The 261,389-nt window shown below is 41.4% G+C and overlaps 2 protein-coding genes and 1 long non-coding RNA gene across 11 annotated transcripts; 1 reads left to right on the top strand and 2 right to left on the bottom strand.

Annotated features, from left to right (window-relative positions):
- The first annotated feature begins 57,863 nt into the window (after nucleotides 1-57,863).
- Nucleotides 57,864-204,642, top strand: pex5lb (peroxisomal biogenesis factor 5-like b). Of its 2 annotated transcripts, XM_055867632.1 has the most exons (14): nucleotides 57,864-58,367; nucleotides 108,255-108,350; nucleotides 119,121-119,235; nucleotides 146,337-146,567; nucleotides 160,495-160,624; nucleotides 160,999-161,086; nucleotides 161,369-161,467; nucleotides 181,626-181,742; nucleotides 190,813-190,956; nucleotides 192,379-192,449; nucleotides 194,446-194,661; nucleotides 197,408-197,573; nucleotides 197,709-197,866; nucleotides 199,091-204,642. In XM_055867632.1, the coding sequence occupies exons 1-14, from the start codon at nucleotides 58,353-58,355 to the stop codon at nucleotides 199,284-199,286; spliced, it is 1,842 nt and encodes a 613-aa protein (XP_055723607.1). In that variant the 5' UTR covers nucleotides 57,864-58,352; the 3' UTR covers nucleotides 199,287-204,642. The 2 variants fall into 2 exon arrangements, with proteins under 2 accessions (XP_055723607.1, XP_055723608.1); XM_055867633.1 differs by lacking the exon at nucleotides 108,255-108,350 and having other exon boundaries at nucleotides 57,868-58,367.
- Nucleotides 125,741-127,352, bottom strand: LOC129814487 (uncharacterized). Its single transcript, XR_008753278.1, has 3 exons — nucleotides 127,218-127,352; nucleotides 126,969-127,023; nucleotides 125,741-126,283 (listed from the first exon to the last, which is right to left on the bottom strand). It is a non-coding gene; the product is annotated as an uncharacterized LOC129814487 (long non-coding RNA).
- A 10,161-nt stretch (nucleotides 204,643-214,803) lies between the features above and the next one.
- mfn1a (mitofusin 1a) lies at nucleotides 214,804-257,710 on the bottom strand. Of its 8 annotated transcripts, none has more exons than XM_055867628.1 (18): nucleotides 257,404-257,710; nucleotides 256,971-257,106; nucleotides 256,388-256,550; nucleotides 255,944-256,068; nucleotides 247,268-247,376; nucleotides 246,812-246,919; nucleotides 246,231-246,384; nucleotides 245,755-245,822; nucleotides 245,527-245,648; nucleotides 244,801-244,927; nucleotides 244,247-244,351; nucleotides 228,450-228,552; nucleotides 227,717-227,943; nucleotides 227,556-227,570; nucleotides 227,191-227,322; nucleotides 225,960-226,156; nucleotides 218,619-218,753; nucleotides 214,804-218,456 (listed from the first exon to the last, which is right to left on the bottom strand). In XM_055867628.1, exons 1-18 carry the CDS (start codon nucleotides 257,516-257,518, stop codon nucleotides 218,387-218,389), a joined length of 2,211 nt encoding a protein of 736 aa, XP_055723603.1. In that variant the 5' UTR covers nucleotides 257,519-257,710; the 3' UTR covers nucleotides 214,804-218,386. The 8 variants fall into 8 exon arrangements, with proteins under 8 accessions (XP_055723603.1, XP_055723605.1, XP_055723604.1 ...); XM_055867630.1 differs by having other exon boundaries at nucleotides 227,191-227,298; XM_055867629.1 differs by lacking the exon at nucleotides 227,556-227,570 and adding an exon at nucleotides 227,457-227,492 and having other exon boundaries at nucleotides 227,738-227,943.
- Nucleotides 257,711-261,389: the final 3,679 nt, after the last annotated feature.

The raw sequence follows: 261,389 nt of genomic DNA, 5'->3' as shown, positions 1-261,389 counted from the left end.
CAGGCTAGGTAGTTTGTCCCCGGTGATGCGTTGTGCAGACCAAACCACCCTCTGGAGAGCCCTGCGGTTGCAGGCGGTGCAGTTGCCGTACCTGGCGGTGATACAGCCCGACAGGATGCTCTCAATTGTTTATCTGTAAAAGCTTGTGAGGGTTTTAGGTGCCAAGACAAATTTCTTCAGCCTTCAGCCACTATCTGTGTGAGTGGACCATTTCAGTTTGTCAGAGATTTGTACACCGAGGAACTTGAAGCTCTCCACCTTCTCCACTGCGGTCCCGCCCTAAGAGCTAGAAGAAAGGCAGCCCTCTCTGACGCTGCCATTTTAGTCATGGTGGTTTGAAATCAGATCTAAATCTGATTCCTGCCATGCGACTTGTGTATGAATGGTCAGATATGATTTATTTGCCCTCAAGTGGTTTGTAGACTTATTTGACATGTCGTGTTACTTGCTAGCTACTCTGTTGACCGTTTGACAAGAACATGTGGTCGCTAACTTATTAATTGTATGCAAACTGTCACAACTTCCGCCGAAGTTGGTGCCTCTCCTTGTTCGGGCGGGGTTCGGCGGTCGACGTCACCGGTTTTCTAGTCGCCACCGATCTACGTTTCATTGTCCATTTGTTTTGTCTTTATTGTACACACCTGGTTTCCATTACATTATTATTTATTCCCTATTTAACCCTCTGGTTCCCACATGGTTTTGTGCGTGTTTGTTCGTTGTTAAGTGTTCCCTATTTCTGTGAGCTGGAGTATTCTCCCTGCGTGGAATTATTTTTTTGTGGTTTATTCAAGTAAAGTATGTTTTTTTACTCAGTTCTGTTTTGAGGCTTTCAAAGTGTTCTTACATTATGCTTTTGAACATTCAAAGCAACTGGGAGACATCCATGGCAGGCATAGAGTTGTTGTGCTTAAAACCAGTCTATTAATTGCAAATAATACAGTCAGTCCACCCTCAAAACACTAGCTCATTATGCAGTGTAGCCTACTATCTATAGCTATATAGCCTACTGTTTTTAGCTGCTATTCAGGTGCTATTTATGAAGGAGAAATTAAGGAGAATGAGAGGCTAAATTAAAGATATTACAGAACTGCTATATTTGAAGCACTACTCCCTTCTGCCCAGTTTCCCTGGTGTTGTTACGACAATCAACCTGTTTTTACCGTAACTGTCGCTTCTGCAGAGAGATCGTTTACTAAACTAAAACTCATAAAGAACTACCTAAGAAGCTCTCGGTCTGATATCCGATATCCCCTTACTTTCAATCAGTTAAATTAGTTATTTTTCAATGCCTGAGGCACTTTTTCAGTCACCTTCCTGAAGCCCAAGAAAATGCACTTAGCTTCCTAGTACATATGGAAATTAAAAAGGTTTATGACAGATTTTTTGGAGAGTTACTGTCAAAATGATTGATTATATTTTGTAAAAATTGACATCGATGACAGGCGCATAGGCCCCCAGAGCTCGTGGGTCCCTCCCGTCTTGCGGGGGCTGTAGGGGTGTCCAGTACAGTGCCTGGATTATTCATTATACTAATAAAGTCAGATTTAATCAACAAATACGATAGTCAGTTTAAAAAAGGTTAAGGGTACAAGACTGTGTACATATCTGGCTGTCTTGGCAAAATCACCACATAGCCCATCGAGCCAAGCGGGGAGAGGCTGCCCGTTGTCACAGTTCCAAGACTAGTCAGAAATGTCCAGCTAACCCTACGCCAATGACGCTGAGAGAACTCAAAACTGAACTTGGATCGCGTTAATTAAGTAGCAATGATATCCTTCGCCACTGTTGTCTTCCGACACGACAGATAGCTTGAACCAGTCATGATTATTCAACAAAACAATAAATAATTTTCACATTTCTTAGTTACATGATTGTATAACTAGCAAAGGAGTTGAGGGTGCAGTATTTATCAATTCTGGCAAAGAAGACAAAAACTAGCTTCAGCTAGCCAGCTAGTTTAACCAGGGAAAACTGGGGAAAACAAGCTCGGGACATAATATAGCTGCACGCACATGCGCACAAGGCTAGTTCCAGACACAGGTTGTAGATTTTATGCCCTGATATGACAAAAAATATGATTAAACAATTCAGAGACAATTTAAGGAGAGAGAATCAATATACAATCCGGAAATCAGCTGTAACTGTTGTCGTGGAAATTCTTACACAGGGACACCCGAAGTCAATCTTTTATGAATCATTGTTTATTGTCAGTGCGCTGGAGAGGTTCCAACCAACTCAATACACCATAGTACACATGTCAATCAGGAGCTCTTCCTTGGTAGACCCAGCAGTTGTCTTAAATACGGCTATACACAGACAAGTTATTTTTGCATGATTTAGAATAATTAATTAATCATTACCGTTTTGTTTCATTCATGTGACTGACCAATACTGTTTCATAACATGTGACAGACCAACACCTCATGAGGCTTTTCCTCTCTAAGCTGAGACCTTGAAACTGAGATATCTTTTGTTTGTTCTCAAAACACGGTCTGGGCATACTGCCAAATTGCAGCTACTGATAAGTGAGAATTTCTACAATCAGCCACTTGCATGAACACAGAAATTGGTTATTAGAACAGCACATGAATAGAAGATAGAAATATATAAAAAGAAAAGCACAAACAGAAAAGCACAAACATAAAAAGCTTAAAACAATGTTTAAGTGAACCTGAATCCAGAAAATGAATGGTGAAATCGCTTCTGGACACGGTAGACTCCTCCTCCTCACCACTTTATTGATGTCACCTTAGCATGCTACACAACAACTTCTGAGTGAAAGGAAGCCCGAGCACCACCACCAATCAGCCTACGCCACTGCACACACATGCCCCATTACCATTACAACTAGCGTAGCCATGTCAGCAAATGACTACAGTCTGAACACACACTAATCCCATTTGGTCACTTGTAACTTCCTGTTTGGAAATGTAGTGTTACATTTGAAAAACAAAATTGATTTGAGCATTAACCCTCATACTACCGACTGACGATATTTTTTATCATAGCCCAAAGGTGGGTAATTCAGTACTTCAAATGTTTCATGACTGTCAATCAACTTGTTCTTAATAAATCAAAATAATTGTTTAGTGTTTCTGTATCAATATGGCCTTTTTGAAAATTCTAGTCTTTGGGGTCATTTTCACCACAGCCAAAGACCCCTAATTCCGCATACAGCAATTTTATAAAAAATGACCTTTATTCAGAGTGCGAATTGTTAATAGGACCTCCTAATAACATTTTTTCTGGTTATAGTAGTAAAGACATGTCATTTTTTTACATTTTAAGTCATTTAGCAGACGCTCTAATCCAGAGCGATTTACAAATTGGAAAGTTCATACATATTCATCCTGGTCCCCCGTGGGAATTGAACCCTGGTCCCCCCGTGGGAATTGAACCCACAACCCTGGCGTTGCAAGCGCCATGCTCTACCAACTGAGCCACACGGGACCACAGTGGTATTTGGTATTTTTTATTATTATTACCTTTTAATTTGGCATGAACATAACCAGTCATGTTTTCATCTTATTGTCAAACAAATCACTTCAAAAAATCCCTTCTTGCCTTGTCTCTCAGATCGTTCACAGCTTTGTGGAAGTTACCTGTGGCGCTGATGTTTAGGCCAAGGTATGTATAGTTTTTTGTGTGCTCTAGGGCAATGGTGTCTAGATGAAATTTGTATTTGTGGTCCTGGCGACTGGACCTTTTTTGGAACACCATTAATTTAATTTGGTCTAACTGAGATTTTCGGTCAGGGCCCAGGTCTGGCAGAATCTGTGCAGAATATCTAGGTGCTGCTGTAGGCCCTCCTTGGTTGGTGACAGAAGCACCAGATCATCAGCAAACAGCCGATTCCCGGCTTTCTCTCGGCGGAGGGATGTTCCCACAAAACCCTGGGACACCATTGGAGACGATATCGTCAAAATGAATGCTACTGTGTGAATTAAATTGTCATGTTTGGATTGTTTCCAGAGTTCATAAAGAGCTACGCATTTTGTTTTGTTTTATTGTACTGTAAGTGCTATGGATTTATTGTTACAGGGAATTATTTTATTTTGTTTGGCGGATGTCAGATAGGTCAAAGAGGAGCGACACAGTGGGTGCGCTCCTATCATTTAAATTGAGTCGATTAGATTAGAATCTGGGTGTGTTGTTCCTGTCTATTGTTTTTACTAGCACAGTGCAAAGAATTGTTCATTCAGGTTGGGTGCTGAGTTCCTGCTTGAATTTGGTTAAAAGGGCAATGAATTTCTTCATACTATGAGAAGTTGTTAGCAAGCTCCTGTGTGTATCACACACAGTTTTTCTCTGAACTGAAAACACGTGTAACCACATTAAGTCTTAGCCTATTGGTGATAGTCGTTTACTCCGAGTAGTCTGTAATGTATCATGTATTTCATGTACACTGTAATTGTTTGAGAGTTCATTATTTTGTGACTAATAAATTATATTAGTTAAATTGAGTAAATGCATTCCTCGTTATACAGAGTAATTCCTTGATTGACTATACGCTTATCATTTAGTAGGTCTATTGGTAGTTGTTATATACACTATACACATAGCATATGCTTGTGTACCACCTTGACATACCTGATCTTTTTTTGGTTTGTTATTTGTTTATTTTTATTATCGAGCCTTTATTTAACTAGGCAAGTCAGTTAAGAACAAATTCTTATTTAAAATGACAACCTACCAAAAGGCAAAAAATTAAATAAAAATATAGGCCAAAACACACATCACAACAAGAAAGACAACACTAAACACACATAAACACATAAAGACAACACATAAAGAGAGACCTAAGACAACATTCGGCATGGCAGCAACACGTTATTTATTTGTATTTATTTTATTTAACCCTTATTTAACCAGGAAAGGCTCATTGAGATTTGAAATCTCATTTTCAAGAGCGTCCTGGCCAAGATAGGCAGCACAAAGTCATTACACAATTACAGACAGACAACACGAAAAACTACAGGTAATCTAACATTCACAAGAGTATAACAAAATCATAAAACGGCTAATTAAAAACATTGATAGGTCAGGGAATCAGCCTCAAAATCCTTCATCAATGATTTAAAAACACCAATCGGGACAAGATATTCCAGTTTAAAAGTACATAAAAGTACATAAAAGCCTTTTTACCAAATTCAGTTCGGATATTTGGAACAGTTTGCAGGATAAAGTCTTGCGAGCGAAGAGAGTACCCACCACATTTCTGAACAATAAAAATGCCCAAATAAAATAGTAGTAAACCCAAAATGGCTTTGTAAATAAAAGTATACCAGTGACTGAGCCTACGATTGACTAGAGAAGGCCAGCCAACCCTGGTATATAATAAAGTGCAGTGGTGCGTAAGGGTTTGCAGTTTAAAATAAATCTCAATGCTCCATGGTAAATGGTGTCAATTGATCTCAAACACTGAGCGGAAGCATTCATATGTAAAATATCCCCATAGTCTAGTATAGGCATGAATGTAGCTGATACTAGCCTCCTTCTGGCTTCAAAAGAAAACACAGCATGGTAGCAACACAACATGACAACAACATAGTAGAAACACAACATGGCAGCAGCACAACATGGCAGCAGCACAAAACATGGTACAAACATTATTGGGCACAGACAACAGCACAAAGGGCAAGAAGGTAGAGACAACAATACATCACGCGAAGCAGCCACAACTGTCAGTAAGAGTGTCCATGATTGAGTCTTTGGAGCGAGCGGAGCGAGCGGTCGCATTTGCATTCGCTCTGCAGGTAGTATAACTTTTCATTACATTTCATTACATTTCATTATAGTACAACGGTTTAATTCGTCTAACCTTAGCAATTTCTTCTTAGCTAGCTACTTAGCCGTCTGTGTATAAAAGATAATTGCGTAATTATCGTATTTCGTCGCCTATCGTAGTCCACACTGCTATCTGCCCAGCAGCTAGCAAACGTCCACCGTCTACCGAATAGTAGTATAACTTTTCATTACATTTCATTATAGTACAACGGTCTGATTTTCATTTTCATTACAGTACAACGGTTTGATTTGTTTGATCTTAGCTAGCTACATAGCCGTCTTTGCATCAAACATAATTGTGTAGTTATTGAGGTTCGCCAGCCAGCTATTTTCGCCCTAACGTAACGCAACGTAGCCAACACTGCTAGCTAGCCAGCTTGCCACCGAATAGCAGCATTGTAGAAACGAGTGCATTACAACGGAACGACTTGATCAGTGTAGTGTTGGCTGACTACACAGTTGTCTTTGCTATCTTTGATTTGTATTTGTTCGATCTTAGCTAGCTACTTAGCTGGCTACATAGCCGTCTTTGTATCGGTGATAATTGTGTAGTTATCAAGGTTCGCTGAGGTTCGCTAGCCAGGTATTCTCGCCCTAACGTAACGTAACGTAGTAAACCCTGCTAGCTAGCCAGCTAGCCACCGATTAGCAGCACTGTAGAAACGATTACATTACAACGGAACGACTTGACTTGTGTAGTGTTAGCTAGCTACATAGTTTTCTTTGCTATCTTTGTATCTAAGATAATTGTGTAGCTTTGAGTAATTATCGGTTAGCTAGCCAGCTATTTTTCGCCTGCCGCGCTGCCGTCCTCCTACCTAGCCAACACTGCTAGCTAGCCAACTTCTACCGAATAGCAGCACTGTAGAAACTTACATTACAACGGAACGACTTGATTAGCGTAGTGTTAGCTAGTTGTCTTTGCTGTCCTTGTATCCACGATAATTGTGTAGTTTAGAGAAATTTAGTGAAATTGTCGAGGTTACCTAGCCAGCTTCACTTTCAACAACGTAGCCACTGCTAGCCAGGCTACTTCACCAGCCAGCAGTACTATATCATTTTAGTCAATAAGATCTTGTATTTTATTTTTATTTTTTTGCAACGTAAGCTTAACTTTCTGAACATTCGAGACGTGTAGCCCACTTGTCATTCTAATCTCCTTTGCATTAGCGTAGCCTCTTCTGTAGCCTGTCAACTATGTGTCTGTCTATCCCTGTTCTCTCCTCTCTGCACAGACCATACAAACGCTTCACACCGCGTGGCCGCGCCCACTCTAACCTGGTGGTCCCAGCCCGCACGACCCACGTGGAGTTCCAGGTCTCCGGTAGCCTCTGGAACTGCCGATCTGCGGCCAACAAGGCAGAGCTCATCTCAGCCTATGCGTCCCTCCAGTCCCTCGACTTCTTGGCACTGACGGAAACATGGCTCACCACAGATAACACTGCTACTCCTACTGCTCTCTCTTCGTCTGCCCACGTGTTCTCGCACACCCCGAGACCTTCTGGTCAGCGGGGTGGTGGCACCGGGATCCTCATCTCTCCCAAGTGGTCATTCTCTCTTTCTCCCCTTACCCATCTGTCTATCGCCTCCTTTGAATTCCATGCTGTCACAGTTACCAGCCCTTTCAAGCTTAACATCCTTATCATTTATCGCCCTCCAGGTTCCCTTGGAGAGTTCATCAATGAGCTTGATGCCTTGATAAGCTCCTTTCCTGAGGACGGCTCACCTCTCACAGTTCTGGGTGACTTTAACCTCCCCATGTCTACCTTTGACTCATTCCTCTCTGCCTCCTTCTTTCCACTCCTCTCCTCTTTTGACCTCACCCTCTCACCTTCCCCCCCTACTCACAAGGCAGGCAATACGCTTGACCTCATCTTTACTAGATGCTGTTCTTCCACTAACCTCATTGCAACTCCCCTCCAAGTCTCCGACCACTACCTTGTATCCTTTTCCCTCTCGCTCTCATCCAACACTTCCCACACTGCCCCTACTCGGATGGTATCGCGCCGTCCCAACCTCCGCTCTCTCTCCCCCGCTACTCTCTCCTCTTCCATCCTATCATCTCTTCCCTCTGCCCAAACCTTCTCCAACCTATCTCCTGATTCTGCCTCCTCAACCCTCCTCTCCTCCCTTTCTGCATCCTTTGACTCTCTATGTCCCCTATCCTCCAGGCCGGCTCGGTCCTCCCCTCCCGCTCCGTGGCTCGACGACTCATTGCGAGCTCACAGAACAGGGCTCCGGGCAGCCGAGCGGAAATGGAGGAAAACTCGCCTCCCTGCGGACCTGGCATCCTTTCACTCCCTCCTCTCTACATTTTCCTCTTCTGTCTCTGCTGCTAAAGCCACTTTCTACCACTCTAAATTCCAAGCATCTGCCTCTAACCCTAGGAAGCTCTTTGCCACCTTCTCCTCCCTCCTGAATCCTCCTCCCCCTCCCCCCCCCCTCCTCCCTCTCTGCAGACGACTTCGTCAACCATTTTGAAAAGAAGGTCGACGACATCCGATCCTCGTTTGCTAAGTCAAACGACACCGCTGGTTCTGCTCACACTGCCCAACCCTGTGCTTTGACCTCTTTCTCCCCTCTCTCTCCAGATGAAATCTCGCGTCTTGTGATGGCCGGCCGCCCAACAACCTGCCCGCTTGACCCTATCCCCTCCTCTCTTCTCCAGACCATTTCCGGAGACCTTCTACCTTACCTCACCTCGCTCATCAACTCATCCTTGACCGCTGGCTACGTCCCTTCCATCTTCAAGAGAGCGAGAGTTGCACCCCTTCTGAAAAAACCTACACTCGATCCCTCCGATGTCAACAACTACAGACCAGTATCCCTTCTTTCTTTTCTCTCCAAAACTCTTGAACGTGCCGTCCTTGGCCAGCTCTCCTGCTATCTCTCTCAGAATGACCTTCTTGATCCAAATCAGTCAGGTTTCAAGACTAGTCACTCAACTGAGACTGCTCTTCTCTGTATCACGGAGGCGCTCCGCACTGCTAAAGCTAACTCTCTCTCCTCTGCTCTCATCCTTCTAGACCTATCGGCTGCCTTCGATACTGTGAACCATCAGATCCTCCTCTCCACCCTCTCCGAGTTGGGCATCTCCGGCGCGGCCCACGCTTGGATTGCGTCCTACCTGACAGGTCGCTCCTACCAGGTGGCGTGGCGAGAATCTGTCTCCTCACCACGCGCTCTCACCACTGGTGTCCCCCAGGGCTCTGTTCTAGGCCCTCTCCTATTCTCGCTATACACCAAGTCACTTGGCTCTGTCATAACCTCACATGGTCTCTCCTATCATTGCTATGCAGACGACACACAATTAATCTTCTCCTTTCCCCCTTCTGATGACCAGGTGGCGAATCGCATCTCTGCATGTCTGGCAGACATATCAGTGTGGATGACGGATCACCACCTCAAGCTGAACCTCGGCAAGACGGAGCTGCTCTTCCTCCCGGGGAAGGACTGTCCGTTCCATGATCTCGCCATCACGGTTGACAACTCCATTGTGTCCTCCTCCCAGAGCGCTAAGAACCTTGGCGTGATCCTGGACAACACCCTGTCGTTCTCCACTAACATCAAGGCGGTGGCCCGTTCCTGTAGGTTCATGCTCTACAACATCCGCAGAGTACGACCCTGCCTCACACAGGAAGCGGCGCAGGTCCTAATCCAGGCACTTGTCATCTCCCGTCTGGATTACTGCAACTCGCTGTTGGCTGGGCTCCCTGCCTGTGCCATTAAACCCCTACAACTCATCCAGAACGCCGCAGCCCGTCTGGTGTTCAACCTTCCCAAGTTCTCTCACGTCACCCCGCTCCTCCGCTCTCTCCACTGGCTTCCAGTTGAAGCTCGCATCCGCTACAAGACCATGGTGCTTGCCTACGGAGCTGTGAGGGGAACGGCACCTCAGTACCTTCAGGCTCTGATCAGGCCCTACACCCAAACAAGGGCACTGCGTTCATCCACCTCTGGCCTGCTCGCCTCCCTACCACTGAGGAAGTACAGTTCCCGCTCAGCCCAGTCAAAACTGTTCGCTGCTCTGGCACCCCAATGGTGGAACAAACTCCCTCACGACGCCAGGACAGCGGAGTCAATCACCACCTTCCGGAGACACCTGAAACCCCACCTCTTCAAGGAATACCTAGGATAGGATAAAGCAATCCTTCTGCCCCCCCCCCCCCCCCTTAAAAGATCTAGATGCACTATTGTAAAGTGGCTGTTCCACTGGATGTCATTAGGTGAATGCACCAATTTGTAAGTCGCTCTGGATAAGAGCGTCTGCTAAATGACTTAAATGTAAATGTAAATGTAAATGAAGAGATAAAACTGTCCAGTTTGAGTGTTTTTTGCAGCTGGTTCCAGTCGCTAGCTGCAGCGAACTGAAAAGAGGCGACCCAGGGATGTGTGTGCTTTGGGAACCTTTAACAGAATGTGACTGGCAGAACGGGTGTTGTATGTGGATGATGAGGACTGCAGTAGGTATCTCAGATAAGGGGGAGTGAGGCCTAAGAGGGTTTTATAAATAAGCATCAACCAGTTGGTCTTGTGACGGGTATACAGAGATGACCAGTTTACAGAGTAGTATAGAGTGCAGATCTGCTTGTCTCAAATTAATGCTAGATTATTGGTCACCAGGATTAGTTATTTGATTCTAGTCTCTTAATAATTGCATAATGGTTCAAGATAGTATGACTATAATGAACATGTGTCTAAGTGGTGACGCAAGGTTCGCTACCTTCACGAGGTCCTCTAGAGATTCACAGAGCCTGTTGCATTTAGTCACATAATATTGGAGTCAGATTAATAAATTTAGTTTATTATTATATTCAACGTCATTTCTACATAATGGTTGGATCATTTCCATCCAACTACAGGAGGACTATCCATACCAAACTTTAAGTTGTATTTCCAGGGACTAGCATTTCATCCCATCCTAAAGGTTTAGACATGATACATTCCATAAACAATGTAAACTACACTTTGGTCCTATTATTGCTCACACAATTGGTTTTATGCAAAATTGAAAAACAATGTAACTGAGTATCAAAATGGCATGCTTATACTTCAATAATTCCTTGCGATCTGAACGACAGCCTTTTTGCATTCCCCCAATTGTCCAAATGTGTAATCCTTGCCGAAAACATTGACAGTAATTGTTTGCGCACATTCCAAAATTTGAAAGACACATACACATACCATTCAACTCCTTTTTTTCTGTATTTACCACTTAGGTCAGCTATGCTGGTCTGGAATCCCTTGGGAAACCTAACTGCCGGACCATCTAATGATGGGATTTATAAATATATGATCTTGGCTCCCGAAAGGACTGATCTCTTTAATATACAGTATAAGCAACTTTTGGAAAGCTCATATTTTGAGCTAGCCATTAAAAAAGTATGGTCCACAGATCTAACTGAATCTGAACAACCCTAAGGATCAGTGTCTCACTAGTGGGACAAATTCCGCTGAAACTGGAGGGCGCGCAATTCAAATAAATAATCATAAATATGATGGATTTTAAACATTTATGTACATATAAGTATCTTATATCTGTCACATTCCTGACCTGTTTTCTTTTGTCTTGTATTTATTTAGTTGGTCAGGGCGTGAGTTGGGTGGGTTTGTCTATGTGTGATTTTCTATGTTGGGATGTTTGTGTTCGGCCGGGTATGATTCTCAATCAGAGGCAGCTGTCAATCGTTGTCCCTGATTGAGAATCATACTTAGGCAGCCTGGGTGTCACGTGTGTTTTGTGGGTGTTTGTATCTCGTGTCAGTGTTCGTGCCACACGGGACTGTTTTCGGTTTGGTCACGTTTGTTGTTTTTGTATGTGTAAGTGTTCATTAAATAATGACCACTTTCCACTCTGCGTGTTGGTCCGATCCATGCTCCTCCTCGTCTGAGGAGGAGAACGACTATGACGACCGTTACAATATCGGGCTGAAAGATTCAATTCTTGTTAATCTAACTGCACTGTCCGATTTACATTAGATATTACAGCGAAAACATGCCATGCGATTGTTTGATGACGGCGCCCTACATCAAAATATTTTTCCACCGGCACATGTTTCATACATTCACATATAACGATAAAATATTCACTTACTTTTTGAAAATCTTCCTCTGATTTGTCATCCAAAGGGTCACAGCTATAACATGTAGTGTCATTTTGTTAGATAAAATCCTTCTTTATATCCCCAAAATTCAGTTTAGTTGGCGCCATCGATTTGAGTAATCCACTCGTTCAACTTTCAGAAAAAGGAATCCGAAAATCTACCCCTAAACTTTGTTTCAACAAGTCAAAATACATTTCTATTTACTCCTCAGATACTCTAAAATGTAATCAAACTATAATATTTCTTTCGGAAAGAAGTATGTTCAATAGAAAACCAATTTTAGCAGGTGCATAATGTCTTCAAGAGGCACGCGAATACAAATTTCCAAGACAGTGTCCCTCTACTAAAACTGTTATTTCTAATTCATTTTTGAAGTTACAAGCCTGAAACCTTGAACATAGACTGCTGGCACCCTGTGGAAGCTATAGGAATTGCATCCAGGGAGCTAATTTTCAATATGACCTTTCTCTTGAATTTCTAAGAGGATGTTCTCTCATTTAGGATTTTATTGTGGTATATTCTCCTACATTATTTTAACATTTCTACAAACTTCAAAGTGTTTTCTTGCATATCCTGGCTTCAGGGCCTGAGCTACAGGCAGTTTACTTTGGGCACGTCATTCAGGCAGGAAGTGGAGAAAAAAGTGGCCAAGCCCTAAGAAGTTTTAATGGAACCGAAATGTTTTAAATATGACCTTGGCATCTCGTAATGCGAACCATCAATGTATACATTTTAAATTTGTTCACAGACTATTTAATACCAAGGAAAAGTTTTACGATGAAATTGGCCCCAACTACCAACTGTTCCCTGTGTCCCCTAAATCAGGTAGGCACATTCCTTGATACGACGTGGGGGTGCCCTGCAGTTAAATGCTTCTAGGACAAAGTTACAAAATTCATTTCAAAGAGCATGAATGTAAATATTCGATGTTGTTGCGTCTGCTATGTTACTTAGCTCCTTGAATCTCTCAATCAGAGATGATTACTACTGACAGGCAGCATCGCCGCAAACAATATGTTGGCTTTTAGATGGCAATCACCTCACTCTCTCCCAATCCGCCAGTGGATACAGTTACTTTCAGAAGTAATATCATTAGAATTATCGACAACAAATATTAATGGAACATTTGAGGCCTGGAAAAATATACTTGACTCTGTAAAAAATAATCTCAGCTAAACACATATAAATAAACAATCTATAAATCCCAACATATACATACATTATATATACAGGTATACTGTACACAGTATACCTATTTTCATATTTTGTACTCCCGTGCTTCTACACCTGCATTCTAGCTGTTTGGGGTTTTAGGCTGGGTTTCTGTACAGCACTTCGAGATATTATCTGATGTACGAAGGGCTATATAAAATAAAATTGATTGATTGATCTTTGATTTCAGGCCCACAGCGAAGGGGTGGTATGGGGAAGGTTTTTCTCTGGTCACCGGGAGGGGGAGCAGGAGGGTGGACCTAAGTACTTTTTGGAAATTATTGCCTGTCTGTGATTTGAGCCCCTCGAAAAAAAGGAACAACATTTTAAAAGTTGTTCACAAAAGAAAACACAATGTCTGTTAATTAACGGTATAAATACTTAATAGAACTGCAATAAAGAACTCCGATATGCTCTGAATCTAGACAGAGAGCTGTATTGGTGTGTATTCTCCAAAAGTTGTTATTCTAGGGCAAATCTAAAAAAAAAAATATTTGATTCCAGATTTCCTGGAGACATAATATTAAGTTATGCATATCCTTAGAGGGTGGACGGGGACCCGTTGGAGTGATCTTGACCTAATAGACAGATCACCTGCAGAGATGGAGTACCTTATGCACTCACCTATGTTTATACCTGGTTATCACTAGGTATGACCATGTTCAACATCTAAATTCCCTTTCATTTATGCTTAGTTGCAGTCAAAACAGTTCATAAACGTCTGTCAGTTGTCACGTGTGCTCCCTCTCTGGCCTCTAGGTCACCAGGCTGCTCATTATGGCGCACACCTGTCACCAACGTTACACGCACCTGCGCGCCATCACTCACCTGGACTCCATCACTTCCTTGATTACCTGCCCTATATATGTCACTCGCTTTGGTTCCTTCCCCAGGCTGTTTCCCGTCTGTGCGTTGTTTGTGTTTCTTGTTATGTATTATGTTTCATTTATTTTTTGAAACACTCACTCCCTGAACTTGCTTCCTGACTCTCGGCGCACATCATTACATCAGTGGTATGAATACTTGGTAGAACTGAAGAAATGTACACATAGTGCTCTATTGGTATCAGACCTCAGGATAAGACCCAGATGCAGACAGTTCGAAGTAACAAAAGTTCATTACAAAAACAGGGGGCAGGCAAATGTCAGGTCAAGAGCAGGCAGAGGTCAGTAATCCAGAGCAGAGTCCGAAAGGTACAGAACGGCAGGCAGGCTCAGGGTCAGGGCAGGCAGAGGTCAGTAATCCAGAGCAGAGTCCAAAAGGTACAGATCGGCAGGCAGGCTCAGGGTCAGGGCAGGCAGAGGTCAGTAATCCAGAGCAGAGTCCAAAAGGTACAGATCGGCAGGCAGGCTCAGGGTCAGGGCTGGCAGAGGTCAGTAATCCAGAGCAGAGTCCGAAAGGTACAGATCGGCAGGCAGGCTCAGGGAGACAGAGGGCTGTGAGACAGATCCTTGATCCATGAAACGTGGGATGTATACGGAGTAGACAGCTGGCTCCAGGTGGTGGGGTTGGCCGAGATGAGGCACCGAAGAGTCATCTCCAGGTCCTGATTGGCATGATCCTGATTGGCCATTGGATTGGGGATGAAACCCAGGGGACAGGCTGGCCGACAACCCAATGAGTGTGCAGAACGCCTTCCAGAACCGGGATGAGAACTGAGGACCACGGTCGGAAACCATGTCCACCGGAAGTCCATGGATCCGGAAGACGTTCTGCACCATGAGCTGGGCCGTCTCCTTGGCTGAAGTTAGCTTGGGGAGGGGGATGAAATGGGCTGCTTTGGAAAACCTGTCCACCACCGTGAGGATAGTGGTGTTGCCATCAGGCGGAGGGAGACCAGTGACGAAGTCCAGGGATATATGTGAACAGGGATGGTGAGGGACAGGAAGAGGTTGAAGGAGGCCAGCCGGAGCTTGCCGAGGAGTCTTGTTCTGAGCACAGACAGTGCAGGCGGCGACAAACGCGAAGACGTCTGGAACCATGGTGGGCAACCAAAAGCTTTGTAGCATAAAGGCCAGGGTCCGACAGGAGACGCTGGAGGACTTGTCGGACGTGGAGAAAGTGTTCTTGAGACGAGTGGGAAAATACGAGGATGTTGTTGAGGAAGACGAACACAAACCGGTTCAACATATCCCAGAGAACATCATTAACCAGGGCCTGGAACACAGCAGGAGCATTGGTCAAACCGAATGGCATCACCAGGTATTCATAGTGTCCGCTAGCAGTGTTGAACTCTGTCTTCCACTTGTCACCTTCCCATATCCGTACCAGGTGGTAGGCGTTCCGCAGGTCTGACTTAAAACTTCTTATGGCTGCAATCCCGTTAGCGGGATGATATGACAACAGCCAGTGAAAGTGCAGGGCGCCAAATTCAAACAACAGAAATCTCATTATTAAAATTCCTCAAACATACATGTATCCTATACTATTTTAAAGGTAATCTTGTTGTTAATCCCACCAAAGTGTCCGATTTCAAATAGGCTTTACAGCGAAAGCACCACAAACGATTATGTTAGGTCGCCGCAAAATCACAGAAAAACACAGCAATTTTTCCAGCCAAAGACACGAGTCACAAAAGGCAGAAATAGAGATAAAATGAATCACTAACCTTTGATGATCTTCATCAGATGACACTCATAGGACTTCATGTTACACAATACATATATGTTTTGTTCGATAAAGTTCATATTTATATCCAAAAACCTCAGTTTACATTGGCACCATGTTCAGAAATGCCTCCAAAATATCCGGAGAAATTGCAGAGAGCCATGCCAAATTTAAATACTCATCATAAACTTTGATGAAAGATACATGTTTTACATAGAATTAAAGATACACTGTTCTTAATGCAACCGCTGTGTCAGATTTCAAAAAGCTTTATGGCAAAAGCACAATATTCAATAATCTGAAAACAGCGTTCAGCCACGAAAGGAAGCCATACAGTTACCTGCCAAATTGTGCTGTCAACAAAACTCATAAATAGTATTAAAAATCTTCACTTACCTTTGCTGATCTTCGTCGGAATGCACTCCCAGGACTCCCACTTCCACAAGAAATGTTTGTTTTGTTCGGTAATGTTCATCATTTATGTCCAAATAGCTATTTTTGTTAGCGTGTTTGGTTAACAAACCTAAAGTCAGGAAGCGCGTTCACTAAAAGCAGACGAAATGTCAAAAAGTTCCGTAACAGTCAGTAGAAACATGTCAAACGATGTATTGAATCAATCTTTAGAATGTTTTTAACATAAATCTTCAATAACGTTCCAATCGGAGAATTCAATTGCCTTCAGATGTGCGATGGAACAGAGCTCCCTCTCATGTGAACGCGCATGGTCAGAGCATGATCACCTCATTGCAGACCTGACTCATTCCTGTCTCCTTCGGCCCCACTTTACAGTAGAGTCATCAGAAAAGTTTCTACAGACTGTAGACATCTAGTGGAAGCCGTAGGAAGTGCAAACAGATCCATATCCCACTGTGTATTCAATTGGGGCTGGGTTGAAAATCGACCAACCTCAGATTCCCCACTTCCTGTTTGGATTTCTTCTCAAGTTTTTGCCTGCCATATGAGTTCTGTTATACTCACAGACGTCATTCAAACAGTTTTAGAAACTTCAGAGTGTTTTCTATCCAATACTAATAATAATATGCATATATTAGAAACTGGGACTGAGGAGCAGGCAGTTTACTATGGGCACCTCTGGGCACCTTTCATCCAAGCTACTCAATACTGCCCCTGCAGCCATAAGAAGTTAAAGAAGATAGTGGCCCCCTGGAGCGGATCGAAAGCCGAGGCGATGAGTGGTAGCGGGTAGCGGTTCCTAACCGTGATGTCATTGAGGCCCCGGTAGTCGATCCACAGGCGCAGAGTTTGTCCTTATTTTTCACAAATTAGAACCCGGCAACGGAAGGGGGAGTCAGAAGGATGGACACCCCCTGCAGCCAGGGAGTCCTCGATGTACGTCTCCATAGCCTTGGTCTCCGTATCCGACAGTGAATACAGTCATCCCCGGGGTGATGTAGTGCCCAGCAGAAGGTCGATCCCGCAGTGATAAAGTCGATGCGTAGGAAGTGAAGTGACCCAGGCCTTGCTGAAAACCTCCCGGAGATCCTGGTACTCAGCAGGAACGGCGGAGAGGTCCGAGGCTTCTTCCAAGCCCACAGGAAGACGTCCCGGGGCAGGCTGCGCCGACTTCAGGCAATGGGCGTGGCAGAACGGGCTCCAGCCCACGATAGTACCAGCAGTCCAGTTGATAAGGGGATTGTGGCGCTGGAGCCAAGAAAACCCCAATACCACAGGACCTGAGGAGATTTGATGAGCATAAACTGTATAAACTCACTGTGGTTCCCGGACACACGCAGGTGGATAGGAGTAGTTTTATGGGTAACCCTGCCTATAGAGCGCCCATCCAGTGCTCTAACGTCCAGGGGACTGGTGTGGCATCCATGAAACTCTTGTCAGCCCCAGAGTCAATGAGAACCCGGAGAGATTTAGACTGGTCACCTCACAGCAGGATGGCATGGAGAGGGGTTTGTGTAAGGGGAGAAGAAAAACTCTCCTTATGGCCCACCAGAGTATTCATACCTACTGATGAGCCTGGTCTCTTTAAAGGACAGGTAGACACATAATGACCAGCAGTTCCGCAATACAGACAACTCTGGGTGTTAAGTCTATATAAGCGTTCGGCTGGAGGCTCTGAAAAAAGTGAGTCGGCAGACCTCCGAGACTCTCGGGGGAACTCGGGTAAGCTCAGATTCTCGGGGACGTAGACACCAGGGATTTCCAGAGTTCCTCGGAGGCAATGTGGAATCCTTGGGTAAACGATTGGGAACGAAATCAGACCTCCTCTCCCTCCTACGTTCCTGTAACTGCCCATCGAGCCGGACGGTCAAGGCGATGAGAGAATCGAGATCCATAGGCAGCTCCAGGGCTGCGAGCTCATCCTTAACCTCCTCCGATAATCTATGAAGGAATATGTTGAACAGGGATTCCGGGTTCCAGGCACTCTCGGCAGCCAACATGCGGAAATCAACTGCATAGTCCGCCACACTGCGGCAGTCTTGGCGAAGCTGGAGTAACTTCAGTGCATCCTCTCTCCCGGACAACGGAGAATCAAAAACCTTTTTCACCTCAGCCACAAACTCCTCCAGGCTGAAACACACGGCAGATTGTTGTTCCCACACTGCAGTAGCCCAGGCGAGAGCCCTCCCGGACATTAGCGTTATGAGATACGAGGGAAAGGACGAGGGCTGCAGCTCGAAGATGATCGAACACTGGGAGAGAAACGCCTGACAGGTCCCTGACCATCCAGCGAAGCGTTCCGGAGGAGGTAAGCAGGGTTCTAGGGAAGCCGGGGTGGCCTGGAGAGACGCACTGCTGGCAGCGGTGTTACTGGGGGGCTGGGAGGCTACTGTCGTGGCCGGCGGCCTCACAGATAATCAGCGGAATTGCTCCAGCAATGTATTCAAGGCACAGTTATGGCGTTCTGCCAAGGCCTGGAATCCGTTCATAAGACCTCAGAGTAATTCCTCGTGTCTCCCAATGCTGGCTCCTTGGGAGGAGATGGCGTTGCGGAGCTGGTCTGAGTCTGCTGGGTCAGTCATGGCCAGTTCGTACTATCAGACCTCAGGATAAGATCCAGATGCAGACAGTTCGAAGTAACAAAAGTTCATTACAAAAACAGGGGGCAGGCAAATGTCAGGTCAAGAGCAGGCAGAGGTCAGTAATCCAGAGCAGAGTCCAAAAGGTACAGAACGGCAGGCAGGCTCAGGGTCAGGGCAGGCAGAGGTCAGTAATCCAGAGCAGAGTCCGAAAGGTACAGAACGGCAGGCAGGCTCAGGGTCAGGGCAGGCAGAGGTCAGTAATCCAGGGCAGTGTCACAAGGTACAGAACGGCAGACAGCTTCACGGTCAGGGCAGGCAGAATGGTCGAAACCGGGAAATCTAGAAAACAGGGACTAGAGAGAAAAACAGGAGTATGGGAAAAAAGCTGGTAGGCTTGACGAGACAAGACGAACTGACAACAGACAAACAAAAAACTCAGTATAAATGCACAGGCGATAATGGGGAAAATGGGCAACGCTTGAAGGGGGATGGAGACAAGCACAAGACAGGTGAAACGGATCAGGGTAACAATTGGTGTATATTCTCTCCCAAATAAGTTATTCTACAGGAAATGTTTTATGAATATCAGAATTCCTATAATATTCTCCAAAATTCTGTATGTGCAACCTATTGTGGTATTTGGGTTGCTATAACATTTGATTTGAAGTGACTTTTGAGGCGTTGGGCATGCTTTTTTAAGCATCCTGCCATAGGCCCTTCCACTCCCATTGCTTCACTAGGAGCAATGCTAATGCTGGCTCTGGGGTAAGTAGATAAATAAAACTAAGTCATATTTTTGGTCATTGACTCTCAGGATCAATGGATAAATTAAGTGTATTTCAAATTCTGGTGTACTGCAGTCATTTTTTACCACAGAAATAGGAACACTTTTTAGTTTTAGCTGTTTTTATGTGGATACTTATGTGGATTGTACTTTGGCAAAAAAAGCTGCACATTATTTAAGGGAAACATTTATATTTTAGTTTTACAGAATATGTAAATTAACTGTACTTAAGTCAGTTTTTTTTTGTGATAACATAATTGACATGTCTAATGATGTTTTGATAAGAATTAAGTTTATATTTTGCTATGATTGTTGCTTTCTCGAATAGTTTCTTCTTGGGGTCAAAATGACCCCAGTTGGTAATCCGTGTATGTGAAAATACTGTATGTTTATAGTATGAGGGTTAATGCCTGCAGTGTGAACAAGACATAATTAATAGGCTAATGTAATAGGTTATTGTCATCAGTGCTTAGTTGCAGAATGTGTAAGAAATGGCCCTGTGAAGTTGTGGGGTCACAACTCCGTTTTGACCTTGGCGAGCGCTGCAGGTCTAGGCAGTATAAGCATGTGCTAAATTATGGATGATGTAGATTTGCATATGAAAAGTGCTGATATTTGGAAAAGTGCTGATGTAATGCAGTTTACACTGTGGCCATGTGGTGTCTAGACTAGAGAATGACTTACCTGGTTAAATAAAGGCAAAATAAGTACATACTGCTGGATATTAATGTGAGAGATAAGAGGCAGATTCATACACAAGGAGAAAAAGGCAGGTAGGATGACCCTATCTTTCCAATGAATGACTAGTAGAACACAATTGACAGTACACAGCATTTTGGGTTTGCATTTTGATTTTACACCCTGAAAATGTTGATATGACAATATGTATTGACTTCTCATCTACAGGACATGGCAGAACACCACTGTAGGCAGACAATGGTTGCGGTCCAATTCTCTACCTTACAGTGCTATACTGAACAGAACACTTGATTTGTCTACCCTTTATGGCAATATCCCTTTCTTCAAAAACGTTCTGAACAATGTTACAGGTAAGAGTGCACCTGATTTAGACATGGTCACATAGTCTAATGCTCTGTGGTCCCATTTCAGCACCATGTCGCTGTCCTCAAGTGCTGCACATTCTCTACGGGGCTCAAACAATTTCAGCATAGTGGTGCTGTATGTCAATGCATGGACTCGTGCTGAACGGTGTTACGATACTGATGGTTTGCAAGGTTGTGGCTAGATTTGGGTTCCCGAGTGGCGCAGTGGTCTAAGGCACTGCATCTAAGTGCTAGAGGCATCACTACAGACCCTGGTTAGATTCCAGGCTGTATCACAACCGGCCATGATTGGGAGTCCCATAGAGCGGCGCACAATTGGCCCAGCGTCGTCCGGGTTTGGCCGTCATTGTAAATAAGAATCTGTTCTTAACTGACTTACCTAGTCAAATAAAGGTTAAATAAATGGAGTACAACTCTATCTAGTTGTCGCGTCAGGGGTTTAACAGCTGTTTAACACCTAACCCTTTTCCTAACCTTAACCTCATTCTTGTAACCTGCTACATGAATTCTCTTAACCTGCTGCGTTAACTCTCCTAATCTGCTGCGTTAGTTCTCTTAACCTGCTACATGTAGTCATTTCTGTCCTTAGCTGGGTTAGGCTTAGCTAAAAAAATGACAGTTGTCAACAAACCATCAGTATCATCACAGCTCCAGTCATACACACACACCTGACACCAACTTTACTTAATTGTCTACAATATGTTTGTTCTGTGTCTGCTACGTGTTCTCACTCAGATGTAGGCCAAGGTGTCCGAAATGTCTATATTTTTTGACTCTCCTAAATAAAGGATGTTTTCACTTCATGAGTGAGAGCTGCACTTGTTCTCTCCAGACACGGTCACAAAAATAGATTTTGAAAGACTGTACAAGGACACCATCATAAGAAATAACTTTCATTTGGCAAACTTAGGCCTAGATTCAATCCAGACTGCAGGAGTGTACGTACACTAATACTAAAAAAAATGTGCCTAAACTCTCGGTAAGAAGAATGTCAGCAGCTCCAGTTCCAGCTATGATGTTTAATTCCATATTATTTGTTCATGAGCAAAGATATTTGGTTTCTGGTAGCACAGAATTAAGATGATTTTGTAAAATATCAGTTTATCAACAATAGTACAATATCACAATGAAGTAACATAACTGCTAGAGTACAATAATATGTCACATTAACAATGACAGTTATAATTGAGTCAGTGAATCACATAGGGAAACCATAACTGGAAAGCTCCACAAGGGGGCAGGGCAGAGCTATAACTAAACAGGCCAAATGGCTTTCAGCGTGGAGCTGACAGCAACTTCAAACGATGAGGAAGGAGGCAGTCATGTGGTGCTTTCAAGGCAACTCAGAAAATCTGAACTTTTTTGGTGTAGAGCTTCCTATTGGTTGATTATGATATCTTCCAAGTGAGAAACTCGGAGCTCATCTTTCTACGAGTTTCCATGTCGAAAATGTCTGAGTTTTCCAAGTTCCGATTAGTCTTGAACGCGGAATTGGCAATTGAAGCCAGCAATTCTCCATCTCCATATTCGCATAAATATTCGCATAAATAATATAAAGAACTAGTGGAGGAATGTACATAAGCACATGGACACAATAGGATACAATAAAGGTAATGAAAAATACCTTGCGGTAAAATACGTGTCCGCGGTTATAACAAAAGCCCTGTATACTATTGAAAAGGTGCGCCATTAAAAATGCATTGTTTATTTAAGCAAGGTTAGAAGATTACCGTTTCAGCCTCCAATGGCCTTTATCAGAATAATCACAAAAAGATAATAGACAAGTTCATATAGGGTACGGGAAAGACAATTAGGGAGAAAACTCTCTTCAACTGGTGGTGCTAATGAGAGAGGGTGTGGTAGACTATATAGGTTGGTCCTCAGGATGAGTGGCACTGTGGTCAATGTCTCCACTTAATGATGATTTACATATTCACCATACATATGCGCAATTGGGCATAAGGCCACCACTGAAATCAATTAGCGAACGTAGGTTACGAGTTTAACTTGTGTGCTAAAGTAGAAAACGTTATGCAATATACAACAAGGAAATATTTGTCACGTGTGCCTATGGTTCTATATAGTCCTTTTTCTATATTCCCTCGTGTGCTTTAAATATTTATCCTATTGTGTGCTTTGTCTTGGTTGATTTATTATTGACTTGTTTGAGTGACTTCGAGACCGGATGAGTGTGACCCTGCTCGGGATGAAGAGCCGAATGACGTGTGAGTGCGTACCAATGGTTTCCAGTATAAGGACGTTACTGATGAAGCTTTCTCCACCCTCTCTAGACATGACCTGCCACGACCCGACGGCAGAGACAGCGACTATCGCGTCGGGAACCCAACGATGCCGATGCCGAAGCAACTAACGCTCCATGCCAAACAACTATGGACTCTAAAGTGTATGTGGTGGGAGTATGCCTGGGCCTATCCTGGTGTTTTATTCTGTGTTGCTTTCATACTATAACCCCCTTTAAATATGAAGAAAAAATAAAGATATTAAAGAACCGTAAACATTGACAGTCTGCCTCCTGCCTGTGTCTGTGGTATTGGGATTGAAATAACTTTGGTTTTGGACATATGCATTATGATAAGGTGCTTACTGTTGCGTGAACGCACACATATATACATGTATTATTGGTTAGGAAACAACAAAAGGCAAAAGGTGCGCCAGGGGGAAAATGTGCTGATGCAAGTTCGTGCAGGTTCTGTATGAATATGCAAATGTACTCATGCACAGAACAAGTGAGGGATTTAGCACCCAAAACGGCACGGAACGACAGAGAATATTGTACATCCTCGTTACAGTGCAATTGACATTTATAGGTCATTTCCAATTGAGCCGACATATCCAGCGTTTACCGTGAATGTGGTCTTGGCGAAAGCGGTAAAACGTCCATAGCGAACCAACCATGATCAGATTGAATTTTGCCTTTAGACGTTCCCTAGTGAAAGGACTTTCCACCCAGTTTCATTTGTTGTACTGACCCCTCAGAGATGGACTGCTACCCACCACCTTGAGAGAGATTTATGCTTAGGTCTGCAGAGGGACAGATGGCCCTGGGAGGATCACCATTGACAGAGTGTGAGAGGGGGACAGAGAGAGGGGGGGGGGGGGGGTAGAGAGAGAGACAGGGAGATAAAGAGGGAGAAGGGTGGGGGAGAACGGGAGGGGGAGTAGGGCTATTTTTTGTCAAGCTCCATGTCCAACACAGACTGACCTCTACATTGGCCGGAATCTGCCCTGACGTCAGCACCAGCTTGGGTTGCCAGATTCCAGACGTTGCCCGCGACCTTTGCCGGCCGCCCACTCTGGCCAAAGCATGGTGCCAACTGAGCTGATTGAATATTATTTGATTACTCTGAAATCCGACGGCATCAAGAGATTAGAGCCAGCTCAGAGGGTCAGCTCAGAGTATTTACCTCGAAATACAGCTCACAGACATTTTAGTTTTCAAGGAGGACCAAAACACACACAGACGTAATAATGGTATGATGCTTTTGCACATGGTCCAAAGGTGAGTAATAGCTATAGTGGATAGGACTATTCACATCAAAAATGTGAATGGTGATTGGTCCTACCAACTATGGCTATACAGATGTAGGATCTTAATTTGAGCCAGTTTGCTACAGCTTGCTACAGCAGGAAAATAATCCTGCAACAACAGGAAATGTGAATTTTGTGAATTATAATTAATGGTCATTTTTTGTATGGGTTGATACATTTCTCGTTAGGGCAAATCAAGTCTAACATTTTAAAGTGGAAATTACAAACTTTAGAAGCCTTTTTATCCCTTGAATACACTTCAAGTTTGCATTTCCTGATGAGTGATCTAATGAAGTTCCTACATATGTACTGACCCACTAAATCCAAGGTCTGTCCAGCAGTGGACATGGAAACGAATCGAAAGCCCACTATTCTTAATTTTTTGTGTGATCAACATTTCATAAAAGCCCACTATTCCTGATTGATTGATTAGTGTATGAAGAGAGTTATCACATCTGTTTTCTATGAGTTTTAATCAGTTACTAATCAATCTGTCATGACAGCCATAGCGCTACACAAGTAGCTGATTTGGTTCTGGGTGCTGAGACTAGTTACTAATTGAAAGGCAAGGAAGGGAACTGGTAGACAATGTGGCTCTCAGAAAACATTGTATTTGGAACAAAACACTCACCATACCCTAAACCTCACCTCCTGGAGGGCAAACTACCTGCCCTCCAGGACACCTACACCACCCGATGTCACAGGAAGGCCATAAAGATCATCAAGGACAACAACCACCCGAGCCACTGCCTGTTCACCCTGCTATCATCCAGAAGGCGAGGTCAGTACAGGTGCATCAAAGCAGGGACCGAGAGACTGAAAAACAGCTTCTATCTCAAGGCCATCAGACTGTTAAACAGCCACCACTAACATTGAGTGGCTGCTGCCAACATACTGACTCAACTCCAGTTCACTTTAATAATGGATATTGATGGAAATTGATCAAAAATGTATCACTAGCCACTTTAAACATTGCCACTTAATATATAATGTATATGTATATACTGTACTCTATATCATCTACTGCATCTTGCCATCTTTATGTAATACATGTATCACTAGCCACTTTAAACTATGCCACTTTTATGTTTACATACCCTACTTTACTCATCTCATATGTATATACTGTACTCGATACCATCTACTGCATCTTGCCTATGCCGTTCTGTACCATCACTCATTCATATATCTTTATGTACATATTCTTTATCCCTTTACACTTGTGTGTATAAGGTAGTAGTTGTGGAATTGTTAGGTTAGATTACTCGTTGGTTATTACTGCATTGTCGGAACTAGAAGCACAAGCATATCGCTACACTCGCACTAACATCTGCTAACCATGTGTATGTGACAAATCAAATTTGATTTGATTTGATTCATACAGTCAGTATTTGTCAACATGAAGAGGGAAAATAGGATGTCACATATCTCAGGATATTGAATGAGTCCATATCCGGCCATAGGAAATGTCCATGTGTGGTATTCGGAGTAATCCCAATATCCTATATGTCTAAAAGACACATATTGTATTCAGAAATGGCCAGGACAAAACAGAAAATATGTATTGGAAATGGTCTGTATTCTGTAGAATATCAAAAACGTGTCATGTAAAGATGTCCCCTGATGTGAAAGTGCATGGTTATAGCATAAAGTTAACAGATGGCACAAGCTTTTATGAAACTGACAGTTTTAGGCAGACGATTTAATCTTTGATTGACTCATCCAGCTTGTTGGTTGGCTTTCAGCATGTGAAATTACTGTATGGAATGAAAGGAAATGTTCCATGTCAATGCAGAAAGTAAACTCAAGTTGAATCCTCACATGAAATATGATGGGTAAGTGGTATTTTCCCACAGGCTAGGAAAAAGTACAGTTATGAATCATCTCTAGGAAGGGTCTTGGTGGTTCCAAACTCCTTCCATTTAAGAATAATGGAGGCCACTGTGTTCTTGGGGACCTTTAATGCTTTTTGGTACCCTTCCCCAGATCTGTGACTCTGCACAAACCATTCTCGGATCTCTATTGTCAATTCCTTCCTCCTAATGGGCTGTTTTTTGTATTGACATGCACTGTCAACTGTGGGACCTTATATAGTCAGGTGTGTGACTTTCCAAATCATGTCCAATCAATTGAATTTACCACAGGTGGACCATAGGTGGACTCCAAACAAGTTGTAGGAACATCTCAAGGATGATCAATGGAAACAGGACGCACTTGAGCTCAATTTCGTGTCTCACAGCAAAGGGTCTGAAAACGTATGTAAATAAGTTTTCTGTTTTTATTTGTGATGAATTTGCAAACATTTCTAAAAACATGTTCTGTCTGTCATTATGGGGTATTGTGTGTAGATTGAGGAACAACATGTATTTAATCCATTTTGGAATAAGGCTGTAACGAACAAAATGTGGAAAAAGGTAAGGGGTCTGAATACTTTTCCAAATGCACTGTATATACATGTATACAGTGTCACAGGTGGGATTGAACCCTGGTCTCCAGCTCTGATTTATAAGTTGGATGAGTCCTACTCACCTTTGCTACAACAGCACAACTACGTATGTATACAACCCTCTCGTAGAGAGCGCACGCGCTGACTGTATCATCGTAATCACGTTCGAGGGTAAACCCCTAGCCTTCAAATTAAACTTTTCAGGGGCCGAATCCACAGATCCCATATCTGCGGTCGTGGGTGCCAAACTCTCCTGTGCGCCTGGGACAATAGATCCCGAAGACACGGAACCCTCCACGGATCCCTGCCCGACAAGCGGTTGATATCCGGGAACCAACGAAGAGTCGCCAGACTCAACAGCAGACCATCCTGATGGACCCTCTCCACGGTGGCCTGAATCAGATACGCCAAAGCATCCATTCTCAACGGAGCGCCCAGATCCCTCATTGAGAAGTACAGACAACAATGTGCGTTTTCTCGCGATGCGTAAAGATCTGTTGGCTCTGCCGATAACCCACCCCATAGAGATATGAGCCCCCTTGAAAGTAGATCCGCACCCACGGTGAGAGATCTGGGACGATACGTCACCCTGAGCAACAGGAAATGTGCACTGCTCCATACAAGCAGATAACGGCCAGGTTTTGGAGAGAGAGAAACCACGTCCCCCCCTCCTGTTGATATACTCCACTGCCATCCTGTTGTCGAACCTTACCAACACATGCTGGCTCTCCAACATCGGAAGGAAATGCCTCAGTGCTAGCAAAACAATCAGTAGCTCTAGATTAATGATATGCAGTGCCCTTTACGCTGTTGACCAAATCAATCTTTTCGAGTAGCCCACATACAGCACTCCCCTCCTAGTAAGGATGTGTCTGTTGTGATCACCTTGTGGGACACTACCCGGCTCATGAGAACCCCCTGCAACAGCAGTCGCGGGCCCCTTAGGCACGACAGATACTTTGAGCCACCGATGGCAGTCACAAGATGCGTCCAGATGCGTAGCAATCACCTAGCATTGAAACAGACGCATCAACAGAAGTCCCGGAGGCACCACAGCTATCATAGAGGCCATCGGACCCTATAACCGCAGGCTCAAGTGAAAAGGCACAGAGTGCCTCAGCTGGAACCGTACTAGACAGAGCTGGAATGCGACCATCACAACAACGCATGATTCAAACCTGTGTCCAGAACAAGACCCAGAAACTGAATGCGCTGAGCCGGAGTCAAACAACTTTTCTTGTGATTCACTATGAACCCCAGAGACTGAATATGGGAAACCATTGTGGCAGTGTAGAGTTACACCTGTTCCCTTGACTCCTCTATGACCAGCCAATCATCAAGATAGGCCAATACTCTGATTCCCTGGCACCCCACCGGTGCTGAAGCTGCCTCCACCACCATAGAAAAGGTGCGTGGGATAGGGAGAGCCCGAAAGGCAGCACCAAACACTTGCAAACGTTGAGGTGCTTGTACACAAGTCCAGGATGGGACGCAACGTTCCATCGCTCTTGGGAACTAAGAAGTACCGGTTGTATCAACCGCTCTGTACTTCTGACACGTGGGACCACCCAAATAGCCTGCTTTAGAAGGAGAGTGGAAATCTCCTCTCTCAAGACAGGCGCTAGGACCTCTGGGACCAATGACGTAAGGACACCATGAACGCACAGCGAACTACAGACCGTACCCCCTTGTCACCTTCCTCATCACCCATAGGGAAACTGCATATGCCCGCCGCTGGATGGAGCACGCTGCCAGTCTCCCATACTTTATCTCTTAAAGGGGCAGAGTGCCACCCTAAGGACTGGGACATTGAAGGATTTTAGTAGGAAAAGGGCCCGTAGAGCAGCGTCCTGTTTTTGTTTCTCCTCGCCTGTAAGGACTCCATAGCCGAGCCAAACAACTTTGTTGGCAAAACTGGCTCATCCAAATACAGCCGCCTGTTCCTCTCAGGAATTCGGGACAACGTCAACCAGAAGTGACACTGAGCCACCACTGTCACCCCCATACTTTCCCCCCACAGCCAGGATAGTACCGCCGGGACAGATGCAGCACAAAATCAGCCACAGCCCAGATTTTGTTGAGAAGCTCTGTAACCGGCTTCCCGCCTCCACGGTCTTATTCAGCTCCTGCAGCAGATTGAAATGATACATCCGCAGCATTGTGATCACACTCAATGACCGGGTCGCCACACCCTCAGCCTGTTACACTTTGTCCAGCTGATCTGCAGAGAACCAGCACTGTTTATTCAGAAGCACCATGCTAAGAGTAACTCGTCAGCTTTCCATCTATTGGTGATGTGGAAACGACCTCGGCCCCCTCCTTAACTCTCTACATTCATGAACTCGCCATAATCTGGTAGCACCAGCCTGGCTGGATGAGGGGAATCCCAGGTTGCCTTTAGCTCATCTGCAAAGATCTTTAAACAAGAGTAAACAACGCTTCACAGCTGGTGGAGAAGACGGCTAATCCACCCCCGGGTGATCTGCCCCCCTACAACACAACTCTCCCCCGTCGAATCCAAAGCCAGTTCACACTCTGAAAGCCCTCCAGAGCCAACCAGGACTAGTATATCATCCCCACAATCCGGACTCGGCTGGTTAGACTTTTCGAACTTACTCTTACCACTGGCCATCTTACTCAAGCAAGGAAGCGCTGGCTACACAAGCAAAGCAGAAAGTAGCATTTAGCAAACACAAAACCCGACACCAAGACCCAAAACTCGCAACATCTAGGGGGACGAGTACTCTCGCTCCACTAACCGGCACAAAAGTCGGAGTCAAATCTCGTAGTCTTCATGTGCTTCAAAAGTTTGGAAGTTGTGAGCTGAAGAGCGAAGAATTTATTGCCAGGAAGGCGGGGGCATCCGAGGGCGGGCTCGGCATCCATTGGCCCTTTTGGTTTGATTTCAGTTTTCTTCAGCTGAATGTGATTGACTCCCCCATAGTATGTTATACAGGGACCGAGTGAAAGGGAACTGCAAGGTTGGCCGGTATTTTGTTGTGTCTTGGTTCCTCGCTAGAGGTAGCTTTGACAAATTGTGTCTTTTCAGATTTTGAATCAGGGCAATTCCACGGTAACGGAATTATATTGAGACTCAGATTTTTCACTTAAAATGTATGCCAAAGAAAAACAATTTATTTTAAAATGTACCTAACCATACAACTCTATGCACAAAGTAAACAACATAAACAAATACATTTCTGGGAGAACTATGCAGATGCAAAGTTTGGTAACTGCAGAAGGAATGGAGTGTCAGCGATGACATGACACATTGCCTTTCAATAACTCAATTTATTTTGGTTATTGAATGACAGTAAGTGAAGTGGATTTACACCCGGTAACGGAATAGCGTTAACAGAATTTCGTCATGGGTCCCTGATCTGTACTACACAGAAATGCATACTTATGGATATGATATGATTGTCATTCTCTTCATGGTGATGTATCTTAAATAGGTACAAAAATGTGTAAATATGCAATATCCTACTTTGCAAATGTGGGTATTATTGTCACGTTCTGACCTTAGTTCTTTTGTATTTCCTTTGTTTTAGTTGATCAGGGCGTGAGTTGGGTGGGTTATCTATGTTTTGTGTTTCTATGTTGGGTTTTTCGGTTGGCCTGATATGGTTCTCAATCAGAGGCAGGTGTTAGTCATTGTCTCTGATTGGGAACCATATTTAGGTAGCCTGTTTTCTGTTGTGTTTTGTGGGTGGTTGTCTTCCGTGTGTCACGCCCTGGCCTTAGTTATCTTTGTTTTCTTTATTATTTTAGTTAGGCCAGGGTGTGACATGGGGGATGTATGTGTTTTGTATTGTCTAGGTTTTTTTGTATGTTTATGGGGCAGTGTTTAGTCTAGATGTATGTATGTCTATGGTTGCCTAGATTGGTTCTCAATTAGAGACAGCTGTCTATCGTTGTCTCTGATTGGGAGCCATATTTAGGCAGCCATAGTCATTAGGTAGTTTGTGGGTGATTGTCTATGTGTAAGTTGCCAGTGTCTGCACTTATTGTTTGTATAGCTTCACATTCGTCTGTTTGTTGTTTTGATTAGTTTGTATAGTGTTCGTTTCGTTTTCGTCTTCTAATAAAAAAGAAGAATGTATTGTTATCACGCTGCGCCTTGGTCCTCCTCACTTAAATGTTACGACGAACGTGACACCGTGTCTGTATGTTCCACACAGAACGTTTTCGGTTTTCGTTCGTTACTTTATTGTTTTGTATTTCAGTGTTCAGTTTTGTTCTATTAAAATTCATCATGAACACTAACCACGCTGAGCATTGGTTCTCCGATCCTTGTTCCTCTTCATCCTCAGAGGAGGAAGAGGAAAGCCGTTACAATTATTCTATACAATGGCTATTATTTTAATGAGCTCTGCCCCCAAACAAGACCAAATTTGGTTGGTCCGGGCCTCACCAAATCTAAACTAATCATAGACATCTACTGTCTGTTTCACAAGTTTGGACATCAAAGTGCAGCACAGCAGAGTTCAGTACAGTACAGTATAGTTCAGTACAGTAGATTATAGGGTACTCAAAATCTAGTGCTGTCACGCCCTGACCTTAGAGAGCCTTTTTATGTCTCTATTTGGTTTGGTCAGGGTGTGATTTGGGTGGGCATTCTATGTTCTTTATTTCTATGTTTTGGCCGGGTATGGTTCTCAATCAGGGACAACTGTCTATCGTTGTCTCTGATTGGGAATCATACTTAGGCGGCCTTTACCCACCTGGGTTTTGTGGGTAGTTGTTTTCTGTTTTGTGTCTGTACCAGACAAAACTGTTTAGTTTTGTTCTAGCTTGTTATTTTGTTCCAGTATTCAGTTTGAATAAATTATCATGAACACGTACCACGCTGCGCTTTGATCCATTCCTTTCGACAGTCATGACAAGTGCGCTCTACTGTATATTGTACTGAACTATACTCTACTTTTCTTAGCCATATCAATTGCAGAACTTCCGTTACCAATTTTTGGGAAACTCCGTTACCGATTTGGTAGAGGAATTCCGAGTTTTAATCGCTTAATAATTCATAAACGCAATTCATATCAGTAAAAACACTATAAATAATTGATAGGTCTACCTTTACTTTTTTACTTCTTGAACTTTCATTATTCTCCCTCCTTATTCATGAGGTAGAGAAATTAGAAAATATCTTAAAGATATGTAGGTTTTTGGCAACTGAATTTCAAGGCACAAGGCAATGTTTTCTTAAAGTTACAGAAGGAGGAGAAATTCCTCAAAAACTAAATAGAAGTGTTGATATGAACTTCACATGTTGGTGCTCATGTTTTTTTTTTTTTTTTTACTGTACACGGAAATGACCATCACCTGTTACTAGTTGTCAGCAGATGATTTAGGTGCAAACAACAATCTATACCAGAAGCTTTTTGTCTTTTGGGTCAAAGTAATGACGACGATCTTCAACAATCTTCAACAGCGCCAGATTTGTTTCCCAACGTGCTGCAGTTTTTGAACGTTTTTCTGGATCTGTTCATGGATTGTAATGGGAGCAGTGGATAATGACCGAAATGAAAGTTGTCTCTCACTTTACTGGTGCTGTTTTGGGGACATACAGTATGTCCCTGTTATCGCTGTCTCATCGTCTGACCTTAGAGGCATGGAGGTTTGACAGCACCCCATATGTCCCAATACTCCCCCCTTCCTTCCCTCCTCCCACTGCTGCCATTCTGAACTGCAGACAGAGCTCTGAAAAGTTGGCACTCAGTTCTCCAACTCAGCAGGGCAGCTATAGAAACTGAGCCAAACTTAGTGGCGACACGTCAGGATGTGAGGAAATTCAATTAAAGTCATCTTCACACCCACCCCAGTTGGTGACACGGGGAGTACCGGTGTGTTCTCTGCTGATAGAGGCTGTAATATTGCTTGGCGCTCCTGTAATATTGTTGGTCACACTGCTGTTTGGTCATGTCAAATCGGCGAGTCTCACAGGCAGGCTACACTGGATGCAGAACTTTAGCAGAGAGTGAGGTGCTCCCATTCATTTCAATGAAACCTGGGTGTAAAGAACATAGAATTACACTCTAGTTATTTTGTCAAGATTGCATGCTCAAGAACACAGCTCATACTGGCAAAATGCACGTATTTTTGTATTTGTATTTATCATGGATCCCCATTACAATTTTAAAACATTACAATACATTCACAACACACTGTGTGCCCTCAGGCCCCTACTCCACCACTACCACATATCTACAGTTCTAAGTCCATGTGTATGCATAGTGTGTATGTTATCGTATGTGTGTGTGTGTGTGTGTGTGTGTGTGTGTGTGTGTGTGTGTGTGTGTGTGTGTGTGTGTGTGTGTGTGTGTGCCAATGTTTATGTTGCTTCACAGTCCCCGCTGTTCCATAAGGTGTTTTTTTATCTGTTTTTTAAATCAAATTTTACCGCTTGCGTCAGTTACTTGATGTGGAATAGAGTTCCATGTAGTCATGGCTCTATGTTGTACTGTGTGCCTTCCATAGTCTGTTCTGGACTTGGGGACTGTGAAGAGAAGTTGCAGCGATGGGACAAGACTGTAACTACCAATTGGATATCACAAAATTGTTTGGTGCCTAATGAACACAACCCAGTTTCTCAAAATGGAGAGTGGGCCTTGAAGGCCTCCTTCAAACTATACATTCATTAACACCTAGAAACAAGATGCACACCAGTTTCTGCATTGGTGGAACACGATCATTTGAAGGTATTTTTTAAAATCACGAATTGTCTTTTCTACAATGGATTCTGCTTTAGGGCTCTAGTCAATCTGTATGTCGGGAGTTCAGCGTTAGAGCGTGATTGAAATTTAAAAAGCAATGTTCTCACATTAGTGGACACTGTGTTCATAGTAAACAGTGCCTATGTTGGCTTAGTCTGAAATTACCTTTAAACATCTATCACACAATCTGTAATGCCCTTAGATTTGTCAAATGTCACTCAAAACAATGGATGCTAGATAAGTTTAACTGATCCTTGTTGGATTGGTGGGAGTACAGTACTATTGAAAGGCAATCATGTGTACCTTTTGCCTTAGGCATATTTCTGCATGGCCGTGAGGCTGCCTGAGAGACCGGCCCATTCAACATTACCAGACCGTGAGGCTGCCTGAGAGACCGGCCCATTCAACATCACCAGCTGTCATCATCGGCAGCTCTATGGTGAGAAACCATAGAGTCTCGGTTCCCAAGACAAAAACCCTGTGCTACCCAGTAGCACGAGTACAGGACATAACAAGGCTGCTTCCGACTGTTCTACCACAGATGCCGAGAGGTGACACTTTCGTAGTCCATGTGGGGTCAAACGACATCAGGAGGGCTAGCTCGGAACATTTCAAAATTGATTTTAAAGAACTGATTTTAGCAATTAAAGACTACAAAAAGCGACCAATAATTTCAGGTCGGGTACCATCGTTGGGTCGCGGGTGTGAAAGATTCAGCAGACTGCTGGCATTACACATCTGGCTAAAATACTTTCACTTTCATTGATAACGTTGACTCCTTCTGGAAACAGAAGATACTCTACAGGAATGACGGAGTCCATCCAAATCATCTTGGCTCCTGGACTCTGTCCACGCATTTCAAGGCTGCGTTGAAACAATGACTGGTAAATTACCCAGAAAAGTGCTAAAAAGAACCCATATTTATATATGTAGCCTAAGAAACAAGGTCCATGAAGTCAATAACTTGCTTGTAACAGATGACATTCATATTCTGACTATCTCTCAAACTCACTTAGATAATACCTTTGATGATACAGTGGTAGCAATACATGGTTATAACATCTACCGAAAAGACAGAAATGCCAAAAGAGGTGGTGTTGTGGTCTATATTCAGAACCCCATTCCTGTAAAGCTTAGAGACAATCCAATGTTAAATACTATTGAAGTTATATGGCTACAGGTTCATCTGCCTCACCCAAAGCCCATTCTTGTGGGAAGCTGCTATAGACCACCAAGTGCTAACAGTCAGTATCTGGATAATATGTGTGAAATGCTTGATAATGTATGTGATATCAACAGAGAAGTACATTTTCTGGGTGATTTAAATATTGACTGGCTATCATCAAGCTGCCCACTCAAGAAAAAACGTCAAACTGTAACCAGGACCAGGAACTGGATCAGGTTGTCAGTCAATCTACCAGGGTAGTTACAAACAACACAGGAATTAAATCCTCAACATGTATTGATCACATCTTTACTAATGCTGCAGAAATTTGCTTTAAAGCAGTATCCAAATCCATCGGATGTAGTGATCACAATATAGTAGCCATATCTAGGAAAACCAAAGTTCCAAAGGTTGGGCCTAATAAAGTGTATAAGAGGTCATACAAAAACTTTTGTAGTGATTCATATGTTGATGATGTAAAGAATATTTGCTGGTCTGTGGTGTGTAATGAGGAGCAACCAGACGCTGCACTTGACGCATTTATGAAACTACTTATTCCAGTTACTAATAAGTACCCATTAAGTAAATGACTGTAAAAACTGTTAAATCTCCTTGGATTGCTGAGGATTTAAAAAACAGATAAAAAAACACCTTATGGAACAACGGGGACTGTGAAGCAACACAAACATTGGCACAGACACATGCATACACACACACACACACACACACACACACACACACACACACACACACACACACACACACACACACACACACACACACACACACACACACACACACACACACACACACACACACACACACACACACACACACACACACACACACACACACACACACACACACACACATACATACAAACACACACACAGTAGGCATGTAAGACCTTTGAGACTCTATCCTGAGAGATACCGAGCGTCTTCCTTTGTGATTCTGAAGTGATGACTGCCCGCGTCATTGTATTACCTCCAAATCATCAATCCAGGGTAGAATCAGGCCTTTAATCGATTTTCACCCACTTGATTGCCTGAGAAGCCAACACCACTTGTCCTTGGTAAGAATTCATGTAATTGACAAAAATAGTTAATGAGTGAGAGAGTGGTGTCAGTATGCCAAACAGAAAACATTTAAAGTTACTTTTAACAATTTACACTGAACATTTTACAAACAGGCATTTACTGGGAGAACTGTGCAGATGCAAAGTTTGGTAAGAGAATTTCTGTAAAATCTCTTTTTATGTGTCCATGTTTTCCAAAAACTCCGAAGTAAGATTCAACAATGTCTGCAGAAAGAATGGGGTGTCATGACACATTCCCTTCATTTTCATTTAGAATTTTTGTTAGGGGGTATATCAGCTTTAATATTGCAGATAGATTGTAGCTTCTATCAATGTAAGTATCTGCATAATTTCCAACCCCAATACATTTTTGGAAAAATACAGTACCAGTCAAAAGTTGACACACCTACTCATTCAAGAGTTTTTCTTTATTTTTACTATTTTCTACATTCTAGAATAATAGTGAATACATCAAAACTAAGAAATAACGCATGGGGTCATGTAGTAACCAAAAAAGTGTTAAACGAATCAAAATATATTTTAGATTTTAGATTCTTCAAAGTAGCCACACTTTGCCTTGATGACAGCTTTGCACACTCTTGGCATTCTCTCAACCAGCTTCACCTGGAATGCTTTTTCAATGCTCCTGAAGGAGTTCCAACATATGCTGAGCACTTGTTGAATGCTTTTCCTTCACTCTGCGGTCCAACTCATCTCAAACCATCTCAATTGGGTTGAGGTCAGGTGATTGTGGAGGCCAGGTCATCTGATGCAGCACTCCATTTATTTTTATTTTTTATTTTACCGTTATTTTACCAGGTAAGTTGACTGAGAACACGTTCTCATTTGCAGCAACGACCTGGGGAATAGTTACTCTCCTTCTTGGTCAAATAGCCCTTACACAGCCTTGGTCAAATAACCTTACACAGGAGGTGTCCCGTTGAAAAAAATATGTTAGTACCACTAAGCACAAAGCAGATGGGATGCAGAATGGTGTAGTAGCCATGCTGGTTAAGTGTGTCTTGAATTCTAAATAAATCACTGACAGTGTCACCATCAAAGCACCCCCACACCATCACACCTCCTCCTTCATGCTTCACAGTGGGAACCACACATGCGGAGATCATCCGTTCGCCTACTCTGCGTCTCACAAAGACACGGCGGTTGGAACCAAAAATCTCACATTTGGACTCTTCAGACTAAAGGACAGATTTCCACCAGGCTAATGTCCATTGCTTATGTTTCTTGACCCAATCAAGTATCTTCTTCTTATTAGTGTCCTTTAGTAGTGGTTTCTTTGCAACAATTCAACCATAAAGGCCTGATTCACGCAGTCTCCTCTGAACAGTTGATGTTGAGATGTGTCTGTTACTTGAACTCTGTGAAGCATTTATTTGGGCTGCAATTTGAGGTGCCGTTAACTCTAATGACCTTATCCTCTGCAGCAATAAAAACAGTTTTTTAGAAATGTTTGCAGATTTATAAAAAAATAAAAAATAAAATATCTTATTAACATAGGTATTCAGACCCTTTGCTATGACACTCAAAATTGAGATCAGGTGCATCCTGATTCCATTGATCATCCGTTTCTACAACTTGTTTGGAGTCCACATGTGGTAAATTCAATTGATTGGACATTATTTGGAAAGGCACACACCTGTCTATATAAGGTTCTACAGTTGACAGCACAACCTTGCAGAAGCACAACCATCTTTGCAGCACTCCACCAATCAGGCCTCTATGCTAGAGTGTGCAAACGGAAGCCACTCCTCAGTAAAAGTCACATAACAGCCCGTTTGGAGTTTGCCAAAAGGCACCTAAAAGACTCTCAGACCACCTCCGGTCTGATGAAACCAAGATTGAACTCTGGACTGAATGCCAAGCATCACGTCTAGAGGAAACCTGGCACCATCCCTACAGTGAAGCATGGTGGGGCAGCATCATGCTGTGAGGATGTTTTTCAGTGGCAGGGACTGGGAGATTAGTCAGGATTGAGGGAAATTTTAATGGAGCAAGGTACAGAGAGATCCTTGATGAAAACCTCCTCCTGTGCGCTCAGGACCTCAGACCCAGGCGAAGGTTCACCTTCCAACAGGACAACGACCCTAAGCACACAGCCAAGACAACGCAGGAGTGGCTTTGGGACAAATCTCTGAATGTCCTTGAGTGGCCCATTTAGAACCCTGACTTGAACCCGATCACAAATCTCTGGAGACCTGAAAATAGCTGTTCAGCATAACTTGAAAGGATCTGCAGAGAAGAATGGGAGAAACCCCCCAAATACAGGTGTGCCAAGCTTGTAGTGTCATACGGGGTTCCCGGGTGGCGCAGTGGTCTAGGGCACTGCATCGCAGTGCTAGCTGCGCCACCAGAGTCTCTGGGTTCGCGCTGGGCTGGGTTCGCGCCTAGGCTCTGTCGCAGCCGGCCGCAACCGGGAGGTCCGTGGGGCGACGCACAATTGGCATAGCGTCGTCCGGGTTAGGGAGGGTTTGGCCGGTAGGGATATCCTTGTCCCAGTATGTAATATGTAATAATAATAAATGTAATAAAATAATAATAATAATAATAATGTCAAAAAACAAAATAATGTAATAAAATGTATGCACTCTGCTGTAAGTCGCTCTAGATAAGAGCGTCTGCTAAATGACTAAAATGTAAATTAAATTTAAAATACCCAAGAAGACTTGAGGCTGTAATCGCTGCCAAAGGTACTTCAACTAAGTACTGAGTAAATGGTCTGAATTCTTATGTAAATGTCATATTTTTATTGCTAAATAAAACAGTTTTTCGATTTGTCATTATGGGGCATTTCATCAATTTTAGAATAAGGCTGTAATGTAACAAAATGTGGGAAAAGTCAAGGGGTCTGAATACTTTCTGAATGCACTGTAGGTAGGAGCAAGTCCATGTAATGTTTTGTAGGTTAGCAGTAAAACCTTGAAAACAGCCCTAGCTTTCACAGGAAGCCAGTGTAGAGAGGCTAGCACTGGAGTAACATGATCTAATTGTTATATGATTTAATATAATTTTAAAATAATATGGTCGTACAGTACACCACAGACCAGTAGAGTAGAAGTCAGTACAGTACAGTACAGTACAGTAAAGTATAGTTCTGTACAGTACAGTACAGTAAAATACAATATATTATAGTGTGCTCTACTGTGTACTGTACTGTAATGTATTGAACTATACTCTACTTTCTTTACTGTATTGTACTGTGCTCTTCTGTGCTGTGCTGTACTGTGCTGTCCAAGCTTGTGAACCTAACTGTGGTTTGTGACTACTATGATTTCCCATTGTGGCCAATTCTATTGCAGAAATTCCAATTCGGTCATGGAATTTCAAGTTTTAATCAGTAATTCATCAGCAAATTTGATATCAGTAAATCAACTGTAACTAATTGAGGTCTACCTTACCTAGGTCTACCTTTACTTTTTACTTCTGTGAAATGCAATTATCCTCCCTCCTCATGAGGGAAAGAAATTAGAAAATATCTTAAAGATATGTGTGTTTTTGGGAACGGAATTTCAATGTTCCTTAAATTTAGGCAAAAGAAATTTCTCCAAAACTAAATATTAGTGTTGATATTAGTTGGCAGGGGTCTTTACTCCAACCTTATTGTGTTTTGATGCATTTCCAATACCTTTTAAGACTTTTTCTAAGACCCATTTTCCATCTGTTTGACCAGAAATCAAAGCCTTTGCTTATTAAATTTTTTGGGGATGGAAAATGGTGGAGAAATCTATATATGCATTAATTTCTAACAAAATATAGACTCTTAGCTTTCAATTGACACCCAATTTGACATGATCCTATTAACTTGACCAGAGAGAGAGAGAGGAGGGCCTACAGCAGCACCTAGATCTTCTGCACAGATTCTGCCAGAGCTGGGCCCTGACAGTAAATCTCAGTAAGAAAAATAATGGTGTTCCAAAAAAGGTCCAATTGCCAGGACTACAAATATAAATTCCATCTAGACACCGTTGCCCCAGAGCACACTAAAAACTATACATACCTCAGCCTAAACATCAGCACCACAGTTAACTTCCACAAAACTGTGAACGAGCTGAGAGAGAAGACCTTCTATGCCATCAAAAGGAACATCAAATTCGACATACCAATTAGGATCTGGCAAAAAATATTTGAATCAGTTATAGAACCCATTGCCCTTTATGGTTGTGAGGTCTGAGGTCCGCTCACCGACCAAGAATTTACAGTGGGACAAACACCAAATTGAGACTCTGCATGCAGAATTCTGCAAAAAATATCCTCCGTGTACAACATTTATAGAAATCCAGAAAAAAGCCGTTAAATTCTACAACCACCTAAAAGGAAGCGATTCCCAAACCTTCCACAACAAAGCCATCACCTAGAGCCCCAGGAAAGCAACACAATTAGACACAACCAAATCAATGCTGTTCATCGACTACAGCTCAGCATTCAAAACCATATAGTACCCTCCAAGCTCATCATTAAGCTTGAGGCCCTGGGTCTCAACCTTGCCCTGTGGAATTGGGTCCTGGACTTTCTGATGGGCTGCCCCCAGGTGGTGAAGGTAGGAAACAACATCTCCACTTTGCTGATCCTCAACACTGGGGCCCTACAAGCGTGCGTGCTCAGCCCCCTCCTGTACTCCCTGTTCACCCATGACTGCGTGGCCATGCACGCCTCCAACTCAATCATCAAGTTTGCAGACGACACAATGGTAGTTGGCTTGATTACCAACAACAATGCCTACAGGGAGGAGGTGAGGGCACTCGGAGTGTGGTGTCAGGAAAACAACCTCTCACTCAATGTCAACTAAACAAAGGAGATGATCGTGGACTTCAGGAAACAGCAGAGGGAGCACCCCCTCTATCCACATCGACGGAACAGCAGTGGAGAAGGAGAAAAGATTTAAGTCCCTCGGCGTACACATCACGGACAAACTGAATTGGTCCACCCACAGTGTGGACCAGTGTTGTGAAGAAGGCGCGCTCACAAACTTTTACAAATGCACAATTGAGAGCATCCTGTCGGGCTGTATCACCGCCTGGTACAGCAACTGCACTGCCCACAACCGCAAGGCTCTCCAAAGGGTGGTACGGTCTGCACAACGCATCACCGGGGGAAAATTACCTTCCCTCCAGGACACCTACAGCAACCGATGTCACAGGGAGGCCAAAAAGATCATCAAGGACAACAACCACCCGAGCCACTGACCACGGTACCATCCAGAAGATGAGGTCAGAACAGGTGCATCAAATCTGGGACCGAGAGACTGAAAAACAGCTTCTATCTCAAGGCCATCAGACTGCTAAACAGCCATCATTGACACAGAGAGGCTGCTGCCTACATACAGACTCAAACTCATTGGCCACTTTAAAACCTATCTAGGGGACGTGGGACGGTAGCGTCCCACCTGGCCAACATCCAGTGTAATTGCAGAGCGCGAAATTCAAACTACAGAATTGTAACTATTTATCATTCTTGAAAATACACATGCAATGTGTCAAATTAAAGCTTGACTTCTTGTTAATCCAGCCACGGTGTGTAACGGCTTTCGTCGGTGGAAGAAGGAGAGGACCAAAGCGCAGCGTGGTTAGTGTTCATCTTAATTTAATAATAATCAAAAAACTGAACACTACAAATTACAAAACAACAAAAGTGAAAACCGAAACAGTTCTATCTGGTGCAGACACACAAAGACTGAAAACAACCACCCCCAAAACACAATAGAACACAGGCTACCTAAATATGGTTCCCAATCAGAGACAATGACTAACACCTGCCTCTGATTGAGAACCATATCAGGCCAAACGAGAAACCCCACATAGAAACAGAAAACATAGATAATACCCACCCAACTCACGCCCTGACCACACTAAAACAAAGAAAATACAAAAGAACTATGGTCAGAACGTGACACGGTGTCAAATTTCAAAAAGGCTTTACAGCGAAAGCAAACCATGCGATTATCTGAGGACAGCACCCCATGAAACAAACACAGACAATCATATTTCATCCTGCCAGGCGTGACACAAAACTCAGAAATAACGATATAATTCATGCCTTACCTTTGAAGACCTTCTTCTGTTAGCACTCCAATATGTCCCATAAACATCAGAAATGGTCCTTTTGTTCAATTAATTCCATCGTTATATCTCCAAAATGTCCATTTATTTGGCGCGTTTGATCCAGAAAAACACCGGTTCCAACTTGCACAACATAACTACAAAATACCTAATAAGTTACCTGTAATATTTGTCCAAACATTTCAAACAACTTTCCTAATACAACTTTAGGTATTTTTTTACGTAAATAATTGATAAAATTTAAGACGGGATAAACTGCGTTCAATACAGGACGAAAACAAAGTGGAGCGAGCTTTCAGGTCACGCGCCCCAACCACAACAGTACACTAGACTCGAACCCTCGTTCTGAACAGGGCTACTTCTTCATTTCTCAAAGGAAAAACATCAACCAATTTCTAAATACTGTTGACATCCAGTGGAAGAGATAGGAACTGCAAGCAAGTACCTTAGAAATCTAGATCCCCATAGAAATATAATTGAAAAGAGAGTGACCTCAAAAAAAAGAAATCCTGGATGGTTTGTCCTCGGGGTTTCGCCTGCCAAATAAGTTCTGTTATACGCACAGACATCATTCAAACAGTTTTAGAAACTTCAGAGTGTTTTCTATCAAACAATACCAATTATAGTCATATCCTAGCCTCTAGGCCTGAGTAGCAGGCAGTTAACTTTGGGCACCTCAGTCATCCAAACTTCCGAATACTGCCCCCTACCCCGAAGAAGTTAATAAATGGATCACTAGTCACTTTAATAATGCCACTTCAATAATGTTTATATATCTTGCATTACTCATCTGATATGTATATGCTGTATTCTATACCATCTATTGCATCTTGCCTACGCCGCTCAGTCATCGCTCATCCATGTATTTATATGTACACATTCTTATTCCATCCCTTTAATTAGATTTGTGTGTATTAGGTAGTTTTTGTGGAATTGTTTGATTACTGTTAGATATTACTGCATTGTCGGAACTAGAAGCACAAGCATTTCGCATCACTTGCATTAACATCTGATAACCATGTGTATGTGACCAATACAATTTGATTTGATTTGATCATGAGAAAACAAAGAGATAATTACTTGACATATAAGGAAAGCTTTGACTATGTACAGACTCAGTGAGAATAGCCTTGCTATTGAGAAAGGCCGCCGTAGGCAGACCTGGCTCTCAAGAGAAGACAGGCTATGTGCGCACTGCACACAAAATGAGGTGGAAACTGAGCTGCCCTTCCTAACCTCTTGCCAAAATGACCATATTAGAGACACATATTTCCTTCGGATTACACAGGTACGATTTTGAAAACAAACCCAATTTTGATAAACTCCCATATCTATTGGGTGAAATACCACAGTGTGCCATCACAGCAGCAAGATTTGTTGTGAAGTGAAGAATAAACACCATTGTCAATACAAAATTAACCCGATGGGTGCCCCCCTCGGGTTCGTGTTGTGGGAGAGATCTTTGTGCGCTATACTCAGCCTTGTCTCAGGGTAGTAAGTTGGTGGTTGAAGATATCCCTCTAGTGGTGTGGGGTCTGTGCTTTGGCAAAGTGGGGGGGTTATATCCTGCCTGGTTGGCCCTGTCCGGGGGTATAGTCGCACTAGGCCACAGTGTCTCCCGACCCCTCCTGTCTCAGCCTCCAGTAATTATGCTGCAATAATTTATGTGTCGGGGGGCTATGTCTTATCCAGTTGACTTTGTGAATTTGGTTCCTCTCTAGGTTTCTCCCTAGGTTGCTGCCTTTCTAGGGAGTTTTTCTTCTTCTCTCAGAGGACCTGAGCCCTAGGACCATGCCTCAGGACTACCTGGCCTGATGACTCCTTGCTATCCCCAGTCCACCTGGTCGCGCTGCTGCTCCAGTTTCAACTGTTCTGCCTGCGGTTATGGAACTGTAACCTGTTCACCGGACGTGCTAACTTGTCCCGGACCTGCTGTTTTCGACTCTCTCTCTCTACCGCGCCTGCTGAACTCTGAAAGATCGGCTATGAAAGCCAACTGTCATTTACACCTGAGGTGCTGACCTGTTGCACCCTCTACAACCACTGTGATTATTATTATTTGACCCTGCTGGTCTTCTATGAACGTTTAAACATCTTGGCCATGTACTGTTATAATCTCCACCCGGCACAGCCAGAAGAGGACTGGCCACCACTCAGAGCCTGGTTCCTCTCTAGGTTTCTTCCTAGGTTCCCGCTTTTCTAGGGAGTTTTTCCTAGCCACCGTGCTTCTACATCTGCATTGCTTGCTGTTTGATGTTTTAGGCTGGGTTTCTGTATAGCACTTTGTGACATCGGCTGTTGTAAAAAGGGCTTTATACATACACTTGATTGAAATTTGATTGATTCTTCGACTGTCCCCATAGGAGAACCCTTTGGTTCCAGGTCGAACCCTTTTTGTTCCAGGTAGAACTATTTTGGGTTCCATGTAGAACCCTTTCCATACAGGGTTCTACATGGAAGTTGAAAGGGTTCTACATATAACAAAAAAGGTTTCAACCTAGAACCAAAAAGGGTTCTTCTAAGGGGACGGCCAAAGAACACTTTTGGAACCCTTTTTACTAAGATTGTACAGCACAGATTTGGGACCAAGCTAATACGATGTGAGTTGAGGGTTAAATAAATACGAGATGGAGGCTCAGTTTTGTGGGATTTGCTTGTCTTGACCCCGTTTCAAGATTATGGACTACATAATCTGCGTAATGTGCCAAATAGCATGCTATCTGTGAGGAGTTTAACCAACCTCATTACTCTAATGTGGTATGTGGGGGAAAACAGTGGGCGCCTGGAGATGAAATACACTGTATGTTATATCATTTTTTAAACATTTCTACAGAGCTCTATCCTTTGTTTCCTACCTAGGGGAACCTTCACTGGTCTGGGATCAGAATTTTGGAGTACAGATGAACAAAGAAAAAGGGAATGGGGCTAGGTTTGAAGATAGAGATGCAGCTGTCATGACGTGGCCCTTTCTGGTTATAGATCGTGGCATCCCACTCTCTCTCTCCTACACCCAGGTTCTGTTATCTCAGGTCGTAAATTCCTGGAGGAGACTCTCTCTTCCTGGCCATGCAGTATAGAGAGAGAGAGTTTCACAGTAGAACAAAGGAACTTCTTCTACATCACAGAACTTGAGAACTGAACAATATCCATGTTTTGGAGAATGTGTAAACGGTCCGTGGAGAAGCCAGCTACGACCCGGTCCGTTTTGTTTCATATTTGTGACCTCATGAAAGACAATACAGCCACATTACCATAGCTCTGTTTATACACGTGCCTGCATTATGAGGTTTGTGTCTAATTATTGTATAAAATGAATGAGTAAAGATGAAATGTGATGTTAAACCGTTAATGTGAGAGAATTGTATTCCTTTTAAAGTTGAACTAAGTCATTGGCCCGCCCCATGAGCACAGACATGATCTGGCTCATGGTACAGCCCTTTCCTATTGTTACGAATAAGACCCCCTCCTGAAGAAATCCTCTTCAGACCACACGTACCTCGATGGACACCGAAAGGGCACAGGTTGAGTTCAGACCACAAAAACCTCAGTATAAGCTTAGGTTGTAATGGTTGTTGAATTCCTAACCATACTACGTGGAGCATTGGCTACACGGCGGGAAATGGTTAAAATCTGAGACTATCGATCCCGACAGAATAAGAGCAAATCTTAGATACTAATTACTAGTCTGCAGCTAGAAATTATGTCAACCTGGGATGCGAAGACCGACAACCGCCGAAACATCTATTCTATAAGAACATTTCTGAATGGTATTCTGAAGTATCCATTCTAACCATGAAAGACTTCAGGGAAGCAGAGAGGCGCTCGGATGAACTTTCCAACAGAAGGACTGACGATTCCAACAGAGATCACGACGACACACTGAGCGTAAATATATATTGATTGCAATTATTCCCGAATGAGTGAGCGTTCATGTGCAAAGGATTAACATTTCAATTAATATAATTATCAACTGTGTAGCGACTCCTTCTGTTCTTTCCCGCCTTTTCAGTCCACACCCACTTCCCTTTGTCCACCAAGCCGTCATATCGGCTTAGCCGACTAGGGAACCATATCTACTGTGTTGTTTGTTTTTGCATTTCTGTGATTATTTAGTTAGTTAGTAAATAAATGATTAAGACAATTGATGTATGGATGATTCATGGTAAAGGCTGGGTTCGTGCAGATAACCAACAATTTACTGCGTTTGGAATGAGACTAACGTGAGGTAAAGAATAATTCATTAATTAGAAGTCTAATTGATCAGATATTAAAATATCTGAAGAGTTATATTAGGAAAATTATAACGTTGTAATCTGAAGACTTTCCTTGGTGCCCCGACTTCCTAGTTAATTACATTTACATTATTAGTTTAATCACGAAATAATAATTACAGAAAATTGATTTGATAAAATAACAGTCTTCACTTTAATGATGCCAAAGACACGAAACAGCCATGATTTTGTGTAGTTCAGTGGCATGTATTCATGGATGCCAAGGGAAGCCCCCCCCCCCCCCCCCCCAAAAAGAAATTGACAAAACATTTGACAAAATAAAAAACTATCTTTCGTCTCTTTTCATAATTTTCCTTCAATTCACAAGAGGCTGAATGTATCTCACCGGAGAAAGCATCCGTACGAGTGAAACAACACCAAGTGAAACAGTCTGAACAAAAAGTGTATGACATTGTTGCCGCCCGTAGCATATAATTCAATAACAAGCGAATCCAGCAAGCATTTGGTCTCTATTGATAAAAAAAACATGATAAAATATAGCCAATCAACATTGCGCTAAACTGAGTGGCTCAAATGTGAATGGTCCTGGCGCACCAAACAAAAGTGTCAAGAGAAGCCAATTTGGATTTGGCTTCAGACCAATCACATAAGATCGAAAGCAAAATGTAATCAACAGAAAAAATGTGAATTGTTGCATCTCGTTGTGTTGTTGTCCTCCGGTGGCTAGCTAGCTAGTTAAAATCATCCCCTTCCTAAATTAGCCATGGGATGGAGATTTGGATATGGACTTGTTGTTTTGCTTAATTCTCCGTACTGGCCAATGATTATAATGGCGATTGGGATCCAAACAAAAATTCATATATTGTGCCCCTGGCCTGAGAGGATGGAAGTTCAATATGTAGCTAGATGTAGTAGGCTAATGTTAACTAGCTGGCTCATCGTTGCCCATGAAAGGAAGTTAGGCTAGTGAACAAGCATTTTAGCCAGGTAGCCTAGGACAACAAAACTAAAAGCGTGTCCTGTATGACAGAGTCAAAGACCGTTTCGACAACATGAAAGAGAGGAGGACGGTACTTGCATCCCTCTACACGTAGGGTGAGTCAACATGTGTTTTCTACTTGCACGCACACACGCACACACACAGTCTTGTTTAAGTAACCTTGTGGGGACATACAATTCAGTCCCATTCAAAATCCTATTTTCCCTAACCCCTAACCCTAACCTTAAACCTAACCCTAACACTAACCCTTAACCATAACCCTAACCCTAACCCTAAACCCTAACCCTAACCTTAACCGTAACCCCCTAGAAATAGCATATGACCTTGTGGGGGCTACCAAAATGTCCCCAGTTGGTGACATTTTTGTACATTTACAATTATTGTGTTGTCTACACAAGTATAGTTAAACACGTCCACACACAGAAATCAGTTCCATGGACAGCACAGCCACATAATTTATAGCTTACGTTGTGTTGGACTAAATCGTATTTGGTATCTTTAAGTTGTCACTGTATTAGACTAAGCGTAGGTGATTTGATGATGTTGAAATGTTGAAGTTGAAATGGTGCTAGAATGGTGGAATCAGCTCCTGTTTTCTTTGCAACTAGCTGATAACTCTTCGTGGTTCTAAATCAGTAGTTGTTTAGTAGTCCAAAAATGTCCAAAACATTAACTTGCTCTCCGGTTTTGTGATGAAACAAATGTGTGATTTTATTTATTCTGCCACTGTGTCACTGTCTTCTTCTGGTCCCCACAAGTATAGTTAAACACGTCCACACGTCCGCACGCACGTCCGCACGCACGCACGCACGCACGCACGCACGCACGCACACACACACACACACACACACACACACACACACACACACACACACACACACACACACACACACACACAGTCTTGTTTAAGTAACCTTGTGGGGACACACAATTCAGTCCCATTCAAAATCCTATCTTCCTTAAACCCTAACCCTTACTCTAACCTTTAACCCTAACATTAACCCTAACCGTAAACCCTCTAGAAATAGCATTTGACCTTGTGGGGACTAACAAAATGTCCCCAGTTGGTCAAGTTTTTGTTAATTTACAATTGAAATGTTGAAGTTGAAATGGTGCTGGAATGGTGGAGGCAGCTCCTGTTTTCTTCGCGACTGGCGATAACTCTCCGTGGTTCTAAATCAGTAGTTGTTTAGTAGTCCATAAATGTCCAAAATATTAACTTGCTTGACCATGCTGTAGGTCATGTAACTGTTTGTTAAATGCAAAATGCTTTTGTGGACTTCACTGGACAGATGTTGCTCTCCGGTTTTGTAATGAAACACATTTGTGGTTGAATTTATTCTGCTACTGTGTGACTGTCTTCTTATTGTCTCGGCCTTATGCTTATATATTATGGTGGCATAAGAACTGACAGGTTGAAGAACAAACAACACAATTCTCACAACACATAGGTTGCAATAAAGTTTTTTTGCCCTGGCTTGTCTTCCCTAGTGATTTTACCCTACGCATCCCTACTGTTTTAGTTTGTGAGGAATTAGTTTCTTCCTCATAGCTCATTTCAGTAGCTCATACCGTAGCTCTATTCAGTTATTTTCTGTTTTTCCCCAAGATCTTTCTATTTCATCACAAAACTCTTCTTCTAACGAGCTACTCTATCACTCACATAGAAAACCAATTCATGTCTGATTTCGGTCCGATTCCTATGCGTGAAACAAAGGTCAACAAAAGGTCACCAGAAGCCTCAAAAATGCAATAACCCTGTGGGCACAAACTGGTTGAATCAAAGTTGTTTCAACGTAATTTGTCAACATATTGTGACGTGGAATCTACATGGAAAATACATTGGATTTTAAAAAGTAATCAACAACAGATTTGATGTTGTCTTTAAATGTACAAATTCAGCATATTTTGGGTTTTTCTATGTTGAAAATTGGTTAACATGATGACATAATTCTGTGGTTGAAATGTAACCTTAAAACAACAGTTTACTGTAACCTTAAAACTGTTGTTTTAAGGTTACATTTCAACCACAGAATTATGTCATCATGTTAACCAATTTTAAACATAGAAAACCCTCAAATATGTTGAATTTGTACCTTTACTAAGACAACGTCAGATCTTCAATGTTATATCCACTAGAAGAAAAAAATAATAGGCTGGGCAGCACCTCCTACTGGAGAGTTAATCTATCTACAGCTATCCATTTGGTCTCTCCATCTGGAGACGTGAATCCAACATAGCAATTATTAGTTTGTGGACAAACTGGATATTGAATTGTGTTTGGTTGTCAACGCAACCAAATATAATTTGAAGGAGATATATCTTCTGCGTTGATAGTTCAATCTGTGCAACTGACTTTAATTCCAGTTTGTCTACAAATGAATAATAGATTGATTGGATTCACGTCGCCATTTCAACTTTAAATGCACTTTAAATAATAAAGTTTGATTTTGTCCTATTCTTCAACCATTTTTAGTTGAGATGGAGATGTGAATCCAACATATCAATTATTCAACTGCAGACAGACTTGAATTAACACCAGACTAAGTCAGGGGCACAAAAGATACATCTCCTTCAAATGTTGATATTTGGTTGCGTTGACAACCAAGCACAATTCAATATCACTTTTGCAATACAGTAAATAGTAGGGCTGGGACGATAGCATTACCGCGACAGTCGTTAGTATCGTGGCAAAGAAACAAAACACGAAGCGGATAATGTTGGAAACAAACATCAGTATGATGTCATCCAGAGTTGCATTTTTTTGTTTTCCAAGCTATAGCACACTATCTTACATACAGCATGTTTTTAAAGGACCTTAAGGGTTTAGTCTGCTTGGTCGATACTGGTATAGTCACAGCCCCTGTAAATAGCCTATTAACTTGTCGACAAGTGAACAAATTATATGTTGGACTCACATCTCCAACTAAACCAAAAATAAAAGTTAAAGAATAGGATTAAGCCAATGGCTCAGATGAAACTATGTAATGGAGAAGGTGGAAAGTTTTAAGTTCCTCGGCGTACACATCACAGACAAACTGAAATGGTCCACCCACACAGACCTTGTGGTGAAGAAGGCGCAACAGCGTTTATGGGGTTTATGGGGTTGTTATCAGTCTAGGGGTTTTGTATGTCTATGGTTGCCTAGATTGGTTCTCAATTACAGGCAGCTGTTTATCGTTGTCTCTGATTAGGAACCATATTTAGGCAGCCATATTCCTTGAGTATTTCGTGGGTGATTATCTATGTATATGTTTAGTTGCTTGTGTCAGCACTATGATTATATAGCTTCACGTTCGTTTTGTTGTTTTTGTATAGTTCATTCCGTGTTCTTTCTTTATTAAAAGAAGATGCATTCAAATCCCGCTGCGCTTTGGTCTCATCGCTATAACGAACGTGACATCTCCAGAGGGTGGTGCGGTCTGCACAACGCTTCATCAGGGACAAAATACCTGCCCTCCAGGACACCCACAGCACCCGATGTCACAGGAAGGCCAAAAAGATCATCAAGGACAACCACCCGAGCCACTGCCTGTTCACCCTGCTATCATCTAGAAGGCGAGGTCAATACAGGTACATCAAAGTTGGGACCGAGAGATTGAAAAACAGCTTCTATCTCAAGGCCATCAGACAGTTAAACAGCCATCATTGACACAGAGAGACTCAAATCATTGCCCACTTTAATAAATGGATCACTAGTCACTTTAATAATGTCACTTCAATAATGTTTACATATCCTACATTACTGATCTCATATGTATATACTGAATATTATACCATCTATTGCATCTTGCCTATGCCGCTCGGTCATCGGTCATCGCTCATCCATATATTTATATGTACATATTCTTATTCCATCCCTTTAGATTTGTGTGTAATAGGTAGTTGTTGTGGAATTGTTAGATTACTTGTTAGATATTACTGCACTGTCAGAACTAGAAGCACAAGCATTTCGCTACACTCGCATCAACATCTGCTAACCATGTGTACGCGACCAATACAATTTGATTTGTTTTGAAGCATTAGATACATCTATTTTGAATGTTGAAATTTGGCTGTGTTGTCAACCAAACACAATTCAATATTACTTTTATAATACATTAAATAGAGAAAATTTAAGGCTATTTTACAAACTAATGTAACAGTATTTATTTAACACATCCATGGCCATATTGAGGTTACTGTAGCTGTAAATGTCTTCTTATGTAATCATAGAAAGTGTGCATGTTCAACATAGCATGCAAAGATCACAGGTTTGTGGAAATCTTCATAATTGCTATAATAATCTATGCAGAATCTTGAACAGCGTTGATTGCCTGCACTATGTACATTTAATGTAATCTCAACTGCAATCCAGGTCATTTGGTTGTGATATTAGATGAATAATAGTGATAACACATTAAGTTGTGTCAATACAAAATATCTGACATTGTATATTTGAACTTTGTTGTGCTTTTAAATGGTTGAAGGTTCAGTGATAACACATTAGATGACAAATAAACCAAAAATCAGACATTGTTTTTCCAAGAGAATTTGGTTGTGCTTTTAGGTCGTTGAAATCATAGTAATAACACATTGGGAATTCAAACACTTTCTTTTTAAATTGGTGACTAAAGACTGAAATCTTAATGATCAATGACTCAAACAAATATTATCCCAATTTCCATGTTGAAATCATTCTTACATTGGTGACTGGTGCCCAGTTTTTGGCCACACCATCTGTGGATGAGATTGTCTCGCTGTTTATGGGGGAACAAAATATCAAATGTAATTGAATGATAATCTTAATCCCAAACGGAAATGTGTCTGTAATCCAGAGGTCTCTGTTCCAAATGAAGAGACTGGCTCCAATCCAGTCTGCTGCTTTGGTACTTTTGATGAAAATAGATAGGTCAACCAAGGTCTATTATTGTCATGCATGGAAAATGTGATGATGTTGTGTTGTATTTTGTGATGTAGATGTGGGAGTGTTTTAGGTCAGTAAAAGCTTAATGAAGAGGTTTATATTATCTGCTTTCCCGGAAACAGATTGAGCCTAGTCCTGGACTATAAAGGACTGTCAATGGAGAATCTCTATCGAAATAGCTTTTTGTCAACAGTTGTCTTTTTGAGCCTATAAATCCACAACACAAAACCCCCTTCCTTCCGAAGTATAATGATGTGGGCAAATATGGGTCAATAGGGTCTTAAATCATTGATACAGGAAGTGTAAACATGTATTTTCTATGCAGACTATGTGAAAAAATGTATCGTCTAGAGAGGCATAACATGAACACTCAACAACAGGAAGAATAGCTGCTGCTTCGGCAAAAGCTAATGGGGATCCGAATAAGCCATTAAATACCAACATATTATGCAAAATACAGAGAGCACATTTCATTCAATTAAATTGATTCCACATCAGTCTTCATTGGGGTGCCTGATATTCTCTTGCCACTGCACAAGTAGATCTTATACAGTAAATAATTATGGGATAGGGAAAGTCAATTTCTCAGGTCAATGGACTTAATCAGACTGTTTCCTATTCTTGTCTGAACAAATTGGTACATGGTTGCCTGTAGTGATGGGCGTTCCCTATTTTCAGTGAGCCGGCTCGTTCGGCTCAGCTCACCAAAAAGAGACGGCTTTTTTGGCTCCCAAACGGCAGAATATATGTAATTTTCCACTAGTCTACCAGAAGTGATAAAGAGTTAGGTTTGAGTGAAATAACTTTTTAAGAATCGTAAGTCAACCTCTCAACAGAGGCAGCCTAATCAATTTAGTCCTTGTCGGCAGTAGCTGGAATCTAATTTAGCCTAAACATGCAACCGTGGAGAGCAGGCAGGCTTGTGATGGGCGTTCCGGCTCTTTTCAGTGAGCCGGCTCGTTTGACTCAGCTCACCAAAAAGAGCCGGCTCTTTTGGCTCCCAAACGACTCTTTAAAAAATATGTTTTGTATTTTTTTAAGTCAAACAGTTTGCGATAGTTTGACTATGATTGGTGTTAAAAAAATTCTAATTCAATTATTAAATGAAATCATACTCTACCTTAACCGCAATGTATTTAAAATGCATTGGTTTGTTATGATAAAGAATGCTATTAAACATTTGCATTTAAAGTATAATGTTTTAATGTATATAAACAAAGTGCATATAAATGTAACAATTAAAAATGAATACCATCTGAACAACATAATGATAGAATATTGCACCATATCAAAGAACAATAAATAACAATGTGAAAAACTGCAGCATCCCACTAAAACATTAAACTGGTCCCTCTTTTCTCTCTCTTCTTTATTGCCATGTTATAACCAGCATCCCACTAAAACATTAAACTGGTCCCTCTTTTCTCTCTCTTCTTTATTGCCATGTTATAACCAGCATCCCACTAAAACATTAAACTGATCCCTCTTTTCTCTCTCTTCTGTATTGCCATGTTATAACCAGCAGCACACAGCAATGATGACCATATTTTGCTTTTATTAAAGATTTGCATTCAGAAACGCAAGCTGCCTCACTTTCGAAGGGCTGATGCGGTTTCTTCTCTCAGTAATTATTTGTCCCGTTTTTGAGAAGACCCTCTCAGAGGGAACGGATGAGGCCACGATGCAGAGTCTCCCTGTCATGACTTTAGTAAGCCGTGGGTAGACAGAGGCCTTGTTCTTCCACCAGCTCAGAGGATCCTTTCCTGAGTCAAAGGATGCCATCATCTCTACCCTGGCCATTGTCAATGCACCTGTTGATGCTCTGACCCAAGAGGAATGGGAGGTGGTGGACGAGGTGTGCAGAGTCCTGGAACACTTTGAGCAGGTCACTGTGGAGATCAGTGGAGAGAGGTACAGTAAGCAGTTATTACTACATCATTATTTAATCCAGTATTATATATGTATAAGAGCAGTAGATGATAATGTAGTATCAGTAGACAAAACATGAACCTGAACTAATAAGTTACTGTTCTCTCTTTTCAGCTATGTGACAGCCTCAAAAATGATACTCCTGTGTAAGGGCCTACAGCGAATCACAGCCAGCTGCCAGAGAGAAGCAAATGTAACCACAGGACATGTAACAGATTTGATGGACATCCTATGTTCATCACTGGACAGCAAGTTCCACAGAATGGAATACAATCATGTGCTATGATAGAAAACTTGACCCCAGGTTTAAGAAGTTAGCCTTCAGTGATGCCAGAGCAATTGATGAGGCTCTTCAAAGAATAATCTCAGCAGCAGGGAGGGACAGCCCCAGCAGTAAACATGTATTTTCTACGCAGTCTATGTGAAAAAATGTATCGTCTAGAGAGGCATAACATGAACACTCAACAACAGGAAGAATAGCTGCTGCTTCGGCAAAAGCTAATGGGGATCCGAATAAACCAGTAAATACCAACATATTATACAAAATACAGAGAGCACATTTCATTCAGTTAAATTGATTCCACATCAGTCTTCATTGGGGTGCCTGATATTCTCTTGCCACTGCACAAGTAGATCTTATACAGTAAATAATTATGGGATAGGGAAAGTCAATTTCTCAGGTCAATGGACTTAATCAGACTGTTTCCTATTCTTGTCTGAGCAAATTGGTACATGGTTGCCTGTAGTGATGGGCGTTGACTCTGTCTACCCACGGCTTACTAAACAAGGCCTCTGTCTACCCACAGCTTACTAAAGTCATGACAGGGAGACTCTGCATAGTGGCCTCATCCGTTCCCTCTGAGAGGGTCTTCTCAAAAACGGGACAAATAATTACTGAGAGAAGAAACCGCATCAGCCCTTCGAAAGTGAGGCAGTGTCACGTTCCTGACCTGTTGTCTCTTATTTTTGTATGTGTTTAGTTGGTCAGGGCGTGAGTTGGGGTGGGCATTCTATGTTTTGTGTTTCTATGTTTAGGTCATTGGTAATTAGCCTTATATGGTTCTCAATCAGAGACAGGTGTTTGACGTTTCCTCTGATTGGGAACCATATAAAGGTAGGGTGTTCACACTGTTTGTTTGTGGGTGGATGTCTTCCGTGTCTGTATGTATGTTCGTACCACACGGGACTGTAGCGTTTTTGTTTGTAGTCTATACCTGTTCGTGCGTTCTTCGTGTTATTTGTAAGTTCTCTAGTTCAGGTCTGTCTTCGTTCGTTTTGTTATTTTGTAATTATTCCAAGTGTTGTTTCGTGTTCGTCTTCGTTGTTTAATAAATTCATTATGTTTTCTAAACCCGCTGCATGTTGGTCTGATCCCTACTCCTCCTCTTCAGACGAAGAGGAGAGGAGAACAAGCGTTACAGGCAGCTTGCGTTTCTGAATGCAAATCTTTAATAAAAGCAAAATATGGTCAGCATTGCTGTGTGCTGCTGGTTATAACATAACACTAAAGAAGAGAGAGAAAAGAGGGACCAGTTTAATGTTTTAAGTGGGATGCTGGTTATAACATGACAATAAAGAAGAGAGAGAAAAGAGGAACCAGTTTAATGTTTTAGTGTGATGCTGGTTATAACATGACAATAAAGAAGAGAGAGAAAAGAGGAACCAGTTTAATGTTTTAAGTGGGATGCTGGTTATAACATGACAATAAAGAAGAGAGAGAAAAGAGGAACCAGTTTAATGTTTTAGTGGGATGCTGGTTATAACATGACAATAAAGAAGAGAGAGAAAAGAGGAACCAGTTTAATGTTTTAGTGGGATGCTGGTTATAACATGGTAATAAAGAAGAGAGAGAAAAGAGGGACCAGTTTAATGTTTTAGTGGGATGCTGGTTATAACATGGCAATAAAGAAGAGAGAGAAAAGAGGAACCAGTTTAATGTTTTAAGTGGGATGCTGGTTATAGCATGGCAATAAAGAAGAGAGAGAAAAGAGGAACCAGTTTAATGTTTTAAGTGGGATGCTGGTTATAACATGACAATAAAGAAGAGAGAGAAAAGAGGAACCAGTTTAATGTTTTAAGTGGGATGCTGGTTATAACATGACAATAGAGAAGAGAGAGAAAAGAGGAACCAGTTTAATGTTTTAAGTGGGATGCTGGTTATAACATGACAATAGAGAAGAGAGAGAAAAGAGGGACCAGTTTAATGTTTTAGTGGGATGCTGGTTATAACATGGCAATAAAGAAGAGAGAGAAAAGAGGAACCAGTTTAATGTTTTAAGTGGGATGCTGGTTATAGCATGGCAATAAAGAAGAGAGAGAAAAGAGGAACCAGTTTAATGTTTTAAGTGGGATGCTGGTTATAACATGACAATAGAGAAGAGAGAGAAAAGAGGGACCAGTTTAATGTTTTAAGTGGGATGCTGGTTATAACATGACAATAGAGAAGAGAGAGAAAAGAGGAACCAGTTTAATGTTTTAAGTGGGATGCTGGTTATAACATGACAATAGAGAAGAGAGAGAAAAGAGGGACCAGTTTAATGTTTTAGTGGGATGCTGGTTATAACATGGCAATAAAGAAGAGAGAGAAAAGAGGAACCAGTTTAATGTTTTAAGTGGGATGCTGGTTATAGCATGGCAATAAAGAAGAGAGAGAAAAGAGGAACCAGTTTAATGTTTTAAGTGGGATGCTGGTTATAACATGACAATAGAGAAGAGAGAGAAAAGAGGGACCAGTTTAATGTTTTAGTGGGATGCTGGTTATAACATGACAATAGAGAAGAGAGAGAAAAGAGGGACCAGTTTAATGTTTTAAGTGGGATGCTGGTTATAACATGACAATAGAGAAGAGAGAGAAAAGAGGAACCAGTTTAATGTTTTAAGTGGGATGCTGGTTATAACATGACAATAAAGAAGAGAGAGAAAAGAGGGACCAGTTTAATGTTTTAGTGAGATGCTGGTTATAACATGACAATAAAGAAGAGAGAGAAAAGAGGAACCAGTTTAATGTTTTAAGTGGGATGCTGGTTATAACATGACAATAAAGAAGAGAGAGAAAAGAGGGACCAGTTTAATGTTTAAGTGGGATGCTGGTTATAACATGACAATAGAGAAGAGAGAGAAAAGAGGGACCAGTTTAATGTTTTAGTGGGATGCTGGTTACAACATGGCAATAAAGAAGAGAGAGAAAAGAGGAACCAGTTTAATGTTTTAAGTGGGATGCTGGTTATAACATGACAATAAAGAAGAGAGAGAAAAGAGGAACCAGTTTAATGTTTTAGTGGGATGCTGGTTAAAACATGGCAATAAAGAAGAGAGAGAAAAGAGGAACCAGTTTAATGTTTTAAGTGGGATGCTGGTTATAACATAGCAATAAAGAAGAGAGAGAAAAGAGGGACCAGTTTAATGTTTTAGTGGGATGCTGCAGTTTTTCACATTGTTATTTATTGTTCTTTGATATGGTGCAATATTCTATCACTATGTTGTTCAGATGGTATTCATTTTTAATTGTTACATTTATATGCACTTTGTTTATATACATTAAAACGTTATACTTTAAATGCAAATGTTTAATAGCATTCTTTATCATAACAAACCAATGCATTTTAAATACATTGCGGTTAAGGTAGAGTATGATTTCATTTAATAATTGAATTCGATTTTTTTTAACACCAATCAGAGTCAAACTATCGCAAACTGTTTGACTTAAAAAAATACAAAACATATTTTTTAAAGAGTCGTCTGGGAACCAAAAGAGCCGGTTCTTTTTGATGAGCTGAGTCAAACGAGCCGGCTCACTGAAAAGAGCCGGAACGCCCATCACTAGCCTGCTCTCCACGGTTGCATGTTTTAGCTAAATTAGATCTCAGCCACCTGCCGACAAGGACTAAATTGATTAGGCTGCCTCTGTTGAGAGGTTGACTTACGATTCTTAAAAAGTTATTTCACTCAAACCTAACTCTTTATCACTTCTGGTAGACTAGTGGAAAATTGCATAGATTCTGCTCTGTTTCTCCATTTCTTTGAAAAGCACAAATGGATGACATGGGAATCTTGCTGGCTTTAGGCTCTTAACCTTCATAACACATGTCTGCCTGCACAGAAAAATAGTAGAATATATTTTTTTTTGGGGGGGGGGGGGGGGGGGGGGTAAAAACAACTGTGAGCAGGACTTGTTATGAAATGTCATAAAATATTCATGTTGCCGCCCGCGTCTTCTCAAAAGAGCATGGCGGGTTAACGACATCTCACGTTGATTCAGGCTGTATTCTCGTTCATTTCGGGGGGGCACGTGAGCGGGCGAGTCGGATAGAGCGAGAGTGCACTGTCTCTTCAGGGGTTGGGACAACGGAAGCTCCATTCAGTCTGCCCTCCTAAATAGATAGCCCCGAGTTTTGAAACAAATACCATTTACAATTGTGTAAATATTGGAAACATGACCCGGGCTCCTTTCAGAATCAATACGTTAGTTTGTGATAGTCATTTGGCTGGTTTGAGAAACGCCGATCGTTGACTAATGGTCCGGGACCTCTCTTCGCCGATGGGGTAGGAGCTAGCTGGATACGAAAACAGAGTGTCAACTCCGTGTTCAGTCAACTCCGTGAGCAAGGGACAAGCCTGTCCAAGCCTTCTGTGGTGAAAAGGTTCAGCAACCAAGTGCTGAACTAGCCTATTCGACTTCAACAATCCTCATATTTGACTGAATTATGTACCAGGTGCAGGTAAGCTTACGATTTTAATAAAAGCAGTCCTCCAAAAGCCAGTAATTCACGCCATAATGACACGTGTAGGCTACATAACCTAGAAAAAAAACGATGTGAATCTATAGCCTACAGACTGCTTGAGGACATTTTTTTGGAAGTAAATTGAATTACTCAACATTCTTTTGTGCGGACATAAGATGAATGACGATAGGAATGAAGTAGTTTTTGCAAGAGTGATATAACATTTAAAACATTAGGGACACCTGCTCTTTCCATTTAAATTTTTTTATTTTATTTATTTCACCTTTATTTAACCAGGTAGGCAAGTTGAGAACAAGTTCTCATTTACAATCGCGACCTGGCCAAGATAAAGCAAAGCAGTTCTACACATACAACAACACAGAGTTACACATGGAGTAAAACAAACATATAGTCATTAATACAGTAGAAAAATAATTCTATATACAATATGAGCAAATGAGGTGAGATAAGGGAGGTAAAGGCAAAAAAAGGCCATGGTGGTGAAGTAAATACAATATAGCAAGTAAAACACTGGAATGGTAGATTTGCAGTGGAAGAATGTGCAAAGTAGAGATAGAAATAATGGGGTGCAAATGAGCTAAATAAATACAGTAGGGGGAGAGGTAGTTGTTTGGGCTAAATTATAGATGGGCTATGTACAGGTGCAGTAATATGTGAGCTGCTCTGACAGCTGGTGCTTAAAGCTAGTGAGAGAGATAAGTGTTTCCAGTTTCAGAGATTTTTGTAGTTCGTTCCAGTCATTGGCAGCAGAGAACTGGAAGGAGAGGCGGCCAAAGAAAGAATTGGTTTTGGGGGTGACCAGAGAGATATACCTGCTGGAGCGTGTGCTACAGATGGGTGCTGCTATGGTGACCAGCGAGCTGAGATAAGGGGGGACTTTACCTAGCAGGGTCTTGTAGATGACCTGGAGCCAGTGGGTTTGGCGACGAGTATGAAGCGAGGGCCAGCCAACGAGAGCGTACAGGTCACAGTGGTGGCCAGTATATGGGGCTTTGGTGACAAAACGGATTGCACTGTGATAGACTGCATCCAATTTATTGAGTAGGGTATTGGAGGCTATTTTGTAAATGACATCGCCGAAGTCGAGGATCGGTAGGATGGTCAGTTTTACAAGGGTATGTTTGGCAGCATGAGTGAAGGATGCTTTGTTGCGAAATAGGAAGCCAATTCTAGATTTAACTTTGGATTGGAGATGTTTGATGTGAGTCTGGAAGGAGAATTTACAGTCTAACCAGACACCTAGGTATTTGTAGTTATCCACATATTCTAAGTCAGAGCCGTCCAGAGTAGTGATGTTGGACAGGCGGACAGGTGCAGGCAGCGATCGGTTGAAGAGCATGCATTTAGTTTTACTTGTATTTAAGAGCAATTGGAGGCCACGGAAGGAGAGTTGTATGGCATTGAAGCTCGTCTGGAGGGTTGTTAACAGTGTCCAAAGAAGGGCCAGAAGTATAGAGAATGGTGTCGTCTGCGTAGAGGTGGATCAGAGACTCACCAGCAGCAAGAGCGATATCATTGATGTATACAGAGAAGAGAGTCGGTCCAAGATTTGAACCCTGTGGCACCCCCATAGAGACTGCCAGAGGCCCGCACAACAGGCCCTCCGATTTGACACACTGAACTCTATCAGAGAAGTAGCTGGTGTACCAGGCGAGGCAATCATTTGAGAAACCAAGGCTATCGAGTCTGCCGATGAGGATGTGGTGATTGACAGAGTCGAAAGCCTTGGCCAGGTCAATGAATACGGCTGCACAGTATTGTTTCTTATCGATGGCGGTTAAGATATCGTTTAGGACCTTGAGCGTGGCTGAGGTGCACCCATGACCAGCTCTGAAACCAGATTGCATAGCGGAGAAGGTATGGTGGGATTCGAAATGGTCGGTAATCTGTTTGTTGACTTGGCTTTCAAAGACCTTAGAAAGGCAGGGTAGAATAGATATAGGTCTGTAGTAGTTTGTGTCAAGAGTGTCCCCCCCTTTGACGAGGGGGATGACCGCAGCTGCTTTCCAATCTTTGGGAATCTCAGACGACACGAAAGAGAGGTTGAACAGGCTAGTAATAGGGGTTATAATTTTAGAAAGAAAGGGTCCAGATTGTCTAGCCCGGCTGATTTGTAGGGGTCCAGATTTTGCAGCTCTTTCAGAACATCAGCTGACTGGATTTGGGAGAAGGAGAAATGGGGAAGGCTTGGGCGAGTTGCTGTGGAGGGTGCAGTGCTGCTGACCGGGGTAAGGGTAGCCAGGTGGAAAGCATGGCCAGCCGTCGAAAAATGCTTATTGAAATTCTCAATTATAGTGGATTTATTGGTGGTGACAGTGTTTCCTATCCTCAGTGCAGTGGGCAGCTGGGATGAGGTGTTCTTATTCTCCATGGACTTTACAGTGTCCCAGAACTTTTTTGAGTTTGTGTTGCAGGAAGCAAATTGCTGCTTGAAAAGCTAGCCTTGGCTCTTCTTTTTTTTCAAAATTTAATTTTACCTTTTTTTAATCTTTTCTCCCCAATGTTCATGGTATCCAATCACTAGTAATTACTATCTTGTCTCATCACTACAACTCCCTTACGGGCTCGGGAGAGACGAAGGTCGAAAGTCATGCGTCCTCCGAAGCACAACCCAACCAAGCCGCACTGCTTCTTAACACAGCGCGCCTCCAACCCGGAAGCCAGCCGCACCAATGTGTCGGAGGAAACACCGTGCACCCGCCCCCCTTGGTTAGCGCGCACTGCGCCCGGCCCGCCACAGGAGTCGCTGGAGCGCGATGAGACAAGGATACCCCTACCGGCCAAACCCTCCCTAACCCGGACGACGCTAGGCCAATTGTGCGTCGCCCCACGGACCCCCCGGTCTCGGCCGGCTGCGACAGAGCCTGGGCGCGAACCCAGAGACTCTGGTGGCACAGCTAGCGCTGCGATGCAGTGCCCTAGACCACTGCACCACCCGGGAGGCCTAGCCTTGGCTTTTCTAACTGCCTGTGTATATTGGTTTCTAGCTTCCCTGAAAAGTTGCATATCGCGGGGGCTGTTCGATGCTAATGCAGAACGCCATAGGATGTTTTTGTGTTGGTTAAGGGCAGTCAGGTCTGGAGTTAACCAAGGGCTATATCTCTTCCTGGTTCTAAATTTCTTGAATGGAGCATGCTTATTTAAGATGGCGAGGAAGGCATTTAAAAAAAAAAACAGGCATCCTCTACTGACGGGATGAGATCAATATCCTTCCAGGATACCCCGGCCAGGTCGATTAGAAAGGCCTGCTCGCTGAAGTGTTTCAGGGAGCGTTTGACAGTGATGAGTGGAGGTCGTTTGACCGCTGACCCATTACGGATGCAGGCAATGAGGCAGTGATCGCTGAGATCTTGGTTGAAAACAGCAGAGTTGTATTTAGAGGGCAAGTTGGTTAGGATGATATCTATGAGGGTGCCCGTGTTTACGGCTTTGGGGTGGTACCTGGTAGGTTCATTGATAATTTGTGAGATTGAGGGCATCAAGCTTAGATTGTAGGGTGGCTGGGGTGTTAAGCATGTTCCAGTTTAGGTCGCCTAGCAGCACGAGCTCTGAAGATAGATGGGGGGCAATCAGTTCACATATGGTGTCCAGAGCACAGCTCTTTCATACAACAAGGAGGTCCAAGTTAGTACTATACGGCAACGGTGAGACACTTGTTTTTAGAGAGGATATATAAAAGTAGAAGTTCATAGAAAGCTATGATCCCTTATTTATGTCACTTGTTAAATACATTTCAATCAGTGTAGATGAAGGGGAGGAGACCTGTTAAAAAGGGTTTAACCCTTGAGACAATTGAGAAATGGATTGTGTATGTGTGCCATTCAGAGGTTGAATGGGCAAGACAAGATTTGTGTCTTTGAACGGGGTATGGCAGTAGGTTCCAGGCAGACTGGTTTAAGTGTGTCAAGAACTGCAACGCTGCTTGGTTTTTCATGCTCAACAGTTTCTCTTGTGTACCAAGAATGGTCCACCACCGAAAGGACATTAAGCCAATTTGACACAGCTGTGGGAAGCTTTGGAGTTAACATGGGCCAGCATCCCTGTGGAAGGCTTTCGACACTTTGTGGTGTCTATGCCCCGACCAATTGAGGCTGTTCTGAGGGCAAAGGGGGTTGCAACTCAATTATTAGGAAGGTGTTACTTTTTTGTACACCATCTATATGAACCAGCCAGAGAAGGCTCACAACCTTTACTTCAATGAGCGAGACCAATTTGTCTTTTAACTTCTTTGGGGTAGGGGGCAGTATTTTGACGTCCGGATGAAAAGCGTGCCCAGAGTAAACTGCCTGCTACTCAGCCATAAAAGCTAGAATATGCATATTATTAGTAGATTTGGATAGAAAACACTGAAGTTTCTAAAACTGTTTGAAGGATGTCTGTGAGTATAACAGAACTCATATGGCAAGCAAAAACCTTAGAAAAAATCCAACCAGGAAGTGGGAAATCTGAGGTTGGTCGTTTTTCAACTCATTCCCTATTGAAGATAGTCGGATATTCCACCTAATGTCAACAGTCTTTAGAGCCTTGTCTGGTGCTTCTACTGTGAAGTGGGGCCGAATGAGAGGGGATTGAGTAAGGTCTACCATGAGCTAAACATGCACTGACCATGCGCGTTCATGTGAGAGCGAGCTCTGTTCCATCGCATTTCTGAAGGCAAAGGAATTCTCCGGTTGGAACATTATTGAACAATTATGTTAAAAACATCCTAAAGATTGATTCAATACTTCGTTTGTCATGTTTCTACGGTCTGTAATATACATTTTTAAACTTTTCGTCCGTACTTTCCGCTGGACTTGCACGCACGCCGTGAGTTTGGAAAGTGTACTGAGCGCTAGAACAACAAGGAGGAATTTGGACATACATGATGGACATTATCGAACAAAACAAACATTTATTGTGGAACTGGGATTCCTGGGAGTGTATTCTGATGAATATCATCAAAGGTAAGTGAATGTTTATAATGTTATTTCTGACATCTGTTGACTGCACAATATGGCGGATATCTTTTTGTCTTGTATGGGCTCTGAGCGCCGTACTCAGATTATTGCATGGTTTGCTTTTTCCGTAAAGCTTTTTTGAAATCTGACACAGCGGTTGCATTAAGGAGAAGTGGATCTAAAGTTCCATGCATAACACTTGTATTTTCATCAACATGTATAATGAGTATTTCTGTAAATTGATGTGGCTCTCTGCAAAATCACCGGATGTTTTGGAACTACTGAACGTAACTCGCCAATGTAAACTCAGATTTTTGGATATAAATATGAACTTTACCGAACAAAACATACATGTATTGTGTAACATGAAGTCCTATGAGTGTCATCTGATGAAGATCATCAAAGGTTAGGGATTAATTTGATCTATATTTCTGCTTTTTGTAAATCCTCTCTTTGGCTGGAAAAACGGCTGTGTTATTCTGTGAATAGGCACTCACCTAACATAATCGTTTGGTTTGCTTTCGTCGTAAAGCCTTTTTGAAATCGGACACTGTGGCTAGATTTACAACAAGTGTATCTTTAAAATGGTGTAAAATACATGTATGTTTGAGGAATTTTAATTATGGGATTTCTGTTTTGTTTTTAAATTTGGCGCCCTGCCCTCCACTGGCTGTTGACGAGGTGGGACGCTAACGTCCCACGTACCTTAGAGGTTTTAATGATTTAAACTCCAGTTTATCTTGCTGTTATCTTGATTGAGAGTGAGTCATTATTTGGTTTCTAGTAGTGGACCACTTATCAACATCTAAACTAAGCTATCATGACTGTGCCTGCTGAAAGCACATTTTAGTACTCCCTCTTACAGTGCATTCGGAAAGTATTCAGACCCCTTGACTTTTGACTTTTTTCCCACATTTTGTTACAGCTTTATTCTAAAATAGATTTTTTTTTAATCCCCCCTCAATCTACACACTACACCATAACTACAAAGCAAAGCAAAAACTGCTTTTTAGAAATGTTTACTAATTTTATAAAAAAATACAAAACTGAAATCTAACATTTACATAAGTATTCAGACCCTTTACTCAGTACTTTGTTGAAGCACCTTTGGCAGCGATTACAGCCTTGAGTTTTCTTGAGTATGACGCTATAAGCTTGGCACACCTGTATTTGGGGAGTTTCTCCCATTCTTCTCTGCAGATCCTCTCAAGCTCTGTCAGGTTGGATGGGGAGCGACGCTGCACAGCTATTTTCAAATCAAATCCCCTTTTTGAATTGAATAACATTTTCAGGTCTCTCCGGAGATGTTCGATCGGATCCAGTGGCTGGGCCACTTGAGGACATTGATACTAGCCCCGAAGCCACTCCAGGGTAGCTGTTTAGGTCCACTGACTTGCCACTGACTTTGAGTAAAGCCAGAGTTTCTATGTATGCGGATGACTCAACACTATACACGTCAGCTACTACAGTGACTGAAATGACTGCAACACTCAACAAAGAGCTGCAGTTAGTTTCAGAGTGGGTGGCAAGGAATAAGTTAGCCCTAAATATTTCTAAAACTAAAAGCATTGTATTTGGAAAAAAACACTCACTAAACCCCTAAACCTCAACTAAATCTTGTAATAAATTATGTGGAAATTGAGAAAGTTGAGATGACTAAACTGCTTGGAGTAACACTAGACTGTAAACTGTCATGGTCAAAACATATTGATGCAGTAGTAGCTAAGAAGGGGAGAAGTCTGTCCATAATAAAGCGATGCTCTGCCTTAACAACACCATCAACAAGGCAGGTCCTACAGGCCCTAGTTTTGTCGCACCTTGACTACTTACTGTTCAGTCGTGTGGTCAGGTGTCACAAAAAAGGGATTTGGGAATTTGCAATTGGCTCAGAACATGGCAGTACGGCTGGCCCTTGGATGTACACAGTAGAGGTCGACCGACTATGATTTTTCAACTCCGATTATTGAAGGACCAAAAAAAGCCGATACCAATTAATCGGACGATTTTTATATATATATTTGAAATAATGAAAATTATAACAATACTGAATGAACAATTAACACTTATTTTAACTCAATATAATACATCAATAAAATCAATTTAGTCTCAAATAAATAATGAAACATGTTCAATCTGGTTTAAATAAGGTGTTGGAGAAGAAAGTAAAAGTGCAAAATTTGCCATGTAAAAAAGCTAACGTTTAAGTTCCTTGCTCAGAACATGAGAACATATGAAAGCTGGTGGTTCCTTTTAACATGAGTCTTCAATATTCCCAGGTAAGAAGTTTTAGGTTGTAGTTATTGTAGGAATTATAGGACTATTTCTCTCTATACCATTTGTATTTCACTAACCTTTGACTATCGGATATTCTTATAGGCACTTTAGTATTGCCAGTGTAACAGTATAGCTTCCATCCCTCTCCTCGTTCCTACCTGGGCTCGAACCAGGAACACAACGACAACAGCCACCCTCGAAGCATTGTTACCCATGCAGAGCAAGGGGAATAACTACTCCAAGTCTCAGAGCGAGTGACGTTTGAAACGCTATTAGCGCGCACCCCGCTAACTAGCTAGCCATTTCACATCGGTTACACCAGCCTAATCTCGGGAGTTGATAGGCTTGAAGCACAGCGAAGAGCTTCTGGCAAAACGCAGGAAAGTGCTGTTTGAATTAATGCTTACGAGCCTGCTGCTGCCTACCACCGCTCAGTCAGACTGCTCTATCAAATAGACTTAGTTATAACATAATAACACACAGAAATACGAGCCTTAGGTCATTAATATGGTCGAATCCAGAAACTATCATCTCGAAAACAAAACGTTTACTCTTTCAGTGAAATACGGAACCGAGGGGCCTCCCGGGTGGCGCAGTTAGCACTGCGATGCAGTGCCCTAGACCACTGCTCCACCCGGGAGGCCCCACGGTTCCGTATTTCACTGAAAGAGTAAACGTTTTGTTTTCGAGACCAGAGTCTCTGGGTTCGCGCCCAGGCTCTGTCGCAGCCGGCCGCGACCGGGAGGTCCGTGGGGCGACGCACAATTGGCATAGCGTCGTCCGGGTTAGGGAGGGTTTGGCCGGTAGGGGTATCCTTGTCTCATCGCGCTCCAGCGACTCCTGTGGCGGGCCGGGCGCAGTGCGCGCTAACCAAGGGGGGCGGGTGCACGGTGTTTCCTCCGACACATTGGTGCGGCTGGCTTCCGGGTTGGAGGCGCGCTGTGTTAAGAAGCAGTGCGGCTTGGTTGGGTTGTGCTTCGGAGGACGCATGGCTTTCAACCTTCGTCTCTCCCGAGCCAGTACGGGAGTTGTAGCAATGAGACAAGATAGTAATTACTAGCGATTGGATACCACGAAAATTGGGGAGAAAATGGGATAAAATTTATTTAAAAAAATTATTAAAAAAAAGAAATACGGAACCGTTACGTATTTTATTTAACGGGTTGCATCCATAAGTCTAAATATTCCTGTTACATTGCACAACCTTCAATGTTATGTTATAATTGCATAATATTCAAGCAAATTAGGCGGCCCAAACTGTTGCATATACACTGACTCTGCGTGCAATGAACACAAGAGAAGTGACACAATTTCACCTGGTTAAGATTGCCTGCTAACCTGGATTTCTTTTAGCTAAATATGCAGGTAAAAAAATATATACTTCTGTGTATTGATTTTAAGAAAGGCATTGATGTTTATGGTTAGGTACACATTGGAGTAACGATACGCACCGCATCGATGATATGCAACGCAGGACACGCTAGATAAACTAGTAATATCATCAACCATGTGTAGTTAACTAGTGATTAAGATTGATTGATTGTTTTTTATAAGATAAGTTTATTTTTTTATATATTTTTTTAAATCGGCCAAATCGGTGTCCAAAATCGGTGTACCGATTTCCGATTGTTATGAAAACCTGAAATCGGCCCTAATTAATCGGCCATTCCGATTAATCGGTCGACCTCTAATACATACCCCACAAGACATGCCACAAGAGGTCTCTTCACAGTCCCCAAGTACTACATAGAGCCATGACTACATGGAACTCTATTCCACATCAAGTAACTGACGCAAGCAGTAAAATTCGATTTAAAAAACACCTTATGGAACAGCGGGGACTGTGAAGCAACACAAACATTGGCACAGACACATGCATACACACACGATAACATACGCACTATACATACATACACATGGATTTAGTACTGTAGATATGTGATAGTGATGGAGTAGGGGCCTGAGGGCACACAGTGTGTTGTGAAATCTGTGAGCGCATTGTAATGTTTTAAAATTGTATAAACTGCCTTAATTTTGCTGGACCCCAGGAAGAGCAGCTTTGGCAGCCGCTAATGGGGATCCATAATAAGTACAAATACTCCTGCATTTTCTTGGCTGTGTGCTGAGGGTCGTTGCCCTGTTGGAAGGTGAACCTTCACCCCAGTCTGAGGTACTGAGTGCTCTGGAGCAGGTTTTCATCAAGGATCTCTCCGTTCTTCTTTCCCTCGAGCCTGACTAGTCTCCCAGTCTCTCCCTCTGAAAAACATACCCACAGCATGGTGCAGTTTTTAATTATTAATACATATGTAAAAAATTCCAAACCTTTCTCTGTCATTATGTGGTATTGTGTGTGTGTAGATAGATAAAAGCATTTAAAAAAAAAAATCTATTTTAGAATAAGGCTGTAACATAACAAAATGTGGAAAAAGTTAAGCAACCCCTTCATACTGATTTCGCCTTCAAGTTGTCTCGCTGAAATGTTCGTAATCTTTCAAATGACTGCTCGATCCACACAGCAGACTTTGTGGGCTAGGTTAAGAATGCTGTGTTGCACGCTAAATGTAGCTCTACAGATACTTCACTTTAAGCCTTTTAGATCATCCTTTTTTGTGCACTATGTGCTTTAATCTTTTAAAAGCATTTTGCCAAGGCAAAGACTTAATTCTTATCTAGTTTATCTTGAGTAACGATCCCTGACTGAATATGATGAAAAAGTTGGAGAACATGATAGGTTTGCAGCATTTGATTCAGGCCTGTTGGAAGATTCCAAGGAAGTGCATTTTTCGTCGCTACACATCATATGCTAGCCTCTTATATTGCAATGCTCCTCAAACCATGCTGAGGCAAAAATGATGACGGGACATTTGGCAGGCATCGTTTTATCTCACTAACATGAATACTCGATGCACAGTATACTGATGTCAGGGTGGAGAGGCAAATACACCTTACTGAGAAGAGAACCTTGAAGTCAGATTAGTGGAATCTCTGTACAATCTGTGAAGATAATCAATTAATTACTTAAAGCCCCCCCCCCCATGCAGTCTTCTTAATTTTATTATTTAAATCGTCACTGTTCATGAAGATAACTCCAAATATATTTTTTATTAATTATATCCCTGAGCGTCCTTTTGCCATTTTTAAAATGCTCAGTCTGATCGTGTGGGCGTATTGATACAAATGTAAATATTTACATACACAGCCCTGATTGGTGGATAGGACCGTCTAGACCAGGAGTACATTTACATTTACATTTAAGTCATTTAGCAGACGCTCTTATCCAGAGCGACTTACAAGTACATACATTCATACTCTTTTTGTACTGGCCCCCCGTGGGAATCGAACCCACAACCCTGGTGTTGCAAGCGCCATGCTCTACCCCGTGTGGCTCTACTCAACTCTTACCATACGAGGTCCTGAGCTTGCTGGTTTTCTGTTCTACCTGATCATTAATTGCACACACCTGGTGTCCCTGGTCTATATCAGTCCTTGATTAGAGCGGAACAATACAAAATGCAGTGGAACTATCTTCGAGGTCCAGAGTTGAGTTTGAGGGGTGTAGACTTTACCCCTTCAAAGTAGGAGGATCCATATGCAAATAAAAGATTTCTGGTCATTGGTAAGAAATAATCTGATGGCTGATGGTTGAGACTGAGCAACGAAACAGCACAGCAAGTAAGTGAAAGAAATAGGTTTTGATTATGTTTTACTGGTAATGGGGACATACGTACATATGGCAATTTTTTTGTTTGTTCTGTGTGTGTGTGTAATCATTATTTAACTAGGCAAGTCAGTTAAGAACAAAATCTTATTTACAATGCCGCCAAACCCGACCGACGCTGGGTGAAATGTACGCTGCCCTATGGGATTTGAACCAGGGACTGTAGTGACGCCTCTCGCACTGAGATGCAGTGCCTTAGACTGCTGTGTCCATGTGTGTGTGCTAAAATGTTTAATATTGGTTATCGGTATCATTTTCTTTTTTGCAAGGAACATTTTGGATATCGGTATCAGCCAAAAATGTCATCGGTTTATCACTAGTCATGCTCTGGGCCAAAAACTCATCCCACCTGAACCGTCTGAAATTCCAGGCATTTTTTTCTCCAAACAGCTCTTACACAAAAAGGGCATTATCACCAATTTCATAATTTCAGAGTGTTTAGATATCATTTAAAAAAACAGGAAAATCACATTGACTGCAGTGCCCCTTTTAACTACCAGGAAAACAAGAAGTACTCTGGAGTATTCTGGACCTCAAAGCTCGGCTGTGAGTAACCCTGCCCTAAGAAGTCTAAGAAGTGGTGGTGCTTTATCTGCACGACACAACTTTCCCAAGTGTAGGAGAGCTCTTCTGTACATAGTACTGGAAAGTTAGAGAGGAACAATGATAATCTATATTACTGATCCTCACAAGTATTTCATTTCTGATCATGGTGAAAATTCAAAATTGAGACCTTTTCACTTCTTACACGCACTTGTATTGGTGTATTGACCCAGGGCAGGCATGTAGGCTATTTGTTTCCTCTCTATACTATAGAATGGATGCCAAATAACCTGTCGGTGCATGTTTCCCTGTTCAGTACCCCTAGATTGATCTGTTCCTTTACCTCACATGTAGGGTTGCACATTTTGGGGAATATTCAGAGGTGGAAACTTTCCGTGGGAATATATGGGAATTAACAGAAATATGCAAATTCATATTAATACCATTTAAATGTAGATGTTTAATGCATTGGATATATTTACCATATCATATAGAAACAGAAACCTTTTACCTTATCATAAGTAGACATAATTGCAAATAATTACATCCTTCAAATAGAAAAAAAATTATTAAATATGTAGTTATGAATTTGACTTTAATTAAATGAGTTGACTCTTCACATGGGATGATTTCACTGAACTACAAAAGAAAGGGAATATTGAATGATCCATCGCATCTCCCCAAAAGTTTTTCAACATACATCTGTAAAATGATAGTGTAGAAACTAAAGCTTTGGTTGTCTTCCCCTCAGGCTTCCATGTCTTCTCCCTGGACCTTCTCAATGTCCACCTCTTGAACATCAGACTCTGAGGCCTCATCTTCACTGTCACTTTCCAACTTTGTTGAGGATGGCTCATTGTCAGGCTCAAAAAGCTTAAAATTTGCCCTAGATGGTCACCGATTTTTCAACCCATGTATTGGTCAGCCTGTTGTGTGCTTTTGTGTTGTGTGTGTGTGTTCCCAAACAAGAACCAGTTACACTTTGAGATGGCAGATGTTGGTCGGATTTGGAGGATGATGGAGGCAACAGGGGAAAGAGCCTCAGATCCACAAAGTCCCTTCTACCAGGTGGCTGATGAGTTATGTTGGCACGACTGCCATATTGCATCTCCATCTCGAAGCCCTTACTTGGAAGTGTGCTTCGCCAGACTGCCAAGAACCTTGCCCTCATCCAGGCCAAGGTGACGAGACACGGTAGTGATGACACCATAGGCCTTGTTGATTTCTCAGACAGGATGCTCTTGCCAGCATACTTGGGATCCAACATGTACGCTGAGGCGTGTATGGGCTTCAGGCAGAAGTCTTCATGATTTTTGTTATATTTCAGAACTGCAGTTTCCTCTGCTTGGAGCAACAGTGAAGTGGGCAGGGCAGTACGGATTTCTTCTCTTACATCTGCAAGTGGAGTCTGAACATCAGACAGGATGGCATTGTCTCCCTCAATCTGTGCAATGGCTACTGCTACAGGTTTCAGGCTGCTTACCACTTTCTCCCAAAATACATCATCCAGGAGGATCCTCTTGATGGGGCTGTCCATATCGGCAGACTGATATGGCCAGAGACTCCTTCCCCTCCAGGAGACTGTCAAACATGATGACAACACCACTCCAACAGGTGTTGCTGGGCAGCTTAAATGTGGTGCTCTGATTCTTCTCACTTTGTTTGGTGAGGTAGATTGCTGCTATAACTTGGTAACCATTTCCTTGACTCTCTTGTACAGTCTTGGCCAAAAGTTTTGAGAATGACACAAATATTAATTTCCACAAAGTTTGCTGTCTTTAGATATTTTTGTCAGATGTTACTATGGAATACTGAAGTATAATTACAAGCATTTCATAAGTGTCAAAGGCTTTTATTGACAATTACACGAAGTTGCTGCAAAGAGTCAATATTTGCAGTGTTGGCCCTTCTTTTTCAAGACCTCTGCAATCCGCCCTGGCATGCTGTCAAATAACTTCTGGGCCACATCCTGACTGATGGCAGCCCCTTCTTGCATAACCTCTCTAGGACAGGGGTGCCGCCACCTCCCACACTCCATTGAAAAGGCAGAGCGGCAAATTCAAAAAATACATTTTTTTTAAATATTTAACTTTCACACATTAACAAGTCCAATACAGCATATGAAAGGCAGACATCTTGTGAATCTAGCCAACATGTCCGATTTTTAAAATGTTTTACAGGGAAGACAAAATATGTAAATCTATTAGCTAACCACCTTAGCAAAAGACATTACTTTTCTTACTCCATCAGTTTTTTACTCCATCAGCAGCTATCACAAATTCGACCAAATGAAGATATATATAGCCACTAACCAAGAAACAACTTCCTAAGATGACAGTCTGATAACATATTTATTGTATAGCATATGTTTTTTTTGAAAAATGTGCATATTTATGGTATAAATCATAAATTACATTTCAGCTACACTCAAAAATTGCACCGAAAGCAGCCATAACATTTACAGACACCAACATCAAATACCTAATTACTCCTCATAAAACATTTCGGAGAAATACATACTGTGCAGCAATTGAAAAACAGGATTCTTGTGATTCCAGACAATATTTCCGATTTATGAAATGTTTTACATCGAAAACTAAATGTAGCGCTAAATTAGCATAGCCACGTCAGACAGACACACTTGGGCGCGCGCGACCAGTTGACATGCACGACAGATATATGAAATAACATTATAAATTTGGTCTTACTTTGGCTGATCTTTCATCAGAATGTTGATCAAGTTGTCCTTAGTCCAGAATAGTCGTTCAATCCATTCAGAATGGCAACTTTCCATCTTCCTTTAGCAGGGGTACTATTCGAGTGGCATGGATCTCTCCAAAGTAAACAAAGGAAACATTACGGAACACGGCAAAACTCCCGAAAAAATTCAAATAATCTGATTAAACTATATTGAAAAAACATACATTACGATGACATGGTCTCATTTATCAAATCAAATCCGAGCTGGAGATAGTTCACATCAGAAACGGCAGCAAAACAAAACATGATATCTCTCCCAAGTCGCGCGCTTCTGACTTCCTGAAATTGACGGTCACGCCAAAGAAATAGGTCTTATTTCACGTCAGAACAAGATAAACGCAAGATTTCTCTTCTGACGTCCTCTTGACACCCAGAGGAAGGCGTACGAGGTGTGTTTCGGGTCATAGGTGGCATGACCATGTATAGGCAGAGCGTTGAAGCGAGCAGAAACATCTTGCATTTTACTTCCTGGTCGGGGAAAGTGCTGCCAAAGGACTTGTGTTCCACTCAGAGAAAAAATTAAAACGGTTTTAGAAACTATAGACTCTTTTCTATCCAACAGTATTAACAATATGCATATTGTAAGAGCAAAAATATATTAAGAGGCCGTTTGAAAATTTGCACATATTTTCCAGTTTTTCCAAAGCGCCCCCTATAGCCCCAAAAGGATAATCAATGCTTGGAGTTTGTCACAATTTGTGGGTTTTTGTTTGTCCACCCGACTCTTGAGGATTGACCACAAGTTCTCAATGGGATTAAGGTCTGGGGAGTTTCCTGGCAATGGACCCAAAATATCGATGTTTTGTTCTCCGAGCCACTTTGTTATCACTTTTGCCTTATGGCAAGGTGCTCCATCATGCTGGAAAAGGCATTGTTCGTCACCAAACTTCTCCTGGATGGTTGGGATGTGTTGATACCATTTTTTAAATTCATGGCTGTGTTCTTATGCAAAATGGTGAGTGAGCCCACTCCCTTGGCTGAGAAGCAACCCCACAAATGAATGGTCTCAGGATGCTTTACTGTTGGCTTGACACAGGACTGATGGTATCGCTCACCTTGTCTTCTCCGGACAAGATTTTTTCCCGGATGACTCAAACAATCGGAAAGGTGATTCATCAGAGAAAATGACTTTACCCCAGTCCTCAGCAGTCCAATTCTTGTACCTTTTGAAGAATATCAGTCTGTCCCTGATGTTTTTCCTGGAGAGAAGTGGCTTCTTTGATGCCCTTCTTGACACCAGGCCATCCACCAAAAGTCTTCGCCTCACTGTGCGTGCAGATGCACTCACACCTGCCTGCTTCCATTCCTGAGCAAGCTCTGTACTGGTGGTGCCCCGATCCGGCAGCTGAATCAACTTTAGGAAAAGGTCCTGGCGCTTGCTGGACTTTCTTGGGCGCCCTGAAGCCTTCTTCACAACAATTGAACCGCTCTCGAAGTTCTTGATGATCCAATAAATGGTTGATTTAGGTGTATTCTTACTAGCAGCAATATCCTTGCCTGTGAAGCCCTTTTTGTGCAAAGCTATGATGACGGCAAGTGTTTCCTTGCAGGTAACCATGGTTGACAGAGGAAGAACAATGATTCCAAGCACCACCCTCCTTTTGAAGTTCCAGTCTATTATTCGAACTCAATCAGCATGACAGAGTGATCTCCAGCCTTGTCCTCGTCAACACTCACACCTGTGTTAACGAGAGAATCACTGACATGATGTCAGCTGGTTCATTTGTGGCAGGGCTGAAATGCAGTGGAAATGTTTTTTGGGGTTTCAGTTAATTTGCATGGCAAAGAGGGACTTTGCAATTCATCTGATCACTCTTCATAACATTCTGGAGTATATGAAAATTGCCATTATACAAACTGAGGCAGCAGACTTTGTGAAAAAAAAAATATTTGGGTCATTCTCAAAACGTTTGGCCACGACTGTTGTGTGCCCATTTTTTTCAGTGCCATGATGTCCTTGACGAGCAGATTCAATGCATGAGCAGCACAGCCAATGGGTGTGATGTGAGGGTAGGACCCCTCCACGTTAGACCAAGCAGCCTTCATGTTCGCAGCATTTCATTAGTGTCGAAAGATTTTGAGAATCCGCTGTACATGTGATCGACTAATGCACTGTGCATGCAGTGGGTAGCTTAACCCAAATATGCCACAAGACCTAGAATTGCAGTATGTGTACCCCACAAAAGGGTTCACTGTTATAAGCTAACTTTTTTTGATGAATTCCCCAAATTCCAGAGCTGAACTTCCCATGGAAAATGTCCCTGAAAGTTTCCGACCCTTTGCAATCCTACTCACATGGCTATATGTCATGTAGGTCTGACCGATAGCTATTCTATACACATAGAAGTCTGTCTCTCTGTCATCTCTAATGGAAGAAGCATTGGCTGCGTTCTTGTCCATTTCCGTCAATGTCAAATTCTGACCTTGGAAGGGTTGGTGATGTATAGAGTGTGCTGTTTAAAATGAAGTGCTTTGTAAGAGAAACATTTGTGGTAACTGAGGTGCCACCAACTTGAAGGAGACGAAACCTGAACTATTCTGGAGTTTTGAAACGCACCATCCTGAGATGTTTTGAAACATTAAATGGTTTCTTGTAACACGACTAAATCAAGTTTTGTGCAACACCTTGCCAGGGACTGGAAGCACTAACAGAAACAATTTTAAACACCTTTTTTGTTTTTCGAGTTCCATTTAGTACAGAATTAGATCCCTATTTCTTCAAGTGTCGTAATGATTCATGTTTTATGCATTTGATAATTTGTCATTTTAGCTGGTATTGTCAAGCCCGATGTTTAAACCACCAGCACCTTCTGGAGGTTGCACTACAAGATTTGACGATTCTGCACTAGCCTCTTCCATTGACAATCATGAATGTGAATGGGTGCTGTCCCCATTGGACTGCAATTTTGCCTGACGGTTTTGGTATCCGTTCATCATTGTCCATTACACCTCATCGCGCGACAAGCTTAATACTAATGTCTAAATATACTTTTCTTTCTTCAAACATGCGTACAACATTGTGTGAAAGAATCATGAAGTCTACAAATGTTGAATTACCCACAATCCTTTAAAAACAGAGTTACGTGGCAAGATAGGAAATGCAAGGTGATTAGTTCAATCACTATTTTCTCTCTCTTTTTGGTTATTCTCATGTAGATATTTTGAGCAACATATTAAGTTGGATTTTTTTCGTACATTTATTTTTGGTCAAATTAAATGAACAAATTGAAAAGACGTGCACACATTTAAAAATATCGATTTTGGAGGTGTTTTTACACTTTGAGACAGTTATGAAATGACAGGGGGGTATAGATAGGTGGGGGAAAAGGATTTGAAGGGTTGGAGCGGGGAATTTAATCCCGGTCTTCAGAAGGGAGAGAGGTGAAGTGTCTAAGCCGGGTGAGTTACTGCTAGACCACGGGCTCTGCACGATGTGCGTTCATTTTTATTAAATATGTTTATTTTGTTTTCTTTGTCAATTTCAATTCACCCCAGAATAATTTCTTAGTGTGGTTGAGTGGGTAACGTTCCAACGAAATGTACTATCTTATTACCCCTCCTGTTTTCAATCTGTCTAAATAAAGCATTGGAAAAAATAAAGGTGGAATTCGACAAAAAGTATTCTCCATAGGCCCTTATCAGTCAATATTTAGGCTATATACCATTTGCATTTCTGAACCATCGATTGTATGAGAAACATCGTTTTTGTATTTTGATGCTGCGTTTTTACATGCATTGGATCCCCTGAAAGTGTTTTCACAAGACTCTCTTAAAAACACCAATATTCAGGTTGAAGAACCACTTTGTGTGTTTCACTGTACTTCATTTCTGTTTTAAACCACATTCTGTGTATTAAAGCGCTACATTGGGTTTACATGCAAACACCCTCCAAACACCAGACCTCAGCTTCGGTGCACTACTTTTCATGGTTTCATTACACAATCATGGCGTTTTGAGACTTTTTACATTTTTACAGAGCGTGGCCGAAGAGGCAAAGAGAGAGCACGCCACGGCAGCTGAAGATGGCTGTTTTTGTGGGCTGAAGAATGAGCTTTAGGGGGAGAAAAGACGGTGAGACCCATCTTAACTCATAAATGTCCTCCCATCTGCAGTTTATGGCTCGAGGTTGATTTGTCCCAGCGCTTTGATAGGAATTGAATGGCCATGTCAAGGTGATGCCTCTGAAGAGAAAACAATTGTGAAAATGAAAAGGTGCGGGCGGCACAAAGTGCTAAAATTGTTTAATTTGGGCTAAACAATGAATGATTTTTCGGCTAAATGGCTATGTTGGTGACGCAATGAGTCTGATGTCCGGTCCTTGTTCCTGGCTTGGTCTTGCATGTGCTTTGAAAGGGTAGGTTGACTTTTTAGACATATTCATGGTTTTTCAGACAGTTTTTAAGTCCTGGATTCAGATTTGTTTAACCCGGTAAGATCCATTGAGGTTAAAAAAACCATTTTGCGAGGGTGACCTGGCAAGAAGGCAAAACGGGGAAATATAATACATAAAATGTACAGAAAATACAAAACCCATCTCAGTTCTAACCTTAGGAACAGACAAGGGCAGCAGCGACTGTGAACGAAGACTCTATTGAGTGACTGATCTGGTCAGTAAGGAACAGCGATACAAAGGGACTTGCCCTATCAATGCTTTGTGCACAAAAGTGTACCAGTGCTTTAGCCTCCTGGTGGAGAGAAAGGTCCATTGCACCATAGCGTACAGATCTGTGATGAGTGAGTGATCTAGCGTTGGTAATAAATCTTAAAGCACCATGATACACTGTGTCCAGAGTTTTTAAGGTACTTGCTGAGGCCTGCATATAGACAATATCACCACCATAATCCAGCACTGATAACAAAAAAAAGTGCTTTGAACAAGATCCTTTCTGACTAACAAAGTTAGTCACCACCTAACCAAAAAACAATAGGAGTGATAGGGGCATGGTTCGCAATTTTAAAATTGCATAGACAAACCGTGACTGGAAGTTACTAAGATCTGATTAGGCCACACATTTGGGACATGCAAACCATATGCCTCTATCCTAACTGTTTAAAAAGTGAACCTACCCTTTAAATGTCTAATTTGTCATTTGTTTGCAGAGGTCCGTCTTTAAAACGGTGTGACAATACAATGTGGTTCCACTTGACTGTTCAGCCAATGCTAAGTTAACCCTTTTCACACCTGCGCTGAGGGAAAAATCGCTTTGACCAACCTCCGATTTTTAAACCAGTAAAGCATAACACTTAAAGAAAATGTTCACACAATCTGACCAGTATCCAAACAAGTCTGGCACATCCTTGTTCAGAGGTATGATGTTATTGGTTGGCTGTTTTTCAAAGCTGTTGAACAATAATACATAAGGTTGCTTGTATTCTGGGCAGTGCTTGAAGTGAAAGTAATATAATTATATAGGATTAACATGCTATAATGTGTTATAAACACAAGCTCCGTCTTGAATTGCCATTTATGATTGATGAAAAACTGAGAATGCCATCTTTGTCAAACTGAAGCTTACTGTCATGTAGTGGTTTCGGAGCAACGGAAGCTTGCATCTGTGCACATAAACCTAACCATCCTAATGGAAGATAGCACTTAAGCCAGAGCTTGACTACGTGCAAGTCCCACTAATGACACAATGAGGGAGCTGACTGCTTGCCGACTGAGGCTGGGGATTTTGGAACAACTGAGGGCAGAGGCTGTGGACCTAGTATGGCAGCGAACCTAAAGTCTGGCGGAGGAATGGACTGAGGGCCAATTTTAGGGCTGGAGATAGCAAAACTAGAACGGCTGAAGGCTGGGAGCCTAGTGCTGATAACGTTGGGCCTGACAGGGACACTGACTTTGGGCCTTGCAGGCAGTGGTGGGAAAAGTACCCAACAATCATACTTGAGTAAAAGTAAAGATACCTTAATATTAATAGAAAATGACTCAAGTAAAACTCACCCAGTAAAATTCTACTTGAGTAAAAGTATTTGGTTTAAAATATACTTTATCAAAAGTAAAAGTATAAAGAATTTCAAATTCCTTAAACCAGATGGCACCATTTTTTTTATTTTTAAATTTATGGAAAGCCACGGGCACACTCCAACATTCAGACATAATTTACAAACAAAGCATGTGTGTCTAGTGAGTCCGCCAGATCAGAGGCAGTAGGGATGATTGGTTGGTAAGTGCGTGAATTTGACTATTTTCCTGTCCTGCTAAGCATTCAAAATGTAACGAGTACTTTTGGGTGTCAAGGAAAATGTATGGAGTAAAAAGTACAATATTTTCTTAAGGAATGTAGTGAAATAAAAGTAGTAAAACTATTCAAGCATTAGATGCATCTATTTTAAATGTTAATATTCAGTTGTCAAACACAATTCTATATTACTTTTGTAATACAGTAAATAGGCAAACGTTAAGGCTGTCTTAAACTAATGTAACAGTATTTATTTAACACATCCATGGCCATATTGAGGTTACTGGAGCTATAAATGTCTTATGTAATCATAATCTCAACTGCAATCCAGGTCATTTGGTTCGTCTATTAGATGAAGCGCAGTGATAACGAATTAAGTTATTGTATACATACAAAATATCTGACAATTTATTCCCATTTGAACTTTGTTGTGCTTTAAGTGGTTGAAAGTGCAGTGATAACACATTTAGATGACAACTAAACCAAAACTCTGACATTGTTTTTCCGTTGGAATTTGGTTGTGCTTTTTAGATGGTTGAAAGCATCGTGATAACACATTGGGAATTCAACAAACTTCTGTCTGGCCTTTTAGAGGGGGTGAATAAAGCTTGAAATCTCGTTGATCAACGTCTCAACCAGATATTACCCACATTTCCACGTTTAAACGACGTGGTGTGCCCAGTGGCATGTAATTCACTTGAGAGAAGAAAAATGTATGAAAGATTCTGACCACCCACCATCTGCAGACAGGGTTGAATATTTCTTTTGACATTTCTTTGGCATGGGTGGGGATTTTAATGAGCAGCTAGCGTGACAGGGACAGGGCAAATCTGACCTTGGCTCTGAAATGAATGCAATAAATAGAAGGCTTGAGGCTAAAATGGCTTTTCTCGAGGCTGTTTTAGGAGAAGCCTGTCCGTAGGACTGTGCTGTGTGGAATATGTTTTTTTCTCTCCACAAATGATGGACTTGGGGGCTTAGTCTTACCAATTGCTTGCCTTTATTTAGACTCTTTTCAATTGTGTCACAAGTATGAATGAATGTGCTCATATTATGGCGATAGAAGACTATAATTCTGTCATTGATTACATTCAGCCTGGATATGAATGTATTCATATTTAGTTGATATACGGTACCAGTCAAAAGTTTGGACACACCTACTCATTCAAGGGCTTTTCTTTATTTTTACTATTTTCTACATTATAAAATAATAGTGAATACATCAAAACTATGGAATCATGTAGTAACCAAAAATGTGTTAAACAAATCAAAATATATTTTAGATTCTTCAAAGTAGCCACCCTTTGCCTTGATGACAGCTTTGCACACTCTTGGGATTCTCTCAACCAGCTTCACCTGAAATGCTTTTCCAACAGTCTTGAAGGAGTTCCTACATATGCTGAGCACTTGTTGGCTGCTTTTCCTTCACTCTGCGGTCCAATTCATCCCAAAACCATCTCATTTGGGTTTAGGTCGGGTGATTGTGGAGGCCAGGTCATCTGATGCAGCACTCCATCACTCTCCTTCTTGGTCAAATAGCCCTTACACAGCCTGGATGTGTGTTGGGTCATTGTCCTGTTGAAAAACAAATGATAGTCCCACTAAGCGCAAACCAGATGCTGAATGCTGTGGTAGCCATGCTGGTTAAGTGTCCCCTCAATTCTAAATAAATCAGACAGTGTCACCAGCAAATCACCCCAACACCATCACACCTCCATTCTTCATGATGGGAACCACACATGTGGAGATCATCCGTTTATCTACTCTGCATCTAACAAAGACATGGCGGTTGGAACCAAAAATCTCAAATTTGGACTCCTCAGACCAAAGGAAATATTTAAACTTGTCTAATGTCCATTGCTTGTGTTTCTTGGCCCAAGAAATTCTTCTTATTATTGTTGTCCTTTTAGTAGTGGTTTCTTTGCAGCAATTTGACCACGAAGGCCTGATTCACGCAGTCTTCTCTGAACAGTTGATATGTTGTTGAAATGTGTCTGTTACTTGAACTCTAGCATTTATTTGGCCTGCAATTTCTGAGGCTGGTAACTCTAATGAACTTATCCTCTGCAGCAGAGGTAACTCTGTCTTCCTTTCCTGTGGCGGTCCTCATGAGAGCCAGTTTCATCACAGCGCTTGGTTTTTGCGACTGGTTTTGAACTTTTCCGGATTGACTGACCTTCATGTCTTAATGTAATGATGGACTGTCATTTCTCTCTGCTTATTTGAGCTGTTCTTGCCATTAATATGGACTTAGCCCCATTTGATGAAAGACCATCTTCTGTATACCCACCCCTACCTTGTCACAACACAACTGATTTGATCAAACGCATTAAGAAGGAAAGATATTCAACATTAACTTTTAACAAGGCACACCTATTCATCGAAATGTATTCCAGGTGACTACCTCATGAAGATGGTTGAGAGAATGCCAAGAGTGTGCAAAGCTGTCAAGGCAAAAGGGTGGCTACTTTGAAAAATCTCAAATATATAAAATATATTTTGATTTGTTTAACACTTTTGGTTACTACATGATTTCATGTGTTATTTCATAGTTTTGATGTCTTCACTATTATTCTGCAATGTAGAAAATAGTAAAAATATATTAAAATCCTTGAATGAGTACATGTCCAAACTTTTGACAGCAGCGCTTTTTTTTTTAGGTACAGAAGTATGCCCTAGGGATACTTCTGATATGACACCGATATGACATTTTTGGCCAATACCGATATCTGATATTTTCCTTGCCAAAAAAAAACGATACCGATAAAAAATATTTAAAAGTTTTGCGGCTTTTTAAGCATTTTAGTACAGTTAAATAGTTGAAACACACACACTGACCAAAAAGTTATTTGGTTGGCAGTTACGTATGTCCCCATTACCAGCAAAACATAATCAAAACCTATTTATTTCACATACTTGCTGTGCTGTCATTGTTTATTTGTTCAGTCTCAACCAGGATTTCATCATACATGTTGAAATGGCAGCAGCGGTATGACAACCAGCACATTCATGAGCATGCAATACGACTTTCCTCAGTACGAAATCCTCAACGACCCACTGTGCTATCAGACTCGGCATGCTCATGGGGCTGACATCACTGGTCCAAATGTCCGTCGTTAAGCTAATAGCAGTGCCGCAATGTTTTTGTTTCGTTTTTTTTCCCTCAGTGACGATATTACTGTGTAACTCCGGTAGGGCAACATCTTAAAAATAGCTCACTTGGTAGTGTGTACCAGTGCTCGACCAGTCGGCGAAAGCCAACATCATCCACGACAGAGAACGTTTGATTGTCAAGGACAATGAATTCCATTATCTTGACGTTAATGGATTTCGCCTTTGAGTTGTCTCGCTGAAATTTTCTTACCCTTTCAAATGACTGCTCGACTTGAATTTGTTTAGTTGTTGGATGTGTGTGCTTGGTATTTTTCTGCTTTTGTTCTGTGTAGCGCTGTATTTCTTGTGGCGTCATTACATCATCGCCGTTAAACTAGACATCGGGCCAATGCTGACGTTGCCATTTTTAGCTAATATCGTCCCATTCCGATATGCTTACTGATATATCGTGCATTCCTAGTATGCCCTATCAGGGATTTCTTACAATTAGTCCTTTAACCTCATTTCCACCTTTTTTTTATGGTACTAAACGGAGACAGTCCCACAGTATAAGGGTATTTCTAATGTGTTTTTATTTTGCATTGTCCATGCAATTTTCTCCCTAAGCCGTCAGCTGTTTCAAGACAGTGACTCCAATTCCTTTTTCTTTACTCTTCACTGAGCATGCTTATATTGTAATTCCTCTTAGTCTTCTGAAGGAGAGCTCGTTCACGTTCTCCGAGAAGATTCCAGAGGGTGTGAAATAAGCCCCAAAGCTCTTTATTACTCTGTCAAGACAAGCTGCCCTCTTTTTGTTAACAAGTATAGTGAGTTGATTTCTAGAACTGGAATAAAAAAGGGTATTTTATACAGTGACAGCGTGAGTGGGAATTCACATGAAAACTTTGGGTTCGTAATCTCCCGAACTGTCACTTGATTGACCTCAACGTGAGGTAAAGGACACTCAAAGAAATTTTATGAATGCTGATTCGCATCAGGTTGCATCAGCATGCTGATTCGCATCAGGTTGAACTTTGCACTGCTTCAAATTAGGAGTATAGTCCCATGTAATCCTCACGAGTCATGAAACATTTGTACAGCAAGTATCAAAAGGTGTTAGCTCAATGGACCGAGAATACTTCAACACCAAGGGCTGTGATTGGGTTCCTAGGAGTAGGTGGAAGGAGGAAGCTGCAGAAACTGGAGGATGTTTGGTATTACCTCTTAAATCTGACAGATGTAATATGTTCTGGTGTGGTTATAATGCATTGTAAGACACGCGATCTTTGTAAGATCTATTATGTTGAACAGTTCAAAAATCACGGAACATGTTATGTCTCGCAACAGTGTTTGTCGTCGTTCACCAGTAGAGCATCAAAGAATACAATCAAAGCCTTTTATGGCTTTTGAGAGATGTAGTGGAAACGTTAACATGGATTGATGTATAGAAGAAAAGACATAACAAAAATATGTATTACCAGGTGCAGTTAAGGTCAGACATAGGGCACCACTTTGCTGAAGGGCTGTTTCAAGTGTCTCACGACAATGGTTTAATCGGAGAGAGAGCTCAATGTTCAACATTAGAACTACTTTGTCCGCTCAGTACGATCAAAAGCAGAGGATGCTTTATCACCAGGCTGGGGACCCTAAAACTCTGGATATTGATCTTCGTCATGCATCCTGTCAATTCACTTGAGAGAGAAAAAAGCAGATGCTTGTCTGAAGGAACACAACAGGGGGTTCTTAGGTAGAGAAATAAATCGGGGCCTTAACTTCAGGGTAGACGTTGAAGCCGAATGTTATTCATAACCCTCGTGAGACATTCATGGCACATCATCCGACTTTTATAATATTAATAATGTATTACATTTGTTAAGCACTTTTCATTCTACAAGAATACTTGCATAAAAGAAGTTAATATTAGAAAAATTGTTAACCAAACAAACATAAATAACCATATCATAAAAGCAACAAAGTCTAGGAGGAAAGGTAGGACAGCTGATAAAGATGAGTCTTAATTAAGGCCTGCTTTAAAAGCTCAAACAGTCTGAACAGCCCTGAGATTGACAGGAAGGGAGTTCCATTGTTCGTAGCCAGGTACTGGGTGCATGAAGCAGTTTGGTGAGGTTTGACCGTATGGTGTGTGGAGGTTCATAGGGGGAGAGTAGATCAGACAGGTAGGCAGATCCAATCTCATTTAGGGTTTTGTAGACCAGGAGGATAATTTAAGTCATTTCTTTGAGGGACAGGTAGCCAATGGATGTCGGCAAGGATGGGGGTGAGTTTTTGTTGTTGTTGCAGCATTGTTTTGAATAATCTGTAATTTATTAATTGAGTTTACTGGCATGCCCCCAAGTACTGCATTCATAATAATTAAAAAAGCGTCAGAAGTGGTCTTAGGTTGGAGATTCTTTTTCATGTGAAAGAATGACGTTTTACAAACAAGACTAATGCGTGGAGGAACTTGTTCTGCTGCCAAGATTTAACCTCTTCCAGACAGTTGGATAAGGTCGACAGAGCAGATGTTGTTAGGCTTGGTTTCAAACCATTTTAAGATATTAACACCAAACCAACTTCCAAATATGCAGACTGCCCCAACTTAGATTGCTTGAGATATAACATTTGAGCTATTTAAATTAGCTCCCAGTGAATTTCAATGGGGAAAACACTTGAATGGTCTTCAAGTGACTTGAATGGTCTTTTTTTTTCTCCTGGTCTCCCTGGATGGGACACCAGATTCTGCTGGAAGTGGTGTTGGAGGGCCAGTAGGAGGCACCCTTTCCTCTGGTCTAAAAAAAAATCACAATGCCCCAGGGCAGTGATTGGGGACATTGCCCTGTGTAGGGTGCCGTCTTTCGGATGGGACGTTAAACGGGTGTCCTGACTCTCTGGTCACTAAAGATCCCATGGCACTTATCATAAGAGTAGGGGTGTTAACCCTGGTGTTCTGGCTAAATTCCCAATCTGGCCTTCACGCCTCCATGCTCTGGACACTACGCTGACAGACACAGCAAACCTTCTTGCCACAGCTCGCATTGATGTGCCATCCTGGATGAACTGCACTACCTGAGCCACTTGTGTGGGTTGTAGACTCCGTCTCATGCTACCACTAGAGTGAGAGCACCGCCAGCATTCAAAAGTGACCAAAACATCAGCCAGGAAGCATAGGAACTGAGAAGTGGTCTGTGGTCACCACCTGCAGAATCACTCCTTTTTGGGGGGTGTCTTGCTAATTGCCTATAATTTCCACCTTTTGTCTATTCCATTTGCACAACAGCATGTGAAATTTATTGTCAATCAGTGTTGCTTCCTAAGTGGACAGTTTGATTTCACAGAAGTGTGATTGACTTGGAGTTACATTGTGTTGTTTAAGTGTTCCCTTTATTTTTTTGAGCAGTGTGTATAAATCGGGTAATCAGTACCGGCTTTTTTTGGTACTCCAATAATATCTGCGTTGAAAAATCATAGTCGGTCGAACTCAACCACTAACACATATTCATAACCGGTAAGTTTTGTGTGTGTGGTAAATCGTAGGTCAAAAACGCACACATGAATAGGCCTTGACTGTGTCCTCGGGAAACTTTCCAAAGAGATAATGAATCCCCATCCTCTTCTGGAAAAGTGTACTTTTTGTTAGCATTCACTATGCTACTGCACCACAATGCCCTTCATGTTCATGAACTAAACATTTAAAAGTTAATTTTAGGTTTTCTAACCCCAATGCTGTCGCTTGACGGAATTGCTTCTTTAAACTCTACTAACAATTACTCACACCTAACTCCAATCTAATTCCTCATGACTCCTCCCTTTCGTCCATTCTAAAAATCTATTTCAGAATAAGACGATATAAAATGTAAACCCCAAGGTTTTCTAAGTTTGCAAGGAGTGTTTGGACAGATAATTTTAATTTGTTACCTCTTTAGAATCCATTCCCCTGGCATTTCGTATAGATTCTTCAACCCAAAATAGTTTTTCCTTTGGCAAATTTAGCCAATTTCTCATAAGGAATCTGCGATATTTGATCGCTGGCCTCTACTAGAAAGTTGTGTAAGACGTGGTCTCCTACGTCTCTCTTCACGTAAAGACCGTAATCTCTATGAAACACTATTGATCAAACCGAGGCCATACACCGCTATTTCCTTTCCCGCTGTTTTCAGGAGTGTTTGCTGCTGCTGTTTTGACAAAGATGCAAAGGCTTGCATCGCAGCGTCACCCCCCCCCGAATGCAGTGGGTGCAGTAGGCTCCATTACCACTATACACTCATTCTTCCAATGACCATCTCCCTACGCATTGATGTTTGTTCACTACATTTCTTTGTCTTATCTTTTTCCATTGAAACCACTGCTAGCGACTTTCACTGTGGCTGTATTAATCCCTCGCATGTCTGCGGAGTTATATTCCACTCTCAAAGCATCCTTCTCTATTTCGTCCACTACCCCCGCAATTGCCGTTTTGATCACAGGTTTAAACCATTTTTTTGCTGAAATAACCATTTGTCCAAATATGTAAAAACTTTTCCAGTGGGTGTACTTTTTCGCATGACTGTAAATGTGAACACATTTGCATAAAAGGACTCACCAACAGGAACTTTTGAACTGTTAAGCTAGAGACACCAAACCAACTGTCATATGTTCAGACTATTCTAACTTCAAATGTGTATTTATTATGGATGACAATTAGCTCCTGCTATGGCTGCAGTCTTCCTGGGGTCCAGCAAAATGATGGCAGTTATACTTTTTTATACCATTTTAAAAACAGGTTTCACAACACACTGTGTGCCCTCAGGCCCCTACTCTACTACCACATATCTACAACACAAAATCTATGTGTACGTGTATAGTGCGCATGTTATCGTGTGTATGCATGTGTTTGTGTCTCCACATTCCCTGCTGTTCCATAAGGTGTATTTTTATCAGTTTTTTTAAAATTTTATCTAATTTTACTGCTTGTATGAGTTACTTGATGTGGAAAAGAGTTCCATGTAGTCATGACTCTGTGTAGTACTCTGCACCTCCAATAGTCTGTTCTGAACTTGGGGACTGAGAAGAGACCTCTGGTGGGGTATGCATGGGTGTCTGAGCTGTGTGCCAGTAGTTTAGACAGACAGCTCGGTGCATTCAACATGTTAATACCTCTCATAAATAAAAGTAGTGGAGAAGTCAATCTCTCCACTTTCAGCCAGGAGAGATAGACATGCATATTATTAATATTAGCTCTCTGTACATCCAAGGGCCAGCCGTGCTGCCCTGTTCTGAGCCTATTGCGAAGTCCCTCTTTGTGGCACCTGACCACACGACTGAACAGTAGTCAAGGTGTGACAAGACCAGGGCCTGTACCACCTACCTTGTTGATAGTGTTAAGAAGGTAGAGTAGCGCTTTATTATGGACAGACTTCTCCCCATTTTAGCTGCTGTTGAATCAATATGTTTTGACCATGACAGTTTACAATCCAGGGTTACTGCACGCAGTTTAGTCAGTTCACCTTGATCAATTTCCACATGATGGAAAAGATTTAGTGAGATTTAGGGTTTAATGAATGATTTGTCTCAAATACAATGCTTTTAGTGTTTGAAATATTTAGGATGAACTCATTCCTTGCCACCCATTCTGAACTGCAGCTCTTTAAATGTTGCAGTCATTACAGCCGCTGTGGTAGCTGACGTGTATAGTGTTGAGTCATCCACATACATAGACACACTGGCTTTACTCAAAGCCAGTGGCGTGTTTTTAGTAAAGATTGAAAGAAGTAAGATGCCTAGACATCTGCCCTAGGGAATTCCTGATTCTACCTGGATTATGATGGATATGCTTCCTCTGTGTTCTTGTTACCTGTCTAAGTCTTTATCCACAACATAGCAGGGGTTGTAAAGCCATTACGCACGTTTTTCCAGCAGCTGACTGTGATCGATAATGTCAAAAGCCACACGGAAGTCTAACAAAACAGCCCCCACAATATTTGTATCATCAATTTCTCTCTGCCAATCATCAGTCATTTGTGCGTGCTTGTTGAATGTCTTTCCCTTTAAGCGTGCTGAACGTCTTGTCAATTTGTTTACTGTAAAATAGCCTTATATCTGGTCAAATACAATTTTTCCAAAAAGGTGGTAACAGGCTCATTGGTTGGCTATTTGAGCCAGTAAAAGGGGCTTTACTCTTCTTGGGTAGCGGAATGACTTTTGCTTCCCTCTAAGCCTGAGGGCACACACTTTCTAGTAGGCATAAATTGAAGACATGGCAAATAGGAGTGGCAATATTGTAATTTTCCATCCAAGTTGTTAGACCCCGGTGGCTTGTCATTGTTGATAGACAACGAAACATTTTTCACCTCTTCCACAGTCCGTATACGGAATTCAGAATTACATTGCATGTCTTTCATCATTTGGTCAGATATACTTGGACATGTACTGTCAGTGTTTGTTGCTGGCATGTCATGCCTAAATTTGCTTATCTTGCCAATGAAAAAAAATAATTGAAGTAATTGGAAATATCAGCGGGTTTTGTGATAAATGATTCAATGAATGATGCGGAGTTTGCCTTTTTGCCCAACATTTAATTTGATGTTATTACTGTCAATCTTTGTCATTGATCTTTGTTTCATAGTGTAGAATCTTCTACTTTTTATTTATTCATACACATTTCTGCAGCATTTAGTAAAGATGTGATCAATACATGTTGATGATTTCATTCCTGTGCTGTTTAACTACCCTGGTAGGTTGACTGATAAACTGAATCAGATTGCATGCACTTGTTACAGTTTGAACAATTGTCTTGAGTTGGCAGCCTGATGAAAGCCAGTCTATTTAAATCACCCAGAAAATATTCTTCTCTGTTGATAGCACATATATTATCAAGCATTTCACACGTTATCCAAATACTGACTGCACTTGGTGGTAGCTTCCCACCAGAATGGGCTTTAGGTGAGGCAGATGAACCTGTAGCCATATAACTTCAATAGTATTTAACATGACTATATATCAACTATAGCTATATACATTTGCATAAAATCAAAATATCCACTAACACTAACTCTTGAAGTGTTCAAGCTATAGACACCTAAACAAACGTTCACATGCTATCCTATCAGTTCTTCGCAAGCCCACCACATTTTCAGGAAATGTACTTCTTCTAGTTTTCAATTGAAATGTTCAAAACTAAAGAGCGTATAAGATAAGAGCAATTTCTCAAGCTCTGACTTTCTGGGATTGGTGTGAGTGGGGAAGGGAAACCTGAAAACTAGCTGGTATTGGTGGAGTGATTTGGAACTCTGATGTCACCAGGAATTCCAAAACACCATCCCACTAAAATGGTCTGAAGTTTCAGGCTGTCTTTTCAAACAGCTCTAATACTGAAAGGGCATTATCATTTTCACTATCACCGTATAATTCCAACTTCATAGTGTGGAAATATATATAAAACACAGGAAAATCAAATGTTTTACTGCACTGGGCCTTTATATTTTCATACATTTCAGGCCCGCGGCAGAAATGCTACAAAAGTATGTTTCCAAATGATAAGGTAAGCATACAGCCCAAATAGCAGCCCACAAAGTGCAGTAGCAGTGCTGTTTCCTATCACATTGACTCTTATTGCTTGTTAAAAACAGAACCTTTTAACTTGCATTGCTTTTTCTATGACTCCACAGTATTGAAGTGGGGCACGGCAGGAGCTAGCAATAAGACTTAGTCCCCAAGCCAGTCTGCACACTTCACAAGACAGTCCATTTTCACTAATAAACCAACACATTAACTTTAAAACACAAAAACACAGCCAGCTGCACACATGCGCAAACACACTTGCTCTGTCCATTCTCCAAACTGGCCTCTGGTTAAAATATAAAATAAAATACCATGTTCGTCCATCATTTTCTTGCTCGCATTGCTGAGCAGATGCTTTTTTAAGCTACCCTCATGGTGGACATATGACATATTCTTCCCAATTCATATAACACTGTGTGTTAATGTAGGCGACTTGATTTAAAGTGCCGTAACAGTACTGCAACCCATCTGGAATTTCATCACTGGTTTTCAGTCCGTCCTGGAAAAAGAATGCAGATGATGCTGTTGAGTGCATATATGTGGTCTAGAGGAAATGGTGAACTGGAGCATGCCACTGCGGAGGTTGACCCATGCGTTATTAAATTAGCAATAATGCATATGCAGAATCTGGGCAATGAATGTTGCACATTTTTTGTCTGCCTTTTAAATCTACAGTAATCCTAGCACAACTAACCCCTACCCCCAATCACTGACCTCAACCATAGCCATAATCTAGATGTAGATATTAAGAAAGAATGACGGGCTTGTCTTCGGCCTGTGATTATGCTGCCTACCCCCTCCACTCCATCACTCCATTTCAACCCCTTTGCAAGGGTACTCAATGACATCGTCACATAATAGACCAGAGCCAGGAAATTAGACCCCGATCCTCACCTGAAAAGTAGTCGTGTTCATTAGGGCACACACAAAAAAGAAGTATCTCTTATTGGACAGGTTTGGATGGTACCTTCCCACTATTTAGCTGGGAGCCTGTCCTCTCCTCTAGGGCATCTGTACTGTAGTTAGTCACAGAGACTCAGGCGGAAATAACCACAGGAGGGATGCTTTCATACAAGATTTATTAGAAAGAACTCTGCCTGATTACTGGTGGTTATAAATACATAGAACCTTTTGGGGTCAAATAATTTCAGTCAACACAATTTTTAACCTCACCTGACACACGGTGACAGACAGTGGCTAGAGACATGTCCCCACCTCCACTGTTGCCCTTGGCTTGCTTTCAGGAGGTTGTCGGCCTGCATACATATGCTCTTGGCAGTAGGCCGATGATCAGTGTCTGACATTTTTAAAAGCTCAGCAAATAATAATGCATATTAGCTTGAATTATTCATTTCCTCAATAATTCATATAAACTCAGTACCATTTCTGTAATTTCTCAAAGAGGACGTCCTTGCAGAAAACACACTACAGATGAATCCCTATTCCCTCTCCTCAATACTCATTTGATCCAGTGAGAACAAGGGAAGGAGTCGTGGTGACATAGATATAGGCCACGTTTCCTTTTATGTTCGCCTTTGAAACAAAAACACTGCACTTCGGTTTGCATCTACTATGAACTGTTATGCCGACACTACATTATATTGGCCGCCTTCCAGAGAACCCGGGTCAGTTGAATAACGCGTATGTAATTACCATAGACTACGCTAGGACTCTTGCGTGCATGTGTGCTGTATTAATTTGTGTTTGCTTGAAAAAAAGCTGCAGTGAGCACGGATGCCATCCATTTACTTGCACACAGTACCTGGCGCACCATAATTACATCACCTATTACCTCGTTGTAATCTTGGAATGATGTGTACTAAACACTAGGAACACCTGGTCTTTCCATGACATAGACTGACCAGGTGAATCCAGGTGAAGGCTGTGGTCCCTTATTGATGTCACTTGTTAAATCCACCTCAATCAGTGTAGATGAAGGGGAGGAGACGGGTTAAAGAATGATTTTTAAGCCTTTAGACAGTTGAAACATGGATTGTGTATGTGTGCCATTCAGAGGGTGAATGGGCAAGACAAAAAAAATGTAAGTGCCTTTGAACAGGGTATGGTAGTAGGTGCCAGGCGCACTGGTTTAAGTGCGACAAGAACTGCAACGCTGCTGGGGTTTTCACTCTCAACAATTTCTTGTGTGTATCAAGAAAGGGCCACCGCCCGAAGGACATCGTCAACTTGATACAACTGTGTGAAGCATTGGAGTCGACATGGGCCAGCATCCCTGTGGAACTCTTTTGACACCTTGTAGAGTCCACGCCCTGACGAATTGAGGCTGTTCTGAGGGCGAAAGGGGAGGTGCAACTCAATATTAGGAAGGTGTTTCTAATGTTTTATACACTCAGTGTAAGTGTTGCCAATATTTCCAATGTTTCTAAAAGAACATGAGGTCAGGTTATTCGATCAAATGCAGACGATTTGGTTGGATTGCTTTTCAATCCAATCAGGTTCTAATTCTGGCTATTGGGACTCATGATATGCTTGACTTGCAAAAGTGATGCGTCATTATACAGGTGTGGGATGGTTTTGTCGAAACAGATGTGGTGGGGGAAAAAACGCTTAAGCCTCAGCCCAGATCAGCTCGGCTCTGCACTAGTGGGAGTCTCAATGGTCGGAGGTAGACTGTTTGCTCAGCATATGGCAGGTTTATTTTTAGGTCTGAAACGTGACGGCAACTCCCAAGCCACAACGATACTGAAGAGCTTTACAGCCGCATACGATGCATGCATGGGTAAAAGAGTTAGAGAGAGAAAGAAAGAGGCGAGTTAAGGTGAGGCCAATATCCATTACCTTCTTATGTCCATAAAAAAGTGCTGACTACATGGAGGATGCTAACTGGCCGCAAGCCTCTAGTGCAGATAAGTTAATGTGGGTCCTTTATTGTAGGAACAGCATGTGACTTTTATTTTGATATGCTCTTCTGGAGGTTAAGAGAAGAGCAGAGGTTAATTTAGGCAGTCTTGAGATTGGTGTGACTGCAGGTGCCATGTTGGTTTTATGATTTTGCCTTTCCCTAAATTGTAGTACTCTGCTATTACATATTAAAGTATTGGCTTACAGAGTTGCATTGTACCTGGTCATAATTCATACTATCGCTCTTATGTTAACATAGAAAAATATATTAAAATAGAAGCTTATTTCAAATTAAATGAACCTCTGTGTCACGGTTGAACCATTTTTTCCCCATGTGGCTGCACTACAGTCCTGTGTCTCAGCCCCTTTTCAGGTGTCCCAACTTTTCTCTAGAAGAAATATCCTTTTGTCTGCAAGACGCATCAATTAATTGAGGCTGAAAGTGTGTCGACCCAATGACAATCGCCAAATGTCATGACATTTTTTTGGTGTTTTGAAACCGATGTCTCTTTCCATTCATCAAATAGATGCTGGAATTATTTCGGAGTGGACGAACATGCGCAGGTAGCCTACTTTTTTCATGTCTTTATTATTAGCCCCGTACAATTTTGAATAGATTTATTTTCATAGGAGGTCCCGCGAAAAAAAAATAGAGACCCCGAATGTTAATTCGGTATAATTTCGCACTCTAACCATGAGCCATTTAAACTGAACAACACTTTCGAAGTCGAAAGCCAAATAACATCGAACAGTTGACAAAAGAAGTGCATCTCTCAGAGTTTGAGCGTGAACGAGGAAGAACGAGACGGAGAAACGAGATCAAACCAAAAGTTAGCTTGGCAGAGGAGTGGAACAATCTAAATGTCAGTGTGGTGTTTAGAGGTTGTAGTTTACTTCTGTCCCTTTAGCCTTTTCTGTTTTGGTGTGTATCTGAAAAGTAAACGGAAAAGACGAGTGAAACTGCTAGCTTTAGGCTGTGTTGTCGTTGAGCGTGCAGTGGGTTACCCGCCCTGAGACCTGAAGTAGTGTCGCCGTCGCCCGACCAGGTCCATCCCACTGGGCACACCATGTAATTTCACCATGGACATTTTGGTTGAGAAGTTGATCAATGAGATTTCAACCATTTTATTCACACACTGACAGCCAGAAGTTTGTTGAATTCCCAATGTGTTATCACTGTCCTTTCAACCACAACTAAAAGCAAACCAAATTCCAATGGAAAAATATAGATATTTTGTATTTTTACAACAATGTAATGTTATCACTTTGCCTCATCTAAAAGCACAAGCAAATAACATTGTAGTTGAGATGACATAAAAAATACATAGTGCAAGTGATCAATGCAGTGCAGATTATTACAGCAATTGTGAAGATCGCCACAGACCTGCGACCTTTGCATGCTATCTTGAACATGCACGCCTTCTATGATTACATAAATGAGACTTTTATATTAACCTCAAAATGTGGCCACGGATATGTTACTCATTTTAAGGTTGAATAAACACTGTCACATTAGGCTATTTACTGTATTACAAAATCATTGAATTGTGTTTGGTTGACAATGCAACTAAATATCAACATTTAAAGGATATCTAATGCTTCGATAGTTTAACGAATAATATACAGTGCATTTGGAAAGTATTCGAGCGGCTTGATTTTTCCGCATTTTGTCGTTACAGACTTATTCTAAAATTGATGAGGAAAACATTTTATTGAATCAATCTACACCCAATACTCCATAATGGCAAAGCGAAAACAGGTTTTTAGAAATTTTAGCAAATTTACAAAATATAAAAAACATACCTTATTTACATAAGTATTCAGGCCCTTCGCTATGGGACTCAAATTGAGCTCAGGTGCATCCTGTTTCCATTGATCATCCTTGATGTTTCTACCACTTGATTGGAGTCCACCTGTGGTAAATTCAATTGATTGGACAGGATTTGGAAAGGCACACACCTGTCTATATAAGGTCCCACAGTTGACAGTGCATGTCAGCGCAAAAACCAAGCCATGAGTTCTAAGGATTTGTCCGTAGAGCTCCCAGACATGATTGTGTCGAGGCACAGATCTGGGGAAGGGTACCAAAAAATGTCTGCAGCATTGAAGGTCCCCAAGAACACAGTGGCCTCCATCATTCTTAAATGGAAGACGTTTGGAACCACCAAGACTCTTCCTAGAGCTGACCGCCCGGCCAAACTGAGCAATCGGGGAAGAAGCGCCTTGGTCAGGGAGATAACCAAGAACCCGATAGTCAATCTGACAGAGCTCCAGAGGTCCTCTGTGGATATGGGAGAACCTTCCAGAAGGACAACCATCTCTGCAGCACTCCACCAATCAGGCCTTTATGTTTGAGTGGCCTGACAGAAGCCACTCCTCAGTAAAAGGCACATGACAGCCCGTTTGGAGTTTGCCAAAAGGCACCTAAAGATTCTGACCGTCAGAAACAAGATTTGTTTTGAAGTGGGATCGCGCATTTTGCAACTCCTGATTACATCTTCAGTCGTTGTGGGAAAGATGCAACGTCAAATACATTTGTAAACAACTGGTTGCAGTTCAGAGCCAACCTGGATACTAAGGAGATTCTGAGGGAAATCGATGAATATCAACATACTCCATCATGGAAAGATCCGGCTGACTCACAAAATAACTCTTAACCTGACAAAAAAAGAGAGACAGCTTCATCTACAGACACGGGCGATTTACTTACCGTTGAACTAGAGGCTAGTGCCCTTGCTGGAATCCATGCAACACTTCAAGTTGTGTGAGGAGGTACAAGGGCTGAGGGGGAGTTTGGAGTTTAGCGAGAGTGAAATTCTCACGCTCCAAGGAGAGAACAAAGTACTCGCAGCCAAGGTAAACACCCTTGACTCCAACATGGAATGTCTTCTCAGGGAAAAGAGGGTGATGAGGGAGTCGCTACTAGACATACAAAGCATGCGTGAAAATCTAAATATTTTCTTGGATTCCCGAGGACGCCCGGTATTCCAGAGGTGGTGATCAGAGAGTTCATGCAATCCGCCTTGAAACTTCCTCTAGAGGCTGTAAACAAGGTGGCTTTCCACCGAGTGTGCAGACTTGGAGCTCGGAGCGACAAGACCAAGAGTCCTCGACCTATCACAGAATTTGAACACTACCAACAAAAGGAGCTGATCAAAAGCAGAGGAATGGAGCTTAAGGGGGACCAAATTCGGTCTCGATGACCAATTTCCCCGGGAGATAAACGAACGTCGCAAGAAGCTGTACCCTGTACATGGTTAAGAGGGCGAGGGTTAAGCGTGCCTTTCTCATTGTGGACAAACTCTTTATAGATGGACAGCTCTTCCGAGACAGCGCCATGACATCATGGCTGTACTAAATTCTACGGAGACGTCAGGTTCCAAAAAAAAAAAAAAAAGTATGGGAACTGTAAAACTATCTGAACACTATGAAGTTGATATGAACACACACGCACTCAATTACATGCTCACTTACACACAGACATAGACTTGATCTCGCTCTGTTCTCTCCTCTCTTTCTCTCTCCTCTTCTCTCCCTTTTCTCTCTCTGTCGAACTTTTTTATAATTGAATGTTTTTTGTTTGTCTATGTTTACAACAAGCAATGGGAAGATATCAGAACTGGGATGTTGGGGAATAATAACATATTGTACGGGATACATTTGTACTGTAGTGAAGCCGTCTATATAGTAATGCAAAGTCTCTTTCATAATCTTGTGAAACGTCAATTGCTATGGAAATGCTGGGATGTGCTTTTCTATGAAAATGATGTTTAAGGTAATTATTAGAGGTCGACCGATTTTATGATTTTTCAACGCCGATTCCAATTATTGGAGGACCAACAAAAGCCGATACCGATTGATCGGACGATTTATTTATTTATTTATTGTTGACAATTACAACAATACTGAATGAACACTTATTTTAACTTAATATAATACATCAATAAAATCAATTTAGCCTCAAATAAATAATGAAACATGTTCAATCTGGTTTAAATAAGGTGTTGAAGAAGAGAATAAAAGTGCAATATGTGCCATGTAAGAAAGCTAACGTTTAAGTTCCTTGCTCAGAACATGAGAACATATGAAAGCTGGTGGTTCCGTTTAACATGAGTCTTCAATATTCCCGCGTAAGAAGTTTTAGGTTGTAGTTACTATAGGAATTATAGGACTATTTCTCTCCATACCATTTGTATTTCATTAACCTTTGACTATTGGATGTTCTTATAGTCACTTTAGTATTGCCAGTGTAACAGTATAGCTTCCTTCCCTCTCCTCGCTCCTACCTGGGCTCGAACCAGGAACACATCGACAACAGCCACCCTCTAAGCAGCGTTACCCATGCAGAGCAAGGGGAACAACCACTCCAAGTCTCAGATCGAGTGACATTTGAAACGCTATTAGCATGCACCCCGCTAACCATTTCACATCAGTTACACCAGCCTAATCTCGGGAGTTGATAGGCTTGAAGTCATAAACAGCGCAATGCTTGAAGCACAACGAAGAGCTGCTGGCAAAACGCACTAAAGTGCTGTTTGAATGAATGCTTACGAGCCTGCTGCTGCCTACCACCGCTCAGCCAGACTGCTCTATCAAATCATAGACTTAATTATAACATAATAACACACAGAAATACGAGCCTTAGGTCATTAATATGGTCGAATCCGGAAACTATCATCTTGAAAACAAGACGTTTATTCTTTCAGTGAAATACGGAACCGTTCCGTATTTTATCTAACGGGTGGCATCCATAAGTCTAAATATTCCTGTTACGTTGCAGAACCGTCAATGTTATGTCATAATTGCATAAAATTCTGGCAAATTAGGCGGCCCAAACTGTTGCATATACCCTGACTCTGCGTGCAATGAACGCAAGAGAAGTGACACAATTTGACCTGGTTAATATTGCCTGCTAACCTGGATTTCTTTTAGCTAAATATGCAGGTTTAAAAATATATATTTCTGTCTATTGATTTTAAGAAAGGCATTGATGTTTATGGCTAGGTACACATTGGAGCAACGATACGGACCGCATCAATTATATGCAACGCAGGACACGCTAGATAAACTAGTAATATCATCAACCATGTGTAGTTAACTAGTGATTATGATTGATTGATTGTTTTTTATGAGATAAGTTTAATGCTAGCTAACACCTTACCTTGGCTTCTACTGCATTCGTGTAACAGGCAGGCTCCTCGTGGAGTGCAATGTTAGAGCGTTGGACTAACTGTAAGGTTGCAAGATTGAATCCCCCGAGCTGACAAGGTAAAAATCTGTCGTTCTGCCCCTGAACAAGGCAGTTAACCCACCGTTCCTAGGCCATCATTGAAAATAAGAATGTGTTCTTAACTGACTTGCCTAGTTAAATAAATATTAAATAAAGGTGTAACATTTTTCTTTTTAATCGTCCAAATCGGTGTCCAAAAATACCGATTTCCGATTGTTATGAAAACTTGAAATCGGTCCTAATTAATCGGCCTTTCCGATTAATCGGTCGACCTCTAGTAATTATGATGAAACTATGATGGTGATACGATAGGGATTACAATTATCATCCTGAATATTAAGGCTGTACTCCATGTTACACACAGTCACTCAACCATGCAAATTGGCTGGGTTATTATTTATTTGGACATCACACATTATAGTCTTACTCTTATCCAGACATCGTACACACTCTTACTTAATACCATCCAATATCATGCACATCAACTTACTCAGGTTTACTACACACATAATATCTTGTCTCAATTTTCTAACATCTGTGGCATTGGCTCACAGGCAAACAGGCAAGGGAATAAAACAAATATTGCTAGAACCTATTTCTTGAATCCAAAATATCGGACATTTGAAAGCTTTTGACCGGCATAATACCTCTGATGGAAGTAACTTTACAAGCACTAATTATGGCAAATTTAGACTGAGAATAGTATCTAGTTATGGTAAAGAGTGAAATAAGTAAAGCCAGTTATAATTGTAACAGTTTAGCAGATTATAAAAAATAAGATCAGTCTTTACGGGGCTAAAAGAGAAGGAATATAACATATACTGTTTACAGGAAACTCACTCTACATCCTGATGAAGTTGTGTGGAAAAAGGAATGGGGTGGTGAAATCATTTTCTGTCGTGGACAAAGGAACTCAAAGGGTGTGACGATATTAATTAACAAATTTACATCTGAATGTTCAAAGGCACTTACATTTTTTTGTCTTGCCCATTCACCCTCTGAATGGCACACATAGACAATCTATGTCTCAATTGTCTAAAGGCTTAAAAATCCTTCTTTAACCTGTCTCCTCCCCTTCATCTACACTGATTTGAAGTGGATTTAACAAGTGACATGATATGCTTGCAAAAGTGATGCGTCATTATACAGGTGTGGGATGGTTTTGTCGAAACAGATGTGGTGGGGGAAAAAACGCTTAAGCCTCAGCCCAGATCAGCTCGGCTCTGCACTACTGGGAGTCTCAATGGTCGGAGGTAGACTGTTTGCTCAGCATATGGCAGGTTTATTTTTAGGTCTGAAACGTGACGGCAACTCCCAAGCCACAACGATACTGAAGAGCTTTACAGCTGCATACGATGCATGCATGGGTAAAAGAGTTGGAGAGAGAAAGAAAGAGGCGAGTTAAGGTGAGGCCAATATCCATTACCTTCTTATGTCCATAAAAAAGTGCTGATTACATGGAGGATGCTAACTGGCTGCAAGCCTCTAGTGCAGATAAGTTAATGTGGGTCCTTTATTGTAGGAACAGTATGTGACTTTTATTTTGATATGCTCTTCTGGAGGTTAACACATTTCTATGTCCTACTCACGTCGGCCATGGAGAAGGAGAGGGTGGTCCCGCAGTCCTTGGTAGCGGGCCGCATCGGTGGCACTGTATTATCCTCAAAGCGGGCAAAGAAGGTGTTTAGTTTGTCTGGAAGCAAGACTTAGGTGTCCGTGACGTGCCTGGTCTTTTCGTAGTCCGTAATTGCCTGTAGACCCTGCCACATTTCTCTTGTTTGATTGCCTTGCGGAGGAAATAGCTACACTGTTTATATTTGGCCATATTCCCAGTCATTCCATTCCATGGTTTTATGCGGTGGTTCGCACTTTCAGTTTGGCGTGAATGCTGCCATCTATCCACGGTTTCTGGTTACGGTAGGTGTAAATAGTCAGTGGGTACAACATCTCCAATGCACTTCCTTATAAACTCACTCACTGAATCGGCGTATAAATCAATGTTATTTTCTGAGGCTGCCCGGAACGTTTCCCAGTCCGTGTGATCAAAAAAATCTTGAAGCGTGAATTCCGATTGGTCAGACCAACGTTGAATAGTTCTTGTCACGGGAACATTCTGTTTGAGTTTCTGCCTGTAGGACGGTAGGAGCAAAATGGAGTCGTGGTCGGATTTCCCGAAGGGAGGGCGGGAGAATGCCAAGATTGTGCAAAGCTGTCATCAAGGCAAAGGGTGGCTACTTTGAAGAATCTCAAATATAAAATATATTTTGATTTGCTAAACACTTATTTGGTTACTACAGGATTTCATATGTGTTATTTCATAGTTTTGATGTCTTCACTATTATTCTACAATGTAGAATAAATAAAACCCTAGAATGAGTAGGTGTCAACTTTTGACTTGTACTGTACATATTAACCAATTGCTAATAATTTAACAATATTAAAATTTATTTTGATGTAAACCCAATCTAATTTTATTTTTAAATGCTATCTATTTCACTGGAACAGCAGTAGTACAGATAAAGAAATACCCTTGAATAAGTAGGTGTCCAAACTTTTGACTGGTACTGTATGTGAATTTTTCAACTAGTTAATAGGCTATTAATAAATCATATGTTGGATTCACGTCTCCAGAACCAAAGTTAAACAATAGGACTAAATCAAATCAAACTTTATTTGAAGTGTATTTAAAGTTTGATTTTGTCACGAATACCACCGAAGGTGGCTCCCCTTCCTGTTCGGGTGGTGCTCGGCGGTCGTCGGCGGCGGTCTACTAGCTGCCCCCGATCCCTTTTTCCTTTTCGTTTATTTCTGTCTAATTGTTTTCACCTGTTCCTTGTTGGGGTTTTGGGATGGGTGCTATTTATGTTCGTTTTGCCCGCTGGTGTTTGTGCGGGCTTGTTGGTTATTACGTTTGGTGATGTATCGTGTTTTGTTTTGGGTTTTCGCTGTCCAGTGTTTGTAACGAGGTTTGGGGTTTGTTTAGTGCCAGTGTTTTGGACATTCACCCATGTTTTGGACCTGTTACGGTTTGAAGGACATTAAAGCGTTTTCCCGTTCATTTCGCTCTCTGCATTTGACTCCTCACTCATTTCACTCACCCGCCGTTACAGATTTGATTTATTCCTATTCCTTAACTTAGATTTTTTTGTTGAGATGGAGACGTGATACAACATATCAATTATTAATTTGTAGACAAACTGGGATTAAAGCTGGAATAAGTCAGTGGCACAGATTTTTGGTATTTTGTTACGATCCCCATTAGTTGTTGCAAAAGCAGCAGCTATTTTTCCTGGGGTCCTTACAAAACATGAAACATGACATAATACAGAACATTAATAGACAAGAACAGCTCAAGGACAGAACACAATTCATCCACAACCGAACACAATTCAATATCCAGTTTTCCTACAAATTAGTAATTGATATTTAAACCAAAATTCTAAGTTAAAGAACAGGATTTAATCTAATCAAACTTTAAATGCACTTTAAATAAAGTTTGATTTGATTTTGTCCTATTCTTTAACTTAGAACTTTGGTTGAGATGGAGATGTGAATCCGATTTATTAATGATAAACTTGAAGATTTAAATTTGAAATCAACCAAAGTTTAAAAACCTAGGCCTACAGTTCCTTCAGAAATTATTCTTACACATTGATTTATTACACATTTTGTTCTTACAGCCTTAATTCAAAATGGATTCCAACATTTTTACATCTCACCCACCTACACACAATACCTCATAATGAACAAAGTGAAAACATGGTTTTAGATGTTTTTGCAAATTTATAGGAAGTTAAATACAGAAGTATCTAATTTACATAAGTATTCACATCCCTGAGTCAATACATTAGAATCACCTTTGGCAGTGATTACAGCTGTGAGTCTTTCTGGGTAAGTCTCTAAAAGCTTTGCATACCTGGATTGTACAATAGTTGCCAATTATTATTTTCAAAATTCTTCAAGCTCTGTCAAATTAGTTGTTGATCATTGCAACCATTCAAGTATTGTCATAGATTTTCAAGCAGATGTAAGTCAAAACTGTCACTCAGCCACTCAGGAACATTCAGTCTTCTTGGTAAGCAACTTCAGTGTAGATTTGGCCTTCTGGTTTAGGTTTAGCAGACTGAACCAAGTTTTCCTGTAGGATTTTGCCTGTGCTTAGCTCCATTCGGTTTATTTTTTATCCTAAAAAACACACCAGTCCTTAACGATTACAAGCATGCCCATAACAAGAGGCATCCACCACTATGCTTGAAAATATGGTACTCAGTAATGTGTTGTATTGGATTTACCCCAAACAACAATTTGTATTCAGGACAATTATCTCGATATAGGACTTGTTTTACTGTGGATATAGATACTTTTGTACCTGTTTCCTCCAGCATCTTCACAAGGTCCTTTGCTGTTGTTCTGGGATTGATATGCACTTTTCGCATCAAAGTACGTTCATCTCTAGGAGACAGAACGCTTCTCCTTCCTGAGCGGTATGACGGCTGCGTGGTCCCATGGTGTTTATACTTGTGTACTATTGTTTGTATAGATGAACGCTGCACCTTCAGGCATTTGGAAATTGCTCCCAAGGATGAACCAGACTTGTGGAGGTCTTGGCTGATTTCTTTTGATTTTTCCATGATGTCAAGCAGAGGCACTGAGTTTGAAGGTGGTACACCTCCAATTGACTCAAATTATGTCAATTAGCCTATCAGAAGCTTCTACAGCCATGACATCATTTTCTGGAATTTTGCAGGCTGTTTAAAGGCACAGTCAACTTAGTTTATGTAATCTTCTGACCCACTGAAATTGTGATACAGTGAAATAATCTGTCTGTAAACAATGGTTGGAAAAATGACTTGTCATGCACAAAGTAGATGTCCTAACCCACTTGCCAAAACTATAGTTTGTTAACAAGAAATTTGTGGAGTGGTTGAAAATCGAGTTTTAATAGCTCCATCCTAAGTGTATGTAAACTTCCGACTTCAACTGTAGCAGTGGCAACTCTGTCACACTGACTGAAATGTACATTTCATCCACCTCCCACTATTACTGTCATCTTTTAAGAAAAGTTTTATGGGAGCTGTTATGAAACAAGATGTTTAATAAATGAGTGGAGATACTAAAGCAGAGAGACAAGCTGTAAAAGTACTTACTGCCAAGCTTCCTAAAATATGGCTGTGCAGATGTGAGGAGTTGACACTGGTGTCCTAGAGTGAACTCTTTCCACTCCAAGTATTGAACCCAGACAGCATGATGGAGGAGCTTGTTTGCCATCTGAGCTAAAGCCTTGGTTTAGGTCTTGGAACTAGCACGAGCCTTCAGGTTTAAGACAAGTTTATTTACCATGCAAATGTAGTGCAATGAACCAATCATTTGTTACATTGTTGAGTAAGTCGTCCAGACTAGTTACGCATCACCTTCACTCATTCGTTGATCAATGTCCTTTTCATAACTTAAGTGGAGAGTCTACTTCAAAATACTTATTTACTCTTTAAAGTGTTAGGTTCTTATTTTTCAGAGTACATAACTCACGGACACTAGAGAAGCTTAACCAAGTTTAATTCTTCCCAAAGGGTCGACACAGCTGTATTCAGACAGCTGTATTCTCTCCAATCCTTACATCTTGTAGTTCCACAGGAAGAGGGTAACAGGATAATAAACCCTTCTTACTCCCTTCAGGGGATCTGACCTGACCTCCTGACCTCAACCCCTCCTTCACCTAATCCACCGATGTCCATCTGCTTCCTCTATAGCAATCCTTTGATCTCCTCCCGTCCACCCAACACATTTCAAAGCCATTTGTCTTTCTACAGAAAACCATTAACTTCTGACATAAAACCCAGTCTCTTTCACTCCTTATATTCTATGCTTCTGATCTATCCTTTAACCTGTCTAGGATGAGGGTGCCGCTAGCGGCACTCCCCCCCCCACCCCCACTGAAAAGGCAGAGCCGCGAAATTAAAAAAAAAAATATATTTTTAAATATTTAACTTTCACACATTAAAGTCCAATACAGCTAATGAAAGACACAGATCTTGTGAATCCAGCCAACATGTCCGATTTTTAAAATGTTTTACAGGGAAGACACAATATGTAAAGATGTACATCTATTACCTAAAAACACATTAGCATAATCCACCATCTTTTATTTGTCCACCAACACCAGTAGCTATCACCAATTCGGCTAAACTAAGATATTTATAGCCCCTAACCAAGAAAAGAACTCATCAGATGACAGTCTGATAACATATTTATGGTATGGGATAGGTTTTGTTAGAAAAAAGTGCATATTTCAGGTAGATGGCATAGGTTACAATTGCACCCACCGTCACAAATGGACTAGAATAACTACATAGAGCAACGTGTTTACCTACTTACTAATCATCAAACATTTCGTAAAAATACACAGCATACACTAATCGAAAGACACAGATCCTGTGAATACAGACAATATTTCAGATTTTCTAAGTGTCTTACAGCGAAAACACAATAAATCGTTATATTAGCATAGCACAGGTGCAAACATTACCCCAGCATTAATTCTAGCCAAAGTGAGCGATAACGTAAACATCGCCAAAATATATTATTTTTTCACTAACCTTCTCAGAATTCTTCAGATGACACCCCTGTAACATCACATTACAACATGCATATACAGTTTGTTCGAAAATGTGCATATTTAGCCACCAAAATCATGGTTAGACAATGTGAAATGTAGCCCAGCTGGTGAGAAAATGTCCGTGCGCCATATTAGACAGTGATCTACTCTTATACATAAATACTCATAAACGTGACTAAAAAATATAGGGTGGACATCGATTGATAGACAATTTAATTCTTAATACAATCGCGGAATTACATTTTTTAAATTATCCTTACTTTTCAATACAGTTTGCGCCAAGCGAAGCTACGTCAAAAAACATGGCGTCCTAAGCCACTAACATTTTTCGACAGAAACACGATTTATCATAATAAAAATGTCCTACTTTGAGCTGTTCTTCCATCAGTATCTTGGGCAAAGGATCCTTTCTTGGGTCTAATCGTCTTTTGGTGGAAAGCTGTCCTCTTGCCATGTGGAAATGCCAACTGCGTTCGGGATGAACTGGAAGCGTGCCCAGCGATTCACAGCGTTTCAGAAATAAATGTCCCAAAATCGCACTAAACGGATATAAATTGCTATAAAACGCTTTAAATGAACTACCTTATGATGTTTTTAACTCCTATAACGAGTCTTAACATGACCGGAGAAAGATTACTCCCAACACTAATGCTTGGAACAGGTGCGGGTCGGTGTCCTCCACGCGCGTGACGCACGAAGAAAAGAGTTGCTAGCTACAGGGTTTTTTAATTTATAGTGCCTGTGAACGCGCAATCGACCCCATTCAAATCGTCATCACGTAAAGGCATCCAGGGGAAGACGTAAGCAGTGTCCGTATACTCATAGCAATAACAGTGGCCTTTTAACTGACTCCAGATCAGGGGCCAAAATTTCTGAAATCTGACTCCATGTCAGGGAAATTGCTGTAGAATGGGTTCTGTTCCACTTAGAGACAAAATTTCAACTCCTATAGAAACTATAGACTGTTTTCTATCCAATAATAATAATAATAATATGCATATTGTACGATCAAGAATTTTGTGGGAAGCCGTTTCAAAAATTACACGATTAGCATAAATAGTGACAACAGCGCCCCCAGCCTCAACAGGTTAATATGTCAATGTTCAAAGTTTAGCCCGATTCCAACAAAAGCTAGAATCCTTAGTTGCTACATCCATTTTTGGACTTGTATATTAATGATATATACCCATTGATTATTGAAGAAAATAATTTACAAATGCCTCATGAGCTTATTTCAACTGTACCTGATCAGAACCCAAAATATATAAGCTTGTTTTACTCCATTGTTTGTAAACAACAAATGTAAACAACAGTGTATAACCTCATAACATGGTTAAAACTATGCATTTGATATCATGGATGGTCAGTCCTTGCACCCATAGCTCTGTCTATGAATTTGAGAGTGGTTCCATTTCTCCAGGCCCATCCCTTGACTTTTTGGGTGAAACGAGCAGGGAGACGATTTGTTATTGTTGCAGTTAAGGATTCTAGCTTTAATGTCACCCAAAGGCTTGTAGTGGAGACTGATTTCATCTTTCCATCAAAACTAATTTCTGTGTTGATCCTATAGTTGTAATAATAGAAACCTGGACCAATGTTCTCAAATGTTTGGCACTAAGCAAATTTCTTGGTCTTCTGAGTGAAAATTCTGCGACTTCCAGCGTGCGTTTACTATGAACACTGAGGCTGTATCCGCTTTAAGTTACAGTTTCAGACAGTTGTCATGTAGGCTACTGTGGCTATTTGATCATAATGTAGACCTACCAGTTTACCTACCTACCATTCTATAACATTTTACCTGGAAATAGCTGTTCTATTATTCAGCCTACAATACCAGCCAATGTTTGGCGTAAAATGTAGGCCTACATTGCATGAGACTAGGGAGGGCTTAACATTAACCTGTTTATCCACTTGTCCTTTAGACAAGGAGGTGACAAAATGTTTTGTTTGATTAAAAAAAAAAACTTTACAAAATAGTTATTATTCCCATACAATTACTACAGAGAATCAAGACAAATTATGCTATCCTCTGCCTATTGGCTACTTAGCTTATTCAAGAACCTTTCAAAATACAACACTTGTGGGGTAATGTTACCCCCATATACCCCAAACGGTCAGAAACAGACTCCATGAGGGTGGTATGAGGGCCCGACGTCCACAGGTGGGGGTTGTGCTTACAGCCCAACACCGTGCAGGACGTTTGGCATTTGCCAGAGAACACCAAGATTGGCAAATTCGCCACTGGCGCCCTGTGCTCTTCACAGATGAAAGCAGGTTCACACTGAGCACATGAGCACATGTGACAGACGTGACAGAGTCTGGAGACGCCGTGGAGAACGTTCTGCTGCCTGCAACATCCTCCAGCATGACCGGTTTGGCGATGGGTCAGTCATGGTGTGGGGTGGCATTTCTTTGTGGGGCCGCACAGCCCTCCATGTGCTCGCCAGAGGTAGCCTGACTGCCAGTAGGTACCGAGATGAGATCCTCAGACCCCTTGTGAGACCATGTGCTGACCCATGCACATTTGTGGCCTGCTGGAGGTCATTTTGCAGGGCTCTGGCAGTGCACCTCCTTGCACTAAGGCGGAGGTAGCGGTCCTGCTGCTGGGTTGTTGCCCTCCTACGGCCTCCTCCACGTCTCCTGATGTACTGGCCTGTCTCCTGGTAGCGCCTGCATGCTCTGGACACTACGCTGACAGACACAGCAAACCTTTTTGCCACAGTTCGCATTGATGTGCCATCCTGGATGAACTGCACTACCTGAGCCACTTGTGTGGGTTGTAGACTCCGTCTCATGCTACCACTAGAGTGAGAACACCGCCAGCATTCAAAAGTGACCAAAACATCAGCCAGGAAGCATAGGAACTGAGAAGTGGTCTGTGGTCGCCACCTGCAGAATCACTCCTGTTTTGGGGGGTGTCTTGCTAATTGCCTATAATTTCCACCTTTTGTCTATTCCATTTGCACAACAGCATGTGAAATTTATTGTCAATCAGTGTTGCTTCCTAAGTGGACAGTTTGATTTCACAGAAGTGTGATTGACTTGGAGTTACATTGTGTTGTTTATGTGTTCCCTTTATTCTTTTGAGCAGTGTATATTTTGATTTATTTTTACACTTTTTTGGTTACTACATGATTCCATATGTGTTATTTCATAGATTTTATGTGTTCACTAATATTCTGCAATGTAGAATAAATATAACCCTATAGAATGAATAGGTGTCAACTTTTGACTTGTACTGTACATATTAACCAATTGCTATTAATTTAACAATATTAACTTTTATTTTGATGTAAACCCAATCTCATTTTTGTTTTTATTTAAAAATGCTATCTAGTTCACTGGAACAACAATGAGTAGTTATAAACCACCCCATGTAAAATCACATTTTCTGCTTAACTGTGTCATCAGTTCATCCACGTAGACAAACTATACTATACTGTGTGCATAATCTCAGGTGGCTGAATAAAACAAGTAGCTACCTCTCTACAGAGAATAACTTTTTATCCAGTAGACATCCTCCAAACTCAGTATTGTGATGTTAAAACCCTGATATTTTATGGTACGATTATTAAACTCTGATAATGTCATGCTGCCCCTCACACGGTTGTCTTCAGTTTAAAGGGGCAGCCCATCCATTTATCATACCCTATATGCCTTTTCTTTTTGTCATCATCTGAACATGAAACCGTATATTAAGTAATCCTTTTAAGGCAATGATCTACTTAAATTCAGATTTCTGTGGTGGACCACCTGTTTTAAGTTATTTCAAACTGCCTATTCAATTCCTTGATATAAAAAGACATTGTCAGCATCCACTTTCAGTTTTTTTCTTCTACAGTATAAGATGGAAATGCATGTTTAATTAAAACCATAGAATTTGAATTACTAGAATGGACTTTCACATTCAAGTCAATGTTCTGTGATAGGTGTGCAGGCGGCCATATTGAGTTTACCCATGAGTGCACTGTCAAGTTGCCAGTCAGATTTATTTGATATGTTCTAGTAATTCTATATCTATGGTTATAACAGGCCATTAAATGGTAAATTGAGGAAGTGGAATAGAAACCATTTATCACCGCTGACACAAGTCATTGTTGATCTCACTGTTATAGGGGAAAGGGGAAAGGGCTGTTGCCATGGTGCTGAAGGAGCTTCCGGGTAAAAAGGCATCCTCCGAAGGAAACCCCCTCCTCACCGTGACAACCAAGGTGGGCATGACGACCACCAACAGGAAGCGGCAATCAATCACTTCCTGGTTTGGTATACTGTACATAACTGTTTTTTTTCCTTTCGATTTCTTTGCTTAGCAGACACTGCTAGCCAAAGTAACTCACATGGCTTAGAGTTCTGCACATACAGCCTGGTAGTGAACCAATTAAGGTTAAATGCAGTGCCAGTGGCAGTGTTTCTTGCAGTGGGGCACTGGGACTTGAAACAACTACCAACATATCACCAATGCTGTTCCTATTTACTTGGCTTGCTGCTGGCTGCATGTGAATGTATTTTGGCAAGCTGGAGCTAAAGCCGCATCGAGACCCTTTTTCAACAATCAAAAGTAAAAATAGAATGTCAAATCTGTTCTGCAGCTGCAACTTTCTATTTCTGCAAACAAACGGCTACATACACTCAAGGCCTTGTAAAAATATTGGAAGCGTCAATTTATATTACTGTTCTAAAACGATGCATGACATTTTCACATGTTCATTTTAAAACCATGAAATAACCTGGGGTGAAATTACTTATTTAAAAAAAAAATTAAACTCAACCACCCCCAGGGGCCTCCCGAGTGGCGCAGCAGTCTAAGTCACTGCATCGCATCGTAGGTGTCACTACAGACCCGGGAGACCCGTGAGGTAGGGAAACAATTGGCCCAGCGTCGTTAGGGGAGGGTTTGGCCGGCTGAGGTTTCCTTGTCCCATCGCGCTCCAGCGACTCCTGTGGCTGGCCGAGCGCCTGCACGCTGACTTCTGTCGCCAGTTGTATGGTGTTTCCTCCAACACATTGGTGCGGCTGGCTCCCGTGTTAAGCGCGCAGTGTGTCAACAAGCAGCGCGACTTGTCAGGGTCATGTTTCGGAGGACGCGTGGCTCACGACCTTATCCTCTACCGAGTCCGTACAGGAATCGCAGCGATGGGATAAGACTAAATACTAATTGGATATCACGAAATTGGGGAGAAAAAGGGGTAAAAGTACCTAAAAATATATATATACACTGCTCAAAAAAATAAAGGGAACACTTAAACAACACAATGTAACTCCAAGTCAATCACACTTCTGTGAAATCAAACTGTCCACTTAGGAAGCAACACTGATTGACAATAAATTTCACATGCTGTTGTGCTAATGGAATAGACAACAGGTGGAAATTATAGGCAATTAGCAAGACACCCCCAATAAAGGAGTGGTTCTGCAGGTGTTGACCACAGACCACTTCTCAGTTCCTATGCTTCCTGGCTGATGTTTTGGTCACTTTTGAATGCTGGCGGTGCTTTCACTCTAGTGGTAGCATGAGACGGAGTCTACAACCCACACAAGTGGCTCAGGTAGTGCAGCTCATCCAGGATGGCACATCAATGCGAGCTGTGGCAAGAAGGTTTGCTGTGTCTGTCAGCGTAGTGTCCAGAGCATGGAGGCGCTACCAGGAGACAGGCCAGTACATCAGGAGACGTGGAGGAGGCCGTAGGAGGGCAACAACCCAGCAGCAGGACCGCTACCTCCGCCTTTGTGCAAGGAGGAGCAGGAGGAGCACTGCCAGAGCCCTGCAAAATGACCTCCAGCAGGCCACAAATGTGCATGTGTCTGCTCAAACGGTCAGAAACAGACTCCATGAGGGTGGTATGAGGGCCCGACGTCCACAGGTGGGGGTTGTGCTTACAGCCCAACACTGTGCAGGACGTTTGGCATTTGCCAGAGAACACCAAGATTGGCAAATTCGCCACTGGCGCCCTGTGCTCTTCACAGATGAAAGCAGGTTCACACTGAGCACATGTGACAGACGTGACAGAGTCTGGATACGCCATGGAGAACGTTCTGCTGCCTGCAACATCCTCCAGCATGACCGGTTTGGCGGTGGGTCAGTCATGGTGTGGGGTGGCATTTTTTGGCGGGGCCGCACAGGCCTCCATGTGCCTGCCAGAGGTAGCCTGACTGCCATTAGGTACCGAGATGAGATCCTCAGACCCCTTGTGAGACCATATGCTGGTGCGGTTGGCCCTGGGTTCCTCCTAATGCAAGACAATGCTAGACCTCATGTGGCTGGAGTGTGTCAGCAGTTCCTGCAAGAGGAAGGCATTGATGCTATGGACTGGCCCGCCCGTTCCCCAGACCTGAATCCAATTGAGCACATCTGGGACATCATGTCTCGCTCCATCCACCAACGCCACGTTGCACCACAGACTGTCCAGGAGTTGGCGGATGCTTTAGTCCAGGTCTGGGAGGAGATCCCTCAGGAGACCATCCGCCACCTCATCAGGAGCATGCCAAGTCATTGTAGGGAGGCCATACAGGCACGTGGAGGCCACACACACTACTGAGCCTCCTTTTGACTTGTTTTAAGGACATTACATCAAAGTTGGATCAGCCTGTAGTGTGGTTTTCCACTTTAATTTTGAGTGTGACTCCAAATCCAGACCTCCATGGGTTGATAAATTTGATTTCCATTGATAATTTTTGTGTGATTTTGTTGTCAGCACATTCAACTATGTAAAGAAAAAAGTATTTAATAAGAATATTTCATTCATTCAGATCTAGGATGTGCTATTTTAGTGTTCCCTTTATTTTTTTGAGCAGTGTATATATATGTATGCATGCAGACAATGATTTCAACAGTTTATTTCAAAATGAGAAACTTAGATGCTGCTTAGCTTTTCTTTTCTGCTCCAATCCAAGCAATCTTGTTTTTGTTGGTTATGATTTTGTGTGTGAAGTGTGCTTTAATGCAACATTTGATTTGTGAATATGCTCTATTTGCAAAACTGATCTCCTAGTTATCCCATGCAGTAATACTATATTTGTTACCCCAGAAATGGATATTTAATTTTTTTCTATTTTGGCTCATCAATATATTCTACTATGCAATGAAACAGGCTTTTGGTGGTTAGTAGCTTGTTTTATTTAAAGGCCGATGGTAGAAATGTATGAGCTTGTTGCCCTCCAGTAACGGTCTCGAAGCACACTGAATACACTGTGTTTTAGTGGTCACAGCGATGAGTATGTGTTTGTTGTTTCGCCCCTTACATTTCCCTTAGTGCTACAGTATATTTTCCTTATTATGACTCCTTGACATATGTATAACCTATATACAAGTAATTGCCAAAACAAATAATAACTTCTGGCGGCTCTGTTATGGTGTGCATTTTCCTGGTTTTTAGGTCCACTCAACCCCTTAGAGGGCAAGGTAAACGGCAATAAATGCGCCGCCTTTCTGAGTGATCACCTTCAGCCTATGGTGAATCATTTCTATGCTGATTCTAGTGGTATCTTCCAGGATGCCAATGCCCCCATTCGCAGGGCACGAGTGGTCATTGAATGGTTTTATGAGCATGAAAACAATGTTACCCGTATGTCATGGTCATCTGTCACCAGATCTCAACCCAATTGAACACTTACGGGAGATTCTGGAGCGGTGCCTGAGACGGTGTTTTACACCACCATCAACAAAATTATGAAATTCCTCATGGAAGAATGACGTGACACTTCTACCATACAACCGCTCCTTAACCAACTAGCTGACTGATCAGACCAAAACAAGATGAAGCTCAACCCAACAATGTGCAAAGTCGCGTACGCCTGTTTCAGCCACAATCCTGACCCACCTCTGCCATTATCCAAGCCAATCTAAAATGGAACACGCACATGTCTGACATTACCAACAAAGGTGATGATGAACTATCTTCGCCACTTAAACTTCCCTGTTTTGTCCGTCCAGTGCTGGTCTATGGTCTATCCTTGGCATGTAGGTTTCTCACTTATGGGTGGCACACATTGCGATATGTGCGAGGGGAATAGGCTGGGTATATGCAAGTTAAATACTGTAGTATTACTATAGTTAAACTGTTGTGTTTTTGCGGTCATTACTATAATATTAAGTAGTGTTTTTTTGCAGCTATTACTGTAGTGTTTAGTATAGTCACAGAAAAACAGCCATTTTTCCAGCCAAAGAGAGGAGTCACAAAAATCTGAAATAGAGATAAAATGTATCACTAACCTTTGATGATCTTCATCAGAGGACACTCATAGGACTTCATGTTACACAATACATGTATGTTTTGTTCGATAAAGTTCATATTAATATAAAAACATCACAGTATACATTGGCACGTTATGTTCAGTAGTTCCAAAAACAGCCGGTGATTTTGCAGAGAGCCACATCAATTTACAGAAATACTCATTATAAATGTTGATGAAAATTTGTTGATGTTGATGAAAAGTGTTATACATGGAACTTTAGATACACTTCTCCTTAATGCAACCGCTGTGTCAGATTTCAAAAAAGCTTTATGGAAAAAGCAGACCATGCAATAATCTGAGTACGGCCCTCAGAGCCCAAACAAGCCAAAAAGATATCCGCCATATTGTGCTGTGAACAGAAGTCATAACATTATAAATATTCACTTACCTTTGATGATCTTCATCAGAATGCACTCCCAGGAATCCCAGTTCCACAATAAATGTTGGTTTTGTTCGGTAATGTCCGTCATTTATGTCCAAAAAGCTCCTTTTGTTAGCGCGTTTGGTAAACAAATCCAAACTCATGAAGCTCGTTCACTAGGCGCAGATGAAAAGTCAAAGTTCCGTTACAGTCCGTAAAAACATGTCAAACAAAGTGTAGAATCAATCTTTAGGATGTTTTTAACATACATCTTCAATAATGTTCCAACCGGAGAATTCCTTTGTCTTCAGAAATGCAATGGAACTCAAGCTAACTCTCACATGAACGCGCATGGTCAGCTCGTGGCACTCTGGGAGAGACCTTACTCAATCCCCTCTCATTCGACCCCCCTCCACAGTAGAAGCATCAAACAAGGTTCTAAAGACTGTTTACATCTAGTGGAAGCCTTAGGAAGTGCAGCATGATCAATATCCCACTGTATCTTCAATAGCGAATGATTTGAAAAACGACCAACCTCAGATTTCCCACTTCCTGGTTGGATTTTTTCTCAGGTTTTTACCTGCCATATGAGTTCTGTTATACTCACAGAACTCATTCAAACCGTTTTAGAAACCTCAGAGTGTTTTCTATCCAAATATACTAATAATATACATATATTAGCAACTGGGACTGAGTAGCAGGCAGTTTACTCTGGGCACCTTATTCATCTAAGCTACTCAATACTGCCCCCAGCCATAAGAAGTTAATTGAATTGTTTCGCTCCACAGTTATTCAAGATGATTAGTAAGCCAGCTAAAATGGTTTACAATAGTTAGCAATCACTTCTCCACCTATTTTGCTAGCTACAGTGTGCCTGCCGTGTCAATGTATCCAAAACTGACGTGCTGTTTCCAGTTTTGTTTACATTTGACAATTTTGACACTCATCCATGTGTATCCACTTTCCTAGCACATTGAGTAGATTCCATAGTTGTCCTCATTGAAAAGCATTGAATTGATTGAATTTAAATGGAATTAACCCCGACCCTGGTGATGTACTGTCTCCGGCCATTCACATTGGAATTGACTTCAAAGCCTATACATCTCATGTAATGTGGATTAGGATTTCTAAAGCAGAGCAGATTTGGGGACTAGAACACATCGTCTGTGATACTGGCAATGTTTACAGCCAGGGATTAGGCCATGGTTAAGCTTTAGAAGTAGGACGATTACTCCTCTGTGATTTGATAATAGATCCCTTCAGTTTTTCCACATTTTTTAATGTTTCTAAAATGAATTAAATAGTTTTTCTTCCCTCGTCAATCTCCACACAATACCCTATAAAGACAAAGCAAAAACAGGTTTTTAAAAAATGATAGAATATCACATTTCCGTAAGTATTCAGACCCTTTACTTAATACTTTGTTGAAGCACCTTCGGTAATGATTACAGCCTCGAGTCTTTTTGGATATGACACTACAAGCGTGGCACACTTGTATTTGGGGAGTTTCTCCCATTCTTCTCTTTAGATCCTCTCAAGCTCTGTCAGGTTGGATGGGGAGCGTCGATGCACAGCTATTTTAAGGTTTCTATAGAGATGTTAGATCGGGTTCAAGTCCAGGCACTGGCTGGGTGCTTAAAGGACGTTCAGAGACTTGTACCGAAGCCACTCCTGCATTGTCTTGGCTGTGGGCCTAGCGTTGTTGTCCTGTTGGAAGGTGAACCTTCGCTCCAGTCTGAGGTCCTGAGTGCTCTGGAGCAGGTTTTCATCAAGGATCTCTCTGTACTTTGCTCCGTTCATCTTTCCCTCGATCCTGACTAGTCTCCCAGTCCCTGCCGCTGAAAAATCCTCACAGCATGATTCTGCCGCCACCATGCTTCACCGAGGGGATGGTATTGGCCAGATGATGAGCGGTGCTTGGTTTCCTCTAGATGTGACACTTGGCATTCAGGTCAAAGAGTTCAGTCTTAGTTTCTTCAGACCAGAGAATCTTGTTTCTCATGGTCGGAGTGTCCTTTAGGTACCTTTTGGCAAACTCCAAGTGGGGTGTCACGTCTTTTACTGAGGAGTTGCTTCCGTCCGAACACTGTACCATAAAGATCTGATTGTTGGAGTGCTGCATCGATGGTTGTCCTTCTGGAAGGTTCTCCCATCTCCACAGAGGAACTCTGCAGCTCTGTCAGAGTTACCATTGGGTTCTTGGTCACCTCACTCCCTTCTCCCCGATTGCTCAGTTTGGCCGGGCGGCCAGCTCTAGGAAGTCTTGGTGGTTCCAAACTACTTCCATTTAAAAATGTCAGAGGCCACTGTGTTCTTGGGAACCTTCAATACTGCAGAAATGTTATGGTACCCTGCCCCATATCTGTGCCTCGACATATTCCTGTCTTGGAGCTCTACGGACAATTCCTTCAATCTCATGGCTTGGTTTTTGCTATGACATGCACTGTCAACTGTAGGACCTTGTATAGACAGGTGTGTGCCTTTCCAAATCATGTCCAATCAATTGAATTTACCACAGGTCGACTCTATCTTTCTCATCACTCAATGCATAGGTTTACCTCCACTGTATTCACATCCTGCCATACCTTTGTCTGTACATTATGCCTTGAATCTATTCTACCGTGCCCAGAAACCTGCTCCTTTTACTCTCTGTTCCGAATGTGCTAGACGACCAGTTCTTATAGCCTTTAGCCGTACCCTTATCCTACTCCTCCTCTGTTCCTCTGGTGATGTAGAGGTCAATCCAGGCCCTGCAGTGCCTAGCCCCACTCCCATTCCCCAGGCGTCCTCATTTGTTGACTTCTGTAACCGTAAAAGCCTTGGTTTCATGCATGTTAACTTTAGATGCCTCCTCCCTAGGTTTGTTTTATTCACTGGTACAACCTCAAATCCGTAAACACGGGCACCCTCATAGATATCATCCTAACCAACCTGCCCTCCAAATACACCTCTTCTGTCTTCAACCAGGTTCTCAGCGATCACTGCCTCATTGCCTGTGTCCGTAATGGGTCTGCCTTCAAACGACCACCCCTCATCACTGTCAAACGCTCCCTAAAACACTTCAGCGAGCAGGCCTTTCTAATCGACCTGGCCCGGGTATCCTGGAAGGATATTGACCTCATTCCGTCAGTAGAGGATGCTTAGTTATTCTTTAAAAGTGCTTTCCTCACCATCTTAAATAAGCATGCCCCATTCAAAAAATGTAGAACCATGAACAGTTATAGACCTTGGTTCACTCCAGACCTGACTGCTCTTGAGAAGCACAAAAACATCCTGTGGCGTACTGCATTAGCATCGAATAGCCACCGCGATATGCAACTTTTCAGGGAAGTTAGGAACCAATATACACAGGCAGTTAGGAAAGCAAAGGCTAGCTTTTGCAAACAGAAATTTGCATCCTGTAGCACAAACTCCCATAAAGTTCTGGGACACTGTAAAGTCCATGGAGAATAAGAGCACCTCCTCCCAACTGAGGCTAGGATACACTGTCACTACCGATAAATCCCTGGTAATTGAGATTTTCAATAAGCATTTTAGTATTGCTGGCCATGATTTCCACCTGGCTACCCCTACCCCGGTCAACAGCCCTGCACCCCCCACAACAACTTGCCCAAGCCTCCCCCATTTCTCCTTCACCCAAATCCAGATAGCCGATGTTCTGAAAGAGCTGCAAAATCTGGACCCCTACAAATCAGCCGGGCTAGACAATCTGGACCCTCTCAGTCTAAAATTATGTGCCGAAATTATTGCAACCCCTTTTACTAGCCTCTTCAACCTCTCTTTCGTATTGTCTGAGATCCCCAAAGATTGAAGAGGGGGGATGACCGCGGCAGCTTTCCAAAGGGGGAGACACTCTAGACCCAAACTGCTACAGACCTATATCTATCCTACCCTGTCTTTCTAAGGTCTTCGAAAGCTAAGTTAACAAACAGATCACCGACCATTTCAAATCCCACCGTACCTTCTCCGCTATGCAATCTGGTTTCCGAGCTGGTCATGGGTGAACCTCAGACACGCTCAAGGTCCTAAATGATATCATAACCGCCATCGATAAGAGACAATACTGTGCAGCTGTATTCATCGAGCTGGCCAAGGCTTTCGACTCTGTCAATCACCACATTCTTATCGGCAGACTCAACAGCCTTGGTTTCTCAAATGACTGCCTCGCCTGGTTCACCAACTACTTCTCAGACAGAGTTCAGTGTGTCAAATCGGAGGGCCTGTTGTCCGGATCTCTGGCAGTCTCTATGGGGGTGCCACAGGGTTCAATCCTAGGGCCGACTCTTTTCTCTGTATACATCAATGATGTCGCTCTTGCTGCTGGTGATTCTCTGATCCACCTCTACGCAGACGACACCATTCTGTATACTTCTGGCTCTTCTTTGGACACTGTGTTAACTAACCTCGAGACGAGCTTCAATGCCATACAACTCTCCTTCCGTGGCCTCCAATTGCTCTTAAATGCAAGTAAAACGTAATGCTCTTCAACCGATCGCTGCCCGCACCTGCCCGCCCGTCCTGCATCACTACTCTGGACGGTTCTGACTAAGAATATGTGGACAACTACAAATACCTAGGTGTCTGGTTAGACTGTAAACTCTCCTTCCAGACTTAAATTAAGCATCTCCAATCCAAAATTAAATCTAGAACCGGCTTCCTATTTCACAACAAAGCATCCTTCACTCATGCCGCTAAACATACCCTCGTGAAACTGACTATCCTACCGATCCTTGACTTCGGCAATGTCATTTACAAAATAGCCTCCAACACTCTACTCAGCAAATTGGATGCAGTCTATCACAGTGCCGTCCGTTTTGTCACCAAAGCCCCATATACTACCCACCACTGCGACCTGTATGCTCTCGTTGGCTGGCCCTCGCTTCATATTCGTCGCCAAACCCACTGGCTCCAGGTCATCTATAAGTCTCTGCTAGGTAAAGCCCTGCCTTATCTCAGCTCACTGGTCACCATAGCTGCACCCAACCGTAGAACGCGCACCAGCAGGTATATTTCACTGGTCACCCCCAAAGCCAATTCCTACTTTAGCCGCCTTTCCTTCCAGTTCTCTGCTGCCAATGACTGGAACGAACTGCAAAAATCACTGAAGCTGGAGACTCATATCTCCCTCACTAGCTTTAAGCTCCAGCTGTCAGAGCAGTTTACAGATCACTGCACCTGTACATAGCCCATCTGTAAATTGCCCATCCAACTACCTCATCCCCATATTTATTTTGCTCCTTTGCACCACAGTATCTCTACTTGCACACTCATCTTCTGCACATCTATCACTCCAGTGTTTAATTGCTGTATTGTAATTATTTTGCCACTATGGCCTATTTATTGCCTTACCTCCCTTATCCTACCTCATTTGCACACACTGTATATAGACTTTCTATTGTATTATTGACTGTATGTTTGTTTATTCCATGTGTAACTCTGTGCTGTTGTTTGTGTCGCACTGCTTTGCTTTATCTTGGCCAGGTCGCAGTTGTAAATTAGATCTTGTTCTCAACTAGCCTACCTGGTTAAATGAAGGTGACATTAAAAAATAACAGTCATTCCAAATTGTCTTTCTCATTCCTAATTAAAGGGGTTGTAATGTCTGAGTCATTCGAGTCTACCTGACAGAGACAGTTATGACTCTAGGTCACACTCAGACCCTCTCTCATTTTCCTTCCCAAATAGACATGGGCGAACATCCATAGTGCACATGGGCATGTATGTCCTCGCCGAACATAATCCGCACGGACAAACACACGCATAGTGGTTTAATGGTGGATGGTGTCTATGGTAGAGGAAGCGGTGTGAGAATGAGAGAGAAAACATAGCAAATAACATATGTCATTTGTCACGTTTTATGATTTTGTGTTTTGAAGAACTGTTTCTCAACTCGTATGGTCAAGGGATTTTGGCAGCTGTTTCATTATGTGTCGTATGCTTGGTTTCACCATCGCTCCTCTTTTGGTTCTGCTTCATCAAAATCACTTATTCTCCTCATCCTCAACATGTTTTGCTTAGCTGTGATCCGATTCATCTCAATCCCTATGAATTCGGGCATAAACTTGAAGTGTTCCATATCCAGTTGATAGTAATCAGTTTCTAAATTGACTCTTAGATTGAAATGGACCGTAGCCCCCCCTCAAGTTTGCCTTCCGTTACTGTATCTAACCTAAGAGTGTTATACATAAACAAAATAGGGCATCAACTGTTAACCAGGGATATTCACCGACATAAAAAAGACAACCTTGGTGTGCCACATCAAATCGGTTTGTGGGCTGGATTTGGCTCACAAGCCACGAGTTGCAGACTCCTACTATGGACTATCCTTCTCCTGCAGCATTTTTCTTTTTTTGTTTTCTGTTTTCCTCACTGCGTCTCTCCTCCCCAGCTGGTCGGTGAGCAGCAAGAGAGCCGCCCGCTGCTGAGCCCCTCCATCGACGACTTCCTGTCGGAGAGCCGCATCGATGGCCCTGTGGTCCGACCGGTCACCTCCAACACAGCAGGTAGCCCTCTCTCATTACCCACAACTCATTAATGCCCTCATCTGCTCCTCTCCTCTCGTTGTCTCTCAGCCAGTCCCAATTTGTTCCCTGCCCCACCCTCCCCCTAGGCAAGTGTTTCCCATAGCTCTCCTTAAGGGCCCCCAGCCAGTTACACTTGAATTATTCCAGTACAAGCACACCTAGATCAATGGCAAAGGTTCATAAAGATGCCAGAATTCAGATATGACGTCATTGTTTTAGGACTATGCACAGAGTTTTTAAACAACGGCACATGACATGGTTCAATATACAAATAAATCGCAAAAATGTTCCAATTGGCAGGCATCTCAAAGCTGCCCCACACACAATACCCCATAATGTCGAATTTGAATCGTTTTTTTTCCCACATACAAAATGTACAACTGAAATGTCGTTAGTCAGTAAGTATTCAACCTCTTTGTTAACTTCTACGGGATTGGTGCCCCCCCCCCCCCCCCATATCGTTGCATCAGGTCCTGAGCTACAGGCAGTTAGATTTGGGTATGTCATTTTAGGCGAAAATTGAAAAAAAGGGTCCGATCCTTAAATGAAGGCAAGGCTAATTAAGTTCAGGAGAAAAAATGTGCTTAACAACTCACATAATACGTTGCATGGACTCATTCTGTGTGCAATAATAGTGTTTAACGTGATTTTTGAATGACTACCTCATCTCTCTACCCCATACATACAATTATCTGTAAAGTCCCTCAGTCGAGTAGTGAATTGAAAACTCAGATTCAGCCACAAAGACCTGGGAGGTTTTCCAATTCCTCGCAAAGAAGGGCACCTATTGGTAGATGGCAATAAAAGAAAAGCAGACTTTGAATATCCCTTTGATCATGGTGAAGTTATTAATTGCATGTTGGATGGTGTATCAATAATACACACAGTCACTACAAAGATACAGGTGTCCTTCCTTACTCCGTTGCCGGAGAAGAAGGAAACCGCTCAGGTATTTCATCATGAGGCCAATGGTGACTTTTTAAAACAGTTACAGAGTTCAATGGCTGTGATAGGAGAAAACTGATCAACATTGTAGTTACGCCACAATACTAATCCAGATGACAGAGTGAAAAGAAGGAAGCTTGTACAGAAAACATGCGTCCTGCTATTTTTTTAAAATCCTTATTATACCAGGTAAGTTGACTGGGAACACATTCTCATTTACAGCAACGACCTGGGGAATAGTTACAGTGGAGAGGAGGGTGGATGAATGAGCCAATTGAAAGCTGGGGATGATGGTATGGGGAATTTAGCCAGGACACCGGGGTTAAAACCCCGACTCTTACGATAAGTGCCATGGGATCTTTAGTGACCACAGAGAGTTAGGACACCTGTTTAACGAAAGACGACACCCTACAGAAGGCAATGTCGCCAATCACTGCCCTGGGGTATTGGGATCTTTTTTTTTTAGACCAGAGGAAAGAGTGACTCATACTGGCCCTCCAACACCACTTCCAGCAGCATCTGGTCTCCCATCCTTGGACCAACCAGATCCAATGTAGTTAGTTGAACGTCTACAGACTAACACTCTAGTAACCCTCTGTAGATATGCATTGGGACCAAAAAAGTGAAAGTTAATATGCTTTAACCACCCAACACATCCAAATGTGCAACTTTTGTTGGAATTACCACTGGAGCACATGGGGAAATAAATCAAGAGGGAAAACAAACAATCTCTATCTAAACTTGTCTTTCCTAGTCGGTGATGAAGAAACGCATCAGAGGCATAATGTTAAAATCAATATTTTAAATAGTAAAAATCACAATTGTCAATCAACATCTTTGGCCTAATGGCTAAAGGCTGTCACACCCTGATCTGTTTCACCTGTCTTTGTGTTTGTCTTCACCCCCCTCCAGGTGTCGCCCATCTTCCTCATTATCCCCAGTGTATTTATACCTGTGTTCTGTTTGTTGCCAGTTTGTCCTCTCTTGTCAGGTCTTACCAGCGTGTTTTCCAGTCTCCCTGCTTTCTCAAGTTCTGTTCCCTAGTTTCCCCGGTTCTGACCATTCTGCCTGCCTGCCATTCTGTACCTGCCTGACTCTGACCCGTTTACGAACCTCTGCCTGTCCCCGAGTCTGCCTGCTGTTCTGTACCTTATTGACTCTGACCTGTCTTTTGCCTGGCCTCTGTTTGGGTCAATAAACCTCTGTGACTAGCTGTCTGCATCTGGGTCTTCTCCTGAGTGCTGATAGTACGAACTGGCCCTGACTGACCCAGCACTCAGACCAGCTCCACAATGCTGTCTCCCTGCAAGGAGCCACCATTGGAAGACACAAGGAGTTACTGCAATGTCTTATGGAGAGACTCCATACCCTGGTAGAACACCATGACCAGGCGTTTGATACATTGCTGGAGCAATTCTGCAGATTCCCTACTGGGAAACGGATTACACCAGTAATCTCGCAGCCTACCCCAGTGTCCCGAGAACCCCGCTTACCTCCTCCGGAGCACTACGCTGGAGATTCTGGAACCTGCCAGACTTTTCTCTCCCAGTGCTCCCTCACTTTTTGAGTTGCAGTCTTCTTCGTTCCCCTCGAACCGCTCGAGGATAGCGTACATCATAACGCTGATGTCCGGGAGGACGCATGCCTGGGCTGTGACGGTGTTGGAGCAACTGTCCGCCGTCTGCCTCAGTCTGGTGGAAGTTCGGAAGGTGTTTGATTGTCTGTTGTCCGGGAGAGAGGCTGCTCCAGCTACGTCAAGACTCCCGTAGTGTGGCAGACTATGCGGTGGATTTTGCACATTTGCGGCTGAGAGTGCCTCGAACCCGGAAGCATTGTTCGACATGTTCCTTCACAAATTATCGGAGGTGATCAAAGATGAGCTTGCAGCCCGGGAGCTGCCCATGGACCTTGACTACCTCATAGCCTGACCATCCAGATCGATGAGCGGCTTCAAGAACGTAGGAGGGAGAGGGAAACTGTGCCTTGTCGCCTTCGTTCACCCTCGATTCCCACCTCGTCTCCGAAGAACCCGATGTCACCCGAGTTCTCTCGGCATCACCTAGGGCTGCCGACTCGCCTCCTTCGGAATCCATGAACCTGGGCAGGGCTAGATGGACTCCGGCTGAGCTCTTATGCCGACTCCACACCCAGAGCTGTCTATATTGTGGAGCTACGGGACATTTCGTAGATACCTTCCCACTAAAAACCCAGGCTCATCAAGAACGGAAGAGTACACTAGTGGGCCATACAGAAAACTTTTGCTCTCCCCTTACTCGCACCCCTTTCCATGCTATCCTGCTGTGGGGGAACAAGTAAAAGTCCCTCCGACTCTGGGGCCGATGAGAGTTTTTTGGGGCGCTATCCTGGCGTCCAAGCTGGACATCACCACTCAGCCCCTCTCCATTCCCATGGACATTAGAGTGCTGGACGGACGCTCTGTAGGCCTGGTCACTCACAATACCACTCCCATCAACCTACGAGTGTCAGGGAACCACAGTGAGGCAATCCAATTTATGCTTATTAAGTTTCCTCGGGTTCCCATCCCTATGACTGTGGGATCGACCTTCTCCCAGGCACCACACTGCCCCAGGGATGACTGTAATCTGTCGGGTCTGTAGACGAAGGTTATGGAGACCGACATCGAGGACTTTTTAGCTGCAGGGTCTATCCGTCCTATTGTTTCCTTTGCCGGCGCAGGGCTCTTCTTTGTGGAGAAGGACAAACCCCTGCGCCCATGCATCGACTACCCGGGCCTCAATGACATCACGGTGAAGAACCTCTAACTGTTACCCCTCATCGCCTCGGCCTTTGAGCAGCTCCAGGGGCCACTGTTTTCTCCATTTTGGACCTGCGGAACGCCTACCATTTGGTGCGTTTACGGGAAGGGGACGACTGGAAGACTGCCTTCAACATGACCAGCGGCCACTAAGAATACCTGGTCATTGCATTTGGACTTACCAACGCCCCTGCTGTGTTCAAGGCCCTGGTTAATGACGTTGTCCACGACATGTTGAGCTGGTTTGTTTTCTTCTACCTTGATGACATCCTCGTCTCCCACTCAGCCCAAGAACATGTGCTCCACATCCAATAGGTCCTCCAGGGCCTCCTGGAAAACCAGCTTTTTGTGAAAGCGGAGAAATGCGAATTCCATCGCCCCACCATCCCCTTCCTTGGTTACATCATTGCTGCAGGGAATGTACAGATGGATCCCGGGAAGGTGAGAGCGGTGGTGGATTGGCCCCAGCCTACGTCCAGAGTGCAGCTGCAATGTTTCCTGGAATTCACAGCTTTAGCCGGGGTTACAGCACCCTGGTTTCCCCCGTCTGCACTCACCTTTCCCAAGGTTCCGTTCACATGGTCCCCAGCTGCTGACCGGGCGATCCGGGACTTCAAGCACCACGTCACCACTGCTCCCATATTGATTCATCCTGACCCATCCTGTCAGTTCGTGGTGGAGGCCGATGCTTCGAATGTCGGAGTGGGGACTGTCCTGTCCCAGTGTTCTGCCCTGGACCTCAAGTTAAATCCCTGCGTCTTCTCACATCACCTCAACGCCACAGAGAGGAACTACAATGTGGGGAATCGTGGGCTTATCGCGGTGAAGAAGGGTGTTGGAGGAGTGGAGACACCGGTGTGTGGGGGTGGAACCTTCGTTCATTGTGTGGACAGACGACAGCAACCTGGAATATCTCCCCACCGCCAAGCGTCTCATTCCAGGCAAGCTAGGTGGGGCCCTGCTTTTCACCCGGTTTAACTTCTCCCTCTCCTACCGACCAGGATCCAAGAACATCAAGCCGGATGCGCTGTCACGCCGTTATAGCCCCACCGCTACACTCGGACCCCGAGACCATTCCTCCCACCTCATGTCGGGCGACAGCACTCAGCTGGGGAATAGGGAAGCATGTTCGTGAGGCACAGAGATCCCAGTCAAACCCAGGGGAGGGGGCCCAGATATCCGGATGTTTGTGCCTGACGCTATCCGCTCCTTGGTCCTGGAGTGGGCCCACTCCTCCAGGCTTGCCTGCCACCCGGGCTCCCGTCAAACCCTGGCCTTTGTGCGGCAACGCTTTTTGTGGCCTACCATGGTCCCGGACTTCTCCGCGTTCATCGCCGCCTGCACGGTCTGTGCACAGAACAAGACTCCTCGGCAAGCTCTGGCTAGTCTTCAACCATTGCCTGTCCCTCACCATCCCTGGTCTCACATATCCCTGGACTTCGTCACGAGTCTTCCCCAGTCTGATGGCAGCACCGCCATCCTGACAGTAGTGGACCAGTTTTCCAATGCCGCCCACTTCATTCCTCTCCCCAAGCTACCCTCTGCTAAAGAGACGGTCCAGCTCATGGTGCAGCACGTCTTCTGGTTCCATGGACTCCCAGTGGACATGGTCTCTGACCGGGGTCCTCAGTTCTCGTCCTGGTTCTGGAAGGAGGTCTGCACGCTCATTGGGTCGTCAGCCTGTCCTCCGGGTTCCACCTGCAGTCCAATGGCCAGTTGGAGCGAGCCTACCAAGACCTGGAGAAGACTCATCGCTGCCTTATCTCCGCCAACCCCACCACCTGGAGCCAGCAACTCGTGTGGGTTGAATACGCCCGCAACACCCTCCCCTGCTCTGCCACTGGGCTCTCGACTTTCGAGTGGTCTCTGGGGTATTAGCCCCTGCTCTTCCTGGAGCAAGAGGAAGAGGTCGGCATACCCTTGGCCCAGATGTAATGTCGCCGTACATGGAAGAGAGGGGAGGGAGGGGTGCTGTTGTCCCACCCTGATCTGTTTCACTTGTCTTTGTGCTTGTCTCCATCCCCGCCAGGTGTCTCCCATCTTCCTAATTATCACCAGTCACCTTTTGTTCTCTGTTTGTCTGTTGACAGTTTGTCTTGTCTTACCAGCGCTTTTTCCCATCTTCCTGTTTTCTCAAGTTCTGTTCCCCGGTTCTGACCATTCTGCCTGCCCTGACTCCGAGCCTGCCTGCCGTTCTATACATGTCTGACTTATTTACGAACCTCTGCCTGTCCTGACCCCGAGCCTGCCTGCTGTTCTGTACCTTATTGACTCTGCCTTGGATTACGGACCTCTGCCTGCCTTTGACCGGTCTTTTGCCTGCCCGCTGTTTGGGTCAATAAACCTCTGTGACTCTAGCTGTCTGCATCTGAGTCTCTGATGGTAGCGCTCAGTTTTGATAAAAGGCTGCTAGTGAAAGTGTGAGCGTATCATCAGTGGGAGATTGTGCTAGAGACCTGAAAATGTTTGTCTTATTGGTATTCTTTGTGCTGACAGAATACATTTAAGTGAGAATCCATAAACCATAATATATTAAATTAAACAGAGTTCCTAATTTGGAATAATGTCACCTATCTTCTGTTTCGGCAGTCAACTCGCTCAGTTGCTGCTCCAGAAATGCTCGATCAGCCTCCAGGTCTTCCTGGAGGATCTCTGCTTTAATCTTCCATTGAACCAATTCCTGGTTCATCGGCTTAATTTTTTCACTTGAACTTCAACAACATGAAAGAACATAAACTGAATTAAAATATAAATGCAGGTGCAACAATTTCAAAGATTTTACTGAGTTACAGTTCATAGAAGGAAATCAGTCAATTGAAATAAATAAATGAGGCCCTAATCTATGGATTTCACATGACTGTGCAGGGGCGCAGCCATGGGTGGGGCTGGGAGGGCATAGGCCCACCAACTTGGAAGCCAGGTCCACCCACTGGGGAGCCAGGCCCAGCCAATCAGAATTCGTTTTTCCCAACAAAAGGGCTTTATTACAGACATAAATACCCCTCAGCACCCTCCCTCCCCCTCCTCAGTCGATCCCGCAGGTGAAGAAGCCGAATGTGGAGGTCCTGGGGTGGTGTGGTTACACGTGGTCTGCAGTTGTGAAGCCTGTTGTATGTACTGCCAAATTCTCTGAAACAACGTTGGAGGCGGCTTATGGTAGAGAAATGAACATCTGTGACATTGTATTGTGAGACAGTCTTTATGGCTTGGGGTTAGAAGCTGTTGAGGAGCCTTTTGGATATTCAAAGCTCATATCTCTGAGTGACTCAGCAACACACCTCTCGGCCCAGACTGCTCCACGATGGCCTATTAACATATCAGAGACAAAACTGCACATTTTAGAGTGGCTTTTTATTGTCCCCAGCACAAGTTGCACCTGTGTAATGATCATGCTGTTTAATCAGCTTCATAATATGCTACAACTGTCAGGCGGATGGATTATCTTGGCAAAGGAGAAATTCTCACTAACAGAGATGGTAACACATTTGTGCACAGAAGTTGAGAGAAATAAGCTTTTTGTGCACATGGAACATTTCTGGCATATTTTATGTCAGCTCATGAAAAGTGGGACCAACACTCTACATGTTGTGTTTCTATTTTTGTTCAGTATATTTGGGGGGGAAATATAGCACGGGGAAGTTCATCATGCCGTACACGAGACATTCAATAACCAAATTTGGTTCATGTTTTTTATGTTTGCATGCTTTTTATTCACTGTAGCACCATCTCAGGGCCAATGGTGACTGAAAAGAGATGTTTTACAATCTGAACTCTTGAAGAGATACAGTATGTGATCGTTAACGTTAACATTGACAAATGCTAGCTAAGTATAGCTAGCTAACTAAACATGGTATTTCACAAAGTTTAGCTTTCTAGCTAGTTAGCTAGCTACCTTTTTATAGCTTATACCATAGATAAGAGGTTAGCTAGTTCTATAATCTTTGCTTATACTGTTAACATTAGCTAGGCTAGTAGCTTGCTAACTACTTACATTATCCCTCCTCGTCCTCTTCCTTTGCATGGTCACACATCCGTGCTCTTGTCCCCTGAGCAGAAAAGATAGTGGACATGAAAACGTGAGCTAGCTAGCTAAACAAGCTCCAGGTAGCTAACTAGCTGTGGCCGAAAACGTATAATAGCAGCAATTGACTTGCAGTTTACATTTAGCTAGCCAATACTTTTTTAGCTCAGACATGAATCATATTTCAACAATGTAGCTAGGCACCTACCATTAATTTACCTTATATATCAATGTATCGCTTTGTAGACACTCCATATGGTCCTCATGCAGTTGCAGCGGTGAATGTAACGTTACTGCAGGCGGGGAGAGGGGGGCCGTCCTGTTCGGAAGTGCAACGATGTGCAACGTCCACATAGAAACGAACACCCACATAGACGTCACTCATGAAAGATAGCAGTGAAATCTATCTGCATGGTTATGCACTTTGGTCCCAGCCAATGAAATTAGTGTGCCAATTATATTCAATTGGTACTCCAATTCCAGTCAAAACACTATCCATTATTCCAGCCTGTCCCTAATGGATAATGGATAGTTTGGTTAGGAAACTAACTAGCATGGTCTATGTCAAACAGAACAAAAAATCTACATAGAAATTGATAAATTGGCTGCAGGAGAAACGTCTGCTGAAGGGAAAAATGAAAAGCAAGAACTGTGGACGGAAGATGAAGATGGTGTTTAAATATGTAATAATGCAGCCCATCAATATTTTTTGCCGACAATAAACCGGAAAACAAGCTGATATGTTAATAGGCCATCGTGGAGCAGTCTGGGCCGAGAGGTGTTGCTGAGTCACCCAGAGAGCTTTGAATGTCCAAAAGGCTCCTCAACAGCTTCTACCCCCAAGCCATAAAGACTGCTGAACAATTCATCAAATGGCCACCCGGACTATTTACATTGACACATTTTACACTGCTGATACTCGCTGTTTACTATCTATGCATAGTCACTCTACCCCGACCTACATGTACAAATTACGTCGACTAACCTGTACACCCGCACATTGACTCAGTACCGGTACCCCCTGTATACTCGTTAATGTTATTTGATTATTCCTTTTTATTCCATTTCTTACATTAGTTTATTTAGTAAATATTTTCTTATCCAAGGATGCAGTTCAAGAAATAGAGTTAAGGGCTTGACAAATACATTTTGATTTGATTTGCTGTGGTGGAGTTCTCCATGGTTCTGCAGTAGCTGGTGAGTGCAGCCTGTGCCTAGGCCCTAGGTCTACTGCGCAACTGCAATATGTGGCTCTGACCTAGGCTATGGACCACTGCTTCTGTATGGTCTCCACCGTATAGGTGACATCACTGTGTAATCACACTAAATGGTAGAAAGTGGAACCTTGTCCCCTGTTGAAGTAGGCCGGTGTACGTTATAATTCCTATTTATGAAAACTGGGAATGTCTTCACATTTCAGACTATGGATACAGCAAAATAGGACCTGGCAACCCTGTTTAGTTATTATACGATGCATGTCATATGAGGACTGGGTCAATTTTGTACTGGGCCCACTCCAGCCTCTTCACGTGGATGCAATACGTACACCGGTAGTTCTGCGTTATCACTGACAATGGGAAATGAGAGGTAGATGTGTGTAAAGAAAATGTAAAATAAATAGCTTTGTATTTTCATTAGACAACAATACATGCTATAAATTATTTATTACATGTCCATAGAGACCCAATTGTTTCTTATAATGGTCTTCTTTTTGTGTAAACATAATTATTGTCAGACTTTTCACCGGGCGAAAAGGGTCCATACACGGGACATCTTTACATGACACGTTATTGATATTCTAGAGATTACAGACAATTTCCAATGAATATTTTGAGTTTTCTGGATAGGCACTGTATTCTGACAAAATCTGAATCCAGATGTCTTTTAGACATTCTATTGTAACATGCGTTACCAAGAAAGCATAACGTGAAAGTGAAATGAAACTTGCCCCTAAAATAAATGAAATTATTAATATATGAAAATATAGTATGTATAGTCGTGGCCAAAAGTTTTGAGAATGACACAAATAAAAATTTTCACATAGTTTGCTGCTTCAGTGTCTTTAGATATTTTTGTCAGATGTTACTATGGAATACTGAAGTATAATTACAAGCATTTCATAAGTGTCAAAGGCTTTTATTGACAATTACATGAAGTTGATGCAGAGAGTCAATATTTGCAGTGTTGACCCTTCTTTTTCAAGACCTCTGCAATCCGCCCTGGCATGCTGTCAAATAACTTCTGGGCCACATCCTGACTGATGGCAGCCCCTTCTTGCATAATCAATGCTTGGAGTTTGTCAGAATTTGTGGGGTTTTGTTTGTCCACCCGCCTCTTGATGATTGACCACAAGTTCTCAATGGGATTAAGGTCTGGGGAGTTTCCTGGCCATGAACCCAAAATATCGATGTTTTGTTCCCCGAGCCACTTAGTTATCACTTTTGCCTTATGGCAAGGTGCTCCATCATGCTGGAAAAGGCATTGTTCGTCACCAAACTGTTCCTGGATGGTTGGGAGAAGTTGCTCTCGGAGGATGTGTTGGTACCCTTCTTTATTCATGGCTGTGTTCTTAGGCAAAATTGTGAGTGAGCCCACTCCCTTGGCTGAGAAGCAACCCCACACATGAATGTTCTCAGGATGCTTTACTGTTGGCATGACACAGGACTGATGGTAGCGCTCACCTTGTCTTCTCCGGACAAGCTTTTTTCCGGATGCCGCAAACAATCGGAAAGGGGATTCATCAGAGAAAATTACTTTACCCCAGTCCTCAGCAGTCCAATCCCTGTACCTTTTGCAGAATATCAGTCTGTCCCTGATGTTTTTCCTGGAGAGAAGTGGCTTCTTTGCTGCCCTTCTTGACACCAGGCCATCCTCCAAAAGTCTTCGCCTCACTGTGCGTGCAGATGCACTCACACCTGCCTGCTGCCATTCCTGAGCAAGCTCTGTACTGGTGGTGCCCCGATCCCGCAGCTGAATCAACTTTAGGAGACGGTCCTGGCGCTTGCTGGACTTTCTTGGGCGCCCTGAAGCCTTCTTCACAACAATTGAACTGTTCTCCTTGAAGTTCTTGATGATCCGATAAATGGTTGATTTAGGTGCAATCTTACTGGCAGCAATATCCTTGCCTGTGAAGCCCCTTTTGTGCAAAGCAATGAGGACGGTACGTGTTTCCTTGCAGGTAACCATGGTTGACAGAGGAAGAACAATGATTCCAAGCATCACCCTCCTTTTGAAGCTTTCAGTCTGTTATCCGAACTTAATCAGCATGACCGAGTGATCTCCAGCCTCGTCCTCGTCAACACTCACACCTGTGTTAACGAGAGAATCACTGACATGATGTCAGCTGGTTCTTTTGTGGCAGAGCTGAAATGCAGTGGAAATGTTTTTGGGGGATTCAGTTTATTTGCATGGCAAAGAGACTTTGCAATTCATCTGATCACTCTTCATAACATTCTGGAGTATATGCAAATTGCCATCATACAAACTGAGGCAGCAGACTTTGTGAAAATTTATATTTGTGTCATTCTCAAAACCTTTGGCCACGACTTCTACATGGACAAGACTGTGTTAACACACTATGTTGTGACTATAATGGCCTATTATGTAGTAGTCCTTTAAGGCTGCAGTTATGGGTGTGGTTGGAGGTGTGTCCGACAGGTGCCATCTTGAATTTGCTGCAAGCCCATTCTGAGAGAGAGCTGGGGCTAGCTCGATCCAATCGGGAGATACGCTGGTTGGAGTTAGAGACCGAACAGTTGACGGCTGGTTTGTGCATTGACAGTGTCCGATTAGGATTGAAAAGCGACAGGTTGTTGAGTGTTGACGTGGAGGTGTTTGACCAACACTGCGCTGTGACTGGAGCAGAGATGGATGGAAAGTTAAGGGGGTTAGGACTTGAGGAGGATGGGATGGAGTGTAGCGGTGGAGGGGGAAAAGTTGAAGGAAGAGTAGCGCGAGTAGATATGAAGAAGAGGAAGACTGAGGATCTTTTGCAGGTCTCGTCAGGGGAGAGTGGTGATGAGGGAGGTTCGGTTCACAGTGTTTTATGGAGAGAAGTGGAGTTCAATGGGTTGGTTAAGTTTAAGGACAAGAGTGGAGTCATGGCGGGGAGTCCGATTGCATTGGCTCCTGATTTGTATAGTAAAGTAGTAGAGGTTGTGTCTGCTAAAAGTCTTTTTGATGGAAGTTTGGTGGTGGTGTGTATTGATGCTAAACAGCATGAGAAGGCTCTCAAACTCAAGCAGGTATGTAAACGTGTGGTTGATAGTAGCATACCGGATCAAACTGGACGGTAGTGGCTGAAAGGAATTATTTTACCTGAGTTCCAGAAAATGTTAACATAAAATAAATATAGGATCACTTGAATCACGGCTCTCTTATTGATGCAAAGTGCCTCCAGATGACACACGAAGGGGGGGGGGGGGGGATAGCCTGTCAGAGATACTAAACTTTGAGGATCCGGTACTGTCAGAAAAAGTTAAGATGTACAAACTTAGGTTCCGAAACCATTGCGTTGATATAACTGTTAAAGGTTTGGGTATGTGGCGGTGGTGTTTAAAGGCAAAATGAGATTTGTGAAGTGTGGGGGCGAACATGAATGTGGACATCCAGTTAAACTGCCGTGCAGTGATGAAAAGACAAGTAGAAGTGCAGCAGGTGAGGAGTGAGCGTAAAATCTCATATGCAGAAGCAGTGAAGGTAGTTCACGCAGAGCACCTAGAAGAGCAGGTATTCCAGGACAGATTGGGATGCAGTTTTGGCGTGATGTAGGGAGAAGAATGGGAGAGAACACAAGACTGGTTGACATGAAGAAGGTTATTACATATACACGGTAAGTGAGAAATCTAAGAATAAGATTTGGCTTGTTTAGCATAGCCCTGCCCTGCCCCCTTGTGGAGCTCTTCAGTTACTGTTTCTTATATTATTCATAATTGGGATTTTGTCATTGCAACTTATTATTTTTATAGCAGTGTTATTATGTTTCTTCATTGTAATATTGTTTTATTGCTATTTCCTGATATTGTATTCTAATTTCTAATAATTTCTCATTCTGTACTTTCAAAAACCACACACATAAACAGTAATAAACATTATTTGCGAACATCATAACTGGACATCTTTCTTGCCGAAGATTGAGGCCAACTTTTGTATGCTAGCAACATACTGTTTGAATGTACACTCCTTTATAGTCTTAGTGGAGGAAAAAATAGGTCTATATGTAATGGTTGTCTATTTCTTTGAAGTATTGGTAGTGATTGAGCAACAAAAACAGCAAGAAAAGACTGACAACTTATTAATATGCAAAAACCATATTTCAATACTGTAGTGATTGAACAACAAAAACTGCATTCCCGTCCCCCACCCCTAAAGGTATAGTATCAAGGCAGGTCACCTGTCAAGACAGTCAGTCAGTAACTGCGGTAGATGTGCTCAATAGTCCCCAAAGCGTGGCGTAACACACAGGGTGTGTCACAAAGCTAAACACATGTACTTTATGAACGTCCTCTGCTTCCTCCCCCTGACGCTGGCCACGCAGACTTTGCAGTGCCTCCTTGTGCGACTGCCTCGAGCAGCAGTTTGAGGGTCTTCGGAGGGAAAATGCAGTGCCGTGAGGCATAGGGGAATGTCTGCAGCAGGACACCCGCCAGTGGATGGACGCAGAGGGGTGTGGTGCTGGTTCAGCGGCTCTCTCATGAGGTTCTCTCTATACTTTTGGTAGGTGATCATCTCACCGATGAGGCAGTGGGTAGGTGGGTGAGATATTGTCAATACAATTGCATAATGGAATTGTATAATGGAATTGTATGTGAACTATATGTCCAATTACAAAAAAAAACTGATGAAAAAATATATTCTTATACCACTCGGGAGTTTTCCGAGCATGTTCCACAAAGCTGTTTATCATGTCCACCTTATCCACTGCCCCCGTTTTGATGTTATAGTCAAGCACACAGTCAGGTTTGCTCTTTCTCCCGTCAGGTGGTCCACCTTTCCTGTGGCAACGGTTGCTATAAGGACAGTGGAGAGGACATGGACGTATACAGCTGTTGACCGTTCTCCTTGAACTCCCCCTCTGCATCTTCCTGCTTCTGAATGCCTGCATCCCTTTCCTGTTTGAACAGTCTGTGCCAAAGGCCCTTGTGCTGTTGGAGAGCAGATGCTGTACCAATTGTGTGGCCCTTCCCGAGATGAGGAGCCAGCGTGGTGATCAGCACGGACCCATAATGTTAGATGTCAGTGTTGGATCCTGTGTACTTCACCCACTGTTGGTCTGCCTCCATCACCACCAGCATCTTCAGAGTGACCTGGTACTTCGTTGGTGTGCAAGGGGTCCTCAGATTCAGGGTTCTCAATGACCACAAGGTTGGGGGCAGCTCCTCACTGTCACTGTCAGAATCTGATTCCTGACTTTCCGACTCAGAATTGACAAAAATCTCTTGACTTTTTTGCTTTTGAAAGACATTGCTAATGCTACAGCTTAGCCCACCAGCTACATACATAAACATCAACACTGAATTTCTCTGAGTGACTGTCAGAGTTTACTTGATTGACTGCCGGCAAGCGCCAATTGTATGAATAAATCAATACAGAAAATGGTTTGTGTGGTGTTTTATTCACATGTTTTCAAGTACTGGTGGCAAATCATGGATTCCGATTCTTGTATAGATTAGAATGGACACATATAGTATGATGTGTGTAAAATCTTTTTTCAAAGTTGTACTGATTATGATGAGCTAATTGCTAGTTATGTGTGGAGCCATGTTTGTTGACATCATCATACAATGCATTCTGGGTGTCACGGTAACGTCTGTCAGACTAAAGATGTTATAACAAAACGAGGTGAAAGGATGGTTCTAATCAAATTAAATTGTATTTGGCATATGCGCTGAATACAAAAGGTGTAGACTTTACCATGAAATGCTTACTTACGAGCCCTTTCCCAACAATGCAGATATAAGCTTTTTTTTTTAAGGAAATAGTAACACAATTAAATTCGATTTTACTGAGTTACAGTTCATATAAGAAAATCAGTGAAATGAAATAAATTCATTACGCCCTAATCAATGGATTTCACATGACTGGGAATACAGATATGCATCTGTTGGTCACAGATACCTTAAAAAAAGTCTGGTGTGAATCAGGATCTCGTCACAGTATCTCTGTGCATTCAAATTGCCATCGATAAAATGCAATTGTGTTCGTTGTCAATAGCTTATGCCTGCCCATACCATAACCCCACCATGGGACACTTTGTTCACACTGTTGACATCCGTAAACCGCTCACCCACACGACGCCATGCACGTGGTCTGCGGTTGTAAAGCCAGTTGAACGTACTGCCAAATACTCTAAAACGATGTTAGTGGCGGCTTATGGTAAAGAAATGAACAATCAATTCTCTAGAACCAGCTCTGGTGGACATTCCTGCAATCAGCATGCCAAATGCATTGTCATGCCCTGACCTTAGTTCCTTTTTTATGTCTCTATTTTGGTTTGGTCAGGGCGTGAGTTGGGGTGGGCATTCTATGTGTTTTTTCTATGTTTTCTATTTCTATGTGTTTGGCCTGGTATGGTTCCCAATCAGAGGCAGCTGTCTATCGTTGTCTCTGATTGAGAACCATACTTAGGTAGCCTTTTCCCACCTGGTGTTAGTGGATAGTTGTTTTCTGTTGTGTGTCTGCACCAGCCAGAATTGTATGTATTGTATGTAGATTGATGAAGAAACCATTTTATTTAATACATTTTAGAATAAGGCTGTAACGTATCAAAATGTGGAGGAAGGGGTCTGAATACTTTCCAAATACAATGTATATACATCCTCCGGTTCAGCGAGCCCCATAAATATGGATACTTTTTTTGTCTGGTATAGTATTATCTAGATTATCAGATAGCCAGGTAGACCTGGTCTGTACTATAACAGAAGATGAGGTTAGAGCTGCCATTTTATGTATGAAAGCAGGGAAGTCGCCTGGTCTGGATGGCCTTCCTGTAGAATATTATGAAAAGTATATTGACATTCTTGTACCTATATTGACAGTGGTTTAACAAGAGTCATTAATAATGGCTCCCTTTCGGACACCTTTAATGAGGCTTTGATATCGCTTATCCCTCAAAAGGATAGAGATACTACAGAACCTGGGAATTTTAGAGCTATCCGCCTCATTTAATGTGGATTGTAAGATTCTTACTAAGACCCTTGTGATATGCTTAGAGAAGGCACTACCTAATATCATACATAGTGACCAAGTAGGATTTATTAAGAACAGGACCTGATAATATGAGGAGGCTCTTACATCTCATGTGGTTAAACCGCTCAAACATAGTTCCTACCACTGCTGTCACCTTAGATGCTGAGAAGGCGTTTGATAGGGTAGAGTGGGCTTTTCTCTTAAGAACCCAAGGAAAATTTGGTTTTGGACCTGACTTTTGTAAATGGATAGGGTCGTTTATTCCAGTCCTAAAGCAACAGTATTTACACATGAAATTGTTTCCTTTTTTTCTCTTTCTGGAGGCACAAGACAGGTTTGCTCGCTCTCCACTCGCCTGTTTTAAAGCCTCTTGCAACAAGGATAAGAACATATCCAGAAATGTGGGGTGTACATGGAGGAGGAAAAGAACACGAACTGCTTATGTATGCAGACAATATTCTACTGCTGGTCTCTGATCCTGTACCACGATTACTTACTTGTACTGAATCATATTCTAGTTTGTCAGGCTACAAAAATAATTGGAATAAGTAGAAAGCAATGCCAATTAATGCTATATGTTGGAACTGTAATTTAATTTCAAATGGGATCCAACTGGGATGAAATATATGGATATTAAGTTGAGCTCAAATTTGGAGGAATTGATGGGACTACATTTTGAGCCACTACTAGTCAAGATTAAGACCAATTTAGAAAAATGGGAAAATATTTCAATTTTATCTCTGCAATGTTACCTATGAATTTTCCAGACTGGTTTTTCAACAATATGACAAATGAACTAAAAACTTTTTGTGGGATAGGAAAAAATCCAGGATTAATATGAAGATGTGCTCACCAAGGGATGTAGGAGGCTTGGCTTCACCAGATGTTAAATTGTACAATTTACCATTTGAAATGGCTAAATTGGCGAAGCATTGGATAAAAGGGATTCTGGCTAGGAATGGATAACAATAGAATGGGAACTAAGTTATCCTTTCACCCCTGTTGATACTCTGTCACATAGTCTTACAGGGGAGAGGTCTGTTAACTCCCAAACCAATTTTTTTACACTCAAAAGAGATGAGAACAGTACACAATATATGTGGAATTTCACATCTAAAGATACTCATCTTTGTGGCACAATCCTAGGCTACTGATGGGAAAGAAGTCTGTGTACTGGAAATAGTGGCTAATGAAAGGAATTCATACTATAGGTAATCTGTACAATGAAGATGTTTTAACGTCATACTCAGATTTGGTACAAAAATATGATGTGGGAGACGAGGGACATTTCTGGAAATATTTACAATTGAGGGAGTGTTTGTTAAACGGCTATCAACAAAATCCAGGAAAAAACCCAAAAGCTGAATATTTGGAATTACCCAAACATAAAGCAGACATGTTTTACTCAATACTTACTCATCTGCTGAGTAAAGACTGTAAAAACCTCAGAACAATATGGCAAAGTGTGAAATTGAGGATGATACCTGGTTGAAGATATTGTCCAGCTCAGGGAAGAACATAAGGGAAGCCAGGGGGAAACTTACTCAATAGAAGACACTACGTAGGTTTTATTGTACCCCAACAAAGCTTCATAAGATGGGGCTGACCAACAAATATCTGTGTTGGAAATGACAAAAAGACACTGGGACATTTTTTACATGCAATATGACACTGTACATTACTGCTACCTTTTCTGGAAGGAGGTTTTGAAATATCTGGAGGAATGGTTGAGGTTAACAACTCCAGTCATACCAAGAATGTCTCTTGGGCGATAGAACAGAGTTCCATAATGTAACAAATGAGGAATTTGCACTGGTCGCTGTTGTTCAGCGTTACAGCAGCTAGAGTAATCCTCAGAACTTGGAAGGGTCGTGCCACTCCTACTCTGAAACAGTGGACAGAATCAACGTTGGAGGTAGTATCTCATGAACAAATGCTTGATAGGATCACTGGTGGAAACGACAATTCTAGAAGCTGGACGCATTTTATTTGTCATGTTGTTTCTAAGACTGGGAGGTGAGGACTTATGCTTGTGAACCCGTTTTAGTTGAGTATTTTAGCTTGTAAGATACTATTTGACTGCGTATGTGTGGTATGTTGGGGGTGTTGGTCAGATAATCAGGTATATATAATTATCAAACTTACATTGGTAGTAGAAAGGAAACACAGACTCTTTGTTTGAAGTATTTCGATTCTCCTTCAGTAATACAACTGCAGGCAGAAGTTGGTACAGAGTACAGTATATGACTGGGGAGAGCTAAGACCTGGGGAGAGAGCTAAGACATCCTGTAACTCATTTAGCCTCCCCAGTCCCCCTTGCGTGACTTTCCCTGGCAACAACATTTTAATCAATCTAACCTCTCCCTGGCAGCAGCAACCATCTTGTCAGCAATTAAAAGCTCAGAAGTGGGTTTGACCGAAACTTGACCTTTCATCACAAGTATAGGGTCATAACAAGGTGAACGAGTCTACGGATCTTCTGACAGGAGGCTGTTTTCATCAGGCCTGCGGCAGTCTTGTGTTATCAGGAAAACAATCGTATTCGCAGAAACTCAGATAGCCACGTTGGGGCCCAGACAGGAGGAATATGAGCGTAGGCAGTTTCATCCTTCTGATAGTGTCTGAAGGGCACAACACTCAAAACAGGTGTAAACACACACACAGGTCTCCTGAGAGGAGACCTTACAGTTTATCATAACACAATTTAAGTCGGAAGTTTGCATACACCTTAGCCAAATACATTTAAACTCAGTTTTTCACAATTCCTGACATTAAATCCTAGTAAAAATTCCCTGTCTTAGGTCAGTTAGGATCACCACTTTATTTTAAGAATGTGAAATGTCAGTATAATAGTAGAGAGAATTATTTTTTTCAGCTTTTATTTCTTTCATCACATTCCCAGTGGGTCAGAAGTTTACATCCACTCAATTAGTATTGGGTAGCATTGCCTTTAATTTGTTTAACTTGGGTCAAACGTTTTGGGTAGCCTTCCACAAGCTTCCCACAATAAGTTGGGTGAATTTTGTCCCATTCCTCCAGACAGAGCTGGTGTAACTGAGTCAGGTTTGTAGGCCTCCTTGCTTTTTCAGTTCTGCCCACACATTATCTATAGGATTGAGGTCAGGGCTTTGTGAAGGCCACTCCAATACCTTGACTTTGTTGTTCTTAAGCCATTTTGCCACAACTTTGGAAGTCTGCTTGGGGTCATTGTCCATTTGGAAGACCCATTTGCGACCAAGCTTTAACTTCCTGACTGATGTCTTGAGATGTTGCTTCAATATATCTACATAATTTCCCTTCCTCATGATGCCATCTATTTTGTGAAGTGCACCAGACCCTCCTGCAGCAAAGCACCCCCACAACATGATGCTGCCACCCCCATGCTTTACGGTTGGGATGGTGTTCTTCGGCTTGCAAGACTCCCCCTTTTTCCTCCAAACATAACGATGGTCATTATGGCCGAACAGTTCTATTTTTGTTTCGTCAGACCAGAGGACATCCAAAAAGTACGATCTTTGTCCCCATGTGCAGTTGCAAACCGTAGTCTGGCTTTTTTTATGGTGGTTTTGGAGCAGTGGCTTCTTCCTTGCTGGGCGGCCTTTCAGGTTATGCCGATATAGGACTCATTTTACTGTGGATATAGATACTTTTGTACCTGTTTCCTCCAGCATCTTCACAAGGTCCTTTGCTGTTGTTCTGGGATTGATTTACACCTTTCGCACCAAAGTACGTTCATCTCTAGGAGACAGAACGCATCTCCTTCCTGAGCAGTATGACGGCTGCGTGGTCCTATGGTGTTTATACTTGCGTACTATTGTTTGTACAGATGAATGTGGTACCTTTAGGCATTTGGAAATTGCTCCCAAGGATGAACCAGACTTGTGGAGGTCTACAATTGTTTTTCTGAGTTCTTGGCTGATTTCTTTTGATTTTCCCATGATGTCAAGCAAAGAGGCACTGAGTTTGAAGGTAGGCCTTGAAATACATCCACAGGTACATCTCCAATTGACTCAAATGATGTCAATTAGCCTATCAGAAACTTCTAAAGCCATGACATCATTTTCTGGAATTTTCCAGGCTATTTGAAGGCACAGTTAACAGTGTATGTAAACTTCTGACCCACTGGATTTGTGATACAGTGAATTAGAAGTGAAATAATCTGTCTGTAAACAATTGTTGGAAAAATTACTTGTCATGCACAAAGTAGATGTCCTAACCGATTTGCCAAAACTATAGTTTGTTAACCTGTCCCCCCCCCCCCCACTGAAAAGGCAGAGCCGCGAAATTCTAAAAAAATATTTTTTTAAAATATTTAACTTTCACACATTAAAGTCCAAAACAGCTAATGAAAGACACAGATCTTGTGAATCCAGCCAACATGTCCGATTTTTAAAATGTTTTACAGGGAAGACACAATATGTAAAGATGTACATCTATTACCTAAAAACACATTAGCATAATCCACCATCTTTTATTTGTCCACCAACACCAGTAGCTATCACCAATTCGGCTAAACTAAGATATCTATAGCCCCTAACCAAGAAAAAAACTCATCAGATGACAGTCTGATAACATATTTATGGTATGGGATAGGTTTTGTTAGAAAAAAGTGCATATTTCAGGTAGATGGCATAGGTTACAATTGCACCCACCGTCACAAATGGACTAGAAAAACTACATTGAGCAACGTGTTTACCTACTTACTAATCATCAAACATTTCGTAAAAATACACAGCATACACTAATCGAAAGACACAGATCCTGTGAATACAGACAATATTTCAGATTTTCTAAGTGTCTTACAGCGAAAACACAATAAATCGTTATATTAGCATAGCACATAGCACATAGCAGCCCAGCATTGATTCTAGCCAAAGTGAGCGATAAAAGTCAACATCGCCAAAATATATAAATTTTTTCACTAACCTTCTCAGAATTCTTCAGATAACACTCCTGTAACATCATATTACACAATCCATATAGAGTTTGATCGAAAATGTTTATATTTAGCCACCAAAATCATGGTTAGACAATGTGAAATGTAGCCAAGCTGGTGAGAAAATGTCCGTGCGCCACTTAGACAGTGATCTACTCTTATACATAAATACTCATAAACGTGACTAAAAAATATAGGGTGGACAGGGATTGATAGACAATTTAATTCTTAATACAATCGCGGAATTACATTTTTTAATTTATCCTTACTTTTCAATACAGTTTGCGCCAAGCGAAGCTACGTCAAAAAACATGGCGTCCTAAGCCACTAACATTTTTCGACAGAAACACGATTTATCATAATAAAAATGTCCTACTTTGAGCTGTTCTTCCATCAGTATCTTGGGCAAAGGATCCTTTCTTGGGAGTAATCGTCTTTTGGTGGAAAGCTGTCCTCTTGCCATGTGGAAATGCCAACTGCGTTCGGGATGAACTGGAAGCGTGCCCAGCAATTCACAGCGTTTCAGAAATAAATGTCCCAAAATCGCACTAAACGGATATAAATTGCTATAAAACGCTTTAAATTAACTACCTTATGATGTTTTTAACTCCTATAACGAGTAGAAACATGACCTGAGTAATATTACTCCCTCCACTAATGCTTGGAACAGGTGCGGGTCGGTGTCCTCTAGGCGCATGACGCAGCAAGAAAAGAGTGACTAGCCTCAGGGTTTTTTAATTTGTAGTGCCTGTGAACGCGCAATCGACCCCATTCAAATCGTCATCACGTAAAGGCATCCAGGGGAAGACGTAAGCAGTGTCCGTATACTCATAGCAATAACAGTGCCCTTTTAACTGACTCCAGATCAGGGGCCAAAATTTCTGAAATCTGACTCCATGTCAGGGAAATTGCTGTAGAATGGGCTCTGTTCCACTTAGAGACAAAATTTCAACTCCTATAGAAACTATAGACTGTTTTCAATCCAATAATAATAATAATATGCATATTGTACGATCAAGGATTTTGTGGGAAGCCGTTTCAAAAATTACACGATTAGCATAAATAGTCACAACAGCGCCCCCATCCTCAACAGGTTAACAAGAAATTTGTGGAGTGGTTGAAAAACTAGATTTAATGACTCCAACCTAGGGGGTGTCAAAGGGGGTGTCAAAATCAAAAGTAACAGTCAGTATCTGGTGTAGCCACCAGCTGCATTAAGTACGGCAGTGCATCTCCTCCTCATGGACTGCACCAGATTTGCCATTTCTTGCTAGGAGATGTTACCCCACTCTTCCACCAAGGTGCCTGCAAGTTCCTGGACATCTCTGGGGGGAATGGCCCCAGCCCTCACCCCTCCGATCCAACAGGTCCCAGATGTGCTCAATGGGAGATCCGGGTTCTTCGCTGACCATGGCAGAACACTGATCTTGCAGGAAATCACGCACAGAACGAGCAGTATGGCTGGTGGCAATGTCATGCTGGAGGGTCATGTCAGGATGAGGAAGGGTACCACATGAAGGAGGAGGATGTCTTTCCTGTAACGCACATCATTGAGATTGCCTGCAATTACAACAGGCTCAGTCCGATGATGCTGTGACACACCGCCCTAGACCATGACGGACCCTCCACCTCCGAATCGATCCTACTCCAGAGAACAGGCCTCGGTGTAACACTCATTCCTTTGAGGATAAACGCGAATCCGACCATCACCCCCAGAGAAGAGCACTTTTTGCCAGTCCTTTCTGGCCCAGCGACAGTGGGTTTGTGCCCATAGGCGATGTTATTGCCAGTGATGTCTGGTGAGGACCTGCCTTACAACAGGCCTGCAAGCCCTCAGTCCAGCCTCTTTCAGCCTATTGCGGACAGTGTGAGCAGTGATGGAGGGATTGTGCGTTCCTGGTGTAACTCGGGCAGTTGTTGCAATCCTGTAACTGTCCCGCAGATGTGATGTTCGGATGTATCGATCCTTTGCAGGTGTTGTTACACAAGGCCTTCCACTGCGAGGACAATTAGCTGTCCATCCTGTCTCCCTGTAACGCTGTCTTAGGCGTCTCACATTACAGACATTGCAATGTATTGCCCTGGCCACAACTGCAGTCCTCATGCCTCCTTGCAGCATGCCTAAGGCACGTTCACACAGATGAGCAGGGACCCTGGGCATCTTTCTTTTGGAGTTTTTCACAGTCAGTAGAAAGGTCTCTTTAGTGTCCTAAGTTTTCATAACTGTAACCTTAATTGCCTACCGTCTGTAAGCTGTTAGTGTCTTGACGACCGTTCCACAGGTGCATGTTCATTAGTTATTTATGGTTCATTGAATAGGCATGGGAAACAGTTTACCCTTTACAAACCCTTTACAATGAAGATCTGTGAAGTATAGTATAAGTTTAGTATATTTTCTCAACAAATACAATGCATATGCTTTTTGACTGATGTCCGTATCAGGATATTTATGTGCATTTTGATATACTAAATTGTCTGTTTATTTGAGTTTTGAGGACATGCTCAATAATTTGAAATATTAAATCCATAGACATAAAGGCGCAAAACCGCAAGCTACAAGCACTGTAACTTTTAGCCTAGCAACAAGAACCACATTTTTTCTGCTGCAGAATTCAAACCGTCATTTTTTTTTGGGGCGCCACAAATGAGTGTGTAAATGCTGTGGTCGAACTGACAACTGGAAAAACAAAGTGGGAAACTATTCCGAAAATACCTCAAAGCAGTTAAAGTGAGTAGCTAATTTGAGATGTTTTATTTATCTTATTAACTCGAATCAAGAACGCTAGCTAATTTGGCCAGTAGCCAGCAGGTCTAACTTAGCTAGCTAGGCTTGATAGGGTGACTTAAGGCTGATGAGTTTCACAGATCGCCATCTGCTACATTCACCCCCCCCAAACTCACTCCACAGCGACACCAGCGTTTGAGATGAGCACAACTGTTGTGAGAGTCCAGCTTGCTTAGCGAGTACCGCTTCCCCCTGATTCAGCTTGTACAGAGACTCAAACTCAGGACCTCTGCTTCAAAAACACACGTGACCGTCCTCCTGTACCATACCATCCCATCACGCCATTAAAAAAGGCTTCTTCAATAGCGCAAGTGGTGACACTTCAGGCTGAGGAGTGAGTTTCACAGATCCCAATCTGCTACACTAATACAAGTCTGCAGGATCCAGCAAGGTTAATCATCAAAAGACCCACGCTTATGTGATGAGAACCTTGCCTGAGACTTGAAGATTTGTTTGTTTCAAGTACTCATTATAAGGGTAACGTGACTAGGTTAAGACTTTGTTAGCCTACTGAGCTAAAGCCTAGGTATTGGTTTCGGTCGCAGGCTCTACAGTGTTTCATCCGAAATATTGGTGCGCTGACTTCCGGGTTAAGCAAGCAGTGTATCAAGAAGCAGTGCGGCTTGGCAGGGCCGTGTTTCGACCTTCAGGGCCGTGTCTCGACCTTCGCTACGTTGCAGCGATGGGACTAGACTGTAACTACCACTTGGATATCACGAAAAAGGGCAGGTTAGCATTTTTTTGGGAGGGGGGGGTTATGATATATATGCCTCTAACTTTCTCACTCATCATTATTCACAATTAGTTCAGGATTATTCGTAATCATGGTAGCATCCACATTAATGTAGAATTTGTCATTGTCCCAATAGTTTTGGCGCTCCTTGTAAGTCTTCAAATAAACAAAACACTCCAGTGATAACTAACTTTTTCATTTGAAAACTGTCGTTCAGAGTTTAGATTTAAATGCTTAATCTGTAATAATGTGCATCACCAATTTGAACTTTTTAATATATAGCCATTGATTCCTGAGGAATAAAACCTCATGAGCTTTTAGTTCAACTGCCTAACTCCATCAGAACCCAACATATAATCTTGATTTACTCCATTGATTGTAAATCATGTAATTGTAAACAACACTGTATAGCCTCAAAACATGTACTGAACAAAAATATAAACATGTGTTGGTCCCATGTTTCATGAGCTGAAATAAAGATCCCAGAAATGTTCCATATGCACAAAAAGCTTATTTTCCTCAAATGCACAAATTTGTTTACATCCTTGTTAGTCAGCATTTCTCCTTTGCCAAGATAATCCATCCACCTGACAGGTGTGGCATATCAAGAAGCTGATTAAACAGCATGATCATTACACAGGTGCATATTGTGCTGGGGACAATAAAAGGTCACTCTAAAATGTGCAGTTTTGTCACACAAAACAATGCCACAGATGTTCATTTCTCTACCATAAACCTCCTCCAACGTTGTTTTAGAGAATTTGGCAGTACATCCAACCGGCCTATTATCTGCAGACCTCGTGTAACCACACCAACCCAGGACCTCCACATCCGGCTTCTTCACCTGCGGGATCGTCTGAGACCAGCCACCCGGACAGCTGATGAAACTGAGGAATATTTCTGTCTGTTATAAAGCTCATGTTGATATGGATGGTCAGCCATTGCATCCTTAGCTCTGTTTAAAATTTGAGAGATTTACATTTCTCCAGCTCCATCCCTCATCTGTTTACCAAAACTGTGGTGGGCATTCACTTTATTTTTTGAACTGCAGATTGCCTCTTTAATGGGTAGGTTGATTCCTTGTTCACTAATGATACTTTGACTCTATTTAATTCCAGTACACCAGAGGACACTTTGGAAATACATGGAGGACAAAGACATGGGTGGAATGTTGGCGATCCGGTGCAACTCCAGTCGTCACAATCCCTCGGCTCATTGACTCAATAAAATTGTATTTTTCAACAACAACAACAAAAATCTGTAACATTTGTACACGGTGTATAAAACATTAAGAAAACCTTCCGAATATTCAGTTGCATCCCCCCTTTTCCCGTCAGATCAGCCTCAGTTCGTCAGGGTGTCAAGTTGGAGTCAACTCTGCAAGGTGTCAAGCGTTCCACAGGGATGCTGGCTCATGTTGACTCCAATGCTTCCCACAGTTGTGTCAAATTGGCTGGATGTCCTTTTGTTGGTGGTCCATTCTAGATACACACGGGAAACTGTTGAGCGTAAAAAAAAACAAGCGTTGCAGTGGTTGAGACTAACCAGTGCGCCTGGCACCTTCTACCAGACCCTGTTCAAAGGCACTTAAATCTTTTGTCTTGCCCATTCACCCTCTAAATGGCACACATACACAATCCATGTTTCAACTGTCTCAAGGCTTAAAAATCATTTTTTTAACCTGTTTTCTCCCATTCATATACACTGATTGAAGTGACATCAATAAGGGATCATAGACTGACCAAGTGAATCCAAGTGAAATCTATGTTATGTAAAGTGCAGGTGTTCTTAATGTTTTGTACACTCAGTGTATATTGTCCCATAAAATAAACTGTACTCTTCATTTTTGCAATTCCTAGTGGTGACCCCACTGCAAATCCGACTTTGAATACCTCTGCTGTAAGCAGTCTATGGACAAGGTATGACAGCAATCCGTGCCTCGGTTTAGTTTCTCTGACACTGTTTCCACATGCTAATGTTTTAGCATTTGTGGCTCAACTCACATTCAAGTCATTGGAACGAAATTGGCTTTCACGCATCATGTCCAAATCATACGAAAGTATCTAAAATCGACTGTGAAGCTCAACAAAGTCACTGAGATAATTTGAACATGAGGCGCGAAAAATGCTAGTATCGGTGCCATGCCTTGAACGGTATTTGTGCTATAAAGGCTAAAGCATTAGCGGAAACAGTGCCGCTAAGGAAACTAAACCAAAGCACGGATTGCTGTCCATATACGGCTCACAGTGTAAGGAAACCAATATGTAACTGATATGCAGTTGAAATGCTGCTGATAGTCTACAGATGGTTTGTTGAGCATCTATAGATGGATTATCCAAAATAAAGTGTTACCGAATAGATCGACTAAGTGGAAGTGGGAGGAGAATACTCAAGTAATAGGTTTGGGAAACACTGCTCTAACCATTTGATGTTTGCAGATCTGTAAGAAGTTTAACAATGTGGTAGAAGTCCTACCACTACACGGTCTGCTTATACTTCCCCAGACAACTCAGATCTGCAAACATGGAAGGGTTATAGGGTCAGGGGGATGGATAGAATTAGAATAGGTTGTCTCTCAAGTCTTTTGTATGCATTACATGTTCTCCTCGAAAGTGTTACCCAAGTTGTTAATTCAGCGGTAACACAACTACATTTATGACTACACAGACATGACCTTCTGTTTGTGTGTCTCCTCAGTTCTATCCTCGGCCCTCGACCTGGTGGACCTGAGCGAGCCCAGTGAACGCAGTAGCGGGAAGGTCAGCGTCAGCGTCAGGGAGCGTCCGAGCCCCTTGGAGCCCCGTAAGGGAAATTCTAAAAACAGCCCACGGAGAGGGAAGAGACGCGATGAGACGGAGCTCATCCAGGTGGAGGTGGAGCGCTCATCGAGCGCCCCACGAGCCCCCGAGAGGGTCTCCCTAGACTCAGGTATTGACTGCACGGTGTGTGTGTTTGGATTGAGGGGGGGGGGGGGTGGGTGAATGTTTTGTGCATGGGGGGGGTTGTGTGTTTGAGTGTTACAACATGCAGCTGTCTTCATACGGGGTACCTACAGTAATATCATTAGTCATTCATATTGGTAGGACACTTACAGTGCCTTCAGAAAGTATTCACACCCCTTGACTTTTTCCACATTTTGTATGTCAATGATCTACACAAAATGCTCTAATGTAAAACTGTAAGAAATGTTCTAGCATTTGTAAAACAATTATGAAAAATAATGCACTAATATATCTTGACTAGATTAGTATTCAACCCCCTGAGTCAATACATGTTAGTCACCTTTAGCAGCGATTACAGCTGTGAGTCTTTCTGGAAAAGTCTCTAATCTCTTTCCCCCAAAGAAAAAATAAAGTCTCTAAGAGCTTTACGCAACAGAATTGTACAATATTTGCACATTTTTCTTCAAAAGTTATTCAAGCTCTGTCAAGTTGGTTGTTGATCATTGCTAGACAGCCATTTTCAAGTCTTGCCATTGATTTTCAAGCCGATTTAAGTCAAAACTGTAACTAGGTCACTCAGGAACATTCAATGTCATCTTGGTAAGCAACTCCAGTGTATATTTGGCCTTGTATTTTACGTTATTGTTCTGCTGAAAGGTGAATGCATCTCCCACTGTCTGTTGAAAAGCAGACTGAACTCAGCCCCCGTTCTCTAGGATTTTGCATATCAATCAATCAAATGTATTTATAAAGCCATTTTTACATCAACAGTTGTCACAAAGTGCTTATACAAAACCGAGCCTAAAACCCAAGAGAGCAAGCAATGCAGATGTAGAAGCACGGTGGCTTGGAAAAACTCCCAAAAAGGCAGTAACCCACAAAGAAAACTCTGAGGGTGTCACGTTCCTGACCTGTTTTCTGTTATTTTTGTATGTGTTTAGTTGGTCAGGGCGTGAGTTGGGGTGGGCATTCTATGTTTTGTGTTTCTATGTTTAGGTCATTTGTAATTAGCCTTATATGGTTCTCAATCAGGGACAGGTGTTTGACGTTTCCTCTGATTGAGAACCATATAAAGGTAGGCTGTTCACACTGTTTGTTTGTGGGTGATTGTCTTCTGTGTCTGTGTATGTTGCACCACACGGGACTGTTTCGGTTTGTTTGTTCGTTTGTTGTAGTCTGTACCTGTTCGTGCGTTCTTCGTCATTTTGTAAGTTCTCATAGTTCAGGTCTGTCTACGTTCATTTGTTATTTTGTAGTTTGTTTAAGTATGTTCGTGTTTTCGTCTTTACTTTAATAAACTTCATTATGTCCACATTCCACACTGCGCTTTGGTCCAATCCCTACTCCTCCTCTTCTTCCGAAGAGGAGGAGGACAGTCGTTACAGAGGGGTGGCCAGTCCTCTTCTAGCTGTGCCGGGTGGAGATTATAAGAGTACATAACCATTAAGGCCAGATCTTTCTTGAAGATGTTCAAATTAGAGGTCTACACGGTTCCACTTGTACCTGAATACTCGAGACCCGATCCAGGACCCGAGCGGGTCGGATCTGATATGATTGTCTCGGGTATGTGTAAATTTAACTGACTTGTCCGGAAGGGCCCGTACTTATCCGAACGTGACTGCTGCAGTAGAGAAAAAGAGAGAAATTTTATAATTTATGCTCCTGCTCTTGCTTTTCATGAGTCTCCCTCCTTTTCATGCCTCTCCCTCCCTCCTACCTGCTCCCCATGCCACTCGCTCACAGTCTTCTCGCGCTTTATCAGCCTCAGTTAATAAGGTAATTAAAAAATTACCTTTCCGCTGTTTTCCTCACTCGGATCAGATCGGACCAGGTCTGGATCCATCCAGGTCTATACAGAACGGGTCTAATTATCCTTAGGTCCGTGTGGGAAAGCCCCAGGTCCATATTGGGTTCGGGTAGGAAAGCCGCAGGTCCATTTCAGAACAGATCCAACTTTTTGGTCCCATGAAGACCTCTAGTTCAAACGTTCATAGATGACCAGCAGGGTCAAATAATAATCACAGTGTTATAGCGGGTGCAACAGGTCAGCACCTCAGGAGTAAATGTCAGTTGGAGACTGTGAACAGGTCAGGGTTCCATAGCCGCAGGCAGAACAGCAGAAACTGGATCAGCAGCACGAACAGGTGGACTGGTGATGGGGACAGCCACGAGTTGTCCTGAAGCATGGTCCTAAGGCCGAGTATAGCCCATGAAAATCTCCCCACCGCACAATTCCGAGGAAAGGAAGGATGGGAGAGAGCAAGCAAGCCAGTGACTCAGCCACCGTAATAGGGTCAGAGGCAGAAAATCCCAGTGGAGAGAAGGGAGCCGGCTAGGCAGAGACAGCAAGGGTGGTTCGTCACTCCAGTACCTTGTTGTTTACCTTCGCACCCCTGGGTCAGAAGAGATGAGTCTTGAGTAAAGACTTAAAGGTTCGGACCGAGTCTGCATCTTTCACATGGATCGGCAGACCATTCCATAAAAACGGAGCTCTATAGGAGAAAGCTCTGCATCCAGTTGTTTGCTTAGAAGGCCTGCGTCTTGTGAACGTAGCGTAGGTATGTACGGCAGGAACAAATCGATGAGATAAGTACAGTAGGAGTAAGTCCATGTAATGCTTTGTAGGTTAGCAGTAAAACCTTGAAATCAGCCCTAGCTTTAAGAGGAAGCCAGGCCAGCACTGGAGTAATATGATCAAATGTATTGGTTCTAGTCAAAATTCTAGTAGCTGTATTTAACACTAGCTGAAGTTTATTTAGTGCCTTATCCGGGTTGCCGGAGAGTAGAGCATTGCAGTAGTCTAATCTTAAAGTGACAAATCAATCAATCAATCAATTTTATTTTATATAGCCCTTCGTACATCAGATAATATCTCGAAGTGCTGTACAGAAACCCAGCCTAAAACCCCAAACAGCTAGAATGCAGGTGTAGAAGCACGGTGGCTAGGAAAAACTCCCTAGAAAGGCCAAAACCTAGGAAGAAACCTAGAGAGGAACCAGGCTATGAGGGGTGGCCAGTCCTCTTCTGGCTGTGCCGGGTGGAGATTATAACAGAACTATGCCAAGATGTTCAAAAATTTTCATAAGTGACAAGCATGGTCAAATAATAATCATGAATAATTTTCAGTTGGCTTTTCATAGCTGATCATTAAGAGTTGAAAAACAACAGGTCTGGGACAGGTGGCGGTTCCATAACCGCAGGCAGAACAGCTGAAACTGGAATAGCAGCAAGGCCAGGCGGACTGAGGGCAGCAAGGAGTCACCACGGCCGGTAGTCCCGACGTATGGTCCTAGGGCTCAGGTCCTCCGAGAGAAAGAAAGAGAGAAGGAGAAAATTAGAGAGGGCCAAGATTTTCAAAATGTTCATAAATGACAAGCATGGTCAAATAATAATCAGGAATAAATCTCAGTTGGCTTTTCATAGCCGATCATTAAGAGTTGAAAACAGCAGGTCTGGGACAGGTAGGGGTTTCGTAACCGCAGGCAGAAACAGTTGAAACTGGAATAGCAGCAAGGCCGGGCGGACTGGGGACAGCAAGGTGTCAGCATGCCCGGTAGTCCTGACGTATGGTCCTAGGGCTCAGGTTCTCAGAGAGAAAGAGAGAACGAGAGAATTAGAGAGAGCATACTTAAATTCACACAGGACACTGGATAAGACAGGAGAAGTACTCCAGGTATAACCAACTGACCCTAGCCCCCCGACACATAAACTACTGCAGCATAAATACTGGAGGCTGAGACAGGAGCGGTCAGGAGACACTGTGGCCCCATCCGAAGAAACCCCCGGACAGGGCCAAACAGGAAGGATATAACCCCACCCACTCTGCCAAAGCACAGCCCCCACACCACTAGAGGGATATCCTCAACCACCAACTTACAATCCTGAGACAAGGCCGAGTATAGCCCACAAAGGTCTCCACCACAGCACAACCAAGGGGGGGCGCCAACCCAGACAGGAAGTTCACGTCAGTAACTCAACCCACTCAAGTGACGCACCCCTCCTAGGGACGGCATGAAAGAGCACCAGCAAGCCAGTGACTCAGCCCCAGTAACAGGGTTAGAGGCAGAGAATCCCAGTGGAGAGAGGGGAACCGGCCCTGGAGAGACAGCAAGGGCGGTTCGTTGCTCCAGAGCCTTTCCGTTCACCTTCACACTCCTGGGCCAGACTACACTCAATCATATGACCTACTGAAGAGATAAGTCTTCAGTAAAGACTTAAAGGTTGAGACCGAGTCTGCGTCTCTCACATGGGTAGGCAGACTGTTCCATAAAAATGGAGATCTATAGGAGAAAGCCCTGCCTCCAGCTGTTTGCTTAGAAATTTTAGGGACAATTAGGAGGCCTGCGTCTTGTGACCGTAGCGTACGTGTAGGTATGTACGGCAGGACCAACTCGGAAAGATAGGTAGGAGCAAGCCCATGTAACGCTTTATAGGTTAACAGTAAAACCTTGAAATCAGCCCTTGCCTTAACGGGAAGCCAGTGTAGGGAAGCTAGCACTGGAGTAATATGATCAAATTTCTTGGTTCTAGTCAGGATTCTAGCAGCCGTATTTAGCACTAACTGAAGTTTATTTAGTGCTTTATCCGGGTAGCCGGAAAGTAGAGCATTGCAGTAGTCTAACCTAGAAGTAACAAATGCATGGATTAATTTTTCTGCATCATTTTTGGACAGAACATTTCAGGTTTGTGCAATGTTACGAAGATGGAAAAAGGCTGCTCTTGAAATATTTTTGATATGTTCATTTCTTTTTACCATAAACTCCCTATTCTTGTTGATGACAAGCATACCCATAACATGATTCAGCAACCACCATGCTTGAAAATATGAAGAGTGGTACTCAGTGATGTGTTGTGTTGGATTTTCCCCAAACATAATGCTTTGTATACAGAACATAAAGTGAATTTCTTTGCCACATTTTTTGCAGTTTTACTTTAGTGCCTTATTACAAACAGGATGCATGTTTTGGAATATTGTATTCTGTACAGGCTTCTTTCTTTTCACTCTGTGGAGTAACAACAGTGTTGTTGATCCATCCTCAGTTTTCTCCTATCACAGCCATTAAACTCTATACATTGGCCTCATGGTGAAATCCCTGAACGGTTTCCTTCCTCTAGGGCAACTTAGTTAGGAAAGACGCCTGTATCTTTGTAGTGACTGGGTGTATTGATACACCATCCAAAGTGTAATTAATAACTTCACCATCCTCAAAGGGATATTCAATGTCTTTGCGAGGCATTGGAAATCCTCCCTGGTCTTTGTGGTTGAATCTGTGTTTGAAATGTACTGCTCGACTGAGGGACCTTACAGATAATTGTATGTGTGGGTTACAGAGATGAGGTATTTGTTTAAAGAACCATGTTAAACCCTGCTATTGTCCAGGCAACTTATGTTACTTGTTAAGCAAATGTTTACTCCCTAACTTATTTAGGCTTGCCATAACAAAGGGGTTGAATACTTATTGACTCAAGGCATTTTAGCTTTTCATTTTTAATGTGCTCAATTTTACATTCAGGCTGTAACACAAAATGTGGGAAAAGTCTAGGGGTGTAAATACTTTCTGAAGGCTCTGAATGTCTTTAATAATAATAATGTGCTTTTTCATGAGAAGGATGCAAAAGGCATAACAATCTCTTCACGCCATTCCTATGACTGTTTTGGCTTAAATCCCTGTCTCCCAAATCACTGCTCATAGCTACTCTAAACTAGGCCAGGTTAAGGTTTCACTGGATTGACCAATTCTTTGCATGTGTAAATGTCAGCTTGCCGGTGAATAATAAACTGTTCAATTGACCAGTGCAAAGCCTCAAGCCACACAGCTATCCTATTTTCTACATCATCATGGTGCTGTCATATGATTTACGCAGTGAATCTGTTCTTAGCCTAATGTCTTATTTAGATGTCTCTATAACCACGTTTCCATCCACAGTTTTTATGCGAGTATAGTCAAACAGTATAAACATAAAATCATGACAGCTATGACGGAAACAGGTAGCTTCGGTAGAATTGTATAAATGTCGACAGATCCTTTGTTCATTCGACGTGGTGGGATCTTTTTATCTTGGGGAAAACGAATTATGTGAGAAATGGAATTGGAAACGCCTTTATGTGCAAATGTTTTTTTTATTTTTATTTTATTTTATTTTTTTTATTTTTTTTATTTATTTTTTATTTTTATTTTTAGGGGTGGATCAGCTTAGTATTGCGGAAAGAATGTTGCTTCCAATGTAATTGTCTGCATCATTTCCATTCCCCCATATTTTTTTGGGTAAATATATATATCCATACACGTATGCATACATATACACATATATACATACACATACCTATATAGACATACATACTTTTTTAAAGAATATGCCTTTATTATTATTCCCCGCCACCCTACCACCAATCCCCCAATTGGAGTAAACTTATAAACACTTCTGCTTTTACCTTCAATTTCTACATCTTATTACCTATCTTACAGACACAGTCCACTTTACAATAGTTCTCTCTTATTTGTTCTTAGTCCTTCCTCTATTTCTGTTGTCCATCCAATTTTATTTCCACTTGTAACTGTGCTATTTCACAAAAGCTCCGCACCTATACACATTTCACAGATCCCGTATGCCCTATATTGTTTATCTTGTTATTAGTCCCACCCTTCAGCTCCACCCAACCCCTCCCATCTATCTTTCAACATCATCCATTTCGGATTTCTATTTGCCATACATTTCTCAACTGTGCTGTGATGCTTCACAAAAGACCTGAACCTTCCTATTCTCATAGCTTCTACAGATTGTAAATTAAAAATAAACATCTTTGCCAAAATAATTATTATATTATTGATTGATTGACTATGGCTTTTCAAATCCCCCAGTATTGCTATCTGTAGCGTTAGTTTTAGGCAAATGTTGCAATTCTTCAGCCATTCCTGGACCTGTGACCAAAAACGAGCTACATATGGACAATACCAAAATAAATGATCTAATGACTCTGCCTCCTCACAACAGAATCTGCAGAGCTGGGAAGATTGTATACCCCATATATATAACATTCTATTAGTTGCAAGAATTTTGTACAGTAATTTATATTGAAAAATTCGAAGTTTTGAATCCGGCGTTGTTTTGCGTATCAATTCATAAACCATGTGCCATGGAATGGGTACATCGAAAATCTCTTCCCAACTATTTTGCAATTTGTATGGCACAGCTGTTAGTTTTTTGGTCCTTAAATGAAATTGGTATATGTTTTTATTTATCACACTTTTCTTTAACCATTTTTGTTCTTTAATACAGGGCCGACATACAAGTTCCTTACTTTTTTCCCCTTCTACTTGCCTCTTCCATTTTTGTGGTAATGCTGCAATTAATTGGTTGTAATTTTGGGTAGAGCAGACTTTTCCATATGTCTGTGTTAGCTGCATGTGTGACATAACTCCACCAGTCCTATTTATGATATCATTCACAAAAATTATACCTTTTTTAAACATTTTTTCGATAAATACAGTTTTTTTATCAATTATTATATTTGAATTTAACCACAATATTTGTTGTACTATTTGTTCCGTCCTTTCAGGTGGATTAAACTGAAATTGCAACCAACTTTCTAAGGCTTGTTTAAAGAATAAGGATATTTTGGAGATCATTTCCTTTTCAAACAACCGAAAATGAGCAGGTGTAATCTGAATAAAGGGAAAAAGGCCCTTCTTGAACATAGGATGAGACATTCGTACCAGTTTACTAGAGAACCAGTTTGGATTTAAGTATAACTTTTGTATGACCGATGCCTTTAGTGAGAGGTCTAATGCTTTAATATTTAATAATTTCTGCCCTCCGAATTCATATTCGTTATATAAATAGGCCCTTTTAATTTTATCTGGCTTGCCGTTCCAAATAAAATTGAATATTTTTTGTTCATATAATTTAAAAAACAGGTCACTAGGTGTAGGCAAAACCATAAGCAAATAGGTCAACTGTGATATGACTAAAGAGTTAATTAGGGTGATTTTTCCACAAATAGACAGGTATTTTCCTTTCCATGGTAGCAAGATCTTATCTATTTTTGCTAACTTTCTATAAAAATTTATTGGAGTGAGATCATTTCTTTCTTTTGGGATTTTTATACCGAGTATGTCCACATCTCCGTCAGACCATTTAATTGGTAAACTACATGGCAATATAAAATGTGTATTTTTTAGTGATCCAATACGTAATATGGTACATTTATCATAATTTGGTTTTAATCCAGAGAGGATAGCAAAGGTATCTAGATCCTCTATGAGGCCCTGGAGAGACTCTAGTTGTGGTTTTAAAAGAAAACATGAATCATCAGCGTACAATGACACCTTAGTTTTTAAGCCATGGATTTCTAATCCTTTAATATTAATGTTTGATCTAATTTTAACAGCTAACATTTCGATGGCAATAATAAATAGATATGCCGATAGTGGACAACCTTGTTTTACTCCTCTAGATAGTTTAAAACTTTCTGAGATGTAGCCATTATTTACTATTTTACACCTAGGGTTACTATACATAATTTTAACCCATTTTATAAGAGATTCCCCAAAATTGAAATATTCTAGGCATTTATATATAAACTCCAGTCGTACTTTATCAAAAGCCTTTTCAAAATCAGCTATGAAAACCAGGCCTGGTGTCCCCGATATCTCATAGTGTTCTATTGTTTCCAGTACTTGCCTTATATTATCTCCAATGTATCGTCCATGTAAAAAACCTGTCTGATTAGGATGAATAATATCTGACAAAACTTTTTTTATTCTATGCGCCAAGCATTTTGCTAGGATTTTTGCATCACAACACTGAAGTGTAAGAGGTCTCCAATTTTTTAATTGGACTGGATCTTTATATATACCACTTGGGTCCTGTTTCAGTAATAACGATATCAGACCTTCTTGTTGTGTGTCTGATAATCTACCATTTATATAGGAGTGGTTAAAACAAGTTAATAATGGTCCTTTGAGTATATCAAAAAACGTTTTGTATACTTCCACTGGTATGCCATCCAGCCCTGGAGTTTTCCCATCTTTAAAGGCCCCAATTGCAACAAGCAGTTCCTCCTCTGTAATTTGGCCTTCACATGAGTCTTTCTGTTCAGATGTTAATTTTACATTATTAATAGGAAAAAAATCCATACAATTAGTTTCAGTTAGTGGAGATGGAGGAGCCTGAAACGAAAACATATTCTTAAAGTACTTTACTTCCTCTTTCAAAATATCATTTGGTGAATCATGCGTGACTCCATCATTTGTCACAAGTTTTAATACATTTTTTTTGGTAGCATTTCTATATTGAAGATTGAAAAAGAATTTGGTGCATTTTTCCCCATATTCCATCCAGTTCGCTTTATTTTTATAATATATTACACTGGATCTTTCTTGAATAAGTTCCTCCATTTCTTTTTGTTTTTCCTCTAAATTATTCTGTGCCTCTATGGTACCGTTTTTATTGCTATCTAACTGTACTGTTAGTCCTTCAATTTCCTTTGTTAATATGGACTCTTTTGATCTAAATTGCTTTTGTTTTATAGATGAGTACTGAATTGCATGGCCTCTAAAGGCACACTTAAAAGTGTCCCATACAATAAGGGGATCTGCTGTACCTATGTTATGTCTGAAAAAGTCAGTTATAAAATCTTCTGTCCTAGTTCTAAACAATTTATCATCTAGTAGACTTTGATTAAATTTCCAATATCCTCGCCCACGTGGAAATTCTGTAAGAGAAATATATATGCCAATTATGTGATGATCCGACCGCATTCTATCCCCTATCAACACTTTTTTAACTTTTGGTGCCAGAGAGAATGGAATAAGAAAGTAGTCAAGACGACTAGCTTGATTCAGCCTCCGCCATGTATATCTCACTAAATCAGGGTATTTAAGTCTCCATATATCCACTAATTCCAATATATCCATGACATTCATGATTTCCTTAAGTGCCTGAGGGTGATAATTTGTAGTGTGATTTCCTTTCCGGTCTATAGAGCTATTTAAGACCGTATTAAAATCTCCCATTATAATAATAGAGTCTAGTGTTGCTTGTAGAGTTGATAAGTTCTTATATATATTTTCAAAGAAGCTTGGATCATCATTATTCGGACCGTATAGGTTAACAAGCCATATTTGTTTATTGTCCAATAACATATTTAAAATAATCCATCTACCTTGAGGATCTGTTTGGACAATTTGCACATTTGGATCAAAATTATTGTTAATTAAGATCATCACCCCTTTTGAATTTCTTTGCCCATGGGAGAAATATATTTTGCCCACCCAGTTCTTTTTCCACAAAACTTCATCTAAAACTGTTGAATGGGTTTCCTGTAAACAATAAATATTATAATCCTTCTCTTTTAGCCAGGTAAATACTGATCGTCTTTTCTTATTATCTGCTAAGCCATTACAATTGTAACTGGCTATACTTATTTCACCACTTACCATGAGACACACCTTTCATTCTTTTAATCAGAATATATTTTTGTAAACGTACTATTAAAAAGTAACATAATGATTGAGTGTCTATATAGTTGTACCATGATATTTGCATTTCTACTAAGTAAACCTCCAATTGGTCCCTACTATTCCACCCGCTAAAAGGCCTCATCTCGAGATGGCTTGTCATCCCAATGCCCGGCAGACCACCCTCGACCCCCTGTATCCCATAGCCCTGAACCGACTGGGATCCATTCTTTGAAAAGAGCATACAGTTCCATTTACCGAATTGAAGTAAATCAATTGCCATATGCATTTCCATTGCCGTCACCTCGATTTGTATTATATATAGCTGTGGATCATCCTCTATTGTACCTTACATCTTTTACTTCTTCTTTCGCAACAGTTGTGGGATACACACATACACACTCAGCCCTTACCCCCACACAACCATAAGCTCACTTTCTCAACAGTTGCACCATCCCAGAGCCCAACTCAAGATGGGTCATGATTTCCAAATGCCATTGCAGTTGCAGCTGCATGAGAAGGCCTGCAAGACCGCGCAAAAAAATAAGCAAAAATTGAAATTTATTTACCATTGTCATATCCTAGATAATGGCCGTCAAATGTACACCCTATTCTTGAAAAAAACACCCACAATACGGCCACCAGTCATGACCATGTCCCCACGCATCTCCATGCAGTCCGACCTTGATTCTGTGCCACCAGGGCCACAATAATATACCCCCTCTCTGAATGTCCGAGTGTGACCCCCTCCCCATGGGTTACTGCAGCTAGTGTTGCCAGCACTGCCACTGCCTGGGTGGGGGTACCCCACCGAAATCCCCACCGGCTAGGTACAAGGTCGTCAAGGTTCTCATTAGCAGCTTTGAGAAATTCCTTGTATATTTTCCTCTCCCTTTAGGGGGCTTTGGCTTTGCAGGACCAACCCTGCCAAGCAGGCTCAGAATCTTGAGGGGGCAGTGCTGCTCTTGGTCTCTGACCTCATTTTAGCTGCATATAGACCGCTTACAGCGAGCACATAAAACAGTTAGGGACTTCTCCTTAATATCTGGGTCATTCAGGTGGGTGTCTAGGGTATAGGGCCATAGACAGTACCATTAAAATAGGATAATAATTAGATATAATTTATTAAGATAAAAAAAATGTAGTTTTCCATGATAGGACAATAAATAAATAAGACGTATAATTCATTATAAAAGTATATCCATCATCTGAACAACATTGAAAGCCCTCTCATACCCGGCTCACAGCAATACATTGGCTCTGGGATATGCAACCATTTCATTACTCACTCACTCAACTTTCCAAACATAACAAATAAGATAAAAAATAAAATAAACACAAACCATACCATCCACACATACTGTGCCTTCTGTTTACTTAGTTTTTATCTTCACTGTGTAAAAATAGTGCTTGTGTGTTCAATTAGTTATATGTGAAGATTTATAAAAAAGCTATATTTTTTGTTGTATTGTTACAATCAGTAACCGGGCTTGAATTGTGTTTATTTTCCTCGTCTATGAGAATTTTGTAAATTTTAAAATAACCATGGAGTAGTCTTTGTGTCTCTGAACAACTGGTTATCAATATATAGTTTATCAACGACGAGAGCTACTCGTTTCGCTTTTAATCTGTTTTCTTTGAAAATTGGATACAGAACTTTGCGCCGTTCTGCAATTTCTTTCGGAAACTGATCATTCATGCCAATTTTGGTCCCAGCAAGTCTTTTACCTAGGCTTTTAACCATTATTTTATCTTTAAATGAAGCAAATTTTGCAACGATTGGGCGTTCGTACCTCTGCCCTCTCTGTCCGAAGCGGTGAACACGTTCAAGTTGGATTTTGTCGACAACTTCGCATGGAATCTGAAGCGCTGTACGGAGGAACTCTCTAACTATAGATTCAGGAACTTCTCCTTCTTTTTCTTGGATACCTGTAAGTACCAAATTCTCTCTCATGGATCTTGTTTGAATCTCCAGTAAGGCTTCCTTCAGAACGATGTTCTCTTTTTTAATTCCATTCATTTCGGTTTGAATCTTATTGACTGTCCCTTTTAGCGCGTGTGTTTCCTTCTCCAATGTCGCAGCTTTTTCATCACTCATCTCTAGGCTTGCCTTTAACTCTTTTATATCCTTACTAAGTAATTCAAGTAAACCCAGTTTGTCATTTATTGATTTTAACAGATCAGTTTCGACCTTTACCATTCCCGGTGGTGAGAATATTAAATCGTCAGTATCTGTCGAAGAATCTCGCTTGCGTTTTGTAAACGGTTCCCCTGTCTTATTCTCCGTCATGTTTGGTTGTTGTCTGTGTTCGTAATATTTGTCGATAAATGTCTCTAGTCTTAGGATTTGTTTTGTGTTATTATCCAGATTGAAGGTTTATCACTCACCAGATTATGTAGTGCTAATATTTTAGTATATTTAGCAGCTATTTCGAATATTATGTTTTATCTTGAGGTGCTCTACATAACTTCGTTCAGTCCGCCATTACCTTTACTTTACCTTTACGTCCGTCGTCTACGTCCTACGTCCTACCTCTCTCTCTCTTTATGTGCAAATGTTGATATAATAAGCATCATATGGAAATAAACTTTGAGTCACGCAATGATATGGTGTGTGTGGTCCTCCTACTACGACTTGGGAAACCATGCAGTTTATTAGGCTTCAGATGAAATCATTTATGATGAACTTCACAGGGTGGTGAAAGTGCATGGTGATCTTGATGCTCCTTCCAATAAATGTCGAGGGTCTGATTCTGGTGACATGAGGATCGATGCTTGACTGCCACTTGACAAATAAAAAATATTCTTGCTCTTATCCATAATAATCATCATCATAGACGAGCCTACTCGAGCTGTTGGCTAGAGCGCAAGTGCCAAGACTAGAGTCGGCACATTTGCTATTTAACGCAACAGTTTGAGACAAAACTATCGGTGGAGTTGAAAATGTGAGGGAAACACATTGAACTTTATTTGGTACATGAAAACGTAAGCAAAGAATTACATTTTGTGTGCACTATGTCATCACACACTGACTTTTATCCGCAACAAGTCTGTTTGGTGGGAAAATGGATGTAAACCTAGCTACTGACACTGACTGACCTAGGGGCAATTTAAAAATAACTTTCGTACACACAGATTTGATTGTAAATTGTGCATACAGCTAAATCCATCCAACCAACCATTGTAATTTATATATCTTGAACTTAACATCAATATATGTGATTTACTTGGAATATGCTCTAGTATGGTTTGTGTGAAAATTTGCATCACTGTTATGTTCCTATTGTTGGATAGCACTATGCTAACAGTACTTTGTGGATAGCATTATGCAAACAGTTCTATGTTCTTGTCCATGTTGTCGGATAGCATTATGCTAACAGTTCTATGTTTCTCTCTATGTCTTGTGGATAGTATTATGCTAACAGTTCTACACCCTTTATTCCTTCTGCTCAGTCAGTTCCTCTTCTCCTTTGGAGAAATGGGAGGAAGTGAATCTTCACCCTGAAGGTGCCCTGAATGACAGCAGGAAGAGAAGATACGAAAGGAAGTGCACCTCACACCACTCCTCCAGTGAATTAATATGGTAAAGAAGGCAGTCTGAAATCTGTATGAGCCTTCAAATGGCTTTCTTTATTTATTATTTAACCAGGCAAGTCAGTTAAGAACAAATTCTTATTTACATTGACGGCCTACCATGGCTATACTTTCCTCCTCGTCCACTTTAAACATCAAGCCTTAACGTGTTAGAAATAGAGTTCGATCAATTACGTGTTATAAGCTACAGGAAACAAAACATAAAAAATGAAATATTGCTAGAAATATGAATAGTGGTTGTGAACAGATTTTTTTTATTTTGTTGTACAACTGTAGTATTAGAGTATATTGCAGTAGTATACCTTCCACTGTCGTATACCTTTCCCTTCTATACCAGAAATGTTTACCCTTCTTTCTCCCCAGGTCAGCAGAGTTTAAAACAAATCCATCTGTGAAAAACTCATTTGAAGTCAATAGCATTGATGACGAGGACCACATATCAGCACTAAAGGTCTACACAACCTCCATTAACATGTTTACTTATAGAAAAGCATGTGAAGTTATGGTATCTCCCTTGAAAATAATCATATACAGGTCAAGTTTCACCACTAAGTGTGAGGATGTATCGAAAGCTATTTTAAAGTATATATCGGTGTCCCCATTGCCTCTCGGGATGATAAGTGTGACCCCTCACACAGTTAAAGGGGATGGTTTTTGCTGATCTTGCATTTCTGTGTATGTGTGCGTGCGTGCGTGTGTGTGTGTGTGTCGTGCACATTTCTGTGTCCTACAGGACCCAGTACCCCAACAAGTGCGGCCCAGTCTCCGTCACCTCTTAGGCAGACATCATTCCCAGGAGGAGGAGTTTGTAAGAGCAAAGGCTGCTGTAGAGGTGAGAGATGAATACACACACATAATCTAAGATATTTGTTTGCTGGAAGTAGTAGTTAGGTAAGGACTAAAACTTTAAAAAAAAATCCTACACATCTGTTATCTACAAGTTTCCACAAGTTATGTTATCTACAAGTTACCCCCGCACAGGATACAACAGGTGTAAAACAGTACAGTGAAATGCTTACCTTGAGAGCTCTTTTCGAACGATGCAGTAATAATATACAGTAGATAATAATAGGAAATATAAATATATAAACCATACAATAACTACAATGAGAATTAAAGAAACACGAGAATGCAAGTCTATATACAGTCCAGGTCAGTGCCAGTACCTTATTCAATGTGCAGGGGTACTGGAGTGGTTGAGGTGGGTTTATACATAAAAAGTGACTGGTAGTAGGATATACATGTAAACATGGCTGAAAAGGGACTGGTAGCAGGAATATATAAATACGTATGGTAATATGTGACCGACCGCCTCGATTCATTCTTATGGTTGCTCGACTACAAGTTTTGAGATTATGCTGCGGTACTTAGAGGTAATTTGTGGTTTGGTACGGTACCATGCGTCACTGCTTCATTTCTGAAGCCCAGCGCAAGGGGGAGTTAGAGCACTGATTATGCTTTTGGGTCCTACTGTGTCTCTAACTGACAATGAATGGGCGACATAAACCTAAATAGAAACTGATAATTGTGCATGACTTCAACATTGAATTTCAATTAACTGAATGATGAGGATGAAGGTGATTGAATTGAGAAGAATAGTGTAACACCATATCCGCGTGCGCCATCGTGCACAAATTGATTTTGTCCCCCCACATCAAACGCGATCATGACACGCAGGTTGAAATGTCAAAACAAACTCTGAACCAATTATATTAATTTGGGAGGGGTTGAAAAGCATTAAACATTTATGGCAATTTAGTTAGCTAGCTTGCAGTTGCTAGCTAATTTGTCCTATTTTAGCTAGCTTGCTGTTGCTAGCTAATTTGTTATGAACGTTGAGTTGTTATTTCACCTGAAATGCACAAGGTTCTCTACTCGGACAATTAATCCACACATAAAACGGTCAACTGAATCGTTTCTAGCCATCTCTCCTCCTTCCAGGCTTTTTCTTCTTTGGACTTTAAATGACGATTGACAACTAACTTTCATGAGGTGTATTACCACCACTGACCTCAATCACCCATGTGGGTATAACCAATGAGGAGATGGCATGTGGGCAAATGCTTCTAAAAGCCAATGAGGAGATGGGAGAGGCAGGACTTGCTGCGGGTTCTGCGCCACAAATAGAAGCAACTTCTATTTTAGCGCCTGGCAACGCAGACACACGCGACCCGAGCGGTGTGGTCAGCATGTAAGAATTGCTATTCCTCTGTCCTGCACGCGCACACCCAGAAAAGCACACACTTTTTTGTTACTACTCATCAGTATTCTTACTTACTAAAACCGTTGTTACACTAAGAAACAAAAATTTTCAATTATATTCCAGGATATTCTTAAGATATATGTATTGACTGAATATAAGCAAGTGTCTGCTAAATGATCAAGTTGATGGCGCGGTTATATAGCCCCGGCACCTACATAAAGCTGAGTGACTCACTCATGCATGGCTTTGGATCAAAATAAATAAGTACCAACATTCTTTTCTGATAGTCTTTTAATAAAGAAATGTTTTGGTTATTCTGACCTGGACACCATGTATTATAGTCTCTAAAAGGAAATATTTTACAACCGTTTCTTGCGCATATCATTTTCCATATGAATCCATAACGAATTACTATGGGAATAAATATCACTGAATGACAGAAATATTGGAACAAAGTAGGCTAACGAAGGTAAACAAATTGCTTACTGGAAAATAAATTAATGGAAGAGGCAAGTGGAAGGGGGGAAAGACAGCATTCAGAGGTCAAGACAGCGCAGCTCTGAGACAAGCATGGGGACTGGTCTTGATAAATCAACAAGATTTTTTTTTTCACTGAGTCTCCGTTTGGGTATTGGTTAGACTACAATTAGGGTGTGGAAATGTTAGGATTATTTTGCTCTTACTGTAGTACTGTAGCCTACTCCCGACCATTATGGGCGATTAGCAGGACAATAGACTCTTGCCAACACCTCTCTGTATTTTTTTTATTCTTTGTGCAAGGCAATTCATCAGCATTAAAAACTTAAAAACAACTCATAGGCTTCTACTTCCAGCTTATACATACTATATACAGTTTACGGACACAGTGTAGTTTACAATAGTTATATTTTATTTGTTTTTAGTCCCATCCTACAGCCTCTCTCAACCCCTCCCATCTATCTCTGAACACCATCCAGTTTTTTCTATTTGCCATATATTTTTCATCTGGGCTGTGATGTTTCACAAAAGTTCTGAACCTTTCTATTCTCATAGATTCTACAAATTAAAGATAAATATTTTTGCTAAGATTATTATTATATTATTAATCGATTGACTATGACTTTTTAAATCACCCAGCAGTGCTATTTGCAGAGTTAGCTCCAGGTAAATGTTGCAGAGCTGGGATGGTTGTATCCCCCATATATACAGTATATAACATTCTATTGGTTGCAAGAATTTTGTATAATCATTTTAAATTGAACATTTCTACATTTTGAATACAGCGTTGTTTTGTGTATTAGTTCATAAACCATGTGCCATGGAATCGGTACATCGAGAATCTCTTCCCAACTATTTTGCTATCTGAATGATACAGCTGTCAGTATTTTGGTCCTTAAATGAAACTGGTATACTTTTTTATTTATCATAATTGTCTTTACCAATTTTGGTCTTTAATGCAGGGCCGACAGACAAGTTCCTTAATTTCTCCCCTTTCCACTTGCTTCCTTCATTTTTGCTGTAATGCTGCAATTAGTTGGTTGTAATTTTGAGTAGAGCAGACATTTCCACATATTTTTGTTAGCTGCATGTGTGACAACTCCACCAGTCCTATTTATGAAAATAATTTACAAAGATTATGCCGTAATATTTGTTGTAATATGTTATTTTCTGGTGGATTAAACTGAAATTGCAACCAACTTTCAATGATTTGTTTTAAAAATAGCGATATTTTGGAAATTATTTCATTTTCAAATAACCGAAAGTGAGAGTTTGAAATCTGAATAAAGGAGAAAAGGACATTCTTGAACATGGGGTGGGCCATTCTTACTAATCTGCTAGAGAACCAGTTCGGATTTAAGCAAACTCAGAAAAAAAAAAGAAACGTCCTCTCACTGTCAACTGCGTTTAGTTTCAGAAAACGTAAGGTGTAAATATTTGTATGAACATAAGATTCAACAACTGAGACATAAACTGAACAAGTTCCACAGACATGTGACTGACAGAAATGGAATAATGTGTCCTTGAACAAAGGGGGGGTCAAAATCAAAAGTAACAGTCAGTATCTGGTGTGACTACCAGCTGCATTAAGTACTGCAGTGCATCTCATCCTCATGGACTGCACCAATCTGGTGCAAATCTTGCCAGTTCTTGCTGTGAGATGTTACCCCACTCTTCCACCAAGGCACCTGCAAGTTCCCGGACATTTCCGGGGGGAATGGCCCTAGCCCTCACCCTCCGATCCAACAAGTCGCAGACGTGCTCAATGGGATTGAGATACGGGTTCTTCGCTGGCCATGGCAGAACACTGACATTCCTGTCTTGCAGGAAATCACTCACAGAACGAGATGTGTGGCATTCTCATAATGGAGGGTCATGTCAGGATGAGCCTGCAGGAAGGGTACCACATTACATTTACATTTACATTTAAGTCATTTAGCAGACGCTCTTATCCAGAGCGACTTACAAATTGGTGCATTCACCTTATGACATCCGAGGGAGGAGGATGTCTTCCCTGTAACGCACATCGTTGAGATTGCCTGCAATGACAGCAAGCTCAGTCCGATGATGCTGTGACACACCGCCCCAGACCATAACGGACCCTCCACCTCCAAATCGATCCCGCTCCAGAGTACAGGCCTCGGTGTAACGCTCATTCCTTTGATGATAAACGCGAATCTGACCATCACCCCTGGTGAGACAAAACCGTGACTCGTCAGCGAAGAGCACTTTTTGCCAGTCCTGTCTGATCTCGCGACGGTGCATTTGTGCCCATAGGCAACGTTGTTGCCGGTGATGTCTGGTGAGGACCTGCCTTACAACAAGCCTACAAGTCCTCAGTCCAGCCTCACACTGACAGTGTGAGCACTGATGGAGGGATTGTGCGTTCCTGGTGTAACTTGGGCAGTTGTTGCCATCCTGTACCTGTCCCGCAGGTGTGATGTTTGGATGTACCGATCCTGTGCAGGTGTTGTTACACGTGGTCTGCCACTGCAAGGACGATCAGCTGTCCGTCCTGTCTCCCTGTAGCGCTGTCTTAGGCGTCTCACATTACGGACATTGCAATTTATTACCCTGGCCACATCTGCAGTCCTCATGCCTCCATGTCTAAGGCACGTTCACACAGATGAGCAGGGACACTGGGCATCTTTCTTTTGGTGTTTTTGAGTCAGTAGAAAGGCCTCTTTAGTGTCCTAAGTTTTCATAACTGTGACCGTAATTGCCTACCTTCTGTAAGCTGTTAGTATCTTAATGACCGTTCCACAGGCGCATGTCACATCTGCTCCTGCACCGCCCTCTACTGCTCATCCTGTGTCTCCTTGACCTGCCGCCACTCCCCCAGTACTCTCTCCCTCGCTCTCTCTGTGTGTGATTGTGTGGGCGGAAACAGGTGTGCTGGAGTCAGAGCAGATCCCCACCAGCTGCAACCTGTTCCATAATCAAGACCTCTGCAAATACTCAGTCCTGCCACTTCCACACTGCCAGATCGTAATCTATGCTCAGTCAGTCTACGTTCCTAGCCGGTTGTTACTATTCAGACCCTGTTATCCGTTTGTTCCTGTTTTCTCTTGCCTGACGCTGTTTTCCTCTCCGCTACAGTTCTGCCCGCTCTGACTCTGGTCCTTGTCTCCAGTCCCATGTCTCGTCATCCTGCTACTCTGTCCTGGATTCCCCACTCTGCTACTTCCTTGGATTCCCCTCCGGACCTACTTACCCTGTCTCAACCCCTCTCGCTCCAGCCTCAGCCTCCGCACCTGGTTTCCAGAAACCCTGCCGAGATTCCCCTGACCTGCACTCCATCTCCCTTGTGTCTCAATAAATACCTTGGTTACTTCATCCCAGTCTCCTCGTCTGAGTCTGCTCTTGGGTTCCCCTGTTCCACTCCGCGTAACAGCATGTTCATTAATTGTTTATTGTTCATTGAACACGCATGGGAAACAGTCTTTAAACCCTTTACAATGAAGATCTGTGAAGTCATTTGGATTTTTACGAATTATCTTTGAAAGACAGGGTCCTGAAAAAGGGACGTTTCTTTTTTTGCTGAGTTATAGAAATTACCATAGCTCACAATAATGCATGACACAGTATACTTTAAATGCATGCAAAGTTGTTTGTATTATATTTGGGTCATTCAAGAAATATTACATTTATATTTAAAGGTCTTGTTATGTGTGCATGGATATTTGTTTGTGTGTGAATGTCCAACCCGGGTTCAAATAGTAATTGAAATCAAATGCAAGGATTTTGAATACTGTTTGAACCTAAGTCTGGTGAATGTAATGTATGCCTCTCGTCCCCTTTCCATCTGTATGGAAAATTGTTACTTGATCCTAAGCAAATAAAAGGCCAAAGCTGATAAGACAGTACAAAAAAGTCACATACAGTATATGAGTTTTTACTGGCATTATCTGACGATTCTCTGTATATCTATCTATAGCTCTTGCAACAGCCGATACCTGGACATGTTATGGAGGTTTGGGTATGAGAGCTGAAACAAAGCACACGATGCACATCATCAAAGTATTAGATTACTCCGTTGAGCCCTCATTCTTCTCCACCTCACCTTCCTCCTAACCTTCTCCCCCTTTCCGTCCTTTTGTCTCCCCTTTCAGTTTAATGGGGGCATGATATCACTTCTGCCATGCCATATGTACAGTGCTGTAAATATGCTGACCTCTTTGTTTGCTGTCAAACTGATATGTTACTGCAGGTGTTGTTCTCCATTGGTTCAGTTCAATTGTGAATAAAGTTGTCTTTATTTGTCTCACAAACATTATAAAGTTAGTTAATTTGACCAGGGAATAATATCCCCTCATATTAATGTCCCAGGTGTGTGTGTGTGCACGTGAGTGCGCATGTGTGTGTGTTCATCTGTGTCTGTATGCATCCCATTTCATTAACATCTATTGACCCATCATTTTCAAATCTGGACCTTGAAGCCAGTTCCACTGCTTTTTTCTCTTGATCTGTGTGCTATTCCTGTGCACCACCATTCGCTTCAAGTTCAGTCAACTCAAACAAATAATTTCATCAGTCAGGTAAGAAAGAGGATAAGAAATTCAGACAATAGCGAGCCCACTTTCCCTACTTTGGCTAAATCACCATTTGTTCTGCAACTGATATAAGCTCTATTTATACTGCATTAAACTGCACTATTCTTGACACGTGTCATTTAAATTTAGGTGAATATCATCGTACTGAAAAAGATAACCATATTCCCAGGGGTATTGTCAGTAATAATCTTGTGACCATAAAGTTCAATTCCACTGTTAGCCCATTTGGGAAGCACACTGTGATAAACTCATCCAGTGCTAATACTTTAAATACCATTAATATGGATACCCCCACTGTTTTAAATCATGTAGGAGGCTTAAGCTGTTGCATACCAACGTGCACAGTTTGTCAAAGATCGACCTTCTAGATATCTGAGTGCATGACATGAACCCGGATATTTTCATTCTCATGGAGACTTGGCTAAATGGCTCGATCCCGGATAAGGACCATGACATTGCTGACTACAACGTCTACAAACTTGTTTTTGCATGGATTCCGCGACGTGGTTACCTTTTAACAGCTAGGGCCGCTATTTCTTGTGCCGGAATCCGGCTTAAGACAGGTTGAAGCCTGCTTGACAGAGACGCTAAGCTGCTAGCCATCATACTAACAAAGTTGGTAACAGATGAGTTTTGCAATGGAGCCCTCTGTCTGGAGAAATAAATGAACGGTTCCAGCGCTTTAGGAGCTGTATCTACTACGCTTTGTTTCGGGACAAACCGGATCACTCGGACTTCCAATGCGGCGATTGCTTACTTGCCGAGGATTATAGGCTTGAGGTGGCTTCCTTGATCGCGCTGGTCGCCAGCCTACGTAAGAAACTGGTGAAAACGCAGAGTGGAATGTTTACATTTTCTACGCCAGTGGCTGGATGGCGTTTGCGCTCGACAGTGTTGCCCAGAGCTCCCCCATCTGATAGCAGAGTCGAAGTATCACAGTAATAGGAGCAAGGCAATCAAAGAAGGTCAAATGTTACAAGCCAGGAAGCCAAAGACATCGGCCTCTTGCAAAGCAGTCTACACTCCCAACGAGAGGCCCGGAGTGGATACAAACAAACAAATAGTTTCGCCGTCCTGAAACCTGATCTTCCTGCACCTTCCTCGCTGGAGATGCCTGTATCTGGGGCCACAATGCCTACTACTAAAATTTCGAAGTCGATTTCGGCAACCTTCTGTCCCTGCTCTGGATCGAGTGGGCTTCTCCATCTGTCGGAGGCCTGCGCCGGGCTCAACTTATCCTGCCTCTCGTCCATCCATAAAGGGTTCTTCGAATTATGTGAAGCGTGGGAGTGGGCGGATTTCCTCGTCCTTCTAGCCAGCCGTGATTTTGGGCAGCTCCATGGTAAGAAATGTGACTGTTCCTGGTGCAAAATCAATGTCCTATCCCGGAGCTCGAGTAAATTACATTACTAAGCTGTTCCTTGAATGTACTACGTCAGGACATGGGAATTGATTCTATCGTAGTCCATGTGGGTTTTAATGACATTATGAAGGGCTGATTGACTCTCTGCTAGACACTAACAAATATCTGGTCCTGTGATCTCTCTGAATCGTGGCATTGATCGCTTTAGCAGGATTCTTTCTCTTCACAACTGGCTACGTGATTATTGCACCTCAATGGGTGTAACTTTTGTTGACAATTTCAATACCTTTTGGAAACAAAACACGTTTTATAAAGGGGATGGGATCCACCCAAATCATATGGGTTCCTGGATCCTTTCCAAGCATTTTAAGGCTGTGTTGAGACAATGACTTATCAATGACCCCAGCTCAGGTAATCCCTACCATTGTCACGCAGAGTTTACATAATGCTTCAACAAATGTACATTACACCAGGGGTGTTGGTAAACACAATGTAAGTAACCTAATTCATATCCCTCTAACTGCACTGAATGCCTCTGATCCTACAGCTATTGTATGCAGTAATCATGTGCTTATGAACTATATTTATACTGTTAGCACTGAGCCGGTGTGCCCTAGGAGGAAGTCCACTGTATGCAGCTCACCCTGCACTAACATAAATAACATAAGCTTCCCAGTAAAGCAATAAAAACAAGTAAGCATCCCAGAAGACAAGTGCTCAAAATAGCCCACGTTAACATATGTAGCTTAGAAACAAGGTTCATGAAATCAGTAATTTGCTAGTAACTGATGACATTCATATTCTGACTATCTCTGAAACTCACCTAGATAATACCTTTGATGATACAGTGGTAGCAATACAAGGTTATAACATATACAGAAAATATAGAAATGCCAATGGTGGAGGTGTTCCTGTTTATATTCAGAACCACATTCCTATAAAGATTAGAGAGGATCTCATGTTAAATACTGTTGAAGTAATATGGCTACAGGTTCATCTGCCTCACCTAAAGCCCATTCTGGTGGGAAGCTGCTATTGACCACCAAGTGCTACCAGTCAGTATCTGGATAACAGAAATGCTTGATAATGTGTGAAATGCTTGATAATGAATGTGATATTATATTTTCTGGGTGATTTAATTATTGACTGGCTTTCATCAAGCTGCCCACTCAAGAAAAAGCTTCAAACTGTAACCAGTGCCTTGCAACCTGGTTCAGATAATCAGTCAACCTACCAGGGTAGTTACAAACAGCACATGAATGAAATCATCAACATGTATTGATCACATCTTTACTAATGCTGCAGGAATTAGCTTGAAAGCAGTATCCAAATCCATCAGATGTAGTGATCACAATATAGTAGCCATATCTAGGAAAACCAAAGTTCCAAAGGCTGTGCCTAATATAGTGTATAAGAGGTCATACAATACGTTTTGTAGTGATTCCTATGTTGTTGATTTAAAGAATCTGTTGGTCCGTGATGTGTAATGAGGAGCAAACAGACACTGCACTTGACACATTTATGAAATTGCTTATTCCAGTTACTAATAAGCATGCACCTATAAAGAAAATAACTGTAAAAACTGTTAAATCCCAGTGGATTGATGATGAATTTAAACATTTTATGGTTGACAGGGATGAGGCAAAAGGAATGGCAAATAAGTCTGACTGCACAATGTGTTGCAAATTGTGAAATCATGTAACTAAACTGAATACAAAAGAAGAACTACGCTATGAAACAAAGGTAAATTACATACAGAATGATAGTAAAAAGATAGTAAAAAGCTTTGGAGCACCTTAAATGACATTTTGGGAAGAAGGGAAACTCGGCTCCATCATTCAGTGAATCAGATGGTACATTCATCCCAAAACCAACTGATTTTGCCAACTACTTTAATGATTTTTTTCATTGGCAAAATTAGGCATGCCAGCAACAAATGCTGACATTACACATCCAAGTATATCTGACCAAATTATGAAAGACAAGCATTGTAATTTTGAATTCTGTAAAGTGAGTTTGGAGGAGGTGAAAAATTTGTTGTCCATCAACAATGACAAGCCACCAGGGTTTGACAAACTTGGATGGAAAATTACTGAGAATAATAGCGGACGATATTGCCACTCCTATTTGCTATATTTTCAATTTAAGCTTACTGGAAAGTGTGTGCCACCAGGCTTGGAGGGAAGCAAAAGTAATTCCGCTACCTAAGAATGGTAAAGCCCATTTACTGGCTCAAATAGCTGATCAGCCTGTTCCCAACGCTTAGTAAACTTTTGGGAAAAATTGTGTTTGACCAGCTCCAATGCTATTTTACAATAAAACAAATTAACAACTAACTTTAAGCATGCTTACAGGGAAGGACATTCAACAAGCACAGCACTTACACAAATTACTGATTGTCTGAGAGAAAATGATGATAAAAAGATTGTGGGACTGTTAGACTACATTGCGACTTTTGACATTATCGATCATAGCCTGCTGCCAGAAAAACGTATGTGTTATGGCTTTTTTATATACCCCCTGCTATATTGTGGATAAAGAGTTACCTGTCTAACAGAACAGAGATGGTGTTATTTAATGGAAGCCTCTCCAACATAATCCAGGTAGAATCAGGGATTCCGCAGGGCAGCTGTCTAGGCCCATTGAAAAAAGTAATCTTTACTAACGACATGCCAGTGTGTCTAATGAGTAAAGCCAGTGTGTCTATGTATGTGGATGACTCAACAGTCTGCTACTCAGCTACTACAGTGACTAAAATGACTGCAACACTTAAAAAAGAGTTGCAGTTAGTTTCAGTGTGGTTGGCAAGGAACAAGTTAGTCCTAAATATTTCTAAAACTAAAAACATTGTATTTGGGACAAATCATTCACTAAACCTCAACTAAATCTTGTAATAAATAATGTGGAAATTGAGCAAGTTGAGGTGACTAAACTCCTTGGAGTAACACTAGATTGTATACTGTCATGGTCAAAACATTGATACAACAGTAGCTAAGATGGGGAGAAGTATGTCCATAATAAAGCGTTGCTCTACCATCTTAACAATAAGGCAGGGCCAACAGGCCCTAGTTTTATCACACCTGGACTACTGTTCAGTCGTGTGGTCAGGTGCCACAAAAAGGAACTTAGGAAATTGTAATTGGCTCAGAACAGGGCAGCACGGCTGGCCCTTCAATGTACACAGATAGCTAATATTAATAATATACATGTCTATCTCTCCTGGCTCAAAGTGGAGGAGAGATGGACTTCATCCATACTTGTATTTAAGAGCGTTATTGACAAGCTGAATGCACCGAGCTGTCTGTTTGAACTACTGGCACGTAGCTCGCACACCCATGTATACCCCACGAGACATGCCACAAGAGGTGTCTTCACAGTCCCCAAGTCCAAATCAGAGAGTATGGGAGGATCACAGTACTACATAGAGCCATGACTACATGGAACTCAATTCCACATCAAGTAACTGATGCAAGCAGTAAAATAATATAAAAAAAAACAGATAAATATACACCTTATCGAACAGCGGGGACTGTGATGCAACACAAACATTGGCACAGACACGTGCACACACACACAATAACATACGCACTATACACAGACGTACACATTGATTTTGTACTTTAGATATGTGGTAGTGGTGGAGTAGGGGCCTGAGGGTAGACAGTGTGTTGTGAAATCTGTGAATTTATTGTAATGTTTTTAAAATTGTATTAACTGCCTTAATTTTGCTGGACCCCAGGAAGAGCAGCTGCTGCATTGGCAGCAGCTAATGGGGATCCATAATAAATACAAAATACAAATCTTCAGCTGTGACAGACTGAAAAATCGGGGAGGGGTGGCTACCAATCAAAGTTTGGACACACCTACAGTTGTTCGCCCTTTTAAAAGTTGCAGCGTACTGCGGTGCAGCTTGCATGGTGCCACAGAATTCCATGACACGTTATTTAAGTGTGAACCACTGGTACCACTAATGCTAGTTAGTGCTAGTTTGACCGCCAGAGGGCATCTTTGCGAAGCATTTGATAGCCTTCAATAGTGGCTGTACTAGAGAATACAGGCACGTGGGAGACCGACGGGGAGGAAGGAGTAGGCTGTCCTTGTAAAAAAGAATTTGTTCTTAACTGACTTGCCTAGTTAAATAAAAGTTACACGAAGAGCATACCATTTCTACAGCCTAATTTTCTAATTCTTGTCTAACCAATACCCAAACAGAGATTCAGTGAAAATAAAAAGATCATTGGTTTATCAAGACCAGTCACCATGTTTGTCTCAGAGCAACACGAAACGGTGCAAAAATAGTTGTGGGCTATTGCTTCAAATCATATTGCTTCTAACTTCAATATTCTCTTTTAATAAATAAGACCTACACCACTTTTAACAGCGCATTACTCAACACTAGTGAGACTCATGTCGCCTACAGTAGGCCTACAGTATATCGAAAAATATGACATGACTCTCCGTCAATAATTACATATAGAGGATTGGGGATATTTCTGTAATTCAGTGATATTTATTCCCATAGTAATTAATTATGGATCCATAACTAAATAAACATCGGCATTTTGAAATAGTATTTTTATCATTATCTTATTGACGAAAGCATAAAGATTCCATTGTTAGTTACATTGTTTTAGTTTGAACTTGCAGACTGGTACTAAGAACAGAACAGCGGGAACGTTTCCCTAGTCAGCTCCATTATTAGTGCAATGCCCCTAAAAGTGTTGCCAGTGTCACGGGGTGGGGTGGGGTGGGGTGTCCACCCCCCTCCCCCTTCCTCCTCCTCCCTTCCCCATGGGCTAGGTCCATCTTCTGTGCGTGGCTCTGCAGCCTATCCCATGCCCTCGTGCCTTGAACCTTGCCCACTTTCAGTGGATACAGCTGGAGAACTGCAAGGCAACCCCATTGTGCGCCACTAGGGAGCCATGACCAATATAATGTATATTGTCCTGCTAATAACAGCGTTAATAATATATTTTTTGAGAATATCCAATGGCTTTTATATAGTTGTAAATGAATAATAATAATCGCTTTGTATAAAAAAATAAAAAGATTTTGGAGATTATTTTGCTTTCAAATAACAGCAAGCAAGAAAAAGGCCATTCTTGAACATGGGGTGAGACATTGTTACTAATTTGTAAATAAAGCCAGTTTGTTATTTAGAATGATTTATATCTGTTTTTAGAGGGAGAGAAACCAAAAATGTACAATCATCTCAAGGGCAGCACAGGTATTGAACCAGCATCTGTAGCAACACAGCTTGCACTGCTTTGTAGTGTCTTATACCACTGCACCACTCAGACGCTGTATAACGTGACTGGTCGGGAGTGGCCTACAGTACTACAGCAAGAGCAAATAATCCTGATGAAATAAAATAATAAAAACCTTAGAGTAACACCAGTTTTAGTAAGTAATACTGAAGTCGTGCACAATTATCAGTTTCTATTTAGGTTTATGTTTCCCATTCATTGTCAGTTAGAGTCACAGTAGGACCCAAAAGCATAATCAGTGCTCTAACTCCCCCTTGCGCTGGTCTGGAGCAATGAAGTGGTGACGCAGGGTACCGTACTAAACCACAAATTACATCTAAGTACCGCAGCATAATCGCAAAACCTTTAGTGGAGCAACAACTGTACTCATTCAAGGGTTTTTCTTGTTTTTACTATTTTCTACATTGTAGAATAATAGTGAAGACATCAAAGCTATGAAATAACACATATGGAATCATGTAGTAACCAAAAAAGTGTTAAACAAATCAAAATATGAATTTTATTTAAGATTCTTCAAAGTAACCACCCTTTGCCTTGATAGCAGCTTTGCACACTCTTGGTATTCTCTCAACCAGCTTCATGAGGAAAGCTTTTCCAACAGTCTTGAAAGAGTTCCCACATATGCTGAGCGCTTGTTGGCTGCTTTTCCTTCATCCTGTGGTCCAACTCATCCTAAACCATCTCAATTGGGTTGATGTTGTGTTATTGTGGAGTCATCTGATGCAGCACTCCATCACTCTCCTTCTTGGTCAAATAGCCCTTACACTGCCTGTAGGTGTGTTGGGTCATTGTCCTGTTGAAAACCAAATTTTAGTCCCACTAAGTAGATGGGATGCAGAATTCTATGGTAGCCATGCTGGTTAAGTGTGCCTTGAATTCTAATTAAATCACTGACAGTGTCAACAGCAATTCACCATCACACCTCCTCCTCCATGCTTTACAGTGGGAACGACACATGCGAAGGTCAACCGTTCACCTACTCTGTGTCTCACAAAGACACGGCTTTTGGAACAAAAATTCTCAAATTTGGACTCGTCAGACCAAAGGACAGATTTCCACCAGTCTAATGTCTATTGCTCATGTTTCTTGGCCCAAGCAAGTCTCTTCTTATTATTGGTGTTCTTTAGTAGTGGTTTCTTTGCAGCAATTCGACCATGAAGTCCTTATTCACTCAGTCTCCTCTGAACAGTTGATGTTGAGATGTGTCTGTTACTTGAACTATGAATCATTTATTTGGGCTGCAATCTTAGGTGCAGTTAACTCCAATGAACGTATTCTCTGCAGCAGAGGTAACTCTGGGTCTTCCTTTCCTGTGGCGGTCCTCATGAGAGCCAGTTTCATCATAATTTTCCAGATTGACTGACCTTCATTTCTTAAAGTAATGATGGACTGTCGTTTCTCTTTGCTTATTTGAGAATTTCTTGCCATAATATGGACTTGGTCTTTTACCAAATAGGGCTATCTTCTGTATACCACCCCTACCTTCTCACAACACAACGGATTGGCTCAAACGCATTAAGAAGGCAAAAATTCCACAAATGTACTTTTAACAAGTAATTGATATGCATTCCAGGTGACTACCTCATGAAGCTGGTTGAGAGAATACCAAGAGTGTGCAAAGCTGTCATCAAGGGAAAGGGTGGCTACTTTGAAGAATGTCAAATATAACAACACTTTTTTGGTTACCACATGATTCCATATGTGTTATTCATAGTTTTGATTTCCACTATTATTCTACAGTGTAGAAAATAGTAAAAATAAAGAAAAACCCCTGAATGAGTAGGTGTGTCCAAACTTTTGACTGGTACTGTATGTGAAATAATCTCTTGTGGCAGCATGTTCTCTAAATATCACTACCCCCATTTTTTTTTTTTTTTTTTTACTTTTGGTTATAGGTTTTGCCATAAGCCAAAATACGCATTTATCTGTTTCATTGATTTACTCTTTAGCTGATTGCCAGCTTTTCAGGCAATTGAGAAATAGATACACCTCCTCAATCAAAAAAGCTAAATCACGCTACTTTCTATCTCATATTCTGATGGTGTCCCGTCTAAATTTTGGAAAACAGTTAATGCACTAGGGCGCGGAAATGAATCTCCCTCCCTGCCTAAGCAAGCTGTCAGGATCTAACATATTTACTGAGAAACATTTGATAAGTGCTTATTTTAGTCAATGTGTTATCTCCGCAGGACTTTTATTTGAAAGAAATGGCGGTTTAATTTACCCTGATCAGATCGACTGCTTTTCCCTCTCCTAGCCTCTAGTTGGCATGATGGAAGATCCATCAACTTCTGGGGCTAATTTGCTTGATCCTTTCTTGCTGCAGCATTCTGCTCCTCTAATTGTGGAATTATTGACACATTTTTAACCTGACAATTATCTTGGGTGCTATCCCTAGGGTCTGGAAGGCTAGCCTTGTGATCCCTCTCCACAAAGGTGGTGACCGCTCTGACTATTGAAACATTTTCAATCTTTAATCAACACAGCTTAGATATTTTCCAGTGTCCATCAGTCTGGTTTCAGGCCAGCACTATATCTGCTTCTTCTTTGGTGATAAATGACATTTTAAATTGCTTGGACAAAAGGCAGCATTGTGCTGCCCTTCTTATAGGCCTGTGGAAGGCTTTTGACACTTGACCTGTCACCATTTTTAATTTGTAGACTGTCTGAAATTGGCCTGGGTTAGGCAGCCTGCATTTGGTTTGAAAACTACCTGACAGACAGGACACAATGTTTTTCTTCTGATGGTGTTAAGTCAGGGTTCCTTGAGAGGAATATGATGCCTTTCATTAAATAGCAGAAAACAAATAATTCAGTCAACATTCATACCGGTTATGGTGATATCGCTTATATGAATGCAGCTGCCACTGTGCTGAAGCCATTGGACAAAGTTTATCGTAACGCACTACATTTTATTACGGGTGACAAGTTCAGTGCACATCATTGCTTTCTGTATCAGAAAGTAGACTGGCTCTCTTTGAAGTCTTGTCGATTGGCGCATTGCACTCTTTTTGTTTATAAAGCCCTCTTGCATAGACTTCCGTCGTACTTCGTTGGGAACCGACAGACATACGAGCTACCAGACTCGACCTCGGGGATGGTTTACTCTGGAGATCCCTTCGATCTCCACTGAGTTAGGTACATCTGCTTTTAGTTTTTTTTTTACACCTTACTTGTGGAATAATCTCAAACTCTCTAAAATTTGAATAATTGGTGACTAGGGCAATTCAGATGGCTGATTGAGGATATTTTTACTGAAGAAAGCATTTGTTTTATATGATTGTGTTTTGCTTTTCGTATATTGATGTGTATGTGTGATACAGGGCACATCTGTAAAATAGACCTTGGTCTCAGCAGACTCTCTGTCCAAAAAAAGGTTACTTAAAAAAATGTATTCAGAAGATTTGGCAATGTATTTGTTTCTTCTGTTCCCATTTAAGGTGACTTCTTTCCAAATATAGCGTATCTATCTATTGAGGCTAATTTGAACTGACAAGACCCACATTTAGCAGCGGGAGAAATATGCTTCAGTAAATGGGTGAAGTTATGGATTTTTGTTCAAATCGCAGTGCGTTGTCTTGGACAGAGGCCAGTGGGGGCATGCAAATCGAGTATACAAACACAAGCAACAAAACACGCAATTGGATTGGATTTTTTTTCAAGGTCTGAAAACTTTTATTTTGAATAAATATGCAAACATTTCTAAGTACCTGTTTTCGCTTTGTCATTCTGGGGTATTGTGTGTAGATTGATTTAAGAAACAAATATGTTTAATCCATTTTAGAAAAAGGCTGTAACGTATCAAAATGTGGAAAAAGGGAAGGGGTCTGAATACTTTCCCAATGCACTAGCTTGGTCCTTGCAAGTTTGTGGATTTAAGGGCTGACCACATTTAGACAACTGGTCAATTGTTTGTCAAAAAGGCTTTTGGTTGACAGATTATTTTTGTTGAGCGGCCCATGAGACACTTGTCTGATTCGTGCCTATCTCAGTGGATTAACCCATTGCGGAGACCGCGGGAATGTCACAGTCCTTCACTCTAAGACAGGCATCTGCAACATAAGGCACACGCGAGGGTATTTGCCTTGGCACGCCAAGCATTCGTTTCAAAATTGCATTGGTTTTTCCATAAATAGCTTCTGCTTTGGACATGACACCATTTGTTAAGTATTCCTTAGGCCTGTGAAGATAATGTGTCTTGGGTATCATTTTAAATTTGACTGTACGCTTGTTTATTCCATGTGTAACTCTGTGTTGTTGTTTGTGTCGCACTGCTTTGCTTTATCTTGGCCAGGTCGCAGTTGTAAATGAGAACTTGTTCTCAACTAGCTTACCTGGTTAAATAAAGGTGAAATAAAATGTAAAAGAATGTTGACTCAAGAAGAAGGTGAATGTGGCTAAGATGCACAAGGCACGTCTCTCTCCAGAATGCGATCTGTCCTGCCAATTTGTGCATGTTCATTGTTTCATACCGTAACTGTGTGAATGGTTTTCCCTTTGATTGTTAGTGTCTATCAATTCCCCATTACGTACACTATATATACAAAAGTATGTGGACACCCGTTCAAATGAATGGATTCGCGCTATTTCAGACACACTTGTTGCTGACAGGTGTATAAAATCGAGCACGCAGCCATGCAATCTCCATAGTTTGTTAAGTGGAATGTCTAGGCGCAACAACGGCTCAGCCGCGAAGTGGTAGGCCACACAAGCTCACAGAACTGGACAGCCAAGTGCTGAAGCTTGGTAGTGAGTGTTGCGACCGTGGACAGACGATTTGTCTGTCCTCGGTCGCAACACTCACTACCAAGTTCTAAACTGCCTCTGGAAGCAAAGTCAGCACAAGAACTGTTCATTGGGGGCTTCATGGAATGGATTTCCATGGCCGAGCATCCGCACACAAGCCCAACATCATCATGCGCAATGCCAAGCGTCGGCTGAAGTGGTGTAAAGCTCGCCGCCATTGGACTCTGGAGCTGTGGAAAGACGTTTTCCGGAGGGCTGAATCACACTTCACCATCTGGAAGTCTGACGGACGAGTCCCTGCAGCAATGTTCCAACATCTAGTGGAAAGCCTTCCCAGAAGAGTGGAGGCTGTTATAGCAGGAAAGGGGGGACCAACTCCATATTAATGGTCATGATTTTGGAATGAGATTTTCGACGACCAGGTGTCCACATACTTTTGGTCATGTAGTGTATATCACCAATAGTACATTTACCACAAATCCCCATAATTTCTTATCTACAATGTTTCTTTGGTTTCGGTAATTCCTGTTAATACATTCAATAGGCTATATTATTTCTACAGTCGTTTACTGTTCTCATTATCGGAGTGGACATGTTGTTTGCAGAGCTCACAACCTATGCTACACTTGTAAGACACGTTTTGGTTTATTTCATTTACTAGTTTTGTCAATTTATTCATTGTCTTTTGTTTGGAGCGCTCCTGTCAATGTTGAGTAAGGACGCACACCTGATTGTGCATAGAGGTAGGCATAGGCTCCCTAGCCTGCGCGTAAATGTATAAATGTGCCCATTTGGGGATGTCAGATAGTATTTCTGATTGTCTTAACTCACCACCACTAATGAACTGTGGGGCTTCTCAAAGTAATTGTGTCTTCACCTTAAACAGCAAGTAAAGTCTGTTTTTACATCTATTGAGAATGACAAAAGTTCGTCAATGTATTAGAAAATCTTTCCAGCTCTCTCCCTTTCGATAACCACCGAGCCTCTGGGTGAAAGGGAAAAATGTCATGCCCTTATCCAGTGGGCCGGACCCAGTTGATAGTTGATACAATATTTCAAGTTCGTTGTAGTCAGGCGGTGTAGAGAGATGAATGCGATTCGAAGAACATGAACAAACTGCCATGCGTAGCCAATGTGATTTATAGGACATTTATTTTTATTAGGGTATTTTCTACCTAAAATGTTTTTATTTGTAGGTTTTCTTTTACGTAGTTGGCAATACAAGTTACTTGCATTGTTATATAGGCCTCTCTCTGTGTTCTGCACTAAGTTATTTAGCTGCTAATGGCTCACGGTTTAGGCTATCATACAATATGTTCATTTGGCAGAGGCGCTCTTGCATTAGATTGATTTGTATAATTTTCATTTAGATAGAATTTAGATTAACTACATGACAACGATTTTGAGATACTAAGATGTTATACAAAAATTTAATGAAACTGCTCCATGAAAATGCTTTTGAAAATCATAACTTGCATGCAGATCGGTAGAAATGGTAAGATAAATTGTAAATTGGCATTCCACATGAAAAATGTTGCCGACCCCTGATATAGCCTATTACCGGCAAGTTCAGGAGTTTAGCGGCAGAATCTGCGAAGGCTAGTAGCAGCAGGAATAGGAGAGTTGGGAGAAGAAGAAAAAAATCTTCAAATTCTTTTTATTTTTATCTTGATCTCTGGCTATCTCTTGAGTCATTTGTGTGTCTTAATTATTTAATCAAACAGTGGGCTTAAACATCAGACAAGCTCAGTGCATATAGTTGATTTTATTAAAACGTTTATAAATGACAAAATACACGTTTTAACATGTCTATCAATTGACTGGTCGAAAGAACAGACGACCCTCTGTCAACCAAGATATTATTTTGGGTCGGGGACAGCCAATAATGGTTAGAATGAAAATAGCTCATTGAAGATTTGGAAGAGAATGGTGCATAAAGCCAATGACCCAATCCTAAACTCTTCCATTGCTTTTACCTCTCTAGACCCTTTAATTATTGACCCTCCCTATTAGCTCTAACTAGCATTGTATTTATACTTTTTTTGTATTGTCACAAACACCAAAGGCTATGTGGAGTTTATACCATATTGCTTACACTAAAGGTGTCTTCAATATGAACGAAACGGAAGAAAACAGACAAATAATGAGTAAAACGGGGATATCCTATCTGAACAATGTGAAACGCTCATTTTCTGTTGAGAAACAGTTTGCTACAGTGTGCTCTAATGAACATGACCTTGTAGTATCTAGCTCCCATTAGATCCCATAAGGGTGTCACCAAGGGCCATGGGAATGGGATATGTCCAGTGGATGATTATGGAATTGGGCCATTATGAAGCAGAAATCAATTCCAACACCTCTTTCTCTTCTGTTCTCATCAGTCGGACACAGAGTTCTGGGATAAGATGCAGGCAGAATGGGAGGAACTGGCTCGCAGGAATTGGCTCGAGGAAGAAAATGAAGGCCTGATACCACCCAGCATCTCTCCAATTGAGAAGGTAAACTCACCCAACACCTACTTCTTTCCTCAACACTAATACTAATCTGGAAAAATCTCCCAGGAGTTTCCAATATCATTTACCTAAACTTTCCCACCAATCCCAGAATTTATTCACAAAATGTCTATCCATTCAGAGATGCAATTACTTACTATAATCCCTGATACTAATCCCTGATATTACGCCCAAAAATAACCTTTTAAAACCACAAGCGAGGGTACAAAACACCATCCCTTCCTCAAAGCTATCTAATCCAAGATTTAACATGGAGAAAAACAGTCATCTCGATGTAATCGCCAAGCCTTTGAATTCATCTTCAACCTATCACTAACCTAGGAATCTCACAACTGCACTCATTTGGGATAGGTAGCGTAGAGCTAACACGAGAGAGTGATGTGTTGCTTCAAATGACAGACGGTGGTTGGTTGATACTTAATCTAGAATTCTCTCAACTCCCTCTATCGTCTCAATTGGAACGGATTGTTGCTCAAATGTTGAGAGATCACAATAGCGAGGGAGAAAAAAAGGAGAGGGAGGAAGAGAAGACAGAGAGAGGGGAGATGGAAAGGGGCAGTAGTGGAATAGTAAACAACTATCCCCCATTGGTTTAACAGTCTTATTAATAACATATATTTACTTATTTTCTTTGCTGTCAATATGTTTTTCTTCCTGGAATTATACTTTTTTTTAAATCTGAAAAGTTGTGTTTCACATTCATTCATCAAAATAATGCAGCAGTTGTCACTCCCGTTGATATGTAATAATAACTACCTACCATAACACATAATGCCCCGACCATATTCTGCTAGAAAATATTGCAAAAATGTATATGGCAATAAACATACCGGTATGTTAAATCAACATTCGTTCCCCAAAATTAAGAAAATCTGTCATATTTATATTGCTATTACATTATGTTATGTTATTACTTGCATCATAATTCAATTTTTTTTGTTATAGGTTATTCACCCTCCATGGTAAAGACCTCCATATATCGGAGGGTTGCCTTTGTTCTTGAATTCTTATCTAAACAAATGGCTGCTGTCAACAGCATCGAACAAGGCTCTAATTGTCTATAAATACATTTCAAATACCCCTAGAACCAAACAGACCTGGGTTTAAATACATAGTATTTTCAAATACAAATTTAAATACTTTATTTCTGTGTTTTTGAGGTTTTTAAAATGCATGTCAATACTTTACTACTTGTATTTTTCAAAGGAACTTTGTCTAAATACTTACTTAAAATAATTGAAATACAATTTATAGTATTTCAGCCCAGGTCTTGTAAATACTCATTTGTTTGTATAATGGGTAACGACTTACTTTGACTACATATCCATAACACCTGCATTACACATCTATAAGCATTTCATGAACGTGTTATAACAGGTCCAAACCACATTGTTAAAGGTGAACTAAATATATCCACAGGATATCTATACCACATTCATGTCATGGTACGCAAGAGCTCCTATTTATGTATCTTAATAGATGCATCATTACAATGACAGCATAGTGTCATCATTATGGCTGTTCTCAAAAGTGTGTCTCTGACGTTTCCCCCCGACGGACTTACCTTCCCTTCTTCTTCTCACTGAGGCCAATGGTGCATAAAGATCCCCACAGGGTTGAATCCTCAGGGTACATTTTACGGTTCAAACTGTGTAGTTCTTATTCGTAACTCATTAATAACAGCCCTCTACATCACAATTAAGTTGGTCATACTGGTCTTTAACGCACACATGAAGGGTCTATTTGTGAATTCTATGCAGTCAAAGTAGTCATCGATTTTCCCATTCATAGCTAAGCACTTCATGGTAGTTAACTGAGCAGTTTGCCACTCTGATCTATAAAACCAACATTGAAGGTCTATGTATGGGTTCTATGCAGTCCATACACTGTCATTTCTGTTTTCCCGTTTATAAACATGCCTCACTTATCAAAAAGAATACGGACACAACACAAAATGTTAAAAGGATACTTCAGGATTTTGGCAATTAAGCCCTTTATCTACTTCTCCAGAGTCAGATGAACTCATGGATACCATGCATCCAGTATGAAGGAAGTTAGAGTTTTTCTAGTCAATGCTAACTAGTGATAGCGCAATGACTGAAAGTCTATGCTATCTACCAGCACACTAACGCTAGTTAGCAACTTCCTTCAAACTGCACACAGAGATAAAAATGGTATCATCTGACTCATTGCCAAAATCCAGAAGTATCCCTATAAAGGAAATATGCGCATTTTATTTCAATTTTCCAGATGTAACACAGAAAACAATTGCTGAAGAATCCTACTATTGACATTTTTCATTTGGACTTTTCTTGAATAGATTTAACAAAGATGAATATTCAAAGCATTCAAATCAAGTTCCACATTTCAGACTCATAGCAATAACTATGAGTAAAACGTACTAACACAGGGTGGTAAAGCTAGCTAGCATTTCCCCCTTAATTAAAGGGTCCGCATGGTCAATCCGGCCTCCGCAGAAATCAGAGCATTCATACTTCTTGCACTTTGCGGAGCAGAACAGAGCTGCTGTGAAGGAAGTTGTCGTCAAGGAAGTGGGTAGCTGCAACCCAATATGGGGACTGGAGTATGGGCGCGTTTATTAGGAGCAGCTACTCTTCCTGGAGTCCACATAAAATACAGTAATGGGCATGAACAAAATAAGATATTTAATTAAAATAAGAGTTATATATAGGAAAGTCACCAAGAGACAACAAAAATACTATTTACACACTATTCATACATACATATTCATATTCTTATGTACAGTACAGTTCAATTAGATCTTTAGAAAGAGTGGTGATACGAGATGTTTCTTCAGTTTAAAGCTAACCTTGCTTTTTTGCCTGAGTAACCTCTGGTGGCAGAGCATTCCACGATGACATGGCTCTATACATAACTGAGCAATGCATTAAATCTGTTTATGATTTGGGTGCCGTGAAGAAACCCAGCGAGTGTGTGTGTCAAACGGAGTGGGTGTATGAAAAGTGAATAGGGCTAATTGGGCAGATCTTTTTTTGCCACTCGAGACAGTTTTGCGTGGCTGATTGGGCTGCATGGCAAGTCGATAAGCCGGTGCGAATGACAAGTGCACCGGTGTTGTACCGGCGTGCCTGCCGAACTGAGGTGCTTCTCACTGGGCAGATGTATCACGGCATCGCAGCCTACACAAAAAATAGCTAATATTGATAATCATCTAGATGTCACCTTGATACATACATACACACACACACACACACACACACACACACACACACACACACACACACACACACACACACACACACACACACACACACACACACACACACACACACACACACACACACACACACACACACACACACACACACACACACACACACACACACACACACACAGTCTACTACTCAATTGGGAGGGCATGAATGGCAACAACACCGGGACACAGTGCCCTTCGCTCCCGCTTGCCAAGCACTACTGACCGGCAATGGCGTGGGAAGTATATCTACCTAGTAGCCAATATCAGGTGGACAGTCACAGTAAGCATACAACACATACAAGAAACAGTACACCCATCATCAGTACTTTTAATCAAAAATAAACAACCGTCACTTTTATAACTGAAAATGTATAATTCTTTCTGTAACAGTGAAATACGACTCAGACTCATCCTCTGGCGTCAAAGCAAAAGTCCAAACTCTCGCTGTAATGGTAGCTCAACGTATGGTAGTTGCGTGTTAACTTAATCAAAACCGTCTAACCTATAGATAGTAGAGCGCTTGACACACCCGCTCCTTTCCACACGCCCACTACTTTCCTTTCAACACACCCACTTGCCCATACTCCGGTCACCATATTGGGCTGCAGCTACCCCTTTCTCCTGCCGTGAAGCTAATCAGGGGAGAATGTGAGAGGTCAGTGAAATATCACTTCCTGTTGACCTCTCGCTTTGACAAAAACATTTAGTTAACCTTTTTGTTCACTATTTCATGACTGACATTGTACGTTTGCACATTTAAATGAACAAAAACAGCTAATAAGATCCCTGGGCTGTCAACCAGAAGTGATGTCATACTGACCTTTCACATTCTCTTCTGCAGTCAGAACCGTTATTTTATACCTCAATGGTCAAAATAAAATCAACTGGTTTCTGTCTTTTAATTTGTCCCATTTTAAAAGGTTCATAATGTGCCAAAGTAGAATGGAAATAGTGAAATAAATGTTTAATGAGTATTGTGACTATTAACGTGTTGACATTGTGCCAGGGGCTTAGCTAGCTAGCTACATTAGTGATAGCGCTGAAACCCCTAGAGGGCGTAGTTCTTCCTGATGTCGTATTACTGCTAGGTGTGGACACAGTCAGCCCAGCCGGTAATACACTTGTGTCCCCCATGGACCGGCTCATACATAAAACATCCTCCATTCAGGCTGCAAAGGCATTGGTTTCCTCCTTAACTCGATTTAAAGTAGCAGATAATGGACCCCGTCATATATTTATGTAGTTGGTGCTGTAGATTAACTAATGAGTTCTAACGGGAAAAATAGGTTCTAACTTCGAAAAGTTTACAACTGTATAATTTCTGCTCCCAGCATATAAAAACCACGAAGACTGATGGAAAGCTCTGAAAGCAAGATGGTAATTTCTATGACTCACACAGTGGAGGAACATATTGCCTGTAGCCTGGTGTGCACCAAGTGGCATGTTTCTACAATATTCATAACATACTGACACAATTACAATCTTTATAGAATAAAAATCTAATTTCATCAATTACATGTGAAAAAACATATTTAAGTGAACATTAGCAAGCCAGCAGCAGATGAAACAGAAAGTGAATTCTCTCTTCCTTCTCTCCCAGGTGATATTCTATCACTGGCTAGGTTTAGGATATTTATTAGCTCATACCAGTGACAAACTTAGCTATGTTATCGACATTTGGCAGTATACAAACCAAATCCAGCTCACTTATTTTGCCAGATAGAAAGAAACAGCCACAAATTCATTCAAAATTTTGAATAGCTAGCTAGAGCAAGCTAATGTTAGCTTAGCTGCTGCTTCTTCAACAAGAAGCAACTGCGACAACATTGATTCTAAGAGTAAGATAACATTTTTTTTTAAATAAAACTTTCCCATTGAGCAAAATCCACAATCCACCCCTCCAAAGAAAGCCTGGCTCCAGGGCTTCTCAGAAATTCCACCAGATCCACGGTTGAATCCTTGGCCGAAGCTTTGCATTTCAGTTTAGAAAACTCCTCTGGAGCCACAGAACGGCCAAATGATCTGCCATCAGTCCAGTGTAGGGAATATCTTCGAGATGCCCTAGCCCGTAGCTGATTTCTGAATAAACTTCTGCTGGAGGGGTGTCGTCAACCCACCCGGATCCATCTGACAGGCCATCCACACACAGTCCCTCAGTCGCAGCCAAAACTACTCTTTCCCATACGCTTGTACTATCTATAGTATGACAGCACAAGCAGTCAGCTACCAACAACTGGCAGACATGTTTACATTTGGTTAGTTTGTGTTATTTAGATGGAAAACGTGAGCTAAATACGGTAGCTCTATAGTTACTCTTAGAAAAAAAGATTCCAAAAGGGTTCTTCAGCTGTCCCCATAGGAGACCCCTTTTTGGTTCCAGGTAGAACCCTTTTGTTTCCATGTACATGGAACCAAAAGTGTTCTACCTGCAACCAAAAAGGGTTCTTCATAGGGTTCTCCTATGGGGACAGCCGAAGAACCCTTTAAGGTCCTTGACCTTTAGGTCTTTCCCTTACCCTGTTCAATTCCATGCTCACTGAAGCCCATAGAAATGCTTGTTCTCTGCTAATGCTGCTGGCTGTTTGAGATGCTTTCGAATAGGGGTGTGCCGATCTCATTGTATTCGTAATCGTATCCGTTTTATCACACTTTGTAGTCGTGATCAGGCAACCCGGAAGTGTGCTGTAAATGCCTATACCACAAGTGCGCATTCACTCGGAGTGCATTGTTATGTTCCTTCACTCATTCACGCACATTTTTAAACGACCCCGACAGATGAAAATGCACCTGTTGACCTGAGGTCAACAGGAAGTGATAGTTCTATTCAATTATTAATGAAATAGGCTAATAAATAGTACTACTACTGCCTGCATTTATTCAAGGCACAGATTTAGATTAATGTAGGCTATATATTGTTGCACTTTTGAGAGGAGCAAAACTTTTCTCTCCCGCAACTTATGCCAACATTATACAATAAAAAAAAAGTATCTACATTTGTCATTTTATTTTCTAATGATCTGTCGCTCGGTAAACATGCCTGGGCTAGAATAAATAATAATAGCAAGCAAGCATGGGCTTGGATCATGACATAATGACAGACGTCATCAGCAATGGAATAACTATACGGTCAGACAACGTAGGCCTACTAAACAACGCCAAGTAGACAGACAAAAACAATCATATGGCGTCAGCAAAGTCAACAGGAAATAACTTGATTGAACAACAATGGCTAGCTACAGATTCTGATTCATACATTATGTTTGAAGAACGGGAGACGTGTGCACTGAGACGAGTGACTGAGTGAAATGGGGGAAATGGTAGGGACAGCATCCACTTTGAGAAGAAACTTCATGCTGAAGCCCTCCTTCCATTATTGATATCTGTGAAAGTTCTCTGGGATGGAATGGGCCCTGCAGATGGACGAGTAGACGCCCAATTCGACCACCTCATTCTCACAAATGTATTGAATTAAGATAATTTACCTTTTTCATTTACTGTTTGATGCTGACCACGGGGCGTTTCTGGATTGTTTCCAAAGTTAGAGCTGATTTTGAGAACCTCAAACTCACCTTTTAAAACAACATTACAATAGTATAACAATTGATTTAAGTTTTGCAATTTGGGAATGTTTTCTTTGTGTTCTCGTAGTAATTATTATATGCATTTCTGGCATTAGTAAATAGGTGTTACACTCCCACAGCTCGTTGGTGGGAAAAAAAACAGGGGAAATATTTGTAGTATCTTAATAAAACACAATTTTCCACCACCATGCTAGGGTGGATAATGCTACTTGCTGATGTTGCGGTCTGCGTTCAACCAGGGGTAAACAGACTCGCGATGTGCAACATCTGGAAGTTGTCAGAAAATCTGAAAATGGTGGTGGAAATTTTTTATTTTTGTTAAGACGGTAAGCATATTTTTACTGACAAGCCATTAAATCAAGTTTAGGAGGAAACCGCCGTCTTTGCGGTTGAATGGAGGATGTTTTATGTACCAGCCGGTCCACGACGGAAAGCAGTGTATTGCTTGCTGAGTACATTAAAGTCGTACGTAAGATGATAAACGATGTAAAAGGAATAATATTGCCATCTTGTGACCGGTTAGGCTACATTAGTGAATAATGGGCAAATGCTTTGCCTGACGACTCAAACGGAATTATTCCACTGCTCTATCGTTCGCTACATACATCAATCTGAGACTGCCATCGATGAAGTTGTTTGTGGTGACGTCAAACTGAGGGGTGTTGTAAAAAACGAATTAATCAAAGACAATGACAATTTCCTAAATGCCTCATTACTTATGTTTGTTCTTGCCTGACTAGTCAGGCGGTCTGGAAATCATCGGAGAGGTCGTCAGAAGCAGACTCATTGTGAAAAAGAAACTAACATCTGTGGGCATGGCGTAGTGTTTGACCAGAGCAAGGAGTTTGAGTAGCCAGGCAAGGAAATTCTAGCTAGCTGTACCACCCTGTGTTTATTTGGTTTACTCACTAAAAAAGTTATGGCTATGAGTCTGAAATGGGAATTTGAATCTTTGTTAAATCTATTCAAGAATAGTCAATAGTAGGATTCATTTTCTATCAAATGTTCATATTTCCTTTAACATTCTGTGTTGTCTCACTTATCAAAACTCACTTAATTCATGTTTATAAATTATTTATAGATGCTTTATGAATGGGAAAATAAAATTGACAGTACATTGACTGCATAGAAGCACTTCACAACCAAGCACTTCAGACCTTAAATGTTGGTGTTATAGATCAGTGGCAAACTGCACAGTTAATTACCTTGAAGTGCTTCGTTATAAATGCTTCATGGGAATGTGAAAATAGATTTAACTTTACTTTGGACTGCATAGAATTCCTACATAGACCCTTCATGTGTGCGTTATAGACTAGTATAACCAACTTAGGCCTACTTGTGATGTGGAGGGGTGTTAATGAGTTACGAAAGCGTTGTGATATGACCCTCAACTACACTATTTGATCCATACAATATACCCTGAGGATTCAACCCTGTGGGGATCTTCATGCCCCATTGACCTCCGAGAAGAAGTAGATATGGGCCTATACCGGCCTATATATCAGCATCATTTTCTAAATGTGTTTGGGCCTTTTGGCATATTCACTAACACTGGTATGGCAGAAGCACACTTTTGAGAACATCCATAATGATAACACTACATTGTCCTTGTAATATGAGCTCTTGCATGACATGAATGTATTATAGATATGCTATTGATACATTTTACTAACCTTTAAAAATGTTGCTTGGACCTGTTATATCACGTTGATGAAATGCTTATAGATGTGTAATAAATGCGTTATGATATGTAGTCAATGTAAATCTTTACCCTTGTGGTATGGAAGAAGAATCATTCATGATCTGCTTTATGGAGACTTAGCGTAAGTGTTGGGCAGTGGGGGGAGTGGAGGGACAGTTAGGGCTGGTGCTGGTGCACACACAATGCCTAACTGAATTTGCTGCGGTTATAGAAATCCATCCATATAATTGGATGATTTGTAATAGAACGAGCCACACAGTATAGGTCCCCATGAATAACACATATTTGAATGCCTCACTGAGACAGTTATTACACCCGAGGTGTAATAATGATGTAATAAACCTGATGTTACACGGTCGTGAAACAGTTATAAGATTCTACATTTTTATTGTTTCGTGAATGAACTGTTATACCGCAAATACCCTACTGTCAATTATGTGATATTAACCATGTACTTGTATTCGTATGAGCATGCAGACATTATTTACACAGTCGTGTGCAATTCATTCAAAAAGATGCCTGTGATATTTACAGGGCTACTACTTTCACACCAACAACCCGTACAAAGAGTGGCCCAATGCTTTTGAGGAAGGGCAGCAGAAGGCCAGAGATGGTGACCTGAACAATGCTGTCCTGCTACTGGAGGCGGCCATTTTGCAGGACCCTTCGGACTCGGAGGTAAAAGATCATTGAGTTCAGTGGTGTAGTGAAGGGTATACACAGGTATATGCCGTATACCCACATATTTTTCGGTGGGCATTGCGTATATTTATTTCTTAATCCCCACGATGCGTATCAAAGTAGTGTAATGGAGGTGTACGTCGTATAAATGAATAAGTTTGATGGAACAGATCAGAATGTTTAGCTTAAAATGTTGATAAACTATTATTTATTCACATTTTAGGAGCAGCTATGTACACACAGAGGTAAGCTTACGCGAAAATGTTCCAAAATACAATTTGCGGAAAACATTGTTCTAAAATGCGCACTGCACATGCGAGCGGTTTCATGGACAGAGATAGATCTTAAGATGCACGAACTATCACAGGTTGCTAATAGTGCTCAGCGATTAACCGACATTTCGTTTGTGCACATTGCACAGTTTCTGTAGCGATAAATCCGATCAACCCGAAGTAGTAGGGAGTTGTAGTTTCCAACAGGCCAATATTCTATATAGTTTAGCGCAAAAAACATGGTAAAGCCTGCTACGAGAAAGAGACAGAAGAATGCTTCGCAAGGTATCTCTACCTGAAAATACATGCTCGAAGTGATTGATAGTTGCAATTCAGCAGTCATAAAAGTATGCCTTATTTACTTTGAAGAACTAATAAAATAGTGATTTTGTCAGAGGTAACAGCTCTATGGAGATGAGATGATGACTTGGAAGTCATCAAATAAAACAAATGTAATATACACAACTGAAATATTTTATTAAAGTAATGTGATTAAATTATTAATAAGTGATAAGCAGTGATGTGTAGTCACTACCATCATGGGACTTTTATTAATTGTATTATATTGTGTTCTTACTGCATTCAACCCACAAAATGCATCGTGCATTTAAAGTTTAAAAACTGATATGGCAAAACTGATTTTTTTAAAGTAATCCAACCGAAACCGAACCAACCTCAAAGCACTAATCGCTCAGCACTAATTGCTAATATGAATAGGATAATGCCTTTGGCTGATAGACAATGAAAGACATTTGAAAGGAAACCAATATTACAGGAGAACCCATAGGAGGAAGTCTATAAAATAATTGCCTACACGTTTCTATGGTGGAATTTTGGCTATAGGTATTTTGAAGCAAGGTAAGAAATGCCTCATAATATGAAGTAAAACATCCAGGTTTCAAACAATTAAGAAACAGGAAAAATATAGCGACGTTACCGCCTTCTGGTTGATGGAAAGGCTTTCTCAGAAACCTTCTCAATTGAATGTTAACTAGCTACAATGTATTTTAACCTTGCCTGGCCGCTCTTCATTTCTATTCAGTTCCACTCGCCATAAAATCGATGTCTGAACTATGCATAAGATTTCCTTTAGTGAAGTATTTTGTTTGATGTGTTCGTTTGGTTGAAACCCTCTCTGCGTCTTTAGGCTTGGCAGGTTCTGGGCACCACACAGGCCGAGAATGAGAATGAGCAGGCGGCCATCGTGTCACTCCAGAGGTAAAAAATGAGTTGTTTCGACTTCAGAAAGTATTCAGACCCCTTGACTTTTCCCACATTTTGTTACGTTAGCCTTATTATAAAAAATTATATATATCCTCAGCAATCTACACACAATACCCAATAATGACAAAGCAAAGCAGGTTTTTAGACGTTTTAGCAAATGTATTAAAAAATAAAACACACTTTATTTACATTATTCAGACCCTTTGCTATGAGAATCGAAATTGAGCCCAGATGCATCCTGTTTCCATTGATCATCCTTGAGATGTTTCTACAACTTGATTGGAGTCCACCTGTAGTAAATTCAGTTGATTGGACATGATTTGGAAAGGCACACCTGTCTATATAAGGTCCCACAGTTGAGAGTGCATGTCAGAGCAAAAACCAAGCCATGAGGTCGAAGGAATTGTCCGTAGAGCTCCGAGACAGGATTTTGTCGAGTCACAGATCTGTGGAAGGGTACCAAAAAATGTCTGCAGCATTGAAGGTTCTCAAGAACACAGTGGCCTCGATCATTCTTAAATGGAAAAAATTTGGAACCACCAAGACTCTTCCTAGAGGTGGCCGCGTGGCCAAACTGAGCTGTCGTGGGAGAAGGGCCTTGGTCAGGGAGGTGAGCAAGAACCCGATGGTCACTCTGACGGAGCGCTAGAGTTCCTCTGTGGAGATGGGAGAACCTTCCAGAAGGACAACCATCTCTGCAGCACTCCACCAATCAGGCCTTTGTTAGAGTGGCCAGACGGAAGACACTCCTCAGTAAAAGGCACATGACAGCCTGCTTGGAGTTTGCCAAAAGGCACCTAAAGACTCTCAGACCATGAGAAACAAGTTTCTCTGGTCTGATGAAACCAATATTGAACTCTTTGGCCTGATGTCAAACATCACGTCTGGAGGAAACCTGTCACCATCCCTACGGTAAAGCATGGAGGTGGCAGCATCATGTTGTGGGGGATGTTTTTCAGTGGCAGGGACTGGGAGGCTAGTCAGGATCGTGGCAAAGAGTAACGGATCAACGTACAGAGAGATCCTTGATGAAAACCTGCTCCAGAGCGCTCAGGACCTCAGACTGGGGCGAAGGTTTACCTTCCAACAGGACAACGACCCTAAGCACACAGCCAAGACAACGCAGGAGTGGCTTCGGAACAAGTCTCTGAATGTCCTTGAGTGGCCCAGACAGAGCCCGGACTTGAACCCGATCAAACATCTCTGGAGAGACCTGAAAATAGCTGTGCACCAACGCTCCACATCCAACCTGACAGAGCTTGAAAGGAGCTGCAGAGAGGAATGGGAGAAACCCCCCAAATACAGGTGTGCCAAGGTTGCAGCGTCATACCCAAGAAGACTCGAGGCTGTAATCGCTGCCAAAGTTACTTCAGTAAAGTACTGAGTAAAGGTTCTGAAAACGTATGTAAATGTGCTAAAATAAAAAAATATATAATGTTTTTTGCTTCATCATTATGGGGTATTTTGTGTAGCTTGATGAGGGAAAAAAACAATTGAATACATTTTAGAATAAGGCTGTATCGTAACAAAATATGGAAAACGTCAAGGGGTCTAAATACTTAACGAAAAGCGCTGTATATACATGTATACAGTGTCACAGGTGGGATCGAACCCTGGTCTCCAGTTCTGATTTAAGTCATATAAGTCCGACTCCCCTTCATTACAACAGCACAACTATGTTGTTTAACTTGATAGGGTTAACAGCAAACATAGTAATTTACAAGGAAATTCCTAATCCATTACTTTTTTTCAATCCTCAAATAACCTAATTCAATGGGTGTTATGTGCATCAGCAAAAATGTAGTCTCTCGCCAAGAAAAAAAAAAGGATTATTTATACATTTCAAAAATTTCCAAGGAATATGCATTCTCCCCATCCTACCTGGAACGACCTCACCTGGTGTGCACAGAAAAAGACAAAACCAGCACATCCCAAATAGGCAATCAACCGTACTTTCTTGCACAGAAATCACAGCAGTCCCTGTCTGCAGGTGTCTAGACCTCCACCACAACAACTTGCCGGCCCTCATGGCCCTGGCGGTGAGTTTGACCAACACAGGCATGCAACAGGACGCTTGCAAGGCCCTGCACCGCTGGATCTGCCACAACCCCCGTTATAAACATCTACTGCCAGGGAGCCGGAGCCCACTGCTGCAGGGGTCCCCCACCACACCGCGCAGGGGTCGTCCCCATACGCCAACTTCTTGGTACGCCCACCTCTTGGTTACAATACATATTCAGTGGTTCCTCCTTTAAAAGTTGCGAGCTTACACCGCAGGACTTAGAGGTCATTTGTGGTTTAGTACGGTACCCTGCATCACCACTTCATTGCTCCAGACCAGCGCAAGGGGGAGTTAAAGTACTGATTATGCTTTTGGGTCCTACTGTATCTCTGACTGACTGGGCGACACAATGGGAAAAATTGTGCACGAATTCAGTATTACTGACTAAAACTGTTGTTATACTAAGGTTTTTATTATTTTATTTTGTTAGGATTATTTTGCTTTTACTGTATGCCACTCCCGACCAGTCATGTTGTACAGCGCCTGAGTGGCGCAATGGTCTAAGTCACTGCATATCAGTGCAAGCTGTGTTTTTCTACAGATGCTTGTTCAATACCTCAACTGGGAGATCCATGAGATGACTGTAGGTATTTGGTTTCTCTCCCTCTAAAAACAGATATAAATAGTTCTAAATAACAAACTGGCTTTATTTACAAATTAGTAACAATGTCTCACCCCATGTTCAAGAATGGCCTTTTTTTCGCTCATTTTACGTTATTTGAAAACGAAGTCATCTCCAAAATATTTAAGTGGCACTGAACTAATAACGGAGCTGACTAGGGAAACGTTCCCGCTGTTCTATTCTTAGTGCCAGTCTGCACGTTCAAACTAAAACAATGTAACTAATAATAGCATCTTTATTTACTTAAACTTGTTGTACTTAAACTTATCATTTAATAAAATAATGATAAAAATACTCTTTCAAAATGCTGATGTTTATTTAGTTATGGATCCATAACGAATTACTATGGGAATAAATATCACTGAATTACAGAAATATTATTATTCTACCTTTATTTCAACAAGGAACACAGACTGAGACCAAGGTCTCGTTTACATCTGGGCCCTGCGTATACATGTTTACACATACAGATTAGGTACAATGATAAAGAAATTACACAAGACAAACAAAACAATCACAGATAACACAAAAAAATACAACAGCAGATTGTTACATTTACACATTCACTACCGTTCAAAAGTTTTGGGTCAATTAGAAATGTCTTTGTTTTCCATGAAAACATACAAGAAATGCGTGACAAAATGAATAGGATATATAGTCAAAATGTTGACAAGGTTATAAATAATGATTTGTAATTGAAATAATAATTGTGTCCTTCAAACTTTGCTTTCATCAAAGAATCCTCCATTTGCAGCAGTTACAGCCTTGCAGACCTTTGGCATTCTAGTTGTCAATTTGTTGAGGTAGCCTAATAAACAAATGCAGGTGGCTTATATATTCTAAATGCTTTATTATCCAAATGTAAAAGCATATACTGTACAGTACTGTATTTCTTCATCAGCATCTTTATACTTTCGTTAATGAAATAATGATTAAAAAATACTCTTTCAAAATGCAGATGTTGATTTAGTTACGGATCCATAACGAATTACTGTCGCAATAAATAGTACTGAATTACAGAAATATTGGAACAAAGTTGTCTAATGAAGGCAAACAAATTGTTGCTTACTGGAAAATACTCTTTCAAACACACATGGTCACGTTGTACAGCGTCATTATGGCTATTAGCAGGGCTATATTTTGGCTTTCATAAATATTATTTTGGCCTTTATTCAGATTACAATCGCTCACTGTCGTTATACAGTTGAAGTCGGAAGTTTACAAACACTTAGGTTGGAGTCATTCATGTTCAAGAATTGCCTTTTTCTCGCTCACTCTAGGTTAAATGAAATGAAATCTCCAAAATATTGTTACTTTTTAAACAAAGCGATTATTATTATTATTATTATTATTATTATATATATATATTTTATAATTATATAAAAGCCCCTTAGATATTCTTACACATCCTAATGGAAAATGCCCCTTAGATATTAATTTAGAATTTTCCAATGTAATTGTTGGCGGAGTCTCGTCATTGAAATAAATATATTTTAGATATACTATAGGCCTACCATAGGCGAAATGAATATTTGTTACACTACAATTAGGGTGTGGAAATGTGATGCCCCTTAGATATTAATTTAGAATCCTCTTATGCTGTAGCCTACTCCCGACCATCACGTTGTACAGCGCAATATTTTCCATTCAATCCTAACGGAAATCCTGGGGGTTTCGTTTTTCTCGGAATAGAAACACGATAATATTAATCTAATTAATTAAGCCAAATTTCTTAAAATCAATCTCATGTACTATGTTATTACAAAAAAGGTTTTACATTCTCTAGTAATGCCAACATGGGAGACTATCAAATGCTTCTCAAAGTTGCCCTCTGGTGGTCAAACTAGCACTAACTTGCATTAACGTAAAAAATGGCTGACAATTAAATAACGTGCCATAGAATGCTGTAGCAGCCCTCAAGATGTGCTGCAGTATGACGCAACTTTTAAAGGAGGAACCACTGTCGCTTGCAGATATATTGCATTATTCCTTGTTATAAGCATATATGAGCCTTTATAATGTAAAGTGTCCATTTTAGGACAGCCTCAGTCTCAAGATGACTTCTTTCAATCTCAGGATATCTTAACAATGTCTTAACATATTAAGCCTATCTGGCAAAAAAATTGTCCTTCATTTCTGATGGAGCTCATTTAAAATTTCTGCATAATTTACTTAAACTTGTTGAATCCATGCACTTTGGTTACTGTCTTGAAGCACATCAAGTCCACAGTGTGTCATTTGTCACAGTGTGTGCGTGTGTGCTTGCAGCACCCAGCTGGTGGAGGTCAAGGGGTTGTATCAGGAGGCCGCCTTGCTGAATACAGATGGGGTGGACCCGGACCTCCAGACAGGCCTTGGTGTCCTGTTCAACCTCAGCTCCGAGTTTGACAAGGCTGTGGAGGCCTTCAACTCAGCCCTGTCTGTCAGACCTGAGGTATCCATTAATATAGTACAGAGACACACACACTATACACAAACCTATCACAAAAACACCTAAACCTACCACACGCACATGCACACACACACACCCTTCCACCCCCACCTATTCTGGTTATGTTGTGTCTGTCAGGACTACCTGCTGTGGAACCGCCTGGGGGCCACACTGGCTAATGGGGACCATAGTGAGGAGGCAGTAGAGGCATACACCCGGGCCCTGGAGCTCCAGCCGGGCTTCATCAGGTCCCGCTACAACCTGGGCATCAGCTGCATCAACCTGGGAGCGCACAAGTAGGCGAGGGGGTTGGGATGGGATGGGTTGAGCTGAGTGAGAGGGCAGTCAGATCGGGAGAGAGTGTAGTAAAAGATGCAATAATCATTTTCTACTTTATAGCGCCCTTCATTACATCAAAGAATCTCAGAGCTTCAAAAGAAGACATGCAATTTCGAAAAAACAACATCACATCATCGTGAGATGGACAGTCATTAGGAAGTTCATGGCTTGAGTGGTCACCTGAGGGAGGGGGCAAGCAAGCAGCACGGTCTTATCAAGGTGTCTCGCGTCTACTACCGAAATGAAGCACCCACTTGGATGACGCTACGGCAGTCACGTGGCGCCAGAAAGCACGCCACATTTTATAATGTTACTTGTTCTCCCTACGATCCTCATCGCTGCACACCTCTGCCGTCATGCTTTTCGGGCTTTCTTCATCCTCGACCGCCGAACACTGGCTGGCATTTGAAACAAAACAATTGCCAGCTAGCCTGTTAACATTAGCTTGCTAGCCAAACAAACACATGACTTGCCTTTCGGTCTTAATGCTGTGGTTGATTCTGATGATATTAGCTATATTAATTGTTCATTCTTAAAACAAAAAGATTGTATGGAAAAAATCCAAATGAATTACAAAAATGGTACTCTGCTTAGGCTGCTACTAGGGTGCCATGGCAACTGTAGAACGATGTCGTTGAAGGCTTACTTTCCTGTGGAGTTAGGAATAGTATATCCTAGTTAAAATGACAGGTTTAAAGGGATAGTTCAGCCAAGTTGACTGTTTCCTTACCTTGAAAGCAGTCTAATGACGAACTGACTGGATAGACTGGCTACTTTGACAAAACCAAAGCAATGATTACAGTCTTTCTTTGTCCATAGACTGCTTTCAAAGTAAGTATATATACTTTTAATTGAGCCATCCCTTACTTTGGGGTCCTACCAGTGCTAACAGGGGTCCTAACTCTCCAATTGTTTTACACTGAACAATGTTAATGCTATTAAATTTTATTTTGGGTTAGAGAATATTAAACCCATATTTTGGGTTAGAGAATCTCTTGGTCCATGTACTACTTTCTACTTATCCACAAGATTAATTCAAGTTGTAATAATGGCAAACTATTCCTTTAAGATGAAGTACAATTGTAATAACAGCGAACTCTCTCTTAAGATGAGAGTAAAAATTAAAACACTTTAAAGTTGTTTTGAAAAACATTCACCTTTTTCCTGATTTTGTTCTTTAGGGAGGCAGCTAGTAACTTCCTGACTGCCCTTAACCAGCAGAGGCAGAGCCAGAGTCACCAAGTCATGTCGGCTAACATCTGGGCTGCCCTTCGGATCGCCCTCTCCATGATGGACCGGCCCGAGCTCTTCCAGGCTGCGAACCTTGGAGACCTGGACCGTCTCATGAAGGCCTTCGAAATGGGGCGGGTTATGTGACCAGGTTTAGTACAGTTCGCTAATTGGCTAGAGGGTTGCCAGATTAGTGACCAAGAATGGCTTCTGTTAATGTAAAGCTAAATTAATGTCTGACAGGAAGAGAGATTAATATAATTAAAGATAGGAAAAAGAGGGGGGGATTGTAGAATAATGGAGGTGTTCCAGGATTTGAAATGCCATTATAGTGGAAATATTGGAAGACCTGAACCAACTTGGGAAATATACACACTCTTTTAATTTAGACTGGCCTCCAGCAGCTGAAATTAGGCTACAATAACGCAGCCATAGATCAAAAGTGGTCATTTATTCCCCATTCGCTTTGGTATGGCACTGTATACAACTTCTGCTGTGTGGTCAGATGTCATCTATTTTAAGTGGATGGGAAGATTGTTTTTAACCCTTTGAAACGGATTTGCACCACTGCAATGGGGTACTACTATTCTTTTTTATCCTCGAAGAGCACAACGTTGACTGAGAAAAGGAAAGACAGAGTCTGCTGTAAAATAGAGGAAAAACAAGCCATGCATGCCCGGCAATCACATTGTGAAAGAACTGAAGCCTTATACTAAGTGAAATGATATCAAATGCACAAGTCGTAATCACTTTTATAGACAGCAGGTACTGATGGTCAAATTGTGTGTAGTAGTATAGACTAGAGTCCTCGTGTGTATGTTTTTTTTCCCCGTTTTGTACATACCTGTATTTATTTGGAATATCACTTCCATGCAATGCTCCAAGTACAGTATGTAATATATGACTGGTTGATAGGCCGGAGAGTAAATAAGCTCATTTGGACATACACACACGTTTGTCGGTACACGGACTGCCCCTGGAAGAACAACCATTGTACCATTTGGGGACTCTCTCTCTGTGTGTGTGTGTGTGTGTGTGTGTGTGTGTGTGTGTGTGTGTGTGTGTGTGTGTGTGTGTGTGTGTGTGTGTGTGTGTGTGTGTGTGTGTGTGTGTGTGTGTGTGTGTGTGTGTGTGTGTGTGTGTGTGTAGCTTGATATTATTTCAACCACTCTACAGCAATAAGTGTAGTGTTTTTCCCACAATGCCCACTTACTACTCAAGTAGTAAGTACCCACACACACCTGCTTGCGACACCTGGTCCATCTGTTTTCGCCACATCAGTCACATGAAAGGATGTCTGCCTCTCATCTCTACTAGCGTCTCGGTAGCAACTGGTGACGTTCAAACAGTGCTTTGTGAACCTGGCTTCAAAGTGTGGCAACAACCGCTGAAAATGAAATCTCTCTGAAGCAGCAGAGAGAAACAGCAGAAACAACAGCGAGGGAAATGCACTCAAAAGAGCTGTTAAAACAAGTTATACAAGTCAGTGTTTGATGAGCTATGATTTCAAGCATAAATCATCTGCTTTTTAAGAAGTTTTGTTTTTGACGATAGATTATCCAGTTTACTCTTTCTTACCAGAAAAAAAAGACGTGGTGTTTAAAGTGATTATTGGTTTACGACTGAATTGGTAGTGGGCATGTGTGTTGAATTGACAGTAAAATCCCTATGCAATATACAGTACATTTGTATAACATTGACTGTTGTCTCATATTTGGTTCAATTAACCAAACTCATTGTTTCTTTGAACTTCTGTCCACATGGAAAGGCTAAAGACATTACGATTATTTGTTAAGCATGTGTGTTAGTGCTAGGCTGGAACAAAAGCCTGTTCTCTGGAACTGGAGAACCCCGATTTAAACTAACCAATTCCCCATTTCCTTAGAACTTACTTTTGGTCTTTTTACCTTCTCAGATTCTCAATAATTTGAATGTTGCACATGGAATTTGAGAATGTTGGCTTGTGTAATGTAGTATAATAATATTTATTGACATTGTACAGTACATACAAATGGAAACGTCACTACACAGTTTCCCCACTGTTTCTACACTGTAAATAGATTGCACTGTATAAATGAAAGTTACAGCCCAATTATAAAATGGATTAATTAAAAACAAAATGCTTAATCTACACACAATACCCCATAATGACAAAGCTCCAAAAAAGTTTTTTTACATTTTAGCAAATGTATTAAAAAATAAACAGAAATAACTTATTTACACAAGTATTTAGACCCTTTCCTATGAGACTCAAAATTGAGCTCAGGTTTATCCTGTTTCCATTGATCATCCTTGAGATGTTTCTACAACTTGGGAGTCCACCAAAGGTAAATTCGGTTGATTTGGACATACTTTGGAAAGGCACACCTGTCTATATAAGGTCCCACAGTTGACAGTGCATGTCAGAGCAAAAACCAAGCGATGAGGTTGAAGGAATTGGGGAAGGGTACCAAAATAATTCTATGGCATTGAAGGTTCCCAAAAACACAGTGGCCTCCATCATTCTTAAATGGAAGAAGTTTGGAACCACCAAGGCTCTTCCTAGAGCTGGCAGCCCGGTCAAACTGAGTAATCGAGGGAGAAGGGTCTTGGTCAGGGAGGTGGCCAAGAACCCGATGGTCACTCTGACAGAGCACTTGAGTTCCTCTGTGGGAGAAACTTCGAGGGACAACCATCTCTGCAGCACTCCACCAATCAGGCCTTTTTGGCAGAGTGGCCAGACAGAAGCCACTCCTCAGTAAAAGGCACATGACAGCCCAATTGGAGTTTGCCAAAAGGCACCTAAAGACTCTCAGATCGTGAGAAACAAGATTCTCTGGTCTGATGAAACCAAGATTGAACTCTTTGGCCTGAATGCCAAGGTTCACATCTGGAGGAAACCTGGCACCATCCCTACGGTGAAGCACGGTGGCGGAAGCATCCTGCTGTGGGGATGTTTTCCAGAGGCAGGGACCGGGAGACTAGTCAGGATCGAGGCAAAGATGAACGGAGCAAAGTACAGAGAGATCCTTGATGAAAACCTGCTCCAGAGGGTTCAGGACCTCGGACTGGGGCGAAGGTTCACATTCCAAAAGGGCAACGACCCTAAGCACACAGCCAAGACAACGCAGGAGTGGCATCGGAACAAGTCTCTGAATGTCCCTGAGTGGCCCAGCCAGAGCCCGGACTTGAACCCAATCGAACATCTCTGGAGAGACCTGAAAATAGTTGTGCAGCAACGCTCCCCATCAAACCTGACAGAGCTTGAGAGGATCTGCAGAGAAGAATGGGAGAAACTCCCCAAATAGATGTGCCAAGCTTATACCATCATACCAAAAAAGACTCGATGCTGTATTCACTGCCAAAGCTGCATCAACAAAATACTGAGTAAAGGGTCTGAATACTTATGTAAATGTAATATTTCTGTATTTTCTTTTATAAATGTGCAAAATGTTCTAAAAAACACTGTTTGCTTTGTCGTCGTCATGGGGTATTGTGTGTAGATGGATGAGGTATAATTTTTTTACATTTAATTTAGAATAAGGCTGTAACGTAGCAAAATGTGGAAAAAGTCAAGGGGTCTGAATACTTTCCGAAGGCACTGTACATAAAAAACAAAACTTATCAAAAATTGTATTTACAGGATAATACCAATATATATTTAATGCATTTCTCTAAGAACAACTATTAGATGAATTAGCAACTGAATATATTTTACTCACAAGCTACAGTTCAAATACCACCTGTAACCAAAAGCACTTACTAAATCTGCACTTGCATATTTGTGATTAAAGGAATAGTTTGCCCAAATTACAAAATAAGTTAGTATACTTGCATGATAAGAAAACAACTATGAGCCAGCCATCACTATGGATAATATTCTCTCCTGGCCAATAGAAACATCTGAGCATCTATCTTTGTAATTTGCGTTACTATCCCTTTAAGCCAACTTAATTAAAAATAGCTGTACTGATCAATATGCAATATGTTTTGCATGTAAACATGTTGTGAAGTCATATCCTTTGTAAGCATGTACCCATCATTAGTTGTCACTTAGCTTTTCCAAATGTTCATGCCACTGTATAGTATACAGTATTCCTGTAAAGAAAAATGAAACACGGGTTTATTGTCAATATTCAAATACTATTTTAGAAATTAAAGTATTGTTACATAAGATGAATGCTATTGTTTTTTTCTGGATGTCTCACAGCTGCAACATATTTTCACTAAATAAAGTCACATAACAGTATTATTATAGCCCAGTGACGCCCTTGTATTGGAATCATTACCACACCCTGATTTGAAATTAAACATACAGTACCAGTCAAAGGTTTAGAGACACCTACTCATTCATGGGTCTTTCTTTCTTTTTACTATTTTCTACATTGTAGAATAATAGTGAAGACATCAAAACTATGAAATAACACATATGAAATCATGTAGTAACCAAAAAAGTGTTAGATTCTTCAAAGTAGCCACCCTTTGCCTTGACAGCTTTGCACACTTGGTATTCTCTTAACCAGTTTCACCTGGAATGCTTTTCCAACAGTCTTGAAGGAGTTCCCACATATGCTGAGCACTTGTTGGCTGCTTTTCCTTCACTCTGTGGTCCAACTCATCCCGAACTATCTCAATTGGGTTGATGTTGGATGATTGTGGAGGCCAGGTCATCTGATGCAGCACTCCATCACTCTTGTTCTTAGTCAAATAGCCCTTACACAGTCTGGAGGTGTGTTGGGTCATTGTCCTGTTGAAAAATAAATGATAGTCCCACTAAGCGCAAACCAGATGGGATGGCGTGTTGCTGCAGAATGCTGTGGAATGCTGTTAAGTGTGCCTTGAATTCTAAATAAATCACAGACAGTGTCACCAGCAAAGCACCATCACACCTCCTCCTCCATGCTTCACGGTGGGAACCACACATGCGGGGATCATCTGTTCACCTACTCTGCATCTCACATAGACACGGCGGTTGGAACCAAAAATCTCAAATTTGGACTCTGACCAAAGACAGATTTCCATTCCTCGTGTTTCTTGGCCCTAGTAAGTTTCTTATTTTTAACCCTTGTTAAAATAGGAAAATGATGTGGATATATTGAAGCAACATCTCAAGACATCAGTCAGGAAGTTAAAGCTTGGTTGCAAATGACTCTTCCAAATGGACAATGACCCCAAGCATACTTCCAAAGTTGTGGCAAAATGGCTTAAGGACAACAAAGTCAAGGTATTGGAGTGGCCATCACAAAGCCCTGACCTCCATCCTATAAAAAATGTGTGGGCAGACCTGAAAAGGCGTGTGGGAGCAAGGAGGCCTACAAACCTGACTCAGTTACACCAGCTCTGTCAGGAGGAATGGGACAAAATTCACCCAACTTATTGTGGGAAGCTTGTGGAAAGGCTACCTGAAACGTTTGACCCAAGTTAAACTATTAAAAGGAAATGCTATCAAATACTAATTGAGTGTATGTATACTTCTGACCCACTGGGAATGTGATGAAAGAAATAAAAGCTGAAATAAATAATTCTCTCGACTATTATTCTGACATGTCACATCCTTAAAATAAAGTGGTGATCCTAATTGACCTAAGACGGGAAATTTTTACTAGGATTGAATGTCAGGAATTGTGAAAAACTGAGTTTAAATGTATTTGGCTAAGGTGTATGCAAACTTCCGACTTGAACTGTACATACATACACAGAAACAGAAGGCATTTGATCCCAGTGTGGCACAAAGAGAAGATTCATATGGCAGACAAGCCTATACACACACGTGCCATTTACCACATAGAAGTGAAATATTTTTACAATTAAATTATAGGTATATGACAAGAATGCCAAAATATGCATCTATCCAACTCTCAATATATTCAACAGCAATTGGATGGGTAAAGGTGTTCGCAATACGGTGAAAGCTCCAACACTGCAAAACCTAAACTAGCCAGACACTTCAGATCTATAAGCATTAAAGGATTAGAACTCAGCCAGAGAAAGGGGTATGGAGTGAATTGGGACTGGTACAATGAGTAAGACTAAAATGAGTTTGTACAACAAGGAAAGGATATCCAACAAAACAAATCATCCATTGATCATCATTCTCACCATGCTTATGGCCTCAAGGCAATCTAGATAATCTTAGAAGTCCAGAAGCTCCCAAGTTTCTATATCATCCAAGTCCAGATCATCGGACATGTCTTCATCCTCAAAGCCTTCTATATCCTTTTGAATGTCCCTAACTTCAAGAGTGTCCCACAAAACAGGAGTATGCCACAAAACAAGAGTAGCCAATAGAATGTCTGGAGCTTAAAGAATTTTCAAATATGACCCCAAAAATCTGGAACATCCAAAATCTTCAAATTGAGTTGAGGCGAGCAAGTGGTGAAGTGTGATATTTTTGATGCCTCTTTTCATCCGCATGGCGTAGTGGAATAATTAGCCACAGCTGTGAGTGACACACCTGAGCCTCCTTCCTTCCCTACTCTGACATGACTAGATGGGTCAAAGGAATTCAATGGAACCCCTTGTTTAGACATATCAAATTATGCCAGAGCAGTGATTACTTCAACAATGGAAAGAAGTACGGATGCTTAACTTCGGAGCCCTGCCCCCTTGGCACTTGTGGAGATCTGAGCGTATTCGATAGGTGTAAGCAATAAAAGTACATGTAGCTCTCCTTGCTCTATGTATGCTATAAATCCACAGGTGTTCATCCTTCTTCAATGTTAAGGTTAGGAGAAGTTTTCCTCTTGAACTTCTACACTATCTTAAATGCTTAAAATGGAAATCTCCCCACTATTCAACCTATTATTCATCATCTCCAGCACCACCCCAACATCAACATAGGTAACTTGGGTGACTTATCAGAAGGATCACAACCATCCAGCTTCAGTTCTTAATGGAGAAGCTGGACCACTACACGCCAAGACTGTTGTCCTGGTTTAAGTCAAGAGGAGGTTGATTATTCAACTAAGCAGGAAAATGTTAATTGACTAGCTTTGCCTGCTCATAGTTGTTTAAAATGTAATGGCGCTCACCGGATGATGTCAGTGTTTTGTACAGTACAGTTATTGCCAAAATACAATAAATAAAGTTGTTTCAGTGACAGTCAGCTAACCCGGCCTATGTATTGAATACGTGGAATTGGATTGTGAAGATAAAGATGCAGGAATCCTGCACACAATGTGCTTAATTTCCATTACATTTTTTGTTTGGTGAAATATGCATAAAATGAGAGTAATTGCCCATAACTTTGCATATTTTAATACTTGTATTAAAAATGCAGAAGAAAATCTCATCTACTGGAATATTTTATAGAGAGACTAACTTTATGTTTAATCAGTTTAGACTCAAGATACATTTGTTTGTTAATCTTTATGTTGTGTTGTTTTTGATGAGTGTATTTGTAATTTAGACTATCATATTATAGTTTTGATGAATGTATTTGTAATTTAGACTATCGTATTATAGTTTTGATGAATTAAGCAAAGCCAGTTCAGACAGGAAACCTGAGTGTTGCATCAGCTGTTAGCAAGCACCATAACATACCTGAGCTGAGATTCAAACAATCAGTTCTCACCTTATAACCTCTTAAGGATTACCCCCCTTTATTTTAATTTTATTTTTTCGCCTAAAATGACATACCCAAATCTAACTGCCTGTAGCTCAGGCCCTGAAGCAAGGATAAGCATATTCTTTGTACTGTTTGAAAGGAAACACTTTGAAGTTTATGGAAATGTGAAAGAAATGTAGTAGAATATAACACAATAGATCTGGTTAAAGATTATACAAAGAAAAAACCAACCGTTCTTTTGTATTTTTTTGTACCATCACCAGCAAGAGAAAGGCCATAATGTAATTATTCCAGCCCAGGTGCAATTTAGATTTTTTTTTTTTTTTTTTAAAGGTCAGTTAAAATAGACCTCCATATGTCCATTGTCCCGCTAGCGGCACAACTTCTGGTGGAACAATTCAAATTCAAATATATAATCATAAAAATGATGGATATTAAACATTAAGGTACGTATAAGTTTCTTATATCGTTTGAAAGCTTAAACTCTTGTTAATCTAACTGCACTGTCTGATTTACAGTAGCTATTACAGCGAAAACATGCCATGTGATTGAGGACAGCGCCCCACATCAAAATATTTTTTCACCGGCACAGGTTTCATAAATTCACAAATAGCGATTAAATATTCACTTAATTTTTAAAAATCTTCCTCTGATTTGTCATCCAAAGGGTCCCAGCTATAACATGTAGTGTCGTTTTGTTAGATAAAATACTTCTTTATATCCCAAAAGGTCAGTTTAGTTGGCGCCATCTATTTTAGCAATCCACTCGTTCAACATGCAAAGAAAGGAATCTGAAAATCTACCCCTAAACTTTGTTTCAACAAGTCAAAATATGTTTCTATTGACTCTTCAGATACCCTAAATTGTAATCAAACTATAATATTTCTTATGGAAAGAAGTATGTTCAATAGGAAACCGATTTTAGCAGGTGCGTACTGTCTTCATGGCGCACGCAAATACGAATTTCCAAGATTATGTCCTTCTACTAAAACTGTTATTTCTTATTTGTTTTTGAAGTTACAAGCCTGAAACCTTGAACATAGACTGCTGACACCCTGTGGAAGCCATAGGAATTCCATCCAGGGAGCTAATTTTCCGTATGACATTATACTTGCCATTGTAAGAGGATGGTCTCTCTCAAAAACAAAATTCAGGTTGGATTTTCTCCTACGATATCTATTGTGTTATATTCTCCTACATTATTTTAACATTTCTACAAACTTCAAAGTTTTTTCTTTCCAATGGTACCAATTATATTCATATCCTGGCTTCAGGGCCTGAGCAACAGGCAGTTTACTTTGGGCATGTCATTCAGGCGGAAATTGAGAAAAAAGGGGCCTAGCCCTAAGAAGTTTTTTAATATCAAAATGTCTAAGACAAACTTCAAGAGCATAACACACTTTTTGAAACCATTTTGCCTTATCATACTGGCGACCTCCCCGCAGAGTTACCCCTTAGGGAGAAATCCAAACCGTACAGCAGTCCCAATCTGGTGAGATTTGTCAAACAAGACAAAAACAACAACAGCATTACACTTCTTCAAATAAACCAGAGGTGAGAAGAACTTTCATAGGCAGACATGTGAAGAAACAAATTAGCATATTTACCAAAAGCCCCAGGGGACCAGTAATAAAAACAATACTATCTGTTAAATCAAAAATAACCAAATTAGAATAACAAATCAAATTAGAATTACAACTCTTGACTCCATAAGGAAATAAGTATATCCCATAAGGTAATGGTAAAATAGACTAGAGACAGGTGTTCCTCATTCAGGGCAGCTCTCTCTGGCCTTCTCGTGTTCCAGAATGCACATAGGACTTCTGCTAAATGATGAACTATTAGTGTTTACAGAGCCCATTTAAATCTCACCCAATGTCTTCAGTCTTTCTAGTGAAGGTGATCGGGCCTCACCAGGTAGCCAGAACAGAGGTCATTCAACCCCATGAAGTGTTTTCTTTCTTTTTCTTTCCCTGTACCTCAGAAACCATTTAAAAACATTTCCATCATTCTGCATACCCCGTTTACAACTAAATAAAAAGACACCACACAATAAATCAAACATGGTATTAACACGTCTTAACAAATATTCATAACCGGTGAGTTGTGTGTGCTGGTGAAACGTATGGCAAAACAAACAAACCAATGGCCAGGCCTTACTTATTTGGGAGCTCCCTCTATGGCCAGATCCGATACATTTATAAAACTGCAGAATTTCACTAACTACTCTCGCAAGGCAACAGCCTCGGGAAACAGTTCAAAGGGAGTGAAATAAACATTTTATTTGTTTCCATTTTGCTATATCTTAATCAGTCCAAACAATTAAAATTAGAAATTCTTACTTTCCAATTAACTTACTTTACCAGGTGAACAAACAGTTTTAAATTACAATCAAAACAAACATGATAATTTCTGTTCACAGGGAGGCCACTTCCCTTTCATCAATTCTATTAATATACACTGCTCAAAAAAATAAAGGGAACACTTAAACAACACAATGTAACTCCAAGTCAATCACACTTCTGTGAAATCAAACTGTCCACTTAGGAAGCAACCCTGATTGACAATAAATGTCACATGCTGTTGTGCAAATGGAATAGACAACAGGTGGAAATTATAGGCAATTTGCAAGACACCCCCAATAAAGGAGTGGTTCTGCAGGTGGTGACCACAGACCACTTCTCAGTTCCTATGCTTCCTGGCTGATGTGTTGGTCACTTTTGAATGCTGGCGGTGCTTTCACTCTAGTGGTAGCATGAGACGGAGTCTACAACCCACACAAGTGGCTCAGGTAGTGCAGCTCATCCAGGATGGCACATGAATGCGAGCTGTGGCAAGAAGGTTTGCTGTGTCTGTCAGCGTAGTGTCCAGAGCATGGAGGCGCTACCAGGAGACAGGCCAGTACATCAGGAGATGTGGAGGAGGCCGTAGGAGGGCAACAACCCAGCAACAGGACTGCTACCTCCGCCTTTGTGCAAGGAGGAGCACTGCCAGAGCCCTGCAAAATGACCTCCAGCAGGCCACAAATGTGCATGTGTCTGCTCAAACGGTCAGTAACAGACTCCATGAGGGTGGTATGAGGGCCCGACGTCCACAGGTGGGAGTTGTGCTTACAGCCCAACACCGTGCAGGACGTTTGGCATTTTCCAGAGAACACCAAGATTGGCAAATTCGCCACTGGCGCCCTGTGCTCTTCACAGATGAAAGCAGGTTCACACTGAGCACATGTGGCAGACGTGACAGAGTCTGGAGACGCCGTGGAGAACGTTCTGCTGCCTGCAACATCCTCCAGCATGACCGGTTTGGCGGTGGGTCAGTCATGGTGTGGGGTGGCATTTCTTTGGGGGGCCGCACAGCCCTCCATGTGCTCGCCAGAGGTAGCCTGACTGCCATTAGGTACCGAGATGAGATCCTCAGACCCCTTGTGAGACCATATGCTGGTGCGGTTGGCCCTGGGTTCCTCCTAATGCAAGACAATGCTAGACCTCATGTGGCTGGAGTGTGTCAGCAGTTCCTGCAAGAGGAAGGCATTGATGCTATGGACTGGCCCGCCCGTTCCCCAGACCTGAATCCAATTGAGCACATCTGGGACATCATGTCTCGCTCCATCCACCAACGCCACGTTGCACCACAGACTGTCCAGGAGTTGGCGGATGCTTTATTCCAGGTCTGGGAGGAGATCCCTCAGGAGACCATCCGCCACCTCATCAGGAGCATACCCAGGCGTTGTAGGGAGGTCCTACAGGCACGTGGAGGCCACACGCACTATTGAGCCTCATTTTGACTTGTTTTAGTGTTCCCTTTATTTTTTTGAGTAGTGTATTTCAGAATAAGACGGAATAAAGTGTCTCACGATATTAAAGCCCCTAGGATTTTTCTGAGTTGCATTGTTCCTACTCGATCATGTGTAATTTGCTTCGTGACTTCTGAAATCGAAAACCCCCAAATATGTTCTCATATGTACTTTCCCATATGATGCCTTTTGGCCCTGCTCTACCAAATAGTTTACTAATGAGGTGATGTCTGGCATATGAGTTTCAAATTCACTACATATTGTATCAATACAGAACCCTCAAATTCACACCATTTAGCGATTGTTTAAATGTGGCGTGATACAAAGTTTGACTATTTTCAAACAATCTGTTCTCTCGCCCATATATACAGCCAATTTTAATATCTTACCTAATATCCACTGTTTTTGATTCTCGCAAGGATTATCCAAACCCCAAAATCAGTTCCATCGCCATGTAAAATTATCCGGTTATTGTTGCTAGTCCCATGTTCAAAGACATGGGTAGTAGTCATATCGCTTTCAATTCTGCCCGTTTCCCCACTAAATATAATACTTTTCCTGTCATAAATTCAGCCAATTTCAAGCTCTATTGCCCCTACACCCACTTTTCCAATGACACTACACTTTTTTTCACTACCCCCACAATATCCATTTTGATAACAGGTTTCAAACCTGTCATCAAGCAGACGTACACGTTCTATCAATGTACTCACATACCCAAGCTGTTGGAATACCAATACTAATATAGCGTATACTACAGACTAAATGAGTATATACTTCATACTATAAGTTTAGTATACTGTAAACAAACGGTAATCTTTCAGTTGAGCTTCACACGTCTACTGGAAGTGGATGCTGTTGCTATGCAGCCTCTTGGTAGCTTGTTAGCATAACACATGACTAGTTAGACATTTTACAACATCGGGTGTTTTGGAAAGTCAGACTCTTCAGAGTGCACACTGCCCGCTCTGGATGAGGAGAAGGGTTGATCAAAGCTCTCTGACCTCACAAAGGCAGTCAAGCACCCAAGCTAACTGCCTCCTCACTCTGACCATTCTACTCACCCTAGCAGAGCTGGTTAGGCTGTTCCCATGTTACCCAATGCATTGGTGACTAACTGTGCTGCTGGCAACAATTGAATTTCGTTTTTCCCTTGATGTTTACTGACACCGGCCATATTCAACGGGTGTTGAGCGTTCGGAAATTCATCAGTTATTCTGCGCTCTGGTACATTCAGACAAGTGTGCTCTGAAATCAGAGCAGATAGCCAGAGCGAATTTACAGAGCACCCGTTTTAACAATGTCCATTGAGAACACACAATACCATTTAGCTAAGCGAAGAATGACGTGAATAATAAAGTCAAAAAACGTTGAGTAGTTGAATAGTTAATATACTAGTATATAGTTAATATACTAGCAAGTTCGATGCAATGACATGCTACGTTGTGCATAAGGATAGCGTAACCGACAAATTGTCAGTCAACATAACTTTATTTGAAAAGTCATTACTTTATAACATTGCTCAAGATTTTCTTAACATTTGTCATAATTAGTTAAATCAATTCATTTGTATCTTAATACTAATAAGCATACTACTTACTCAATTTACAAATAGTACGATTAGTGCGGTTATGCTGAGTAATGTTAAATCTACTAATCTTAGTTTAAAAACGGGTTTTGTTCTTTGTTGACATCAAAACGCTGATGTATTGAGCTTTAGATTTGTATTTTATGTCATTGTGTTAACTCACAATAGCATCTCTGAATTCTTTATTAGATTGGAATTTTACATAAGCAGAGAAATGTTGCCCAATTTGATCCATGATTAGTTTTCTTCCCATATTCGAGACAACTTGGTAGAATTCACTTGCGCTGCCTTTAGTGCCTCTATGGCTTTGCTATAGTTTACCTCTTCTGTGATGGTTATTTCTGCGCTTCTCTCAACAGTATCCAGAGTTTAGATTTCCTCACTCACGGTTTTAATATATATAATATATAAAATATATATATATTTTAACAATTTTCAAGGTAGCGATACCCACTTCCCCAGAGAATATTTATGGTATTTGTGCCTTTTAATTGGTCACGGCACCTGATACTTTGTATTACAACCAATACAGAAGTGTCTGCCAATTTACTTCTGGAGAATATGGAAGACCTAATGTCTTATACCAGTCTCGCGCTTCAAATATCACTGTTGTTGACAACACATACCAAACACATACCAAAATACGGTCCATCGTTTGTCCATTAAAATAAATCTCTCGTCAATACACACACACACACACACACACACACACACACACACACACACACACACACACACACACACACACACACAGGAACAAAAAAAAACACAAAGCAAACAGAATTTTGTTAGGAACATCTTCCTTTCTTATAATTTAAAAATATTAATTTCATTTTTTTTATTACTCTATGTCATTTTAAAGGTTGTACCCACATGGTAGTTTCTATTGAAATGTCCCTTGTAGCTTTTAAATGTATAGCTGGTATCGCAATCATAACCAACTGTTTTACCAGTGCACTGATCAATTAATTTTATTTTACATTGTCTATTTTTTCTTTTTTTCCTGAAGGAATATTTTCTATGCCCTGGGATCACATAACTCGTAACCGTGTCATATCATCCCATGCTTCAACAGAGAAACACAACCCCTGTCTCTAACCAGGATACTTCTGCTTCAACAAAAATATCCCAATTGGAGATTCCTACAGGGTCAACCTGCTTCAACAGGGTTTTTGCCCTAGAATTACTTCTAGGACTTCCCCTATTCAGAAATAACTCTGCTATAACAACATTTCTAACTAGGGATGTCTTTGCTACAACAAAAACAATGTGCACAACCTGTCCCAGAACAGGATTTTCTATGATGTTTAAAAGAAACCAGTGTCACCCTTAATTTATCTGATCTGTCCGGAATGACGTATCCACTCACTGACGCTCCCTGCCGGTCCGAGCGGGTCCCTTTCCTGCTCCGCTTAAGCAGAGTGTGGGCTACCCTGAGCCACGTCTAACGGAGCCCCCCTCAGTTTAACCTCTGTCTTCCCAGGAGCAATCGGCAAGCGGAATTTGCATCCCATCCTCGTTGCCAAATTGTCAGAGAAATTCTATAGGAAGAGAGACTGCAGATTCTTTCAAACAACAATTTTATAAGATTTGTAAAAAGGAAGCAATCAACAACAACCACTTAACCTCTCTGGGATAGCGGGACGGTAGCGTCCCACCTGGCCAATAGCCAGGGAAAATGTAGAGCTCCAAATTCAAAATAATTATATAAAATCAAACTTTCATTAAATCACACATATAAGATACCAAATGAAAGCTACACTCGTTGTGAATCCAGCCAACATGTCAGATTTCAAAAAGGCTTTTCGGCGAAAGCATAAGATGCTATTATCTGATGATAGCACAATGTCAACAAAGAGAAATGTAGCATATTTCAACCATGCCGGCGCTACTCAAACGCAGATATAAAATATAAAACATGCATTACCTTTGACGAGATTCTTTTGTTGGCACTCCACTATGTCCCATAAACATCACAAATGGTCCTTTTGTTCGATTAATTCCGTCCATATATGTCCAAATTGTCCATTTATTTGTCCCGTTTGATCCAGAAAAAACAGCTTCCACTTTGAAGAACGTCACTACAAAATATCTAAAAAAATTACCTCTAAACTTTGCCAAAACATTTCAAACTACTTTTGTAGTACAACTTAAGGTATTTGTAAACGTTAATAATCGATCAAATTGAAGATGGGTCAATCTGTTTTCAATACAGGAGGACAACAAACTAATGCTACTTTTCAAGTCTTGCGCAACTCTCAAACATTACACACAACGTTACTCTACTTCCTGATGGCCTTCTTCTTCATTGCACAAATTAATATCCTCAACCTATTTCCTAAGACTGGTGACATCCATTGGAAGCAGTAGGAACTCAGAACAGGGTGATCAGAAATGTTGTATTCCAATGAAACCTCATTGAACAGACAGTGACATAAAAAAATAAATGGTTAGTCCTCAGGGTTTTGCCTGCTACATAAGTTCTGTTATACTTACAGACATGATTCAAACAGTTTTAGAAACTTCTGTGTTTTCTATCCAAATCTACTAATAATATGCATATCTTATATTCTGGGGATGAGTAGAAAGAAGTTGAAATTGGGCACGCTATTTTTCCCAAAGTGAAAACTCTGCCCCCTATCTTAGAGAAGTTTTAACAGTGCTTTAGGAAAGCCCAACGCCCAACTCTGTTCGTTGGGCTCTTCATCCGAAGAGGAGGAGCAAGGATTGAACCAAAATGCAGCTTCTTGAGATGACATGATTTATTAAATTCAAGACGAAAAAACACGAAAACACTTTAACAAACTACAAAACAACAAACGACGTAGACGCACCTGAACATAAGAACTTACATGACACGAAGAACGCATGAAACAGGAACAGACTACATAAACCGAACAAACGAACAAACAAACCGAAAACAGTCCCTTGTGGCGCAACGTACATAGACACAGACACAGGAGACAACCACCCACAAACAAACAGTGTGAAAACACCTACCTTAATATGACTCTCAATCAGAGGAAATGAAAACCACCTGCCTCTAATTGAGAGCCATATCAGGTCACCCAAAACCAACATAGAAACAGAAAACATAGACTGCCCACCCAAACTCACGTCCTGACCAACTAACACATACAAAACTAACAGAAAACAGGTCAGGAACGTGACAGGGACAAGTGTAAATGAATCACTAATTACATTAAATAAATAATCATCTTCAGAAATGACTTTGTCAAAGCAACAAAATAACCAGGGCTTTACAATGATTCTGAAAACTTGGGGTTAAGTGGGTTAAAATCTTAATAGAGTTCGGGAAAATACAATATGGAACAAAAGAAAGTCAGATTTATTGAATTTTCCATGTGGTTTATACACTGAGTCTACAAAACATTAAGAACAACGTCCTAATATTGAGATGCACCCCCCTTTTTGCCCTCATAACAGCCTCAATTCATTGGGGCATGGACTCTACAAGGTGTCGAAAGCATTCCACGGGGATGCTGGCCCATGTTGTGTTTCCCCCAGTTGACTGGTTGTCATTTGGGTGGTGGACCATTCTTTATACACACTGGAAACTGTTGAGCGGGAAAAACCCATCAGTTATTGACACAAAGTGGTGCGCCTGGCACCTACTACCATACCCTGTTCAAAGGTACTTCAATCTTTTGTCTTGCACATTCACCCTCTGAATGGCACACATACACAACCCATGTCTCAATTGTCTCAAGGCTTACAAATCCTTCTTTAACCTGTCTCCTCCCCTTCATCTACACTGATTGAAGTCGATTTAACAAGTTACATCAATAAGGGATCATAACTTTCCCCTGCTCCGTCTATGTTCATCATGTTTTGTTCACTCAGTGTATTAAAGGGCACTTCATTAAATATAGCAGGCTTTTAAAATTCAACACTGGTGCAAAATCTTTACTTAAATTATTAGAGAAAATATCAGGCTCTATATTCATGTAACGACCCATATATTGCCTCCCGTCAAACAATATTTTCCCCTTGGTGTGGCAAATCCTCAACAGGCAAGAAACACAGACCCAAGAAATATCTGGCCAGATTTATTGCACTTAGTAAATATGAAGTAACTAAAGCTGTTTATTCATATCTTCACTTGTGTGAAGATGAATAGCACAGTCATGAATAAACAGTGTCTCTCTAATATACCAAATGTAATGTGCAGAGTTTCAGAAAATGCAAGTACAATACATTTGAGTTTACTTGGTACAAAGGTGACAAAACTGGGTGTAGAACTTAGCAGCTAAATGAACCGTCTACCATATATTTATCCTATTATTTTGCTAAAGTGTGTCAATACTAACATTATTTTTGAGCTGGAAATTAACTGATGTTTGTAAAGCTGAAAAAGAGATTCATTTCAAACTCAGTAGCCTGAACTACAAATACTGTACAATATGAGTGAAAAACTACAACTGACTTAGATCATAGGAAGTCACAACAAGTCCCATCTGTATAACAAAAGTGTCTTCATGGCAATACTGTATGGTGTGTGCAGAGCCCGTAGTCTAGCAGTAATACCACAGGCTCTAGACACATATACTCCCTCTCCCCACCGCAGACCGGGGTTCATTCTTCACTCCAAGGGCTCGATTCAATCCGTAATGCCAAAGTTCAGTGCTATAGCGCGATTCAAATTTAAAGGCAATTTTCCAGCATTCGCAGAGACTGCATTCATGGTAAATGCTGCGTATGTCGGCTCAATTGGAAATGACCTCATAGCGAACTATAGCGCTGATTGAATCTAGCCCTAAAACATCCAATGAGACCTAAAACGTCATACAGTTACTCCCATCTCTCTGTCTACCCCTCTGTGATTTCACAACTGTCTAAATAAAATACTGTATGGCACTATGCCTGTTATTTTATTGTGTTTTACTGAATCAGCTTGGCCCTGTATACAGTGTATTCGGAAAGCATTCAAACCACTTGACTTTTTCCACATTTTGTTACGTTACAGCCTTATTCTAAAATGGATTCAATCATTTTTCCCCCCTCATAAATCTACACAGAATACCCCATAATGATGAAGTGAAAACAGGTTTTTAGAGATTTTTGCAAATGTATTTAAAATTAAAAGAACCAATCAGACTTTCCTAGAGCTGGCTGACCGGCTAAACTGAGCACTCAGGGAAGAAGGGCCTTGGTCAGGGAGGTGACCAAGAACCCGATGGTCACTCTGACAGAGCTCCAGAGTTCCTCTGTGAAGATGGCAGAATCTTCCAGAAGGACAACCATCTCTGCAACACTCCACCAATCAGGCCTTTATGGTAGAGTGGCCAGACGGATCCACTACTCAGTAAAAGGCCCGCTTGGAGTTTACCAAAAGGCACCTAAAGGACTCTCAGACCATGAGAAACAAGATTCTCTGGTCTGATGTAACCAAGATTGAACTCTTTGGCCTGAATGCTGTCTGGATGTTTTTCAGTGGCAGGGACTAGGAGACTAGTCATGATTGAGGGAAAGATGAACAGAACAAAGTACAGAGAGATCCTTGATGAAAACCTGCCCCAGAGCGCTCAGGACCTCAGACTAAGGGGAAGGTTCACCTTCCAACATGACAACGATCCTATGCACAGAGCCAAGACAACGCAGAAGTGGCTTCGGGACAAGTCTCTGAATGTCCTTGAGTGGCCCAGTCAGAGCCCAGACTTGAACCCAATCGAACATCTCTGGAGAGACCTAAAAATAGCTGTGCAGCTACGCTCCCCATCCAACCTGACAGAGCTTGAGAGGATCTGCAGAGAAAAATGGGGGAAACTCCCAAAATACAGGTGTGCCAAGCTTATAGCGTCCTAACCAAGAAGACTCAAGGCTGTAATCGCTGCCAAAGGTGCTTCAACAAAGTACTGAGTAAAGGGTCTGAGTACTGTGATATTTCAGTTTTCGATTTTTTTATAAATGTGCAAACATTTCTAAAAACCTGTTTTTGCTTTATCGTTATGGGGTATTGTGTGTAGATTGATGATGAAATGAAAATAATTCACAACATTTTAGAATAAGGCTGTGACGTAAAACAAAATGTGGAAAAAGTCAAGGGGTCTGAATACTTTCCGAATGCACTGTACCTGTGTGAGATGTGCCCCATGCGATAACACATGCAATGACACATCCAGATGCTATCCAGCTAGAACATTTGGTTCCTTGGATGTTGTGGGAATGCCTGTTTTTGGTTTTAAATTGGTTCTTGGAAACTGAGTAGTTTCTCTATAGAATGATCATGGTACCGCAGACCATTTTAGAACCAGTCCCATTGAAAATCTCAATGTAGCTCCTGGTGAGGATCTGTTCACTCAGCACTGATTCTGCAGATACTGGGCAGAGAATGCCTCCAGCTGAGACTCCAGATCTGTGGCTCTGTGTCTGTGGGAAACAGAAGAGATTTATCACTCTGTTCTTTTCTAACTTTTCATGTCAGTAGTTTGTGTTGAAGTGTGTGTGTGTGTGTACAATGTGTTCAGAAAGCCCTACTGTCAGATATTAAAAAGCTGAGATGAACAATGCAAGGTAGAGTAGCTATTCGACCTGAGAGTCTTGGAGCGTCGCTGGACGTTCTCCAGTCTCTGGATCCTGCCACTCAGTAGTCGAATGTGCCCCTCCAGCTCCACCTCGCTCAGGTCAACCCGCTGGCACAGACGGGCAAAGGTCGTTGCCAACTCCCTGCCACAACCAAAAGGTCACGTTAGGAGGGCATGAGAGCTGGAAAATACACATACATTACTGTACATGTAACAGTATAGCTTCTGTCTCTGTTCTGGCCCGAGCTGGGTGCAAATCAGAGACCCTTATCACCCACAAAGCAACATTCTAACCAATAGCTCTACAAAAAACATGTTCTTGGTTGAGCAAGGGTGACACGATCTCTAGGTCAAATAGAGGGTGACATCACTTGGAAGATTGCCACTACTAGTGCACAGCTAATTAGCGAGTGATTCCACATTGAGGCTACATAGGATACACATGACAAGTATAACTGTAAAATAACCACAGTTAAAAGCAAAATGACTGCAATGCATACAGCAGACTGTAGTAACCCTGCAGTTACAAAAGTATCTGTCATTGTTTAGACGCAGTAGTGTAAGTGAAATGTACTGCATTGTAACTGCAATTATTTTTGTAAGGTTAGTACTCTACTCACCATACACTAGTGCTGAGCTTTTTGAGGTCAATTTGGTTTCGGTTCGATTATAAATAATCACGGTTTTCGATTTTGTTTAAAAAATATATAAATAAACACACTATGTCGGTTGAATGCTCTAACAACACAGAGAAAAAGTCCCATGATGGTAGTGAATGCCCATTACTGCTTAAAACGTATTAACCATCATTTATTCACATTACTTTAATAAAATATTTCAGTTGTGTATATTACATTTGTTTTATTTGATGACTATTATTTCATTTCAAGTCATCATCTTATCTCTATAGAGCTGCTGCCTATGCTGTCTGACAAAATCACTATTTTACTAGTTCTTAAAAAGTAAATAAGGCAGACTTTTATGACTGCTGAATACCAACCACTTTGATCATGTATTTTCAGGTAGAAATACCTCGCGAAGCAACTGCTTTCTAACCCTCTCGATTGTGCATTCTTCTGTCGCTTCTCTCCCTCTCTGTGTCTACCCCACACTAACCTAACTTAACAGGTGTAAAAGAAACACACAGACCGGACAAGTCGGTGTGCAATGAATTATGGTCATTGTAGTTAATTACCATGTTTTCTGCGCTAAACTATGTAGAATATTGGCCTGTTGGAAACTACAACTCCCGAATACATCGCACAGTTCGGGCTTGATCTGATTTATCTCTAGAGCAGTGGTCACCAACCGATCGATGGAGATCTGTAAAAAACCAAACTATAAGACTTGTGTTTGTATTTTATTAATTTGTCTCAAGTTGTTGGTGTTAAGTGCACCCAATTCAACTGCCCTGCGTGTCGGGTAGGCGATGTGTTCCCATTTTGAACCATTTCATATGTCTGAAGGTACCTTCCGCCGGGCCGGGGGTAGCAAATCAAGTGGACTATAGGCCTACCACTTATCAATCGGATGGCTCAGATCTTCTTGTTTGCAGAAACGTAGCAGGTATAAAAAGAAAGCTACTGCAACGTTGATATTGTGAGATTTCAAAGCTTTTAAAACCATGACTAGAGAGAGACTATCAACAAATACAGCAAAGAGCTACTGTTTTTATGATTGAGTTCCTGTTTAAGTTTACGCAACACTGTCAACACTTTCTAAAGGGAGAGCGGAGGGACATTGAAAGGCGAACCCTCATTCTGCTGCCCTGTCCCTCTACTGAGAGTCACCATCCGATGCAGGCTTCATCAGCCAAGTAAAATAAAAAATAATACAAGTAATACAACAACTGATCTATTACCGGTGTAATCATATAGCCTACATCAAATGTTGAAATATCATTTTTTTAAATGGTCTGATAATAACCACAAATGCAAGGCAATTCAAGCAAAACGAATATGTGACTCGTTTCAGGAAACTAGGCGTATGTCGCGCGTCACTACTTCACAGGAGAGGCATTTGAACGTAAACCTTAAAAAGAAATCTAAAACCATTTTTGACAGAAATGCATTCTGGAACATGTGAACTTTCATGTGCCTTAAAAACAAACTTGTATGCCATCTGTAAATACGAATACAATTAATACAATTAAATTACGAGCCTATTTGGTTGAGCCATGGAAAAAGCCAGGAACCTTCCCACAAGCCATGATAGTCTGAGTTAATGGATTGGGTGGACATGCCAAGAGAGGAGTTTGGATTGGTCTGCCATATAGCTCGCTTCTGTCTATAACATGAGCTGGTCAGTATGTGTAGGTAATCCTTTCTAACTTGGCTTTTTTGAAAGATATCACATAGTAGAGCAGAAATACTGCTGCTCTCCACTTTCTGGAGGACCAAGATTTGAAATCAGTGGAATGACCGGTGGAATTAGAGTATGATAGCTAAGGAGATTTTGTAGTTTGATTGCAAATATGCAGAGGGAGTCGAAAAGGGAACACACAGGAAAAAAATATAACAAGTAATACAACAACTGATATATTACCGTTAATCTATTAATCATATAGCCTACATCAAATGTTGAAATATATATATATTTTTTAAATGGTCTGAGAATAACCACAAATGCAAGGCAAAACACCTGTCTCCGGATTACATCTTCAAACTAAGGGCAATCATGGCATCTGTGACAGAGAGGGAGAAGCGTTCATCCATGTATATGGGTAAGATAGTCTAGCTAGCTACATTTCAGATATTACACATTTCTAATTTTGTCAGAAAGTCGTTTTCATTTCAAGTTAAAGCGTAGTGTTAGCTAGCTAGCTAACGTTAGCTGGCTGGCTCGCTAGCTAACGTTACGTGTATGATCTGTGTAGTAATATCATTAGAATCTCAGAGCCATTTGCATTGCTAGTTATAGCCTAATGTTAGTTAGCTAGATAACATTGAACCTGGTTGGTTAGCTACCTGCAGATTCACGCAGGGTAGTAACGTTATGAGTTGGGATTATGGTTCATTGTTTAGCTAGCTAGATTCTAACATGTTTGATGTCAGACGGCAATAGAATGTTCATGATGTCACTGCGACAACTGTCAATAGACGTAGTATAAACCAGCCTTTAGTCTTGAAATCTTTGGTTGTTTAGTACATGGCCTCACATGTGAATCCTTAAAGAGATGGGTGGGGTTAAGGCTAAAGAGGGTGTGAACGATGCTGAATGGTTGTAGACAAAGAAGCGCTCTCCAGTAGGTTTACCAAAACATTCAAGGGCCTTTTTCTCACAAATGAGGTTACAAGTTTATTAACTTTCAAAACAGAATTACTTTCCCATTTTTCCTCAACTGTAGTGTATGATATACCATTTTCTAGCTCTGAGTCTCTACTTATATATCCAATGTAAAAAAAAAAACTATTTCAAATGATGCTACATTAGACCGAATCGAGCCGGTCGGCCACACACAGTGGTTCCTCCTTTAAAAGTTGTGTCATACTGTGACACACCTTGCGGGCTGCTGCAGCATTCTGTGGCAAAAGTTATCTAATTGTCAGACATTTTTGCTGTTAATGCAAGTTATTGCTAATTTGACGACCAGAGGGCATCTTTGAGAAGCATTTGATAGTCTTTCAAATTGCAGGAGACCAGGGTTCAATTCCCTGATGTGGAGGAAGGAGTAGGCTGTCCTTGTAAATAAGAATTTGTTCTTAACTGATTCTATATGTGTTATTTCATAGTTGTGATGTCTTCACTATTATTCTACAATGTAGAAAATAGTAAAAATATAGAAAAATCCTGGAATGAGTAGGTGTGTCCAAATGTTTGATTGGTACTTGCTTAATTAATTTGATAAATGTTATGGTGTTTCTATTCCATGAAAAATGGAAAAACCCTCTGGGTACATTCAGACCGTTTCACTCTCCGAGCGCACACTGGACGTTCGGGCCGAGGAGTAGGATTGATTTGAGCGTCCTGGCCTTACAACAGCAGTCAAGCACCCAAGCTAACATTGGCTAGCTTGATCGCTACTTCCAGACACAAATGACACCACTCTGACCATTTTACTCACCCTAGCTGGCTAGGCAGTTTTTGTGTTAACCTGAGTGTTGGTGACTGTAACTGTGCTGCTGGAAACAATTTAATTGTGAAGTTTAGTGACACTGGCTAGATAGATATATAGATATAGATATATACACATAGATATATAAATACATAGAATGATAAATCATGCAATTATTATTCTCAAACTAACCAAAAACATTTAGCTACGAACGCCTGTTCTCGCCATTTTCAGTTGAATTCATCTAACTTTCTTTCATGGCAACTCATAAGCAGGCCTATTGTCCTATTTGTTTCATAGTCGATGTATAATCATATTACATGACAGTGTAACGGTTAGCTTTTTTTACAGAAGGATGAAAGAGCACAATATGTCTGTCAGGGAATGCTATTCTGATATGTCAGATGAAGAGTTAGACCAGAAAGTCAGGGCCATTAAGGCAAGGATGCCCCATGCAGGCTTTAGAATGGTCAAATGGAAGTCTCAGAGCAATGGGTCATCGTGTACAATGGCGAAGAGTTAGGGAGTCTGTGCAGCGTGTAGATGGTGCAGGTATCATTGCCAGAATGATCCAGCTTCGTTGCATTGCTCGGCAAAAATACTCTGTTCCTGCTCCCCTGTCTCTTGTCCATATTGATACAAATCATAAATTGATAGGGTACTAAGTGTCATGTCCTGATCTGTTTCACCTGTTCCTGTGATTGTCTCCACCCCCTCCAGGCGTCGCTTATTTTCCCCAGTGTATTTATCCCTGTGTTTCCTGCCTCTCTGTGCCAGTTTGTCTTGTATGTTTAGTCAAGTCAACCAGTGTGTTTTTCCCGCGCTCCTTTTGCTATTCTCTTTTTCTAGTCCTCCCGGTTTTGACCCTTGCCTGTTTCTGGACTCTGTACCCGCTTGACTGACCATTCTGCCTGCCTTGACCATGAGCCTGTCTGCCACTCTGTACCTCCTGGACTCTGGGTCAGTTGGTTATACCTGGAGTACTTCTCCTGTCTTATCCAGTGTCCTGTGTGAATTTAAGTATGCTCTCTCTAATTCTCTCGTTCTCTCTTTCTCTCTGAGAACCTGAGCCCTAGGACCATACGTCAGGACTACCGGGCATGATGACACCTTGCTGTCCCCAGTCCGCCTGGCCTTGCTGCTATTCCAGTTTCAACTGTTCTGCCTGCTGTTACGAAACCCCTACCTGTCCCAGACCTGCTGTTTTCAACTCTTAATGATCGGCTATGAAAAGCCAACTGAGATTTATTCCTGATTATTATTTGACCATGCTTGTCATTTATGAACATTTTGAAAATCTTGGCTCTCTCTAATTTTCTCCTTCTCTCTTTCTTTCTCTCGGAGGACCTGGGCCCTAGGACCATGCGTCGGGACTGCCGCCCGTGGTGACTCCTTGCTGTCCCCAGTCCGCCTGGCCTTGCTGCTATTCCAGTTTCAGCTGTTCTGCCTGCGGTTATGGAACCGCCACCTGTCCCAGACCTGTTGTTTTTCAACTCTTAATGATCAGCTATGAAAAGCCAACTGAAAATTATTCATGATTATTATTTGACCATGCTTGTCACTTATGAACATTTTTGAACATCTTGGCATAGTTCTGTTATAATCTCCACCCGGCACAGCCAGAAGAGGACTGGCCACCCCTCATAGCCTGGTTCCTCTCTAGGTTTCTTCCTAGGTTTTGGCCTTTCTAGGGAGTTTTTCCTAGCCACCGTGCTTCTACACCTGCATTACTAGCTGTTTGGGGTTTTAGGCTGGGTTTCTGTACAGCACTTCGAGATATTAGCTGATGTACGAAGGGCTATATAAAATAAAATTGATTGATTGATTGATCTGGTTTTGACCGTTTTGCCTGTCCACGACCATTCTCTTGCTTATCCCTTTGGATTATTAAACATTGTAAGACTCCAACCATCTGCCTCCTGTGTCTGCATCTGGGTCTCGCCTTGTGCCTTTATACTTAGATGTATAATGTCTTCATCAAATATAAGAATTGATTTAAACTTTTTTATTCGTACTTATTCGTAGACACATTTTCAATGATGTATGAAATTGGAGTTATTCTTCATCAACTGGTAACACATAAATAATGAAGCAGGTTAATTAATAGGTTAAACATTTCACTTTTAATTCCAATGCTTTTTTCAAGACACAACATTGTCATCTTTGGCGGTATAAATGGATTTTCAAGGATGGTAAGTATATTATTTTGTATGCATATTGCCCATTTCCCATTATCTAATGAACAACCACAATACCAGTCTGGTGTTATGCTTTCTGTGCTGTATTGATGTATCCTGAAAATGAGATCTGCTGCTTTAGATTGAACGGTGATATCTCAGTTATTGTTTTCATATCTACAAAAAATATACTTTACTTTCAGAGTGCGAGCTGATCAAGGGGTCAAAAATGTAGGTAGTACATCCACTGTTTCACAAGACAACAGCCTGGTGTGCTGGTTTTCTCAGGAGTCCCTAAAACATTAAACAACACGAATTACAAATTCATACTCATGTCATAACACTAACTAGCTTGCTGGCTAATGTTAGCTAGTCAGCTAATATGCTAAATAGCGATTTTCGTAAATTTACTATATGACAAAAAAATATGCACAAACGTTGGTATCTACATTAACTAACATATTCCTCTCAATTGTAAATTTTTTGCTTGACTCGTTATAACTACTTACATTTGCTTCCACCGTAATGTTTTGCCAGCCATCTTTGAAGAAAGTCACCAGGGACCGATGGCTCGCGTCAAATTCGTCATTGGAACCACTCGATATGAATGGTTATATAAAAACCTTGGGACCCAAATGCATAATGAGTGCTCTAACTCCCCCTTGCGGCGGTCTGGCGCACTGAAGCCGTGACGCTGCGTACCTCTAAGTCCCGCGATGTAAGCTCGCAACTTTTAAAGGAGGAACCACTGTATGCAGTGATAATGTTTTGGGCCTATAGCTTACTGCACAAACCTCAATACTACAGTACTGTTTTTAATAGGTTCATGTTGCATAATTGTATGTTTTTTAAGTAATGTAAAACAATAATTGCGCTTGCATTTTGACTCAAAGTGATCTCTCAAAAAAGGTTGGTGACCACAGCTCTAGAGAAACTGAGGAATGTGTGCATTGAGCTCACAGAAAAAAACTGAATGAAATGGAATTCAAATAATTTATAATAATAATAGGTTTATTGCGTAACACTACCATACACTCATTTAATTTCAGTCGAAAGCCACAGAAACTAAATTAAATCCTATCCTCTCTCAAACTGTTTCAGTAGAACTGGGACTCACTGGTGAACCTGCTGGCTGCAGCTCCCGCTGGTGAAGGGGATGATGGCCCTAAGTCGGTGGATGGCGAGCTCCACAAACTGCTGCTTCAGAGCCCGTTCCCTGGAGGCGTTGGTCCACGTCAGCTTCTCGTACAGGTAGAGCAGGCCATAAAGTGTTGCGGAGAGGGCGATGAGCCTCCAGCCCACTGAGCGCCACACCTGCCGCACAGGGTGGGAGGAGATCACCTGCTTTAGCATTAGCTGTCAGCCATTAGCCATGTAAACATTGCTGTAATAGCAGTGCTAGACTAGCAAGAAAAATCAGTGTTAGCAGTAGCTTTTACAAACAGTTGTCAGTATTAATAGCAAATAGCAATATAATCATGTGTCAGTGTTTGCTTTACTGTGTCAGTTTTGGCACGCAAGTTATCTGTTATCATTACAAACAAGTAATGGTAGCTAACACTGTTCCATACAGATTTTGCGTACCATGGCATTCACACGAGGCTGCGATGAAAACAAATGGGACTGTAGTGACATTGTTGGTATCAAAATCCGGGTGGCGTAAACTACGTTTCTATTAAAGCGTTGATTGACATGGTAATAGACCAATAGTATTCGAGAAAAATTTAAAAACCTGACCCCTCTGACGCTGTACGATACGCGCTTCTCTCGCAGATTAAATACAAGAAAGTGAAAGGGATAGGGAAAGGGGGATACCCAGTCAATTGTACAACCGAATGCATTCATTTTTTCATCGCGTCATCACTGCAAGCCATCTCTCTCAAAAGCCGTGACAGCCGCAGTTTACTTGTGAATATTACTTTAGCGCTGCCCTAAGACCTATTCAAATTCGACACAAACCTTGAAATAGGTATGTAATGACACATTATTTGAACTCTTTATAGTGTTTTATAAAAAATGTAGAGGTGGTAAGTTGCCCAAATCGGGTGAAAAAAGCTGTCTCACACAACATACCTCCCCCTTTCACTATTACTCAGTAGCCTTAGCTTCCCCTTCCGCAATTTAAAAAAAGACCGGGCGGAGCTCCATTGCCTTCTTCAATCATGTATGGAAGTTTATTAATTATCGTTAAGCGTTAGTGTGCCAAAAGATAACGGCTAGCAATGCATGTGTTAGCGATGGTCAATACAAGCACCTTTCAGTTTTATCAGTAGCTGTTAGCAAATAGAGTACATTATAAAATGAAATGCAAACATAATTGGTTTGAATAGAAGAGAACGTGCACATACCACTCCACCAATGACAAGCACAGTCATGGAGGCTCTGGAGGTGAGTGACACTACACCTGTTGCCATTGAAAAGGCCACGTGGTCCTGTAGGCTGGTTCCACCATGTGCCTGGAGTGCAGTAGGAGAGGTATTCTGGAGAGAATTTAAGGGCATATGACACTGGTGGCCACCTACATCAATCCTCCTCATCGAGAGCTATGGGGTGTACAGGCTTTCACTCCAACCCTGCTAAAATTACTTAGCTGTTCTTCGAGACCTTGATTAGCTGAATCAGGCGTTAAGAATAGGGTTTGTGCAAAACCCTGCAGTCCCAGTAGCTCAAGAGGATGGCTGGCCACCCCTGGCATATCACTCATTTATCCTACTGTTGTCAAAGTCAACTTTTTTTTAAGCATCTCAGAGTAGGAGTGCTGATCTAGGATGATGTCCGTGCCATATTTTTGAAATATGATTTAAAAGGCAAAACTGATCCTATGTCAGCACCTCTACTCTGAGAGACTGAATACAGACCCTGACCATGGCTAACCTGAAACTTCTGGTTCATGACCATCAGGGCTCGTTTGGCATTGCTCGGCCCAATGAATCGGCTGACAAGGGCAGTCCAGCCGAGAGAGAACTGGAAGTCGATGTTCTCCTGGAAGTCAGCGCAGAGGGTGGCCAGGTTAAGGTCGTAGGTCAGGACAAACTTCCTGCTGGGTAGGTGAATGTGGAACTGCTCCTGGACAGCAGGGGGCAGCAGCGGCCGAACATTCTCTGAAATACAGAATCATCATCATGGGTCTAACTACACATAAAAAGAATACATCTATATAAATCAATTACTTCCTAATTCTTGGATTGATATTGTAGCGATCCTCACTAATGTTACAATTCCACCCAAAGTGGGTTAACTCTATTGGAGAAATGTGTAGCAAGTTTGCCTTTCACAGGAGCGATCTGGGTTCTATTTCCGAGCCCTACGTTTGCTATATTGGTGACAGAGGTTTGGGATGGCGCCAGTGATGGTCCAGCACGGAGACGTACCTTTGTGTTCGGACAGGGCAGTGTAGCAATCCTCACTAATGAGCCCACATTACAATTCCCTCCAACTGGGTTAACCCTAATGTGTACCGTTGTTTGCCTTTCACAGGAGCAACACGGTTCCTATTCACGCTCCCTCTATTCGCCATAATATAATAATGTTCTGCCCATGATCACCAAACTGTTTTGAATTTCAAGAAACACATTCACGGCTCAAGCAAAGTGTGTACTATACCTACCAATCATGTTTTTCTGGCATGACTGCATGTGGCCAAGGATCCCAGTGGAACAACGAAAGGCCAAAGATGTACTCATCCTCTCTTCCACATGCATCATAAGCTTCTGCAGGTGAAAACAATGAGGAGAAAGAGATTATGAGAACGCATGTAATGGAGGTGGTTCAGTGAACTACGCTCGCGTGATCAGTAACCTTATCGGAGACCTGGATACCTAGGTTAGCTCTCAAAGCTCTGCCCAGGCTTTAGCTCAGCGGGCTAATGGTGTTGTGGTGAGTAGACAACCCGGGTTTGAACCTGGTTGGTCACACACACAACCTATTACTCAAAAGGATGTCAGTGAAGATTTAGTTTACCATCATTATATTTTTTAGACACAACCAAGTGCTAATGCCATAAAAAAACTAGAATTTGAATGACACTGACCAGTACTTTTAAAGTTCATACATCACTGTGTTATCATCCATAGATGTAAACAAAGCTTACATTCACACACACAGTCATACAGACACACACAGTACAATGCCCCATTGACCCTATGTCTATTGACCCCATCCACCCCCCTCTGACCAGCAGGACTTTAAGAGGCTTTCTTTTCAATCCTGTTTAGCTGATCGCTCACTCTCCTGCGGATGGCCGAGAGGTTATTAGCAAGGGATATAAATAGGTGCTGTGATTTTGTGCAAATAGGATAACTTAAATGGTTAATTAACCTCTAATTCCTCCCAAACCCGGATCCGGGAGCACCCCCATCAGTAAAAAAGCTGACTAGCATAGCCTAGCATAGCGTCACAAGTAAATACTAGCATCTAAATATCATTAAATCACAAGTCCAAGACACCAGATGAAAGATACACATCTTGTGAATCCAGCCATCATTTCCGATTTTTAAAATGTTTTACCGGGAAGACACAATATGTAAATCTATTAGCTAACCACGTTAGCAAAAGACACCACTTTTTTTACTCCACCATTTTTTTACTCCATCAGTAGCTATCACAAATTCGACCAAACAAAGACATAAATAGCCACTAACCAAGAAACAACTTCATCAGATGACAGTCTGATAACATATTTATTGTATAGCATATGTTTTATTAGAAAAATGTGCATATTTCAGGTATAAATCATAGTTTACCATTGCAGCCACCATCACAACTCTCACCAAAGCGACTAAAATAACTACAGAGAGCAACGTGAATTACCTAAATACTCATCATAAAACAATTCTGAAAAATACACAGCGTACAGCAAATGAAAGACACAGATCTTGTGAATCCAGCCAATATTTCAGATTTTTTAAGTGTTTTACAGCGAAAACACAATATGGCATTATATTAGCTTACCACAATAGCAAACCACACAACAGCATTGATTCAAGACAAAAATAGCGATAACGTATAACCCAGCAAAAGATATTAATTTTTTTCACTGACCTGCTCAGAATTCTTCAGATGACAGTCCTATAACATCATATTACACAATGCATATAGAGTTTGTTCGAAAATGTGCATATTTAGCGGCACAAATCGTGGTTATGCAATGAGAAAAGTAGCCAAGCTGCAAAGAAAATGTCAGGAGAAACCTTGGGAAAGGCACCTATTCTAATCGATAAGTAATCATAAACTTGACTAAAAAATACAGATTGGACAGCAAATGAAAGATAAATTAGTTCTTAAACTGTTTGGGCTCAAGGGGCAGTATTGAGTAGCCAGATAAAAGGTGCCCATTTCAAAAAGGCCTCGTACTCAATTCTTGTTCGTACAATATGCATATTATTATTACTATTGGATAGAAAACACTCTCTAGTTTCTAAAACCGTTTGAATTATATCTGTGGGTGAAACAGAACTCGACTTAGAGCAATTTTCCTATGTGTATGTCAGAATGCAGAATTTTGCTGGCTGTTCTGAGACCTGTGTATTAATTTGCCTGTCCTCTATTGGTTGAGATGTACTGCATACGCCTTCCCCTGTGTGTCAGCGAATAGGGAGACTTGAAATGGAGTTTCTACGTAGTTCCCAAAGGTTATAAATTGCTTGGAATCGAAGTGTCCCATCTTTCCACTCTTCACTCTGACGCAGGGAGGGTCTTGGCATGTCATGTTAGAAGCTCCTGTTTTAGCTCCTAGCTATATCCGGCTCTGTTTTTTATTCGATATAGGTGTTAAAGACATCGTAATGTTGTTATTTTAAACCAAATCATATCAGTTTATGTCAGTATATTGCGATTTTCGGGTATTTATTTTCGTGACGTTGTAGGAAGTTGGGTATCTCTAGCCCACATGGCTATTGTTTACTGCTAATTGCAACGTTGAAGACGACGTTCTCCAACCTAGCAACGATTATTTTGGACAAAGGACACCTTTCCCAAGATTCTGATGGGAGTTCATCAAAAAGTAAGAACTATTTATGCTGATAATTCATTGTTCTGTTGGAAAAAGTAAAATGCATAAGACGCCATTTCTTGCAGTGTAGCCTTGCGTTATCGCACCCTGTATTGCGCAGTAACGTTAATTTTAAAAATGTAATTCAGCGATTGCATTAAGAACTAATTTGTCTTTCAATTGCTGTCCAACCTGTATTTTTTTTGTCAAGTTTATGAATAGTTTTCGATAAGAATAGGTGGCTTTCCAAGATGGCGCCGGACAGATTGCTTGAGTATTTGGACACTATTTTCATTGTATAAGCACGATTTGTGCCGCAAAATATGCACATTTTCGAAAAAACTCTATATGCATTGTGTAATATGATGTTACAGGACTGTCATCTGAAGAATTCTGAGAAGGTTAGTGAAAAAATTAATATATTTTGGTGGTTTCTACGTTATCGCTATTTTTGCCTTGGATCAATGCTGTTGTTATGTTTGCTATTGTGCTAAGCTAATATAACGCTATATTGTGTTTTTGCTGTAAAACACTTGATAAATCGGAAATATTGTCTGGAATCACAAGATGCCTGTCTTTCAATTGCTGTACACTATGTATTTTTCAGAAATGTTTTATGATGAGTATTTAGTTATTTGGCGTTGGTGTCTGTAATTTTTCTGTCTGCTTTCGGTGCAATTTCTGACTGTAGCTGCAATGGTAAACTATGATTCATACCTGAAATATGCACATTTTTCTAACAAAACATATGCTATACAATAAATATGTTATCAGACTGTCATCTGATGAAGTTGTTTCTTGGTTAGTGGCTATTTATATCTTTATTTGGTCGAATTTGTGATAGCTACTGATGGAGTAAAAAACTGATGGAGTAAAAAAAGTGGTGTCTTTTGCTAACGTGGTTAGCTAATAGATTTACATATTGTGTCTTCCCTGTAAAACATTTTAAAAATCGGACATGTTGGCTTGATTCACAAGATGTGTACCTTTCATATGCTGTATTGGACTTGTTAATGTGTGAAAGTTAAATATTTAAAAAAATATATATTTTGAATTTCGCGCCCTGCACTTGAGCTGGCTGTTGTCATAAGTGTACCGACGTCGGGCTTGCAGCCTGAAGAAGTTTAATGCAATCGCTGTGTTAGATTTTTAAAATTAACGTTACTGCTACATACAGCGTGCGCTAAAGCGAGACCGCACCGAAATTCATGGCGGAATTATTGTTTAACATTTCTCAACATAAATACGAATTAACAGCATAAAGACTTCTTAACATTTGACTTTCTTCCATCAGAATCTTGGGCAAGGTGTCCTTTCTCCAGAACAATCGTCTTTTGGTTGAAAGATGTCCTCTTCTCCTGTAGAAATAGCAGCTAACGCTAGCTATGTGCAGGAGAGGTGTCCAACTGGTGATAGCGCGACACAAACAAATTCCAGAAAATCGCAATAAACTGCTATAAACTGCTATACGTCGGTTTATATTAACTACCTTATGAAGTTTTTAAGACAAAAATCAAATTAAATCAGAGCCGGAGATATAGAACTGCTAAAACCCCGTGTGGCCCCGTGTGGCTCAGTTGGTAGAGCATGGCACTTGCAACGCCAGGGTTGTGGGTTCGATTACAAAAGTAATCGAACCCAGTACAAAAAAAAAAGAACAAAAAAAAGGTATGAATGTATGTACTTGTAAGTCGCTCTGGATAAGAGCGTCTGCTAAATGACTTAAATGTAAATGTAAATGTAAAACGAAAGCTTTTCAGGATGCCATTGTGATGTCCCTGCTGCGCCTGGCGCCCCGTTGAAAAGGTCGGACCTTCCGTTCCACGGGCTTATATAGGGCCCCAGATGGTGCAATCCACTCCATTCAAATTCTCACTGCTTACTGACATCTAGAAGAAGGCGTATGCAGTGCATGTAGCCCCATAGCTTACATGGGAATTTATAAACTGACCCCAGAACAGAGACCTCGATTTCAGAAATCTCACTCCTTGACAGGAAGTGTGCTGCAGAATGAGTTCTGTTTCACTCAGAGAAATAATTCAAATGGTTTTAGAAACTAGAGAGTGTTTTCTATCCAATAATAATAATAATATGCATATTGTACAAGCAAGAATTGAGTACGAGGCAGTTTAATTTGAGAACGAATTTTTACAAAGTCGAAATGGCACCCCCCTATTGCCAAGAGGTTTTTGACATGTGGTAAATTAACCATAGATCCAATTCAAAAAACATACCTAAATAAAGTCCTAAATTGAAGAGGCGAGAATATAAAATATGTTTGGTGAGATAGGAAGGTAATTCTATGCGAACAAGATAACTCAAATGGTCAATTAACAAAAGTGAGTTAGCCATAGATCCGATTCCAAAGGCAATACTGAAATAAAGTTCAAAAAATGAAGAAAGAAGGGAAACCTAATATAGCGGAGTGAGATACGAGATATTAACGTCAAAAGAACAAGGAACAACAGAAAAATAGGCTGCTGACTAGGGATTTACGACCCCTGGAAAATAGCTTATAGGTTGTATACGGTGAGACCTAATGTCCGATCGAAAGACACCTCTATAGATAAAGTTTCAAGAAAGGAAAAGCACACCTAGAGTGTTAGCCCACTCTTAGGGAGTAGTAACATACACATCAATAGTGAGACACATAGGAGTAATTTAATCAGAATTTTAAAAGCACACACATAGAATAAGGAGATAGATATATTTATCAGTCAAAAGTCATAAGGAACAACTAAGAATAAGTATAACTTATAGTCGTATAAAGTGTGAGATCTAAATGATATATCAGGATTCATACAAATAGTTATTGTAAAATTCTAGGAAAGATTAACGGGGGCAATTTATTAACATAGGTTAAGGATAATAACGGTAAAAGGCACATACACATAGATTGTAAGAGGAAGCATAATAACAATAACAATAAGAACAATAATAGTAATTGAATAAACATGAGGAGTAAATCCCCTAAGGGAATCCCGAAGTTAACGGGAGATGAGAAATATATGCAGGGAAAAGATGGCCCGAAATGGAGGAAAAGGTACGAATTTGACAGATGTTTAAATCTAGAAAAACTGTAATCAATGATTAAACAAATAAATAGAGTTTGTGGGGACAAGGCAGAGAAGCAACGGACAGAAGGGCTCAACACCGCTCGTATTTGGCTGGCTGACGCTAGAAAAAGAGCGGAGGGGGCCAAGAAAAAGGGAGTTACCAAGGAGGAAGAGGCACAGAAAGGAGGACAGGATTTAGCAACCTTATTGAGAAAGTGGATAGAGGTAGAAAAGGGTGGAGGTGAGAAAAGACAAAGAACTCTGAAGAGAGATGACAGAGAGGGACCTAAATGTTACAACTGTAGCAAGCCAGGACATTTGGCTAAGTGTGAGGAACCATGCATGCACTGTGATAAGGTGGGCCACAATCACGAGGCTGTAGAAAGGACATAAAGGATAGGAGAGAGAGTCAAAGGCAAGAACAGAGAGAAAAAGGTCCGGCGCCTACAGCCAGACTCAGAGGAGGAATAGAAAAGAAAGAAGCAGATCACCTCAAGATAATTGTAGACAAACATAAAGGAGGCCTTAAGGGGAAGGGACCTAAGAGAGAAGGGGAAAAATGGACAGGATCAGACGATAGAAAATGTTTCAATTGTAATGAGACAGGACATTTCGCCCGGGAGTGTAAGGCTCCCTGTAAACATTGTGACCTAGTAGGACACACCCACTATTGGTATGTTTTGCCTAAAAAGATACGGTCGCTAGTGTTTGGACTGTTTGCAGACAGACTAAATGGGTTTTAATGTTGCAAAGCAAGCTTGGACCAAACTAGGCAAGTAGTATGTTAAAGTAGGGGAATTTCATAGATTTAAAGTACAGCATTGTATCCAAGGGTAGTGCATGCTCAATTAAGTACATATAACCATTGAGAAAATTTTAAACTAATAATTTGAGAGAGTACAAAGGAATTATCAGTATTATTAGGTTTTGTTTGTGGTCAACGTTTGGGTTTCTAAATCGGGGTTGTATAATGAAATGCTGAACCAAGTGGTTGTATTTTTTTCTGGGAATAGGAAGGTTTCATTGTCTCTTTGGAATGTTTCCTAGAAGTCACGATATCTTAAAGGGGTACACACGCACATGGAATGTTTAACGAAGTTTGATTTTCTGAGTTTTAATAAAACACGTGAATTCTGTGGATAAGGGAATGTTCTGGGAACCTGGGATAGAACATGTAGAAAATGGTTGATTGTTTTTCTTTAATTTGTCTAATATAGTAAGAAACACTACTGTGAAAGGGTGGTATGACTTTTGACCTCTATCATGGCTTTTCTTTGTGGTCTGATCAGCCTCATGGGAGGGCCATTTGGATAATGAATTTAAGGTAATTTGTAATACTGATTTTCAGGTGGCTTAAGTAATGTTTATAAATCTAGCAAAGTTTTATTTTCCTTTAGGAAGTCAGCTGTTGTATGCAGTGTAAGAAATTTGACACTTAGAGATTACTACCATAGACATGTGATTTTTCTAAAATCCATGAGTTCAGACAGGGAGACAGTGAGACATTTAGTAAATATTTGGAAACAACCTATATTTGATACGGACAGTTGTGGGAAGGAGCGACAGACAGACAGTAGAAAAGGCAGATGGAGAAGGGCTCCCCCGCCTTATGTGGAGGCCGAAGGTGACCTTGATGGTTTGGGAGTATGATGAGAAGGAGGGGGGGTGGCCAGGAAATGAGCAAGATAGAGAGAGAGCTGAAGGAATTTGAGGAGAATGAGATGGATAGACTGGGAGTGAGGAGCAGGTGACCTGGAGCATTATGAAGGTTAGAATCTCATAATAAACCAGGATTGACAGAAGATAGAAGTGACACAGAATAATTAGAAGACGATGAGAAGATACCCCAATTCCCACTCATGACCTTACCCAACCCCAGAGCTGGGGATGGAGCATAACCAGACACGATAGAAGTCTATAGGGCATGGAGACAGAGGGATGTAGCAAGGGCCTTAGAAGAAGTCGCACATCCTAAAACAGGAATAGAGGGATTCAGAAGAGAGTTGGCACAATGATAATTTGCCCATACTACCTAAGGCATTGTTTAGATATGCAGCAATATTGATACAGGGGCAGAGCCTTGTATCAACCGGAGGGATGGTAGATGGTAGAGGTAATTAGACAACAGTTTGGAGCATACGGAAATATTTGTGCACAGAATAAGCACCAGGGTAGACAGAAAGCAGGTTAGAGGAAGGATAGTGGTGCAGGTGGTAGAGCAGGTTAGGACACTTTGTGGCCTATTGGATATTGAAAAAAATATATATATATATTCTATATAATAGATATAGTAAATGGGTAGATGCGTTCCCAACTTACTTGGCGGACACGATTCCAGAGTTAGGGACCAGAACAGGTAGACATAGAAGTTGAAGATATACGAGCAGAACACATGAGAAGACTGTTTGTTAACTTCTTATGGCTGCAAGGGGCAGTATTGAGGAGCCTGATAAAATGTGTCCATTTCAAACATATTATTATTACTATTGGATAGAAAACACTCTCTAGTTTCTAAAACCGTTTGAATTATTTCTCTGAATGAAACAGAACTCCTTCTGCAGCACTTTTCCTGACCCGGAAGTTCAAAGTCTGAAATCGATGCTCTCTTCCTCTTCCTGCCTATAAATGGGCACAAGAGCTATTAGTAAACATGCACGTCATACACCTTCCTCTGGGTGTCAAGAAGGCTGTGAGAGAAGAAATGAGGTGATTATCTCGATCTGGGATGGAATAAATCCTCTTGGAATGACGTGTACCCCATTTCCGGTACTCTGAAGAACGCGATTTGGAAAGTGGGGTTGCCTTTTGTTTTGCTGACGTTATAGGCAACTATTATTTCAGGCTTTGATTTTATTTGATACATGTCACCATATCATCGTAAAGTATGTTTTTTCAATATAGTTTCATCAGATTATTGAAATTTTTTCGGGAGTTTTGCCGTGTTCCGTTCTCTTCCGTTTGTTTACATGGAGAGATCCGTGCAACCCGGCTAGCGCGCTTGCTAAATGGAGAGAGAATGTTGCCATTCTGAATCCAAACAACGACTCATCTGGACAAAGGACACCTTGTTCAACATTCTGATGAAAGATCAGCAAAAGTAAGACCCATTTTAAGATGTTGTTTCATATATCTGTCGTAGTCGCCGGTGCCCAAGTGTTTCTGGCTATTGTACGAAGCTAATATAACGCTACATTTTGTTTTCGCTGTAAAACACTTAATAAATCGGAAATATTGTCTGGCATCACAAGATGCCTGTCTTTCATTTGCTGTACACTATGTATTTTTCAGAAATGTTTTATGATGAGTAATTAGGTATTTGACGTTGGTGTCTGTAAATATTATGGCTGCTTTCGGTGCAATTTCTGAATGTAGCTGCAATGGAAACTATGATTTATACCTGAAATATGCAAATTTTTCTAACAAACCATATGCTATACAATAAATATGTTATCAGACTGTCATCTGATGAGGTTGTTTCTTGGTTAGTAGCTATTTATATCTTTATTTGGCCGAATTTGTGATAGCTACTGATGGAGTCAAAAACTGATGGAGTAATAAAAGTGGAGTCTTTTGCTAACGTGGTTAGCTAATAGATTTACATATTTTGTCTTCCCTGTAAAACATTTTAAAAATCGGACATGTTGGCTGGATTCACGAGATGTGTACCTTTCATATGCTGTATTGGACTTGTTAATGTGTGAAAGTTAAATATTTAAAAAAAATATCATTTGAATTTCGCGCCCTGCACTTGAAGTGGCTATTGTCATAAATGTACCGACGTCGGGCTTGCACGCCAAACAGGTTAACTTCTCTAGGATAGGGGGCAGCATTTTCACGTTTGGATGAAAAGCATACCCAAATTCAACTGCCAAATGCGCCAAATAAATGGACATTTTGGATATATACCGACGGAATTAATCGAACAAAAGAACCATTTGTGATGTTTATAGGACATATTAGAGTGCCAACAACAGAAGCTCGTCAAAGGTAAGGCATGAATTATAGTTTTATTTCTGCGTTTTGTGTCGCGCCTGCAGGGTTGAAATATGCTTCTCTGTCCTTGTTTACTATTGCGCTATCCTCAGATAATAGCATTGTTTGCTTTCGCCGAAAAGCCTATTTGAATTCTGACATGTTGGCTGGATTCACAACCAGTGTAGCTTTAATTTGGTAACTTTCATGTGTGATTAAATGAAACTTTGATTTTTATAGTAATTTTCATAGTAATTAATTTGAATTTGGCTCTCTGCATTTTCTCTGGCTTTTTGCCAAGTGAGACAGTAGCGTCCCGCCTAAACTCAGATTTTTGGATATAAATATGAACTTTACCGAACAAAACATACATGTATTTTGTAACATGAAGTGAACATGAACATGAAGTCCTATTAGTGTCATCTGATGAAGATCATCAAAGGCTAGTGATTCATTTTATCTTTATTTCTGCTTTTTGTTACTGCTCTATTTGGCTGGAAAAATGTCTGTGTTTTCTGTGGCTATCTACTGACCTAACATAATCGTTTGGTGTGCTTTCGCCATAAATCCTTTTTGAAATCAGACATGTTGGCTGGATTCACAACAAGTGTAGCTTTAAGTTGGTGTCTTTCATGTGTCATTTCATGAAAGTTAGATTTTTATAGGAATATATTTGAATTTGGCGCTCTGCATTTTGACTGGCTTTTGGCCAATTGGGACGTTAGCGTCCCACATATCCTAGAGAAGTTAACCAAACCCGTATGTCCAAGATTTTGTGTCCAACAGGGGAATTACAGGAGAAGGTGATTCACTCAATCCAACCAAGAGACAGCGTGTGGATCCAGTCGCTGAGGAGAATAGACTGGAAACTGCCTTCGCGGTGAGAATAGCTGAAAGAGCTTCCTGGGTTCATATCACACATTGCAAGAGGGTAAGACACACGGACACTGTCGAACAATCACAGAGTTAGGAGAAGAACCGAATACCAATAAGGTTCGGGGGTTACCTATCTAACGAAGATTCCCTAACCCGCCCTATCCTCCCTGTGTGTGTTCATAGAAGTGAAAATATGGGCTGGCCTCTAGCTGATGATGTGTTCTCCGGGAAAGGGTGGGGCTTTACAGGAGCGCTGATCGGTCTGAGCTGTCTGATTGTGGGAGCCATATTGTAGAAGATGAGGGTTTTGTATTGACAACGTGCAAAAGTTCACTTAATCTGGATAAACAGGAAGTGAGAGTTGAGCTAGGGAAGGATATCTCAGTCGAGCTCTATGTAGACCAAATGGGGTCTCTGACGACCCTTTGGCAGTCTAGAACTATGAGCCTTTATGGAAGATATCTGTGCAGGTCCCCGTGTAGTTCATGGAAACAGGTCATAGCTCACACCGAGAGAGAGGGCTATATAAATCCACATACCCAGTATGGAAGAAGATGGAGTATGGTGAAGGTGAGGGTTTTTGACTGTAATCTGGAGCCAGGGAACTATTGCATAAAGTTACGAATTACCATAAAAAATGTAAAGAAAGAGGATCTAGGGTTATGGTATGTTGGGTTTGATCAGGTTTCGGTTGACACCATAGTACCATTCCGGGTAGAAGAGGTTAGGGTCGGTGATAGTTCTACAGCCAGCCAGAATACAAGCAGAGCCCCTTAAGGAAGTGATTGAGGTAGAAACTAGTTATGGGGATTCCAACCTGTGGTTGGAATGGATTCAGTATACATCCAGATCAGTAGCTATAGAAGAATGTTATGCCTGCGCTACAGCCAAACCTCAGTTGACCACCACCCCTTTCCACTTGATGGAATTGATTCACCCAGGGGAATGGCCTGTGTGGTAAAGCTGTTCATGAAGGCAGGGCAGCCAGACAATGACAGTTGCAATGATCTGCATTATCTGTATCCCCATGTGCCCATTACATCCAGACTTCCCCCTTTCACAGTTACAGGAGGAAATTATTATTGTATGGCTCGATACATCACACACGGATAGGACGTAGGGGAAGTAAGAACATGCAATAGGACAGAGGATGTTACAACCGACAAGACAATGAGGGACCTGACTGGGTGGTTGAGTTCCGAGGACTTTAGTAAGATAAAAAGGCCTAGAGCGGATGTCTGGTGGTTGTGTGGCGGTATGAAGCTGTGGCCTAACCTGCCTACAAATTGGACCGGTATTTGTGCACTAGTGCAGTTAGGCATGCCCTTCACCCTTATCCAACACAAAGACCTAGTGCCAGGTAGAAGAGAAAGAAGGAGTGCTCCGTCAGAATCTTTTGACAATAGAGTTTACATTGATAGCATTGGGGTTCCAAGCCTGATGAGTTCAAAGCTAGGAATCAGATATGGGCTGGATTGGAATCAAGCTGGTGGTGGTCAACTCTCAATAAAAATGTAGATTGGATAAATTATATCTACTATAAACAATAGCATTTCATCGACTATACTAGAGAGGCGATGAAAGGGTTAGCAGAACAAACAGCTGCAACTAGTTTGATGGTATGGCAGAATAGAATAGCATTAGATATACTACTGGCTGAAAAGGGTGGGGTGTTTGTGATATTCGAATCAGAATGTTGTACTTTCATCCCTGATAACACAGCTCCAGACAGATCAGTGACCAAGGCCCTGGCTGGTTTAACTTCTTGACGCACGGATCCCTTTAGCGGGATCCTTTTCGTAAACAACCGCTGAATTGTAGAGCGCCAAATTAAAAAAAATATATATATATATTTATAATCATGAAATCACAAGTGAAATATACCAAAACACAGCTTAGGTTGTTGTTAACTTTTTAGGGATATGGGGCAGCATTTTCACTTTTGGATGAATTGGTGCCCAAATTGAACGGCCTCCTACTCTGTCCCAGATGATAATATATGCATATTATTATTACTATTGGATAGAAAACACTCTAAATTCTAAAACTGTTTGAATTATGTCTGTGAGTATAACATAATTCATATGGCAATCAAACTTCCAAACAGGAAGTGAAAATTCTGAAAAGGGTCGATGTGAAAGTCATCGCCTATTTCAATCCCTGTAATTTATGGATCTGTTTGCACTTCATACGCCTTCCACTAGATGTCAACAGTCAGTAGAACGTGGAATCAAGCCTCTATTGTGATGTGAGGCCAGATGGGAGCTATTTGAGTCACTGGTCTGGCAGATTGCAAGTTCCTGGTCACGCACGCTAGACATGGGATGTCAATATGTGCCATTACTTTTACAGACATGAAGAAATGCTCCGGTTGGGACGTTATTGGATATATATGATAACAACATCCTGAAGATTGATTCTCAACTAAGTTTGACCGACTTGTAATATAACTTTTAGAAGTTTTCGTCCGACGTTTGCGTTCACTTGCGCCAGTGTTTGGACACGACTCCTACACATGCTAGCTAAAGTTGCTAATTCGACTTAAGTAATGAACATTATCGAACAAAACAACGATTTATTGTGGAACTAGGATTCCTGGCACTGCATTCTGATGAAAGATCATCAAAGGTAAGGGAATATTTATGATGTAATTTCATATTTCTGTTGACTCCAACATGGCAGAGAAATTGTATTTATATTTGAGTGCCGTCTCAGATTATTGCATGGTGTGCTTTTTACTAAAGTTAAAAAAAAATCTGACACAGCGGTTGCATTAAGAACCAGTGTATCTTTAATTATATGTAAAACATGTATCTTTCATCAAAGTTTATGATGAGTATTTCTGTTATATGACATGGCTCTCTGCGATTACTCTGGATATTTTGGAGGCATTTCTGAACATGGCGCCAATGTAAACCGAGATTTGTGGATATAAATATGAACTTTATCGAACAAAACATAAATGTATTTTGTAACATGTTGTCATATGAGTGTCATATGATGAAGATGTTCAAAGGTTAGTGATTAATTTTATCTCTATTTCTGGGTTTTGTGAAAGCTATCTTTGGCTGGCAAAAAATGGCTGTGTTTCTTGGATTTGGTGGTGAGCTAACATAAATATATGTTGTGTTTTCGATGTAAAACATTTAAAAAATCGGATATGTTGGCTGGATTCACAACAAGTGTATCTTTAATTATATGTAAAACATGTATCTTTCATCAAAGTTTATGATGAGTATTTCTGTTATTTGACATTGCTCTCTGGAATTACTCCGGATATTTTGGAGGCATTTCTGAACATGGCGCCAATGTAAACCGAGATTGGTGGATATAAATATGCACATTATCGAACAAAACATACATGTATTGTGTAACATGTTGTCATATGAGTGTCATATGATGAAGATGTTCAAAGGTTAGTGATTAATTTTATCTCTATTTCTGGGTTTTGTGAAAGCTATCTTTGGCTGGCAAAAATGGCTGTGTGCTTTTTTGGATTTGGTGGTGAGCTAACATAAATACATGTTGTGTTTTAGCTGTAAAACATTTTAAAAATCGGACACGATGGGTAGATGAACTTCTCTGCGCTACGGATCCCTTTTACGGGATCATTTTCCTAAACAACCGCTAGAATTGCAGGGCGCCAAATGCAAAAATATTACTAAAAATATTTATAATCATGCAATCACAAGTGAAATATACCAAAACACAGCTTAGCTTGTTGTTAATCCACCTATCGTGTCAGATTTTGAAAATATACTTTTACAGCGAACGAAATCCAAGCTTTTGTGAGTGTAGCAATCAATGCTACAACAGCTAGCCCCAAATTAGCATGGTCACGAAAGTCAGAAAAGCAATAAAATGAATCGCTTACCTTAGATAATCTTCGGATGTTTGCACTCACGAGACTCCCAGTTACACAATAAATTTTATTTTTGTTCGATAAATATTACTTTTATAACAAAAAAACGCCATTTGGGTTGCGCGTTATGTCGGGAAAACTACAGCCTCGTTCACGTCCTGAAAGGAAGAAGAAATTCCCAAACGCATCAGATTAAAAAATATTACTAAAGATATTTATAATCATGCAATCACGAGTGAAATATACCAAAACACAGCTTAGCTTGTTGTTAATCCACCTATCGTGTCAGATTTTGAAAATATACTTTACAGCGAAAGAAATCAAAGCTTTTGTGAGTGTAGCAATCAATGCTACAACAGTTAGCCTTATATTAGCTTGATTAGCTTGGTCACGAAAGTCAGAAAAGCAAGAAAAATAATCGTTTACCTTAGATAATCTTCGGATATTTGCACTCACGAGACTCCCAGTTACACAATAAATTTTATTTTTGGTCGATAAATATTACTTTTATCACAAAAAAACGCCATTTGGGTTGCGCGTTATGTTCAGAAAGCCTTGTTCCGTTCGACAAATTCCAAAAAGTATCCATAATGGTCGTAGAAACATGTCAAATGTTTTTATAATCAATCCTCAGGTTGTTTTTAACAAACATAATCGATAATATTTCAACCGGACCATAACCTATTCAATAAGAGAGAAAAGCAAAATGGAGAGCTCCCCTCTGGCGCGCAGGCACTATTCAGAGAACACCTGACTACTTTTGAAAAAACTCGTTCATTTTTCAAAATAAAAGCCTGAAACTATGTCTAAAGCCTGGTCACAGCCTGAGGAAGCCATTGGAAAAGGGATCTGGTTGATACCCCTTTAAATGGAAGAATGACTGGCCAGGAAACACAGAATAAAAAAAAAAAATATCACTTCCGGGATATATTTTCTCAGGTTTTTGCCTGCAGAATCAGTTTTGTTATACTCACAGACAATATTTTGACAGTTTTGGAAACTTTGGAGTGTTTTCCATCCTAATCTGTAAATGATATGCATATTCTATGATCTGGACCTGAGAAAATGTCAGTTTTCAGTCATATTAGCGACACATCCTAGTTGTTTCATCTTTAGATACCCACTCTTTCTCAGTTTTTAACAGAGATTTTCATCTCTTTCACATATGGAACCACTCATATCAGGTTTGCTGTTTAGTATGGTGTTTTCCTGCGAATTGCATTTTGTCAAGTGTTTGAAAATGACGTTTTATTGGCTGCTACATTACAGGAGTTGCATGATCTGTTAGGATGAATTGCCATAATCGAAATGTGATCTAAGTGTTCTATCATTCTGGGTACTGTGGGTGGATGCTCTAATGGGTTACACACCCAATGCGTACACTGTATAGATCTGGTCAATGTCTCAAATGGCCGGTAAATTAAAATCTTCCTGGTCACATTGTCTGGCGCCACATTTTCCTAAAGGAAACCCTAGTGTGTGTTTGTGTGCATAGGTCGGTGCTTGAGGCGTCACTACAGACCCGGGTTCAATCCCACAGTGCTTGCCCATGGGCGTGGAGGTTAAATGTCACATTTAAAAAACATGACAGTATAGAAAGGGGAAATAGTTAATATTGCTAGGATATAGGATCTAGAAGCAGAACTCACTGCTTTGTAGAGCGGCAATGCATGTGGTGTTGCTATAAAATCAGCACTGAACTCATCAACCAGCGCTGGGAGACCACGAATCTGCTCCACCATGGCAACGGTCACCTAAACAAAAATGTGTAGTAAAATCATAAACCAACATATCCTTTACTAACCTTAATCTGTCCATTGCCTACACTATTTATATGTGGCTAACAATACACAAAATATCACTGAACACAAAATCATGAACACAAACTGCTTGTCAGGCCAACTATAGACAAACATATGTGTTGTATGAGAGAGTTGTTCGTCTGTTAATCCGGAACCAATCATTTACTCACACATTTACGCACCGCTATCCTTGCATTATTTTGATTTGAGATCTGTGTGCTTCATGAAAACGTTCTCCCATTAACATCAATTCATTATTTAGGTCAAGGGTGAAAGATGTGTGCGCTTATCTCAACTCTGAATCAGGCCTATAGTAAATAATAGGCTATTCCTCTTTGTCATTTGCCTTAACAGTCCCTCCCTTTTTATACAACTGTACATGGGTGAGTGCGAATGTCTACCTTGGCAGCCACCTCATCTGTTATGGTGTTGATTTTCTCTTTGACGTTCTCAGTCAGGCGGTTAAGTTGGCCTCTGACAAAATCTAGACGGTCCTTCTGGTCCTCTCGGTCCTCCAGGGAAAATATCCTGCACACGGAGAGGTCAAAGGGGAAAGAGCAAAGGTTGTCATAGTTAAGAGCAAATTGGAAGGCTTCTCTCTTTCAAGGCTAAATCCTATGCCGAGATGCACATTTGAGTCGGAGTTTTGCGCAATTCATACAGTACATGGATGTTAGTAGGAAGTTAGTGTAAAAAATGGAGGTTTGGATGCACAGATCTAGCGTTTGGACCTTTAAAGGGATACTGCGATATTTAGGTCTTCAATCTATTTATCCATTACTATGAATAGCTTTGTAAGACCTTAAATGACCAACCACCCAGTTTTGGAGTATTTAGAAGGTCTATTCCCCTGCTTTTGAGAGGAGCTGGCTACTGTACTGGGGGACTTCCAGCAATTGCGCTAAACTAACGATATGCTAACTTCAATAATCTCCAAACAGCATGCAGAGACATAACAATGGTATCCATGAGTTCATCGGACTCTGGGTAAGTAGATAAACGGTCTAAATCTTGAAATATCACAGTATCCCTTTAATCTAATGATTAATAATCAATAGTGTTTAAGGGCGTATGGCAGAAGCACATTACCAATGCTCCTATAAAAAAAAACTAGGGGAGAAACTCACTTCCTTTCGGCGGATGCGATATTTATGGCGTCCATGACTGCTTTGATTGCTTCTGTGATCTGCCACGCCCTGAGCGTGTGCTGCTCAAACTTGGTCTTGACCGCAGAGTGTGAGATGAACTCCTGTGCAGTCGTAAGTACAGCAAGTTAGTGTGCCAATGCCACTCAAGGTGAAATTGACAGTGATGTTACAATGGCCCATGACAATCAGTTATGCTTCAGTGCTCGCCTCAAAAGTCCTCTCGAATCTCTGGAACTCCCTCAGTCTCTCGTGGAATCCCTCTGCTAAAGCGCCTCCTAGCAAGACCAGCAGAAGTCAAAATCAAAATAACAATGGAGGACCACCAGCATGTTAAGTTATAGTTAATGTGGGCATTCATGGATGGCCGGGTAAGGTGAACAGTTCAAAGCTTTAAGACAGCAATGATGTTTTTGAGGCGAGACAGTAACAGGAGAGAGATGCCTGTTACAGGGCCGATGGAGGAAAATCTGTCAGGAGTGTGCTGGCGACTGCTTGTCAACTTCTTATGAATGCCTATGTATTCAAGTAAATTGTTATGTTGCCTTCTAAATTACCATAACCATATCAATATCGTATAATTATTGTTCCCAAACCTCATCAGAGAGCCAGCCCAGCCAGTCAATCAGCACCATGCAACCTAGCCTTTGGTCCCTCCTCGCCGATCTCACCTGTCTCGATCTCACCTGTCTCGGGCATGCCCTGGGCACAGTGCATCCTGGAGCTGAGCACCTCCTTGGCCGACACAAAGAAGATCCGGCCTGGCGCCTCCTCTTGTCTCACCACCCTCAGCTCCTCCACCAGGAAACTCACACAGCGGTCCATGTGCTGCTTACGCACCTGAGGGAGCTCATGATCCATTAGGTTTGACATTTTGGTCACTCAAAAAGTAGGCAAATCGAATGAAGGGCTCAATGAAGCACCCATAAGCCCTTTATAAGTGGGACCCATCTTGTTTTTCTCACAGCTAAACTACACAAGACGTGTAATGTAAGCATAGTGTACACAAAGGGCAAGCGTGGATGACTGAGCCACTGTGAGCAAAGAGAAATCATACTCCAGCTGAGCAAGCAGCAAGTGAATGAGGCGCTCTTGCGCTGCTTAAGTGTCTATTTCAAGTATTTCATTCCTGCTTTCAGTGTTCTCCATAAGCGGATTGCACTATTGATTGCTTCGTCCTTTTGCTGCTTCTGGTGTAGCATGGCAAAAACAACGCTTATGAAATGCTTGCACTATGCTTGCAGTGTAGTTTCACAGTCAAACTCACTTCTTCAATGTACTCGGGCTCCCACGCAGAGGCATCCCAGCGGTTGTGCAGGATAAAAATGTTTGGCTTGGATATTCGCTCGCTCACTTTGTGGAAAAACAGCTTCTCCTTTAAAGAGTAATAGACACATCAAGAAACACATATATATGAGTAGAGAAGCAATGGAAAGAAAAAATGGTTTTTAAATGAACAAATAAGTGTGCATAACGTGCATAAATCCATCATGGGACACACCGAAACATCTAGATACAATATAGTAATTGATTATGCTCATAGTGGTGTGCATAGGTGTAATTTCCAGTAGGAATGGAGTGAATTTTGTAAGATAGTATAAAAATGCAGAAAATATATTTGAATGGCAAAAAAACATTCTTAAAGTTTTCTGTCAATTAATGGTAATGTACGTTAGTGTTAATGCTAAAGAGTTACAAGAGTGGTTTAGTTTTTTTCTCTCACTGTGTTCATCAGTGTGGACTCTGCATTGCCCACCAACACAAAGACGTCAGCATCCAGACAGAATTTGTCGATCCAGCTGTCCAGGTAAGAGGTCACATCAGTCCCTGGGCTGCGTGTGCGCATGCATAATGCAACAATATAAGTAGAATTGATTGATTAGAGGAAGTCAAATAATACATTTTGAACAAGTGAACACAGTTTTCATGAAATACAAAATATACAAACACTCCACAGACAAGTCAGGACAACCCAGCGTAACAGAGCCGGTCCAGGTTGTATATTGTTCAGTTCCTTCAGAAAGTAATCATACCCCTTGACATATTCCACATTTTGTTGTTTTACAGCCTGAATTCAAAATGGATTAATTAAAAAAAAAATCTCACCCATATATACACACAATACCTCATAATGACAAAGTGTAAACATGTTTTTGAAAATGTAACAAATTTATTGAAAATGAAATATCTAGTCTACCCACACCTGATTCAATACACCTTTGGCAGCGATTACAACTGTGAGTCTTTTCAAGTCTTGCCATATATTTTTAAGCCCATTTAAGTCTAAACTGTAACTAGGCTACTCGGAACATTCAATGCCGTCTTGGTAAGCAACTCCAGTGTATATTTGGCCTTGTGTTTTAGGTTATTGTCCTGCTGAAAGGTACTTTTGTCTCATTTACATTTAAGTCATTTAGCAGACGCTCTTATCCAGAGCGACTTACAAATTGGAAAGTTCATACATATTCATCCTGGTCCCCCCGTGGGAAATGAACCCACAACCCTGGCGTTGCAAGCGCCATGCTCTACCAACTGAGCCACACGTCTCCCAGTGTCTGTTGGAAAGCAGACTGAACCAAGTTTTCCTCTAGGATTTTGCCTGTGCTTAGCTCTATTCCATTTATTTTTATCCCACAAACTCCCTAGTCCTTGCCGATGACAAGCAAACCCATAACATGATGCAGTCACCACCATGCTTGAACTCAGTGGTACTCAGCGAGGTGTTGTGTTGGATTTGCCCCAAACATAATGCTTTGTATTCAGGACTTGAAGTTAATTTCTTTGCACTTTATCGTTAGTGCCTTCAAGCAAACAGGATGTTTCTGAATATTTATATTCTGTACAGGCTTCCGTCTTTTCACTCTGTCATTTAGGTTATTATTGTGGAGTAACTGCAATATTGTTGATCCATGATCAGTTTTCGCCTATCACCGCCATTAAACTGTTTTAAAGTCACCATTGGCCTCATGGTGAAATTCCTGGGCAGTTTAGAAGGGACACCTGTATTTTTGTAGTGACTGGGTGTATTGATACACCATCCAAAGTGTAATTAATAACTTCACCATGCTTAAAGGGATATTCAATGTCTGCCTTGTATACCCATCTACCGATATGTGCCCTTCTTTGCATTGGAAAACCTCCCTGGTCTTTGTGGTTGAATCTGTGTTTGAAATTCACTGCTCGACTGAGGAACTTTACAGAAGTGTGGAGTACAGAGATGAGGTAGTCATTAATAAATCATGTTAACCACTATTATAATCAAATCAAATCAAATTTTATTGCACACAGAGTGAGTACATGCAACTTATTATGTGACTTTTTAAGCAATATTTTACTCCTGAACTTATTTAGGCTTGCCATAACAACGGGGTTGAATACTTATTGACTTAAGACATTTCAGCTTTTCATTTTTTATTCATTTGTAAAAACATAATTCCACTTTGACATTATGGGATATTGTGTGTAGGACAGTGACACACAATCTCAATTGAACCCATTTTAAACTCAGGCTGTAACACAACAAAATGTGGAAAGGGTCAAATGGTGTGAATACTTTCTGAGGACACTACACTCTTAGAAAAACAGGTCCCAAAAGGGTTCTTCGGCTGTTCCCATAGAAGAACCCTTTTTGGTTCCAACATACATTTTATTTGAATCCCATAATTTATCATTTGTATTAGGATATGAATATGAATTGAAAATTGTATCATTTTTAATGGACATATTGAATCATTGAATTCATAAACTGAATTTGTATATTCATACTGTTTAAATATGGTAGATATTGCATTAATTGTCTGTGTATCAAGTTTACTAATTTCAAGTATATCAAAGGTAGGTATATTCAACTTCTCAGATGCATGTTTTCAAATTCAGATCTCAAATTCAGATTCAAAACCAGAGACAACATCCTGGTACTTTGCCAGCCAGGAAAGGTAGAGAACAAATGCTCTCTGTGTTAAAAGAGAAGCTTCTGGAGGTTTCTGAAGCCAATGTGGCGTGTTGAATTTATTTTAGTCATTAAAACTAGGTCAGATAAGGGTGAGGTGTTGTATTGTGAGGTGTTGTTTAATTTGTTTTTTAAAGCTAATTTTGCTGTTTGCTTGAGTCATTTGAGATGGAAGGGAGTTCCATATGATCGTGGCTCTATATAATACTATGCGTTGCCTTGAATTCCAACTGGATTTGGGGACTGTGAAGGGACCCCTGGTGGCATGTCTGGTGGGGTAAGTATATCTGTCAGAGCTATACGTAAGTTGATTATACAGACAATTTGGATATTTGAACACAATAATATTTCTCACAAAAACAATAATGGATGCAGTCAGCCCTCAACCAGGAAAGCCTGGCCTGCATGTTGTTGATGTTAGTTCTGTATGTGCAGCTAAGGGCAAGGTGTGCTGCTATGTTTTGAGCCATCTTCAGCTTTGCTAGGTCTTTCATTGCTGCACTTAACCATATTACCGGACAGTAATCAAGATGGGACAAGACCAGAGCCTGAACTAGTAAAAACACAGAACATCTTTTTATAACAGACATACCACTCCCCATCTTCACAACAACTTTGTCAATATGATTTGACTATGATAATTGACCATCCAATGTTATACCTAGGAGTTTAGCTTCCTCAACTTGCTCAATGGTCACACCCACAACTCCATTTGAGGTTTAGGTCTTACAGAATGTTTTGAACCAAATACAATTATTTTAGTTTTAGCTGTATTTAAGACCAGTTTATTATTAATTACCCATTCTGATACCGACTGTAACTCCTTATTTAGAATTTCAGTGAGTTCACTGACTTTGGGTGCTGACATGTAGAGTGTGGAATCATTCGCATACATAGTCGTTCTAGCTTTGTTTAAGACCAGTGTCAAATCCTTTGTAATAATAGAGAAGAGTAACGGCACAAAACAACTGCCCTGAGGGACACCGCACTGTACATATCTGATGTTAGAGAAGCTTCCAATGATGAACACTCTCTAGGTTCTATTAGCTAAATAGGAACACCTGCTATTTCTATGACATAGACTGACAAGGTGAAAGCTATGATCCCTTATTGATGTCACCTGTAAAATCCACTTCAATCAGTGTAGATGAAGGGAAGGAGACAGGTTAAAGGAGGATTTTAAGCCTTGAGACAATTGAGACATGTATTGTTTATGTGTGCCATTCAGAGAGTGAATGGGCAAGACAAAATATTTAAGTGCCATTGAACAGGGTATGGCAGTAGGTGCCAGGCGCACCGGTTTGTGTACACCGCACTGTGTGTATCAAGAATGGTCCACCACCCAAATGACATCCAGCATACTTGACACAACTGTGGGACGCATTGGAGATAACATGGGCCAGCATCCCTGTGGAACGCCTTCGACACCTTGTAGTCAATATCCGGACAAATTGAGGCTGTTCTGGGGGCAAAAGGGGTGCAACTCAATATTAGGAAGGTGTTCCTAATGTTTTGTATGCTTAGTGTATATTCTCATAGGGGCCAAATCATGCTTTTTGTGACACTTTCTTCGAATGTGTCCTGTGCTGCATGTGATCATCAAAGAGGGAAACAGAAGTCATGTCCATGTTCCAGAGGTCTTAACTTTCAGGTATGGCGTCAAATTACACTACATGACCAAACGTATGTGGACACCTGTTTGTTGAACATCTCATTCTAAAATCATGGGCATTAATATGGAGTTGGTCCCCCCTTTGTTGCTATAACAGCCTTCACTCTTCTCGGAAGAGAACTTCTCGGAGGATAACTTTCTACTAGATGTTGGAACATTGGTGTGGGGACTTGCTTCCATTCAGCCACAAGAGCATTAGTGAGGTCGGGCACTGATGTTGGGTGATTAGGCCTGGCTCACAGTCAGTATTCCAATTCATCCCAAAGGTGTTCAATGGGATTCAGGTCAGGGTTCTGTGCAGGCCAGTCAAGTTTATCCACATCTCGACAAACCATTTCTGTTTGGACCTCGCTTTAAGCAGGGGGGCATTGTCATACTGAAATAGGAAAGGACCTTCTCCAAACTGTTGCCACAAAGTTGGAAGCATAGCATCATCTAGAATGTCATTATATATAGTAGCGTTAAGATTTCTCTTCACTGGAACTATACAGTAGCGTTAAGATTTCCCTTCACTGGAACTATGTGGCCTAGCCTGAACCGTTAAAAACAGCCCCAGACCATTAATTCCTCCTCCACCAAACATTACAGTTGGCACTATGCATTGTGTCAGGTAGCATTATCCTGGCATTCGTCAAACCCAGATTCATCCGTCGGACTGCCAGATGGTGAACCGTGATTCATCACTCCAGGGAATTAGTTTTCACTGCTTCTCAGTCCAATGGCAGCAAGCTTTACATCAAATCAAATTTTATTGGTCACATACACATATTTAACAGATGTTATCGCGGGTGTAGCGAAATCTTGTGCTCCTAGCTCCAACAGTGCAGTAGTATCTAAAAACAATACACACAAATCTAAAATTAAAAGAATGGAATTAAGAAATATGTAAATATTAGATTGAGAGATGTCAGAGCGGCATTGACTATAATACAGTAGAATAGAATACATATGTACATATGAGATGAGTAAAGCAGTATGTAAACATTATTTAAACATTATTAAAGTGACTAGTTTTCCATTATTAAAGTGGCCAGTGATTCCAAGTCTATTTATATAGGTCAGCAGCCTCTAAGGTCCAGGGTTGCGTAACTGGGTGGAAGCCGGCTAGTGATGGCTATTTAAGGCCTTAAGATAGAAGCTGTTTTTCAGTCTCTCAGTCCCCGCTTTGATGCACCTGTACTGACGTCATCTTCTGGATGATAGCGTGGTGAACAGGCAGTGGCTCGGGTGGTTGATGTCCTTGATGATCTTTTTGGCCTTCCTGTGACATCGGGTGCTGTAGGTGTCCTGGAGGGCAGGTAGTTTGCCCCCGGTGATGCGTTGGGCAGACCGCACCACTCTCTGGAGAGCCCTGCGGTTGCGGGTGGTGCAGTTGCCATAGCAGGCGGTGATACAGCCCGATAGGATGCTCTCAATTGTGCATCTGTAAAAGTTTGTGAGGGTTTTAGGGCCAAGCCAAATTTCTTCAGCCTCCTGAGGTTGAAGAGGCGCTGTTGCGCCTTCTTCACCACACTGTCTGTGTGGGTGGACCATTTCAGATGGTCAGTGATGTGTACGCCGAGGAACTTGAAGCTTTCCACCTTCTCCTCTGCGGTCCCGTCGATGTGGATAGGGACGTGCTCCCTCTGCTGTTTCCTGAAGTCCACGATCAGCTCTTTTGTTTTGTTGACATTGAGTGAGAGGTTATTTTCCTGGCACCACTCTCCCAGGGCCCTCACCTCCTCCCTGGAGGCTATCTCATCATTGTTCGTAATCAGGCCTACTACTGTTGTGTCGTCTGCAAACTTAATGATTGAGTTGGAGGCATGAGTGGCCACGCAGTCATGGGTGAACAGGGAGTACAGGAGGGGGCTGAGCACCCACCCTTGTGGGGCCCCTGTGTTGAGGGTCAGTGAAGTGGAGGTGTTGTTTCCTACCTTCACCACTGGGGGCGGACCGCCAGGAAGTCCAGGATCCAGTTGCACAGGGCGTGGTTCAGACCCAGAGCCTTGAGCTTAATGATGAACTTGGAGGGTGCTATGGTGTTAAATGCTGAGCTATAGTCAATGAACAGCATTCTTACATAGGTATTCCTCTTGTCCAGACAGGATAGGGCAGTGTGCAGTGCGATGACGATTGCATCATCTGTGGATCTCTTGGGGCGGTAAGCAAATTGAAGTGGGTCTAGGGTGCCAGGTAAGGTAGAGGTGATATGATCCTTAAGTAGCCTTTCAAAGCACTTCATGATGACAGAAGTGAGTGGGGCAATAGTCAGTCATTTAGTTCAGTTACCTTTGCTTTTTTTGGGTACAGGAACAATGGTGTTCATCTTGATGCAAGTGGGGACAGCCGACTGGGATAGGGTGAGATTGAATATGTCCGTAAACACTCCATGCAGCTGGTCGGAGCATGCTCTGAGGACGCAACTAGGGATGCCGTCTGGGCCGGTAGCCTTGCGAGGGTTAACTCGCTTAAATGTCTTACTCATGACGGCCATAGTGAAGAAGAGTCCACAGTCCTTGGTAGCGGGCCACGTCGGTGGCACTGTGTTATGCTCAAAGCGGGCAAAGAATGTGTCTGGTTTTCCCTTTGTAGTCTGTGATTGTCTGTAGACCCTGCCATATACGTCTCATGTCTGAGCTGTTGAATTGCGACTCGACTTTGTCTCTGTACTGACTTTTGCCTGTTTGATTGCCTTACGGAGAGAATAACTACACTGTTTGTATTCAGCCATATTCACAGTCACCTTGCCATGGTTATATGCAGTGGTTCACGCTTTCAGTTTTGCGTGAATACTGCCATCTATCCATGGTTTCTGGTTTGGGTAGGTTTTAATAGTCACAGTGGGTACAACATCTCCTATACACTTCCTGATGAACTCAATCACTGTATCCATTTATTCGTCGATGTTATTTTCAGAGGCTACCCGGAACATATCCCAGTCCGTGTGATCAAAACAATCTTGAAGCATGGATTGCGATTGGTCAGACCAGCGTTGAATAGACCTTAGCACGGGTACTTCCTGTTTGAGTTTTGCCTATAGGAACGGAGGAGCAAAATGGAGTCGTGATCAGATTTGCAGAGGGGAGGGCCTTGTAGGCATTTCGAAAAGTTCAGTAGCAGTGGTCCAATGTTTAACCAGCATGAGTACTACAGTCAATGTGTTTGTAGATCTTCGGTAGCGTTTTCCTCCAATTTTCTTTGTTAAAATCCCCAGCTACAATAAATGCGGCCTCAGTATATGTGGTTTCCAGTTTGCATAAAGTCAAGTAAAGTTCTTTGAGGGCCGTCGTGGTATCGGCTTGCGGAGGAATATACACGGCTTTGACAATAAACAAAGAGAATTCTCTTTGGAGGTAATACGGTCGCTGTTTGATTGTGAGGTATTCTTGGTCGGGTGATCAAAAGGACTTGAGTTTCTGTATGGTATCACAATCACACCATGAGTGATTAATCATGAAACATAAACCCCCGCCTTTCTTCTATCTGGAGAGTTCTTTATTCCTGCTCAGCCATGGAAACCCATTTCACATAGCTCCTGACGAACAGTTATTGTGGTGAAGTTGCTTCGAGAGGCAGTTCGGAACTCGGTCGTGAGTATTGCAACCGAGGACAGATTTTTTTACGTGCTTCAGCACTCGGTGGTCCTGTTCTGTGAGCTTGTGTGGCCTACCACTCCCCTGCTGAGCCGTTGTGGCTCCAAGACGTTTTCACTTCACAATAACAGCACTTACAGTTGACCGGGGCAGCTCTAGCAGGGCCGAAATTTGACGAACTGACCTGTTGGAAAGGTGGCATCCTATGACGGTGCCATGTTGAAAGTCACTGAGCTCTTCAGTAAGACCATTCTACTGCCAATATTTGTCTATGGAGATTGCATGGCTGTGTGCACAATTTTATACACCTGTCAGCAACGGGTGTGGCTGAAATAGCCGAATCCACTAATTTGAAGGGGTGTCCACATACTTTTGTATCTGAGAAGTTGACTATTTGATCAACTTGAAATTAAAAGTTTGATACACAGACAATAAATTAAATATCTACTATATTTAAACTGAATATATAAATATTGAAATTGAACATTCAATTAAATTGAAATCCAATATTCATTCAGTTCAGTTTCAAATCATGAAATACAAGTTCAATTTATGAGTTCAATGATTACATTTGTGCTTCACAAATAAATATTAAAGAACAATTAAATATCCTAATACAAATTCAAAATTATGGAATTCAAACAATTTCAGTTGGCACTGAAATCACTCCATAGAACATGAACCATGGATATCGCCGCGGTTAATCAATTGCCTGCGAATCTGACTAAGCCCGCCTTGCTCTCACTTTTGAAGTGTAACATCATTGAACAATGTTGCGAATGTCTAAGCTATTTCGGACCCAGTGTATCAGACATTTTGCTAACAGTGAATAGCACATTTTGAGCCTCTTCCAGTGCCACACAGCTGGTTTGGGGATCGTCTACCGTAACTGTGTTGACAGGTTGTGTGTAGCCTATTCATGATAGTTAGCAATTCAAGCCATGCAAGTAAGTAATATGTTCTATAGGGGACTTAATGTTGAGTAAATATGGTAGGCTACTAATGTTGTGATGACTGGTCGAATGTATGAATGAAGCCATTTGCAGTTATTTGCACCTGCACATTTTGTATTTTTTTTGTGTGGCATAGAAATTCTATATAATTGGTGGACGGGTCCCGTCATTATTTTTCTCAGGAAATGGGAAGGAGCTTGTTTGGGAAGTCCTGAAATACCGGTCACTGGTATTAAACCCTAGCACATACCTGTCCATAATAACAAGGTCATCCCTCAGCAGGGCACACCTGGACTTGGGCCAGAACACCTTCACTAGGCAGCCTGAGTCTAGACTGCGCTCCATATGCAGGGCATGGGCCAGCTGATTGACTGACTGGAAGAAGACGCAGAGACATACATAAAGTAGTAGAACAGAGGGAAATATAATTTCTAACAATTGTGTGTTATACTGCACATCGAAAAGGCTGGTCTAGCGGTAATGCCGCAGCCTCCGACATACCTCAGCCTCCGTCTACATTATCGGCATAGGTTTGAATCTGGCATTTCGGCACAAACTCTTTCTATCTTTCCCACTTTCATTGTCTCTCAATATCTGTTCACTAAAATTGGAAAAGCCCAAAAATATACAATGTGTATATATATATACACACACACAGTAGATCAGTCTGCGACCCCCTGGTTTGACCCCAGACCTTGACACTTTTTCTGTCATCAGAGCCCTCGGTGGTGAGGTAGGCATCGTCCCCGTCTGTGCCTTCCACCCTCAAAAAGCAGTTGGTGGTGTGGCCAATGCCGCTGGGCAGCACCCGGTCCCTCAGCATAGCATTGATCACCGTGCTTTTACCGTTACTCGTCCTGCCAGGGAGAGGGAAAGGAAATGTCTCTACTCCTTTGACAAAATGCTTACAATTATGGTCGCAGGGCTAATGTGAACGGCTTTGTTCTAACCTGGGTCTCCTGCCACCACAGTAATTATGCTGAGATAAAGCCTAGGTAGCTCAGCGAGCTAGCACAAATCTTACAACTCCGTTACACTAACTTTGGGGGAAATAACTCTGCACATCCAAAGTTATGGTGTTAATATTTAGCTATGCTGTATAAATAGTTACACCATACTATCTAGGTAGTATGAAAAAGAATAACAGTGAGACTACTTAACTATACCAATCCAGCAACAAACTGTATAATATAAATGTCCTTTACATATGGACCCTCAGTAATGCATCGGTTGATTATTGGGTTCAACTCTCTTTCCAATAAACCATTGACTCTCACCTCCCAAAAAAGGCTACCTTCATGTGCCTACGAGCCAGCACCTCCCGAATGGTGGCCAGTTTCCTAGCACAAGTCTGGATTTCAAGGCACTGCTCCTCAACTGCGACCTGCTCCAGATCCGCACTTCGCCATGTCTCTGGGCATCACAGAAGCAGATAGACAAGAATGGATATTGTGGTAAATGACAACTAAAAACCCCCACACTTGTGTAAGGTAGCCCGCCATGTGTACGCGTTAATATGTAATAGGTAGCCACGCAAAAAAAGTTAACAGTTAACAAGGGAATTGTCGTGCCCTTTAAGATGCAGATTATAGCATAAAACCATCTATACCTATGACATTGTGTATACATCTGTATTCAAACTGTAAGATGCCATTGATGCTAATAATCTACAAAACACACTTTTTGTTAAGTCACACTATGTAGACTCACCGTCCACAAACTCTGAGCCCTCTTTGACATACTCCAGCAGCTGATCAAATATACCGTTGATAGTCTTCTTCGCCACCACAAAATGTATGAGGGGCGATGGGCCCCCCGGGTCCATTTCAACTTCCTGAGCGTAGTGTTGAGATTAACTTAATAGGCACAGACAAACTGACTGGCAGGCAGACAGACAGACGGACAGACAGGTGACACACAGGCACACATTATGCAAACACAGTACACACCTGCACACAAAGTCTGTCAGTACCTTGGCTAGGGGAAAGTTGCAGTGAGAGAAATCTTCAGAGGTTCTGGATTAATTTGCTTCCCAGTCAATGCCATTAGAACGTGTTGAGAAGCATAGCTGCAGGACAAGAATTGACAACACCTCCTCTCTCTAAATGATCAAATACACTTGGTTTGCCCAATAAAACACTTTTTCTCCATTATATCATCTGTTTATGCACCCGTACACTCTCATTTCCACTTCTTTCTATTCTTCATACACAATCTATTTCACCTCCACCCTCTTCCTCTCACTCTCCAGCATACAACCTGGACCTACCTGCTTTCTGTCTAAAGATCAGATCTCTGAAGCGCACTGGACTTACACAGGCTTTCCAGCTGGTGTGTGTGTGTGTGTGTGTGTGTGTGTGTGTGTGTGTGTGTGTGTGTGTGTGTGTGTGTGTGTGTGTGTGTGTGTGTGTGTGTGTGTGTGTGTGTGTGTGTGTGTGTGTGTGTGTGTGTGTGGAGCCTGTGAATCTCCAATCCTCTTAGCTAGGACTTAATGCATCAGGTGGTTCAGTGTTACGCGTCTTGTTTCTTTACCTGCAGCGTCTAATATGAATAATACTATGAGTAATACTATGAGTAATACTATCCTTTAGCAATGTTCACTGAGTTAAACTGGGCCTAACTGCAGATTGGGTACTTGTGTAATGTTTACAATGTTTTAGGGATATTGGCATTTTTATATCTGCTGTTTACCATTCACTTTTGATATCTGCTAATCAAATGGACTATTTGCATTGTCTTGTAAGTAAGCATTTCACTTTAAAGTCTACACCTGTTGTATTCGGCGCATGTGACAAATAAAATTAGATTTAATCTATCTAACCAATTATTCTAATAAAGTAAACTAGTCTGTGTGTGTGTGTACGTGGGTGATTACTATATGATTCCATGTGTTATTTCATAGTTTTGATGTCTTCACTATTATTCTACAATGTAGAAAATAGTTTTTTTTTAAAGAAACCCTTGAATGAGTAGGTGTGTCCAAACTTTTGACTGGTACTGTACTTACAGGGGTCTTTTATTCCAAATCAAATAGCTAAATGATCCATTGTATGACCATCTTAAAACAATTCCATATTTTAGCTTAGTACCCCTCCACCACCGGCTTAGACTTTGAGGTTAAAAGGTGGAAATCTTATTACCAATCACACCATTGATAATGGTGATATGTGGTACCCCACACGCTAAGGTACCTTTGAATGGTGCCTTTGAATCACACGTTGTACTGTGTGATACGTGACCCTTTCAATGGTTATTTTGGACAATTTCAACTGAGACAGTGCACATGTTCAAATTGTCCAAATTTGTGGGTTTTGAGAGAAACTGTCCTTTCTCACAATCGAGTGGAATTACAAGGCTTCCATTTGCTGTCTTGGCTACATGGGTTCACAGGTTGGGATGTATTTATTATCGGGGGGCTTACAACAGAAACTAGAGTTTCAATTGCACAGATTCAGGTCCTGTTTTTTTTCTTCAGTGGGGTTTTATGGCAGACCACAACCCAAAACGTTTGTGTGTTGCTTCCAACTACTGGATGCGGTGGTTCCAAGTGAATACACCCTAAATGTTGCATAATCCCTATCAAATGATTTGTGAAGCAGAGACAAAATGTGACCAACAGGCTCAAATCGGTCTTACAGTATGTAACAAAATTTGAAATTTAGTTTTTACTTTGGATAAAAGTAGAGACTCAGCGCTACAAAATAGTATATCATACACTGCATTTTTTTGAGGAACAATGGGAACAATGCTTTGAAAGTTGATAAACTTGTAAACTCACTTTTGAGAAAATGGCCTTTGAATGTTTTGGTACATAGTGGAGAGCGCCTCTTTGTCTACACCCATTCAGCATTATTCACACCCACCCAGCTCTTTAAGGATTCACATGTGAGCTCATGTGCTAAAAGTTAAGATTAAGACTAAACGTGGTAAAAGTAGTAGCCAACAATAAGGAAAAATTTCAGGTTAACAGTGTCCAGATAAAAATATTTTCAGAATATTCGACGTGAAAGAAATACTATAACCCCCAGCCACATCTTGCCAAGTGGATGGGTCTCTACAGAAGGTGGAAACGGTACAGTCAAATGGTTACTTGCATAGTAGCAATATCAGAAATAGTGTCAATATAAATAAAATATACAGTATGTACAAGAACAATATCAATAACCATATCAGTGATAGATGAGGTAGCTATATGCATACAAATCAGGGGTAAAGTGGCTGAGCAGCAGGATAAAAAGTGTAGCAGCAACATATGGTGTGTGTGTTAGGAGAGAATCATTTGAATAGAGGTACTGCAGATAGTGCTGTTGACTGGTCCGTCCGAACCACGCATTAACAAGGGAATCTATATTCGGAGAGCCTGTTTCTGTCCTGCCCTTGACTTTGGTGCAGGGCATGTGATGTCCATAGCCTCTTCGTCTGGAAAATTCCCTGATCTTCTCAAAAACATAAGTTTGTCCAGCTGTGTCCAGTCCATCTGGTGCTTGTACAAGAAAACCATCTATGGGAGGAATGATGTAAGCGTTGCGCAGCAGCTGAAACCTGGTCCCGACTGAGTCTGAACGCTCCTTGGCAACAACAACACCAGGCTCCAGAGCATCGAAGCTGTAAAACAGGAAATAACAAAAAAATTGAGAAGACATTACAACCTTGCACACCATCAATTCACCTCCCAAGTTTGGATAAGAACAATAACCTGTCTGGCTCTGGCGTTCCGCTAGCGGAACTCCTCCCACATTCCACTGAAAAGGCAGAGCGCGAAATTCAAAAGATATTTTTTAGAAATATTAAAATTTCACACATTAACAAGTCCAATACAGCAAATGAAAGATACACATCTTGTGAATCCAGTCAACATGTCCGATTTTAAAAATGTTTTATAGCGAAAACACCACATATATTTATGTTAGCTCACCACCAAATACAAAAAAGGACAGACATTTTTCACAGCACAGGTAGCATGCACAAAGCCAACCTAACTAACCAAGAACCAACCAAACTAACCAAGAAACAACTTCATCAGATGACAGTCTTATAACATGTTACACAATAAATCTATGTTTTGTTCGAAAAATGTGCATATTTGAGGTATAAATCAGTTTTACATTGCAGCTACCATCACAGCTACCGTCACAAATAGGACCGAAGCAGCCAGAGTAGTTACAGACACCAACGTCAAATACCTAAATACTCATCATAAAACATTTCTGAAAAATCGATGGTGTACAGCAAATTAAAGACAAACATCTTGTGAATCTTGTCAATATTTCAGATTTTTTAAGTGTTTTACAGCGAAAACACAATATAGCATTATATTAGCTTACTACAATAGCCTACCACACTACCGCATTCATTCATCAAGGCACGTTAGCGATAGCAATAGGCACGTTAGCGATAGCGAATAAACCAGCAAAATATATATAATTTTTGACTAACCTTGATAAGCTTCATCAGATGACAGTCCTATAACATCAGGTTATACATACACTTATGTTTTGTTCGAAAATGTGCATATTTAGAGCTGAAATCAGTGGTTATACATTGTGCTAACGTAGCATCTTTTTCCCACAACGTCCGGATATTTTTCTGACACTTTTTCTGACACACATATTCTGACCAAATAACTATTCATAAACATAACTAAAAAACACATGTTGTATAGGAAATGATAGATACACTAGTTCTTAATGCAATCG

This window comes from Salvelinus fontinalis, chromosome 17, assembly GCF_029448725.1.
Source record: "Salvelinus fontinalis isolate EN_2023a chromosome 17, ASM2944872v1, whole genome shotgun sequence".
NCBI classification, from domain to species: Eukaryota; Metazoa; Chordata; class Actinopteri; order Salmoniformes; family Salmonidae; genus Salvelinus; species Salvelinus fontinalis.
Note: the sequence above shows the minus strand (reverse complement) of the source record. Positions and strands in the feature narration are given on the sequence as shown.

Bases quoted from the DNA above. Each gene is read 5' to 3' on its own strand.
- pex5lb (XM_055867632.1), top strand. The intron at 197,574-197,708 runs GTATCCATTAAT...TGTGTCTGTCAG, and splicing joins CCCTGTCTGTCAGACCTGAG to GACTACCTGCTGTGGAACCG. The intron at 197,867-199,090 runs GTAGGCGAGGGG...TTTGTTCTTTAG, and splicing joins ATCAACCTGGGAGCGCACAA to GGAGGCAGCTAGTAACTTCC.
- mfn1a (XM_055867624.1), bottom strand. From the start codon at position 257,518: ATGGACCCGGGGGGCCCATCGCCCCTCATACATTTTGTGGTGGCGAAG. The intron at 244,352-244,800 runs GTAGACATTCGC...ATTTTTGTTTAG, and splicing joins CAGATGAGGTGGCTGCCAAG to GTGACCGTTGCCATGGTGGA. The intron at 228,553-244,246 runs GTGAGTTCTGCT...TTTCACCTGCAG, and splicing joins CATTGCCGCTCTACAAAGCA to AAGCTTATGATGCATGTGGA.